Source organism: Natrix helvetica (genome assembly GCF_964273705.1).
Source record: "Natrix helvetica genome assembly, chromosome: 4".
Taxonomy (NCBI): Eukaryota; Metazoa; Chordata; class Lepidosauria; order Squamata; family Natricidae; genus Natrix; species Natrix helvetica.
In genome coordinates, this window is record NC_138550.1 from 25686358 (window position 1) to 25974715 (window position 288358).

Here is a 288358-nt window from a genome sequence, read left to right on the forward strand (position 1 = left end):
AGTACTTGAACAGCGCATGAATAAAACATCAGTATTAAATATCTGCTCTGAGAGAGACAAAGAAGCCCCATACAGGACCAAAATATAATAAAATGCCCGGTTTTGCTTCTGTTATACAATTGTAAGACATTTGACCTTTAGGTTATTTTAACACAAACCAGTGGGTTAGTTTAATGCAGGGGTGTCCAAACTTGGGAACTTTAAGACTTGTGGACTTCAACTCCCAGAATTCCCCAGCCAGCTGGCTGGGGAATTCTGGGAGTTGAAGTCCACAAATCTTAAAAGTTCCCAAGTTTGGACACCCCTGGTTTAATGAAATTAAATTATGTTAGATTTTATGAATCACTTCTGTAGACCTTCTTTTATCTTGACTTTGAACAACCTCCCAGAGTCTGCTTGGGTTGTGGTGAGTGATCTTCCTCTCTGTACTTAACAAGATCAGTTGTTCTACTACTTTGAAACAAGTTGTGAACTGGACAAACTGATCAACAAAGCTGTGCTTTAAAGGCCAATGGAAACATTCATATTCAATATAAAGGCCGAGTAACGTTCCTCCAAGTTTGAACTCCTGTCTGAAAAAGGATCCCAGAAAATTGAACAATAACGTTCCTCCGGGTGTTATTCTTTTATTTTTCTCCATTAAGCAAACCAAGCATCAGTAGGTAAACTGTACCAGGGAATCACCGGCAGAATCTGACATCCAACTGGGGGGGAAATAAGTTTCAGAGGAAAAGCAAGCTATTCACCTCCCTCCCGCTCTTGACTCCGCGTTGTGGGAGCGAGCTGGTGTTGGAGCGTGGATGGCCGTCAATTTACCGCCGGAAAGATGAGGGACGGCGGGGCGCCTCAGGACTTTATCTCTCTCCCCACTACCATCCCCCCTCCCCCCCCAGGAGCCGTCCGAGGAGGGCAAGGATCGTGGCTTCCCTATCTCCTCCCTCTCCTCCGTTTCTCTCCCTTCTGCTGATTTGGAGCAACTTGGTTAACCTCCCCACTCCTTTTTTCCATGGGGGAGGAGGAACCGCCCCCTCCCGACGCGGTCCCAGGTAATTATTAATAGCTCCGCGGGCAGGGCAAAGCAAGGAATAAACTGGGGTTGACGTGGGGGGGGGGGCAGCGGGAGGGAAGGCAGCCGGCAGGCACTGTCTCTTCTCACCCGCATCTGTTCCTGGACGTCTCCCCGCCAGCGGAATGATTCCCGCCGTGACGTCGGGGCTGCCGTTCCTCGTCCTGGGAATGTTCCTTTGCCGCCCGCTCGCTGGAAAGCCAGGCCATGGCGAGGCCACTTGGTCTCGCTTCGCCCGCCTGCCTTTCCCGGACGACGCGCTCTTTCTCTACGACACGTTCCCTCGGGGCTTCCTTTGGGGGGCCGGGAGCGCGGCGTATCAGGTGGAAGGCGCCTGGAACCGGGACGGCAAAGGGCCTTCGGTGCTGGACGCCTTCACGCACCGCTCAGCCGCGGCGTCTTTTGGAAACTCGGCCGAGCTGCCCTCCTGGGACTCGGCCAGCGGCAGCTACGACCACGTCGAGCGCGACCTGGACGGCCTGAGCGCCTTGGCGGTCTCCCACTACCGCTTCTCCCTCTCCTGGGCGCGCCTCCTACCGAACGGCACGGCGCCCGCCAACCTCGCCGGCTTGCGCTACTACGCGCGCCTGCTCTCCGGCTTGCGGCAGCGTGGCATCGAACCTGTGGTCACCCTCTACCATTGGGACCTGCCCCGGACCCTGCAGGATCTCTATGGCGGCTGGGAGAACCCGATTGTCGTCGAATTTTTCTTGGACTACGCCCAGCTCTGTTTCCAGCACTTTGGCCGCCAAGTGCGCTTCTGGCTCACCATAGACAACCCTTACCTCGTGGCGTGGCACGGCTACGCCACGGGCAGGCTGGCCCCGGGGGTGCGAGGCGGGCGGAAGATGGGCTACAAAGTGGCGCACAACCTCCTGAAGGTAAGGATGGAGTACAGAAAGGATCCTCGGCTTCTGTGGGCCTAGATGCTGTTCTTTGCAAAGCACTGTTTCCTTGAGCTTCTTGCTCCAAGTAGCTGGCCAGACGCTGACTTTTATCCAGGATAATGAATTATCTCCTTGAGACATACCCGGATTCCTGTCCTAAAGGTGCTTTTTCCAAGAGGCAATTTCTGGTTTTTTGGTGAAGATGTTTCGTTTCTCATCCAAGAAGCTTCTTCAGTTTCTTGGATGAGGAGGGAAACATCTTCAATGAAAAACCAGAAAGTCCAATTGCCTCTTGAAAAAGCACCTTTGGGACAATCATGACCTGGATGAGTGAGAATCTCCATAGACATTTACCCGGATTCCCGTGTTTCCATCCAGTAGGCCTTTGTTACTCAGGCTGGCTGAGAGTTCTGAGGAGTTGAAGTCTAATAGTTATGGAGGCCACCAAGTTGGCTTGAGATTGATCTTTATCTTAGAGCAGGCCTGTTCCAGTTAATATTCCATCCCTGTGCCATTGTAAGTTAAAGGTAAAGGTTCCCCTTGCACATATGTGCTAGTCGTTCCTGACTCTAGGGGGGGTGATGCTCTTCTCCGTTTCAAAGCCAAAGAGCCAGCGCTTGTCCGAAGACGTCTCCATAGTCATGTTGCCAGCATGACTAAACACCAAAGACACAGAACACTGCTACCTTCCCACCAAAGTGGTCCCTATTTTTCTACTTGCATTTTTAATGTGCTTTCGAACTACTAGGTTGGCACAAGCTGGGACAAGTAACGGGAGCTCACTCTCTTACACGGCGCTAGGGACTTGAAATGCTGAACTGCCGACCTTTCTGATCGACAAGCTCAGCGTCTTAGCCACTGAGCCACCACATTTGTACTCGGAAGCAATTTCCAGTGCGCTTTGGTAGGGTTTTACTCCCAGCTAATATAGAGTTAAACTGTTAGACCTTGGCAGCAAATAAACAGTCTTGAGGCAGATTAAACATTAAATTATTACAGTTTAATGTTACTAGATTATGGCAACATTTCAAGAGTTGCCCCAGCTGTAGATTTAAACACAAATGCTAAGATTTGCAGCAAATTAACATTTGAGTAAATTGCCATTTGACAGAAAATTTCAAATGGGAATGAACAGATAAATAACATAATAGGAATAGACACAGATACGGAAAACCTTGCTTCACATGGATTTGTCTGGCTAGTATGAATAGAAATGAGACACTTTCCTGACATTTAACCCACTTGGTAATGAAAACAAATCACAAGACATCCTGCAGTAATTTAATAGGATTTTATTGCTACTCTTCACTCACTTATCAACATGAAGGTATGTAACAGTTACAAAAAGTGTTACTGGTCGCATTCTCTACACTAGTGTTTTCTCAATCTTGGCAGGTTTAAAATGCAAGGACTTCAACTCCCAACTTCTTAAACCTTCAGAGGTTGAGAAACAGTTCTCTATACCTTTGTGTTCCCATGAACTTCTTTGACATTCCTGGATCTCTGAAACAAAGATCAGAAAGCTGAATTTTAAAAAAGTATCAGGCAAGAAGAGAAGTTTTCAACACTAAAGTTGGACGTAACTCATTAGGGAAAAATGCTTGAGTTTAGTGACAGCCTAGTTGGCTTGCTTGAGAGATATGTTTCATTGATAAAAAAAAATAGAGGGCAAATAGATTCCACTGTGTGAATAAAATTTACCCCATTAGCAATAATATTCTCAATCTCCGACCATTCAGTAATTATCTGATTTTTCTTTGATGTTTTTTATCTCAGTGCAACATCTTAATTTAACATTTTAATATTATTAATCACTTCTGTTTTTCACCTACCAATCTATGTGTATATATAAAGATACAGTAGACATAGTTTTTTTTTCAAATCTATATTTTTCTAAGAAAGAACATGATGGAAAAACAATCATTTTTTTGTCATTAGAAAGGTTTGAGGGATTGCTTTACATAAAACATGGCTTGAACATACCCACTTTTTTGTAATGGCAGTACTCAGAGGATAAATAGTTGTTGGAAACTGTTTTATAAATGCTACTTAACCTAATAACTCTATTGCCCTTTTGACATGGATTTTTTAAAAAGATCTTTTGAAGACCTTTAAATATTTTAAAGATGTCTGAAATTACAATGATCTATCAAATGTAAAAAGTTAACAGAACTTTTAATAAGATACATTCTACTTGTGGCTAAAAGTATATTACAATATAAGGATATTAGATAAAGACATTAAAGTAGCAAAGATTAGCACTGCGTGGACTATGAAAACTAAACAAAGTGCCAGAACAAATAGATTACATGTGAAATGGCTGATTAAACTATTTCAACAAAAGAAGTCATAATAGTGATAACATATTACAGCTACTGAAACTAGTGCAATAAACTATTCCTACCGGTATTGAATTTAAAAAAATCAAAATATAGAGGATTCACTATTTTTTTCAAGTCCAATAGAAATGTGAAATGCATAGACTATTAAATGGAACTGATTTGGTCTGTTATCTAGTCCCTGAATTTAATAGGTTTAAATGGTGATTGTGTGATTCCGGGACACTAATAAATACATGTCAGTTGCCAAGCACTCAAATTTTGGTCATGTGACCATGGGAATACTGTAGTAGTTATAAATGTGAAGACCCATCATAAGTCACTTTTTCAGTGCCATTGTAACTTCAAATAGTCGCTAAACTAATGGTTGCAAGTTGAGGACTATTGTACACAACTATATAATCCTTCTATATGCTTCATTACTTGGAAGTAAATCCTTCCTGGGAAAAATTAATCTGTATCGTTTGCCACTGACTTGATGGCAGTCAAATCTTTTCCAGCCAGGAGGACATATCACTCCACAAGGTGTATAACAGGTGTATCAAACTCAATTTCATTGAGGGCCACATCAGGATTGTGTTTGACCTCGGTGTGTCTATGGGGTGGCGGTGGTCAGGCTGGGCGTGGCCAGTTCGACATTACTCATGGAGACATAAGTGGTGGAAGCCTGGATGGGGTTGGGGGTATCCTCCTCCAGCCCTCTGCCGGTGAAAATGGAACTCACTGTTTTCAGGGAGGCCCTGTGGGCCTAAGCATCTGCTGGTCAGCCTTGAGTTTGACAAACCTGGTGCATAATGTGGCAGTCTTAATTTATTTCATGATTTGAAGGATTTGATAAGATTAAGGTTTTTATGCATGTACAGTTTTATAGTTCTTTACAAGTCACCAACAGTAAAAATCAAGAGTACTTCTCAGCCAAACATCATATTGGCATCAATTGTTAAAATAATTGTGCAATTGTGACCGTGGGATATTAATGACACTTACAGTGTAGAATCTCTATTAACTCCAGCATCTCAAGTAGATCTGAGTAATTTGTATTAGTGTCTATCAAAACCAGCACAATATCACAATTTTCAGCAGACGTTTCTATTAAGAAGAATATAAAATCAGAAACGGTTGTGAAGGCTATTTCATCATTTAAAACTGTAAACAATGATTTCTTCAAAATGTTGCACGTGGCAGTTAAAAGTGAAGCAAAATATTTTTTTTAAAAAAAGAATGTGGAATTAATATATTTAACATTATTAAAAGTCACTGCAGTAATTAATGTAATAAATTAATTAAGTAATTGAAAATACCTAAAATGGTTTGGAGAGTTTAAAAATGAAGATGTAACAAAGATGGTTGCATGCAATGTTCACAATAATATTAAAAATGATCAGGCACGAAGATAATAACAACTTATTTAGATGCACTTTCTAAAAAAAAAGAATTGTGTCAATAAATCTAACACCTTCATTTTTGTTATCACTTCATCAATTTTATTTGCAAGGCCTTGGCATTCTATATAATTTGGGGCCATATAATTCTTGTGAACTATCCTATATGTATACTGGGGGTTACAATTTGTTTATTGCATTAGAGATTAGATTAATTACTCATCTTCTGTTTCCTGAAGCTTTTCAGCCATAAGGCTTGATTAATGTGCCTTAATCAGTGAAATGAAATTGAGTTAAACAACTGCTGCATCTTGTCTTGTGCACTGAACAGTGACAAGTTCTTCACATAAATATATTATAACAATATTTGTCAAATATGTGAGAAAGTTTTGAGATTAGAAGCTTTAATTAACAAAGATCAATGTCAAGAAAAGATGAACCCCTGGAAAAAATGATTTGTGGCACAATCTTGTGCAAAGTTGTTCAGGTTTAAAGAATGAACATAAGGAAGAGTTCCAAGTATAGATTTTGCACAAAAGTTTTTCCAACCAACATAACATCTTTAGTTAAAAAAATGGATAGCAGATGAAAAACCTTTGCTTAAAATTCTGATAAAAATGCCTATCAATAAGGATTGGTTACACTAAACTCACGAATGTAGGTACAAAGGAAGATTAATGTTATGCAAATTCCTGGGCAGTTGCGCAAGCAAAAAATAAAAATAGCAAAAATGAAGCAGGCATCAATAAAATGTGCTCAGTTCAAGAAGAGAAATAAAAAGATGCAGTTTTCATGCTGGGAACAATTCCTAACATACTAGCTATGTTTTGCATGCTTGATTTATGACTATAATGGAGCCGGGAACTTCCGTCATAGGTCATGGTGGTTGTAAGTCAAGGCCCCCACATGACTGGACCCAATATTATGATGTTTTTGTGGCAGTTGTTAATGAATGCCATGCCTCAGTCATTAAACAAATCCATGTATTCCTATGGGTGTATTTTACCGGAAACCAACAAAAAAAGTCAGACATTGAGGTAACGTGACTGGAACACTGCAATCAACCATAAAGGTGGGTCAATTGCCAAGTGCTCGAAATGCAATTAGGTGACTACAAGTTGTTTGTATAGCTGTTGAAACTCTGGAACCGGTTGTACATAACTTTTGGCAGGTCTGTCCTAATTCGGAATGCTAAGGGACCAGTCATTAAGTGAAGACTACTTGTATATTTAATTGGGTTCTCATGCCAGTAGAACAGAATTCAGTGCAACAAATTCCACTTTCCTTTTGCTTATTGCTTAAATCTGGAAGGATTATGGGCATTCAGGTAGAGTGCTTCAGGAAGAGAAAGGGAAGTTCAACAATAAAGTCTCTTTGAGTAGACTTCACCTTCCAAATAGTATACTAGCCCTCCCAAATAGCAGGGCTATTTTAACATTGCCTTCATCCAGGGTTCATTTTTGACTTCCCAGTCTAGCCTTGATCGTTCTGGCATCATTTTTCTGTTTATGTCCCTTCCCTTTTAGGTTCAATGGGAATGTATCTTTGATCCCCACTGTCATTAAGGCAAGAGTTGTTAAGAATAAGGGAATTGTCTTTTTTGATTTCTGAAATATGACGTTCGTGCCACAACAGTTCCTCCTCATGCTTCTTATTTGTTGTCTGTCACATCCTGTCAGATATAAATAACCAAGAGCTTTTGTTGAATTCAAAGCACAGAAGAGTTTGTTACCTATACACAAGAATCTAGTCAACTAAGCGTCAAAGCTAAATTTGCTCTAGATAAAGGTTAACAGAATTCACAGAAGGCTGGGCTGGGTCTCTTGTGGTAACATAACAACTCCAAACTGATGACATGTTTAACCCACCTTTCAGCTCAACCTGGTCTTCTCCTATACATCCTGAATGTCACTTCGACATTTTCAGCTTTTCAACTTGCCACTCTGGTAAACAACCCCCCCCCCCCAGTTTTTTTGCATCTTCGTAATATTTTCTACTTTGTTTTCAGTAAATTATGCCATTTTTTCTTAACCTTCTATATTAGCTGTTATAAATTTCTCACATGATAAAAAAAATGCTGATACTTTTTATTCAATAATTTATATTTATAGATGACTGGAAACTATTTTCTCTTTGCTGAAAAAAGAGAATAATGAACTTGTGATTTATGGGTTTGAGGATTGAAAAAAGTGGCTTATGAAAAGAGTAAAATTATGATGTAACTCTTAGAGAAGGTAAAATTCAAATGCATTTACATGTGCTGTCAAAAAAATTAGAACTGCTTCTTTATAATTCCTGCCTTCCTGCCAGCAAGCCAGCCACCCTCCCTGCCTCTTTTTCCTTTCTATTTCTTACTTACTTTCTTTCTTTTCTAATATTTCTATTGTTTTTAAATTTAAAATGTATCTTTTAAATATCTTACATAAAAATTGTACCAAAATAATAACAAAAAAGGAAATTTACTGATACTGATCCCAGGGCATAGTAGGAATATTGAAATGGCTATTTACGGACACCTACAGTATATGGCCCCTTGGAATAGGAGAAGAACATTTATCCAAGGCCCTATTTAAATATGGGAGCCAGTTTTGTTAAAAGGCTAAGAAGTTTTACTCTTATTTGACTGCTGATTTTTCAGTTGTATTAAAATTTCGTGATGATGAATCCAAAATGCAGAGAAAATTTCACAAAGATGCAAGTATAATGCAATCTATATATACGACCTATAAATAACTCCCTGAAAATCAGACCTCCCTGGATAATAAGTGTTAGATACTTGTTCTAACTACACTGGTTTCCACCAAGGTCTTCTGTTCCGGCGGGAACAGAGGTTTAATCCTACTGGTCGAAGGGTCTGACAGCTCCCTATAAAAGGGCTGCTGTCAGATTCAACCTTTCGCTGGATTGTTCTCACTTGTTGTACTTAATAAACAGCTGTTGTTACCGTTGAGCCTGTGTGTGCCTATCCATTACCCAATCTAACAATAAACCCAATCGGGCTTTTGACTACATGCGCTAAAATAAGCCTTCCCCTGAAAATAAGACCTCCCCGAAAATATTGCAACACAGCAGCAGCCATGAGATGACCATGCTTGCCACCTCCTGCACCTCAAAAATAATAAGACCTCCGTGAAAATAAGGCCAAGGGGATCAAAAGAAAATAAGACCCTGTCTTATTTTCAGGGAAACACAGTGATAGTACTGTGGTTTGTCAAACTTTTAGTGTGCTCTGTTTAGTTCGTAATTGGTGGGATGAGGTATAAATTGTCAGTATTATTTAATTCTAAACTTACTTTATCAGGTTATCACAACAGACATCAGTTATCCTTTTGTGTTTTCTCATGCACAAATTCTTCCTCTGCAGTTGAGAAACAGACATGCCACATGATCCAATTTGTGAGAACATCAATTTACATTTAATTTTTCAAAACTTCATAGAAAGTAAAGATAGCTAGTTAGATTTCATTCTAGAAGTTTTTACTTTTTCACCTCATCCTTTGGTCTTGATTAGATGTCTCTGGCTGCTACTTCCCTTGCCAAATGTAATAAGTTTCAATAAATCAGTTTAGGGTTAGGGATACATGTACATGACAGCATAACAGACCCAATCTGGATTAATGGGGGGAGGGAGCTGGAAAAGAGATAAAAATATTTCTTCCTTTGACCTCAATGTAGTTCAACTTTCTACATTGACCTTCAGTAAAAAAAAAAAGCTGTCTATTTCTTGGTATTTATCAGCTACCTGTGAAAGCTCTAGGTGGTTTGCAAAACACTGTAACAAAAATAATAAAATCGCGTTCCACTAAAGTATAAATAAATAAATCCAACCTGCTTAAATAGAAGTAAGCACTAGATGCTAATCTCTGAAAAAATGTATGAAAAGCCAAGTTTTAACTGCTTTGTCGAATATGACAAGGGTAGTCGTCATCCAGACCTTGGTGGAGAAGGAGTTCTAAAGGGCTGAAAGAGTGATAGAGAAGCAACCCTTCCAGGCCACAAACCACATTTACCTTGTGAGTTGAAGGAATTTGCCGCAGCATCCAAGTTCTTGAGCCTGTAAGATTTTAAATGTTAATACAATAATTTGAACTGTATATTATTTTTGTCTTTTCACTTTGACTAATGTCTGAGAAACCTGGAAATGTATCTAGGACATTAATTTTGGTCGGCCTTTTTACTAGAGGTTTTTGTGTATATTAGGGCTTCAGCATCTTTATTGCAAGAATCTGGATGGTAGGGAAACTACTGGCAGAAGAGGCATGCTGAGGATACTGTCAGTCTGATTATTCTAACTGGTGGAGTCCAGGAGAAGAGCCACCTCTCTTGTTGTTTCTGCCCTTTGGAACATGTTGTCCTCCGATGTAAGGGTGACCCCAACCCTCCTATCTTTTTGTAAGGGCCTAAAGACCTGGCTTTGCTAGTTGACTTGGCCATCAACGTGGGAACAGCACAATGGAAATGGTTGATCGAGTAACAACAGATCCCACCTCCTCCACTCTGCCACCACCCTACCCATGTGTAATTACAGTTTAATTATTGGTTTTAACATATTTATATTTTAAATGTATATCGATAGATTTCTATGATTGTAAGCCACCCAGAGTTACTTTGTGTAAGATGCACAGCCAATAATTTTATAGATAGACAGAAAGACAGGGATGGATGGATGGATGGATGGATAGTCATTTCTTTCAGTAGTTGATCAGATGTTTGTAGTTCAGTTATGGTAATCTTCAATTTACCCTCTTTGAGTAAATAACATGAAAATGTTAGAAGAAAAAGAGTATGAGCATGAATATAAATAAGAATATGAATTGGAGTAAGAGCTATTTGGCATAGTAATTGATTCTGATATTGAGATTGGAACACTTTAAATGCAGGGGCCATTGTTTAGTTATGATGTGTTTGTTTTTGTCATTTACAGCTTTTGTCTGCATAGCTGGTTTTTTTGTTTAATCTTGTGTGTAGACAGTTTGCTGCCAAGTGATTTGTTATTTTTAATTTTGTTGATGGCCATTACATCATTTCAAATAGGTGCTGTGGGGTGAGGACATGCTTTGACCCTGTTACAATTCAGTCGAGATGGATGAAATATTTCAGGTCAACATTCAAAGTCATGGTGAACTTTTCTTTTCGTGTTAGCAGAATAGGGCTGGTATTTCCTCCCAATTCACACCCAGCTTTTAAAGCCACAGAAGCCATTCATTTTGCTGTGGTTACTTAAGCATTGCCATAGCCTCAATTGTTGATTAGTGACTAACATAATTGGTTCACTATTGCATTTCTTTCTTTTCTTCAGGCCCATGCCAAAGTGTGGCATCTTTATAATGACAATTTTCGTCCTACTCAAAAAGGTCAAGTATCAATTGCTTTGAGTTCTCACTGGATAAAACCTCAAAACATGACCAAAAAGAATATAAAGAGTTGTCAGAAATCTCTTGACTTTGTGCTGGGCTGGTTTGCTAAGCCTATATTTACTGATGGAGACTACCCTCAGAGCATGAAACGTTACCTTTCCTTGACATTACCAGAATTCACTGATGCAGAAAAGAACTTAATCAGAGGAACGGCTGATTTCTTTGCTCTTTCTTTTGGAGCCACATTAAGTTTTAGTCGTGTGGATCCAGACATGCTGTTCCAGCAGCAGCAAACACTGAACCTGAGGCAGCTACTTTACTGGATAAGCAGGGAATATAATCCATCACAGATATTCATTGTGGAAAACGGTTGGTATGTTTCTGGAACTACAACGACAGATGACGCCAATTATAAGTATTACCTTAAAAATTTCATACTGGACACATTAAAAGGTAAGTTGTCTTTAGCATTCTGGTCAGGATATATTAATTTATAATGATTAAGTGAAGCATTTTTATCATGTCTATTAAATAAGTTCTACCATGTTTCCCTGAAAATAAGACCTCCCCAGATAATAAGCCCAATTGGGGTTTTGAGCACATGCGCTAAAATAAGCCCTCCTAGAAAATATTGCAACACAGCAGTAGCCATGAGGTGACCACGCTCGCCAACTCCTGCACCTCAAAAATAATAAGACCTCCCCAAAAATAAGGCCAAGCACTTATTTAGGGGGGGGGGGTCAAAAGAAAATAAGACCCTGTCTTATTTTCAGGGAAACACGGTATTTGAACATTAATGAACAGGTATTTCCATACAGAGGGTTTAAGCAGTATGCAATTGTTTTCCTTTTTTCTTTCTTAATATGTCATTTTCTTAGTAAAGAAAACACAGTATGAAAGGAGATACTGGAAAAATAGGGGAAGATTACAACTGAAAGGCCATATAAGCTGAATTTCTTGGAAAGTTCCATACATGAGGGGAAGTGTTTGTGAGAAATCTTGATTGAATGAGATTACCATCTTGTTCCAAAAAGAAAAGATTTACCATTTATCATTGCAAAAACATTTTCTGAACAAGAACTGATATTATCTAAAAGGTTGAATCATGGCAACTGGACCAAATTTTGTTAATCTCAGATGCTTCGTTGCATATCCAACCAATTTCATCAGTTGAAAAAAATAAATAGGCAGAAAGAGAACTCTTGCCACACCAACTTCTGGAGTTTCTTTCAAAATTGTATTGCAATATGTCAATGAAGACTCAGTAAGACTCAATATGCAGCTGTAAATCAGTTATATATATATATATATATATATGTATATATATATCTATTTATGCTTCTTTGAAAATGAACTCAAGTGTTGATAAATGCACCAGGAGGAACAATTAATTTTTATTTTCAAATAACAGTTAAACTATATCATTTCCATATGGAAAATTACGTTTACTATACACTGGTGTCAGGTTGTATTAATTTTTGTAGCTCTTGCTAAATTGTGGTAAGTTTATAATTCTAAATTCAATTAACACGTGTTTACTATTACAGTTTATATCTTGCAAACTAACACAAACTTACAATAAAACAGACAAGACATACATATGCACGCTACTTTGTGTGTATTTTAGATATTATAGTAGGGGGATTGCAAGAAAAGAGCCTATATTTAAAAAGGTTGGGAAACCGTGCCTGCATATATTTGCATGTCTGTTTTTGCTATCTTGTATAATTTCCATACTAATGACTTACAGCATTTTCTTAGTATCACCCAGCCATTGTTGAAGTGATGTTATTGTAATAATGCCTACCCGTATTTTGGATTCAGTATTTCTTTTATTGATTTCTGCCAGCCCATCAAATTTGCTTCTGTTCTCTTTCTTTCTTTTTTATTCTAGCCTTTTTAACCCTCCAGCTCTTTTTGAACTGCAACTCTAAAATTCTCTGGAAGGCTCTATTAAGCCAAAGTTTTTTTCTGCAAAACAGATGTAACTGTTCAGAAGTGTTTAAGGAACAGAGAAATTAGTTCTGTATTTATTGTTTATTCTTCAGCTATCAGATATGATGGAGTTGCTGTGATGGGGTATACAGTTTGGTCCCTAATGGATGGCTTTGAATGGTTCAGAGGCTACGTTCGACGGGGCTTATTTTACGTTGACTTTCAAAGCCAGGATAAAAAAATGATAATGAAATCTTCAGGTTTGTTTTACCAAAAGCTGATTCAAGACAATGGTTTCCTCCCAACACCAGAAACCCAACCTTTTAAAGGGACATTCCCCTGCAATTTTGTTTGGGGGGTCACAGAAAGCTTTCTTCAGGTAAGACAATTGAGAAACCAAATGAGATTTTTTTTAGTCTTTCTTTAGTGCTAATAGAGGATGATTTTGTCTGATTCAATACAAGTATTTTATAATCGTACCAATTTGATGGAATTCTCTGATAAAGCTCTTCATAAATAACACATCTCTCTCTGTTTCATATGGGAACTATATGTACATATCTAGAGATCAACTACAAAATTTATTATCTTTCAACTTTTGTTATTTCCCTACTGTATAGGGACATTTTATTTCTCCTAAGGAACCTACATGTTTGTATTTATAAACCGCCCAATTCACATTAAGTGTGAAGAGTGGTATAGAAATTTGATAAATGATAAATAAATAAACCAATGGACAGTATAACATTTCCTTATAATAGATCTGTTGGCAGAAATACGGAATACACTCAGAGATGACTGTATGTTTGCAAAAAAAGAGATACCATTTTCAGTTGCCTTTCTGATAATATTAGTTTGTTGTTTGCTTTTTCTATTTGTGACAGATTTAATTCCTTTCTCCCTCTTTGTTTCTAGATAGATGCAAAACGATCTCAGTTTACTAACCCTAATATTTATTTATGGGGACTTCACCAAACTAAGAATCTCCTCAAAATTGATGGAAGTGGTGTCCTGAAACTCAAGCCTCACTGTGTTGATTTTCCTCATGTCAGACTCCAGATTTCTTTACTTCAAAAAATGCACATCACACACTTTCATTTTTCACTAGCGTGGTCTTTGATCCTTCCTCTTGGCAACGAGACAAATGTAAACCAAACACTTCTATTTTATTATCAGTGTATTTTCAATGAACTGATAAAAGTTAATATTACTCCCGTAGTTGCTTTGTGGCAATCTAAAGCTACGAATCAAGGGCTTCCTTTTTCACTGGCCAACAATGGAGGATGGGAGAGTCAACATACCGTGGAAGCTTTTGTTGAGTATGCTCAGTTCTGTTTTAAAAACTTTGGACATCAGGTCAAATTTTGGATCACCATGAATCAACCCAATGTAGAGAACCTGACATACAAAGCTGCACATAATCTCTTGAAAGCTCATGCCAAAGCATGGCACTTGTATGATAAAAAATTCAGAAAGATTCAGAACGGTAAAATATCAATTTCCTTATATGCTGACTGGGTTGAGCCTGCCAGTCCCTTTTCAAAAAAGAGCAAGGAAGCAGCGAGGCGAGCTTTGGAATTTGACATTGGCTGGCTGGCAGAGCCAATTTTTGGGTCTGGTAATTATCCAGAAGTGATGCGACAGTTGCTTCACCAAAAAAATGATCTAGGTTTTCACAGTTCTCCGTTACCTTATTTCTCAGCAGAGGAAAGAAATCTAATACATGGCTCCTTTGATTTTTTTGGACTGAGTCACTATACCACAACTCTTGTTGGTTCCGAAAAGGACATTCCCAAAAAGTATGACCCCCTTCTTGATATCCAAACGGTAAAAGATTTAACTTGGCTAGAATCACCCAGCCAAACTCCAGTGGTGCCCTGGGGACTACGGAAGCTTCTCAATTGGGTTAAACATAAATACGGCAATATCCCCATTTATATCTTAGCCAGTGGAATCGATGATAACCAGGATCAGCCTTATGACAAGTTAAGGATACATTACCTGGAGAATTATATTAACGAAGCCTTAAAAGGTAAGGATCTTGTGAAAAAACATTAATGCTTTAATAATCATGCGTTTTGCTGCATTGGAACAATGTGTGGGAAAGGCAGAGGAAAATATACTAGCACGGTGGTTTCAGATTTTAAAGTAAATAAAAACTAAGAGTGTATAATGGCTTGAAGAAGGCAAGGCAAGGAATTCCAGGGCACACGGGTGCAAATAGCATCTGTCTGCATTGCAAGTCTTTAAACCAAACACGTTTTCTAGGATCACATTCTTTGAATAACATTTGGATCTTCAGAACCGAGGAGTAGCAAGGTTACTGAAAATTTGGTTTCACAAATGCAAAGCAGGGTGAAAATGTTCGTGTCTGAGAAAAAAAAATAACTTTTTTTTTTAGTATGAAACCATTGACTCTAAAGTATATATTTTATCCATGCAGTTAGGAGTCTTGTTTTGGTTGCCTTTTTTGTGCACAATCGCTTGTGCACATTTTATCTGTCTGTCATCCTATCAGCTTTTCTTCTTCCAAAGTTATACCACAGTGACACTTAAAAAATTGTAATGTGATTACATTTTGATATTTATATTTTAATGTAAAAGTAGGCATAGGAAACTTCACATTTGAAAAGTGTAATGAATTTAAACAAAGATTACCGTATTTTTGGAGTATAAGAGGCACCTTCCCCCCCACAAAAAAGAGTGTGGAAATGTTGGTGCATCTTATACACCGAATACAGCCATTTTTTGCCTCTTGAAGCCCCACCCCCGCATCCCATTTTTGTGAAAAACCGGCAAAAAACAGGCGTTTTTGCCTCTGGGTCAGAGGGAATGACCCATTTTTCGCAAAAACAGAGACTTTTTTTGCCTTCCCCCAGCCCCTAAAAGCACTCTGCAGGCTTCAGCAGGGCTGGGGAAGGTAAAAATGCCCCTGTTTCTGCAAAAAACGACCCATTTTCTGCTCGTTTTTCGCACAAAATGGGAGCATTTTTGCCTCCCCCCCAGCCCTGCTGAAACCTGCAGAGTGCTCCTGGGGGCTGGGGAGGACAAAAACTTTTTTTCTTACTTACCTCTTCGAAATCTTGGTGTGTTTTATATACTGCTGCATCTTATAGTCCGAAAAATACGGTATATTGTTTCTATCACTTCTTCTGTATTGGTCATGACATTTGTTGGGTTGCAAACTCAGTAGTCAAGAAATGTATACTAATGTACAAATAAGATTGTTGCTAAAATAAATACACCACTAATTTTTTGTTCTTTTGTGTGTGTGTGTTTTGTTTTTGTTTTTTAGCCTACACCTTGGATGATGTTAATCTCCGTGGCTATTTTGTCTATTCTTTCAGTGACAGAGGGAATTCCAGATCATATGGACTCTATCGTTACAGGATGAACAAGTATGAGGCAAAACCTTCACTGATGTACTATAGGCAGATAATTGAGAATAACATCTCTCCTGGCTCAGAAAGCCAAAACCAGCTCTGCCCCAAAGAGCTTCTTCGTTGCCTAGAATGTGAATCCTTACAAAGAAGAAAATTTTTATTGGTGTTTATATCATTCATCCTCTTTGCTTTCATTGTTATTATATTTCTGATGGCTTACTACTCCAAGAAGATTGAGAGAAGATCCAAATACCCATATCCAGTTCTTTGCCGCCTTTCACCTGTGTTACTTGGAAAAATCTGGAAATAATTATGCAGTAGGCTATGATTACGGTTGCAGTGTGTAGGCCATCTAATGCTGTGGTTTTCTAAACCCATAGGTGAATCATGTCCATGGAGTTTGTATGGGATTGGTGTTGGAATTTTTACTGTTAGTTCCTTAATATTGATTCCATCTCTCTTCCATCTCTCAATAGTTGCTTTGATTCATCAAGGGAGGAGCAGAACATTTCCCTCCCTTGCATAATTAGAAAGATATTCATTTGAGCAGATTATCTCTTGGTGAGGATGGGATTTGAAATGAATAACTTGTAGAAATGCTGAGAGGAGGATTGCTTGTTCAATATGCTGTCAGTGATGCCTTCTTTCAGTACACTCCCTTCTTCTCCCCTCTTTTCTATTTCCTGTTTTATACTCCAAAACTTGATTCACCTTCTTTGTGCATGAACATGCCTAGTTTTTTAATGAGCTAATTTTAATTCCTGTTCTTGGAACTAGGATTTTATTTCCATAATTTTGTAGCTCTCCTCGTTTCCTGATTATGTACCTATTTAGTCACTATGAGAGCCTCTTTTTTTTGCTGGAGGTTTAAAATTAGACTGATGAAGCTATTAATTTAGACATGTCGTATTTTAATAATAAACCTCTGGCTGTTGAATTCTCAGGATAAAATTAACACCTAAAGTCTTAGACTGTAAGAGCTCAGGGATAGTGCCTCTGATATTTAGGCAGAAGGCAGCATATTCAGTCCATGTATATAGTGTTTGGTCTAAATTATCAGTAGGTACAAATAATACTGTACTAGATGGATAAATGTTAAGTCAATAACTCTCTTCTTGCTGATTCTTAAAATGAAAACTCAACCTAAAAAAATCTAGCATATAAATAAGAATTCTCAACGCAAGAAAACCATCATCTTAAAACTGCATTTTCATCCTCTATGAAAATGTGAAGGTGCTGAACTAAATTTTTCTATAAAAAGAAAATTATAAAGTCAAATACAAATGTCTGAAGCATCGGGTTCCTGTAATGTTTTCAGTTAATTTATTTTTGTAAAAGGGACAGCCAGGGTAATTCTGCAGCTTGTCTTCTTTTTATTTGTTGATGTTGCTTACGCTAGTGAAATAATCTGTTTTATTGGATCTTACGTAGGAAATCTGTATATAGGGCTGGAGTAAATAAGACAACTGTTAAGCTGTGAAAGCAATATTAGTTAGACAGTAACTGCAAGATTGAATACTTTCAGGTAAAATAATGGAAGTCCTGCTCTGATCATTCCCTTGAATTGAGCCTTGAAAGGAAGGAAGTGGAACTAACAACCAACAGTTTTAAATCACTTCTAGCTTTTATGTTTTTAAAGTTTATTTTTTCCTATTAGCATTTGGTGCAATCTTTACTCTCATTTGCACTCATTCTGTGGAGATAGACAGTAGACAGACAGACAGATATAGGTAAATGCTTGATAGATAAAGATGATAGACAGCATGTGCTCATCCAAACTTTCTCCAATTGACACCTGCTAATTTACTGTTGACTCCCAAAATTCTCAACTTGGTTGGTGAAATTGCTGTACTCTAATTACAGACTGCAATAATAAAAATTTTTACAATAATTTAAATCCCAGAGGACATTAGCCAAATAAACATGCATATGATTGTTTAAGGTAAAGGTTTCCCTCGCACATAGGTGCTAGTCGTTCCCGACTCTAGGGGTGGTGCTCATCTCTGTTTCAAAGTTGAAGAGCCAGCGCTTTCTGACGACGTCTCTGTGGTCATGTGGCCAGCATGACTAAACGCTGAAGGCACACAGAATGTCGTTATCTTCCCACCAAAGATGGTTCCTATTTTTCTACTTGTATTTTTTACATGTTTTCAAATTGCTAGTTTGGCAGAAGCTCGGACCAGTAATGGGAGCTCACTCCGTTACGTGGCGCTAGGGATTCGAACCGCCGAACTGCCGACCTTTCTGATCAATGAGCTCAGCGCCTTAGCCACTGAGCCACTGTATCCCTGATATATGATTGTTAAAAGTGCCCATAACGTTTTTGTAAAAATGCATTTTAGGTTTTTTCTGCCCCCCCCTCCTCTCCACCCTCCTGCCCAATTTTTGCTGCTGTTGACTTCTTTCTCCCTTCTGTTCAATATGTTCAGTGGTTTGCCATTGCCTCTTTTCTAGGGTGGAGAAAATGACTGGCTGAGGGTGAATGAGCTGATTTTGTGCCTAAGGCAGGACTAGAATTCACAGTTTCTCAGTTTCTAACCTGATGCCTTAACAACTATATTAAAAAAATAGGTTTTTCCAGTTTTGAACATTATCAATACCAGATACTTCAAATAATCCTGTTAAATGCATTTTATCTTTATATGTAACAAAAATTCTACGTGATGAAGGATTTAACAGAAGCAGTGATAAGACAGACCATTTTTGTCTCTTGCATGGCATAATACATTTCCCATATTACATTGCATTTGGGGAATTTAAAATGTGGCTATTATATCTGCGAGCAGATTGCATAAAGTATGTTTTCTTAATACTATATATTTTGCTATTTATAAAGAAGGTAAATAATACTTGGGCCACATCATCCAGTATTTAATCTATATTGTGTAACAGGGATAACTATGGAGAAACTATTTTACTTACATAACATGCAGTATTTCTGTTCTTTTCATTCTTGACCAAAACAGCATGCAATAACTCACAATACAAATACAAAACAATAATGAAATAGAAACATTACACATATAATGTAAAACTTCATTATAACTTCCAAAAGTAATAATTGTACCCAATAATTTTAAAAAAGCACAAATTCAGTGCTAAAATAGAATAAAACAGAATCTTAAAATAACACCTTTCAGTATTCGGTGTGCAATACAGAAGAGTTTGGGTATAACAATATGTTTGTTGCAAGGGTGGGTTGCTTCTGGCGTTACTTCCAGTTCGCAACCCGCACACCAGAAGCGCACTGCACGTGCATGCACTTTTCAATTAAATTGTTCTCTGCGCATGCGCAGAACAATTTACAGTGAATTGCGCATGTGCAGTCTCTAAAATCCAAAATGGCGGTGGTCAAGCAGCAGCGCTGGTTCGGGGGCATGGCAAGCCTGGGTTGCCGGTTCTCCAATCCAGGCCTGAATTCCACTACCGGTTTGGCTGAGCTGGGCCGAACCGGCAGCAACCCACCTCTGATTTGTTGTCTCTTAAATCAGGGAGTTGTGATCCAGTCTATTGAAGAGCTGCACCCAATAACAGCAAGTGGAGAACTGCATTCTATAATAAAATATATTATGATTACGCTGTAAATGATAATTAGTGTGCATGTATATTTCTCCAGCATTGGAGGGAGGGGGGATGGGACGGCCCATTGGTTTTGTTTTGCTAGATGAAAATTCTTGTTACAATGCTAAAATTATCACTAGATGGGATTTAATCTATGTAAACAGTGTTCCTCAGTCTTTGCTATTAAAAAAAAAGTTTGAAAGCTTCTATTTTAAATTACACTTTGGTGGGTGGGAAAAATGATTATTTAATGGAAAAACAAGGACAACTGAGATGTGAAGCTTATTGCCCTGCGTTCATAAACCTATTTTTTCCCAATTGTAAATTGCACACTATTTCCCCCCTATTGTTTATTTAGCAACTGAATTTTGCATGTCACTTGTACAAATAGAGTCTATTATAAAATATGTATAAAAAGTGTAAAGTCATATTCTGAATAGTTTTGCAATCACCATCCATTGTTGCTGACTCTGCTTGGAAAATTCTATTTCATTCATGTGCTTTTTAATATTTCTAATAATGTCAAGCGTCGAGGAAATTAAGAAATTCAGACAGTTCAAGTGAGTATAAAGATTTATTGCAAGTTTAAGCTCTCTACAAGAATCTGAACTACTGTCAAGGGACATTTGCAAGAATTAAGTATAGAAAGAATTCAAGGTGGACTGGACTTAGATCTCGACTGATGATGAGTTTGACCCCCCCCTTGGGCTTAGCCTGGTCATCTCCTACAAATAACCTGAACATTATTTCCACCTTCCTGAAACCTATAAATGTGATATGATGTGAAGTCATATTAGAAAATTCCAATTATGTTTGTCTTACTGTATTTTATTGAATGAATGGTAGCAGAAAATATATTTGCAGAGTGAATCAAGTATTTGTCTTATTTATTATCTAATAAATTGAATTACAGTACTTTATTGCAGTAGTTCCATACTTTTTAGAAACAATTTGTTTATTTACTATTTTTGATTCAGCTAATTTTTATTTTTTTCATTTGTTTAATTTAAAATATTTAGGAATTGATTGTCTTATATGAAGAATTTCAAAGGCTAGGTGAAGTGTGTCCTGATCTGAAATTTTAATGCTTGAAAGTCCTAATCAGTTTGATCCTGCATCCTTATCAATTTAATTCAGACACTTGGCAGGAGGCTTATATTTATGATGGTTGCAGTGTCCTGGAGTCATGTGATCACTAAGCCATGGTGGCATAATAATGCAGTACTGAACGCTGTTTCTGTTGACTGCCAACTGCCAACAGTTCGGCAGTTCGATCCTCACCAGCTCAAGGTTGACTTCATCCTTCCGAGGTCAGTAATATGAGGACTATTGGGGGCAATATGCTGACTCTGTAAACCACTTAGAGAGGGCTATAAAGCACTATGAAGCGATAAAGTGTTATTGCTATTGCTATTTTGCGATCTTCTGACAAGCAAAGACAATGTGGAAGCCAGATTCACTTAAGAACTGTGTTACTAACATAACTGTGGTGGCTCACTTAACAACTATGGCACAAAAGGTCGTAAAATGGGGCAAGGTTCACTTAACACTGGTCTCAATTAGCAACAAACATTTTGGTCTCAATTGTGATCATAAGTTAAGGACTACCTGTACATTCAGAAGATACTTGGTTATTCATTATCCCAAAGGTGCTTTTTTCGAGAGGCAACTGGACTTTCTGGTTTTTCTTTGAAGATGTTTCACTTCACATCCAAGAAGCTTCTTCAGCAATGGCTGCTTCTTCTTCAAAGAAAAGTCCAGTTGCCTCTTGAAAAAAGCACCTTTGGGGCAACCATGACCTGAATGACTCAGAATCTCCATAGACATTTGCTGAAACATTAGTTCGTAAGTTAGGATGTTCTGTCATCATAAACTTCCTATGATTGCCTTGCGTTGTTTCCCAGAAAAAAGCTGCATAATGTTGCTGTGGTATCCACAAGGAAGGAGTCAAAAAAGTCAAAATGGCTGCAAGTGTGTGATCAAAGCCCTGTGTGTTTGGCGTGTACAGTATTGCAATGCATGTGCTGTTTATGGCATGTACAGTTTATGGCTGCATCCTAGACTTCAGAAGTTTATCATTTGCTTGATCAGTTGCTATGAATAGAGCAGAACAATTTACAAGTGGGCCTCTTATTGTTGGAAAATTGTGATGCAAATGGAAAATACAAATACCTTTCCTTTTGAGAATACAGTATAAGCTAATGATTAAAAAGGATGGAGGGAAAGGTGAGGGATTCTTGTTTTTTTCCCCCCAGAAGCTTCTGCAGAGTTTCAAATGTTCACATTCTTTTTTTTTTAAACATGCCTATCCATTATCTGCATGTTTTGTTTGGTTAGACTTGTATGGAAATTCTCTCTTTGGTTCTCAGTGACTGGTGTAGCTGAACCTCGAGTTACGTATATTCTCTGCTGTTGGGAAAGGGTTTGGCATAATTTGAGTAACAGTTTCTGCTAGATCAGGGGGAAAGTAAAAGAAAGAAAAAATGCAGAAACTTCTCGTGTTACACAAAGCACATAGAATAATGCTATTATTTGTACAATGTAGGCAGCTACAGTTAAGAAAGTTCAATTATTGAATTATTAACACAAGTCATAGTGGTAAGTTTGGTTTGATCTCTTTCTTTTTTAAAAAAAAAAAACCACCAATTTGTTGAACATTTGATTCTGGGCTGTTTTATGCATTTCCTCACCTGTTTTGCCATAAGGGGATTCTTACTAGGGAAGCTTGATAAGCTTATGGCATGTTGAACTACAAAAGATTCCATGTTGATTTGATTTTGATGTTATACCAAATTCAGGGTCTTTGGTTTTCATGTTTGATTTTTTCTCTCTCCCTACATCTGTTTTTCTTTTGCTCACTTGGTAGAGCTTACAGTGCATCTCACCCTTGTGGAGGTTTTCCTCCCATTGTTATTTTACCGTATCTTAAGGAGCAAAAGAATTTTGCAGTAAATCTTGGAATATATTTGGCACCTCCATTGGAAAACATAATGTGGAAAGCAAAATCTAGATCAAATCTATAGAGGATATGGCTCCAGGCTGCTGTGTGTAGCCCGGAGGCATTTTCTAAACATTTGGTAAATTCACCAATGTTTAATGTTGCTGCTGCAATTAAGAATCTGTTACCACTGTCCTGAAAAACCTGCTGTGCATCTTCAATGCCTTCAGGCTTCACTGACGCCAACAGCTGCAACTGTCAAACAGCTGACTGGTGCTCCAGTTACTCCTTTGTGACCCACAATAATTTTTAATTTATCAATGTGACTTCTACAAATTGGCCGGACGTGATCTAGATAGTTTTTAAACCTTCCTGTGGATAGACTAGGAGGCGGCACTTACTTTTTAAAATGTCTGCAGAGTTTTTCATTTTCATTTAACTTTAAAAACATGGCTTTTGCATTAGTGCTGGATTCAGTGGAAAGAATCCGATGCACATTAGTGGTGCTTTCTGCAATGATGGTATAAACAGGCAATCCTTCTGGATTAAACAAGTCAATCCAGGTAGTAGATGGCGAAGAAACAATCATTCATACCAATATTTTGGTACTTCCGTTAGGCGTGCAGGGAGCACATGCAGTTCACAGAGCTGGTACCATATGGACCTTCTGGATACTCTTCAGGGATAGCCCCATATAAAGTGCATTGCAGTAGTCCAATATGAAGGCGACTAGAACATGAATGACTGAGCAGGGCCTTTTGACTGAGAAACTGGCACAACTAGTACACCAGAAGTAGTTGTGGAAGGGCCCTCCTAATCACAGCTATTACCTTCTCATTAAGCAGGAGTCATGAAGCTACAAGGACCCCTATTGTGGACTGGATCTGTTTGGGACAATGCAAACCTCTAGTACCAAAGATGGTATTGTGTTTGAACCAATAGGTTTCCACATCCAAAGCCACTCAGTCTTGCTAGGGTTCAGCTGAAGCCTGTTTTCCCCCATCCAAATATTCACATTCTGCAGACACCCGAGGGGCGGAGGGGAGTTCATCATTTAATGTGGAGACATATCATTGGGTAGATTAGTATAGCGATGCTATCTTACCCCATGGTGAGGACAAAGCAGAGAACCGTGTGGAATCTCAAATAGAAAGGGCTGAAGACAGGATTTCTTTTTGGTTTTTAATTTCTTGAGCTTGAACAAATCTTTTCAAAGTAATTTGGTAAGTATTTTGTTTTGCTGTGGTATCTACATACATTTTAAAAAAAGTCGACATGCTCATTTGTCTTCTGGTAGATCGGCAGCTCAGATCGCTTGTGTGTTTAAATAATGGCTGCAGAAAGAACCTAAACATTTAGATCAGGGGTGTCAAAGTCAAGGCCCAGGGGCCGGATCTGGCCTGTGTGGTGCTTAGATGTGGCCCGCAGGGCTGCCATGGAAATAGGGAAGGACCAGCCTGCAGTGCCTGTCAGAGAAAATGGAGCTCGGGCTCCGTTTTCACTGACAAAGGGTTGCAGGAGGTCATTGCAGCCAAAAACAGAGCTCAGGAGTCTGTATTTGCTGGCAGAGCACTCAGGCCACCATAGGTGCTTCCCAACCCGAGTGATGTCATGCTGGCCCTGCCCAGCCTGGCCACGCCCACCCCAGCCCTCCAAGGTCAAACACAACCCTGATGCGGCCCTCAGTGAAATAGACTTTGACACCCCTGATTTAGATGATGCCCCTAGGAAGGTTTTGGAGAATAACATGGACAATGAAATTAAATGTAAAAAGGAGAATAAAATTCACAAAATCTCTGAAAATGTGCCTGTTATGCAACTGACATCGTGAGCATGGATTCACTTAATCCAGTTTGCTAAGACATGTATATATGAAGACTCGAGCAAATGCTTACTTCCTTATGCATGTATGTAACACAGAGAGCCACAAAGAATCTATCAAGAGTTATGGCTCTACTATGAGGTCAGGATAAGACTTCATAATATATAAAATAAATTAAGGGAAAAGTAATTTTGAGCATGTGATAACAAAGCACGTTCAGGTTTCTAATCACTGACTTGAGTGTAATGTACAGGCATAAAACACTATATAAAAACTGCAGAGGAATCTCTGTAACCTGTTATGCTTTATCAACTTATCGGTTTTTTGTGTAATTGTTTTTGTTTGACCAATGTGCAGCTGATAGAGAAATGATCCGTGTATTTGCAGACACAGCATGTAGCTCCCAGAGTCTTTAGCAAACATATGAGAAGCATTTCTCTAGCAGCACACTGGAACCAGCTTTATCTGCTGAGTTTCTCTTTTCCACTCTGGCACTAAAGATATGACATCTGTCAAGAAAAAAGAAATTATAGACAATCCTGTTTTATAGTCCTGTGTTCTGTTGAATAAAACATTGCATATCTAGTTTGACTTAAATGATGGCTTAAAATGATAATTGGATATCACCTGCCAATGGAACCCCTTCCAAACCCATAAAATCAGATTTGTAGAGGATGTTGGTAGCTATGCAGGAGGAAAGAAAGGAGTCATATTGATACTCTCAAATCAACAAAAGGACTAAATAAATAAATAAATAAATTCAAACAAGCAACAAAGCCAGGTTGAACTGGGATTTAAACAATTTGAAAATGATTATACATGTTAGGAATACCACAGGTTTTTTGTTTTGTGCTACCTTTACTTTCAAAAAGCCCTGATCCCCACATATTATTTCTAACATCATGCTTTTAGGGCCATGATGGCGAACCTACGGCATGCGTGACCAAAGTGGCACATGGAGCCATGTTGCCTGGCATGTGCAGCGTTGCCCATTCCTCTTCTGGGTTCCAGGCTGGGTTTCCAGCATGCATGCGTATGTGACGATCAGCTAATCTTTGTGCATGCGGCAGTGCCGGAAACTGGAAGAGCTGGTCCTCCATTTTCCAGCGTGAGCATGGACGCCAGCCAGCTGATCAGCACGCGTACATGCACAGCAGTAACCGGAAGACTTGCTGGCCGGTGCGCATGCCTGTGCTGGAAACCGAAGTTCATTTTCCTGCCCATGCATGTCCCCTGGCCAGCTCCTCTTCCTTGTTGCTGCCCATACAAGTGTGAGTACATGTGCAAAGCATATACCGAGTGCTCCCTTTTTGGCACTCAATGCTGAAAAAGTTCACTATCACTGTTTTAAAGCATGCTCCTCTTCGGAAAACAATCAATCATTCCTGAATATATATTAACCAGTGGAGTTTCACATGGCTGCCAAAAATGCTACCAGTTTTCTTTTCTTTTTTGTTATGTTCTGAGAAATGCAGTGATGTCCTGATCAAGGATTCTGCCCATTCTTGGAAATGCAGCCCTTGGATAAAAAAAGGGACTTGCTTCCAAGTCTGGCATTCAGGATCAAGAGGGAAGGCCTCAACTAAGGCAATAGGAAAATTCTACATATTGTGGCTGTCTCGTTCCAAAGACCTTTATTAACTTTTTTTCAACTGAAGTTGTTTCAAAGATAGCCCTTAGCAAAAATCAAAATTGGATTATGTGGTTGGAACATAATGTAGCATATAGTTTTTGTTACAGAATGGGCTGTTAGTGTTTTGTTGTATAGGTTGGAATACTAAATGAAATATTCCAGAATTATTAGCATTACCTAGAATTATATAGCTGCTGAAATGTATATAATATTGCTGGGAGAAATGTTTGCCAATAGCTTTATAAAGTTTTTATTAAACTAGCTACCCAATTCATATCCCCCAGTTAATCTAATTCAGGCAGTTATATTCTTAAGGTAAAGCCACAAATTTTGGTTAAGTTTCTGGTTAAATAAATAGAAAGCAATAGCACAAAGTAGATATGACAATCAACATTCTAACCAACTATAGTTATTCTGAGTTTGGCCAACCCTATAAAGCTGTAAAATCTGGTTATTTCAACATCTCTTTAAGTGCCATCACATTTCAGCCTGTAACACTTGAGATGTTAGGAAAATAACTACTCTTCAGAGTTTATAGAATCAGTCCTAGCCATTTTCCAAATACCTTTGAGAAAGAAATTGGCAAGATTCTTTTGCTTTTTGCTATTGTTTTGAAGGAGAAGACAAAAGGTAGGAATTCTCATTTATATAACAAGAGTAAAAAATTTATATGAGTTGTAAATTAAGGAGGTGTTGCACTTTTCTTGGATAAGAAGTAAACATTGTAAGTTCTGAGTTTAGTATTTTAAGCCAGGAAATTTCAGCCTCAATTTTTTATTTACTCATTCCAAATCAGCTTATCATAGCCTATCCAAAACTGAAATTGAATATAATAGAACTGAATGAAGCAGCTTCTTGGATGAGAAGTGAAACATTTTCCAAGGAAAAGGAAAAATAGTCCAATTGCTTTACGGAAAAAAAGCAGCTTTAGGATAACCATGACCTGGATGATTGAGAATCTTCATAGACATTCAACTCTCCAAAAGTTATCTGAATAAATGATCAATCTCCTCTGAACTTGGTTGAAAGTTTGCCTGTACCAGAGATTTTAGTACTGGATCTCAAATATTGTCCTATGGATTTGTAGGGGATTATTCTAAAGTGAAAAGTTTGAAAGTCTTCTAAACCGACAGCTATAGGTATTGATTTCAGTACATTTCATCAAAATAATAAATTGTAAATTTTTGTTCCATTAATAAAGGAGCTACAATCTTCACTGGAAACTATTGTTTTGGCTGACTTTGCAGGCCACTGTAAATGATTGCCAGATTGTAATTACTTGAGTTAATATTCCTGTTGCCTCACTGCTATTGTCTTGTGACTATGTACCCTTTAATAGTCCTATAAATATTATAAACCAGATTTCTCCAGCTTGTTGTCCTCTGGTCATGATGAATTTAAACTAGACATTTCTCTCCAACAGAAAATCCAACACATCTGAAAGTACCAAGTTAAATTAAGGGAAGTATCATCTATTCTTTTACATGCATCTGTTTTAGAAATAGTGTGAACACTGAAACAGGCAGAGTTCTTAACGTGAGGCACGTAAGAAATTAGAAATTACTATCTTATAAAGATAGTAAATGCAGTTAATTTAAGCAAGGGTATATTGTGGTCTAACAGTGAAAACAAATTACAAACAGGTGAATTTTTTTCCAGAACACTTTAGTTTCTATACCGAACTTCTTTTTGTATAGCAGTATCTATCTATAAATAGATAGATGTAAATATATACACATATTATACATAACAAAAGATATACAATATTTATATTGAATAATAATAATAATTACATATTAACATTTTGAAATAAGCTTCCCAGAAGCTTTTTTATATCAAAACTATACAGGATATAAGTTTACTTTTATAGTCAGAAAGAAGTAGCAATGGAAAAGGTTCTTCAGCGAAGGCAATTATAAATGTGGGCCACTTTGTTACGTAACAAATCCAAATAATGGCAGAATTTTCCAAGCAGCTCTTCTTTAACTGCCATGCAAACAAAGATGTAAATCCAGTGGTTGTCAGGTATGCATGGCATTATGTACTTGTGCAGGTTCTCCATTTTTCAGATTTTTGTTTCTGGTCCCTCAGCAATCAGAGGCTGAAATGAATTTCGGATATTGGCCACTTCAGCTAAACACAGATGTCCAAAGCCTTTATTGTACCAGTCTAATGAATGACCTCTGAAGGAAAACAAAGAGCATTATGTCAAATTATTAGTTCCTCAGTCTCACCTGAACATAAAAAGAAATTCTTTGCAGATTTCTGACAATAGATACACTCATAGATCCTGTGCAGAACTCCCAAAATTTCCAGACATTGGAAATGGGCCTAAGATTCACCATCAAAGTTCGTTTTGTGCCTGTAGATTTGCAGTAAGACATAGGTCTTTTCTGTATAAGTGGCCATGTATCGATTACCCAAACCAGTGGAGGTGTGCATATATTGGAGAAGAGGGGAACACTTGTAACTTCTAACTTGCTTGAGGTTACACATTTTTCAAATACACTTTTTCAATTATAAATCTGACATAGCAATTGCTTAAATCTAAGGACTGGGCTCTTCAATCATAACTCCGTTTAAAACTGAATTCAGAAAATAATTTGGGAGGAACACCCAACTATTAGACTCAATCATGAAATGACATAACTCTGGAACGCTTGTATGACCTAAGGCTAGTCAGAAACATACAACAGTTCTTATAATGTGCATAGTATTACTGTAGAGTAAATTCTATTGCATTTAATGAATGTATTCTTGAGTAAATAACCATGAGATCAATGTGCATATTTTTATTTCCAGCTAAAGAATGAAAGTGCTTTTAGTAATTGTACTGTCCTACATATCTATCTATCTATCATCTATCTATCTATCTATCATCTATCTATCTATCTATCTATCTATCTATCTATCTATCTATCTATCTATCTATCTATCATCTATCTATCTATCTATCTATCTATCATCTATCTATCATCTATCTATCATCTATCTATCTATCTATCATCTATCTATCTATCTATCTATCTATCTATCTATCTATCTATCTATCTATCTATCTATCTATCTATCATCTATCATCTATCTATCATCTATTGCCAAACAATGCTCAGGAATGCAAGTTGTGCAAAAAGATTGCTGACAAAAGATGTTGGCATTGATCTTTGTAAAACTTACTTGAGGTCAATCCTGCAGATGTGTGTCAGTCGAGATTTTCCAGAGCCACAAGGTTCTATCAAATATTGGGAATCCAGGACCACTGCTCGCACATCCCCCATCAAAGGCGTTTCATCGTGTTCTACAGAGATAGCCACTAGCACGCACATCCCCTTAGGTAAATCTGTTCTCCAGGCCCTATTCAGATGGGTTTTCAAGAAGAAAATGATAATTGGAGGGGCAGCATCGCAATAAAAATAATAGCAAGTATGTTTTCCAGCCTTTCCCAAACTAGGGCTGTTGAAATGTGCCCACTGCTGTCTAGCCCTGCCCACCCCTCCCCTCCCAGGAGTCCCCATGCGACCCATTTTGGATGCAGATAAGTGCAGAGCATGCATGGAGGCTTGGGGAGGGCAAAACATGGGCCTACCAGAAGTTTGGGAAGGCTGGAAATGGGCCTGTTTCTCGCCTTCAGAGGGACTCCGGGCCTCGAGAAAAGCCTCCGGAGGCCAAGGAGGGCAAAAATGCCCCCCCCATGGTGCAGAAGGCCAGCTAGGCCACACCCACCATGGCCACGCCCACCCAGCAACCAGGCAGAGAACCCCTTGCTAAAATTTTTGAAGCCAATCCCTGGACTCATTCCTCAAGATTTCTAATCAATCAAGCTCAAAGCTGATGGGGTCCTCTGCCTCTTAAGGGTCTCCTCAGGTCTGGAAAGTGGAGGGCACAAAGTTATGGAAAGTTGCTGAATTCTTTCAAGTGTCCTTAAATATACTGTGACCATATATCAGGGGTGTCCAAACTTGGGAACTTTAAGACCTGTGGACTTCAACTCCCAGAATTCCCGAGCCAGCATGGCTGGCTGGGGAATTCTGGGAGTTGAAGTCCACAAGTCTTAAAGTTCCCAAGTTTGGACACCCCTGCCATATATTATAAAGGACAGTCTTTTATTTTATTTCAATAAGCTGTCCTTTGGATTTGTCTATTTTTCAAAAACTCACGTTTGTCCTTTATTTTGGCTTTTATTGTACAAATGGTACCCATTCATGTGAAAAGTATGGTAACTGAACTGCCTTTTTAAAATTGATTTACATATACAGTTTGATATTAGATATTTTTATGGGGATATGTATTTTTGTAAAGTTTTTCTTGGTTTTGCTCTTCAAATGTTCCTTTGCAAAGCAAAGTTATAAACATAATTTAAACTTGCTACCTTATGAATTGCTTTCAGATTTCCCCCTTTTTCATGTATGTCCTTGATTTTTTCCCCAAGAAAATATAGTTACCATATTTTAATATGAAATAAATTCAATTAATATTTAGTATGAAAAAAAATATGTATTGCATTGCATAATGTCCTTTTCAGGTGGTTTCTTCTATTTGTCTCACACTTCTATCACCACACTATGAATTATAATAGATACTCTTCTTATTTCTTTAGTAATCTGTTATGTGAATATTTTTTGTACACAGCCATTTGCTTTCTATCAAAATAAATTATTTTCCAGGAAAGCAACAGCTATTCCCATGGGAGCAGAGCAAATCCAAAAACTGGAGACAGCTACGTTGGTATTATTTATGACAATATGGATTAAACCATATGTCTTGTCAGACGCCTGGTTTGAGTAGCTAATAGTTAGGATTTTATGAGAACCCTCCACAATAGATTACACAATGTCTTGATTTTAAAATAAATTGGAAGAAAAAGTAATCAATGAAGACCCAATAGAGATGACCATACATAACAGAGGAAGCTCATATATAGACATCTGCTGATATCAGCCTTCCCTAACTGGATGCATTCCCAAGATTGCTATTTTTTATACTGAGAATTGTTGGAGTTTAGGTCCATCTGGAGGATAACAGTTTCAGAAAGGCTATGTTGGAGTGTAAGTTAGCTATTATATTATAACTAGTTGCTTCTTTCTCTAAATTACCTGAGAACTAAAAAATCTCTAGTTGGATGGGGAGCCATACTATTCAAAACATGCTGATAGATTTCGGTCTGCTTATCCAAGGTTTCTATTATTTTCCACTGTAAGAAATCCGCATCCCAAATGTGCCTTTCTCTTAGCACACGGTTCAAGACAACTGATGGAGGAGCTTCGACTTCTACAGATGCCTTCCATAGTCTTAATGGATTTCCATCTCCAACCTCAATGAAATGGAAAAGAAGAGATTGCATGTTAAGAATGCAGCTGAGATACAGGTTAGATGACACTAAAACACTATTGTGACCCCGAGATCCACTAATTTCTCTCTCCATCTAAAGCTATGTTGGGTTAGGAGCAGACATTTTTCTAGTACCAATTAAGTTCGGAATCCCTGAATTAAGGAGCTAATTGAAATGTGAGAATTTAATTCCAGGGAGCAAATCAATTCCATGACACCTTATGTCAGGCCAAGATATGAAATGGATCTGCAACTGAAAATACAAGATAAGCAGAACAAGCCTGGGCATTTAATCAAAGTTATGATGGGCCTAGGAAGGATGCTTTACGGCCTGTAAAGCACTTCTGGCTGTCACAAAACATATTAGCGGGTCACTTGACTGCATTTTGGCTGCCGGCAACCAGCTCACATTTGCAACCAATGGCAGTGTCCTGCAGTCACATGACTGATTTTTGACTTTTTTTGCCACTTGCCAACAACAACAAAAACTCTTTGGAAGAATGAATTCAGTCTTATGACTGTGATTCACTTAATGACTGCTACATAAACAGACACATGGTACCTTAACTTACAACTGCAATGACTTATGACTGAACTTCTAGTCCCAATTGTGCTTGTAATTGAGACTATCTGTAGTGAATATAGAGACATTCCAAATAGATCAACTAAGTCAGGATCACTTTGCTTATTGTACCTCAACTCTACATTTTCCAATCCACAATGGCAACTTCAAGGGGCATTTCCAAATAAGGTTTAATATTGTGCCGTTTTCCAGCCTTGTTTATGTAATTGTACCTAGGAGCTGAAAGATATCATACCTCACTAACAAGGTACATGTGTCTTCCATTAAAAAAACATGAAAAAGCTGCATGAAAATTCCTATATCTGAAAGACCTAAAATCTTATTTGGGGGGGGGGGGGTGTTAATAAAATGTGGGTTTTTTAAATGGCGTATTTTAAAAAGCCCATTTCAGTGTACAGTATGTTGGCATGTTGGATAATGTTTTTCAGTAAAGATGGAAACTTGTTTATCAAAGTTACTGCGCAGAAGTAAACAGATTACTTTGGTTTCAGAATTACTTTTTTGTAGCAGAGGTCTGTATTTTCCATGCTGGAACAAGTGACCCATCCTTTGAATTTGTCCTTAGCATCTTTACAAAGATTCTGTATTAGATTTTCTATGTAGGTCTGGTAATTCCCATTTTCTTCATCCATTTGCTTGCCCAGATCCTCCAAAGTTGGAGAACGTACTTCAGCCTCAATGTAAGAGTTCCGAGACTGGCAAAACATCTCATGTGGAATCTACTCCAAAGAAAAAGAGGACGGAGGAAAAAATAATGTTAATATTGAATTACTTACTTTGACTTCTATGTTGCACCATTTCCAAAACCTCTCAGCATCTTACAAGTAATAATATGAAAAAAAAATCAAATACATCCACAAGGTAACTCCAATATGTAACAATCCTTCAGACATGGGCCATGGAGATTTACTAAATTCACATTACTAAAAATGCTTAAACAGATGCTTAAACAGAAGGACCATGTAAATCGTATCAAATCTGGAAACCTTAGGTTTTCTCAGCAAGTTTTCAGGAATTATCTGTATATATTTAATTTACATTTTAAAACTTTCCATTCTTCCTATCCAGATTACATGAACTCCAGCCAATTATATTTTTCACAGTTTTCCCCTTCATCCTGAACTCACTTTTTTCATAAGTTTGTTTTGTGATTTTATTCAGTCTCTTTATATGTTCAAACTACCTCGATACCTTTGTCCCATAACGACAATGGGTATTGGAGGAGGGTGTGCAAGAGTCATAGCGTGATGCAGGAAGAGTGCACAAGGGTGCACAAAGATACAAGGGAGATGTGATAAGACACATTGCAAATTATGAAGAGTGCACAAGGTTGTAGAGATGCACAGTCTGGCTCAAGGAAAGTGCAGTGTGGGTCAGGAGGGTGCATGGGGATCGAGGGAAGTGGCCAACATGGAGAAGGTGCACAGTTGGGGAAGACTTACTTCAATAACCACCTCTGCATGCTTCCCCACTGACTTTTTGGGGAAGCCAGTAGGGAAGGTTGCAAAGGGAGATCAAGTGATCTGGAAGCCTTTGGCAACTGGTCATAAGTGTGAACTGGTTGCCAAACAACCAGACTGAAATCATGTGGATGTGACTCTGAGAACTGGACATAACCACCATTTGTTCAGCACTGTCATACTTGGGACAGTCCCTGACTGAATGGCTGTAGGTCAAGAACTACTTATGTGCTTTTGCCTACATTCATTTAGCATGCATTACTTATTTTGCTTTATCAGACCAGTCTTAAGTAAGCACCCCACATCAATCACCTTGACTTTATATTTCTCCTGACATATCCAACTCTTACTTCCATATAACAATGGTTCTTATTCTTTGGCATTTTTTGTTCTTTCAATGAATAATACTTGATTATAATTGACTGCACACTGCCATTTTCTTTCTATTAACAATGTACGTATTGAAAGATCCATCTATTCTTCCACGATTAGTTAACATTTTACTAAGTACACAAATTCATCTACTTGCTCTAATTTTCAAGTATTCACTTGATTTCCCTGTTAAATCTTGCTCTGTAATACATTAATTTTGCATCATATAATCTATTTCACATTTGCAGCAATACATAATCTTTGTCCACAGACTGGGCATCCATGTCTAATTCCCTGCTCAGTGTTGATCAATTTACAAAATAAATAAATAATCATATACTTTCATGCTTGCTGTGTCTTTAACAATTTACCCATAATTACTGCATTCAACAACCAAACTTCAACTCCACATTTTCACAAAACCTTCCTTAATTCAAGCCAATTCACTTTATTGTACGTTTGTCTAAATCAAGTCATGTGCAATACACTTTCTTTACCTATAGAAATTGAGTATACAAATATATAGTGGGAATACCTGGCTTGATACAAATACTTGTCAAAAATGAACTTGGAATAGTAATTGATCACAAGCTGAATATCAAAAGGTGCTATAATGCATCTGAAATCCATGTATGCAGATCTGGCACAAAAATATTCAAAGCAATACACCAAAATATTATTCTACCATGTAAGTGCTTCATGACATTTTTCCTTAGGAATAATGCTACCTAAGACCTTCACTTACCTCAAAAAGTCTATCACATTCAGTGATCATGTGTGCCAGTCCCTGAGTAGCTGCCAGATTTTCATTGAGATCTTTCTGATCTGGCTTCCCCGTTGTGTACTTCCTTTGCATTACTCTGCAAGCAAATTCAATGTTTTAAATAAGATAAAAGCAAAGGCTGCTCTTGAGTTGACAGTAAAAGCTGAAATGCATATACCTTTTTTAAATTATCAAGCTACAAACAGTTCAAGACAATATTCTTCTTTTATCACATTATACAAGAGAAGAAACACCCGGTTTATTGTTGGGAAAAAGATATGCCTTAACTATTCTCAAAGTACAAAGTAATAAAAAAGCACTTAAAATAGACTCCTTTGTGTATTACACAAGGAAGGTCAGCATTATGGCACCCATGGGGAAAACAAAGGGAATTAAGGCGTAGTATGAAGTGTGAATCTGACCTCCATGTTCATTCTACTGGGAAAAAAATGTTTGGGACCATTTAATGGGACAAATCAAAGAACGATTTTGCTTTATCTGTGAATGATTGCTATTACTATATTAATTAAGCAACAATAATAAAAAAGCACAAGCTGTTTTGAAAAAGACTGGGTTTTTTCCAGAAGATGAGTACATTTAGCCTTGAACAGGTAAAGAGAGAGAGAGAGAGGGAGGGAGGGAGAGGGAGAGAGAAAGGGAGGCAGAGAGATGAAATGCAATAAGTAATCCAACAGTATCTTAATAAGCCTATCATTATTACTATTATTGTGGCAGATAAAGTGCTCTATATTTGTCAGAATTGTCGCTAGGGATTTGCTCCATAGCAACTCAGGATAAGGTCGTGTATTGAAACCACACTCCCTTATTCCTAATTCACAATATATATGCTTATATTCTTGAGTGGTAATAACAGTCAATTTGCCAAGGGGATACTCTAGTGAATATAAACACCGCTTCAAACATGATTGAATATTGGACAATAATGGAATTACTTTTAAGCCCAGAATGGAAGAATTAGAGATAACAATCCCCACCGTGGCGAGCTTTCTTTCTTGATGATGTTGAGATGAAAAAGAGAAGGGGCCAGACACACTGCTATATTCATGGAAGTCATTTGATTCTCTTCCACAGAGGTGACATCATTCAAGAAGCACAGCAGTGTCTGCAAAACCTCACGATTTTCATCTGACATCAGCATTATGGCAGCCTGAACTGCCCGAAGCTGTTGTTCTTTTGGAACATCTGTAAAAAAAAGGTGCCATTTAATGGAACTTCATTCTCAGTACAAACAGGATCACTAGAGCATCATATGGAATTTAATCTCCCAGTTCAAGATTATTTCTGAAAGGAGAACTACATTCTCAAATACAGATAGGGAAACTTTTCTTGTTCACACAGAAAAGAAAACTCTGCATGTTACTTATTATTTGGTTTCTTGCTTCAGACATTATTTTACATCATTATTTGAGCAAGACCCAGTAGCCTGGTTAATCTATAATGCTAAACCATTGTTTCTGATTTACAAGCAAAATCAAAACTAAGACAAAATTAAACCATGTTACGGAATAGTGCAATGTTTGAAGCGTTCCATATAGCTTAGAAAATATATGCCTGGTTACTTTTAACGCAGAAGCGTTGTGCATGTGTGAACCGGTAGTAAAAATAATAGAAATCCACCACTGGTGTGTGTGTGTGTGTTTGTGTGAGTGTGTGTGTGTAGGTATGTATATATGTTTTCGTAGATTTTCTTGGGTGTAGGTATGCTGGTCTTGTTGTATTCGGGTCTTTTCCCGTGTAAGATTGAGATTGTCTTGGCAATGTTTTGGCGAGATCTCACTCGCCATCTTTTGCCTGAAGATCGTTGCCAAGACAATCTCAATCTTACACGGGAAAAGACCCGAATACAACAAGACCAGCATATGTATATATGTGTATATATTTGCTCTGGGAAAATGTCCATTATGTGTTATTCCAGAATCATATTGAATTTAATCCTATGTTAAGGCTCTTATATATAGAAACTGTTTATTGCTTTGTATGTAGATACTCTACATGCAATAGTGCAATTAAACCACATTATCCAGAGAACAGAAACATGCATTTCATTAGAAACCTGGGAAGCTCTAAGAACTGCAAAAGATGATACCCATCTTTAAAAGATTGAAAGGCTTAAATATTTCATAACTATTCCCGAGCATGATGAAACAAATTCAATACATACACTGATAGATGTGGAGAAATGTTTCTCCCAGCTTGCTTGTGAGAAGAGGTTCAGGCAGATCTCTGAAAAACTGCTTCACCATATCTGCTACATCGTATGCAGACTGGTCTTCATAGCTGACATTTTCAGGAGAGCTTTCATTCATCTGACGCAGTGCTTGTATTCGTGATTTCACGCCGGACTTACGGAAAAGCCCCACCTACAATATACATCAGAATAGGTTATAGCATCATTATGCTAAGTCAAAATACGTATTTAATTCAAGCTTTTTTAAAAAAAATCTTATCTTTTGATAAGATATTTTTTGACGTGATGGCTCAGTGGCTAAGACACTGAGTGTCAAGCCGGCCCCCCTCAGCAACCAAGAAAGAAACCACTTAATTCCATTTTGCAGAATTAAGTGTACTTTTACCGGTTATGAAAAGATGTCAGCTAAGCAAAGCAAGATCTGAGGCAAAAGCGCACGAAATCATACATATCAATATGTGAACAAACCCCCTCCCCCGGGTAACCCTCATCCCAGTGTCCAATCTGCAAATCCCTTAGGTGTCATGTGAGTTCCATCTTCAAGGAGCATCATCAGGTTGGTATGGAGGACAGTTGGCCTTGACCGACACCAAGCACTAATCTCCAGCATGCGCAGTAGACGGTGAGACCAAAACTCCCTTTTTACAATCTGTCCTGTACTTAAATTTCCCCCCTCAAATACCAGCCCCCCCCTCCCCATTTCAATGGCAGCCGAAAGCAAATAGCGAGACAGAGGCTGACACTGAGCTTGTCTATCAGAAAGGTTGGCAGTTCGGTGGTTCGAATCCCTAGCACCACGTAACAGAGTGATTCCCGTTATTTGTCCCAGCTTCTGCCAACCTAGCAGTTCGAAAGCATGTAAAAATGCAAGTAGAAAAATGGGGACCATTTTGATGGGAAGGTAATAGTGTTCCATGGGCCTTCTGTCTTTAATCATGCCAGCCACATGACCACAGAGACATCTTTGGACAGTGCTGGCTCTGCGGCTTTGAAATGGAGATGAACACCGCCCCCTAGAGTCGGGAACGACTAGCACATATGTGTGAGGGGAACCTTTCTTTTACCTTTTGATAGTTAAATGTGGTTTTTCAGTGATACACCTAGCAATAGGCTTGGCATGGCCAAGAAGTTTCAATTCAGAAGATAATTACTTGAACAAGGCTGGTCCAGCATTCAGCCACAATTCCTTTCACAAAGGATGTCTTGCTAGCCAGCAGAAGGCAGCAAGAAGGCCTCACAGTAAGTCCATCTTGTTCTTTTAAGTAGGAAATATCTTCTTGGGTCTCTTGGATGTTGACATCTGTATTTCACTATTCTCTTTCCATTTCTATTCAATGTTCTTTAAACTGCCCATTGGCATCCTTTAATATAAAAATTTGTGGTTGGAACCTTTTCAGTTCAAATATTTTTTCAGAAAACTTGTTTTGTTGTGTACGAGTCTCTATTCAGTGTCCTTATAGATGTCATAATACTGCTTCATGTCTCTTCTGTCATGGTTCTTTTTTAGGTTCCTTTCAGAGATCTTTATTTTTTTCTGGTTTTGACTTCTCGTCTCCTGTTGGCAATTTCCACTATCCAATTCGTTTGTCTGTTTCTTCAGCTTTGATAGTCTGTTATCACATTCATCCTCAACAATTCCTCTGACCTCATTTCACAGTTTTTCTCGTTCTGTATCAATGACATTCACAACTGTCTCATGATCCCTCTGAAAATGGGTATTGTGTTGAAGATCATTGAAACTTTTTCTCCCACTTTAAATTGGCCTGGAATTAACACGATCAGTTAATTAATGTTGCACGATCAGGTCACATTCATGTTTTTGCTATCATGTCTTTGCTATCATAACCACCTCTTTGAACCATAATATAACCAATGGACATTGTATCCAAGTACTATAGTATTATAACCCCATGGGGTTAGGCAGAAAGTTCCAGACCCAAAGGTACCCAGTGAGCTTCGTGGTTGTGGAGGTATAATAACTATACCAACCATCTCTTTAAGGTTACATGACTCTGCCTTGTCTGATTTCTCTGTGACAACTTGTTCACTTTACACTACAGAGAAAATGAGCATGAAGCCCTAGTTTGCCAGTTTTTTTAAAGCTTAAGTCAGAATGGATAACATGCAAACTCTGATATTCTCTGATAGAAGCCCCCTTGAGTATTATTGGAAACCAGAAATCTGCTTTCATTCTTTTATACTTGAAAACAGAAAAAGAAATGGAAGAAAATGCTACCATTAAGCCCTAAAACTGGCTTAACAGTACCAAAACCTATACAGTCCCAATCTTGCAGGTAGACATAATTACAGCCTTGCTCACTTTCTTTTGGCCTTGCTCACTGTAGTCTGTTACCCCATTAAATGCTACATGTGGTTCCCAGCAGAGGTGGGTTTCTGCCTGTTCGCCCCAGATCGGGTGAACTGGTAGTGGCCGTAGAGGGAGGTGGGAGGCTCCGCCCACTCATCCGCCGCTTCTGCACATGAACAGAGGTGTTGTGCGCACAAGCAAACCGGTAGTAAAATGAAACCCACCACTGGTTCCCAGCCATCAAAAGGCTGCCTATTTGTTTAAATTATACTATTTGCCCCAACTCCTTGAAAGAGGATTCAAGGTGTTGTTTGAGTGTGCATTATTTTATCTCCTCCTCTGTGTCCTTTAATAACAGAGTATCAGCTGCAAAAAATATAATTGTAGGATATGGGAACAGGCCTATCTGGACATAAAAAGTTTCTCCTCTCTAATGATGGCTTCCTGGTCTTTTCTGGTGAAGGGATTAGGATTATGGAATATATATTTAATACATGTTTTCTTCTACAACAAATGTTTCTTCAAATGTGTGGGCTCACAGCTTTACACCACTTTTGTTCTTTTGTAACACTTATCTTAAAGGAATTTTCCCCAAAGCTAATTGCTTTACACAAATCACAATTTTATTCTAAAGTGAAGCAGAGTTATAACACATGAGATGTATTAAGGTTGTTTCTCTTAATTTCATAGTGGAAGAGATGGCACAGTGAGGGGGGGGGGAAGTATGAAAAAAGCAGGCACATTTCCTTTTCTAAATTATAATACTTAGTCTTTCTTTGCTTCCTCTGTTTGCTATCTCATTAAATATATCACACATCTGCAGTGTGTGAGTTTGCAGAAGTACAAACTGCCTTTAGGGGAGAAAAAAACCCAAAAACATTCCTACAGCCTAATGATGACTGAGCATCTTCTGTGGATACAGAATCTTGACTGAGTAATGAGGGGAAGAAACAGAGGAAATTGGCTGTTGGAATGAAATTACAACAATTCTAATATATTGTTAGAATTTCTATGAAGTCTCAATTCACTGATTAGTTTGTGATTTCAGGCAGGAATATAGATGGGTGTGGGGAGTAAACAAATCCAAGATTTTAGGCTGATAATCTAAAGTCAGGTTTGTCAAAATCGGCCTTGCCTGGATAATTTTTTCTTCTGTTATACCGTGTTTTCCCCAAAATAAGACAGGTCTTATTTTCTTTTCACCTTATTTTGGGGGATGTCTTATTATTTTTGAGGTACAGAGAGGTGGAGCATGGTCACCTCATGACTGATGCTGTGTTGCAATATTTTCGGGGAGGGATTATTTTTGGGGGAGAGATTATTTTAGCGCATGTGCTCAAAAGCCCAATTAGGTTTATTATCCAGGGAGGGCTTATTTTCAGGGAAACAGGGCATTGGCTAATAATAAAATTATCAACATTATTTTTATTTATTTTTATTTCACCTTCTAAAAGAAATACGATTATTATATTGGTTGCAGAGTCTGATATATTTAGACTGGATTTGGCATTTTCATCTACCTAAAGAATCCTTCCCAATGACCTGTGTTAGGCAGTTGTTGTTTGATAGTGTTAAAGGTATTGTTGCAGGATGGAAGCTGTTCCAAGAAAAGCTGCCTTTTGCAATTGACAGAAGGTGATTTTGTCAATGCCGATGATGTTAAAGAGATGTTCCAGATGTTTTGGGATTGCACCCAAGGCATCTATTACTATTGGTATTATCCTTGCCTTCTTTTGCCACAGTTGTTTAACTTCTATTTACAGATCTTTGTATTTTGTGATTTGCTCCAGTTCTTTCTCTTCCACTTGCTTCACTTCTCTTCCATGTCCACAATCCAGATTTTTAAAAAATCTTTCTTATTGACAATTGTTAAGTTTGGGGTGTTATGTGGCAGGTACTTGTCTGTTTGAATTTTAAAGTCCCAGAGCACTTTAGCTTCTTCTTTTTCTATATTACTTTTTTCTATTTTGTGATCCCGTCAGTTCTTGCTTATAGGCAAACAGTATTTCTTGCAATTTCAATTTACTATTGTTGTACTTTGTCATATCATTGTTTGCATTATTGGCAATCTTCTTGGAGCATTATAATAGCTAGGTGGTCCATTGTTTTTTCAGGTTCTTTGCAGAGGCAACATTTGCTGTCTGTTGTTATCTTCTCAATTCTGGCTTTGTATGCATTTGTTGTTGTGTCTTGTGCAGTCAGAATTAGCAATCTTTGTCTCTTTCTTCCATGTTCCTGCTTTTAAACATTGCCAAGTCTTGTTGTTATCTGCTTTATTATTATTATTGTTTAGATTTGTTAAAGCCATCAGATTCCAAAAAGACTCTAAATGGCTTCCAAAATATCCAATATGTAATTAAAATGTCATAGCAAAACATAACTGACTCAGCAAAACAACAATAAAATTTTAAAAAAGAAGATGCAAAAGCAGATGTCACAAGAACAGGTGCTAATATGACTGGCTAAGATATAGTTTCCAAAGGCTGATAACAATTGTGAACTATTGTATTCCTTCATGATACGGAAGCATGATGGTTTATTAAACATGAAAAGAGAAACAAGAACACTGAATATTTTGCAGCTGTTATGTATGGAAAGGCCATATTTTAGATGAGTAAACGGCAATAGAGAACAGAACCAATCATAGTGCTAATGGTAGCAAGGAGGTGATTGAGTGTACCAAGACTCTCAAAATTGGTAGTGTGTATAATGTGTGTATGAGAAAGAAGAAAAGATGAAAGAATTGTTGAAAGGCAGATGTAGGCTTAATAGATACTACATATAGGACTAAAACCTCAACTAAAACTCAGGAAGATACGGTACCTCAAGCCCCCCTCTCAAAAAGGGAATCAATGACACAATTGTTCAAAATAAGTTATTGGGCAGGCACAGAATTTATATGAGGGTGTCACAAGGTTTATGGAGAATAATTACTATATTGCACCAGGGTGAGGAACCAGTAGGTGGCATAAGATCAACCACAATTGTATTTCTCTTCTTTAGTGCATCACTGAAGCCACTTTTAGCAAATATATGCCTAAGCTACTAAAAAGCTAACAGCTGACAAAAATTAGAAATAATGCCCTGGATTCAAGGGCATTATTTCATATATATGTCCGAAGACGTCTCCATGGTCATGTGGCCGGAATGACTAAACGCCAAAGGAGCACGTAATGCTGTTACCTTCCCATCAAAGGTGGTTCCTATTTTTCTACTTGCATTTTTACATGCTTTCGAACTGCTAGGTTGGCAGAAGCTGGGATAAATAACGTGAGCTCACTCTGTTATGTGGCGCTAGGGATTCAAACTGTCGAACTCCGACCTTTCTGATCGACAAGCTCAGCATCTTAGCCACTGAGCCACTGTGTTCCTCATATATATCAGTGGAGGGTTTCCAAATTTTTTACTACCGGTTTGCTTGTGCCCACCTCTGAGATCTGTATCTGTATCTGTATCTCTCTCTCTCTCTCTCTCTCTCTCTCTCTCATCTATTTATCTATCTATCATCTATCCATCTATTAATAATCTATCCATCTATCCATCTATCCATCTATCCATCTATCCATCTATCCATCTATCTATCATCATCTATCTATCTATCTATCTTGCACAACAGGGAATTTAACTGATTCATTATACTTGGGACTATTATAGAACTGCTAATAATATGGCATGAGAGCGATGATGCTGCAGTTTGGCATTGACAGGAAGCAGTGTTCTTCTGGACTACCACCAGTACTGAAATATAAATCGGCTCTTTCCTTATCATTAGAGGGGGGACTCTGTTCATGGTCTAGGATGCTGGATAAAAAACTCAGAATTTTTGTAAAAGTAATTTTATTTTAAATACATGCATGTCCATAGGTAATACAGCAGCGTGAAAAAAATCTATTTCTAACATGTGAACAAGCGCACTATTTATAATAAATTTAGAAATATGAAAGATGGAGATTTGGGAAATAATAATAATTTTGATTTTGAGTCTAAAATGCATAAAAATGATGGTCGAGAATACAGTATAAGAAGACTTGAATAAAATAGCTTCTGGATGTTACATTTAAAAGAGGATCTAGCAATGCAGGTTTTCATGACAAAAAATAAATTGAAGGGTCAATTATTATTAAATCACTGCAGAACCACATCCAATTCAAGGAGTTAAAAAAACCCTCTACTGATAAAACTGTCACAGTAGCCTTTGGTCACAAAACCCAGCTTGGCAGACATTATATTTAGGATTAAATTTGGTGTGAAACACTGACTATGAGAGAAAAAAGCCTACCATGCATAGGACCAGAATTTTTATTCAACATTTTAAAAGATCTTTTTAAAAAAGGCTCAGAATATAATATGGCAGTTGATGCTTTTAAAATATGTCTCTCATACTATCGTATTTTTCGGAGTATAAGGCGCACCTTCCCCCCCAAAAAAGAGGGCGAAAATCTGGATGCGTCTTATACACTGAATACAGCATTTTGGGCCTCCTGAAACCCCACCCCTTAACAGACATAGACGTGCAGAGGGTTTGGGAGGCCTGCAAAGTGCTCCTGGGGGCTGAGGAGGGGAAAGGGGGGGCATTTTTTGCTCATATTTTCCCCCCAGGAACACTCTACAAGCATTCTAAAGGCTATGCAATGCCGTTTTTGGGCCAAAAAATGGACCCATTTTTGTGAAAAATGGCCTGTTTTTTCCTTGTTTTTGCCCCCCCCCCCCGAGCTCCCGGGAGCACTTTGCAGGCCTCTCAAACTTTCTGCATGGCCTGTTTTTCACAAATAATGAGGCGTGCAGAGGGTCTGGGAGGTCTTCAGAGTGTAAACACTTTATAAAAAATTATCTCTTCAAAATCTTGGTGTGTTTTATACTCCGGTGCATCTTATACTCCAAAAAATACGGTAATATACAGCCTTTAATAATCAGAAGCAATGAGTCAAATTTTAGGAAAATATAACCATTTTTCTTGGTGTATTACATTTTTAATTAATACCATTCCTTTTTAAAAATCGTCTTTGAGAACTACAATCCAGAAATGCCACCAAAATCAAGCAGTTATTCAATTTAATTGGTTTTATTTAATAAGACAATTCTCTAGTTGCAATGATTACATTAAGTGTTTTGGACAGGTCACAGCTACAATATTCGGTGATACCTTATTCGTGTTAACTCTTTTTCTATTTAAGGTTATACAAGTCTCCAATTATGAGCAATTGAGATGGACTTCACTCCTTTTCAGGATTTTCAAAAAACATAGAGAATGTCTGCTCTTTCCTGGACATACTGAAACCCACAGGGAATTTCAACGCACAGATGTAATAAAATAAATACGGGTTGACTGACACAGCAGTCTGTTTCTACATGCTGCATATGTGGAAATAGATATAGAGTACTAATTTGCCATTACAGCTTAGAGCAGAGAACTTGTAACTGTATCAAAGAAAGGCATAGAAGAATTAATTAGAAAAAAAAATCTACTGTAGCATTTGTTTCTGATCTTGAGCTCCATTAATTATAAGTGAAGAAAAAGCATGGGCCCCACTCTACATATTCAAGACAACTGTTACATTTTCCTTTGGAAAAGAAGTTAGATAACCACAATTAGCAGATGTAAAAGGAAAAGAAGAGAAGGATTAGAAAGGTGAAATGAGAGCAAAAAAAAAAAAAAAAATCTGACTGGCTACTCTTCAGCCATCTGAACTTAATTAAATCCCGTCAAAACGTTTAGTATTTTTGAGTTTTTAAAGTCAATGCTCCAGGTGTTCTAGCTCTCTAAAGGTTTAAAACTCATTTCTTATCTAAACATATTTTCTGTATAATAGACCGAAACAAAATAATCAGACAGAAATGGTTGGATATGTTAGCTATGGATTCCTTCCCGTATGACGGAAACAGGGAGGGATGAGAAAGTAATAGAAGTGGAGGTTGGGAACTGTTATTTTGCTGGGGAGTCGGGGAGATAGTGATTTTCTCCCCAAGACTGATCCTGAGTCTGCTTGCATGTCCTACTGAACTGCTCTTTTTAGTCTATAAAATCCTTTCCCCCCCTCCCTCTAGATATAAAGAAGCTCCATTTTGAGTATGGTAGCAACAGAATCAGTAAATAATACATTTAATCATCTTAAAATGGTCATTCTGATAGTGATCACATTCCTGACTTTGTACAGTATCATTTCATTATAATATTTATCTATAGCACTGTGGGTTGGCAAAATAGGATGCTTTCCATCACATATATTATATTTTGTGTATATTTTGTACTGCAGGTATGCTAAATATCCCCAACAGAAATAAGATCAAAATAATAAAAGTCGAAGTTATTTTAAAAACCTACATCACCTGGAAGATTAGTTGCAGATAAAGCTGTCAAATGACTTTTGTGTACTTACATATGCATTTATCAAAATGAAGAACCTACCTGATCTAGGCAATTATTACGCAAATATCGCAAGGCCTGTTGTATACTCTGTGGAAGGGGTTGCCCTGTTCTTTGCACATGGACTATTAAAGGAACACCAAATATATTCTTATCCTTGTAATCTGGAACCTTCATCCACTTCATGAACTTCGGTACAGACCTTAAAAACAATGAATATTTATGCAAATTATTTATATGATTATTGTCTGAATCCTGATATCTCAAGACAAATTTGAGCCAGTTGATCTTGAGGAAACTCAGCCACCTGTCTTCTGGATTCATGTCCCTCCTGGTTAGCTTCCTGGGAAATGGCATGTGTCTGGGTCCAAAGGGTGATTAATGCCTCTTTGAGGGAAGGGTTAGTACTGCCTCCCTTGAAAGAGGCAGTTGGGTGCTATCTTCTCAAGAGCCATCCTTGGACCCAACTGTGTTAGACAACTTTTGTCCAGTCTCAACCCTCTCTTTTGGGGGGAGTTGATGGGAGGGTAGTTGGCTCACTACTTCAAAGAGGCAAAGATGAAGTGGACTATCTGGACCTTTTGAGTCTGGGGTATGGAATGGGTGCAATTGGTACACAAAATGTACCTGTGGAAACGCTCCCTACTCATGACTATCACCTGCTCTTTGAGCACAAGCTATGAAACCAAAAGAAAGCCCCACTCCCAAATTCTCTCTGGAGAAATGCACCCCAAAGCAGATTTAAAAATGGAAAACCCCAACATGTTGAATTTATTCTTTATCAATTCTCTTGTAGACTTGCTTATAAATTTGGGCTCATTTTCTTGCATGACCCATTTGCAACCCCTAGACAATTTTATCCTGCAGTTTTAGAATGATTTTTTTGACAGGTAGCCATTCTTGGAAGATTCTTAGTTGCCATTCCAAGAGTATGGATTAATAGAGACTCAAAACTTTAGAAAAAAATATAATCTCTTCTTGGCTAATAAGTCTCAATGACTTTTTTTTTTGCACACACACATATCCTTCTCAATTATGCTGAATGGGGCATGACTTGCCTCTGGAGTCCATATGATTAGAACTTTTGTGTGACGAGGCCGTCCAAAGTTCATGATATTTATATATTGCAAGGCTTGCACAAAATAAATTATGATTGATTAATGTAGTACTCAGCCACACCTGGCCCTAATTATTCCTTTAATTGATCTGACTGAAAGTACATGGGTGATTACTCTTTCACACTGGCATGCTGCCTACTGGATGTTTATGAAATAAATGAAACAAGCGCTAAACTTTGGGACTGTCTGTTCACTTGCATTCCTTCTCTAGATCAGTAGGACGTACATGAAGCTCTAATAACATTCAGTGGGAGAAATGTGCTAAAATTCAGACAACACAAAAGGCAGTAAATATCCCAAAAGTGCTTTTTCAAAAGGCAACTGGACCTTGTTTTTCCTTGAGGATGATTCGCTTCTCACCCAAGAAGCTTCTCTGGTTCAGAACGGAAGAAGCTTCTTGGATTAGAAGCGAAGTGTCTTCAAGGAAAAACAAGATCCGGTTGCCTTTTGAAAAAGCATCTTTGGGACAACCATGACTTGGCTGAGTGGGAATCTCCATAGATAAGGGAGTAAATACTTTTTCACAGAATTGTAGTTAGGGCAGAGAGATAAGGATGAAGAGTCCCTGAACCATTGGAGTGCCAATTGAATTTTTTTTTAAAATTCTCTTCAGTTTGAAACTACAGCTACATTAATGGAAGGCGCAGTGGACTTGGAAGAAATGGTTAAATTCCCTCTTTTGATCACTTTGTAACAGACTTTTTCCCTAAAAGAAGCATGTGAAAGGTATCAACCTATTTATCATCTAATTTAGCTTTTATTAAGCATTATAATGCTTTACATGTATGAAATATCAGATAGCTCTGACTCATAAATTTAATTCTTCTCTATGCCTTTTATGCTGGTTGGATATTATAGGATGTTTAGAACACATTGAAGCACATGGATATTTTGGGAACATTGATATATGTGATGCTTGTATTTGTTATAAACTGCTAGTTATGAATCTTTGGATATTTATTATTCTGTCTTATTTTATGCAATTCCAGGAAAGTAGTATTTTATCCCTAAAATATATGCATGTTTTACATTTTACATATTTCATTTTCTTCATTAATAATTGCTTGTAGCAATGAAACATGTTCACCATTTAGTTCAATTCACTTCTTCAGCACACGTACGTCAACTTAAAATTCAGTAAGCAATGTCAGAAGATTAAACTTGAAAGGATGTATAATTAATTATCTGAAAGTGTCTCACTATGTCCATAATCTCAAATTGCATGATTTATCATGAGTTAGCTATCATTTGTAAAAATGTAGTAAATCCTGGATGAAGCTTAAAAGTATGGGTTTTGAATCAAGTTTCAGAGTTATTTTGTGCTCTGGTTCACTTATTCTAATAACAAAGGTGGACAAACACTCATGCCCTCATGAGAAATATAATCTAAACTTTATGAGAAAAAGGACAGTTGGGAGCTATCAAAACCCAATGTAGTTGCCATAGGAGTTGTGGAGATGGTTAACAGGCTAAGTATACCTACAGACAACAAGAGAAGTGTGTGGAAGGGCTCAAATGGAGATGATGAGCTATCAATATCTATTCCTGCCATGCCAGAAAAAGAATTTAAGAGAGCAATTTCTCACTTGTCTCCAAGCTTTGCCTATACATGAATTTTAAACTGGTGATATGCAGAGAAATTCACCTTTATTTTAGTGAAACAAGAATATACTTGTATAATTGAAATATATGATAAGAGATACCACATTTTGCATCTACAATATCTCAAATTTAGTACTAGCATCTCCAGTTTAAAAAGAAGCAGGTGACGACAAAGATCTTGTTTCGGGATGTTACTGGTCAAAATTACCATCTACATACAAAAAATCATTTGCTCTAATGCAATTCCTACTATTAGCCCGAGAATGTATCCACTTAAATGATGTAATTTTAACTTTATTTTTAAAATCTTTTATTTTTTTAACATTTAATTTTAAAACTAGAAATTGGTCATAAAATAAAATACCAACCACCAGGTAGTCCTTGACTTACAACCATTCATTTAGCGACTCTTCAAAGTTACAACAGCAGTGAAAAAAGTGACTTAGGATTGTTTTTCACAATTACAACCCTTGCAGCATCCTCATGGTCATATGATCAAAATTCAGGCACTTGGCAACCGGCATGTATTTTCAATGGTTCAGTTGTCCTGGGTTCATATGAACCCCTTTTCCAAGCTTCTGACACGCAGAATCAATGGGGAAGCCAGATTCACTTAACAACCATGTTACTACCTTAGCAACTGTAGTGGTTCACTTAACAACTGTGACAAGAAAGACCATAAAATGGGACAAAATTCATTTAAGAACTGTCTTGCTTAGCAATGGAAATTTGTAATTGTATGTTGGGGACTGCCCATAATACATCAATAATGCTTCCCATATAGTCCTATATTTCCATTATAAATAAAAATGGTGGGAGACAAAGCCAGATACCCAGAAATAAAGGAAAAGGCTAAAGGAACATCATGTAGGATGATGCAGACTAAAGCAGGGGTCTCCAACCTTGCAACTTTAAGACCTGTGACCACAAGTTTTAAAGTTGCCAAGTTTGGAGACCCCTGGACTATAGCATCCTGGAAAGTTAGTAGTAGTAGCAGCATATTTTAAGTTATCTTTACAGAAATAAATGCAGCCACACCAATCATGGTTGTCAGGATTTGTCTTTACCATTCTAGATGCCCCTATCATTCCAGACAATTCTCTGCCTCTAGTTTAATAGATTTAAACCACTCATTTCTGCAAAAAAATCTACAAAATGGCACACCATCAGTTCTAGTCATATATGCCATATTGAACACAGCAATGAATTCAGTGTTTTCCATTTCCTTCCTCTAGATTTAAATGGATGAATGCTTCTCTTTATGGACCTTACTCTGAATAGCTCTATATCGTACAGCAATCGCCTAGCATAATCTTGTGATATTCATTTTCAATGGAGTTATGGAGATACAAGTCACTAATTAAAATCCCATAATATTAGTTCAGGTAGTGTTGATTAAACATTACATACGTTTATTGATGGGTTTTTTTGTTGATAAGAGCTTTACACAAAGGAATCCAGCTAGATTTTTAGAATTACTTTTCATGCTGTGAGGTACATATCTTTTATTGCTTTTGCCTGCATTTTGGCTGTAAAATGAGGGCAATAATCCTTAGCATTTCACATGGCCTACTTAAATGCCAGTTAATGCGGTGAAGTTATTTAGCGGAAATATGCTACAGTAGAGCAAATACTGAATTTTGTACGTCAAATCTGAAGATGTGTTACAAAGGGAGTCTTTGCTGTATAATCCCCATTGCCAAATTGTATAGCGTGGTGTATGTCCAATTAATTTTCTGGGACCAAATGCCTTTGCCTCTTGAAGACATGAGATAAGGAGATTGGTGTGAGACATGAGATTTCATTTAGGGCATGAGCTGGATTTGCTTGCTTTGAACTAATTCTCTCACTTCCCAGAGCAGAAACAGAGTCCATATTAAACTCGAACTGAATTAGGACACCGAATCAGGTCAAAGATCTTCATGTGCGATTGGAAGTCTATGAGTGCTGTAGAAAGACAGGCACTGTAGCTGAAAATAATGCTGCTTTTACCTTTTGTTTCTCTATAGAGCAGGGATGTCCAAACTTGGCAACTTTAAGACTTGTGGACTTTAACTCCCAGAATTCCCAAGCCAGCTCTGCACTTTTTTCAGCTCTGCTGGCTGGGGAATTCTGGGAGTTGAAGTCCACAAGTCTTAAAGTTGCCAAGTTTGGACACCCCTGCTATAGAGCAACTACAATGAGGAAGGAAAGATGGAAATGGAACTGATTGACTGATAGGTCCGCCTTACACTTGCTAATTATTCTTGCAGTGCACTGAATGAAATGCATAATTAAAATGTTATGATGTCAGAAATATGCAGCAGATTTTTTTTAAATTAAACCATATAAGAATTGACACTAAAATAATTCAGCAGACTTTCCCCTGATAGCATCAGTTTAAAATTCACATATAGGCAATGCTTGGAGACAAAAATTGTTAAGTACTTCAGTACTTAACAAAAATCATTCCCCCTTTTTATAGGAGAAAGAATCAATTCATGGAAACTTTTTTATTTATATAAGTGATTATTTTATTGAAGACTAATAGAGGGAAAAAATCTTTAGATGCTGGCCATTTCGAGTTCTGAATGCTGTAACAGTTTGCTGTAAAGTAAAGAGCTTGTTTCTTAGAGGGGTTAAGATGCTGGTCTTGAAATCAGGGGAATTGTGAGTTCTAGTTCTTAGGCATGAATAGTAGCTGGGTGACTTTGGGCCGATCATTCAGTACAATCCAGCTCACAGGGTTGTTATGGGAAAAACAGAAAGCAGGAGTATTAAGTAGGTTTGCCGCCTTCAAACAAAACAAACAAAACAAAGTATCTGGATTGACGATCACAACTGGGATTGGCATTTTGGTCACTAAGTGATGCTGTTATTAAGCAGGTGATCATGTGACCAGACCCAATTTTACAACAATTTTTATTGCAATCATTAAGTGACTTATCATAGTTATTAAGTGATTCACATGCACTAAGTGAATCTCTTGGTCATTAGCAAATCCAGCTTCCCAAACTGAGTTTGGATGTCAGAAGCTGGCTGGAAAGACTCATGTGATCAAAAATTACTGCAATTGTTGTAAATGTGAACCAGTTGCCAAATTGCAATCACATAACCATGGTGGTTGTAACTTCAAGAATGATTGTAAGTCATTTTTTTCAAGGCTGTCATAACTGTCATTACATGAACAATTGTAATTCAAGGACACCTGAATATATGTTTATCCTAAAGATAAATCGATTTGATATGATAAAAATCTAATAATCAATCAACTCATAGCATCATTGTCTGGCATTGGAGATAAACCAAGTACAATCCAATGGAAACAAAGGAGGTGACAGAGCAGCCAATAATGAGTTAAATTATTATCTGCTAGTATTAATACATTTTTGGTCCTGATGTATCAGTTGTGTGATGCAGGAAAAAACTAGCTGATTTAAGGAGGTGTTGACAGCTGTGATGTGAGCAATCAGGCATGCTTGAAAGTTACTTTTTCTTTTGGAATCTAGAACACTCCTAGATAATTAATGTGTGTGTGTGTGTATATATATATATGTTGTTTTTGTGCTGATAAATAAATAAAGGAGAGGGAGTAGTGAGCTCCCTCCCATATTTGGGCATACCAGGAGTTGTAACACAAACACATACCTATTTCCCTGGCTTAACTGATAAAAGGAGGAGAGCCTGTGGTGTAGTGGCTAACAAATCTGCCTAATATGTAACACATCCCAGGTTCAAATCCCAGTAAGGGTATGGCTAGCTGATGAGAGCTAAATAGCTTGAAATGGATCCATACTAGTCTCCCTTTATTTATTTATCAGCACAAATACAACACAAATATATATCAGTACAAATACAACACAAATATAAAAAGGCAACATTAAAAATAAAAATATAGTTTTCTGCCTGCATGGTCTTCTGTGATAAGCCGAAGGACAGAAAGAGGGAGTAGTGACCTTCCTCCCATATTTAGGCATACCAGGGGTTGTAACACATGTATATGTATATGTATATGTATATGTATATGTATATGTATATGTATATGTATGTATATGTGTGTGTGTGTGTGTGTGTGTGTTGTATATACACACACATATATATATGTGCAAAACATGCTTTCCAATATGACCCTCAATTCAAAAGAATTAAGTTGCAACATAACCATTCTTTAACATTTTCTTCCTGAACTTTGACACAATCATTACAGACCTCCTTTGGCTAAGCTGATTTTCCATGCCAAAAGTTATACAAATGAATTTTTTTTTAAAAAATGAGTATTTTCAGGCTTTATAACTAAAGAACATTTAAACTATAAAACATACTTACCATGTCCAACCATGCTTGTTTGACATGGAGTATTTTTCCATAATTGCTGTAAGACGGAGCAAGGAAAATTTTTGTAGCAGATTTAGCTGAGCAGCTGATTGATTGCTGAGCTGGAGTGATCCTAGGGCATGGCTAAGTTGGTGAGAGATCTGGAAACTGTGCCAACGTAATCGCCTTTATATACATTAAAAAAAATGGAATAAAATGTCTGATTGTCATGATAGATTTGTTTTTTATGAAATATGTGAAGGATTAGAAGACGTTTCCTACAGTCAGAAGAATATAATTCCAGCATGAGTCTAAAAATTGCTTTCCACTTGCAAGATTCTGTTTAAGAAATCTATTTGTTTTAGATGTGTTATAGCAATGATAAAAGTTTAAAACTGCTATCTCTAGTAAATTCCATTTGCTCCACTAGATGCCATTCTGTTTCTGGGACATTTATAGATGAATAAACTGATATGAAACCTTCAATAACTTAAATGTTCTTAGGCATCAAGTTTTTATGCAGGTACAAAGGATCAAATGAATACAAAAATATTATTCTGATAAAGCATAATCTAAGATGAAGTGAAATTTTTCACATTGTTAAAAGACAATTTTATATTGCTTAGACAAAAAAAGAGGATCTCCAATTCCTTATTCCATTCAGCCTGCATATCATTATCAATAACACATATTTATAAATAAAAATGGGGATTCTTATCTCCCAGAGTTTAGTGATTACCTCTCATAAATTAAGTATATCCCAAGCTAAAAATCCACTTATCCAGATTGAATTATCAATAAATGTTGTAGTTATTAATATTACCAGTGGGTGGCAACAGCCAAATTGTATTCATCTTTTAACATAAAAAAATGATAAAACCATTATCGTCCAATAATTGTTCTAAAATAAAATCCCTCCGTCTTAACAAGATCTTCCATATAATTTTTTTAAAAAATCAATTTTAGCATCTAGATTACCACAAAATATTAATTTGCCGTGGGGAAAAAAATTAAAACACAATTTTTCAGTAATAACATGTTTATACTATTTCAGAAATACTGTTGTGTAAATGATAGAAAATATTGCTAATTCATTAAATTTTGAGTTCCAAACAAATCATCCAATTGTGGTTATGTAAAGTCCAATACCTGTTAAAAAGTTATGCATATGCATGTCTGATTCAAGATATCAAAGCCTCTATTTTTAAATGCACCTTTTTCTAGGTAATCTTGGGAATTGAAAACCCCCATAGAAAATATCTGGATAAGTATATAAGAATTCTATGAAAAATGTAAGTATCCTAGAAATTATATTAGTTTTTAAAGATTATTTACCACCACCATCACCTCCTGGTAAGACTATCAATATCCAAAGAATTATAATGATTTAAGAAGGTGGAATAATAATAGTAATTAATATATTCAGTGCATATATGGAAGTCTAAAATAAATGAGCTAAAGAATATCCCACAATTTATCCAAACATGTAAATCAAGCGCATCAGAGTATGAAATTCGAAAATAGACAATAAAATGCTATCAGCAAATAAAACCAAATTTATTCTGGGGAATAGTGCAAAATACCATGGATATTGTGATCTAGTACATTGGTTCTCAAATATTTTAATCCTAGGACCACTTTATATTCTTAAAACTGATTTAAAACCTAGAGATATTTGGTTTATGTGAGTTATATCTATCAATATTTATTGCATTAGAATTAAAAATAGAAATTATAATATATTTATTTGACTTTGCAGGCCTGCTGAAAGGAGGACCACTGATCCAGTATAGTAGCAGAAACTAAAGGATCTAAATCAGTTGTTCCCAAGGTGGGCCCCACACACCACGGAGAGGGGGGCAATTTGATTTTTAATGGGGGCAATTTGAACTTTGTTTAAACCAAGTTAATGGCCTTTTGAGTAGAGTAGAGGTCACTTTTTGAGTAAAATAAGAATTATATGTCATGGGGAGGAGGGAGTATCAGGATTTTAGAGATGCTTAGTGGGGGCATGGCCCAAAAAAAGGTTGTGAATCACTGATCTTAACAAATATCAAAGGGGAAATTAATATTTGTCCAGTATTTTTACAGATAGTAGAGTCAGCTTGGTGTAGCGATTAAAGCATCAAGCTAGAAACTGGAAAACCATGAGTTCTAGTCCTGCCTTAGGCAAAAGTCAGCTGGGTCACCTTGGTAATCACTTTCTATCAACCTTAGAAAGGAGGCAATGAGAAACCATTTCTGAAAACTGCAGGTACCTGTCCAGGCAGTTTCTGAGAATTGGACATGGAGAAATGGAAGAAGAAAAAATGACCATCTAGAATCTGGACTTATTTGGTATTTCATATTTGGCTATGTAATTTACTAATACTATCTATGCCTTTTATCAAAGGCCTTTTCCATATCAAAACAATATAATTTCAGCATTGCCTTTTCTGTCTTTGCTCAGGTCAATCAAATCCTCCCAATCACTTTTGCTTTGGGCATTATCCGCTGTTTGCTCCACCACAGCTCATCGTATAGTTAAACCTTACTCTCCATCTTTGAAGTAAACAAGATTCTCCATCCTTTATCTAATCCTCTAAAAACAATGTTTCAAGTAGCTGGAAAATTTCAAGCAACTGTTCTTCTGAGACTCCATTTTTATAGGATGCTGCAATTGTTGTTATTTTTGACCATTTAAGTTGGCAAGAGAATTGAGTGGAAGATTTTATGGGCTTACTCTGATTTAACATTTAAACTGTTAATTATATATTGCATCATGGATTGCAATTTATTGCTGTGATTTCGATATAGGAGCAACTACACAACTGAAAAAAATTAATTTCCTACATCAGTGATGGCGAACCTATGGCACACGTGCCACAGGTGGCACGCAGAGCCCTCTCTGTGGGCAAGTGCACCACCGCCAACTGCTCTTCTGGTTTCCGGTACACCAGTTGGTCTTCGGATGCGCCAGTGTCGGAAACTCAAAGACCAGCTGAGCGGCCAGCTGATCTTCGGGTTTCCAACACTCTGCGCCCCCCTCCCCCAGTTCTGGTTTGGGCACTTGGGTGCTAAAAAGGTTCACCATCACTGTCCTACATAATTGAAGTACTTTAATTTCCCGGTTTCCCATTCTTAGAGGGAAGTGTGATCTGGTACAAACCTGTTTGGTCTGGTAAGGGATGCTCCAACACCAGAGTCTCTTCTTTCTCTGATACCAGGAGTTTCTGATTCATTGAGAGATGCCCCGTCTCGTTCAATATCACTTGGTGTTGTGTGGCCATCAGACATTGAGTTTTGTTCAAACTCTAAAGAAATTTTACTTGGTGACTGACATGACAATGGCTCAAGTTCACCAATGGATAAGGCATTCTTTTTTTGTTCTGGTAATACATTTTTTGACCAGTCATCAATATATTCCTGAAGTCCATTGACATGTTGCAAGATATCATCCAAATGAGGAAAAAGATTTTCCCTTTCCAGATCCAGAAGATCTCCTGTGCTGGCACATAAATGAGAACTTGGAACATTGTCATAAATGCTAACTCTACTTTCCTTTGAACAGGAAACAAGTGGTTTGTGTTCTTTAGATGGCTTGTTGGTTAATGAAACGCTGTCTCTCTTCCAGTTCAGGGTATGGTCTGTAGGCGAGAGACTTTCAATAGAAAGTGCTTTAGGAAATGTTCCTGGTTTGTGGTCTTTGGGAATATGAAATATTAGGTTTTCTTGGGAGTGAAATTCATTTTTGCAGTTTTGATCTATCACTTGTCTCAGTGTTGCTCCTGCAAGAACATCTACGTCTTCTAGATACATGCCACCCCGTTTATTTGCTTCATGGTGTTTGCGTTCTTTTAAGGAAGGAGTGCTTATGGCGCTGTTGCTAATCTCCAGTTGGCTGTTTTCACTGCTGTAATTGGCAGAAAATGGAGACCCTTGTCTGACTGGATCTTTGAGTGCAACTGTTTTATTTTGGAAATCTCCATTTTCTACTTGCATACATTGCATTTCCTTTAAGGTTCTGGGCTCATGCTGCAGAACAGGTGTACCAATGACTGAGAGACTAGTCAATCCAGACCCTTTTAATTTTCCGTATTGTCCTTTGGGTTTTAATGTCTCCATACACTTCAGAAAGGTTTTTGCTCTGGTTCGGGATGTTTTCTCATTCCTGAAGTTGGGAGAGACTTCTGAAATCTGGGAAGAAGGACCTCCAATTGAAGAGGGGTCCTGTACATAAGTGTTTTTGACACAGTATTGTCCTGAACAATTAGTTTCCCTGAGGCGGCTTGTGATTCCAGACTGACTTCTATGGTCACTTCCTTCACTGCTCTCACTATGAATAGATGACACCTCAGGCTCACTCAAATCAGTAAGCACACTTTCATTGCTGGTTGTGATTTTCATTTTAATGTCCCTTTGAAAGTCATGTTTGCCTGACTGATTAATCAAGGCATCAGAGTCTTCCACTCGAGACCATCGCTGGCTTGCTCTTTGGAAAGTCCATTTATTACTGATGGCACAAAGATCTTCTTCATCTGAGTCTTCACCCTGAAAAACAATACATAAAATTTGAATGTCTGTCCATCCATCCACAGATAACAATCCTAGCAGATCATTTTTCATCTTTCATTTCATCCTTTTTGATTTGCAGACTAATGGCTAATAATGACATGCAAATTTTCATATGCATTTGTATACCCTTTTATCTACACTCGCCCAACTCATGTCATACATACATACATACATTATATACATAATCTTGCTCTTCCTCCCATTCTTTAACCCCCCTCTCCATCAGTAATCTGCAGATCAAGGATGTTTTGTTGCCGTTAGAAATGGCAACTAATGTTCTGTTTGCTGTGGTGAAGCCATCAGCAAATATTGAGGAGTGTCAGCTGACTGAACACAGAGGGAGATGGAGAAAAGTTTGTAACTACCAGTTCCCAATGGTAACCAGGACATTGGATGGTCAAAATACTTTCTCATCCTATACCAACAAAATCTATTTGTCCTGTCATTTACGGAGAGACAGATAAGAAATAAATATCAAAAAAGGACATTTCAAAGGCACTGCCTGTTGTAGAAATAGAGGGTGCAGATTCAGCCATGGATCACAATAAAATTTCATCAAATCCTAAGGAATCTGTAAGTTTTACTTATTCAAACTCAAAAATGTATCAGTTTCTAGAGAAAGATCTAAGGATTTTTTTGATTAGCGACTAGTTTGATTGGAATTATAAGTTTCTGGAAAATGACAATGAAAGCCCAGATAGTACCCTAGAATTTTGGTTTCCTAAGACCTCATACTATGTAGTACTCAAAACTGTCTGAGCTCTGTTCCTAACTTTCTATTTTTGCTGAAATTTTGTCTCTTGACATTCAGGCTCTAGCTTAGTTCTCCTGACTTTGTGCCCAGCCTTATTTTCTATTTCCACTTTTTACACAATGGACTCTGATTCTTCTGTGAATTATTGGCTTTCTGTATTACTAATTTGATAGGGGTCTGACTTTTTCAGCTGTCAACTTACCTCCCTAAATACAAGAGTATAGGGGCTTACAAAGGTGCTTTTTCCAAGAGGCAACTGGGCTTTCTTGTTTTTTTTTCTTTGAAAATGTTTTGCTTCTCATTTAAGAAGCTTCTTCAGTTCAGAACTGAAGACAAGAATATAGGATCTTGAAGTGCCAAAGCTTGGATGGCAAAGTATTGTACTAGCTAAGTAGAGTTTGACATTTTTAGAAGCACTACATTATGAAAGGATGTGTTACAGTGGTATATTTTCAATATTTCTGGTACAATGACAAAATAGATAGGATTTGGCTCATATTGAACTGCTAAATAGTATGTTAAAATAGTAGCATGGATCCTGGCTGCATAAGGGAAGGGGTAAAGGCAAATGCAGTAAAATAATGATTTACTGAATGACAGAATATTAAAAAGTCTTAATGTGCTTTGAACATCTGTCTCCTTCCCCAGAGGCATCTGAAAATAGAGTACGATTACATTATTCACAAGAAGAAAAGTTACTGAAGGTCTTTCTGTTATGATGTTCAGAAAAATTAGAGATCTTATGAAGTAGAGAAATAAAATTATTATCTGAATAATTTTATATACACAGGAAGTAAAAATATAACATTACTTAAAATAAAATTGTAAGTGCTTAGATTTTCTGAAAAAATCCTTTTGTATTGAAAAAAAATGATTTCATTTCTTAATTATTTTTAGTTCTCGGTTTGAGTGGTCCGTATTTGCCTTCATATGTTGTCAAAGCTGAAATATTATGGATATTTTTCTATGAGCAATTATTTCTGAACAGAATGGGACTTCAGATTAATGGTCTGTTGGATTGAAAAGCATATCATGACATCATCCTAATTATGCCTGATCCCTGTTTAGCAAGATCACCCAAGTAATTACGCCCAAAGCAGAAAATTGCTTCTTTGTCCTAAGGAATTTTCACTCTAAATGTTGATGAGACAACAAAGGAAAAGTGAAAAACACTGAGGCGTGTTTTCTGAGATGTGAGTCATTGGGAGATTGTAAATTCACAGACAAATGTATAATAACAAAAAGATTTGCTCTTGGTTATTTGAACCCTTGTCATCATATGATCAGACTATTGTAATTAGCTTTTACATGGGGCCTTCAAATGTAATGTCAAATGGCCTTCAAAAACCATTCAGCCAGTTCACTATGCACTGGATGAAGGATTACCTAGATCTACCCATGTAACATCATTATTACTGCAATTGCATACTGTCAGTCTGCTTGTCAGTGAGATTCAAGCCACTAAGTACTCATTTTTGAAGCCCAATATGGCCTAATTAATATTATGGCTTAATTTCAAAATTAAGACCATCAGAATTCTCTGCACTTGTAGGAATTAGTTTTAATTTTCAAGCCAATTTATGGTATTCTGTCAAATCTGCTTCAATTGCTTCTTTTCCTCTTAGGGCAGTGATGGCAAACATTTTTCTGCTCGGGTGCCAAAAAGTCACTCGCGTGCGATAGCGCACACATTCGTGCCCACACCCATAATGCAATACCCTGCCCCCATGCATACATATAGAACCCTCCCCCCTGCGCTTACCCCTGTGCATGTGCACAGGCATCATTGAAGCCTCCAGACTTCCGGTAGGCCCGTTGGGAAAGCCTCCTGAAGCCTGGGAAGGACAAAAAATGGTCCAATGTGGTTACCGAAAGTTTGGAAACAAACTTCCGGTAGGCCTGTTGGGGCCATTTTTCGCCATCCACAGGCTCCAGAGGCTTTCCTGAAGCCTGGGAAGGGCGAAAACAGCCTCCCCCCCACTCTCTAGAAAGCTGAGAATCAGCTGGCTGGCATGCACATATGTGCTGGAGCTGACATAGGGCAATGTCTCACGTGCCCTCAGATATGGCTTCACGTGCCATAGGTTCACCATCATGGGCCTAGGGTCTAGATTTTTCTGTCTTCTCCAAATAGAATCTGCCCTTCTGATGAGTTTTACTAGAGAAGCCTTCCTGAGGTTCCAAGATTTGAGAGAATGCTATCTATGGGCATTTGGCACTTGAGCCCTTCCAGGATACAGATCACACTTTTTTGAGCGCAGCCCTCAGCCTGACAAATGGCATGAATGCCTACTTGAAAAGGAATGAAATGAAACAGCATTGGCATCCTATCCCTTCTTATTTTGCTTCAAGCACTGCTGGCAATGACTTCTCCAGCACCAATGAAAAGAATTTGTCAAGCATTTTGAGAGAGAATCCAATCTGTACAATGTTTCTTGGAGCAATGATCTGTACTATGCAAGCTCCTGATTAAAAAGTGCCCCAGGGAGAGGAGTGCCTTGTGAATAAAATGTTATTGGCTCCTTTACAAAAGTTTCATATCAAACAACATTTTCTACATTCCTTCTTAAAACCCCTTAAGCCTTAGATAACGCCTGTGTTATACAATGAGCTGTAAACATGGCAAACTTTGTTTTAATAAGTCAGCACAAATGAAAGAAAATAAAGAAAAGAAAAGTCTGTTGCTTTTTATCTGGCAAGGAATCATAGTGAAGGGTCATACTCAGACTATCTAGTTAACCAAACAGGCTTTCCTTGTATTTTGAAAAGACCCTTGGGAATTGTTTTCTCTTACAATACAGTCTCTTTCATTTGCTACTATGCAGATACGTTCAAATCCCCACATTCTTCGTGAGCAGTTAAAAAAGAGTTGGAGAAAACCATTTTCCAAGGGAGGGAGGGGGGCACTGTCACCATCTGTGTGTTGACTTTCCATGCAAGATTTCTCTAGGAAAAGGAAGGGATAAACAGAACAGAAACTAATTTTCTAGGAAACATTAGGAAAAGCATATTGATAAGTCATGAACCTTGCTTCATTGTAGTCAATCTTCAAAAACACAGTGATGATTGACGATAATGACATTTCTTCTACATGTTGCATCTGGAAACATTCTTTCTTCTTCATTTTCAATAGAGGCTGTTGTTGGACTTTATAAATGATACAAAAATTACAGGGAAATAACTATTGTATTTGAGGTTCAACAATTCGATACAACATCATCTGGGGCTTTGATTTCGGGAGATTTTAAGTATTTCCACCTACATAAAAATATATGAATGCGCATGTACTTGCCTTTTTTCTTTGGAAGTTCAGATCAAGTTTCATTGAGGCACATTTATTCAGTGTGTTCAATCGTCTAAAAATAAAACAAGAATCATACTGAACTTATTGATTGACTCTTTATAATATCAAATTTAGTTTCTTATTTGATTTGAATGCAAGATGAACGGTTAATTCCTATGAATGAGATGGGAATAGGAAATTAGCCCAGATAATCTAGCAATTAGTCTGATGGTTTGAAAAAAATGGGTATTATCATAACTAGAAATTGACTTTTATTTAAGCAAAATCTAAGCACACATGCATCCTCTCTATCAAGCCGTCCACCTAAAGACCTCCATTATAAATAAAATTATTTATTTGCCTAAATGTATATTCCATTTCACCCGCGATTTTAGGCATCTTATATATTGTTTAAACAAAAAAGAAAAAGAAAAAAAGACCACCACCATCTAAACCCATTTTTGGGAGGTTTGCAGAGTGCAAACAATTTTTTTAAAATTTGCCTCTTCGAAATATTGGTGCGTCTTTTACTCCGAAAAATACTGTATATACAGGGGAAGCAAGGTAGTACAATAGTACTCATATCAGAAAAGTGTACCATTTAAAATATTTTAAAAGACATGTAGGAGGCAAAGTACATTTGTATGTGCATGAAATATAGGCCACATAAAGCAAAAGCATACATTAAACCACTGAGAAATAGAGCCATGCCTGTTATTACCATTCTAATGTTGGTATCTGTTCCTGAAGGCAGATTCAAAATTCATTGCTGAATAAACTTTTCTCTTTACTTGTTAGGTAAACAAGTAAAGTCTGTTTGATTGGCCTGGAATTATTACTCCATAATGCCTGCTTTCTATAAACTCTATCTTGGTGTCATTTTTTTAACCAACAGTTGATATGCTCAAGATTAAATATTTAAGCAACAACAAAATCCTTAAAAAAATTGGCAATATTTTAATTAAGGCAATGCCAATTTAAGCTGATTGGTTTTAAGCAAAAATGATGTCCTATCTTCTGGGGTCTTTCCAAAACTTTGAAACAGATTGCCAAAGATATGAAAAAGTTTAAGTCTTTAGTTCTCCGATTAAATCCAGTACACTTGGTTTCCATACACCCACTTGAAGTGGCAGAAGACATGATTCTCTATCTGTGATATCTGTCAGATCCTAAGCAAGACCACTTCAAGAAACACTACTCAATAATATTTTGGTCCATCTCAGGACAAGCTACTTTTATCTTGTTACACCTTGAGTGTGAGAAGCTACCGTAAATAAAATTAAAATGCTAGAACATCAATAATCCTCTACAGAAAAGGTATTGTGAAATTGTTTCCTTGCAGTTTGCCCACGTAAGCAACAATTTATATATATGTCTGGTGAACTCATTCATAACTAACAGTCTCTGAAAATCTAGCAGGTTTTTTTAAGGACATTTTTTAAGGTTGCATTTTCCAATTCTGATCCATTCAGGAAGCTCAAGTTAACTTGAGGCCCAGCTTTGGAACCAGCTGAAGTGCTGCAAACTGAGGATGAATAAAACTCATGATTTCCAGCAGAGAAGGGAGGCTGGTAACAATCAATATCTGCCTAAAATCTGCAGACTCCTCTGCACTGTGTAAAACATTACAACTTTTACAAAGAATACTAAAAGAATAATGTGAAACAGAAAGCACATTACCTACAAAGAGTTTCTACAAGGTCTTTGTCAAGAAAATCATGATCTTTCTTCACAGCAGCAATATCAATAGGGAACTGGTAATCTACAAGAGAAGAACTACTTATTTCCACAGCAACAAACACTTGACTTTGAGATATATTGGATACATTCTCAAACAAAATATACAAAATAAATAAAAATCATTCATTAAAATGATGCTAATATATCCTTTTCTGAATGCAATACAAAATAAGAAAGTTCATTTTTCAACCTTATTTTATAAATCATTAGTATTCAGTAAATAGTAATGCTCTGATCACTAATACAAAAAAAAACAGTTATTGTTCCTTCCCGCCTAATTTTTCTACTCTCCATCCTTTTGGCTAATAAATATAGAAAGTAAAGGTTCAACATATTTGAAGGACAAGGAGTCAGGGTAGGCTACATTATTCCAGTAGAAATCTCTTTTACTCTTCTGCATTCACCATATCACTTTTTAAGCATTGTCTTTAATGAAAAGCACATGTAAATTGCATAGTGACATCATACAAACTACTTGCCAATAAAATAATGTGTGCATATAACACTAAGCATTCCATTTGGCCTCTGGTGGTCACTCTCAAAAAATTGTGGGTGGAGCCCAGGCACCACCTAAAATTTTTGACAGTGCCACCAAACTGTTACACTCATTTTAGATTTTCCTATTTTCAAGTTTAGAATACACTGCAAAAAATATTGTACCTTAGCTTACATACATCTACACAATACTGAGCCCAAGAATATCTCAACATGCAGATTCAATTCTTTAATTCAATGTGATTTTATAGAATAGAATAGAATAGAATTCTTTATTGGCCAAGTGTGACTGGACACACGAGGAATTTATCTTTGGTGTATATGCTCTCAGTGTACATAAAAAGACAAGATACATTTGTCAAGAATCTATTCTATGTAATTTTCTAGTTAACCCAAGATTAGTGTTCCTGTTGATGAAATCTACCAGATTTAGTTCTAGCGTTTTGGAATGTGTTTCCCCTTTAACATTATAGCATCAAAACAAACACAATAGTCTTTGCTGTAACTAAGGTTATAGATTAAACAAGGATTTCTAAAACATACCTTCATAAAGTTGAGCATACTGGGGGAATCCAGCAGCCCGTAACCAAGCACAGGACTCTTTTGCTTCACGCTCTAAGGAATAAAGAAAAAATACACACCAAACAATGTATTAATACACAATTTTATAACTTTGGGCTTTTAGCCAATTGTTCAGAAAACTATTCTAACAAAGTAAGCAACTTCTGTGGAACATATTCAATTTTTTTTTGTACTTAGGATCTGCACATTTGAATATTTTCATTTCAAATTCATACCTCATTTATATCAGACCAGATGTGCACAATTTCAGCAACCCAAAGGAGCAGTGAAAAAGCTACATGAAATCATACAACTTCTCTGGAGTACACCCAGATCAGTGTGACAGTATTTTGATTGTAATCAGCCTTTCCATAGACGGTATCACACCTATATTATTTAATACTATGTGATTAAAAATAGCAATGTCTAAGCTTATGCTTCCAGTTCTTGCAGGTGGCTGATTTTGAAATTATAGAATCTCAAAGGGATGAGAAACAACAATGGGAGACTATCCTAAACGATTCTTGTGAGGATTTTGAGCAGAAGCAAAGGAAATGGGGAGAAAAATTAAAAAGTTAGGTGAGAATTTTCAAGACCTTGCATAGCTGACAAAGAAAGAAGGTAGCCATCTGGATGAGAGAGTTAGAAACGAGGGAGAAATCTAGGGAGGAATATGTGGTTTGTCATCCTGGTCAACCAAAAGACATATCTTGTTCTAAAAGAACCCAGTCAAATGACGACATATAAACGGTGCTCAAACAGAAACAGATTGTGTATTAAGAGGCCAATTTTTAAACACACATGCTATAAACTGGAGGAGGTGCAAATAGACCTATTACCAAAGGTTTGCTAGGGTATTTAGTAATCTTGGGGGTGAGGATTGGAAGATCAAATACAAAGCATGCTGCTAGTTATACATTAGGAAAAGTCTATATATTACTGGAAATATGCACATAGTATTGCTAAAGAGCATATTCTAAAGAATTTTATTTTAGCAAAATATGCATGCCCTACAAACATTATGGGAAATAAAAACTGTGCATGGTAATTATTGTATTGTCTTTTAAAAGAGGCAAAAAACTAATAACTAAGGACAAGACAAATGGGAAATTGGTAAAATTAAAATGGAAAGATACATTCATCTCTATTAGTTATCAGTCATAAATTCAATTAGCTGTGGGAAGTAACATGCCATTCATTATTCATTTGCCAAAAGCATGTCACCTGTCAATATCTGTGATCAGGTATTGTCACCTGCCATCAAATATGTCACTATTTGTCAAAAAGTTAAATAGTGCTTTATGTATGTTATGTGAATATTTAGGAAATGAATTGTTAATGCTTTAAAAACCTCCCAGCAAGTATATTCATAGAAGACTTCCTTTTATGATCCTTGTTTGACATGAAAATATACTTCAGATATGGAAATTTGTTTTATTTCCTCTGCGTTTGATGAGACAAGTTAAGGTATATGCATGTTCTTCAAATTACTCATGCATGCCTCACAAGTAGACTTAGTTATATAAATCTTTCCCACATGAGCAACTGTGTGATCGTAAGATTTCTAGAGCAGGGGAAAATGTGTATAAATTTCTCTGCATTAATGTTTTATTGCAAATATATACTGTCCTGCCTAATTCCAAACTGAGCAATAAAAGAGTGATAGTATGGCATACACACGAATGTGAGGTTATATCCATGTGCACAAATAAAAATCAATAATTGTGACTACATCCCATTTCTGCACTGCTGAAGAATAGACAGTATGATAAAGAATGCCCACAGTGCCATCAATATAATGCCATCAATCTAATGTTTAAATAGCTTTTCTAACAAAGAAAGAAGAAAGGATAGTTTTATCACAGTTCTGTGCACTGAATCTTAAAGGCTATAAAGTCAATACCATCTTTTTAGATGCAATGTTACTCTTTCAAAAGTGGTCAAAAGCTTTTCAGCACACTAAATGTGACTGAAAAGGAAGGTTCTGCCCATTGAGCAGTTCTAAAGTTGTGTGAAGAAACCTTTGTTTTTTTTCTAAGACGGATTCAACATGGAAGAATACAATAGTTTAGATTCCATAGATTACTCCGGGTCAGTTCATTAGACTTTCTCCTGGAATATTTCAGAAATGCTATAAGATGATAATCAGTAGTAATGGAGGATAGTTAACTAGTTAGAGACTGTATAAATTATCTGAGTGAATGTAAATGTCAAAGTCTGTAATGCTCTAGCTCAGTGATGGCGAACCTTTTTGGCTCGTATTCCATAAGGGTGGGGGAGCCGGGGTGGTCGTGCGTGGGCGTGCTGCACCCATAATGCAACATGCAACACCCCCCATGCGCACGAGAGGCGCTCCCCCCATTTTTTGCATGCTTTTTTCGCCCTCCCCAGGCTCCAGAGACTTTATAGGAGCCTGGGGAGGGCGAAAACAGCCCCCCCGCCCCCCAGAGGCCCTCCAGAGGCTTCAGGGACCTTCAGGAAGAGAGCAACAAACGACCCTACGAGCAAACCAGAAGTCACTTCCGGTTTGCTCATAGGGCCGATTTAAGCCCTCTGGAGGCTTCAGGGAAGCCTCCTGAAGGTCCCTGAAGTCTCCGGAGGGCTTAAACCGACTCTACCGGCAAACCGGAAGTGACTTCCAGTTTGCTCGTAGGGTCGTTTTTAGTCCTCCGGAGGCTTCAGGGAAGCCTCCTGAAGGTCCCTGAAGCCTCCAGAGGGCTTAAACTAACTCTACGAGCAAGGGCCTTTTTTGTGTTCTGGAGGCTTCAGGGAAGCTCCTGAAGCCTCCGGAGGGCGGGTGGGGGCTCTTTTCGCGCTCCCCAGGCTCCTATAAAGAATCTGGAGTCTGGGGAGGGTGAAAAATGGCTTTAAAAAAGGCTGAACTCAGCTGTCCAGTGCGCGTATGTGCGCTAGCCAGCTGACAGGGCAACGCCTCGCGTGTCTGACAAATGGGTACACGGCTCTAGCTGATCCAGTTGTCTCAGCTACAAATTTTCACAGTTTCAGTCACAAATTGACTTCTGTGGATCTTACTTCATACTTAAGTGGTCAGTAGAGAAGGCGTGCATAAGTGCACTAGGATGCCTATTGTCCCTGTTATTGCATTTTTTTCTTCTCGTTTTTGTTTGACAAATTCTAATAAATAAATAAACAAAATAAAATGTTACACAAGATTAGTATGCTCTATTATATTGAAGTATTGAACCATGTTAGTTGTTCACGTTAGTAAGATTTTTTTTAACACAAAATGTAAAATACATTTCACATAATGTATTAAAGCAATTCATATCTTTCATATAATGATAGCTAAGTATTGAATATAATGTGAGAATCAGGTGGTATGAAACTTCCAAAGCCATATTTCTATATGTTTTAAGAAGCAAATAAGAGTACAACAAGAGTATAACAAAAAAGGAAACCTTTCTTCATGAGGCTGACATCAAAGATATCATCAAATATTGATATAGAATTCTGGTAAGTACTTGTTTGTAAGATTGTTCCTTCTTTAGTTATGTTTTCTGAAATTCAAAAAAAACCCCGTAGTTATTTATGGGTAATCCTAGAGCTCCCTGAGGAATTTAGCAGCCATATTTAAAGCTATGATGGTCAGGACCACTTAGGGCACTCAGCCAGGCCACATTTACTACCATTGCAGTGTCCCATGGTCACATGACCAGGTTTTATGACGGTTTTGCTGAAAGACAGTATTTACTTCTGGGTTTTGGCAAAACCAGCCTATAGCAAACCATAGGTTCATTTAACAACCAGAATATTTGCTTAACAACTGCTTCAAATCAGGTTGTAAAATCAGGTGTCATGTGGATGATCAGATTTACAGCTGTCACCAACTTACAAGTGCGATGGGCAGGCTCCATTATGGTTGTAACCCAAGGACTACCTGAATTTAGATTTTAATACCTCCCAACTTGTCTCTGGGTGACTCACAACAACAACAACAAAAACCAGTAGATACACAAGACACGGGAGGGGCCGGAGCACTGCCAACGGGGGGAGATGGGGCGACATCAAGAAAGCTTAGATCACACAAATAAGTAAGAAAATCCACATGATACAAATTGATTGAAATTATCTTTAATTTATCACACTGACTATATGTTATCATGTAATATTTGAATGCTATGCAAATGTACACCATGAGTCTGGAGGGGGCGTATACCTACCGCAGTTTGCGGCTGCCACAATTTGTAACCTTCCCCATACCTTTTCCTTTTGTAAAACACCAAAAAACCAATAAAACTTTGTTTAAAAAAAACCAATTGATTGATTAATTGATTACATGCCATTAAGTTGTTGGTTCATAGCAATCACATAGTTATAATAAATAGGAAATATAATAAAGGAAATAATAGAATGGCAATCTAGACAATAACATCAATATATAGGCAACAAATATCAGATACCTCTGATTAAGTATAGAGGGATTTTATCCACCCTACCCCAAGGGACAAAGCCAGGTATAAGGCCTTCTGGAACATGATTAGAGTGGGAGATGTCTGTAGCTCAGGGCTTATTCCAGAGGACAGTCATATGCACATATATCAGGTGGGGAGAACTATAGCATAATAATTCCCCTATATTCCCTTTAGAAAGAATGGACTGTAGCATTTCAGGTAACAGTGAATCAAAAAATGGCCTCTCAACCAGGGGTGAAATTAAGCAGGTTCTGACAGGTTCTGGAGAACTGGTAGTGGACATTTTGAGTAGTTGGGAGAACTGGCAAATACCACCTCTGGCTGGCCCCAGAGTGGGGCGGGAATGGAGATTTTGCAGTATCCTTCCCCTGGAGTGGGGAGGTAATGGAGATTTTGCAGTATCCTTCCTCTGCCACACCCACCAAGCCATGCCCTCAGAACCGGTAGTAAAAAAATTTGAATTTCACCACTGCTCTCATCTGAAATGAACTTCAGTTCAATTATTCCTTTTAAAAATTTCCTTAAGCTTAAATAATTTTAATTGAGTATTTGAAATATACTGTTGTACAATACTTTTATTAAGACAAACCCAAATGACACAAAATAACATGTATGATTTTGATCTATATTTGTAATGCCTCTGCACGAGAATAGTATTATTATATCTTAAAGAGGTTGGCTAAGAAGATTCTTGAATGATTTTACAGTTTGAGCTATGTCTTAATTCTTAAAACCTGACAGCCACTAGCACTGCGCGAGAAGGCCTGAAGAGGCTCATCCTGGTACCTTTCCTTCTTCTTTGGATGAAACTCTAAAATTTCCAACCAAGTTTTGTCTGGGAACTACAGTCTTAATACATTTGTGAAGGGACCAATCTGGAAAAAATAGAAGATATACAAGGATGGTCCAATTTTTATGAATTTATTTTTCAATAAAGAGAAGACCTTAGAACATAATGGGAAATTAGTCTGGTCGGCAGCTAGATCTGAAAAGGAGGCAGAGATTGTTATAATACATCCCAAGCTGCGCTCCCTAGCAATCACATGGGAAATAGTCATCCTCTGTAGTAATACTACAGATTCCTATTTCCCATGTGATTTCTAGGGAGTTCAGTCCTATGAAGTTTACTTTGTAGATAAGCTTTTTATTGCTGAAATACCGTTCAATTTCCAGGAACTGCTTTCTGAACAAACCAAATTGTAGACAAGTATTGCAAATCCGAAAACATCCACATTTCCGCATTGAAGTGTATGCTTGTGTGTGCAAATATGTGTGAGAGATCTGTATATCTTATAACATATATGTCAGAATCTCCTAATTAATTTCTAGAAAATCATGGAAAACAGAAGTAAATATGGATAGTTTAATATGGATAGTTTATTGAAATAAAGTCTTAATAAGATTAAACTGTAATTTGCTTAGTTTGCAAAGTAATGTTAAGAAAAATCAAGTATGAATAAATGTAACCATTTTTGGCTGAGAAGGATTTTAGAAATAAAAATAAATTATTACCAAAATAATAGTATTCATACACTTAGAAATACCTCTATAAGATGGACAAAATATGATAAATACTTTTAACAGAAGTAGGAAATGTTTTAGATTAAAGAAGACAGTTATGTACTGAAAGGAGAGCTTGGGCATCCCAAATGTGATATACTATTGAAAAGGATTTCAACTAGACAAGTAATTGCATTAATACATGATGATACAGAGAAAGATTGCGTAACATGAACTACAAATAACGTTAACATAAAATATGTATTACTGTCTCATCATGGTACATAAGCGTATACAACTCATGTAAAATCTCTTTATAGACATAATAGTTACATATATGGAGAAAATGGTTGAGCAATTTAAGGTTAACTTAAATTTCATTTTCTTCTGCAACTAATGTTTTGATCTGCTTTAAAGTCAGAAGAACAAAAATCTGTTCAGACAGCAAAATTCCTGATGTTTAAATGAACCAAAATGTCCACTAGGCACCAATTGTACTTGGATGCAATAAGGTTATAATAAAACCACATATGCTTCTTTGCCTCCTCAGAAATTTAATTTTGAAATATTATGTACAAAATCTATGAAAGTCACACAATTATTTGCCTTAATAGCATTCTTTAATAGGCTACATGTAACAAACTCACATAAACATAAACACACACAAAATTCTACTCATAACGAAGTACAGATTTGCAACCTGCCCGTAAACTAGAATTAAATGCATAGTATCATGAAGTACCATATAATGTTGAGAATGAACAAATGGGTATCAAACTGGTTCAGCTATAAAAAATTGAGTTTAGCGTAAATCAGATTCCCAAAGTCTTGATTTGTATTTCACCTACCGGAATATGATGTCCTGGCTGCCAGCTAGTAGTTTGCATTAAGTCTGATGAATCATGCAAGTTATGCTGTATATCCTTGGTTTAAACAAGCACTTAATAACTTTTCTGTTCAAAATTTATTCCCGGTAGGAAGGAAGAAAAATGAAAAATCCCAAACATGTGGGCTTTTTAAACAGCTCCAGTGGGAAAGGAGCAAGATGACCCCAGTAACTTTGTCCAGATGCTATGAAATGGAAAAGATATTGGAACAAGCTGATTAACTAAGAAATTCTGTCTGCAGCCCTCTGTGTATCTAAGGATTAATGAGCAACCTGGAGGAGATGACAACCTGAGGTACAGCCTCAGACCAATAACCTTCAAATGGCTGTTAATTCCGGGAAAGTAATATGTGGCAAGGTTATTAAAGTAGTTGTAATGGAACTTGAGGAAAAAGCCATGGAAAACTGTACAGACTATAGACAGGACATCTTCATCTATGAGACGCCCACATTTCCTTTCTAGAAAAATGCTCTCCAGTTGGATTTCTGAAATGATTACTCAAGCACGATGTTTAAATTTCTTATAAACAGTAGCTAAATTGGGGATTTGGGATGAAGACCAAGTACAGTAAATTATTCTTTTTGAATGTGTTATTATAGCACTCAGCTTCATAAAATAAATTAAAGTGAATTAAAATTGCCGAGATGACACTGCCTGTTCAAGCCCACATGATACCTTCCAAATATGTTAAGACTGCAACTCTGAAATTCCTAACACGAATTTAGGTCCCCAAAGCCTTTATTAAGTACCAAATTAGGAACAGTCTCTCAAAAATTCTAGCCATGCTTACTAGGGATTTTAAATTTAGGTATCTTAACACCATACGATTAGAGAAAATGCTATTCAGTTTGATTAGAGAAAAAGCTAATCAGTATAGGAACAGTATTATATTGAATAATTTTTATTTTTACAAATAAATAAACAAACAAATATATAAACAAATGGTGTTGGTGAGGGAGGGATGATCACCCTTGTGGAATGGAATGGATGTTCTTATGTGGAGAACCATGAGGTTTAGTTTTTCCATCACTATAGTTATATATTTACATACAAGTACAGGTAGTCCTCAACGTATGATCACAATTGAACTCAAAATTTATGTCACCCTCCCCAGGCTCCAGAGGCTTTCTAGGAGCCTGGGAAGGGGAAAAACAGCTCCCCCACCACCCAGAGATCTCAGGAACTTCCCTCAGGAGGGCGAAAAACAGACCTATGGGGCACCCGGAATTTCAGGAATGGTGACTTCCGGTTTGTCCATAGGGCTGATTTTTGACCTTGAGTCTTCAGGAGGCTTCCCTGAAGGCTCGGAGGGTGAAAAATGGACCTATGGACAAACCGGAAGTCACCTCCGGCTTACTCGTAGGGTCAGTTTTTGCCCTCCAGAGCCTTCAGCGAAGCCTCCTGAAGGCTCAGGAGGATGAAAAACGGTCCTACGAGCAAACCGGAAGTCACCATTCTCAAACTTTTGGTTTGCCCGTAGGGCCGGTTTTTCATGCCTCAAAAACAGCCTCAAAAGAAGGCCAAAATCAGCTGGCCAGTGCATGCATGCACGCTCAAGCTTACAGGGCAACGCCTCGCGTGCCCTAACAAATGGCTCCATTTGCCACCTATGGCACGCATGCCATAGGTTCGCCATCATGGGAATAGGGAATCCAGTTCTGGTCACTATGATACAAAAAAGATTCTGGAACTCTAGAAAAAAATACAGTAGAACTTCCTTGTACAAAAGTTGAGATTTCGTTTCCTTCTCTTACGTGTAAGTTTTTATTCCTAAATTATATCAATTAAATATTATAGAAACGTTCAATTGATGAAGGGTAGGATTTTAAGACATATTCAACCAAAAAACACCACTTATGGATTTCATTAACTATGCATGTGTTAGAAAAGAAGGAGAAGCAAAATAGGTCAGATTAAATAGCACATATTAAGAATGATAGTTGTTTGCTATCTGGGAACCTGAAAAGGAGAAGGGTTGTGCAGACCCCAAAAGTTGAAACATAATGGGGGAAAAAAAATAACACAGCGGATGATTATCAAGACTGTAACTGCCTATCTTGAGGACAGACAATACAAAAGAAGAACCTTTTAAAGACTAAGAAGGTGCCATTTCATCACACTTGCTCAATAATGTCCATAAAGACTTGCCTAAATGTGAAGGGATAGTTTTTGTATAGTTTTCTCACTAGGGGAACAAGTTGTTAATCTCTTTTTGTCCAAGCAATTTCAAATTATAGTGCTTGTTGGGCACGAGAAACAGCTTGATAGAACCATAGTCTCTATAATGACATATTTGTCCTGTCAGTTGCGGCATGCAATTTTTTTTCTTAATGGCATCCATAAAAGCAAACTCCAGATGCTTCTCACAGGAAGTACATAATTCCACACCGAAGGCATAAAATGAAATGAATGTGCATGTTGTACTACTGTTTTTGCAGTTCAGCAAAACATTGAAAATGAAATGCTGTTACCTTTAATTCCAGGTGTGTGTTCAGACACATACATACAAATGGACCTGCACACACAGTTATGCTATCTATAAAACTATAAAACCTCACATATTTTTATTGGGTTGATAATCCTCTTCATCTCACACCTATTTTTTTATACTAAGGAACACTTTCCTCCTCTTAAAGTGTGTGTGTGTGTGTGTGTGTGTCTGTGTGTTTGTGTGTGTGTGTGTTTTTGTAGATTTTCATGGATGTAAGTAGCTGGTCTTGTTGTATTCAGGTCTTTTCCCGTGTAAGATTATTACAGCTTACACAGGAAAAGACCTGAATACAACAAAACCAGCATACCTACACCCGTGAAAATCTACACACACACACACACACACACACACACACACACACACACATTGTGTCACAACCCCTGGTATGCCCAAATATGGGAGGGAGCATACTGCTTCCCTTTTCTGTCTATCGGCTCATCCTAGGAGCCATCCAGGCAGAAAGCCATTTTTTTTGTTGCCTTGTTACATTTGTGTTGCATTTGTGCTGATAGATAAATAAAGGGAGACTAGTATAGATCTATTTCAAGCTATTTAGCCCAGGTTCAATTCCCAATAAGAGTATGGCTAGCTGATGAGAGCTAAATAGCTTGAAATATATATAAATCCACCTTTTGAAGTGCAAGTACCAGATTGAAGGCCACATCAGAAAGAATACATGTGCAAAAGCAATATATTAAATCAAGCAACAACCAAACCAGAGTTATATTTTCAAGTGTCAGCATAGCATAACAAAATAAAAGAGTAAACTTTTTATGTTCTCAGGATTATCCAGATTTTAAGATCTCCTTACTATATTATCACTAATCATATGTGGCTGGCTCTCACAAAAGGGATGTAACATTTGATTTGATTTGTTGAAAGCAAAGGACCATAGAAAGAACAGGAAAAATATATAATACAGAATGACCTTGTTACCCATTTAATAATTTGCCTTGAACAAATTTAATTATTAATCAAAAATAGCTTGTATATTGGGTCTATCCATTTATTAGTTTTGGCCATACTCAAATCCACACTGAAGTCCCTGAGCATCACTCAAAAAGCAAAGTGCAGTGTTTTGCTAGAGGAAGTTTGTATATTCCTTAAAGGGAAGGCATATAACATATGAAGAGATGCTCCCTTAAGAATCATAGTTTCAAGCTTCAAAGGTAATAATCAACTATACGTCCCTCGCCTAGAAACAAACTGTCAGTCCAAAAACTACAATAGAGGCATCATTGGTCTCAATCAAAATTTATAGCAACACTCTGCATTAATTGAAGTTTCTAGTTGGGTTTTAAGGGCAGTTGTTGCCATAGCAACTGAAATACACTAAAAATACAGTTTACAGACAAAGCAGAAATAATTCTTATTTTTTAAAAATCAGAAGAATTTGATTTTTTTTAAAATAGCCTTCCATCTCAAACTATCTGAAACTCTATCCCTGAATCTTAAATCAAAGTACTTCTACTTTATCTAGATTCTATCTGTCTGAATGCTGTATGATGATATCAAAGGCCAGTTGAACCAAGTCCTTATCTCTACTCCTGCCTCCAAGCACATAAAATCTGTTGAGATGGTTTAGCACAGTGGTTCCCAAAGTGGAGTCCATGCCCCACAGGGGGGAAATTTCATTTTGAATGGGGGCAATTTGAATCTTTAAACCAGGTTAATAGTCTTTTAGGCTTCTTCCACGTGAGTAGACTTCACATTTTCAGTGAAGTAAGAATTATATGTGGGGGGGGGGGGGGACATCAGGATTGTAAAGATGCTTAGGTGGGGCATGGCCGAAAAAAAGTTTGGGAACCACTGGTTTAGCAGGAAGGGGAAAAAAGAAGACCTATTTTTAATGGAACTTTGCTCAGACACAGTGGTGGGTTTCAAAAATTTTTAGACCCTCTTCTGTAGGTGTGGCCTGCTTTGTGGGAGTGGCTTGCTGGCCATGTGACCAGGTGGGAGTGGCTTGCCGACCATGTGACTGAGTGGGAGTGGCTTGGCAGTCATGTGACTGGGTGGGCATGGCCAACTTGTAAAATGTGGTGAAACTCACTTAACAATGCTCTTGCTTAGCAACCAAAATGTTGGCTCAGAAACTCTGGCATTGAAGTGTGCAAGTCTTAAAGCTGTCACGTTACAAGACCTTGCACCCCTAACCCTTTAGAAAAAAAACCCAGGGGTGTTCAAACTTGACAGCTTTAAGACTTTAAGGTTTAGATAGGACTCTTAGAGGCGGGCAGAGCGATTGGTGAGCCAGCCAATCAGTGAGCGGCGGGCGGGGAAAGCGTGGTGCGGATGGGCGGGGGGAGGGAGCTGGGACCGGTTCTAAAAGGCACGATAGATTTGTGGAACCTCTTCTATAGAATAGGTTAGAATTGGCAGGAACCCAGCCCCTGCTCAGACATCATTATGTCTTAGCACTTCTTCACCACGATCCAATTAACACAGATTCTAAACACTGATCAACACCATCTGTCTTGCCTAAAACCTGATGGAAAGAATATATTGTGCAGGTATGTACATATACTTTAGAACAAGAGGTGGGTTTCACATAATTTTACCACTGGTTTGCCATGCACTGAAACTGTGAGCACTCATGCCTTTTGTGCACAGCCTTCCGTGCATGGGTTTTGCTCAAGTGCGTGGCTTGCATGCATGTACACGGCTTAGAAAATGAGGCTAAATAGGATGGCATAGAGCGGGGTGGGTGGGCTGGTCCACCCTCAGGTTGTCACTACTGGTTCAACCAAACCGGTCCGAACCGGCTGAATGCCACCACTGTTTAGAACTTACTGTCAATCTATGGCTGATTTTTCTCAGTGGTTTTTTGTAGCTGTTAAAAAAACATATCTTTCCGTTTCCAGGCCTGGAATATAATTCAGATAATTAAAAATGGTATCTGTTCCTTCTTCCTTATTTAGCAGTGCCGTTCCAGAAAAATGAGAAGACACAGGAAGAATTGCAAACAGTCATGGCAAGTGTTGAAAACTTGCTTTCAAGATAAACTGCTGAAAAACATGTAAGTCACTGCAATTAGGTAATTTTTAAATACAATATTAGAAAGATTCTCATATATGGAAAATTATTTTGAAAGTCCCTGAAACATGTGAAATGGACTTTACATATTCCATGCTTGGGATTTCTTTTTAAAAGAGAAGTGAAACAGAATTTGAGGCTCATATATTAACTAAGGTGATATTTACGTTAAAATACCCTGAATTTTAATATGCTTAGGTAAATTATGAAGTCCTTCTTGGCTGTACAGGCCTTAGAGAGTGTAGCAAAATAGTTTGCTTTGATCTTATGAATACAGTGTTTCTCTTTGTAGTTCAAGCAAATAATTTTGCTACACTACAGTAATCAGTTTGGGATCATCTTAATTGCTAACAGCATTGTTCGCAAAACTAGTTGAAGGTGGAACTGAAAAGAACAAAGGCTACTGGACGTCAGGATTAAAAGCAAGTTAGAGGATTTTCAATCCAAAATATGGCATGTTTCTCACTTAAAACAAAAAGGGGCTAATCTATAATCTATTTATAGAAAGATTAGACACTAGGGAAGAGAAAGAAAGAAAGAAAGAAAGAAAGAAAGAAAGAAAGAAAGAAAGAAAGAAAGTGTTAGATTCGAAAAAGCGGAAATTTAGATGTTGTCCAAAATCTAGCAGTGATTCACACTGCCGAATAGTCTACATCTCTTCCTTCAGTGCATCCTTAAACGGAAAAGGGATAGAAAGGAGGTTCCTATGTGTATTGGGACTCACAGGTTTCACAGAATGACATTCATCATACCGTAGCAAGCTGAGAAAATAACAGAAAAATCAAAACAGCAACAAAGTATACTTATGGTAGAATATATGGACACCCACTGACCAAAAAAGCAATTTTTGATGGCAGAAAAGATACAACAGTTGATAATTAAAGACAGAGAGCTACAGTTAAGCTTACCCATGAATGTATTTGGGTTCAACCATTATATTTATTTTTAAAAAACCCTAGATACACATTCAAGAAATTCAGATTAAGCTGCTGTTTGACCAGAAGCTGCAAGGTTTGACTAGGGCCACTAGATGCCATCTAGATTGGATCACCCTACATCCTGAGATTCTCCTGGATTCATGGCTTCTGCTTGATCGTAGGTTTGAGGCTGTGGATAGGTACTGTGTTTCCCTCAAAATAAGACCAGGTCTTATATTAATTTTTCCTCCAAAAGACGCATTATGGCTTATTTTTCAGTTAGGTCTTATTTTGGGGGAAATACAGTACTAAATGCCTCTGTCTGCTGACAATCTTAACTGGGGCTTATTTTGGGGGGTGGGGCTTATATTACAAGCACCCTGAAAAAATCACGCTAGGGCTTATTTTCCAGCTGGGTCTTATTTTCAGGAAAACAGGATAGTGGTTTCACAGCTTTGGCTGCTTTATGCCAGTTTCAACCCTTCTAGCAACAGCCACGTACGTGCTTGACCCTTGGGGTTACTTCGGTGCATTCTAATATAGCTAGGAGGATTAAACATTCATTATATTTAAAAGTATTTTTGAAAGAATAACCAGGGTTGGGATGGGGGAAGAAGGGGTTCTTATCTTTGCAATTGTTCCATTATTTCATTATTCCCTTACAAACATATGCAAAGTGTCTTAGAATTCTCCTTCAGATTTACGTAGTTGCTATGAAACCAAGCATTAATTTAAAAATTAAAATTAAAAAAACTAATCTCTCTGCCTCTGAATACACAGGCATCTTATTCAATTAGCAAGTATACATATATACACATATCACACAGTGCCTGTTGATTTATCGCTGCAAAATGCTTCAAATTGATTCCGGTAACATCAAAGTCAGGCAGGGTGGAAATAGCCAGTGCACAGCAAACATCAGCCTCAGCAGATGACAAATAAGCAAACAAAGAGACCACGAGAAGGGAACAAAGGACCTCAAAGCAACTATGATCACAAGGGCAGATTGACAGTACAACAGAGGAAAAGTCATTACAATGGTTCTTCCAATGAAGTATAACCAGTGTGCCTTAATGATTGCCAAGATCTTGCTATTATACCAATATATGGTTTTTGCTAAATATACCATGCAGATCCTACTAGCAATAAATCCCTAGCCTCCCCAATAGAGTTATTAGTGTGGTGGTCATTATTATGATACAACTTATCCATCACATTCTGTCATAAGGAACATAAAAATTTGGGGAAGTTCTAAATGATGGACTCCCAGAGCTACTACTAGAGCCATTATATCTTTTCCTCTTGAATAAATTCCCTGGGGATGAAAGGGCATAGAATAAGAGCGAGAAGAACACAAGAAGATCACAATTTAAAGAAAATATCACCAGAGACCTCTTTGCTGGTAGTAAATGTCTTCCTCAGCAGATATTCCCTTACACTATTGCAGTTGTAGATGTCCAGTGAAGATTCCTACATAAACTGCCTTGAGCTAATGGAGGAGATGTAGGATACAAATACATAAATACTCTGAAAACGAGAGACTTCATTTACATGGTACGGACGCATATTACATAAACACTCCATCAATTTAGTAATCCCCTTTTCCCACTACTCTTGGCAGCAAGATCTTCCCTAATTGTAAGGAAACCTACTAAGTAAAAATGATGGTTAACAAAAATAGGTCCTCTGAATCAACAATTACCTCAGCTGAAAAGCTAGTATTTTATAGTTAGGAAGCCACTGGGCAGAACTATAACTGTCAAGAATAATACATACATCTGCCAACCTACTCTGCCTCTACTATTGATAACTGAATAGTACCGAAGGCATGATGTTGCCTCTTTCCTAATTTACATCCTCCCCCATTGGTAAGAACAGACTCCCATCCCCCTGAATTAATGACATCAATCAGCAGGGAGTTTTGTAAAATGCATAAACCAGTCATTTTCCAAACTCTACCAGAAGATAAATGATTCCAGATGTTGGACTAAAGCCATTTTCCCACACATGCTACGTTTTGTTATCCATATTGGGTTATAATGTCGTGTTTGTGTGTGTGTGTGTGTGTGTGTGTGTGAGAGAGAGAGAGAGAGAGGGAGAGAGAGAGAGAGAGAGAGAGAGAGAGAGAGAGAGAGAGAGAGGCAAACAGTGTTTTAAAAGTATAATGGTAAAAGTTCAATTGCTGTACAAAGAGTGGTAGAACTGATTGATGCCAAGCAACTCAGTTTCTAGGATTCTGTAGAGAGTAGCAACAACCAAACAGCTCATCTCCTGCTTCCTATTAATATCTGTACAAATGAGAAAACGGATCACTTCCAAAGTTATTGAATAAATTAGAACTCAGTTCATGTCATTTCCATCTCACACCTTCTATTAAAATAAAAACACCCATCAATTTCAAACTTCATTGAAGATATGGATCCTTTCCCTCACTGTCCCCAAACTTCCAAGTCAAAAGGTAGTGACTCTTCCTAAAGTTGGATGCAGGTGATAAGAATTATTCTAGGACTGAAGTAAAAAAACACATTTAACTTTTCTTATATGTACCAAAGTTTTAATTTTCAATGAATATACAGAAAATAAAAAAGAACAATCAAATGCATTTTGGAATCAGTAATTTCTTTCCATTATTCTGATATAAATAAAGGAGTCAGGGGAATAATTCCTGCTTTTAACTTATTCTGGCTAGGTAGAATACATTTTCTCTTAGCAATACAAACATATAGTTCCTTCCATTTGTTTACATCCATGGCAGTTGTCAGTAAACCATTTACATATATAGTGGACTAATCTTTAATGGTAGTTTGACAACTTCTAAAACCTACAGTGGAAGGGAAAATAGCACTTAAATAAAACAGCAAAACTACGGGGAAAAATGAGCAGTTTGAAAGCTCGTTTGCGATTTTTTCAAATAAGCAACTGCATGAAAAGCTTGGTTGCATATCTCACATTCAACTAAAACTGTTAAAACTCCCTAATCGGAAGAGCAAATGGAGATAGTTAGCATAGTAATAACCACGTACATATTGGAAGAAGCAGACTTACTTTGTGTAAAAATATTCTTAAGGCTCGGCTAGAAATATTATTTCTTCTACTGCTTACTGAGAAGTGTTCACAATCTGACAGATGGTTTCGCTTTGCCACTGAGCATTTTCTCTTGCTTATCTCTGCCAGCTATTATTTCCACAAGGCTGTTTGCAGGACTGTGTGCTTTACATCTTTTCTGAACTAATCAATGCCTCTCTTCACTTTGGCTGGTTTCTAGTCCCGCCTCCTGTTCTTCTATAAATGAAAGCTCACAGCTGGATCGTCTGTAAACCATTTTTCTTACCCATGAGCTCCGCTGGGTAAATCGTGCAATCAGGCCATGAGGCAACCTGCTGGAAAAACAATCACTCATCTTAATGAGATACATGTAAAAGCCAACCAATCATGAATACTGATATCTAATGACTGGTGTGTCCCTGGCTATGACCTTCAAGCCTGTCAGGAACAACCAACCGGAGCAACGCAGTGATGGGTCCAAGTTGACGACTTTGTTATATTCTATCTATAATACAAGAACCTCCCCAAACTGCTTGCCTTCTCTTGAGAACAAACAGATAAATGGAATGTGTGTGTCGGTCCTAGGTTTCTTGTGGCTACGCAACAATTCAAGGCTCAACTCCAGCCTTGCCCCGGCTGGTAGTTTGCCAACGAAGCCTGAAGCGCCTATCAAGATTATCCAAGACTTACTTAACCTTATACAAGGTTAAGACTTACTTAACCTTATACATGGCAAACCAAATAATGTATTTTTATATTAAGTTGATTTAAAATAAAATGTACATGTGCAGATATAATCAAAGCAACCCCTTGTTTCCATGTTCCACTCCTATAGAAGTCATGAATCTGTTTCTGGAACCATTGCTGTATTAGATAAGGAGGAACAAACTGAAGTTTGATTCAGTCAATATAGAAATTGGATTACTTTATGAGCGCAGAATAGGCATAGAACTATGTTGGCGAACCTATGGCACATGTGCCACAGGTTGCACGCAGAACCTTCTCTGCGGGCATGCCAGCCGTCGCCCCAGCCCAGCTCCACTGCACATGCATGCATGCCTCCCACCGGCCAGTTGGGTTTCAGCTCTCCACTGTGCAAGTGCAGGGGGAAGCACTCGCATTGCACTTTGGGACCTCCTGCAGGGCCTCCGTGCACCACTTTGGCTTCCCAAGACCCCCCTCCCTGCACCCCATTTTGGGCCTGGAAATCCTCCTGCACCAACCTGGCAGTGAAAAATGGGTGGAGTGGGGGTGGTGCGCATGCACGGGGGCAGGGGGGTCATGGTGCATGCACAGGGTTTGGGGCACAGGGGGGGCGCATGAGCATTGCATTGGCATGCGATGACAAAAAGGTTAGCCATCACTGGTATAGAACTTGTCCAGCACAAGATGTATTCCTATTGGATGAATTTAGTATCAATCTTATATTTGAATGCTCAAATGGCAATAGTTGATAGAAATGATTTTTAATCAAAACTTCACTTTTTATATGTTAGTGGATCTCATCTGGAAAGAAATCAGACATCACAGACATCCATGGATTAATTAGTCATAATTAAATTAGTTGCTCTATGTACGGCAGACCTGATTTTGAAAAATTATATTGGCTGAAATGTGTTTATCAATATTATAATTAAACCTAGCTGAACAGTTAAGTATTTTAACATATCAGCCTTTTTGGATTCAATTCAATGTACTGACTTTAATCATGAACGTTTAAAACTATCATGGACCAGAATATCTCAAGAGACACTTCTTCCACATGATTCTGCACAAAAAAGTTGCTGTCTGCTTTGATTTTTCACTCTGAATTTTCCCAGTATCAGAAATATAGAGAATAGGTACTTGAGATGCAGTAGTCATAATGAAAACATTGGAAATTGCTCTTAAATATGCCTACTTATCTCCATTGCTTTTTAAAAAGATAGACATCAAAGACTGTGTTGCTCCAGTCAGCTTTTATGGAAGGAATAGCAACATGTGTTTCTCAATTTTTTCTGAACTACAATTCCCAGGATTCCTTACTATTGGCAGTCATGACTGAAGACTGTGAGCGTGGGTTCAGCAAGAGGTACATGTAAAGCATTTGAAGGGGGCACCTTAGAGGCAAATTACCATAGTGAAGCATATCCTCAGAAACCATCAAGTAGAGATATTTGCACAGTTGTTTCTAAGGCTGCCTCACATTGTCTGAGCCTGGATGTGCATATACGGACCAGGGATGGGTTCCGGTAGAGACTACTTCCGGTTCGCTCAGGGATGTTGCCCTGTGCATGCGCAGAAACAAAAAACAAGATGGTAGAGCCGGTTCGGGGGCATGGCAGGCCTGAGTCACTGCCGGTTCCAGCGACCCAGGCTGCCAAGCTACTACCGGATCGGCCGAACCGGTCCAAACAATTAGGAACCCATCACTGGTACAGACCCCTCTTCCATCAGAACTGCCAGTGAAACAAGGTATCTGTGTGTGCACCTTCAGCAGAGGTGGTATTCAGCCAATTCTCTCCGGTTTGGGCGAACAGGTAGCGGCAGCTGCGGGAAGCTCTGCCCACCTGCCACGATGTAATGGGTGAGCACGGCACATGCGCAGGTGGTGTGCATGCGCAGACACGGCCCGTGCGAGCGAGTGCTTATATTTGCAAACCGGTAGGGAAGGTAAGTGAATCCCACCGCTGACCTACAGGTTCTTCTCAGTCTACGACTATTCATTTATAGTGATTGTTCAAAGTTAGAATAGCAATGACAAAAAACTGACTTATGACCATTTTCACACTTACGATTGTTGTAGCATTCCCTATGATCACATGAACAACATTTGGCTACTTGGCAACTGGCATGTACATTATGATAGTTGCACTGTCCCAGGGTCTAATGATCACCATTTGTGACATTCTCAACTTCCAACAACCAAAGTCAACGGAAGCTTAACAATCATACAATTCATTTGACAACTGCAGTAATTTGCTTAGCAACCATCTTGCTTAGCAATGGAAATGTTGAGCTCAATTGTGGTGGTAAGTTGAGGGTTGTCTGTATAAGTTTAGAGACCCTTTAAAGCAGACATAGGAGTCTTCCAGAGAATGCAGTGCTTTAACAGTTTTTTTTTCGGGGAAGGGGGGCATTATTCCTCTCAATGCAAAAACCCTTTTTAAGTGCTGTTTTCAAATCCTTTGTACAGCCCTATTTCCTACTGTTATTTTTTTGACCAACCAATTTAAAACTTTGGATGCTGTAAAACTATTTAGTATTTTTAGGTTGCTCTCTGGCATTGTTTTTTTTTTTAAAGTTTGTAAACCAATGTGAGATTTGGCAGGCTACGAAATAGAATACTGAAGAGTGAAGTACATATTCTTTGTAACTTTTAATTCAATTCAAAACCCATGCCTGGAATATTTAGGTTTTGGGATTTGAGTAATATGGCTGAGAAAACAAAGGCGGCCTCCTTACAAAAAGAATGTATAAAAACATATTATAGTAATCAAACAATTACTGTATTTTAATTTGTGTGCAAATTAGGCCATTCTAAAAATGCAAAACAAATTAGTCTGTACCCTATTAGGGGTGAGTTTGATTATTCTCTCCGCCTCTAACCATTTTCTGGATGCTTTATAAACCTTGTAAGAATGTGTATATAGTATGGGGGTACAGAAATATAACATGGAAAACAGCCCAAAGCATAATTGGAGCAAGCAGATAGGAGCTATTTGGAAATGATCTTGAACCTATGAAGCAATAAAACAAGGACTAAAAGAAGTCCAAAAGAGATTAGCATTTATCTGTATTGACAGATGCAACTGTTTTTAGAGCTATGTGTGCATGTATGATAAAAGTGATGAACCAAACCTCAATCAGGCAAGATCAAACAAAGCTTCCAGACAATCTTAGATATTTCACTAAGTATCCCTAGATCACTAATATCTCAATTGGTTTTAGCATTATTGCCTTTTAGTGCGATTGACTTCTTCAAATTGTCCACATTTCTCATCAAAAACAGATTTGTAACTCTTGTAAGCAAAGCCTTATATCTTATGCCTAAGGATATTTACCCATGTAGTAGGGCTGCATTAATATTATCCTTCTCATCTTTCCTATTACTTTCTTCTATTGGTATCTTATGATTATATCACTTTGTTGTTTATATGTACACCAAGAGCTTATGCACTGGAGACAAATTCCTTGTGTGTCGAATCATACTTGGCCAATAAAGAATTAGAACAAGGCAAATGGGAGCTACACCATTCTGCTTGCCATGAAAATTTAAATATACTTATGCATGTTTTAATTATATATTTTATTTTGTTTCTTTTAGTTGTTTTGTTTATGTTATTTGTTAAAGTAATAAGCAATTATTTTGGTTTTTGTTTTCCAGGGGTAAAAGTCATTTTTCAATTAATATTCTCTGAAATAAATATGTTGGCCACCTAGTCTTGCTGGAGAAGAAAAGATGAATGAAGGCAAATATACGTGTCCCAGGATAAGGTTGTAGGATCCAATTGAGTCAGTCACTCGGACTAGAGGTTTATTCTTCCAAGCTTTTGGAGTCATGCTGGAGCTCCTGCTCAGGGAACTTCTCTCTCTCTCTCTTCGGAATGGGTACCCATTCAAGAGAGAGAGAAATTCCCTGAGGAGGGGCTCCAGCATGCGTCTGAAAACTCAGAAGACTAAATCTCTGGTCCCGGTGGCTGATCCAGATTGGATCCTGCAAGAAAGATTATGTCAAATAATGAAATGTTTTGTGAATCTTGTATAACTTTACTGAAATTTTAAGAAGAAAAATAAAAATAATCAAGGACTAATATTTAGAGTAAAAAGAGAAGAAAAAAATAAGGAAAGAACAAAGAACAAAGCCAAAAGTTGAAAGGAACGGAGGGAGAGAGGGAGAGACAGACAGACAGACACACACACACACACAGAGAGAGAGAGAGAGAGAGAGAGAGAGAGAGAGAGAGAGAGAGAGAGAACCTCATGATCTTTTTTCTATAGTCTATTTTTAATCAACCAAATCATATTCTAATTCCTTTTTTTGGGTCTCTGATACATATATATACATGGATAGACAGACACACACAAAATCAGCTTGGTGTAATGGTTAAGATGCTATCCTAGAAACCAGGAGACTGTGAAGTCTAGTCCTGCTTAAGCTGTCTGGGCAACTTTGAGCCATTCACTCTCTCTCAGTCCAGCACATTTCACAGGGTTGCTGTGGGGAAAATAGGAGGAGGAAACAGTATTAAATATGTTAGCTGCCTTGAGTTACTTATGAAGCCGCCCAGAAGCACTTTCAATGGTGAGAGGGGTTGCATATACATTTAATAAATAAAATAAAGTAATACATGTGGGATAAGAAAAAAGTTAGGTTTCCAGTTAGCATTAAACTTGTCTCTATTTACTTAGCACTACACACATTCCTGGTTAAAGCGGCTAACCTGACCATTTCAACAAGTTATATCATCTTCATCATCCATTCCTCTATTATGGGTAAAGTTGAATCTTTCTACCTTGGTGCATATAATAATCTTGCTGACATTGTCATATACAAAAACAAAGTTCCATAAGTTTTCCTCCACCCCCCCCCCCCAGTGGTTTATCTATCAGCTCCCCCCCAAAAAGTCTCTGGTTTCAAGAATATATTAATCTTTAAAATATTTTGCATTATTATACGTAACGGAGCACAAAATCCTCTGCGCCTGTAAATGGTGTTTTACAGGCTAATGCAATTATGCATATGGTCGATGATTACACCATTTCTGGGCTTATCTAAGTTACAGAATCATGTAGCCACTCTGCATTTTAAACCATTTAAATCATGACTGTAGGAAAAGTGCAATTTTGTTCATCACTTAGGGAAAATATTTGTAGAAAAGGAAAATATAATTTCAGTGTAAAAATGTTAACAAACCAAGCACTTGTAACTGTACCCAATTTATATAAAGAAACAGACAGAAGTGAGCAAGATCACTACCACTTTCAAATCCAAGGTGACCTATATGATGATGATGAGTTTGTTGTCCCCATGACCTCATGTCCTTTTGTGTTTAGAATTACTTATTCTGCCCTGATAATATTGCAGACCATTATATTTTTATCCTGCAGACATCCTATACAAACATACTCCAAACAGTCCTAGCAGCTACACCACCAGGAACAACTTAACAGATGCTGTTTGATTCAACCATTAGAAAATGAGAACAATTTTAAATCTTCCAGATATAGACAGAAAAACATTTTTCCAGATGCCCTCTTAATTTGAAAATGTATTTTTTTTTAAATTGGCCTAAATAAGATTATTATCGGTTCTTTTTCTCTGCAGAGCAAGACTAAGATTAAAAATGCATAATTTTATTTAATCAGCAGAACTGAAAAGCAATGGAAGAGTTTTAAGAAAAACAGAATGGTTAAAGTCAAGATTAATTATGGGCAAAACCATGTTTGAATACGGGCAGCCTGAAAAGTGACAGCAGGTCAAAGATCTGTGCAGTTCTACATCTTGCCCACTAGAGGCCATCTAGCGTTCAACCATGATTTTCAGAAGTATTACGTAACAAGTTCAGTTGAAAAACTAAAGCATTATTTTATTATTTCACAGTTTTTTTTATTTCCTAATTTCCTATAATAAATTGCCACTGCTTTAATGTGCTACAGGGCAACAAATTATTTAAAAACACACTAATTTCTATGGAACGTCATTCATATACGGTCATCCTGATATCAATTACAAAATTATGTGACTCCATAAATTTCTAAGTTGCTAACTGGGATTTTTTAAAATACAATCACATAACATCAATATAGTTTTGTCAACTATACTGGATCCAAATCCAGTTGGCAACAACCAGACCTGTGGGTATTAACCTTTATAACTTAAACAATGTGGGTCCAGAACAGCGGCGGGATTCACTTACCTTCCCTACTGGTTCACAAATATGAGCATGCGTGCATGCTCACGCTCTAGCTTTGCTCGCACACACATCTATGCATGCACTGCCTTCTGTGCATGCGCAGTGCTCACGCATTACATTGGGGTGGCTGGGTGGAGCCTCCTGCAGCCGCCGCTGTCAGTTCCCCAAACTGGAGAGAACCGGCTGAATACCACCTCTCGTCCAGAAGCATCTCCTACCCAGAAGCATTCTTATTTGTGTTGTTCTTGGAATTATTCCTCAAGGAAGTTTCCCTGGCATCCATACAATTGCTTATATATTGGTGCGGGTAGAAACACTTCTGCTTTTCGAGGAATTTTAGATCTCAAATGAATGTGTTTTTTTATTTTTAAAGTTCTATTTCCTATGCAGATGGTGGTTTAATTTGATTATGTTATTCTTCTTCCTATGTCACCAGATCATTTCTTGTTAGGTGAGATTGATTTTTTTTTTTAAAATGAAGCTTGAAATTCATCAGAATTTTCTACCCTTCTGTTCAAGTATAAAACACAATAGCAGAGTTGGAAGGGACCTTGGAGGTCTTCTAGTCCAACCCCCTGCCTAGGCAGGAAACCCTATACCGTTTCAGATAAATAGCTATCCAACATCTTCTTAAAGACTTCCAGTGTTGGGGCATTCACAACTTCTGGAGGCAAGCTGTTCCACTGATTAATTGCTCTAACTGTCAGGAAGTTTCTCCTCAGTTCTAAGTTGCTTCTCTCCTTGATTAGTTTCCAGGCATTGCTTCTTGTTCTACCCTCAGGTGCCTTGGAGAATAGTTAGACTCCCTCTTCTTTGTGGCAACCCCTGAGATATTGGAACACTGCTATCATGTCTCCCCTAGTCCTTCTTTCTCTTAAGCTAAACATACCCCTAAACATGCTAGGTATTATATGGGCAATTGATCTGCTTTTCATTGTCTGCCAAATACAGTAACAAAACCTTTAATTCCATATAGTTCTCATGGTATTTCTGATTATTTTGGGTGACCTTCTCATTAATTTCAATAATTTAGCCTCAAACCACAAACTTCCCGATTTAGCCCTTGAATCCATAATATACTGGTAAAGCATTTTCTTTATAGAAAGATGAAGTGTAATCTCATTGGTTATAAAAAGAAAATGACTACTTGTGAAGAAGAAATATGGACATGCAAGAACTCCAAAAAGAATTGTCTACTTAAAAATCTTGGCAAATAAATTACTTACATAAGTTGAGTTGTATTAATTAATTAATTTATTTATTTATTTATTAGATTTCTAGACCGCCCCCTCTCCCCGAAGGGACTCCGGGCGGTGTACAGGTAAATTTAAAAAAACCATACAAACAATAGTATACATAGCTAAAATTAGATTAAATAGCCCCTGTACGAATTTATAAAAATTAAAAACTTAAGACCATAAAACCAATCATAAAAATTTAAAAATAAAACTGAGGTGGGAAAGCTGGAATTAGGCCAGGCCGGCTAGCTGAAACAGGGGGGTTTTGAGTTTCTGACGGAAGGAGCGGAGACTCAAAATTGACATGAAGAGAACACCAATTATCATTTGGGCTAGGTCTTTGACAGACAGTGATGTAATTATCCACAGGTGTTTTATTTACTATACTGAAACCTTATTCTATATTAAATAGGTTTACACTGCCAACAAATGCCCATAACAAATAAAGCTGGAAGTAAGAACTTAAAATGTTTGGAAGTTAGGCATAAGTAGGATAGTTGCAGGGGTGGGATTCAGCCAGTTTAGACCGGTTTGGGCAAACCAGATGCTAATTTTGCATGTGGTTCACTGAACCGGTGGTTGGAAGGATTAGCTGGCCCCACCCATCCCTGCCCTCCCCGGAGTCTCCACGCGCCCCGTTCATCATGCCAGGTAAGTGGAGGGCTCGTCCGGAGGTTCTGGGAGGGCAGAAAATGGGCCTTCTGGAAATTCCAGAAGTGGACTTATTTCTGGGCTCCAGAAGGCCTTTTTCACCCTCTGGGAGGCTCGAGGAAAGCCTCTGGAGCCTGGGGAGGGTGAAAAATGGGTCTCCTGGAAGTTCTGGAACTCCAGAAATGGCCCTACTTCCGGCTTCCAGAGAGCCTCCGGAGCCTGGGGGAGGCCGTTTTCACCCTCCCGGAGACTCAATGAAAGCCTTTGGAGCCTGGGGAGGGCAAAACCACCCCCTCCCACTGCTGTGGTGCAGGAGGTAGAGTAGGCCATGCCCATGTGGCCATGCTCACCCAGCAACTAGGCAGAGAACTGGTTGCTAAAATTTTTCAATCTCACCCCTGGATAGTTGTTATCTATATATTGCAGCATCAATATACTGCAGAGAGGGGCTGAATGCTGGTTCTATTTTCCCCCCTCCTTGGAGGAGAAGGTACAGCATTCCCTCAATATTGTATCTTGCCCTCTCAAACAAAATGCCTGTATGGCAGGGGAGGAGGAGAAGCCGCCAAGTAGCAAGAGCAGGCAAATAAGGTGAACGTACTCATTCAAAAAGCCAATTGAGAACATTTTCCCCAAGCCTCCCTCCTCAAAACCTGGAAGTGGCACTCCTTCATCTCTAGGAGAGTGATATCAAGTTCAAATATGATCTTTGCCAAGTTGGAGCCCTCCAGCCTTATTTAGACTACAATTTTAAGAAATTTGAACAACTGTAATCCCAACACACCTAGGATTTACCTTTCATCTGTGCCAGTTTTGCATGTGATGATTCATAAAACTATCCTGTCTATCTCCAGCGTGTTACAAAAAACCCTGCACATTTGAATTATTAAAAGAGAAACTCATTTTCTCAGTAAGCATTCCAGCATGTTTTTGTCCCCAGATATTCATCTTAGAAGCAAGGATGGAATATAAATGTGCAAACATTTAAAACAAACATTTTCATGATTGCAGGAAAAAATGTCGCAAACAAAACATATCTGAAATTAGATGTTTATGCTTAAGTAAACTTGCAATATTCATAATTTTCTAAATGTGCCTTATGTTGCTAAAAAGTCTTAGTGTATGAGACTTTGGGGAGTTTTGATCATCCCAGATAGGAGTACATCAATGCTGTGAAGACAGTTATCTCACTTCCTATTGTGCCAAGAAAATAGAATAACGCAAAGCAAAGGTTTGATACTTGAAAGACATCACAAAAGTTTGGCAACATATAAAGGATCAGATGATGGAAGTATGCACAGATGAGGCCCTGGGGATCAGAGGAGATAGGACCCAGGTGTGGATGGAATGGGCATGAGAGTGAGGAATATGAATTCTGATAAAACATTTTCTCTTGTCTTCATTTCTTTGCCTTGACAATTAAGAGCTTTGCTCCTTTCCTGTCTCTCTCACTGAAGAGGGAGGGGGGTCGGGGGGAAGCTGCCTTAGAAAAAACTGTTTTTTTTTATTCTGCTCTGCAATAGGAAGGGGGGGGGCTGCACATTAACAGCGAGACAGAAGTTAGCACCTTAAAACCAATAGCCAGGATGCTAGGAACAAGAATAGGTCGCTTATAAGAAAAAACCCCCAAACCCACATAGAGGTGGCACACTTTGCAAGATGCCCGTGACCTGGGGTGAAAAACAGGTGACGTGACATTTAGCCATTTAACATAACAAGCGTAAGGGTTTAGGGGGGCTGAAATCCAAATAACCAATCAAAATTATCTGTTACATTATTAGGGGAAGGGCAAAGGGTTGAACGCGACCATCCCTTGACTATAAAAACTACTGTAAGATTCTAGTCTTGGCCCTTGGTTACTTTTCAAACCGGGGTCCTTATATCTTGGTACCAAAATAAAAGTATGATTCTATATTACACCTTGTGTCCGGTGACTTATCGGCTTCGACACCAAGCAAGAGCCTAGTTTTGGGGATGACACATACTTGTCACTAATGCTATGTAAGGCAAAATTAAAAATGCATTCAGGGTTCTTGAAAAATGCCCTCTTTTTGAAAGAATACAACGAATGTAAGTAGTAAAGACAGTAGTAGTCGTAGTGACGTGCGGTGAGGTTTATGGCTGGTGAGGCTGGTGACATCATCAGCGCGAACTACAGTCCCTTTCATGTTGACTCAGGAATGCGGGGAATGGGACCACGTGTGCAGGAGAGGGGCTGAGGCTAGAGGAGCCTCCTGCACACATGGTCCCATTCCCGGACCACGTGTGCAGAAGGCTCCTCAGCGCCTTTTCCCTTTTTTTTTATTTTCATGATGAGAGCGGTGAGGCTCTGCCTCCCCTGCCTCCCCTGACCGCACGTCCCTGGTAGTCGTAGTAAAGACAGTTTCACATTTACTGGAAACAATCTAAACATTTCTAATTAAAAATAACGAATGTATTATTCTATGCAATAGTTGCATTTTAAATATTGGAATCCTTTCTAGGGCGACTGGTCTAAAGCTACAAATCCTTACATGGGAGTCAGTCAGTGGGAATGACTGCTTCTAGGTTACTCTGGGTGCTGTTGGTTAGAAAGAATGTTACCTCATTGTTCAAAATCCCCCCCCCCCCACAATTTTAGAACATATCTAACTGTATTGAGTTAGGAGGACTGAGAACGAGCACAGGTGTTCAGAAACTATGCAATCCAATTAAAGCATCTTTAAAGGAAAGCGTATTTTTCAGCCAGCAAAGAAGTTACACTTAACAGGCTTATAGTAATTAAGCAGCTTGGAAAGTTGTTTTGCCCTTAGAAATTTGCTGCCAGAAATCTAACCAGAGGGAAGCACCATGGTCCTTGAGTGTCATGCAGCTGCTACGTTTTTTTCCATTTGAGAGGAAAAACTTGCCTCCAGTGTTTTGGAGGCAAGTGAGTATACAAAAGTGTTCATTAGTATTGGATATACATTTTGGGTTATTAGAAACAGATGGTTAATTTTCACATGCTGTATGAGTCTTAAATTAAAATAATTGAAGACTATGGAAAATATAAAATGAGGAAAGGCCTATTGACACTCTATAGGCCTGATCATCATCTATACACGTTCAATCTTGATTAGATAGCCAGAATCCTACCAATTAGCAGATAGAGAAAGAGTTGGGGTGGGGGACCTAATTCATCTTCTGAATCCTGATTGTAATAGATCATTACAGGCTTTGAGAATATCATACTGGGCTATAAATGCGCAACCACCAGCTGCTGAAACCAAAGCTGGAGAAAAAAGCTCACAATGAAATAGACTCTGGGCTCTGTAATTTCCTTATTCAACTCAAGTGTAGAGACATCAGCAGGCCCCATTGCTTTTAGAAAAATAACAAAAATGGTGTCATGCTGTAAACTCCATCCCTTTCATTCAAGCATGTGATGTTACAACATACGATGGCACTTTCATTGCAACTGTGCTTTTAGCAGTACTCTTCCACTTGATCTCTTACGGATGCTTCCGCTCAGGCACAATTGTTCACTTATTTACATGAGGTCATGGTGTTTAAGCAATAAATTTGTATTAATGAAACTGTAGGAAGAGCTACAAAAAGAGATTATAATTTCTTTCAATGTATCTTGGTATTTCTACACTGTTTCATTATTTTACTTGGTTAACGGCGACCAAATATTTGGAGGGATAGGAACAGAGGTGGTATTGAGCCAATTCTCTCCAGTTCGTGTGAACCAGTAGCGGTGGCTGCGGGAGGCTCTGCCCACCTTCCCCAACATAATGCGCGACCTTCTGTGCATGCACGCGCATGTTCACATTTGCAAACCAGTAGGTAAGGTAAGTGAATCCCACTGTTGGATAAGAGGAACATTACGGTAATCAGAAATTATTATAGGATAGGAGTGGATAGTGGACAAGGAACAAACAATGGCTAAGCCAGATGAATTTGAACGTTCTTCACAGTATGATTAGCCCCAGGTATCATTTCACTGATGCTTATAATTAAGTTTAATAAACTAATAGTAACTGATGAGAGTGTAAGTTATTTGAAATATGAAATCTATCAAGTAACCATTCTTTTAGCCCTATTGTCTAACATATATTGATGGAGGAGATGACTAGGCTGAGCTCAAGGAAGGGGTCAAACATATCATCAATCACGAGTCTCTGTGTGCTCACAAGAGATCTAAGTCCAACCCTCCTTGAATTCCTTCTTAACTCCCACTAATTTCCCTTAACCATTAGTAGTTCAGATTCTTGTAGAAAGCTTAAGCTTGCAATACATCTTTATATACATTTGAACTGCTTGAATCTCCTGACTTCCCTGGCTTGACATTTGAGATGCAAAATAAACTATGGAGCTTAACACTGAAGAAGAACGCCATGAAGATATATTTTCTCCAATAAATTTATTTCTCTAAAATTAAGCAATCTACATATCATAACCTTCTTTTTGAGACTTACGCCATCTCTAATTGCAATTGCCAAAATTGATGCTGGGGCTTTCCCATAATAACAACAACTAGGAAGAAAATTGAAATGCAAAGGTTATTTGAGGCTACAATCTCCCCCCGCCCCCAAACTGTGTGGGAATTGCCTAATAACAACAACTAGAAGGGTTGCAATTGCCATCCTAAATTGACAGAGCTCCACGATGTTGTGGCTTATGACCTTGTCACTAAGTGACACAGTTCCCAGTTCCAATTACTATGGATGAAAAAGGATTAACTGTATACCCCACACTTTTATGTACATACCGATACATGTATTGAACCAGAAAATGCTGCTGAGACTAATTTAGGTCAAGTTTAAAGACTATGGCACATTGTACTTGAACCTGAATATCTGTTCATTTTTTCTGCCATATTTATTTATTTTTAACTACTGTTATTGAGAGGCAGCCTTGTCTAGTGGTTAAGGCATCAGGCTAGGAACTGGAAGTCCATGGGTTCTAGTTTCACTTTAGGTACAAAGCCAGCCGGGTGATTGGGAAAGGAAAATCACTTTCTCTCAGCCCTGGGAAGGAAACAATGGCAAACTCTTAAGGTTCATCTTCCTTTCTGAATCAGGTGATTTTATAGTCTCTGAAGTGAGGAAGTGGCCAGTCAGGCAGATGATGTAGAGGACACAAGAAAAGGCCATGTAGAACAGGAGAAAGAGCTGCTACCAAGGCAACAATCCATTCTCCTCCCCCCTTAAAAAAAAACCTAATTTGAGAAAATGTTTGAGACAAGTACCCTCCCTAGTACACACAAAGATAAAGTGAAGCACACTCAGACATGCAAGGCTCTGTTACTATAGCTATTTCAATAAAAGTAGTATTTGACCTATATGATATTGGTTTCTTTATCTGGTCTACCTCACAGGACTGACAGGCATATCACTGTAGAAATAAAATGGAGATAAAACGGAAAAAAGGTGAATCAAAATAAATAATCAACAACAATCTAACTTAAATCTTGATATGGACCAAAGCTTTGGTGCTAATTATCTATACATGTTTGATTTGTTTGTTCATTTGGCTGAATTAATGCGGCCACCCATCTGACATGAAGTGAATCTGAGTAGCATACAATAAAACAACAAATTAAAACATTTTACAGATCTGTTAAGACAATAACAATAGATACACCGAGACTGTGAGAGGGAAGATATGACATATACTACAACCAGCACATAGGCTCCAGATTACCAAGGCATCTCCAAGCTTGTTGAAAAAAGCACATTTTGAGGGCTTTCCAGAGGACCATTAAAAGTGGGGTTGTTGTTTCAAATGACAGGTGCCATGGCAGAAAAGCCACGATGGAGGTCCAGATGGGCCCTAGAAGATCTTGTGATCTTAGGTGAGAAATTATCTTTCCATCAGTGGTGGGTTTCAAAATTTTTTAGAACCTCTTCTGTAGGTGTGGCCTGCTTTGTGGGAGTGGCTTGCCGGCCTTGTGACCGGGTGGGAGTGGCTTTCTGGCCATGTGACTGGGTGGGAGTGGCTTGCCAGCCATGTGACTGGATAGGCGTGGCCAACTTGTAAAATGTGGTGAAACTCACTTAACAATGCTCTTGCTTAGCAACCAAAATGTTGGCTCAGAAACTCTGGCATTTGAAGCATGCAAGTCTTAAAGCTGTCAAGTTACAAGACCCTTGCACCCCTAACCCTTTAGGGAAAAAAAACCCTAGGGGTGTTCAAACTTGACAGCTTTAAGACTTGTGGACTTCAACTCCCAGAATTCCTCCTCTCGCTCTTCATCTTGATGATGTGCAGACGGGCAGGGGGAGGGAGCTGGAACCGGTTCTAAACGGCACTGTAGATTTGTGGAACCTCTTCTATAGAAGAGGTTAGAACTGGCAGGAACCCACTCCTGTTTTCCATATAAGAGTGTTTTGAAGCCATCTCTTTGCCAGTAAAAGCAGCTGACAAAAGATGGTGCTATTGCAGTACTAAAAACTACCAATGCCTTTTGAAGGCTGGTGACAAAACAAACAAAGCCATTGACAAAGGCAGCATGGAGGAACTCATGGGTAGGTTTGAAAGAAAAAATAGAAATCCAGGCATGATTTAAGCTCTATTCCCCCCCCCCCCGCCCCATATGTATGTGTCTGTGTGTGTCTGTGTGTGATGTGTGACACACATAAAAAAGAGCTGGGGCTTGAATCTTAACATTAACCACCTCCACTCCCCCTCAAATAAACTTAAAACGATCTTTCAAATCTCATAGATACTACTTTTTAAAAAAAAAACGTAGATTTTGAGATTTTTTTTTATTGTTGCATCTAAATACACTAAAAAAACCACTATAAAAATGGGCAAAACAGTTTTAGATGCAGACATGGGAAAGAGAGGCTTCTAGGACCAAAGACAATAGGTAGAATATTTCATCTACAGAACTGAATTTTTATTGTTTAAACCTTTCTGGGAAAAAAACCTGATGTGTGAAAAGCAACAACCACTGGGAACGATTAAACTTGCTAATGTTTTCAGCCATGTGTTCTGGGAAGGGAGTGACATTCTACAATAATTGAATCATGCAGCATATGCCCTTAGGTGATTATGTTCAAAACAGAAGCTCTCCAAATGTCATTTGGTAAATGAAAATAGAGCTGGAAATCAGTAATAAACCAATATCCTCAAGCTACAGATTTTTTAAAAAGCCAATTTGATTAGAAATAAGCAGTGTGCTTTCTGCTTATGAGAGAGGGCAGTATTGCGGTACAAATGATTGATTCAAAAATCCAACCAAGAAAGCAAAATTTAGATTTTACCAGAAAATTATGCAATGATTTCTAACTGCATGGGGTTTTGCTGCATTATATCATCTAGAATTTATTCATGAAAACAACAGATTCCATGATTAACTGTCAATATGTCCTAATTACAGATATTAGTATACATGCCTAGATCACTTTATCTCAGTTTGGTGACCCTCAAAATTCTTGGAAATTCTGGCTTAAGGTTAAGAAGTAGAACATGATCATAGCATCACTACATGTGATCTCTAAATAAGGCTACTGAAAAACAAACTGCTTCCACTCCCATCATTACTAGCAGCCATTGGTGAGTTGATTCTAATGAAGTCTAATTGCTAGCCATTACATAATTATGGAAGAAAATACTCTAGTCTAATAACATGTGAACAAGCATTTCCTTTCACTTGTCCTAATATACAACCAGGCAGTTTCATTGGTGTACCTAGTATTAAGAGAGGGATGAGAAGGGTAGATAGCAATAGCACTTAGACTTATATACCACTTTACAGTGCTTTTACAGCCCTCTCTAAGCGGTTTAAAAAGTCAGCGCATTGCACCCAACAATCTGAGTCCTTTTTACCCACCTCGTTGAGGATAGAAGGCTGAGTCAACCTTGAGCCTGGTGAGATTTGAACTGCTAAATTGCAGTCAGTCAGCAGAAGAAGCCTGCACTACTTCACTCTAACTCACCACAGCCCCACTGTGGCTCAAATAAGGTAATCCAAAGCAGCTTCTGGAAATGTATTCATTTATTACCTTGGCTTGTATGTTACTTGTTACATCTTACAAGTAATAACACAGAAAGCTAAACACAACAAAACTCAGATATCATTGGGCCACCATTAGAGATGGTATGAGTTGCATAAGTTCCCAAATTTGTGCTTCCGTGGTCCTTTGACAATATAATAGGGAGGGTAGCTTGTGATAGCCTTCCATTTCCTCTTCGCTCTCAGGAATCCATCCCACTGGACAATCACTGCAACAAACTGAAATACTATGCCATAATTTATACCACAGAGAAAATTAAAACCAAACAAAACATATAGCGGCTAAGTATTGTTTAAACCCATCAAGAAGTATGTCATCATTCAGACATCAAGATTTGGTTTGTGTATGGGCATGTGTATGTGTATGGCACAGAGGTGAGTTGCTCCCGGTTCGGCCTGGATTGGGTGAACCGGTAGTAGCGGCAGCGGGAGGCTTCTGCGCATGCGCAGAAGTGTTACAAGCACATGCAAGTGCACGTGCACAGGTAAACCAGTAGTAAAAAAAATTAGAAACCCACCACTGGTATGGCATCTTAAGCAGCTTCTTCTTCATGAGGGACACAGCTGTAATCCACAAGGGGTAGGAAAAAGATTTTGTTTAAGGTGCTCCTGACAGATGCATGCACACCTGTGCATGTTCCAAGTTACATTTTGCTTTCAGACCTGGATCGCTATACAATCCTACAGTGCAGGAGATTTTAACTGTTCCTCCCACATTCACTAAAATTCTTAGTTTGATCTGCTTGGAAACTTTGATGGACTATTTCTGGTGGACCATGGCAAACCAATATGGCTACACTCCTTGCCTCATGCATTATAGCCTTCATCTGGATCAGGATGATAATCCTGCTTTTTTCAGGAGAAAGAGAATCATTAGTTTTAGTCTATACATACAGATCTAACATAATATGTAGCTTAGCCCAATAAACTCGCAATCTCTTGGGGCTGCTTTTGACTTTCTAAGAAATTTATGGAGAAAATTGCCCAATGCTACACTTAGTCCTTATTTAAATCCCACATTAAAGAGATCAGATATATCTGATTTGATAGAGAGAATGTAGAAATGGGCTTTACATATTATAATGTTCAAGGATAAAATCTACTTATCTGTATGGTGGCTAGAAGTCATTACCAACCAGATGACAGCATCAATCAAAATTACAGAATTGATTTGCAAGTTTGCTCTGATCTGAAGGACAGTTTGAAATAGATGTGAGGGAAGAACAACTTCAGTTCTAAGTACAGTAGCATGTCAGTAGTGAAAAGTGATACAGATTAAGCATAAAGAGATTATTGCTTTTATTATTATTATTAAGCATAAAATTGTCTCCATTTGCTTGAAAAGTATTGAACCCTATAACTATTTTATTGTTTAAAATTTGCCCTTTCTGCTAAACTGACTACGTGCATGCTGTGTCCACAGCATTCTTGCAATAGATTTTAATGAGTTCTACTGTAGCCTCAAGCTATGGTTCAGATTGAGTTAGGTAAGGCACTAATATGCTAGTGTGTTTTTCCCGTTATTATTTTTTCATAATTGGTTTGGATGCAAAGTTACCCTAATCTCTCCAGCTGCTTAGAAAATCAGAAAGAAAAGTATTACAACTGAAGAAGATAGTGAAAGTTATGATTTGCATTTCATTTGTCTTTTAACATGAATAATGAACTATTCGACATTTGATGGCCTTCTCTCTGCCTATGGAAGTGTAAAAAGCTAGTCCCCTCTGTTTTATTTAAGATAAAATCACTAGGAAATGCCAAGCCCACAAATAGAAACATCAGTTAAGACTGTAGGTACATATATAAAGGCAGTGGTGAGATTGATCACGCCCTTTGCTTTTGAGAAAAAGTACCTCCCGCATTACTGCTCTGCCGTGTGACTCAGCTGAGAAGATATAGGAGAGTTAAGCGCAGGGGCGGGTGGGCAGGCCCACTTCATCGTCAGAGTGAACTGGTTCGCTCCCAGCTGATGGTCAGAGCTACTGGTTTGCCCGAACCGGTAGGATCCTACCCCTGTATAAAGGGCTCTAATTTGTCAGAATTGGTTAAATGACTGATGAGATCATTTGATAAAGCATTATTCAATCTGTCTCTTTTGAAACTAGATTAGAATCTGTGACCAATTCTTCTACAGGATATCTCATTAGAGCTAGTATTCCTATTCATAACCAAATCTCTGATCCATTTAAGTCAGGGGTGTCCAAACTTGGGAACTTTAAGACTTGTGGACTTCAACTCCCAGAATTCCCCAGCCAGCATGGCTGGCTGGGGAATTCTGGGAGTTGAAGTCCACAAGTCTTAAAGTTCCCAAGTTTGGACACCCCTGATTTAAGTTGTCTCGCTTCCTGTTTTCATATGGCTCACCTGCAAATATTTGCAAAAATATGGATAATCGAGGTTTGGGAGCACAGGAAGTATAGAGACATGGCAGATGATTTTAAACCAGCAGATATATTCTAAGAAGGAGTCTTTAATTAATATGAATTATAACACCAACAATTTTCTTATATTTTGCTATGAGATCAATGATTTCAAATAGGACTACTTTAAAAATTGTCAGGGAGATTTCAGCAGAACCTGATGGCTTGTAACAATGTGGTTTGTCTCACTGTGGAGTTTATACAATACAACACAACACAACACAACACAACACAACACAACACAATACAATAGTAGAGTTGGAAGGGACCTTGGAGGCCTTCTAGTCCAACCCCCTGCCTAGGCAGGAAACCCTATACCGTTTCAGACAAATGGCTATCCAACATCTTCTTAAAGACTTCCAGTGTTGGGGCATTCACAACTTCTGGAGGCAAGCTGTTCCACTGATTAATTGTTCTAACTGTCAGGAAATTTCTCCTCAGTTCTAAGTTGCTTCTCTCCTTGATTAGTTTCCACCCATTGCTTCTTGTTCTACCCTCAGGTGCTTTGGAGAATAGTTTGACTCCCTCTTCTTTGTGGCAACCCCTGAGATATTGGAACACTGCTATCATGTCTCCCCTAGTCCTTCTTTCTCTTAAGCTAAATTTTGCCTTCATCTTCCTGTTCCATCTTTTACCACTTTCATCTCATATAGTCATTTCAGTCCATGTCTTAAGACCATTCAAGAACTTTTTGAATAATCTTTCTCACCTGAAAATATTAGAGAGCTGTGGTGGTGCAGTGTTAGAATGCAGTATTGCAGGCAAAGTCTGCCCATAACCTGGACTTCAATTCTGAGGATGCTCAGGGATGACTCAGCCTTTCTTTCATCCTTCCAAGATTGATAAAATGGGGAGCCAGATTGTTGGGGGCAATATGCTGATATCTGTAACCCGTTCAGAGCGTGCTTTAAGACACTATGGGATGGTATATAATTCTATTGTTATTGCTATTCCTATTAGTGAACCCTCCCACCTTTCTGTCACCTGCAACTTGATCAATTTCCTCATTGATGCCATTGATTAAATGTTGAAAAACACAAGATGGCGCTTTACAGCATTCTTCCTGAGATTTATCATCAAGGTGAAATACAGCTATTACACAATTTGGGCACATTCTTTGGGCACAATCATTCAACTGATTGTCAGCCCGTCATCATTTAGCCCATACTCTATTCTTATTAAGGAAAATATCATCACAGATGAAGCTTGCCTTTCCAAGTTCCTTGATCTGTTTGAAAACTTTGCCCAGTCAAGTTGACAAGTCTATAGATTCCTGAATTCTCCTTCCCTTATTGAATATACACAAGGTACTCCCATGTGACACCTTTCCTGCGCGAGCTGCACTGGCTCCCTGTGGTCTACCGGGTGCGTTTCAAGGTCTTGATAACGATCTTTAAAGCGCTCCATGGCTCAGGACCTAGCTACTTGCGGGATCGTATCCTGCCCCATACATCCCTGCGACCAATTCGCTCGCACAGAGAGGGACTCCTCCAGGTGCTGTCCACCAGACAATGTCGGGGGGCGGCGTCTAGGAGCAGAGCCTTCTCTGTAGCGGGCCCAGCCCTGTGGAATGACCTTCCCCTGGATATTAGGACCACCTCTGACCTCCGCGCCTTCCGGATAAAGCTCAAGACCCACCTATTCCAAGTAGCTGGCCTGGCTCAACCATAGTTCGTTCACACTGCTCCTGACGGGTTTTTTAATTTTGTGGTTTTTGGAATTTTATTAGGGGATTTTAAATTGTGTTTTTAATTGTCTTTATTCATCTGCCTACCTCCTCCATGTACACGTATTCGTTTCTTTTGTGTGTGTATTGTCCATATTGTATTTTATGTGTTTTTTATTGTACGCCGCCCCGAGTCCTTCGGGAGAGGGTGCGGCTAAGAAATAAATATTATTATTATTATTATTATTATTATTATTATTATTATTATTATTATTATTATTATTATTATTATTATTATTATTATTATTATGAAAATGACATTTTCTTCCAATCATTTAGTACTTTACAAGTCCTTCAGGAATTCTTAAAGTTTACCTAGAATAGTTCTGAAAGCATCTCTGCTATTACTTTCACTACTGATTGATATAATCCTGGAGTCCTGAATTTGTTTAAATTAGCTAAATTACTCTATCCCTTTCTATCTTAAGCTACTGTTTGATCACCTAGTATCAAGTCTTTGAGAGAAGGTGGATCCAAAGTGAGTGTTTAGAACCCTCTCAGGATCACTGTTTCCTGAAGCAGTTCCAAAAAGGTTCCACACCCATTTGCACTCTTCAGGTGACCCCGAGGGCACAGATAAACCTCCAAGTGGCCTCAATGATTTTCAGAATGAGTGATAAGGACCAGATGACTGCAAGGAATATAAATCCTTCCATCCTCCAACATTCAGTCAGAACTGAAAAAGCTTCTTGGATGAAAAGTGAAATGTCTTCATGAAACAGAGTCCAGTTGCTTTTCGAAAAAAGCCCATTTGGAATGCAACGAAGTGTTTCTTTATGCATCCCAATGAATGCATAAAGAGTGTCGGAAAAGAACAACCCACTGGGTTCTTTTCCCACCAATACTACAGTAATATTAAAGAATTCATTATTCTATTTGGGTACTAGAATTTTAAAAAGAGAATTTGCTTTGTTATGTTTAGAGAAGAAGTATAATCTCACCCAAAATTACTGCAGGCTATTGTTTTCATTTTACAACCACTCCAACTTTAGATGTCAGTGTCAAGAATAGTTTTGCTCTCACCCCAGGCCATAACACTAAAGACCTGAACGTGAAATTTTTAGCAATCTGAATTTTAAAAAAAACAAAAAACAAAGACTTTCAGGAAATAACTTTGCCATTACTCGCCTGTGAGCTGAGTTCATAATACCCAATTCAGCTAAAACTACCAACCTGCATGGCAGGCAAGATGACTGAAAGCAGAAATATCTAAAACGGTTACAAACAAAGTGCCTTAAAAAGTCACAGGAAATTTCTTTAAAGAAATCTTATGAATACGTCTTTCTTTCTTAAACAGATGCAACACTGTATATTCCATGAACTGAATGTACAAGAGCAAAGGGGGCTTAGTTATTTCTCCATCTGATTGAAGCTCTGGAATTTGCTACTATTGAAGCCGGCGAGGGAGATCCAAGATTGTTTCAAGGAAAATCTGTGTCTCAGTAGCAGATCTTTTTTAATGGAAAAAAGTTCTATGTTTATTTCCTGGTATATCAATACAGAGCTTTAAAAGACTTTTTCCTCTGTAGACTAGATAAGCACTGCTAGCAGTACAAAAAAGTGTTAGGTTTTATGTTGCCCAATAGGGGATGGATAGAAAAGCAAAGAAGTAAAATATTCAGATTATTCAGTCATAATCCATATTATATCTAACATTCCAGGGCAAAAAAAAAATTGCTCCTTAGCTCTAAAAATCTAACATTGCTGTAATATTCTGTATCGTGAACAGTTCTACAGAACTTATCACTTTGAACCTATTTTTATGCTCTTTGGTCTTGCTACATATATCCAATATCTTCAAATATGTTTTTCATCAATCAATAGATAACTATATTTTCTTAATATAGTTGAATTAGTTAAGAGAAAGGAGTAAGTAGCCAATCTTTGGTTTAAACTACCACTATGTTATAGGTGTCATTCTATTTTTTGGTTCAAACTTCTGAACTTAATAATTTCTATAACTAGCCAAAAAACCTAGAACACCCATTTCATTTGAGTCATGCACATTCCTTCCACGTTATAATCAGGCTTATTCCTAGAGTCCTTTTCGTTAGTAGGAGGAAGCTACAATAGAGTATTATAAAATCTCTGTGAAAACATTTACCGTGTTCTTGACTCACTTGCAGGTTAATCCAAAATGTCTAAATCTGATCAAGTTATCTTATGCATACATTTTTACATAATAGAATTTATTTCACAAGAGAGATGGTGTCATATCCTAAGTGCTAAATGAAAAGGAGGGATGCACGTCTTCGGGGGTCACACTGAAGGACCTGCTGTGATAGATTTGCCCCTGGAACAAAGAATCTTGGAACTATTTTGCACTAATTCTATAAAGTCTGAAAAAGTTAAAAAAAAAAGAATGCTAATTCTGGTTCATAATAAGTAGAATTGTTCAGCAGCGTGGGTGCAGAGTGTCAATGGAACTATTCATGGCTCAGAGGCAAAGTACAGAATGACACAGTCAAGTCTATTTCTATAAACTCCAAGAAGCATAATAATTTTCTGACTCATCTAAAATGAATTCTTGAAAGCCTCCACCTTATTTACTTTCAAGAACAGATGAGTAATCATCACTGAGACCCCATAGTTCTTCCACAAGCAATGTCAATAAATACTCCACATCACGCATATTTACGTCTTGTTCAGGATGTGAAAACCACCAACAAGAATGAAGGCAGGAGAACCACATGGAGAAATGGCAGCACTCCAGTCAGGGGAAATTTTAAAAATAAAAGTGGCATTTCATACTACATAAATATTTTCCAACTTCTACAAAAAGGAAGGTTGATTCCAGATACAAAAGGTTAATGGAACTTTTTAATAAGGGCTAATGTACTCTCACTGATTTCAGTAGGTTCACTTGAAGTAAGGAAAGCTTTATCCAACCTGTTACTTGTTTAAATAATGTTAGTATAAATATTTCAGTATAAATATATAATGTATAAAAATATATATTTTCATTTAAGATTTTATTTTGTTAAACATCAAGATGTGTTATCTGTGATAAAAATTAAATTAATCACTTAAATAAAGTTACATTTAACAAATTCACACTACTAAAATTTAGTGTTGGGCAAGCATCTGCGATTGCCCTCAGATCTACTAATAGAATATTATAAATATATAATAAAACAAAACAACCAGGCTTGTAACTGTAATTTTATATATAACCTTGTTGTAGCTTTTTAAACAAAAGTTATCCTTTCCCTGGTCACATGTGTGGTCTTTGGAATATATACCATATTTTTTGGAGTATAAGACGCATCTTTTCCCCCCATAAAAGAGCATGGAAATGTTGGTGCGTCTTATACACTGAATACAGCCATTTTTGGCCTTTTGAAGCTCTGCCCCCACATCCTGTTTTTGCCTTCCCTCAGCCCCCAGCAGCACTCTGCAGGCTTCAGCAGGGCTGGGGTAAGGCAAAAACGGCACATTGTTTGCAAAAATACAGGTGTTTTTGCCTTACTGCAGCCCTGCTGAAGCCTGCAGAGCGCTGCTGGGGGATGAGGGAAGGCAAAAACTTTTTTTTCTTACTTACCTCTTCGAAATCCTGGTGCGTCTTATACACCAGTGCCTCTTATAGTCCGAAAAATACGGTATGTATGGTTAAAGGAATTTCAGGTAAATGCTATGTGAATGTTCCACACACTCAAAGGTGCCTTTAAATCGAAAATGCTATAGTGGCAATACTGCAATAATGGAAATCATCCTGTATTTTAACAACCGTATAGGTAGTTTTTGGTTTTGCTGACTGAAAATTCTAGAAGGTGTGGTTCCATCATAACTTATGAAAGTCATGCTGAAGAAGACTATCACATCTTTGCATACACGAGTTGCTATAACCATAGCCAAGGAGGAATATTTTTGCTGTCGTCTGGATGGGATGATATTTTGACATTTTCTTATACCCACAGATCAGATAATAAGAATCTAGTTGCCCATGTTGAAATGCAGCAAGATATTTGGGAAAAAAACGTATTGTTTCCAATTAGCTAGCCATAGGATTCCTTCAACAGCTCCAGTTCAGTACACTGTTGATATCTTTTTAGAATTAGTCAGAAAATTATTGTTGGTTACATTTAGTTGTGCCCTAAATGTGTAAGACAGAAAAACCTATTTTTCTTCCTCTTTTCTTTTAAATCAGGATAGGGATTGTTGAGTTTTGATGTTTTTTCTCTGTTTTATTTTAAAAAAATGTATTATGAATGATCAGTTTCTAACTTCTTCTGGACTTCTTTTATCACATTTTTTTGCTTTTTTAGGTCGTAATGATGGTTATTAAGTAAATAAGAAATAAGATTCTAGGAAATCAAGAAAGAAGTCTATTTCTGCAACAGAGACAAATTCCTTATGTGACTAATCATACTTGGCCAAATATTCTATTCTATTCTATTCTATTCTATTCTATTCTATTCTATTCTATTCTATTCTTTGTAATTACTCATAGCATGGTTCTATCCGACTTAGAAAAAGACAAGAAGTATGCACCAGCCTCATATATACTTATACCCATATGTACATTTTACAATTAATAAATATACCACAATGACATAGTACAGTTCTCTTGCAATAAATTCTCTACCATGTTTTCCCGAAAATAAGACAGGGTCGGTGAGCATTGTAACCTCATGGCTGCTGCTGTGTTGCAATATTTTCGGGGAGGGCTTATTTTTGGGGAAGGGCTTATTTTAGCACATGTGTTCAAAAGCCTAATTGGGCTTATTACCCGGGGAGGGCTTATTTTCAGGGAACAGGGTATTTCTTCTCACCCAAGTTAACCCTAATGACACAATATCATCATCACATTATTCTTTATGTTCTCTGCTTCACAAAACCTATCATTGTTATACAAAGAGGAAATCTGAAGTTTAAATATTAAGATCCTAAAGAACTTAACATGGACAAGAAGGCATGAATTTGACACAGGAATGCTATTTTTTGTTTACAGTGATTTCAACAATGGCAGACACACATATCATGCTAAACAATAAGGCAATTTGATTTTGGTCCAAATAGTGTTATCAACTTATCAATGGGATAACATTCTGTGTAAATAAATTCATGTTTTTAGTAATGACATCAGAGGTGTCTGAGGTTCTGACCAGTTCTGGAGAACTGGTAGCGGAAATTTTGTGTAGTTCAGAGAATCAGTAAATAAGCACCTCTGGCTGGCTCTGTCCCCATCTATTCTCTCCCTCCCGAGTCCCAGCTGATCAGGAGGGAATGGGGATCTTGCAGAACTTTCCCCTGGAGTGGGTAGGGAATGGGGATTTTGCAGTAACCTTCCCCTGCCATGTCTACCAAGTCACGTCCACCAAGCCATGCCCATCAAGCCACACCATGCCCACCAAGCAACACCCACACAATCGGTAGTAAAAATGTTTTGAATCCTACCACTGAATGACATGTAAAACATTTAATGAAATAGAATGTTTGTGAAGCTAGTTTCCTAGTATGCACCTACCTGAAAATCTCAGAGTCACATTAATAGGAGAGACAGGTTTTGTGGAAACACAAGAGATGTCCTTCTGTGCTTGTTCAGGAAGTCAAAAGTTATCAGTTTTGGAGAGCCAAATAAAGACCTGATTTAAACCTCTCATATTCAGAACTGATACCCACAATGTGACCTTGAATGTTTTGTTGTCAGTGTCACTTTTCATTTTTGTGTGTTTTAAATTGTTACTATATAAGTGATGGTTAACGTTTTCAGCACTGAGTGCCGAAACTGGAGTGCGCATACATGTGCATGTGCGCCTGCATGCACCAGCGCACCAGAACCTGAAAGAGAGCAGCTGGCCAGTGAGCATGCACATGGAGCTGCTCTTCCATGTTCTGGCACACTGGTCTTTGCACAAAGACCAGCTGTCCGGCAAGCATACGCACGATGGAACCCAGAAGAGCAGCTGGCAATGCTGTGCGTGCCCAGAGAGAGGTCATGTGTGCCACTTCTGGCATGCATGCCATGAGCTCGCCTCACGTAAGATTTGTATAGTGGCAAGCTACAATAAATAACATGAATGAATAAATAAATCAGAAGTTTGTATAGCCTGTAATGTGTTTCTCTTTGATCTATTAAATGCAAAACCAAAATTAACCTAGCTGCTGTCCATCTTTTTTATACCTTTGCAATGTCAGGAAGTCTTGCAAAACTACTGGCTTAATTTGGGAGATGTATAACTGCACAATGTGAGAACCCTTGAATTGAAAAACATGCACCAGTGCTTTGTTGAGCTAATGCCACAACAAACTTTTCGTGTCCTTTTTATAGTAAGAACTTCATGACAAAATATGCACGTTTTCAAATCTTGTATGAAACACAACTGAACTGAGGCTGCAAATGCTGTCCTCCAAATGTGGATTGCTTTCTAGTGACATTCTGGAAGAGCTTCAAAGCTGAACTTTCTCCATAATCTTTGACATTTGAGATTAGCACATAGTTATATAAGGCTTGTAACTTTCTTGGTAAGCTATGAAAAGGGTTTTGAGTTTTGTAAATGGACAGTTGCTTTCTTGCAATTTAAAAGTCTTTTTTTTTAATGAAAACTCCTGTGGTCTTTATAAGTCCCTTTCTGGGAGAGGGGCGGTCTAAAAATCTAAGAAATAAATAAATAAAAATAAAGCCAGTGCTATAAAAGCATACTAATTTTAATATAGAAAATTGAAAGAGCCCATATTATTTATGTAATGTATATGCCATCCATCTTGCAGTTCGAAGCAAGAATAATGGCTTTTAGTGTTTCCGTGTTGACATTATTTATTACTGAAACTTAGTGGTGGGATTCAAAAAAATTTATTACTGGTTCTGTGGGCGTGGCTTGGTGGGCATGGCTTGGTGGGCGTGGCAGGGGAAGGATACTGTAAAATCTACATTCCTCTCCACTCCAAGAGAAAGTTATTGCAAAATCCCCATTCTCTCCCGATCAGCTGGGATTCGGGAGACAGAGAATAGATGGGGATGGAGCCAGTCAGAGGTGGTATTTACCAGTTCTCCAAACTAGTCAAAATTTCCGCTATCGGTTCTCCAGAACTGGTCAGAACCTGCTGAATACCACCTCTGCTGAAACTGTTAATTCAGAGCACTCTTAATGCTAACCCGAGCCCTAAGAGGAATTTTAGGAAGTTCACAGAGAGAACCTTTACAGCCAAAGTGCTATGCCACTTTCAGATTTCTTTCTAAGGATTCAAAACATTCCTGAACACTGTGGAATGGGATTTGATGGATGGGCAGAAGACAAGAGAATTGCACAGAATCAGGGCTGTAACTTAAAATAAAGTTCATACAAGGAAAGTTCCTTGCTTCTCCAATGGACTCTTAATATTACATCCTTTATTCAACTATGCCATTTTTTAAAAATCTTGGACTGAACCTCTTGGAGATATGTGGCTATGTATATTATTTCAGAGAAATCTCATAACTAGCACCTTTGTCTTTTTTTCCCTTCAATTTCTCACTTACATATACACATACTCCATTACTTAAAAGAGTTTCTATATCCCCACCATCAGAAATTAACAAATGGCAATTCATATGAGCTGAAATAATTTCAGCTTTAAAATTCATTTAAATAAAGAGCATCACAACAAGAGGTTGTTTTTTTAACTGATTGGGAGAGTTCTTGGAAAAGTATTTGAGAAAGGGCACAATTTTGTTGTAGAAATGGTTATTATCTTTTGAAATTTAATAAACAAAGCCTTTGCAGCCAACTCATGACAAGTTCATATGCTGACATGCATACATTATCCAATATGCATATCATTTCAGAGTTATATATAACTAGCTTCTTTGTTCCTTTTTCTTCTTCAATTTTTCAGTTATATATGCACAGATTCAATTTATAACAGCTTCTATGAATCCTGACATCAGAAATTTTAAAAAGGCAATTGATATGGGCAGTTAGAGTTTCATCCTTCAAACTGGTTTAAATAATGGCCTGAAGATGGACCTGTGGACAGTAGTATCAGCCTTGGATATGTGACTTTGTAGTCAGATGGCTCTTCTGGTATACTGGTGGCTAGCTACTTGATTCACTTGCTAAATCTTCAGTCTTGAAACTTTAGAATGAAACATTCTATAATTATTAATTAGAAAGGTTTAAGACTACATAAAGTGATGTAATTTTTGTATGTTTTTAAGAGAAAGTTTAGCAAAGACCAACATACAGAATTGTTGAATATCCTCTGTTGATTTCTGGAGCCCTGTGAGCTTTCTCTTCATTTTACTTTCTGATTCTGCCATTGATCTGTTCTGAGTGATCTTATTAAGGAAGAAGCACAACACAGCAGCTTCAAATTCACTTTTCCGTTCCTACTTAGGTAGATTTCCACAAAAAGCATACTTTCTAGGAACCTAAAAAAATATGAAGCCTCTATTTGGAAATAACTCCTTGGTACATACATTTTAATAAAATGTTTCTTAATGTCCACTCTTCTATTTCTAATTCTTACAATTGTAAAACAAAAACTTTCAGCACCACCACATGTGGTTGGGTTGGCTTGACTTGGACTTCCTGATAGAAGATGGACAAGCAGAATTTCTGATAGATGAAATTAGGCAAAAATAGTTGAATTACTTTCAAGAATATAACATTAAAAATGTCTTCTACACGAACATACATACATAGCACTTCCACACATACAACCAAAACTATGGATCCAGTAAGAAGATGACACATTTATCATAATAAAAAGGGAACAACTAAAGAAAACACTAGAGAAAACACATGCAACAATTAACAACATCTTCAAAGGAATTACATTCACAAGGAAAGAAGAAAACAGCACACTCCATTTCCTGGATATTTTTGTCAACAGATGAAGCAACAGCAAATTAGAAAGACAAGTATGAAGAAAAGCAATTCACACTAAGCAAGTACTTCATTATCAAGGTAACAACCCAACCTCTCACAAGAAGTTGGGTTAAAACATAATTTAAATCACAAGCACACTATAGCAACCCAGAACACCTGAAAAAGGAAGTACTCCAATATCTTCCAGCAAAATCGATAATTACACAACTTTATCAAAAAGCTCCTGCTCATTCAATCTACTACAGTACAACCAACACAAGCTATGAAAACTAACACTATCGTGTAACCAACAGATCATTAGAACCACATAGCATCACTGTTGCACATAAACTTACTAAATCTCCCCCAAACCTCTTAATTATCCCAAAATAATGAGTAGTCCAAGAAGAAAAATCAGGAATCATCAATAACATACAATGTACGGTAATGACTGTATGAGCCACTGTTAGGACAAATAGTCAGAAGATTAGTACAGCACATCCCTGAACAGCAAGTAGCAATCAGAAGACATGATGAAAACTTCTTAATATCATTGCACCCAGGGACAGATTCAACAATAGTTTCAATAGGGAAACTGTGACAATCTTAGACCAAGCTAATTGATAGTGGATTCTTGGAAGCTTGGCATTCAGATAAACTAGTCATCAGTAGACACATAGAAATAAACCACATTTACATGCCATTCAAAAGAGACAATAAAAAGGCAAGAAAGAAATAAAAAGACCAGAATACGTCCTTTCCAGCAGCCAACACTCATCTCAGCATGGACTAACATCAGACAAACATTCAAGCAGAAAACAATACTCTAATCAAGGATCACAATGATTTTTTGTAAAATGATAGGACTTATATCCTTATTTTAAAAGTTTACATATTCTTGACGAATTAAGCCTTTTTAAAAAGTTTTAATGGGAAAAATACAATTGGAGGCATAGAATAATACTAAAAATACCTATCATCATATGGCTGCATTACATTACAGATATGATCTTGAAGGTTTTGAAGTCTTTCTTCTTTTTTTCCTGGAAACGTCACTTGTAAACGCAGACTAAATTAGCACAGCTTGGAATATTCACATAAACCCAAAAGGAAAAATTGTTTTCAGTCACAATTATGCATGACATAATATCCTTCCTGAAAGCAGAGCCACAGCAAGGAGCAGCATCCTCCAAAAATCTCCAGTTCCTGACACTGTACTGAAAACAACGGTTTGCTCCATTGCCAAGGGAATAATCTCCTTCATCAGCAGCTTATTGCTGCACTATGCATGGTTCCTTACTAAATGTAATAGGATTTTCCTTCACCTCAACTGAACAGTAATAACAATTTAGATCTGCATTCCAAAGGTCACCGCTCTTGCTTCAACTCCCTATTAAATTCAATGAGATTTACAACTGAGTAAACATACATCATGCACCCAACTAGGAAAATAAGAAATCACACAGAACTTTGTTACTCTTGCTGCTTTTCATGATTTAATATGTGCTACTGGTATTTAGTTGATTTATTCTAGACAGTATTACAGGTGCCTTGGCTTCCCGTTTCTTACATATAAGTGGGAATATGGGGTACTTGATATCCTCTCTTTAGACATTTCATTTAACTTCTGAAACATTTGTTCAGTTTGGGTGTGTGTGTGTGTACATCATCAGCTTTTTGCGCCAAGGTTCCAAAGTTCACTTTGATTATATGCAGTTTGGCAAATGGCCCATTCCGTTAGCATCACAATTATATAGATTGGAAGAAGAAATTTGACTTGCCTAATGAGAGTGCGGCCTTAAGATTTCCACAAAATATTATGTGCTTTAGAACATCCCTTGCGAGTCCCCTGAAGACATGGGTAAGAAGACTATTCTTCTTACCTTTTCTAAATGATTGAAATAAGTACACAGAGCAATAGTAATCAATAAATGGATTTTTTAAAAAAGATCTCAGCAGTTCTTTCACATCTGTAGGGGAGATAATCTGTCATGTATGGTTCTGCCCCTCCACATATTTACTGCACAAGGGTCACTAAGAGCAATTAAAAGCAGACAATTGATGGGGGGGGGGGGAGACTGTGCAGATTTAGGCAGAAGGATAATGCTGCAGAAATACAATCCACTTATTCATACATAGCACATGCCCGTGTATATGTTAGGTTGAAATTGAAATGTTTCATTCTGACTGCTTCCAAGAACCAAAATAACTAAGCTAGATAAATAGCACAATATGACCAGATGAGTTTAAAAAAAGAAGAATAACCCAAACATTTGTTTCAGTTAAAAACTCAAGGCAAGTGACTCACCCTGTTGAATTTTAGTCAGAAGATGTTGGCGTGCTAGGATCCTACTTTTCCTGTATGGAGAGCGTCTTGCAGTTTGATCAAATAGCAAGTACATCTCTTGGCCTTCTGTTGACATAGCATTCACACAGAGGCAGCCTGAGTCTGACGTACTGGCCATCTGCCTAAACATCTGTGCCCCGTTTAAAACACAAAAACCAAAAACCAAATGCTGCTGCAGTTTTCCTGGGTGAGAATTCCTCAATCTAACTGAAGTACCGAGAGGAAAGAAGAAGGAAGCCCAAGGAACTGAAAAGAGCAAGCAATTTAAAAGAGAGAAAAAGAGGAGTGCCAAAAAGCTACAATTCAGGATTCCAACTCCCTCACATGATCGGAAAGGGCCAATCAGTCAAAGTCAAGAATGTGAAAGTACACAGCGTGCCTTGCAGAGGAAAGTGAAGGCTGTGCAGGCACTTGTAGCCACATATCACACTGAAAAGCAAACACAAACGGCATGCTTTGGCACTGGGGAGTTCTAATAGGAGAATTTGAATGAAGGAGAAGAGGTATTCATTTTGGCACAAGCTTAAGAGAACTTTGTCCAGAAGTTTACATGTAGCATTCTTTTGTCAGATGGCAGTAAAAATTCCCCTTATTCAGGAGTTCCTTTAAAGCTTCTTTATACATACTGTATCTTCAGAAATAGTCATTAACATACAAGCACCCCAAACATTTACACAAAGCTTTTCCCAGTTTGCATTTTACAGTAGTTATGACTGTTGCAACTTGCTGAATTCTCACTAAGTTGTTTTTAATAGATACACCACATATTTAGGACTGGGAGACAAGCCTGCTAGTTGACACATTGGTTGGTTTGAAGTGACACTGGTAGGATTTGGATTTACTCAGAACCAAAGCTGAGCGAAGGTTATGTTTACTGTTTACTTCCTTTTATGTCCTTGAATTTAAGTATATCACCAGATCTTCTCTGTTATTCTGTTCTTGTTCTCTGGACAATGACATGGTTGCATGTGGTGAGTTGTCTCATCAGAAGTATGGCAGAATGAATTATCCTAATAATACATATTAGCCCAGCAGTGATTCCTGGTGGGCACATTTAGACATTGGAGAATATTTCATGAGTGAGTCTCCTTAAAGACTACTCTTGCCACAGAGGACATAGCCAGTGACAAAACAACAGTTAAATAGAAGGAATTGTTTTATGCCACCTTCTGCTCTTTAACCTTTTCTTTGATATATAAGATATACTGTACTTAGACTACAGTAAGCCATCATTAATCCTGACAAGCAGTACAAAACGTTGCTGGGCATACTACCGAAGCGGTAGTAATTTGGCGGCCTGGATCACGGGAACCAGCAGGGATCCAGGCCTGGCACACCCCCGTACCGGTTCTCCTATGGTGGTGCCATCTTGATTTTCAATTCTGCACATGTGCAGAATAATTTTCATTGCAGAAATGTATGTTTCCCCCTTTTTAATGCTTTGCGCATGCACAGACCTTTTTAGGTGCAAAAGCGCACATGCGCGGAGCAAAAAAGTTTGTGCGCTGGACTGGCAATAATGCCGGCAGCAACCCACCCCTGATAACAGATATTTACATACATCAGTGAATTAACCTTCCCTTTTACTGCCATTTTAGAGAACAGTGATGGTTATAGTGATATAGTGATAGACGTCAGTAGCCTACCTCTTGCATGACAGATTACATTTATGTATGTGGTGAGGGGATAGTTACAATCAGAAGGCCCAGAAAAAGAAAAGCTTCTCTCCCTCCACCCCTCCTATCCCCCAGATCCTCCAGACCTTCACATTCCTAGAGGCATACGCTGTTCACCCATTATGCAAGATTGCAATGACACAGAAAGATGTCTAAAGGTACAGTTCCATACAAATCTGCTTGAAGATAAATTCAACCTCTGTTCTATATAGCTGACGCCCACATAAAGTGCAGTGTAAATAAGTCATCAGATAAATCTAAATGTAAAACTCAGTTAAATCTGATGGCTTTTTCCTTGCATTCATTCTTCTAATATCCTGCTCTTTCCTAATTTATATTAAATGGGGTGAAGTAATTATGCAGAGAAATAACAGAACTAATAGTCTGTTCTTAGTTAACAATACCCCTAAAGGGAATGACATTAAATTATAAAGCAATTAATACTGAAGAGGTCAAGAACACTAACAATAAACTGGAAGACATAAATCAGGTGGTTTATTGTGATCCATATTTTTTTATTCTTATATCTTTTTACTATACAATTATATATTTGACTATGGGTACAAATAAATGCTATATGAGAGCAACGTAGTTTATGGAAATCCTAATTTAACACATTAAATTAAAAGCATTTGTAACTGAAGCTTCATTAACAATCACTTTACCTTTATTTCTCATGAGAATAATTTTTCTATGCCAAAGTCAATAAAGTTTAACCTTTTATAAAATGAAAAACAAAGCAAAAAAAAGTTGGTTTAGCCAGGAGGACCATCCACATTTCCTGGTTTTATCATAAATTAGTGGGCAAATGGGTGGCCAGTTCATTCCTTCTGCCCTACGTATTTACAAAGCCAAAACGCTGGCCCAAACTCTTTACGGCATTCCCATCTGGATACGAGACTTCAAGGATTGCATTGAAAGAACCCAGGCTGCTTTCCTTAGAAAACTTCTGGGTCTTCCCCCTTGTGTTGGTTTTGCCCCGATATACCTGGAACTAGGCATTCGATCGGTGGAATGTATGGCCTGGATAAACACCTTTAAATGGTGGTTTCGGGTGCTCTTTCTGGCAATTCCTGGCAGCTACCTCTCCCTGGTGTTCACGGACTCCCATATTTCTCGATGGGAGAAAGAGCTGCTGAAGAAACTTCATCTGCTAGGTTTCACGGAGGATGCCTTGGGAAACTACGACCTCAAGGATGCCCAATTTAGGATAGTCCAACGGCTCGTGGACATTGATTTACAATATCTACGAGCCATAGCCAATAAAACTTGCTCCCCCCTGACTCTCAACCAAGTTAATAACTATGGATTGAGGATGGCTTCCTATTTTTATACCCTAACCATTCCCAAGTATAGAAGAGCTTTTTCCCTAGCTCGCTTCAATGTCTTGCCCTCAGCACTTCTGGATGGTCGTTACAAGAGGCTCCCGATTAATAAGCGGCTGTGCCCTTGTGACAGAGCCGAGGTTGAGACAGCGGAGCATGTCCTTCTATTTTGCCCTATGTATAGCGCAGACAGATCTAGGTTACTGTCTCTTCCTGAAATCATCCCTTCTGGTCCTGATGGCCGTGATTGGTTTGTGCATTGCCTTGGGGATGTCTCCTCGTACATCACCTCTCAGGTTTCCAGGTTTTTCTTGAGAGCTGTGACCATTAGAGGAGAGAGCTGTAACCTCCCTTAGTTGGGCTTTTGGTGACTGGCTGCTGTGTCTCTTTGTACTGTTCGTGTTTTGGTCTGTGACTGTAAATAAAGTATTATTATTATTTTATAGTGGGTAAATGCACTGCAAATCAAGTCTGGAAGTTGAGTCATGCCAACTAGACTTCTTTTCCAGTTGGTTTTTTTCCTGCTCCTCCAAATAGCTTCTTCACTCTGAAGAACGAAGACCTACTTGGAAAAGCAGCTATTCTAACCAATTACACTTAGGGGCGGTGCTCATCTCCGTTTCAAAGCTGAAGAGCCAGTGCTGTTCGAAGACGTTTCCGTGGTCATGTGACTGGCATGACTAAACGCTGAAGGTGCATGGAACGCTGTTACCTTCCCACTACCGAAGTTGGTTCCTATTTTTTGACTTGCATTTTTACATGCTTTCGAACTGCTAGGTTGGCAGAAGCTGGGACAAGTAACGGGAGCTCACTCTGTTACGCGACACTAGGGATTTGAACTGCTGAATGCCAACCTTTTTGATCAACAAGCTCAACGTCTTAGCCACTGAGCCACTGCATCTAGATCTAGGTTAATATAATTTTAGCATATTTACTTTATTTTATTTGTATCCTGATTTTATTATTTTTACAAATAATTCAAGGCAGCAATCATATTCAACTCATTTTCTTCTTCCTATTTTCCCCCCTACAAGAACTCTGCAAGGTGAGTTGGGCTGGGACAGAATGATTAGACGAAAATCACCCAGCTTGCTTTCATGGCTAAGGTGGGACATAAAATCACAGTATCCTCCTTCTTAGATTAGTATCTTAACCACTAGATCAGTGTTTCTCAACCTTGTCAACTTGAAGATGTCTGGACTTCAACTCTGGGGAATTCTGGGATTTGAAGTCCAGACATCTTCAAGTTGACAAGGTTGAGAAACACTGCAGTAGATACTAGTTCCAGTAAAAAGTAAATACTGTAGCTATTATTGTTGGTACTCAGCTCTACATGGATAACAGGTATTGTACTACCATAGTATGCATTGTCTGGCTTACAGTAAAACAGTAGCAGGATGACTTATAGAAAAAAGCAACTTAAATCTGAATGCATTTTTAAAAAAACTTACCTTTCTTTCTTTCTTTCTTTCTTTCTTTCTTTCTTTCTTTCTTTTTTTCTTTCTTTGCTATTTTTAGACTCTGTTTTTATAATGAATAAGAAGCATTGCAATGGACTTCAAAACAATGGTGACATGGAAATAAATGGCAGAATAAAGTTCTTAAAATACAACAGAACTTTGAAAGCCAGGGAGCTGCAGATGAAATGCAGCTGCTCTATGTAAACTGTCTTGACAAAGAGGTTATAAAAATAATGCATCTATTCAAGGAAATTTTTACTCATAAATTCTGAAATCGCCAATCCCAGATCCTTAGTATAATTTAGTACAGCAGCCTTCAAATGAAATGCCCGGATTTCTTTCTTCTTTAAACATCCTTACATTATGTGAGTAGGCAACATATTTCTATTTATATTGAAAACATGATGATCTGATCAAAATTTAATAAATAATGACACAGGTAGTCCTCAACTTTCAACAGTTCATTTAGTGACCAAAGTTAGAACGGCACTGAAAAATGTGACTTCTGACCGTTTTTCATGCTTATGACCTTTGCAGTATCCCCATGATCATGTGACCAAAATTCAGATGCTTGGCCACTGGTTCATATTTATGACCATTGCTGTGTCCCAGGGTCATATGATCACTTTTTGCAACCTTCTGACAAGTACAGTCAATGGGAAACCCAGATTCGTTTAACAACCAGGTTACTAATTTATCAACTGCAGTGATTCATTTAACAACTGCGGCAAAAAAGATTGTAAAATGGAGCAAAACTCACTTAACAAACGTCTCACTTAACAACAGAAATCTTGGGTTCAATTGTGGTCATAAATTGAGGATTGCCTGTATAATAAAATGTAGTGCAGTTGTCTCTTTAGAATTTATTCTAACATTTGAGTTTGGCCATGGGGCTCCAGAAGAACAGCAATGGCTTCCTATCACACAGCCAAAGATTCAATAACACATCAGAACAAAGACTCCTGTAATACACAAACCTCTATATTGCTATATGTAATTTTCAAAGTATTGAGAAGAAAGTTATCTTAAAATGAGGGCAAGATTAGTTTACAAGATAATACCGTAACCATTTTTATTCAGAATTATGTTCTACTTTTCTGGAAGATTGTTACTATTAGAAAAGTAAGCTCAATATGGAAATGGATTTTGATTTCAATATGTAGGATTATTTTCAGAATTTATATAGGACATTTACCCAAAATAAACATGGTATGATAAAAATGTATATAACTCTACCTTATATGCAAAATATTTTTTATCCTTCTCTGCAAACCACAAAACCTGCAGTGAAGTTGAATAGTTGAAGATTCAAAATAACCAAAGAAAGTCATTCTTCAAACAAAGTTTCAAGAAAATCTGACATCTGTTTGCACAAGATACAATAATCTACCCATTTGGGCATCTTCCAAAGAAATTACAGTAGATGTAATTTCTCTTCATTACAAGGCTACCAATGGCTACTGTCATGATCATGTTATGCAGATGTACAATGTATATAAGAGGCAGAGTCCCCCCCGTCCCCCCCAGAGTCCCAGATATTCCATAACACCAGTGGTCTGTTCCTATACAGCTTTCGTCCTTACATTAAAAATGTGTAATAAAAATAGATCAAAGTACTACACTGTATGATTCAATAAGCATGCTGTATCATTTATGTAACGCGAATTGATATGGAAATTATGTGAACATATGATAGGCATACACAGGAACTATTTTTTAAAGTTTATATAAAAAACATGCTGACATATCGACTTAGGTCAATGCTGTTAGAGCACTTAAGACACTGCTCTCTTAATTATTTTTTCTGCCAAAAGAAAGCAGTACTTTGACAGCTTTCTGTACAGAAAATATCTCTCTCCAGATATATTGGCCATGTTGGCTCAGAATTATGGGATCTGGAAGGACACTCTGTATCTTTAAAGGCATCTGCTAAGTAGACAGAAACATGAATTGCGTTTGAAGGAGAGCTTGGAATCTAAATGTACATTTAAAATCCATCATGTAAAATTTAAGAACCCTTCTGAATGTTTTGACTATTATGAGATGACCAATTGTGAGAATACTGTATATTTCCCCAACTTTATAACATTTATTCTATCAGCTACTATAATATTCTAGAGCTCTTGAGTAATTGGTTTTATGTACCTGTATAACACAAAGATTTAAGTATTAACCAACTACAGATCCTGTATTTAATTTGCTTTCTATTTACATACATCCCCCAAGTGCATTTTCCAAATTCAATGGGATTTTTTTTTTTTAAAAAAGCAATAAGAAAATACATGACTATTTAAATGAAGAAATCCAAATCCACACAGGTCACCTAACAGGATGCCTTCCAATTTTAGTCCCAAAGGCCCAATAAAATGGGCCTTTCATAAATAGTGGCCCAGACAGTAAATTTTTAAAGCATGGTGACTGCTGAAGTGTAAAGTGATAAACAGTGAAGTTAAAAAAAAAACTACCTTTAGATAAACAACATGGGGCATTGACAGATTCGAAAAGCAATTTTAGAGTTGTGATATGTAATTCCCAGCACAATCTGTGTGTAAAAAAACCAAACTGAATTCTATTTAGAGATCGTTAGGAAAAATGCTGATGCTAATCACAAATCTATGAGGTGACCATTCTGAAAATACTGTGCTGCATTTTAGATTCATGTTCCTAATGTTGTGGAGCATGAAAGCTGCATAAACTGTGAAAATAATTATAATATGTAGTGATGGCCACAAAATTGGACATTTTTTTAAAAAAGCTGACCAATTCACAGACTACAGCCAATAGACCACTTGCTTAAAAAAAAACAAGCCTGCCCCACATAATGTCATTGAGATGAGGTGCTGTGAATATATTTATTTCACTGAGGTAACCAGAGGTGGTATTCAGCTGGTTCGGACCAAATTGGGCGAACTGGTAGCAGAAATTTTGCGTAGTTTGGAGAACCGGCTAATACCACCTCTGGTTAGCCCCGCCCTCCCACCCCCGTTGTTCACTGTCCTATATTTGCGCAGCAGAGCAGATTGCTGTGTCTCAGTTAAGCTAAAAAACAGCTCAGCTCATCAGCGCTGACACCAAGGGTAGTTGTTGAGAGCTGCATTTGTGCGCAAAGCGCTCTCTCATAGAACTGGTAGCAGAGGTGGTATTCAGCCAGTTCTAACAGGTTATGGAGAACAGGTACCGGAAATTTTGAGTAGTTCAGAGAACCGGCAAAACAGGCTGGCCCCGCCCCTGCTGCCTCCCAGCCTCCCAGCTGATCTCCTTTTGTTGCCCTTGCGCAGGAGAAGGGAGCTGGAAAGCAGGTTAGCAGGGTGGAGAGGGAATGGGGATTTTGCAGTAACCTTCCTCCAGGAGTGGGGCGGGAATGGGGATTTTCAGTATCCTTCCCCTGCCATGCCCACAAAGCCACGCCCACAGAACCGGTAGTAAAAATGTTTGAATCCCATCACTGACTGGTAGGAAAATATTTCGAATCCCACCACTGGAGATAACTATATGACATGGTTACAGCAAAGAAAAACACACACACAGAGCAAAGCCTTGCAACTTTTCTTGGAAGTAAACATAGAATTACGATCCTAATACAGATAATACAACAATCTGCATCCATAACTATATCAAAACAAATATCAAAACTTTGGTATCGGATTTTGTGCACATAGCCCCTGTCACCATGAAATGTGTTCTTTATTGACTGTTAATACAAATATGCATAAGTGAAAGGAGGAATGCAAACAGTAAGGTTAAAAGGTTGGGGAACACATAATATACCAATAGGGACATTTACACTTTAGAGTTTTATTTTGAGGACAAACAATAATATCTTATCATTTTTAAACATGTTTGAGTTACTGCTCTGTCAATCTACTGATAATAAGTCCATATAATAAATATCAAGTAGGAGAGATCAGTTTGAAAGTAAAATCACACAATATTTTGAAACCTTTTAGATTAAAAAGTACATTTTTTCCAATTAAAGTATTTCTTTTTCTATTACAGAAACCATAGGTCAAATAAGAAGCTATGAATTTTCAGAACTGATCCAACATGAATGGCAATGCAATGGAGCTATAAAATGTGAAGGTAGTAAGCTGAGGGCAAATGAAAATGAACTAAAGAAAATAATAGTCTATTTAGTAGTCTGGCTAGCTTTAGTGCAGTTATACAATTACAGTATATAATAAGTATTCATATGAAACAGACAATATTGCGCACAGTCAACAGAGATTGATACAAGTAAAATTTTCTTTTCTAGTGAAAATTAAGATTATATGGATGGACATATAATGCTAACCACTAACATAATTAAAAATAGGATGAGAGAGTGTCATCAACCCAAGAGCCAGGTTAGGCACTGCACATATTACACAGGGAACAGCTAATCTTCTCCCCAAATCATTTCCTAGAGTTAAAGATCTGGCCACTGAATGTTTATTTATTTTCATATTTTTGAACTATCCCTTTTCCTCAGAGACCGACTCTGGGCGGTGTAGAATAAAATGTTAAAATATAGAAATAGCACGTAAAAATCAAAATTTTAGAATTTAGAAGGAGGCAAGGGCAATTCAACCCTGTTAAAAATTAGTTAAAAAGGCAAAGAGATGGCTATCAAGGCACTAACTAGCCCAGGGGTGGGTTGCTGCTGGTTTTACTACCAATTCGCAAACCCCATGCATGCCAGACGCAGAACAATTTACGGTGAACTGCGCATGCGCAGTCACCAAAAACCAAAATGGCGATGGCCCAGCGGCGGTGAGGGAACCGATTCAGAGGCATGGCAGGCCTGGGTCGCTGCCAGTTCTGTGACCCAGGCCTGAACTCCACTACAAGTTCGGCTGAACGGGGAGCAACACACCTCTGATCTGACCCCATGGTTACATGTTCCTCTGGGCTCATCACATGAACCCATGGAGCCATGTTTTAATTTCTTTCAAAAGGCCCCCAGGAGAGAGCTGACAGTTCAAACCACCCCCTAATTGCGCCAAATCTCTCCAAATGCTCTCAAGTCCCAAAGCAGAGTGATAACAAACCTCCACACAAACCTCAAGCAGCCTCAACTGAAATTAGTCCAGCCCAGCGTTGTCTGTACCAAGACTGCATGGCAATAAATCAAAATGTATTTGACAAACCAAGGGGTTCAGGGAGCAAAAGAGCCAGGTAATTAATCCAGAACACCAAGAGGAATGCAAGGACTCTTGGCAAGTTCAAACGTTGGCACATAACACTTCAGGAAAACAGCATTTGTTCCCAACAAATGACCCTCCCCATAGTGTCTCAAGTCTCATTCCCTAGGTGTGCCTGGTGAAAACGGGCAGGGAACTCTCCTCCTGCGTAGCCTGCTCAGTCTGTGCTGATTACGCCGTCTCTGCACTGTCCGACCCCTTGGATCAGGTGGGGGTGGTCCTTGCTCCTTGTCTGAGCTCTGTCTCTCATGTTTATCCTGCCCCTGTTCCTCCCTGCCTGCAGCCTTACTAATTCCAAAAAGCCTTGCCTGGATGGACTTTGCCCTTCCCCAGTTTCCTCCATGGACAACAGAGCTGTCCTCTCAATCGATGTCAGTTCTTGTTCCAGCTCATCTTCCCCTGCAGATTCAGACTCCGATGGTGGTGGTGGTGGGGGCATGCCATCTTAGACCCTGCAAATTGAAATGGTTTAACCGACAGGGTCTGTAAAATACATTCCCTGCCTGACTAGGTGGGATGGGACAATGTAATGGGATGAAGACTGTTCTAGAGATAGTCAGGTGCCATGCTAGATACAGCTTTATAGGCAGAGGTGGGTTGCCAATTTTTTTGCTACAGATTTGAGTGTGCTCACACGTGCGCCCAATGCTTTTGCACTGGTGGGAGGAGCCTCCTGCTGCCGCTACTACCGTTTTGGCCAGTATGGGCCAAACCGGGAGCAACCCACCTCTATTCATAGATCACAACCAATACCTTGAATTGAACCTGAAAGCAAATTGGCATTCAATGCATTGCATTGCATTGAATGCCAATTTGCATCTTCTTTGGGCATCCAGAATTGCTTGTGTAGCTGCATTCTGCACCAATTGAAGCTTCTGGATACTTTTCAAAGCTAGTCCCATGTAGAGTGATATCTTCTTCCATTGTAAAATCACACTGTATTTCTCTATGCATAATGAATTGCATTAAATTGTGTCCTTTGGCACAGAACGGCCCACTATAACAGACAGGAGCAGTCACATTCTCCATCTTTGGAGAGTTACAGTGCATTCATTCTCTGAGACTAAATGAAGAATGGGGTTTTTTTTTTTCAGTTAAGAAAGATACAAAAAAAGTATCTTTGGATAAAAGGCAGAATCCAAGATAGATTGGGAGTTTAAAGATTAGAAATGGGAATCAAGAGGAGCATTATACTTGCTGTACATTTTTTGAGTACTCAGCAGAGATATTTTATGAGAGAGTCAAACTTTTCTACTTCCATTCTCATTAAGGTTTTCTGAGCAGGAACTGGAAATCTAGCCCATTTAGTTCAAGTACTATATCACAAACTTAAATTTTATCCAGGCCCAACAGATAACTATCCATTTTCTGCTTGAATATATTAATATCGCTGTATTCCATCCAATTGCTGTGGTCAAAATCTTCTAAGCTTCTAAATCTTCTAAAAGTTTCTAATATATCTTCAAAATAGGGAGGACTCTTAATATAAAAGAAGAGGAAGGTTTTAGAAGAAAGAAAACGAGGTGAAAAGGTCCTTTTTGCTGTCAAAATTTTGTCAAGCCTATATTTCTGCTTGGGTTCGCAAATGCATTTCGTCTCCGAAGTTTTCCTAAGCCATTTAGGGCTGGCCCTTGTTGACTAAAAAAATACAACTACTGTATATAGTCTAATTTAGCAATGCAATCCATATGTATTCTGTCTCATACTGTGAATTTATACATTACACATCAGGGGTGGGATTGAAACAATTTAGCAACAGGTTCTCTGTCGGGTTGCTGGGTGGGTGTGGTCATGTGGGTGTAGCCTATTCAGCCTCCTGCACAAAGGTAGGGGGGTGTTTTCACCCTCCCCAGGCTCCAGAGGCTTTCCTCGAGCATGCAGGAGGGTGAAAATGGCCTCCCGCGGGCTCCAGAGGCCCTCCAGAAGCTGGAAACAGGCCCATTTCTGGACTTCAGCAACTTCTGGGAGGTTCGTTTTTCGCCCTCCCAGAGCCTGGGTACAGGACCGGCCCTTACCTGGCATTAGGAATGGGCCATGTGGAGACTCTTGGGAGGAAAGGCATGGGATGGGCGCGGCTAGCTAGTCCTTCCAACTACCGGTTCGGCGAACCAGATTCAAAATTAGCATCTGATTCTACCAAACCGGTCCGAACTGGCTGAATCCCACCCCTGATTACACTGAGTAAGAGAACTACAACTGCCTACTGCCTTAGTCTTCTGTATCTCAGCTTCTTTATAAAATATGTAATACCCCATGAAAAAAAAAAGGCAAGTAAGTGCTGTGTTATAAAAGTAGCCATATGGAAATGTAAGCAGAAGAACAAAGAATAAAAATAAATTGCTAAATGTTAGTATTGGAAACATATAAATATATGCAGGAGAATGAAATGAGAGCATTTTTGTGCGGTTTTTTCCTGTAAGAACAGAAAATAAAAACATAAGATGATTGAGCACATGAATTTGGCCATGAGAAAGGCATCTTCTTGTCACTGCTTGTTAATGCCATTCTCAGAAACTCTCTTAACACCTTCTATTTATTTTATTCCAACAGCCATGCACAGACAAAGGAAGTTATTTTGAGGGCATGTTGTCTCTTTGTCACTTGGATAATGTTTTCTACATGGAGGTTATTTTAGACGCCAAAGGGAGAAAGGAGAGAAAACAGCTGCTGAAGAAAACTCGTTTCATTCCATCCAATTTTCTCTGCTGCTGTTTTGTTCTGATCAAAGAATGTTGGTTGTACAAAGTAAAACTAATTACCAGGCATTTGGGGCATTTCCTTCTTTTGCCTGAATGAGCACCTCTATCATTTCAAGACATGCTTGCTTAAATTTACATTCTCTAATCTTGCCTTTGGATGTAGGCTATGCCAAATGTCCACCTTGAGAAAGGATGGTCAGCTAGATGGTAAAGTTATTTGTTAATACAGGTGGTGGTAAATTCAGAGCCCTGCTAGAGTCCATTTGATTAATACACTAGACTAACTTCGGAGTTACCCCTTGTTTTTTGTTGGAAAGAGTGGCTATTTGCATCTTGTTACCAATCTGCAATTGGTTTTCTTATAGGGAAAGATAAAAATCTGCTTTAAAATGGCTCTCAAAATGAGGCTAAATAAAAGTGAGGTATAATCAATTACCTTGAGATGCTAATAGAAATTCAGTTTTTGGAAAAGTTCTGGATAGAATATATAGGACAAGAAAAATTTTTATCATTTGCAGTCTTCAGTTTTTATGTTTTATAGTCCCAGACAATGAGAATTATTCCAGCATGAATCCCTGCAGACCTGCCTGCCAGTCAGGGAAGCCATTCAAGCCTATATCTGATTAGAGAAATAGTGCCTGTTTTGGAATAGAGTATGAGTGCCTTAGAGGGCTCAGTGGCTAAGATGCTGTCGATCAGAAAAGCAGGCAGTTAAGTGGTTTGAATCCCTAGTGCCGCGTAAGAGAGTGAGCTCCTGTTACTTGTCCCAGCTTCTGCCAATCTAGCAGTTCGAAAGCACGTAAAAAATGCAAGTAGAAAAATAGGAACCACTTTGGTGGGAAAGTAACAGTGTTCTGTCCGCCTTCGGTGTTTAGTCATGCCGGCCACATGCCCACAGAGACATCTTCGGATAGTGCTTGCTCTTCGGCTTTGAAACGGAGATGAGCACCACCCTCTAGAGTTGGGAACGACTAGCAAATACCTTTAGCTTTACCTTATGAGTGCCTTAAATTGGAATACAATACATAAATGACTCTTGAACAAGTGGCAAAGCACAACTCCTTTGTATTTCAGGAATACAAGTAAAGTTACTTTTTCATTATAGTCATAATCATGAAAATTCACTAAATGAGGCATTTGTTAAATGAGGACTACCTGTACAGTTACGACTTGTGACAGTTCACTTAGTGACCGTTTGAAAGTACAACACTGAAAAAAGTGACTTATGACCATTTTCCCCACTTATGACTGTTGCAGCATCCTTATGTTCATGTGATTTATATTCAGATGCTTTGACAATTGAGTCACATTTATGACGGTTGCAGGGTCCTGGGGTCACCTTTGCAACTTCTGACAAGTTAATGGGGAAATCAAATATACTTAACAACCATGTTACTAACAACGGCAGTGATTCACTTAACAAATGTGGCCAAAAAGTCATAAAATGGGACAAAACTCATTTAACAAATTTCTCACTTAGCAACCTAAATTTTGGGTTCAATTGTGGTCGTAATTTGAGGACTATATTCTTTCACAGTGGCTACTCACTTTTGAATACACATTCACACTCATTCAGTGCTCTTCTATTCTTCATACAATATCCTCTTGTCTTAACACACCTACTTTTTAGGTTGTTCATCTCTAGTGCATTCAACTTTTATGTTTCAGCTGATATACCTGACTCTCATTTTCATATAATAAAGCAGGCAGAAGGACATTCTTCTACACAGCTATTTTCACTTATTTCAACAAACATTTATTCTTCATAACTAATCATATTTACCACCTGCTGTCTATGAGTACTTATCTTCTTCAAATTTATCCACCTACCATGTTTCCCCGAAAATACGACATGTCCTGCTAATAAGCCCAGGCCTGGTTTTTGCCTGGTTTTTGAGGTGGGTGTAAATATACGCCCTGCCCCGAAAATAAGCCCAAGTGAAAGGGTGCCATGGCAAGTACAGGAGGAAGCCCTTCCCTTCCCTAGTCACCTCAGCGCTTCTCGGCTCCTTAATCGGATCAGTTGAGCTGATCCGACTTCCATTCAAAAAACAGCTGATTTACGGGTGCTGCTCAGGCCGTGGCCTCCGGCAAGTGCGGCTGCCTTTGCCATCGATTACGGCCACAAAAGCAGCAGGAGGCCAAGTGATGCACCCCATGCGCCTCGCCCCGGCCTTCTGAAGGGTACTGTAGCAGCAGCTATCCACAATTTTTTTAATCATTATTTCGTCCCGACCCACGTGGCCCAGTGAGCCACGTGGATTGGGACAAAATAAGGGTAAAAAAATTGTGGATAGCTGCTGCTACAGTACCCTTCAGAAGGCCGGCTTGAGTCTCCTGCTGCAAAAGTGGCTCCGCCCGAGACTGCTTTTGGGAGAGGAGGCAAAGGGGAAGCAATCAGCTTCATCTCGCCCTTGCCCTCAACCCCCCCTTCGGCTGAGCTCAAGCAGAGAAGTGGGCCGCAGGGTTTCAGGAGCAAAGTTGAGGCTGACAGGAGTCAGGGCAGGGGGGAAAGTCCAGTGCGGCCCCAGCGCTTTTCTTTCCTTGGAAACGGAATCTTGGGAATGGGAAACGGCATTCCCAGGAAGGGTGGGTATGTCGGTATGTGTATAAAAAACACAAAGCGAGGGAGCCAACAGCCGCGGATTAAGGAGCTTTGTGAAACGTTACGTCTACACTCAAAGTTTGGCAAGGAAGGGAGAAGAGATACTTCCCTCTCTTGGCAGTGTTTTGCTTGAAAATATATGAGAATCGGCCAAAGAGAAGGAAGAATGAGACCTGCGAGGAGATACTGCTGCCTGCAGAGGCACAGACAGAGCGAATTTCATTGAAGACTCCGGCCAGCCCACAAGACTATCTGAAGGGGGAGGGGGAGGAGATTTCCTGCACGTTGGCAGCAGCATCTTCTCACAAGGCTTCTTCTGACATCCCCAGTTGTATGGATTTCCATGCCTTCCTTTACGGGATGTTGCTTCGCCCCTGGGACATCGGGAGAAGCCCTGTGAGGAGACGCCACTGCCAATGTGCAGGAAATCTCCTCCCCCTCCCCCTTCAGATAGTCTTGTGGGCTGGCCGGAGTCTTCAATGAAATTCGAGTTGAACTCGCGAGATTTTTTTTTACAGGGTGCTTCCCTGGACAAAACAGCGAGAAACACGACGGAACTGCAAGTCTTGGGTAGGACGCGTATGTCGCAGCCCAACTCCTCCCACCCCGCCCCAATGCTAACAGAATCCAGGCTGCTTCCCTTCCCCACCATCTCTTTAGTGAGAGGGGTGGCAGGTGGGGTGGAGGAGAAGTGAGAGGTGTGGAGCGAGACCTGCCTTCTCTTGTTGTCTCTTCTCCCACCCTCGCCGGGCATGGCAGGCTTCCTCTGCAGCTTCCAAGCCGGGGCAGAGAGGAGGCAAAACGCTCACCCCTGGGGATGAATCACACGCTTCACTGGAGAAACAGCCCCACGCCAGCCCCGCCTTCCTAACTCTCTCACTCCCCAGATTGTCCCCCTCGCAAAGAAAGCCCAGCCCGACGCAGGGCGGTAACAGGACACATCAGAGCAGTGCCGGCCACTCGCTCGGCTGGCGCAAATAAGACCCCCACCCCACCCACCCCTGATAATAAACCCAAGGTCATATTTCGTGGGTCAAAATAAAATAAGCCCCTGTCTTATTTTCGGGGAAACACGGTATTAGTAAATATTCTACTACGGTACCCATATTCATTTACTTGCTTTACCTTTTTTGCTATTTATGTACATTTTCAATTGCTCATTCAATTTTCTTTGTCGTGTCAGCAACCAATCCATACTTCTCTTGTCACATTTAGCAACCAATCATCAATGCCATATTTGTGTAAAACTTTCCATAATTCAATCTATCCATTTTATCAGGTTTTCTCTATATCAATACAATATAAACATTTTTCAATGATCTGCTGAACCTTGCGATGAGTAATAAATCCAATGAATTAATGTGTATGTAATGTTCATTTCAATACCACTCTGAAGTATCACCACCATTCCTCTGCAAATCTCTAAAATACTTTTCCCACCATTCCCTCATTTCCATTTCATTCTAAATCATTCTAATGTCTTTATTTTTAATTCCTTTCACTATCTCTGTGACTCCTTGTTTAGCTCAAGAATAACTGCATGGAAATAATTACTATTAGAATCAATGAAGCTTTCAAGTGAAAAGGTTTAGGTATATAATGCAATATACTGATGGATTGATTATGTGCCATCAGTCAGCTTTGACTCTGAACAACCTTTCCAGGATAAGTGCAGCAGGCATGAACCACCAATTCACTATGCAGTGCTTAAGTGCCTCAATGGAAAATTGGGGCAAGGCAACTTAAAACATTGAAAGAGGAAATGGAAGAATCTGTATCCCCTTTTATCTAAAGCTATATTTAATAGAAGGTCTATACTATCTCTCTCTATCCATCCATCCATCCATCCATCCATCCATCCATCCATCCATCTACCTATCTTAGGTTTGGTTTAAAATAGAAGCAGACCTCCCCCCCCAACCAATCTCCTATTTTAATACCCCTAAACTTTCCAAAATCACACATTGAAATTTGCTGTCAAAACATTTTCCCTTCTTCTTCTTTGTTAGCCCCAAACAACATACTGTATGAGGTCAACACATTATTGATCATTGGGAAGTATAACAGATGCATCCTTATTGGAATTCAGTATTTGATCTTATGTGATTCAACCTGCCCTCTACCAGGAACTAAACTTTGGGCATTTGTACATTATACAATGCACCCATCTCTATAAGCTTAGCAAAAAGCTTGTAGCAGGAGCAATATGAATATGGATTATCTGTAAGTGATATATACTTTCCTCATTTTGAATTTCCAACCTAGATAGATAGAGCTATTACCTAATATCATGCTCTCAACATTAAAAATTCAATAATTCCCATCTACCCAAGGGGGAACTTTTTCAGTAAATATCCCAATGCTTTTACCATCAGGATGCAGTGTACAACTGTGTGGCTCACATCTGGTAGGCAACCCAGGCTCTTTTATTCACCCTAATTCTCCTGGGATATGTGTTTATAAGAGTGGGCCTGCTCCATCAGAGCTGATGCCTCATTAGGTGCTCCATGGTCTTTCCTAGGAATCTCATGAGAAAAGAAAGTCATTGGCCTTCAGGATAGAACATTATCTGGCAAAACAAATGTAGATATTCACTTACTCCTGTTCTATCAGTAAAGGCTGATATGGTGAATCAGTGAAAGATGATAGGGACTCTACAGCCTCCATCTCTTTTAGTGCCTGGATTGCTTGACTCCCCAAAATAAGCATGTCATTTATAGCAGATTTTATTGCAAATCTGTACAGGAATCAAGTTGTTACGAAGTTGGATGTCAAATCACTCACTCATTTTAACCATCAGAAAATTATTCTAAAGTACCTTACTATACTTTAGCTATCAGTTGATGGCACAGAGATTTTTAAAATGAAGGGAAATGGAAAAGTAAATTTAAAAAAATATATTGAAGAAAAAGCAAAAGCAATACACTGTGGTTGAAATAGCCCTAAACATGAGATTGAACTGAGTCACGCTGTAAAATGAGCAATCTCCAAATTTGACAAACAAAGAACAAACTGATATCAGAATCCATTCTAGTTCTACCACTGCACTGAATAGGTCAAAAGTATTAGTATCTAAATAGCCGATTCCACTGCAGGAAAATGAGAGCCTTAAATGAACTATCAGTTCCGAATAGCAAGGAGCAGAAAAGAAACTGAGAGACCTTTAACCCTTTCTTGTCATCTAGCATCTGCCACCTGACAGTCCTAATTAAGCTTCTGTTAGGCTGAATTCACCTACATTATGTTTAATCTCACTTTCCAGTACTTTTTCAAAAAAGCAAAAACCACATGAAAAACTCTACTTTTTCCTCTTTTGGTGACATCAGGTCATCAGTAACATCAGCTCATATTTTCTCTTCAGTCCTCAGATGTCTAATGATGACATATGACCCTTTCTTCCAATCTATATCTTCCAAGTAGTACAAATAGTAATACACTCAAAATGTTATGTTTTCTGCAGGCAGAACACATGCGGATGAAAATGTCGCATTGATGATAATTTACTGTACTGCACTTCAGACGAAGGAAATTGTGCTTGTTGTCCTTCAGTATCATAATTTTACCATAAATTGAAAATACAAAATGCCTCCACTTGTTCCATTTAGATTGCTTGCCAAGTACATTTTTGTACATTAACTGCACATTCATTTTCTCCTCTTCTTGGCATTTTCCCACCAGTAGAGTTTGCTTTTTTCAGATCAATTGAGTGTTGATCTATTGATGTGTCAGGAATTGACTGACTGGCTTGTCACCTGAACCTTATATCATGTGCTAAGAGACAGTGATTGGCTAAAGTCACCCAGCTGGCTTACACGCCTAAGGCAGGACCAGAACTCACAGTCTCCTGATGCTTGGTGCCTTAACATTTAGACCAAACTGGCTCTTAATTAGCCACACATATATATTTTATTGATCAAGGTTTGGGCTTTAGCGATAAAGGTTTGGGCTTTAGCGATAAAGGTTTGGCCTCAGTCATTATTCTTCCTTCTGTTCTGTGAGGAGGTCAGATATATTTACATATTTTAACTAACCTGAATGTAATACTGTATATTATCTCTAGGCTGATGCATGCTACAATAAGTGTTAAGTATTCTAGCAGGGGCACACAGCATTTTTAGCTTAAGGGCATCAGCTTGGGAGGCATGCCAGGGATTGCACTCCTCCTTGAATCAAGTACAGCCAAGACAGAACTGGGCAGGGCCAGGACTAAAATTTAATTTAATTAATGCAATCTAATAATTTCCCCTTCATCACATTACAAATGATAACTTAGTGGCAACATTTGGAAAGGCTCAAAGAGTCATTACTCTGCTAAATCATAAGTTTTCCCTTTTTTAGGAAAGAGGACAAAAAGATAATTTGCTAAGGCTAAATTGATGCTTGCATACATTTGCTGATTTCTCCTTCCAGCCCGGTCTTTTGCATCACTTCCTAAGCCATTCCAGATACCCTATTAATGCTTTTTAGTAGGGAGTAAAAGGGGATTAGAATACCGTTAGTCTCATGAGTATTCTGTCCATTTTATTTTGCATCCAAAACAAAACCATGAAATATCGAACATGTAATTGATTTAACCCTGTTGTTCAAAAAGTCTTTCATTTCTGTTATACTAAATCTGCTTTTAGGTAGTATACACAAACAATTCATTATTTAATTTTAATCTATCACAGGTATAAACAGTGGCTTCACTGCTCTCCCCACATAGGGGAGAGCACAGTTTGGCTTTCATTTAGTATGAATTACTAATGATGTTTTGTTGTGTCCTGAATTTTTGGGGTCCCCGCATCCCAGATGTTTGCAGCCTTAAATAAATAAATTAATATAGTGAGACATCAGTGGCCCAGGTTATGAACAACTGCATAGGCATTAGAATAGTATTGTTTGTATGTCTTACCTGCCCTGTTCATTTTCCAGTTCTCCTACCACCACCGTTCCTCCTTTCAGTCCTTTAAGCTCTTCTTTGCTATCCCCTAAACACTTCTGCATTACTCAGTAACTTTCTTGAAATATGATTATAGAAAGTGGAGCTTTTTCTTTTGTTGAATTGTTTAAAAAGTTATTATTATGTCATATCTGTGAATATCTGTGGCATGTTATTAATCACTGACCTTTTGGTGATCAGGACAATTCTGATAGGATTGAACCTCCCACATACATTCTCTAGCTGTTTGCATGAAAGCATTTAATCATAAGTAATCTTTTTCTTCCCAGAAGCACCCAAGATTATATAATGAGACTCTTTCAGAAGATCTCTCTTGGACAAAGGGCGTCTATTTTCCCCACTGATGTGACAAGGAATTCACACACTAAATTCCAATTGAAGTTAACCAGAGTTAGTAGCTTTCCAAGTCCCCAGTGTATCAAGCAGAAAACAGAACAAAATATTCGTGGTTGGCTTCCTGAAAACATATGGATATAATTGAGTATGGTATGTAGGAGGGTATGTACACACAGTTCACAATGATGAATAACATGTTTTAAGTACACAGCTCCCACGTTCCCTGTTGAAACTGGTGTCTGCTATGAAATAGTTTTTCATTTTTTATGTGACCAGCTAAATGGCTGAAAAGAATGGTTTTACCTGTTCTGTTTGCATTTATTAAAAAGTCAAAGAACATATAAAATATGAACAGAAAGAAAACAAATCAATGTCAATAAGATGCGGGCAGTTAATCAAGGAGGTATTAAAAGTATATATTTGTTTTGATAATATTTACCTTTTAATATGGATTTTTGTATTTTATATGGTTGTTTTATATATTTGGTTTTTTTTTTACTGGATTGTTGTATGCTGCCCAGAATAGCTTTTTGTGTGATGAGTAAATTTTATTAGTAAATAACTGACATTAAAGACAAATATGAATGGATTGCACATTTATTTGTAATTTGTAATTTACATTTATTCTGTACTCCTATTAAGTCTTTTTAAAAATTATGGGTCATTCATGCCTACTGATATGGCTAGAAATGCAAATGAAAATCTACTGGGACTGGTAACTCCTTCCAAAGGAGTCTTAGTGCATTATGTGGCTCTCCATTATACTTTGCACATCATAAAATTCATTGTCACTGATTTAAGCGAAAAGCATGTAAACAACAATTTTAGTGTAGAAAGTAAGACATCAAACTAAAAACTGGCTCAAAGATCGTGAGTTCTAGTCCCACATTAGGCACAAAATGTGCACATGCGCACTCATCCACAATGTGCAGAATATCTGAAACATGAGTGGCATTAAATATTTCTTGTGGGAAGGATTATTTTGATATTCTTCCCTCACATTGTGATTCTGGTATCATCTCAATGCATGTAATACCATAATAGATAATAGATAATTTTCATATAAAAGTTAATGTTTTTTTTTAGATCTTTTAAAGTTAAATAAAAGAGTATTTTGTTAACTTACCATGAAATGTATGCATGTCCTAAGGATATTTTCACAGGAATTATTTCAATATATACTAAATATCTATTTGTGTATATGTAGAGTATATGTTTCTGACAATTAGGTTAAGGGCTCAAATTACATTTAACAATAATTGATTCATGTTTAAATATAACAGGACTGGAGTGACGAACTATGAAATTAAAATTCAGTGCTACAATGAAAGTATAATGTGTGAAACCAAGGAAAAGTATGTCTTCTTTACAGAATAAATTTAGCTTGAAAGTAGTATGCATTCCACTCAGGGAGAAGGAGAAGCAATTTTGAAAGGAAATTGGACAGGACTTTCTAAAAAAGAGAAGTATAGCTACATATAGTTCTAATAAAGAAAAAAAAACAACTAAAAGAAGATATCAAAAGAAACCAGTTCATCTCAAGAAAAAGTGTTGTGAAGATACATACCATGTTTTTCTGTGTATAAGATGATACTTTTTCTTTAAAACTTTACCTAAAAATGGAGAGGCGTCTTATACACGGGGGTCCAAGAGGAGAACCGCAGTTGCGAAATTGCCGATACCTTATCTCTGCAAACTAGCCACACTAGCTAAACTTCCAATTGCTTAAAATACTGATTTCTGAATTTTGGGTAAGAAAAGTGGGTGTGGGGGTGTTCCTATACGTGGGGGTGTCTGATAGATGGAAAAATGCAGTGTATACATCCATCTTGTGCACACGCACACACACACACACACTACACACACACACACACACACACACACACACACATACAGAAGTGGTGAAGTACCAAATGGCTGGACAGCAAAATAGGATAAAAGGAGAATCCAGAAAACTTGATCAATCAGTCTGAAGATGATTTGGGAAATAATCTAAAGCAGACCATACAGAGGTTCATTTGTAAACCTAAGTAGCACAAGTATTAAAATTGGAAAAATACGAAGATTAACACAGATTTGAACGTATCAGGCTTGGCTCCAGGATACCTTGGGGACTGTCTTCTCCAGAAGAATCTGTCCAGCATGTACACGCTTGCAATGAAGGAATGCTGAAGGTCCAGTCCCTATGAGAAGTCAAGAGAAAATGGATCTAAAGGCAGAGTCCTTGTATGCTGGGGACATTCGTTTTCTCTAAGGCAGTTCTATTTTATTTGAATGGTCATTTGGAGGTGGAGTTTGTTGGGTTGCTGTAATAACCAGGCATCCATGTTTATCTTTAAGGTTTTTTTTTTTTAAGGAAGTGTTCATTATGCTTTTATTCTATTGTAAACTGCCAAGAGTTGTTTGAGCTGGAGTAGAACAAAAATACTTACAGTATAAACAAAAATTTTGGTAATTACCATTGGTCAGTGTAAATCTCCTCGGACCAAGTCTTATCAGACGAATCTTATGTGTTTTAATCCAATAGAAACTTGAAAATAAATGATATAAAAAGGGTCAGGATTGTGCTGGTCTGTCTCTCTGACCAATCCCCCTTCCGCCACCCCTGTTTGTGCTGAAACTGAACAAAATGGAGCCAAAGCCAGCAAAAGAAAGCTCAATTTTGAAAATGACCCAAGTGTGTGTGTGTGTCTGTGTGTGTGTATGTATGTATGTAGTAGCTTTGACCGATGTGAGCTACTCTATTCTAGGCCCCTTCCTTCTTTGTTCCCATTCATCCCATCATGATCCAAAGTAGGGAATATTTTTAAAATGTTGACAAGACTCTTTTTGTTGCCTTGAGTGGAAAATTTCCTTTAATAGGAAGATATTTAATATATATTTGATTTCATCAATGCATCTTTATATATTTACATTAGGATATTTTGCCTGCTCCTAGTTTATGCAAACTTGCAAAACAAGAAACGGAGATTATTTTGTCACATGTGTCTGCAACTATCTAAAGAACAAATACCACAGGCTGAAAGGAAAGATAAACTTTGATTTGGAAGCAGAAAATTGAATTAAAAAAAAAAGCAAATAAAATTGGATCAGGCAAGAGGAATAACTAGTGTAGTTAAGACAGAAAAGGACAAGAATTTTATAGAACAAGAAGCTCAAAGATAAATGTGTTGATCTGGGAGGTTTCAAAAACAAATTGAAGTTGGTTCAGCAGCTCTTCCTAGTCAGTGATATACACGAGTGGGGTTCCCACCAAACAATCCAAAGTTATAGAAGGTTTAGAACAGGGCATTTACAGAAGTGCATAACCCACATGTGGGGTGACATAAGGACAGGAATTCAAATTGTCAACTGAAGCAAATAATTTAAAAATAAGAGACAAACATATCAAAAGTCCAACTTCAAGTTTCATCGATAGTGTTGTTAGTTGCAAAGTTGTGTCCAACCCATTGCGACCCCATGGACAACTTTCCTCCAGGCCTTCCTGTCCTCTACAGTCCATTTATGGATATATAGAGAGTTATCCAACTTCATTCTTAACTGTCCTGGACACGCAGAAATAACTCAACAAATAATTCCAGAATGTGACCATCCTTATGTAGGGACTGTACCTCCTCAATACTCAAATTCTGGGACAGGTGATTTAATTCAGGTGTTATCTGAATTTCCCCCAAAACGAGATGGGTAGCCAGAGTCATACAGAGCCCAGCCTAGATTATTGGAGAAAAACTATGGTAACAACAACAACAACAAAAAATGGGAGTCTGGTTGCACCCTTTTTGTGAGCTGCAATTTTATGCCTTTTAATGAACATTTCTAATTGGGGAGGGAGGGGAGAAGTGCTGCCAAACTCTGAATATTCAGAGGAGGTAATAAAACACCACCAGAGGAAAGTAGCAGATTCCTCTCTCTCTCACACACATATATATATAACATACATTTTAGTGTCCGCAGGTAGTAAATATACCCTTTGAATCGAGGAAAATGTTGTAATAATAAGCCGACTAACCAAAGATTTACCTTACTATTCCTGCCCAAAAATCCAGGGTGTCCTAAAACCCGCTGCTAGATTTCTACTCCTCCATGCCAAGCAGCGCAGAGTCATCTCCGCTTTGTAAACCACGCAGCCCTCTACAACGCCTCGGCCGAGACTGACAAATTCGACCTGACTCCCCCTCCCTCCCAACCCGCACCTAGGTGAAGAGGCTGCGATGTGCCGACTCAGTGTAAACCGCTTACAGAGGGCTGTGTAAAAAGCGGTATCTAAGTCGAAGTGCTATTCAACTGGCCCGAGTTGGCTCGCTCCCCGGATTTCTGAACGTTTTCAAGAGGGCAAGCAAGATTTCCTCAAGGAAATCGCCGCGGCAGGTAAGGCAAAAGCCAAACCCCGCGGGGGTCCTTGCCCCGCAACTCTCCCGCCGCCCAACACAGCGGAGGCTGGAAGGGAACAGGTAACGCGACCTCGCGGCGCACGGCGGCTCCGCAGGCACCTGGGCTGCTGCCCCGTCGCGCAGGTAAGGACAGCGGACTGACCCCGACTGACCTGCCAGCCGCCTCTCGCCCAGGCTTTTCCAAAGTAAATCCCAAGCTTTGGACGTGGAGTCCCGGAGCTGCTCGCTGAAAGTCCTCCGGAGCTGAGCGTTAGCAGCTCGCCGCCTCCAGCTCATCCTAGCAGCCTCCGCCTCGCATGTCCGACGCGCCGGTTCCGCTGCCGAGTCCCGGAGACGCTAAGCCGCTCAAGCAGATCCCCGACGCCTCACTCCAGCCAACGGCGGCCGCCCAGAAGATTTCGCGGCAAGCTTCCTTCGCGGCTGGTTGGCGGCTGGCCCGAGCTCTGGAGTCCCGCCAGGGCGCCGGGTAGATGTGCGGCGGGGCTGGGCTCCTCAGTACCTCTCCGCTTCTCCTCTCTCGGCTGCGCTCTCCGGTCGCCTCCTTCCAGCGCGTCTTGAGGAAACTGCCCCCCAAGGGGTCGCCGCCATAGTGGCCGGCGTCCTTTCCTTTAAGCAAGGGCCTCGCGCCAGTCCCTGTCCGAAATTCTCTCCTCCTACGGGGCACAAAGCTGCGCTGGAGCGTGGGACCCAATTTTAGAATTTTTAATCTTCCTTCTTGGTTAGAAATGTCCCCAAACTCCCAAAGGTGCTTTTTCAAAAGGCAACTGGACTTTATTGTTGTTTTTTCCTTGAAGACTTTTAACTTCTCATCCAAGAAGCTTCTTTGGTTCCCCAAACTCAAGATTCACAATACAAACCACCCAGAGATTAGAGAGGGCAGGCCTGGGTCTATATTTAGTGAGGGGTCAACAGCCCTTTCTGGCCATACTGCAGGGGCCTAATTATAAATGTTCTGGAAGCAACAATCAACCTAAAATAACAAGAAACTCAGGAAATGTCATGTGAAAGCAGAAAGATTCCGTGAAATTAATTTCTGGTGGATTTGGTCCATTCTTTTCTTAAAAGTCAAGTTAATTCTTAAAATTTAATCTTAGGATACCAATCAAGAAATCATACTATGGCCCTTACCTTATTGCCATGTTAAAGTATTGTAGGAAGTTAGCACCCACCCCTCTCCTAGAAGAATGAAATATTCTAGGACCTAGGAAATATTGAAAAGGCAGAATATTATGTTTCCCTGGATAAGAAATGGAGAAACATGTTTTTGGGTCCGGAAACAGACTCACTCTTAATAGCCTCCACTTTTCACAATGGGCCATTAGGGGATTTGAGCTAGTCTACTCAATATAACAAGGATAGGATTAGCCTTCCACAGAAAATCACCACATGGCATCTGGGAAGAAGCAATGCTCAACCAAACTTGAACTCAAAACACAGCCTAGAGCGTTGCCCCTGCATGGCCCCATGGGAGTCTGACAACCAATCAGAATACATTTCTTACACAGGAACAGGAAACAGAAAACAGAGAGGTGGGGCCGAACAGAGAGTATAAAGCCAGGAACTTTCAGCATCACCTTCTTTTTCTTCTTCACCCAACATCTTGAAGCATGTGGTCACCCTTTCCTCCAGGACCTCAAGCCAAGTGGTCCTGTCCACCATTAAAATCATCTTTCCAAGCAGCCTCCATGTTTTCAGTGTCTTTTTCCCCACTTGGAACTGAATCCAGATGGACATTTCTTCCAACAGTGTTATCCACCATCCTTGAATAAATAGATAACCATGCCAGCATAGAATTAGTTGCCCCCATTGGTGATCCATTCCCTGCATCTGTTGCTTCTCTTTTGGCTTGCTATCAGATGGTGATTCTTTTGTTTGTTTCCAGCCATTATTATTTGTTACAAATAACTCAAGGCAGCAAACATATCCCACATATCTTCCTCCTCCTATTTTCTCCCAAACAATAACCTAGGAGAATGACAGGCTCAAATCACCCAGCTGGTTTTCATGGCTAAAACGGGACTAGAACTCATGGTTTCCTGCTTTCTAGCCTGGTGTCTTAAATCACTAAATCAAACTGGCTCTAAACCAAATATCCTGATTTGGGGTGTAAAAGGCATGTTAAGGAAAACGATTGGTTAAATCCTCAGAATTTGCCTTCCTCCCTGATGTTTTTAACATGCAGGAAAACATCTACTGATCAGGACAGTGATACAGGAATGAGATGTTAAACTTGTATAGGGGGAATATCCTGGTTTATTAAGCACGGAATGGGGTGGGGGGAAGAGTCTCCTTGCCAACTTCCAAGCATGTGTTCAGAAGCCTTGTTTTGAGCCCAATTTAGTGCTCTGCCCAAGCCTTGATAGTGGAGGATTGAATTCTAAAACGGTGGTAAAATCATGCAATTCTCAAAACCTTTTTAGCCAGCTTTTCTAGAGTGCCAGAAAGTGGAAAACTCATAATGCCCTTTGGCTTGACTTTGCTTGATGGAAGCTGGCAGGAAATTGCCATGTCTTCACTTAACAACTCACGATTTTCACGTAACAACAGGAACTTCTGGGATTGCAATTCCTAAACAATGCAGTCATGTGATCTTGTGCTTTCTGATTAGGTTCTTTAGCAGCAATTTCTCTTAAGAAATTAGAAATTCCAGTCCCAATTACTGTTATTAAATTAGGACTACTTGCACCTATGTATATGATGGGACTCATGATAAACAAATTCTTGTTATATTTTTGTGCCCTTAATTTATTTGCAAATACATAAATTGTTTTTTCACAGCTGTAGTTTCCTTAAAATTTTCAGTGATGGTGATGGTGTAAAAGGAGAAACTTTGTAATTGGTCAACATCTTTAATCAATTAATGTAGCAGACTAAATGTTACTGATCTGTTTGTAATCTATATAATCCAGAAGCATGACCATCGTGATTTGTTCTACATGAGGCTACCCCTGAAACTGCTAACTGAATGGTAGGAAAAAATGTCATGTTTTATTATGGAATTTGCTAGGCCTTTCTCCAGGCATAGATCGGAAAACTACTTTTTAACCACTACATTAGAAACATTAGGACCACACAAGTTTTAGAGACCACAATTTACTATATATGTCTTCCTGGAAAACTAAGATTCTTAAGGAGACATTTAAGTTCTTAAAAAATTAGTCTGTGTGCTGAAGATCAACATCTCTGTAAGATATGAGAAAGTATGCTTTTTATTCCACTTTTTATTCATGAAACTATCCTTACAACAATATTGGAAGGTAGCTTAAGCCATTAGATAGTGACCAATTCAAGATTAAGAAATAATAGTTGTGGCAACATAAAGGTAAAAGTAGAGGTTCCCCTTGCACATATGTGCTAGTCTTTGCCGACTCTAGGGGGCGGTGCTCATCTCTGTTTCAAAGCCGAAGAGCCAGCGCTGTCCGAAGACGTCTCCATGGTCATGTGGACTGCATGACTATTGTAAATGCCAAAGGTGCACAGAACACTATTACCTTCCCATCAAAGTGGTTCCTATTTCTCTACTTGCATTTTTACATGCTTTCGAACTGATAGGTTGGCAGAAGCTGGGACAAGTAATGGGAGCTCACTCCATTATGCGGCACTAGGGATTCGAACTGCCGAACTGCCGACCTTTCTGATCGACAAGCTCAGCATCTTAGCCACTGAGCCACTGCGTCATAAATACTATCAAAGTTATTATGGATCATTAGCTATAATACTGGCCATGAACAATAAAGTCAGGAACACATAGCAAGTCAGTCTCTACACTGGGATCTCTTTAGTGTCTAAGGGCACAAAACTATAATTTTGCAAAAGGAACAGCATCCCTGATATATGACAAACAGTACAATACAATATCACTTTATGAACCTGAAACACACAGTTTATAAAAGGGCAAGTAGGAGGTGATAGATGCTCATATATTTTGGTGACAACATGATTGCTACTGCTGGATGTTTGCTGTAAAAGTTACTACTTTATAGTCCAATTTTCTGTCTGCAAACATGGGCAAAATGTTCATCTTTCCTGAACATTTGATACACATTTATTTGTCAGTTTACAAAAAAAAAAAGACTCATGCTTTCTTGCCAACCAGTCCTTGCAGGAAACAGACTGAAAGCAAGGCATTTTAGTAGGGCTGCTAAAATGACCTCTTCACCCCATTCCAGTCCCCAAAGAACAATCTAGTGCTGGGTTCAAGAAAGAGCACCTCCTGCCTGGTGAAACAGTAGATCAAACGTTGTTGCTGATATTTCGTCCTTTGATGCAGATGGTCCTTCACTTGCAACCATTTGTTTAGTGACTCTTCAAAATTATAATTGCACTTTAAAAAAAATACTTACAACTTGTGATCTTTGCAGCATCCCCACAATCATGTGTTTTAAATATGGGCACTTGACAATAGTTGCAGGGTCCAAGGATCATGTGATCCCCATTTTGACCTTCCCAGTCAACTTCCAAGAAGCAATGTCAGCGGAGGAAGCTTAGAGACTGCATGATTCACTTAACCACCGTGGTAGAAAAGGTCACAAACTTGGATGTGACTCACTTAACAACTGCCTTGTTTAGCAAGGGTAATTCTTGTTCCAATTGTGGTTGTAAGTGGAAGACTACCTGTATTTCAGCAGGGCAGCCTAAGACTTCTACGCAGTCCAGCTTCCAAGAAAGGATAGATAGGGCAATTCAAATATCTCAAAATTCCAGATAAGCTACATCTCTGAAAAAAAAACTGCATAGGAATTGAAACTTTGTTGTCCTTATAGGATACCCCGGCTTTCAATGACCTGAAACTTTTCTCCTTTCTGAAATTCATGCTGACAAATCAATTTCCTATACCTACCTGTCTGCCTTTTGATGGAGTCTTCTAATTAATCCCATTCTGACATTAAACAGAATTTTTGAAACTCACGTTATTGGAAGCACACAGAAACTCACTTGCCTTCCAAACCTACTATAAAAAGAGATGCTAGGTTCAGCAATATCTCAAAATCTTGATCCATTTATCAGAATGACAAAAGCACTGTTGCCTGGCAAGCTCCATTGTTGCCTGGAGCACACAGGTGATATTACAATACACCCAGCGACTTATATTGGACGTTCTAATCTAGGACAACAAGCGGGAGAATGTGGCAGGTGAATCTGAAGTGCAACAGATGACACCATACTGGCAAATATCCATGTGTATACCTACTGTGAAAATTTTAAGCCTAGTGCTTTATTCTAATTTGGCGCAATCTAAATATGTTGGAGGGGAACACACCCTATAAATTTATCCATGCAATTTGGATTCTATGTTTATACATAAATGCATGCATACATACGTATGTACATTCGTATGTATGTATGTATAGAAATACACGAGAAATCAAGGTCTTCCTAAAAAGAAAACCAAGTCAAATTACTCAAAATGCACCATGGAAGGATCAAAACGTGCTTTTTCTCTCTCTCTCAAAGTCTTTTCCGCGAACACTTTTAGTAGACTCCAACATATGTATTCCATTAGCTTTAAAAGCATTTCATTGTTTATAGTCAGCAGGAACTATCAATGCATCTCTTATATTTTCAAGTCGGCAAAAAGAAATGTAATCTCGGTGTTTTAAGGTTTAGCTGAGAACTCTGTATTGTACTTCAGTTGCATGCTTAATGGCCTATTCCAATTAAGACTTGAGCACATTAGTTGCCTTACTACAAATGACAGAAAGAGATTTCTGGAAAGATCGAAGGAAAGCTATTTCTTGAACAGATATACCAAGTCTACAAATAAAATGTGAGTGATACATTTTAAAAATCCAGGGAAGGAAGTTCCTCCTGGCAGTAGTTTGCTTGCTTATCAAATTTATTGACCGCCCATCTTACCATTGAAAAAACTCTTGTTTGCAGGTTGACAACATGTTTCCATGTTTCTTCAACTGAGACTCTTTTTTCCTTTTATCACTGAATGTACTGTTCTTTCTTGGTTCTGGAATGGGGCTAATCAATTAATAATTTATTAGAAATAAAACAGAAGTGGCAAACAGGAGAAATTCTATTCCATTTTTTCCAACAGCCTGCCCTTCAGATGTGTTGCAGTGACTTCCTTCCAGAATTTCCAACAGCAAAACAGTCCTCTCAACTTTCCAAAATATATGTTTCTAAGATCACCCCAATTTTGATCAGTCGCTTGTACAATCATGAGGAAATTGCCTGTACCTTAGGAATAACAAGCCATGCAATTTAGTTTCAAAATAATACCCCCATCCACCAATAAGGACTGCTCTCCGTTAAAACAGCAGTGAGAGTCAGAACACTGTATCGCTATTCTGACAAGACAGCGTATTGGTACCACAAGACTGTGGGTCGCGCTAAGGATCCTAAACGAAAGAAAGTTCTATCTTCCTTTTGACAATATACTGTAGCTTCATGCAAATGTCTGACATATAAATCCAGCAGAAGCTCTTAAAGTTCTGTTGTCATACAGTTTAAACAACTGTAGAGATTCATAAACATTTATTTATTAAATGTATTATAAGTAGTCCTCGACTTACAACTATTCACTAGGTCTGAAGTTACAACCCCAGTGAAACAGTGACTTATGAGCATCCCCATGGTCATCTGATCAAAATTTGGGCACTTGGCAACTGGGATGAATTGACGATGGTTGCAGAATCCTGGGGTCATCTAATTGCCATTTGCAACTTTCCCAGCTGGCTTCCAACAAGCAAAGTCAATGGGGGAAGCCCGATTGGCTTAACAACCACACAATTCATAAATCACAACCACAGAGATTTGCTTAACAACTGTGGCAAAAGAAGTTTGTAAAACGAGTCACAACTCTCTTAACTGCAGTCTTGTTTAGCAATGGGAAATTCTGGGCTCAATTGTGGTTGTATGTCGAGGACCACCTGTATTGTTTATGTAGTATATTTCAGATCCTAAATGCGTATTGCTACATTTGTAGTATATTACTGTTCACTTCTTGCAGTAGACTTCTTGAACCTAATCCAAGTGCTCTGCAATTCCATAAAACTTTGTGGAGTTATAGTAAAGGCAAAAACCAGCAACAGGAATAGCAAAAAAAAAAAAAAGCCAGACCTTCTATGCCTGTAAATTAACTGGAGTTTAAAAAATGAGGGTGTTGATGATAAGCAATGGCAGTGGTGAAAGGAATGTATCTCCCAGTCCGTTTTGGACAGCTGACACTAACTCCATTGTCAGATAAGTCTTACTGACTGTGGGAAAAACAGAGAAGCAAAACTCACACTAGCGTTCAAGTAGCCCATAATGGAAAAACAGATCTGGAAATCTTAACAGTAGCTGTTCCCTCTCTCTCCTTCCTCTCCTCCCACATTTCCGAAGCAGCAATGAAAATAGCATGGTATTTAGCTTCAGTTCCTGATCCAAACATGTATCTTCTCAAGTGTTTTTATTTTATTTTAATGGGAGTATTATTTTTCAGGGAAAGTGTGAGAGAGGTACAGTATCTACGAGTAGATGCTTATTTTTCTGCCAGAAAGACAGGAGCTGTTTTTCAGCATCATCAGATTCATTTTATACAAACCAAATAATTTCAATTGGGTTTTGAGTTCTTGGAACACCCATCCGGTACAAATATGGGTAGTAGAATAGACAGATTGTACCTCTTGCAAATCAGGGTGAATTTTACTGTTAGTTCTAAGGAGAGCAAGGAAAATAAACCTTCAGGTAGATGTAAAAGAAAACATTATTCTCCCTGCAATTTTAAGATCAAAATGTGTGAAATATATAAATAAAACCCAAAGCCTTTCAAGTAAATGCCTTAGGGTTGAGCATATTTCCTTTGCTGCTGAAGGAATACCTTAGAGAGGAAGTCAATCTACAGAAAATGTTTGAATGCAGTACTAGAAACTAAAACAGTAATACATTTTACTGAATGGCCTTTTGTGTTTTATTTTTAATAACATTCCTGAGACACATTTTATGTATTCTAAGATGTATGCATGCTGGATCTTTTCACTATTTGCCTCTCCTTGGGAACAGAACAGACTATGTCAGTGCTTCTAATCTCAGCAAATTTAAGATGTGTGGATTTCAACTCCCAGAATATATATCTCTGTACTAGGAGCCTTATCAAATGTAAGCAGGAATGGCTCCTTTATATACTAGACATCACACAAGGGGCAATTATACATTTGGAATATGGTTTCTAAGAAAAGAGTTATGCAATCACTAATTATGAAATGAGCACAACAGTTATTAGTAATGACCTTCAATTCAACATAAAACAGAAATATTTTGATGAGCAATTGGGAAACAAATGGAAAGGAAGGGAGGAAGTATTACTAAAAAGCCTTTCTATAATTTTTTTTCTTAGTTGTGTTTTTAATTCTGTGGCTGTGTCTTTAACATTCTAAAAATCTGTTAGTTTAAATTAAAAAGGAAAAAATAAACACACTATACTAATCTCCAATATATAACTGGACAATTTATTATTTCAATAAAAAAGCAGAAACCAACAAGGATGTTATTGTGGGGATAAGATTAAATAGACCATTATGTGCCATATGCTGAGTTCTCAGAGAATATGTTGGACTTAAACTAAGGTGACCAGATTTTAACATTGGTAAAGCGGGACACCATTGATGGGGCGGGGGGGCGGGGGGGCTCTTGATTAAAAATTTGGTCTACATCCTTGCACCCCTAACCCTTTAGGGAAAAAAAACCAGGGGTCTTCAAACCTGACAGCTTTAAGACTTGTGGACTTCAACTCCCAGAATTCCTCCTCCAGTCATGTTGGCTCAGGAACTCTGGCATTGAAGAGTGCAAGTCTTAAAGCTATCAAGTTACAAGACCCTTGCACCCCTAACCCTTTAGGGAAAAAACCCCCAGGGGTTTTCAAACCTGACAGCTTTAAGACTTGTGAACTTCAACTCCCAGAATTCCTCCTCCAGTCATGTTGCGGCGACATCATCTGTGTGGATCTGCTCCATCTTTGGTTTTTTTCACTGGGGGCAGGGCTGCCACTGAAGATGCAGACGAGCCCCCACCACCACCAGAATAACTGCCTCCTCCTCCTCCTCCTCCTCCTCCTCCTCCTCCTCCTCCTCCTCCTCCTCCTCCTCCTCCTCCTCCTCCTCCTCCTCCTCCTCCAACAGCACCACCACATTTGCTGCCCGGTGCTGCGGCTGAGGTGAAGCTTCCAAAGCTCCCGCTGGCGCCTCTGCCCGTGTCAGCGGTGGCGGCGCCTCCCCTCTGCTCGGAACACCTGAGCTGGGCCCTGCGTTACCCCTGCCTCCTCCTCCTCCTCCTCCTCCTCCTCCTCCTCCTCCTCCTCCTCCTCCTCCTCCTCCATGCTTTTGAGAAGCCATGAGGCGTTTTTTCCTGCTCCCACCCCCTCCGCCACCTTCCTAATGGCTCCCACGGCCTCATGGCTCCTCAAAAGCACAGAGGAGGAAGAGGGGGCAGGGGAAATGTGGGGCCCAGCTCAGGTGCTCCAAGCGGAGGGGGAGGCGTCGCTGCCACGGGCAGGGGCGCCAGCAGGAGCTTTGGCGGCTTCACCTCAGCCGCAGCGCCGGGCAGCAAATGTGGTGGTGCTGTTGGAGGAGGAGGAGGGAGTGGCAGCAGCAGTTATTCTAGTGGCGGCGGGGGCTTTGAGGGTTCACTTCAGCTGCAGCGCCAGGCGCAAGCGGCTAGGACTGGCTGCCCACAAAGGACCTCCCCAGGCTTGCTTTGCTGAACATTTGCCACGGCCGGCGCAAACTACCGTCAGTCGCCTCGAGCTCATCAAAACAAGTCCGGGGAGGTCCTTTGCGGGTGGCCAGTTCTAGCTGCCTGCAAAGGACCTCCCCAGCTTCCGGAACCTGTGACAGTAGACATCACTGCGTGGCAGTTGCAAACTGCTGCACGGTGTTTTCTTGCCACGTGCGCGGCCATGCACCTTACCAAAAATCGGGACTTTTTAAAAACGCCACGGGACGCAGGACAAATTATTAAAAATTGGGACTGTCCCGCCAAAAGTGTGTTCTGGTCACCTTAATGTAAATGCAATGAGCAAATATTAGGAAATTGAAGGATTCTTTTTCAAGCAAATATGGATATTCTGTTGCACATAATACATTGAGTCACTAGGATGTTCAAATCTAGTCAGTCATATATTGTGCTACAACGTTTTTAGAATACAAGCTATATCATTAGAAGCAATGTATCACCTATTAGCACTCATGCTTGAAAACGGAAGTCTGATACAATCTATTATATCCATATATTTGTCAAACTTTGAGAAGCACTATGACTAACGCACTTAATTAATTAGGGTTAGGTAACTTAATTTTTTTGACGGGACCAGGGAAACCCAGCTTGAAGTGTAGTTTTAGCCATGGAAAGTCAATGAATACTCACTTTCTTGCAGCCCAACCTACCTTACAAGGTGCTATGAGAACAAAATTATGAGATGTCTGCTTGTAAACTGCCTTGAGCTCTTGGAGGAAATGCAGAATATAGACATAATTTATGCAATTGTTAAGAAGCATAGGTCAAATAATTACTTAGTACACATGCACACTTTTAACTAATTGATTTGACGTTCCAGTATTGCATTAATGGAATTCTGTTTTGAAATAAAATCAATTTCAAGTGTGAAGCCACTTTTCCATTAATTCTAAGTATACTATAAAAGATTTCCCTGAGGAATGGAAATGGCTGTATAGTATGTGCAGCTGCAGCTTTTCTTAAAAAACATTCAAAGGATTCTGATAAATATATTGGAAGATCTTTTGGACTGTCCAATAAATGGCATACTAAGCATGCTGGCTTATTTTTAAAAGCTTAATGAAATATAAACAAAGCAGGATCCTCTACAAAGAGAGGCACATTTCCCTTTAGACAAAATGAGAAGAAGATACTGAACAAACTTAGCAAACTTTTGTTCTAACTACATGGGAGTGGTTTTATATAGAAAACACAGAAGGAATTCTAGTCTCAATCCTCAGACTTCTCACTCTGGTGAGACTTGACTTTAGCTCTGTAAATAGTTTGCAAATTGAAACTAGCTGCTGCTCAAGAAAATATATTTATCCCATGAGGATCCTTCATCTTAACCCTATATTTTATTTTCACGATGACTTTCACTGTTAACAGTGAATGCTTTCACTATTATTAAATCCATTAATAGTAATACCTAACTAAACACATTTAATCAATTTGTTTTAATTAACAGATTAAACTGCATGAATTAGCAGAGGACTACAACAATAGCCATATAATAGTTTTAAAAACCTTTCTTTGTGCAAATACTCTAGTGCATATAGCAATAGCATAGCTGTTAGATCGGGTAATGCAAAGGCACACAAGGCTAAAGGCAACAACAGCTCTTTATTAAATCAGTAGCAACTATGTACAATCCAGCGAAGGTTGAGTCTGACAGCAGCCCTTTTATAGGGAGCTGTCAGACCCTTCGACCAATGAGATTAAACCTCTGTTCCTGCCAGAACAGAGGACCTTGGTGGAAACCATTATAGCTGAAGCTAGTATCTAACAAGAGTAATAGTATTTAGACTTATATATCGCTTCACGGTGCTATACAGCCCGCTCTAAGCGGTTTACAGAGTCAGCATATTGCCCCCAACAATCTGGGTCCTCATTTTACCCACCTCGGAAGGATGGAAGGCTGAGTCAACCTTACTCTGATGAGAATTGAACTGCCTAATTCCAGGCAGCTGGCAATCAGCAGAAGTAGTCTGCAGTACTGCATTTTAATCACTGCGCCACCACGGCTCTACAATATAGATTGCAATAGCCATTTTCTGAGAATTCAATTTCAATTTTCAATTTATTAGCGCTTATAGACCGCCCCCTCTCCCGAAAGGGACTCGGGGCAGTGTACAGTCCATGTCAAAGAACAAAATTACAACAATTAAAATTACTAAATGGACAATATATATATACAAATATAAAATAGATGGATAAGAGGAGGATAAAAGATGTGCAGGACTGTATTGCTAATAAATAATTAAAATAAACAGACATTAAAATCCCAATACCCAATAAAATTAAGTCTACAGAATAATCCCCTTAAAAACCAGTAAAAATATAAATGCCAGGAGATAGGCGTTGAAATTATGCCAGGCCAGCCAGTCGGAACAGGTGAGTCTTTAGTTTCTGCCGGAAGGAGCGGAAGTCGGTGGTGGTTCTAATGTCGGGGGGGAGGTCATTCCAGAGGGTTGGGCCCATCACAGAGAAGGCCCTACTCCTTGGCGTCGCCCGCTGGCATTGCCTAGCGGACGGCACCAGGAGAAGTCCCTCCCTGTGAGAGCGAATTGGCCGCTGGGATGTATGTGGGAGGACGCGATCCCGCAGGTAACTGGGCCCTATGCCATGGAGCGCTTTAAAGATGGTGGTCAAAACCTTGAAACGCACCCAAAAGACCACAGGCAGCCAGTGCAGCTCGCGCAGGAGCGGTGTTACATGGGAGTACCTGGTACTCCCCATGACTGCCCATGCGGCTGCGTTCTGGACTAGCTGCAGTCTTCGGGCGTGTCCCAAGGGAAGCCCCATGTAGAGAGCTGAAGAAGTAATCCCTTCCCTATATTGTAATTATAAAAGTACAATACCTTTTCTAAGATTTCCTAATCTTTTAAATTAAGCAACTTTTAAAATAAAGTATTACCTGATTAATTGTGTCATGTATTAGATGAATTGGATGAATTGGTATTAGATAAAAGTTCTCAGCAGTTTTGAACTGGAGGACTATATGTAGTCCTGGATTTATACTGAAGATGAAACTCAAATATTTGGCCACCTAATGAGAAGGAAGGACTCACTGGAGAAGAGCCTAATGCTGGGAAAGATTAAAGGCAAAAGAAGAAGGGGACCATGGAGAATGAGGTGGCTGTATGGAGTCACCAAAGCAGTAAGCTTGAGTTTACTGCTTTGGTGACTACCAGAGGATGGTAGAGAACAGGAAGGCCTGGAGGAATATTGTCCATGGGGTCGTGATGGGTCGGATATACAATAAATGGTAGGTAGGGTTAACCCTTAGTTTTCTACAAAGCTATTTCTATTTAATGTGGCATTGAAATAACATATTAGTACTAAACTATGATTAAGCCAGCTCTGATTGGTGTAAATACCTGAAACTGGTTCAGACAGCAAACTAAGCTCAATTTGGGCAAAAAATACAAATTTAAAGCCATGACTTGAAATTAGTTCCTTAAGTCTGATTTTTTAAACTAGTTTGTTATGTCTATTGTTACGTTTAAACTAGCTTGTTGACATTACAAAGTAGTGTAAAAATCCACTCTTAGTGTACATTAAGAGTCTTGTACTATTTTTCAATCCAATCAAGTGCCTCACCAGTTCACAGAGATGCAAGGCAACATATTCTATCCCCAAAGCCAATTTGTTTCCATGTTACGTCAGACCTTCTAATTTAATCTTGCTCCGCAAAGCCTGTCCTAATCATATGAATTACTTCAGCCACTCACTTAAGCACTAAAGTCCTCTGGTAATTAGCCCAAGCCTGGGTGAAACCTGATCCAAATAAATCATTCCGTTGTGATCTGATGGATTAGAAGTTCTATCTTTCTGAAATGTGATCAACAGGAATCAGCATCTGTACTAACTAAACTGCAAATGCTTTTTACCCTTCAATTTGTTGCTGTTTTAGCATTGGTAATCTATTTCTGAAGCAACTGACATGTTTTTAGATTGAGAGGATTTACATTTCTACCACACTGTACTATGAATCAAATCCTCTTCAATATCTCTTCCACAATAAAAGTTATGCTGAATAATGAACAAAACTTGGAATGGTTTCACGTTGCCTGATAAATTAGCTTTCAGATCCTTAACTCAATAGATCGGAAAAAGCCAAAAAGGGGATCAATCCTTAAGTTAAATTGCACTTGTCTGTATTTCCTGAATTCCACATTGCTTTTCTCTGATGGCCATATTGTTTCTATATGCAGCTCGTTCCATGCACAAGGCAGAGAATGGGATCTGAACTCAAAATGCCAAATGACAATTTCTCTCACACTGCACAACAAAAGGGAACTAGTGATAAGAAAAATATATTGAAGCAAAATACAGAAATCTCTCCTAATTCACCAAAACTCCGCAAACTATGTTTAATTAAACACATAAACCCAAACATATGCTTACAACAACTTCTAAACAATCACAATCATGTAGGGGAAAACCACCCTAAGAAATCTTAAGAAAACCCCATTCCCCAAACAGTGCATAAACACCAACCACTCTTCATGAAAGTAAAGCAAAATATTGACAGGGTCTAAAAAAAATTACAGAAATGCAGAACACAAAAAGGCTCACCATAAACACAGTAACTTGCAGTCCTACACACAAAATGATGAAAAAACTCACTGTGCATAAAGGGAAAAAAAGGCATTCCTACAAATTCAGTGGCAATAATATTTTACTGCCACTAGAAATATTATATATCAAACGAATACTGTCAGAGATACCGGTAGAAGGAAATGAGTTCTAGAATTTGCTAGATAAACGTTTGCTTACCTGAAATAATCATTCTAGCATGTCTTTTAAAAAAAATGTAAATCTTGATTTAACATTATGAGAAAATGCAGTCATTAAAATGATAGTTATAATTTGCTTTTAGTGAATTTGAAGCCATTTCCTGACATATGCAGCATGCCATACCTTGAAAAACAATAATTTTTAAACACATATGATTTGATTTGTCAAATTCTTAACATGGCTTTTGCAGATTAGTGGCAATAATCAGGTAACATTTAAATCTTTGTTAGTTGTACCACCACTATTTGACTAGGTAACCAAGTGGGTGCTTTCTGTTCCCTATATTACTTTGACATGTATTGTTTGCTATTTAATTTTATTCAGGAAAAACAGAAGTTTTCATATTTTTCAGGTCCTTAGTGCCTCTCACATTTATTTTCTGATATATGTTTCTTGTCACTTTTAGATGCTATCAATCTATGGTCTTTGAACAACAGCCCATGAATTACAAGTAGCTTTTTAGAAACTAAAATTTCATTTTCTTGTTGTTGCTACGGCTGGATTTTGTTTTAAGGTTATTTATTCCTGAAACTTTATATCATGATATACTGGATAGGTTTTTTCCCCCAAAACTCACAAGGATATTGGCAAATTATTCTTTACTGTCAAATATTTACTATCCCTACTTTTTTGACATGATTAATTGATGAAACTGGAAGAAGAAATATCTGTGAATCCTTGGAAGAAGAGACATTTACTTTTTCTAAAAATTGGCTACCAAAGTTTGTGATTTGACTTAATAAACTATAATTGGCTGGGTTCACCCAGTGTGCCAAAATCAAGCCAATCACATGATTAGTGTATATATTTCAAAAATAAATAATTACAGTACCTAGATGAACTGAACCAAGTCTTTTTGTAAGGAATGAGAAACATGAAAGCAGTAACCCAAAATGTGTTTTACTTCATTAATCTCTGGCAAAACATAGTCAAATTTCCCATTATCAAAATAACTTAAGTATAAGAGTTGCTTTGATAAACTCCATCAGTTATTTCAAAACCAATGCTCCAAATTACCTCTCATATCCCTTGTACGCTAATTTTCAGAGGGTTTTCCAGGTTGTTGAAATAAGCTGTCAATTTTCTTAAAAACTGCTCAACAAAGGATATCCTCACTGCACTTCTTACCTGCTTTTCTCCTGTCCAACACCTGAGGCAGGGTCTGTTTAAAAAAAGAAGTAGCAGAGTTCTAAGTTAATAAACCATTTAGTTTTGCTTAAAGTAAACTAAATTTACCTAAACTAATGCCTAAAAAAAAAGAAGACAGACTGTAAATGAAAACATTTCAAGGTAAAAGTCCAGTGGTTGTATCAAATGACATACTGGGCATAAAACAGCACCTTCCTCTACATCACTGACAAGTTCATATCAAGAGATCATGGCATCATGAAGCATCTCTTCAAAATGAAAGACCAAAGAATTTGAATATCCTGCTCTTTCAAACTACTGATCTCAAGATGGCAGCAAGCAGCCCCACATAAAGTGTATTGCAGCGTTGCCAATATGAGGCTACTCCATAGCATAGTTCACTGTGCCAGATTGTCTCTAAGAAAACTTATAGCTCTCATTCCAGATGAGAGCAGATTTTGAGTCTGAACAGCCTTTAATGCCATTAATGGCTTAGAAAGAGAGTGCTTGCAGGATTGCCTTTCCCTATTTTTTCTGCCTGCTCCACCAAGGTAGTAGAGAGAGTGTATGCTCCAGACCCCTTCTATTACACAGCATCATCTTGTTGGACCCTGGAGTCATGCTTTCTCAGTGGCAGCACCTGCCCTGTGTAATAGCTTCCCCATGGAGGTTCAGATGAATTCAATCCTGTTAGCATTTCATAAGGCACTGAAGGCTTGGCTGTTCCCCAAGGCATTTAGGTCAGGGGGAGATTCGCTTTGCTACTATTGAAGGTTAATAATTAACAATTCATCCTTGGGTACAGGGGGGGGGTATGTTGTGGGGTGTTTGTTTTTTGTTGGTTTCTCATTTTGCTGCCCAAGGTCACTAGTAAGAGTTGGCCAGCCATACAGATACTATAAATGAAATAATAATTGAGAATGTTTGGATTTTAATGCAAAAGATATAAAGAGAAGCACCTTAGATAGGTTCACAAATCCTAGAGGTTAAAAATGATTTATTTTTCAAAAAGGTGATCAGAATGCTTGTTTTATACATAGAATATATATATTCTATGTATAAAACATAGAATATATAGAATATATATATATATTCTATAACATAGAATATATATATATATATATATATATATATATATATATATATATATATATATATATATATATATATATATATATATATATATATATATATATATATATATATAATTATTATTATTATTACAGTATACAATATCATAACAAACATGCATGGAGTGCTACCATTTCATCTAGTCTTTAACTATTTAATCTAACCACAATAAATATACATGTCTAAAATAAAGACCTTTTTTAAAAACTAAGATTGACTATGGTAACTTAACATATCACATAATTCTCTTGGCAATTATGTATTATAGTTTGCCTTTGCTGTCAACTTCTCAATGTCTCTAGGTAAAGTTCAAGATTCCCTCACACATATGTGCTAGTCGTTCCCAATCCTAGGGGGCAGTGCTCATCTCTGTTTCAAAGCTGAAGAGCCAGGACTGTCCAAAGACATCTCCGTGGTCATGTGGCCGGCATGACTGAATGCCGAAGGCGCACCGAACGCTGTTATCATTCCACCAAAGTGGTCCCTATTTTTCTACTTGAATTTTTTACGTGCTTTTGAACTGTAAGGTTGGCAGAAGCTGGGACAAGTAATGGGAGTTCACCCATTACACGACACTAGGGAGGTCTCTAGTCTAGAATAATAATATTTTTAATGTATTAAAGTTTTAAAGTGATTAATAATTCCCTCTAAAGAACTAACCAGTTCAGCCTGGCTGAGGTCAGCTAGGTTCTGCTATCCAGCTGGGTATATTTATACAGGTCTTAGTCAGGTGAGAAGGGAAAATGATGACAGGACACCTACAGTTTTAAGCAGTACACACATACACCTATGCAGCTATATTTGTTTTCTAGTTCAGAGCCTCAAAGTCTATTTAAAGATAAGGCATAAGATTTCATGCTACTCTTAATTTTCCTATATCCAATTATAAGTAATTGTAATTGCAGATAAATAGGCAGCAGAAGGCCATGCGTTAAAATACCGAGCCCATTTGCCACCCCCTGATTTATTGAAATAACAGAAGAGCAACAACAATAGCTGCCTTCCACTTCGAATTCATTTGTTTTGGATGGTCAATTTTGCCAAAATCTTGAGAGCCAGTAGGAAGACAATATTTAAGTTGGGGGGAATTAGTATGGGATTAAAAGAGCTAAATGTCATTTGCAGGTGTGTGATGGGATGATAAAGTGATTTGACGGTTAGGTAAGAGGTGAATTCTGATTTCTCTATTGATATTATTCTTGAGACAAAGGCTTCCAACATTGTAAGTACAAAATAGAAGGGACACAACAAGTTTTGAAATGTATTTTTAAAAAACAGTGCAGGTTGATGTAATGCTATGCCATTGCCTTAATGGTGATAGACAGAAGATGATGAAAGCTGCAACTGATTACAAGTACTGGATCACAGGTAAAAATAAGAATATTAGCAAAGTTCAAATATCATACTGGTTAAAATACTGCCTTAATGTAATATACAAATGCAGTCAATATGTATTTATATCATCAAGGGTGTGCCTCTTCAACTAATGATCTCTTGATCTTTAATACAGAAATAATTTGCCTATCCCAGGTCCTTAGAAAGAAATTAACAGGTGGACAGAAATGCCCAATCCAGTCTAAACTCCTAACTGTGTGACCAACCATAACAATAAATAATATTTTCTATTTAGATGAATTAGATTAAAACAGCAATGAGTGACTTAAAGTCCTGGAGATACAAAATTTAAGTTCCTTATTGCATTCTTCTCATGTTATTGCATTCAAAATATTCAACCTGCATAAGAAGGGTAGCCTTGCAAAAAGGCTATCCATGGAGATTCTGAAAGCTTCTAGTCTATTTTTATTTCCACAATATCAATTACTTAAACCATGTAATCTCATAAAACGAATCAGAGTTGTCATATGCCTATCTAGAATGGAAACACAGATGAATACCTAGAAGGCAGAAGTGGTATTCAGCCAGTTCTGACAGGTTCTGAAGAACCAGTAGCGAAAATTTTGAGTAGTTCGAAGAACTGGCAAAGAAGCTGGCCCCGCCCCCACTGCCTCCCAGCTGATATTTTTGTTGCCCTCAATAGGAGAATGGAGCTACAAAGCAGGTTAGTGGGATGGGAAAGGAATGGGGGTTTTGCAGTAATCTTCCCCCAGGAGTGGAGAGGGAATGGAGATTTTGCAGTATCCTTCCCCTTCCACACCCACAAAGCCATGCCCACAGATCCGGTAGTAAAAAAAATTGATTCCCACCACTGCTAGAAGGGCTCTTGAATGCTTCTCAGCAAGGTTGTTTGGCTGCACTTAAAAAAAAAAACATTAGAAAGAAAGGAACGTTATCTGCATTGCAGAGTGCTATAAAATTATTCAGTCACTCAGCTGCTTCCTGAGGGAGCAAAAGGTACTGAGCTAGTTCATTTTAACAAAGATGTGTATCTGAAAAATGACAGAGGCAATTTAAAAATCATTTCTAAGAAAACACTGTATTTTCTCCTCGGCTTTAAAAAATGAAGTCTATCTTATGCAAATTAAACAAACCATCCATTTTTTTTCCTAGATAGATTTAGCGCAGCAAGACTTGGCAAGATGAGAGATTTAAAGCACTTTTTAAAAATGGATATACTGCAGAAGGCATGCAGAATATTTGTGGGTTTAACAACTGGCTTTTGGATAAGCTCCTTTCATCCTCAGCTTATACAAATTAACATTATAAGATCAATACTAGCCATATTTGTTTGGTGCCTGGTCTGACAGATAAATAGGTATACAGAACTCACAAGATATGGGTATGTTAAACAACTTTGGCTGGTTTTGAGAAAGCTAAAGTGAGTGGTATTTGATTCTTATTTGGATGGAAGACCACTAGGACATCTCAGTTTATACCAGGAGATCTAAGAATATCCTGGAAAAAAGGCAGTGACAATTTATATGCTGTTATCAAGAGAAGCTATGTAGTGCAATTGCTAACATATTGGACTAAGACAGGGGTGTCCAAACTTGGGAACTTTAAGACTTGTGGACTTCAACTCCCAGAATTCCCCAGCAGCCTGGCTGGGGAATTCTGGGAGTTGAAGTCCACAAGTCTTAAAGTTCCCAAGTTTGGACACCCCTGGACTAAGATATGGGAGAGCCACATGATCAATCTTTTTCAACCATATCTACATTTTTGTGGAATACATCTAGCTGCTTAGAGTCACCTCTAAACAATATGGGTGGCATATTAATTTAATAGAAATCAATCAATCAATCAATCATTGAATAAAATAACCGTATCATGGAAGTATTTATATGATTAAATATAAAGAATGTGTTCATTTAATCCCAACAAGTGTTACAGTGTCATTATTACCACGGCACTACACATTCTGGACACCATCAATGGGAATAGGATCTACAGAGCTACAAGCAGAATATTTATTTCAAATATTCCACTCAGGGGTGGGATTCAAAAATTTTAGCAAACGGGTCTCTGCTTGGTTGCTGGGTGGGCATGGCCCTGGTGGATGTGGCCTACTTGGCCTCCTGCACCAAGGCAAGTGGGGGGGGTTCACCTTCCCCAGCCTCTGGAGGCTTTTCTCGGGCTTCCGGGAGGGTGAAAATGGCCTCCCATGGGCTCTGGAGGCCCTCCGGAGGCCAGAAACGACCATGTTTCCAGACTTCCAGAAAGCCCATTTTTTGCCCTCCCAGAGCCTCTACACGGGCCCTGCACTTACCTGGCATCCAAAACAGGCCAGGTGGAGATTCCTAGGAGGGGTGGGGTGGGCGGGGGCCCAGCCAGTCCCTGCAACTACCCGTTCAGCGAACCAGATGTAAAATTAGCATCCGATTCGCCCAAACCGCTCCAAACCGGTTGAATCCCACCCAACTTCATTGCTGTATCATGTCACATAGACCATTTCACCTGAATGCTCTTTCACTTCTCCAACATTTCAATAGTATGCTATTTCAAGCCTTGAATATAGTTTTCTTTGGGTTCATTGTGCTATTGTGGCCAGCTCTTTAAGAGGACAACAGCTGAGTAAGAATGGTGAAAGGGGAGCTGTGCCTGCATCTGCCTGAAATGGCCAGTAAGCACCTCTCTGATTCCATCCACTCATGATCAGATGACTGTGCCTCTGATATAATGGGTAGCACAGTAACAACAGATTATACACAACCTGCAGCTATCTTTGAATATCATTAGCTTAAAGGGACAACATATATGTATCAGGACACAAGAATGAAAGGGTGTCATTATTACACACATTTTGCCACTCCTTCCACATTGTGGTTACCCATGCATATTTATGAGTGCATGCACTCCCCACCCAAACAAATTCTTCTTTTTATAGGAGGAGTATCTTAAATTCATGATCATATTCCTTTTGAGAAATATGCTACAAACAATTCAAACAGTACTACTATACTACTACTACTACTATTACTACTACTACTACTACTATGAATCATGTTTGAGTTCACCCATCACGTCAAACTGGAAACAAACATATCAATTATAAATTAGCATTATACATCCAATTGAAAAATGAAGAGGGATGATATCAAAATAACTGATTCATTAAGTGGTCCTTGTTTTAAAACATGTTTACTGTCAAGAAGGCATTATAAAATCACACTTAATGTCCGTATCAGAATTTTAACAACATATTGCTTTGAGCAAAATAATAAGACTCAAAGTCTGAGTCTGACTTTATGCTATAAGTAATCAGGATTATCAACTACAAATGCTTGGCAGGAAGTAAATCCCACTGAATTAAAAAGACTTTGATTTGACTCTCCACCCCAAAAATTCACTGTATAAATAATAGTTTGATAAAGCTACCCTTATGTGAACTGCTTTAGATGACCACGCAAGATACAAAAATGGCTGCCATGTTATTGTCATTTGGATTTGGTGACCCCCAAATGTTGTAGTCTTAATTGTATGACTTATGTTGAGAATAAACAACCAGAACAGAAATTTTACAATCTGTCTGCAATTTAGATAGGTAAGTTTTTCCCCCCCATGGGGTGTAGCATCAAAAAAGTCAAGATAATCAAAGTCTCACCCTTTCCATTGTGACACACAGAAAAAAAGGATTGGGGTTTAAATGTAAAGTTGAGCTACCAACCTGACCTTTTTGATTCTTTGACCCTGAACTTACATTATTTTTCTAACACTTGTTTTAATAAATTCATTCACAACATTTATCTCAATAATTGAATAATGTTATTGCCTATGCAACACATGTATAATCATTTTAATATAAACTCATTCAACATGCACCCTCTGTCAAATTAAAATTCAACATCACAGTTTTTGAAGAAACTCTTAAGCATATACGAAGTTTGGAGCAAAAAGCTAAAAGGCTGTATGTCCCCCCCCCTTATAGATAAAGTTAATCTGACCTTATTAGACTGTACAGCGGTATCAAGTGGGGGTAGCCACAAACTTCAGATTTTATCTGCTAGATATTAGATGTATTTATATACATCTAAAAACAAATGTGTCCTTTTCAAACCTTAATGACTGTTCCATAAAATGAAAAGTCAAAAACAAACTACATATTAGCTTAGCCTTAGGACAATATATTAATTCAGTCAATAGTTTCTTCAGTGTGAATTGTGAATCAGCAAAAGTTGACCATCGAAGAGTTAGTCCCTATATTCCCATGACATTATTTCTGATTTTCAATAGTTTCTACGAAATACCATCATTCTCTTGAGAACTCTTCACTTGTTGGTCTTGTGGATGCTCTTCTCCTTTCTGTGGTTAGACAAGGTTAATACCTTCCAATCTGAGCTGCTGTGGACTATACTCTTTTTCATTGGCTTTCTTCAATGAATGGAGGAGAATTTTTCAAGAAAGGGCTTGGTTTTCACTCCCCTCCTCGAACTGGCTGCCCCAATAAGTTTTAAATGAGGAAGGCCTCATAATAGAGATTTCCCTCTCTATTACTGTCTCAAATAGAGTTCATGAATGTCAGGGGAAGTTTCGCCCTGAATTAATGAGGCGTGGATCGTTGGCTCTCCTAGCAGCATATTTCCGAATAAGCAGAAAATAAAACCCGGAGCATATTCTAATTAAAAAAACTTTAATATAAAAGAAAATAAAATACAAATCTTACTAACTCAATTAACTACATTTTTGGCAGAGTTATGTGCCTGCATCTCTTGGCAGGCGAACAGAAGATCAGAAGGAAAGTAAAGAGTGTGTGACGTATTATGTGACATGCACATTAATTATTGTCAGATAAGAAACAGTTCAGTCTACTGTATAACTCAGAATATAAGCACAAGTTGGCAAACCAATTAACGCAGTGACAATGAAAGCCTCATATTTCATGCAAGTATTCAGTTGAGTTCATGAAGACCCCATCAAAGCACGTATTGAGGAAAAATGAATGCCTATATATGCAGAGAAATGAAAATGGAGCGGCAACTGGGAATTTAGCTAGAAGAGTCATCAAAAAGGCACATCTGAAATGGTGAGAACAGGTATGGACATTCTTACAAAATAGCTGGCATATTGATGGAATTGCCTATTCACAATGAAATGAAATGAAACATCCATGGTAAATTATTCACTTATTATATGAGGCTGCTACCTTCCACCTTTTCTAGGGTGATTTTTATTTCTAAAAATGCCAATAAAGCCAATATAAATATGCAGTCCTGTACGATGTAACTGAATAACAATGATCTTTGAAGAATACAGTGTTTTAGTAATAAACCAGTAGTATTCAATGCGAAATGATAGTAACATTTATGTCTCTGCCCCATTTGGAACTAAGATTGAGGAAATCTAGGTTCAGAACCACTCTCAGCCATAGAAATTCACAAGGGGAGACTTTGCGGTAGCTACTATCTCTCAGCCCAGCGTAGTTTCCAGGTTGTTCTTGTGAGAAAAGAAAATGCCACTTTCAATTCTTAGAGGAAAGATGAAATACAAATTTGTCAAATAAATAAAAACTAATTACATTTAGTTTTTGAGAATGCTGCAATCTGCACAGCATTGGATAAGACAGTAGAAAGTTTAATTAATTTGTAGAGTTAATAAAGTTGGAGAAATATAGTAAACCAAAATAGCAAATACAAAAAAAAAAAATCCTAATTGAATTTGGATATTTAAAATCAATGCCAATAGTTCAAAACGGAGCTATGTGCATTTAATTGCAAAGATTGACAAAGGTCAACATGAAGATTTGAGCTGACCAAGAAGCAATTATCACCAAACTAGGCTTTTTGGCAAAAATACGGTATATTTATAGTAATAGAAAACAGGAGATCATCTCTGGAAAATGTTGATTATCCTGGTACATATGCCATTATAGTCTTTAGAGCCCTTTGTTTTAATAACAAATAAATAAAGTCTGAGGAAATGAAAAAAAAGAGGATCATCTAAGAAAAACCATGTTACTATATGTGTAAATAAAAATAAAATGCTAAGGGTCAGGATTGTACTTATAGTTCCCATGGCAAATCGTCCAACATCAACAATGTGGTTTGGCTGAACTTTATCAGGAATGGCTCGCTACACATATTCCCATGACATGACTCACAAACGCTTCACTTCCTGACCATACTTCCTTTGGCTCTCTAACCTAGGTCAGAGTTTAGCTTAGTTAGTAGTGATGTCATGCATCTTTGGCTGATGGGACAGACTGTAGTGCCTAACCTCTAAGGCAGCAACAACATTTAATGATAAAATGTGATTGCTTTGTTATTTTTTTGGCAGCATTTATAAAACACCCAAATTCACAGACCGTAGGCAGTTTAAAAGTAGCAATCAGTTAAAAACAAAAATAAACAGAAGGAAAACCACACTGGTACTTAGAGAGGTTTTATCCTTTTGAAAGACTATTTTTAAGTAACTTCCAGAGTGTTGGAAAAATAAGGTTTATATGCATCTCCGAGGAAACCATATTCCACAGTAACAGTCTGATTTTTCTTCTGATCAATACCACTTTTATTTCATGGTAGAGTAGGTGGAAATTCAATAAGATTTCACTTGATGGCTGGACCAGATAAGCAGAGTCAATTTTGGTGAAGTGCTCCTTTATGTAACCTGGCACCACGTTGATTTTGGTTTTAACCAGCACTTTAAATTGGGATGAGAATCTTACTACCAGAAGCCTACTACTAATATAAAACAAGGATGACTTTACTAAAAGAAGTTTCTGGGCTAGGAATTTGTCTGTTCATTCTTCACCAGTTACACCTGCAGGTTCTCTTCAGATACCCTCACCATCACCAATCTTGTACTCATCACATGATGGTTTATTTTTTGCCAAACCCTGTCCAGGAAGGCTATAATTGGTACAGCAGTAGAAGGTGGTGAAGGCCTCCCCAGCCATGGCCTACATCTGCTGTCAAACAGGAGCTTCAATTTGAAAAATTTCTCCAGACAGTAACCGACTCCTTCATTGGAATGTGAATCCATCTAAAGCAACTACCAAGACCAATGTTTCAGGCACTCAAAATCTTCATGGGTGAATGACATCTTTACCTTGGTTGAGTTGAACTTGTTTCTCTAATGCAGTCCCTTACGATCTCTACTGTAAATTTCTGCAACAAATTTCTACATCATGGACCCAGACCAGGGTGGGAATTGTATACTTAAGAGTTCTGAACAAGAGGATTCTAAACCAATGTATGACTTCTCGCAATTTTATATAACATGGGGACGAAAACAAAATTCTGTGGTACACTGCTTCACACTGAGGCAATGGTGGGCTTGACCACTTTTCCCCAATGACTACCAGATAGGACCATCACTTCGGTAGAAGTGAAATTATTCCATACCAACACTCCTAAATCTCAATTCTTCAGGCATGCAAAAGGTTGATGATATGGTAAATACCAAAAGTACCAATAAAGGAGAATATTTGTAGCTCAGAGTTGAAATGAGGGGTCCTTGGTGCTCTTTGAGCTTGGTTGTTTTCTTGCAGACCTTTCATTACTCAAACTAGGTAATAAATGCTAGTAAAGAGTGCTGTTTGCTGTCAGTTTATATTTTAGTGACTTGCTTCTCTGTGTCGTTGGGGATAGTCTTAAGAGATTATTTGGGCTGTTTGCTTAAGGCTCTTTGGCAGTTTCTTGATTGGGATATTTGCTAAATATCAAAAGTCCTTACCTCTGGCTCTTGAAAAAGCCATCCATCAGTGCAACCATTGCTGTTTTTGTCCCAGGTCTAGGGCAAGAATCCTAATGAGAGATATCGAGACATCTGTTTTCTCCAAGCATCTGTAGCTGATGTTTTGTTAGGAAAGAAGGAAGCAGATCGTCTCTTAAGAAGAATAAGGTTTAGGAAGATATTGGGTGTTATACGAGGTATGAAATGAAAGGAATAGGTAATTAGGGAAGAGATGCTGGTAGGAGGGAGACTAGCAATGGTGGAAAAGTGGTGCAATGGACTGGACATCTATGGAATTTGGTGGAATCAAACTCCAGATAGCAGTGGTGGCGGAAAATGAGCAGAGTTGGTGATGGCTCTTCCAAAGGCAAAGGAGACAAGGGAGCAACTGGGAGACAATAAAGCAACATGACAGCTATCATTGTTCATCAGTAGGCTGTATGAAAGCAGATGGTCTGAGTAGAACAGTCAACTGATGACTGCAGAATTCTGGCAATATTCTGACGTCCTGTGACAACGCGAGACTTACATCAGAGCCTTTTACGGTGGTTGTAAATCTCACCACAGTGCAGAAATGCAAGAGCTCAGGAAAAACAAGATTTAAAAAAGCTGAAATATTCCAGCATCATCAAATGCTCGGAATGTCTTCATTCAAAGAAAGTGCAAATAGAACAATAGAATGCTGTAACCAGGATAAGACTGTTATTCGACATAGGGATTTTACTGTGTGGTCTTCCAGAATATGTCATGGTGACTCTCAGCCTTATATGCTTCCCATTCCTGTTTTCTTCTTTTTCGCATATCAAGATTGCAAATGTAAAGCTTCCATTTTCAAATTGGAACAAGCCAGTGCCTTCAAATATTGTACATATTTGGTTGGGTTTATATAAAGCATTACATCGTAAACTACAAAAGCAGGATTCATAGAAGATGCCGAGCCAAAAACAAATAAATCCTAATATGCCTTAACATAATGTATAAATATCATACTTGATTTCACTACATTAATAGTCACTGCAACCTTTTTGTTTATAGGTAATACACTCTGACCATTGGTTATGTATCTTACATAAATTCCTGGTTGGGGATATCCAGTTTACATTGTGAGATGTGACCTAATATTTCAGGGGTGGGGAACTGTGGCTCTTTTGCGACTTGTGGACTTCAACTCCCAGAATTCCAGAACCAACATAGCTGCCTCAGGAATTCTGGGAGTTGAAGTCCACAAGTCGCAAAAGAGCCACAGTTCCCCACCCCTGTAATATTTCATACCCTGAACTGATCTGCTAGATACTCCTTAATATGAAAGGACAATTCCAAGATGAGTAGAACCATTGTGTCATATACAACTTATACAATAGCAGAGTTGGAAAGGACCTTGGAGGTCTTCTAGTCCAACCCCCTGCCTAGGCAGGAAACCCTATACCGTTTCAGACAAACCACCCCAACGAGGCTGTTGAAGTGATGTCCCGTTGTCTGGAAGCCATGCGGGTCTGGATGGGTGACAACAGGCTCAAGCTCAACCCCTCCAAGACAGAGTGGCTGTGGCTTCCGGCACCCCGGTACAACCAGCACATTCCATCACTGGCCATCGGGGATGAACAATTAGCCCCGGTGGAAAGGGCACGCAATTTGGGCGTCCTCCTTGATGCCCGGCTGGCTATGGAAGATCATGTGGCAGCCGTGGCGAGGGGGATGTTACACCAGGTTCGCCTGGTGCGCCAATTGCGACCCCTTTTGGACCGGAAGGCCCTGCACACAGTCACTCACGCGCTGGTGACGTCTCGCCTGGACTACTGTAATGCTCTCTACATGGGGCTCCCCTTGAGGTGCACCCGGAGACTGCAGTTGGTCCAGAATGCAGCCGCGCGGGTAATTATGGGGAGATCGAGGTTCTCCCATATAACACCGCTCCTGCGCGAGCTGCACTGGCTTCCTGTGGCCTACCGGGTGCGCTTCAAGGTGTTAGTTACCATCTTCAAAGCGCTCCATGGCATAGGGCCTAGTTACCTGCGGGATCGTGTCCTGCCCCATACATCCCTGCGACCCATTCGCTCACACAGAGAGGGTCTCCTCCGGGTGCCGTCCTCTAGAGATTGTCAGAGGGCGGTGCCCAGGAGTAGGTCCTTCTCTGTGGCGGGCCCTACCCTTTGGAACGACCTCCCCCCAGACATTAGAACAACAACCGATCTCCGCTCCTTCCGCAGTAAACTGAAGACCCACCTGTTTCGGCTAGCGGCCGGGCATAATTCGACAACTTTTCCACCCCTAGGTCATTTTTAATTGTCAATTTTAGTTTTTAAACTATTAATGTTATTGGGGTTTTAACCTTTTTCAGTATTGTAATTATTTATTTATTTTTTACCTCCTCTGTATGACATTGTGCTGACTGTTGCTTGTGTACGTCGCCCCGAGTCCCTGTGGGGAGAGGGGGCGACTAATAAGTTTAAATAAATAAATAAATAAATAAATAAATAAATAAATGGCTATCCAACATCTTCTTAAAGACTTCCAGTGTTGGGGCATTCACAACTTCTGGAGGCAAGCTGTTCCACTGATTAGTTGTTCTAACTGTCAGGAAGTTTCTCCTCAGTTCTCAGTTCTCTCCTTGATTAGTTTCCATCCATTGCTTCTTGTTCTACCCTCAGGTGCCTTGGAGAATAGTTTGACTTCCTCTTCTTTGTGGCAACCCCTAAGATGTTGGAACACTGCTATCATGTCTCCCCTAGTTCTTCTTTTCATTAAACTAGACATACCCAGTTCCTGCAACCGTTCTTCATATGTTTTAGTCTCCTGTCCCCTAATCATCTTTGTTGCTCTTCTCTGCACTCTTTCTAGAGTCTCCACATCTTTTCTACATCGTGGTGACCAAAACGGACTGCAGTATTCCAAGTGTGGCCTTACCAAGGCATTATAAAGAGGTATTAACACTTCAGGTCATCTTGATTCTATCCCTCTATACTACTAGTATAGTAGCTAGTAGGTTGATCTTTCAAAAAACAACACCAATAAGAAAGGTAAATTGCTGGCAGATATTGATTGACTTGTAATGTTCTGATTTGGCTTTGTTCATTCCGACATTCTTAAACATGCACTTTGGGAGCTAAGTATAACCCCCAATTATGATTATTCCCAATTTATAGTTTTAAAACTCAGCATATTTGCCACACAAGGAAGATGTCATAAATTGCATATTTACAAAGATGCCTAAACACATGATATTCTTCTAACATTATTCAAGGAAGGATTTGTTGAAGATAACTGAGGGTAGGAAAGTAGGAAAGACTGATGAACCTTTGTCATCCAAACTTCTTTAAAATGATCTCTCACTGCTGCTATAGTCATTCTGGGCAGGCATGTGCTTGACAAAGATACATTTCTGGTTAAACCTGTAGTTTGGTTAAACATGCCTGTATAATCTATGATCTGCACTGTAACTGTTGGGAAAGAATTGATTGCACAAGTTGCATCCATCCCTTCTCTGAATTTTTCAGCTTCTGATTATAGCACCTGCAATTTCTCATCCCATGACTTGGAAAGAAACAAACATTCTTTCTGACAGCAAGGCTTCTGTGATTCCATGTTAGGCAAGCCCACTATGGGTTGCCATCCAAATCGAAGGTAAAACTTCTGTAGTGTACAGGAATTCCAGATTACCAATAGCCTAGGAAGGAAGTGTAGGCTTCCAGATGTAATTGAATCATAGCAAACCACCCACCATTTTGAAGATATTGGGAACTGAAAATCAGCAAGACTTTTGAGAGCCATAAAGAATCAGTCCTGGATTACATGATGAACAAAACATTATTGACCAACATTTAGAGCTGAATTACTACCATGTCCTTTCCAGTATTACGTACATATAAACACTGGTAGGGTAGCACAACAATCTTCCATGTACCAAAGGTTAAGAATTCTGTTCTTTAGAGGTAGTAATTATTCCATATCAAAATAGCAATAGCACTTAAACTTATATTACTGCTTCACAGTGCTTTTCAGCCCTTTCTAACAATCTGGATCCTCATTTTAGTGACCTCGGAAGGATAGAAAGTCAATCATAAGCTGGTGAGACTCGCTAAGAAAGTATTTATAATCAATGATTAGAACCAGACTGCGGATAATCTGTAAAAGCACACTATATCTCTTGGCATTCCAGAATTATGTATGCCTAATTAAAATGATGAAGAGGAAGAGAGGGGAAGAAAAAAAAATCACATACTTTTTAAAATGGGGGATTTTTTGGGCAAGCCAATATCAATTTTATTTACTTGACCCAATTTAATTATATTCTTACTTCTTTATCAATATTCAAATTATGTAAAATTTTATTCCTTCCAGATAAAGGTTTTCATACATACGAAAGGTGAGGGCATAATGCACAATTCAATAATGATCTGATTTTAAAAAGCTGTATTTTGTGAATTGAAGCAATAAAAATTACCTTGATAGTTCTAAGGATGCATCACATAATACTTGAAGAAGCTTAATAGAAAAATTCAATTAAGCTGCAAATAACTTTTTATTGAGAGATAATGTCTTCTTTGTTAGCACTGCATATACTGTACTTCTCTTTTCTTCTCCTTGCTTCTAATATGTGCACACACGCAAAATCCCCCAACATCTGTAGATTTTGGAAAGAACTACACTCATTGGGAACTTACATAGATAGATAATGATTTCTTGTTTCCCTAGACATTACACATCTGCTGATGGGGTCATGAGAAACAAAATTTAATTTTACACATTGCTTCTGTTCAAACCTTAGAAATATCTATGTCCAAGACAATAGATTTAGCATTTTTATGAAATGACTGAAACCACATGGGGAAAAAACCAGATAGTAATTGATAGAAGACATATCCCCACAGTAAATATATAATGAAGAGGGAATGTACTGAATTCTCAACAGATGGGTAATCAGTATAACCAAGTCCCAGAAGCACCCATTGTGATTTATTGCTAACGCACACAGAATGCTTGCCTTCTTGAGAGGATATCAGGGAAATGGGATATAAAAAGAAACATTATTTTTGATGAATCATCTAAATAGGCAGTACAATGTCTTGCTTCAGAGAGAGAAGTATTAAACAAAGGAAATTTCAAGGAATTATAAACCTGGATGTTAACTTCAATGGTAACTGGCTTTACAGGTCTGTATCACCCTGCAAGATCTTTACCAAAGCATTTCTGAGAGAAATAAGAAAGCATGATCTTTTCAACACTGCATTAAACTCAGTTAAAGAAGCCAGTAACCTCCCCTCAATGCTGCATTCTCTCAGAATCAATATGTTTGGGGCCACATGCAAGTAGTAATAGCTTGAAACAAGCCAAAAACAGGACCTGTGAAGGCCTCAGGAGGCCAAAAATGGATGTGTTTTTGGGTGGCAGAGTGGTTCTGGAGGCCGAGAAGGCAAAAAATGTCTGAATTTTTAATGGACTATTAAATTGGCCACGCTCACCCAGTCACATGACCACCTAGCCACACCCACCCAGTCATATGACCACCTAGCCACACCCACCCAGCCCCTCCGCCCCAACAGCCTGAGGGACCATGAATTGGCCTCCTGGTTTAAAAAGTTTAGGAGCCTTGGTCTAGCTGTTTGTAGCCTTATTATAACTGAGATATGCATGTTTTTCCTTTTGGGATAAGAAGTATTATCCTGAATGGAGAATGAAATAACCAACAATAGCTGAAGAAATAAAAAACACGGGATGGGAAAAATAAAAGAGAAGAGTTTGTTAACAGCAACATTTATAAAATGGTTGACATTCTCTATTCAAGACCAGTTTTAACAAAAACTATGTGTTAGAATCATACTACTTAGTTATACCTCTGTACCGCTTTTCTAACCAAATTTCCATTCTATCCTCTGATGTAGTTCAGATTATTCTGGATAGACTATGCATCTCTGTCTCAGGCTTTCCGGATCTAATGATCTTCTGTTGAGCTCACTATTTCAGTGATCTCAGCTAGTATGAGCACTGAATGATTGGGAAAGACTTTCTAACTTTCTATCCACTTGGAATATAATCAAAGTTATGGACAAGAAATTGACAGAAATTGAGAGCGTGTAATAAACAAATAGGTTCTCATATCAGACTAAAACAAAACTTGGTTAGGGTCACACAGTATAAAATAACTATATTTTCAAATCCCAAGAGCTTGACTCATTAAGAGACTAAACTATAGTAAGACTTAACAAGATGCTACAATATGTAAACCCAGTCACTGCTTGTGTGTGTGTGTGACCATACATTTCTATTTGCAAGTAAACAAACTTGTGATGTGTTGGGTCATCCTTTGAATGCATGACCAGAATAAACTTAAATTGGGGGGAATCAGAAATAATGATCACATAACTAACTCTGGGATGCTGCAACATTCACAACTTTGCGAATAAAACTCACTTGATCACCCGGGAAATTTCAGTTCCACTGTAATAGTGGGAAACACAATAATTGCTGTGGTATAATGCATCATTTGGCCTAACTTCAGGGTGCAAACAGACAAATAGATATAATGGAATGTGTGTATATCTTGGGGAGAAAGATGATGCTTAAGAAACAGTCAGACAATACAGGCATGAAGCCCTATTGACTTAATGGACAGAGAAAGAAACTTGTGAAGAACCTACCCTAATGAATTAAACAGTTAGAAGTGGTGTTGCAAAGTTTGCATTTTCAAACTTGTATGATTGGTATAGTGTAGCAATAAAGTAGAATTAGTTCATGTCATGTTTTTGTCTGGTTTACCTGGGAGCTTGACCCACAATGAGAATTTTAGTAGTTTATAGAAAATACTTTAAATGAACTATCATATAATCATTGCTACTGTTAACAAATGCTTTTGATAACTATTTTGTAATATTTTCAAATCTTTGTCCATTCTGATATCACTTTTTCATAGTTTGGTGCAATGACCTGGACTTAAGTACCTTTCATTGAAAATATTTAGAATTGTATTCATAAATTCATTTAATAAGTGTTTGATATCTTTGCTTTCGCAAATTGACCTTTATTGCCATTTCTAGTCACTCTGTTGTGTAAATTACATGACTAAATGTAATCACTAATTGAAGACAGCACAACTGGCCAAAATCACAGCATTTCCTTGTGGGATCTTGTTACAGTTTTAAAATCAATCCTGGACCTTTTTTTACCCTTACAATTCTCTATGCTGAATTACTGAGCCAGATACTTCCTATGTAATATATATGAAAGAGAGAGAAAATTAGATTTTTCTATTTGTAACTATGAAGTTCTGCTTGTAAATGGTAGGCTTTCTCACTTGCTCATAGGTGGCTTCAGTTACTGTAATATTCTTTCAAGGTCTTTAAGTTGGAAATATGGTTTGACTCCTTTGCAGATCTCCCTTTACAACAGCCACTTAAATTTGTTTTGCATAGGCCAGATAGGCATATTGCATAGCTGATTTGTCTATAAAACAAAGACAGGGCTATTTTTGTTCTTTGCAAATACTTGCAATTACTCCCAGCAGTCTAAGAAGGGTTGGGATAAAATTGTCAAGAGTTGAACAAATAATGCAAATCATGGAAGCATATCAGAGTTACAAAGATATGCTGAGTTGAGAAGGAGATATGCCAATGCAAACATTTCAGTGTGGTCAACAGACTAAATGATGATTTAAAAAGCAAAAATCCATATACAAACAAGTACAATAATGTATGCAGTTATAGTTCTATAAGTAAAGGAGCTTGGAGAATAGGACTAATGCAGGACATTAAGTCACATAGCATATATAGCATTAAGTTCAGGGCTTAGTTCCACTCCCACATTCATAATCACAGTATCTCAGTACTAAAATGTTTTATTCAGGTTAGTATTAATCCTGGATGGATTAGCCAAAATGAAGTAGCAAGGCTAAAGAATTTTGGATCATAGTAGTACAGCCAATCAGTTTCAACTATAGCAAATTCCATTTCTGTTTCTGCGACTAAAGCCCAATCAATACTTTCACATGGTTTTTCTCCATTAAACATATTAAAAATTGCAATCTAGGATGTGAACTAGACCACTGGGTGGACTGGAAAGAAAAAAAAAATATAATTCATTTTCTTTAACAGGTTTCCTAAGAAAAATCATCCCGTTTTTTTCATGCCAAAAAGAAATCAGCTGGGGAAAGATTATTTTTAGCAAGCAACAAAACAGAATAACAACAAAACCTTCTCATCCCAGGACAATTAAAAAGTTCCTGGCCCCAGGTGATCCTTTACAGCAACCTGGAATTTCTTGTTTTTATTTAATACCTTGCCAAGAAAAAATAATACCCACAGTTCAGGATCACATGTATTTCATAACTACACTATGCAGGCTATATAACCTAATTTAGAAGAGAATTGCAATGTATACCTAACTTTGTTTTCTACTTGGGTGGACAGCATTACATGAGTTATGGGATGTCCTATCCCAATGGAAACAATACCCACTGAGCTCCCTCTGTAGACATCTCATCAAATTTTTATTTGTACGTCTGCTTTAAGCAGTGAAGCCAAAAAAAGAAGGTGTGGTGAGTATGGCATAAGGGCACTGAGCCTTCTTCTGAAGTCTGTTTGTAATGTGTATTATACTGTAGACAACTGCTGAAACAACAAAAACACCTTACTATTTGCTTGGGTGTAAGAAGAGTTTCCCACCAGTAATGAAAGACCTACAATGCATTATGCAAGACACGGAATTATACAATAAGCTAGCTGTTGGTGGCCAATCAATTAAATACTCACCCTGGGTAGCTATCTTATTCTTTTATAAAATTTCAAATAATAAATTTACTTCAGATTTGGCTGTAGCTCCCGTAGCTTTCCAAAAATGTGAGCTCTGGGGTGCGTTTTTGAGCAGCTCAGGATAAAGAGGGCTCTTGCAGAAGCTAAAAGCAAGTTAATCAAATTAGCATTGTTTGACAAAGTGTCTCCCCCAACCACTGACATGTGCACCATTCTCTGGCCATCTGTTTATGCCTTTTATTAAAAGGAATTCCAGGAGAAGAGGGGCCTCTTGAATTTCAAAATTCAGTTCTTCCAGACTTTTAATCGACACAGAAGCATTCACACTGCTTTATGGATTGGGTCTAAAAGAGTGCAATAAAATAAAACAAATATGCAGAAACATGAAGATTTGCACTTGAGGATTTTTCCTTCCCAAATTCATGAAATATTCATACTTCTGTTTAAATAATAACTGTTCTGATCTAAGGTCACTTTGTTCACTGATAAACATGAGCTATCACTTTGGCTATGTTGACACACACACACACACACACACTTAGAGGTTCCATCTGGGCTGATCCCTCCTCAACTATGGAGGATAGCTGCTAGTATGAGAAGAAAGGAAGAAAGGCCATAATACACTCATATACCTGTCCTTTGACCCATTCTTCAACGCTTTAAATTTACTAAGTATTTTCATAAGTAAAATAAATACTTTCCTCTCCTCTATCCCTAAAGTTTTTGGCTTCATTTTAGTTCTATTTTTAAGTTCTGGTTTTTTTCTAAGTTTTCCCTGCTTCTGTACTTCTCAGCTATCTCCCTCCATCAGTTTTCACAGGCTTATCAATGCTTTTGTAAAAAAAAAGTTTATATTGCTAACATTAGACTCCATTTTGGTGATTCCAGTGGAAGAAAAATGCAGATCTTTTTAATTGAGCTATTTATTCCTCGACTCTTTTTGTCAGTCAACTTCCTACTTCTGAAGTTTTCTTCATAGTTATTAATCCTGATTATAATTACATAATTATAATAGGACCAATTTATCTATTTGCATGCTTTTGAACTGCTAGGTGGGCAGGAGCTGAGGCAAGTAATGGGAGCTCACCTCATCGTGCGTCAGTTGGGTCTTGAACCCGGGCTGTCAGCTTTCCAGCTGACAAGCTTAGTGTCTTTAACTGCTAAGCCTCCCCCCCCCCCCTTTTGATATATGTAAGAAGTCAATTAATTGAGTTTGGCAGACGCTAGAGATTCTATTCCTGAGCCTGATGAAGAGTAAAGGCCAATATGTTGTCTCCATGTTTTGGAGGCTATAGATCAGCAGTCACCAACTGGTGGTCCGTGGACCTCTGATGGTCCATGAGAAAATTTTGGTGGTCCAGAAAAAAAACATTTGCATTTTTTACATTGCACTAAATGAGGGGTCCTCAAACAACGGCCCCTGGTCCGGATGCGTCTACTGAATGTTTGTGTTACTGCAGAGTCTCCCCCTTCTGGGTCGGCAGAAATTCTGACTTGGGGTCTGCTTCAGCCTCCCGGTGCAGAGCTTTGGGTGAAGGCTGGAGGGAAGTGTTGCTTGTGGCGAAGAGCCAGAGACCTTGTTCCAGTGGGGACTGCATTGTGGTCTGGAACTGGCTGACCATCTCAGCCTACTAAGCCTCCGGGCGCTGGCACCTGGCCTTGCACTCCTGCAGGTCTTCCCTCTGCTTGGAAAGGCTATGCTCGTAGTCCTCAGTTAGGTGCTTCTGCTGAGCCTTCTTCTCGGTCAGATCCAATTTGAACTGAGCCAGCTGTTTTGCCAACTCTTGACTCGTGACTGCTTAGCTCCAGCAACTGCTTCCTGTTGGGGCCCTAAGGAGCCCAGGCGGGCAGGCAAGGAGTGGTGAGTAGAGGTTGGCAAGGCGCTCCTCGACTTGAGTGACATCGAGTTGGCCATGCCCATCCAGTCACATGACCATCTTACTACATCCACCCAGACAATCATTAAGCAGATATTAGTGGTCCGCGGGATTTAAAATTATGAATTTTGTGGTCCAAGGTCCGAAAGGTTGGTGACCCCTACTATAGATTCAACTTATCTGAAGGACACTAGCATGAAGAAAACTGTTTTCGTTTACCCTGTTATCATTGATTGCTTCTGAATCATTATGTTCAGAAAAATCAGGATACTGGATTTTTAAACCTGAGCATTGTATTTTAAGAAGGCATAATGGCCACCTATATTTCCTCTGGTTGTTTGGCATATGAGTCAGATCATCTTTGATTCTTGTCTATGTCACTAGACATAGCTGATGCACATCTTGGGGTCTTGGACTTGTGGCTCCTGCTCAAGGAGAGGGTAGCAGTCATGGTTAAGAGTGCTTTGCACAGATCTACTTTGGATGTCAACTATGCCATTTCTGGACCAGGAGGCCTTGCTCACAGTTACTCATACCCTGGTTACTTCCCAATGACACTACTGTATTATGCTGTACATGGTGTTGTCTTTAAAGACCAACCAAAAGTACACCCGGGCAAAATGTAGCAGTATACACTGTTCTGGGCACTCCACAGTTTGACCATATTACACTGTTGCTACACAAGCTGCATGAGATGCAATTCAAGATGCTTATTATTCCCTTTACAGCTCTAAATGGCACAGGACAAGATTATTTGTGGGACCTCTTCTTGAGGTATCTATCCACCCCATACGACGAATGAATGAACGAATGAAATACTTTATTTTCTTTTTGAATTACATATTTTATACAGTGGTTATATTCTCCTTTAAGGTTAATTTTTGTAAAATATTTAATTTTCTAATATTTAAATGTTTAACATTTAAATATTATATAGCATAAACATATCTAATATAGAAGATATGCTTACCTACATTATGATGATATGATGATTACAGATGTAAAAAAAACACAGAATAATTTTATAATAGCTAGAAATGTAATGAACCATAGACCTTAACAATCTCTTCTACCTAAATCAGTTTTACATTTTTAATCTCAAGATATATTGAATTTAGGCTGAACCAGGCCATGTAGTTTATAGATCAGTGGTTCCCAGCCTTTGGTCTTTGGGCCCCTGTGTGTGTGTGTATGTGCGTTTGTGTCTGTGAACGATTGAAATGTTATGATTTAAATCCTGAATTAAATCTAGGCCACAAAAAGTATTTAAAGGGGCTCCCTGGTGAAGAAAAGATTGAGAATCACTGTTAGAGACCGATTCATTTCAGTGCAGCATGATTTTACAAGATAATAAAGGCATAGTTTTACTTACGAAGAAGTAATACGTCTCTGTGTCAATGTCATATGTAAATGTTTTGCACTGCTATTTCATGTTTATTTTGCAAAGGAAAGGCAGAGGCCTAAACAGAAGCTTGTTTTGAAAGTAAACACTTCCCAGAGGTAATTACATATTGTATGTAAATAAGTGAACTGCAATTTTAACTTGTGCTGCTATGAGGACAAGAGACATTTGCATTTCTCCTTACGCCTCTTCCTCTCCCTTGTCGCTATGTTCAGAAGGTAAAGGTTAGAACTATTAAATGAAATCAAGCATTTGATTCAATGTCAAATACACATTTGAAATAACATTTGGATATATCTCTCTATATCTTTTTGTGTATAATCAGAAAACCAAAATCTGCTGTGAGATTTCATTTTTTGCTTCCTAGAAAACAACATGACAAGATAGGGATCAATTGTCTCAAAACAGCTGCAGGGAACTTGCTATATTCTTCCCTGTCAGAAAGAATACTCTGTTCCAGCTGCCAAAAATAATTTTAACTGTAGAAATTGAAATAACCTCTACTTTTTAAAATTAATCTGAACTTCTTTGGTAGACAATGTTTTTCTAAAATTGGGATAAAATTATAATTAACATATTTAGCGTTAGTTACACTTTTAACATATCTTTAAATAATTTTTGCATGATATATTTGTAGTTGTCAAGATGAGCTATGATATTATAATGGATATTCTGTACTGAGTCAATGTTTGAATGTAAAATGTTAGGAACAAAATACAAGAAAGAACTGTTTATAAGCTTCTTGAAAGAATCCAGATAGTATTTGGAAAGAGAATATTAATTATTTTTTATTAAATTATTTTTATATTGCTTTTCACTATAAAAAAATCAAAGCTCCTTAAAAATTTTTAAATATAAATCAGGATAAAAACAAGTAGTCCTGAACTTACAAGCGCAATTGAGCCCAGCATTTTTGTTGCTAAGTGCCATATTTAAGTGAATTTTGCCCCATTTTATGACCTTTCTTGACACAGTTGTTAAGTTAAGAATCACTGCAGTTATTAAATTGGTAACACGGTTGTTAAGTGAATCTGGTTTTCACATTGACTTTGCTTGCCAGATTATAAAATCTCATGTTCCCAGGACACTGCAATCCTTATAAATGTGAGTTTCCAAGTGTCTGAATTTTGATCACGGGATGCTCCAACGGTTGTGTGAAAAACAATCATAAGTCACTTTTTTCTGTTGTAACTTCAAACAGTCCCTACATAAACTGTTGTACGTTGAGGACTACCTGTATTTGGCAAATTGAAAATTTTAGGAGGAATCAATAACTGAGAAAGGCTAACATAAAAAAGCAGTATTTTACAAGATGCCTGAAATCCAGTTTTCCATAGGCACAGAATGAAAAAAGCATCATATCACCACCAAGTCACAATTCACAAACTCCAGCAGAGAAAGCAGGGCCTTTCCTGGAGATTATAAAGCCTGGAATGCTGATGGAACTGGGCACACTCTTTAATTTAGTCCCAAATTAAGGATTTACCTATACTAATAACTTGAATCTAGATTGGCCACCATTTTATTTTTTAATGTTGATGTAATGATGTTGCGGCTTCCATCCCTGAGTCCTCCCAGGGTTGCTAGCACAATATTCATTAAATTGTGTGCCAGCAAACTCTTTTGTAATCCCTTCTTCTGTAATATTTATTCTGTTATTGCTCATAATCCAAGCACCAGGATAAGTATTCCAAAACATGGGGGAGAAAAGGAAAGCAGAGTCATGGTCACAAGATTTTCCACTCAGCAAACATTTCCTAATGATAGAACTGCTGGTCTCACTTCTGGCTGATAAATGAGGATTTCCTCTATAAGTTCCATTTGTTTAATGCTTTTTTCCCCCTTCCCTTTCCCTCCATTCCAAAATATGGGCTTCTCTGTTCTTTTTTCCTTGTGCTAGAAAATTGATAAAAAGTAGTGTTGGGTTACTACTGGCCATATATTTATACAATGATTATAATGAAATAATCTGTTCTACCAGCAATGTATACAATAGAAAGAAACATTTAAGGGTAGACTACAAATCAAACAGCTAAGTTCATCCCAACACTTTCATGCTTACACTTAACCTTTGCACTCTTTGTTACTCTCGCTTCTAGACACCATGCACAATTATGCACTGCAAAATATGTTTCTGTCACTTCTGAAATCTAACAAGGCTCTTATTAGTTTATTAACATATTCAGGTAGCTAGACAAATTTTTCAGTCTTAGAAGTAGGAATATTGTTACTTCAGTTTACCTTGCAAATGTGTCTTGTATAGCAATTTTATTCCTCCCCAAAGGCTTGTACTGTCTTTCAAGCCCCTAAACAGTTATTTTCCATACAGTCCAACAAAACGAAGTGTACAAATAATTATCTATGGTTATTTCATATGTTTACAGCGGGAGAGAGAATATTTTGCAGCTCAATTCTGGAAAAGATTTCAAGGTCAGTGGAGCAATAGGGTTCAAAGAAAGCTCATTTAGAAGAGAAATAGTTATTCAAAGAAAAACATAGTGTTCAAAGCAAGCTATTCAAAGAAAACGGTTGAAAGAAAGCTTTTTTGGTTTAGTTAGAGAGCTGGAATTTTTCCAGGCAGGGTTTTTCTGTGGACAAGTTGCAAAACATGGAAGTTCCCAGAACTGTTTCTGAACCAAGCCCTTGGAAACCTTGATATATAGGGCTAGCAAGTTGTACAAATCCAAAGTAATTTATTAAATGAACTATTATTCCTCTTTTAATAGAAATCATTTTGAAGCCTTTATCATTTTTGCTGCATGGACCTTATTCTGCACAAAACCTGTGTTCGTACTGTGGAGCATGCTGAAGGAAGTATGAACGCTGGCCATAAATTTAAACATGAATTGCAGGAATGCGGCGAGGAAGGGTGAGCATTTGTCGAATAATTGGTTTTAGAGGCTACCCACATCATCTTTTGTAATTAAAAAGCATTGTGGTATCAGCTATAAAATACAGAAGCAGAAGACAGAATAGCTATAACATCCTCTCTTCTTATTAGTGTTGTCATTGTTTTTGGACCAAATGACTCTGCTAACTACAATTGCTGAAGCATAAGCCAGTCAGTCATGACATTTTTACTTTGCCCATAGTTAAAGGGATCAATGTTATTTTGAAGCAGGAAGAATTCTATGCTTGCCAGGTAATTTAAGCCCTAACTCTTTCCTTTGTTCTATGACGTGAATGAGACTGAAGGAATGGGTTAAAATTTTTGCTTTAAGAAACTGTCTGGATTAGAGATTTGAAAAAGATAGCAGAGACTGTGAAAAGCTATGAAAACAATACACAGATTTCCCAATCATTAAAACAGTGCTCCCTCAAACATATCACATCTGCAAAAATCTGAATGACCACTTAAGGGGAAAGAGAGTTTTTCTGCATCTTTTTTTCCTTCTATTTAGTACTTATCAGGAATATTGCTGTTCCTATATGATAAGGCAGAAGGCATCACCTTTTTTTTTGAGACAGACAGGCCTTGATTGAATACTCAAGTGGAGCTGAGAATTGGCAAAAAGAAGTGTCCATAGACATGTTGGTCCCTTCTGGGAGCACTGTCATTCCTTTAACACCATTCTGAAATCAAAATTGGCAACTGCAAGTGCAAACATGCAATCCTTGGTGGTAAATTGGAAAGGGAACTGCTGCCGTTTTCTCTCTTTAAGATCAACAAGTAACAACAAGTTCTTCCTTAAGATAAATTAAGAGGCTCAATTTGCTTATATAAAGACTTTGTTTTCAGGAAGTATTCCCTCCCCTTGAATAGGGTTATTATGGTGATAACTTACACAGCATCTCTCACAAATTGGCAATAGTGTTAATTGGAGCCAATGAGGTGTAGTGGGCAGAGTATTAGGCTAAGAAGATGCGAATGCAATTTTCTGTTAACTGTGAAATGACTATAGTACTTGACTAGTATTACCACCAGCAACTTGCCTCTCTATTTCAGTCTTTATCTATAGAGCTGCTGATAAATACCAGTACTTTCTTACATTTTTGACAATGTTAGGAAGTCTGCACCTTACTCTTGCACACCTGCTTCAAACAACAGCACATTTGAGCAGGAGGGCAACTGTTAAGATGCAGTAATGATTAGACATAAAACAGATATCAGAAAAGCAATGAAATCACAATTGCTGTTAGCTTGAATGGTTTAGTTTTTATATGAATGCAAAACTCCAAACACTGCCTTCATATAAAGCACGGGTGTCAAACTCGTGGCATCATGTTGCTGTCACGTGATGAACCACGACATTTCCCCCCCTTTGCAGAGCTGGGGTGGGTGGGGTCTGTACGTGATGCATCTAGCCTGCAGGCTGCCAGTTTGACACCCCTGAATTATAAAGCATTGACAAACATACTAAACCATTTTATTTAACCAGTGTCTGAAAATTAGATTACTTTAACTATGGTCTGGTATGTCGGCTAATTATGGAATAATTTTTTATGATTAATCAACCACTATTACGCTAAAAAAATTACATGGTGTATGGGTCAACCACAATATGGACACCACTTCTTATAGCATCTTTGTTGCTCTTTTTGTGTTTTTCACTCTACAAGGCTGAAAAATGAATATTTCTCATTTCTTAAAACAAATAGTAGTAAAACAGCATGCCAGCAAATGCAAAGTTGCTGCACTATGTGGCCATGATATGCAGGGAGGTAGTTAGCCACTACAGGCATGGCTAACTTGATTTTCTATGGGATTATTGTCAGTTTAATATTGTGACATCCAAACATCATCTAAATCTGACAGCTATTGCTCAATAGTTCTACTTATATAAAATATTGCAAAGTTTGAATTTTAATGCATTTAGTTCTTTTCCTTCTGTTTCTACAGCCTGCAGCAAAGTGCCATTTCTTTAACACAGATTTTGACAGGCAACAATGAATTTCATTATCAGGTTGTCTTCAAAGACACTAGTGTTGACAGATGTTACAAAGATGTCAACCAAACAATTAAAAAAAAGCCCAGACTTGACAGAGAATGAGTTATTTAGGGTTTCCCATCTTTACCTTTTCCACTGTTAATGCACTTCATTTTGAATTTAATCAAGTCCATGTCCCTATGGACTTCAATTGACCTGCCATCACCAAAACTGAAATAATTAAAATGTCTGAACTTATCCTACCCAAAGATATAACTCAGAGCTAACAAGAGGAATAAAAATAACTGATATTATAAAGAAAGGTGCAACTATATCTAGGGTAATCAACATTTTATTAGTATCTTCCATTCTAACACAATCCAATGCAAATGTACTTGGAAGAAATCATGCTGAATTTAGTTATATTCACCTTCAATGTCTTTGTTACTGTGGGCATCCCAAATTTGCTTGCACTTTGTTTGACTAATTTTGCTTTGTAGTACCTGAGAAAAATGTGGATCCTTTAAAAAATTGTTATAGTATTCGCTAAATTTTTCAAAGTTTCTGCCTCTTGTAGATTTCCAATATGAAATATAGGCTACTTTGATTCCCCTGCACACATGAACACTAAAACAGTGATGTGCGGTGAGGTTTATGGCTGGTGAGGCACTGACCCAGTGGTGAGTTTCAATTTTTTTGACTTGTGGACTTCAACTCCCAGAATTCCACAGCCAGGCATGCTCAGTCCCGATTTAAAGCGACAGCATATTTTTCTCCTTTGCAAAAGAAGTTTCCTTCTTTATTTTTCTTTTTTTTCTCCCTTCCCCTCCTCCCTCCCTCTCTCCCTCCCTCCCCCCTCTCTCAAACACACACATATACACACACAGAAGTTGGATTGGACTACACACACTTTCCCCCAGCCCCGGAAGGATCCAGCCCAGATTCACTGATTACAGGTTTGAAAAGGCAACGTGGCTCTGCCTGCAATCAAACTACACTTGGGGAGGGAGAGCGCAAGCGAACCAGGGTCCTTCCCTCCAGCCTTTGCCCAAAGCCCCGCACCAGGAGGATGAAGTTTGAATTCCTCCCCCTCCCTCCGACCCACACATACCTTTTCCAGCTGTTTCAGAGAGGATTTCAACTCTGCTCTTGCCTCGGGTCCTCTGAAGAAGTCCCGCCCAAACGAGCACCCTCTACTATGAGGCAGGAGAACTGTGTGCCTCGCCTACATCAGGGATTTTTAGGCTTTTAACCCTTGCTTAACTCTGCTCGAGTGATCATTAAACGCCTAAAGTCAGACTAGATGAGGCATGCAGTTCTCCTACCTCATAGTAGAGGGCGCTTTTTTGGAGGTTTTTTAAACAGTTAAGTAGAGTCATCCACGGTGAGGCAGCAACTAGCTCAGCCTGACCTCAGCTCTCGCCTTTTTCCTTTTACATTTTTTTTCTTTTCATGATGACAGTGGTGAGGCTGTGCCCCCCCCCACTGCCTCCCCTGACTGCACGTCACTGACACTAAATACTCATGTACTCCCTTCTACGCTTGCCTTCACTTTTCTTTAGGAGAAAATATGATGATTATGTTTGAATTCCAAGTATTTGAGAAGACCAACTTCATCATTATACAAAACCTTCTAGAAGAAACAGCCTTCTCTAAAAATGAATCAATGCAGACAATTTCTCTTTAGAAACAGCCCTGCAGCTCTACTACAACCACATTATCTCTCATTTATTGATCTGTCCCTGCTGAATTAATACAGGACGGCTAGAGATTTGATTTTTTGTTTTTTTTGGATTTGATAAGACTGAAAAATATTTACAAACTCAAGATTCTGCCCATAATATAATAGATTGAAAATTGAAGAATGCCTGTTACTTTGTTGATAAAGTTGAATGTACGAGTAAATCTTCAGGTTTCTAAATAGGCTGATCGAGAATCTACTGAAGATATACTGTAATAAGCTCCTCAGTTGCAAAAATTGTATATATGTATCAAATACAAGATTAAAATTAGCTCGTTTTATTATCACTATGTATGAAAAAAAACCTTCAATTATCTTTAGTATGAATTATTTAGACTACTTTATACAAAACAATCGCCCTGATTCAATTCGGCTACAGAAGAAACAAAAGTAATGTAGGAAGTTAGCACCCACCCCATCTCCTAGAAAAATGAAATATTCTAGGAAATATTAAAAAGGCAGAATATTATATTTTCCTGGTTGAGAAAAGGAGAAACCTGTTTTTAAAGACAAAGCAGCTTCCCACCCTCCTTTTCAGGTCCAGAGTGATGGGATTAAGACATGGCCCTCAGGACATGATAGGATTAGCTGTCTACCCATCTCACCACATGGCACCTGAGAAGATTACCTCATCCAGCAAGGCTCAAACCTGGGACTCAGGACAGCCTAGAGTAGCCCCTGCATGGTCCCATGGGAGTCTGACCACCAATCAGAATACAAGCTCAAATTCAAAAGTCTAGAGAGGGCATAAAACCAGGGCACTTTTAGCATCTCTTCCCTTTTTCCCCCCAGAACACATGTGGTCCTGTCCACCATCAATAAACTTCTTTCCAAGCAACTTCCATGAATCCAGTGTCTTTTCCCCCACTTGGAACTGAACCCAGATGGGCATTTCTTCTAACAGTAGAGAAGGATGTTCCTGTTGGCATGAAGATAGCTCTTCGGGAAACAAATCCAATATAATTTGGCGTTTTGCAAATGATTTAAAAAAAACATTTAAAAGTTTTTTAAATTAAAATGTTTAAACAAAACTTTGCAGCTTTCCCACCTCCCTTGCCTTGGATTTCATTGTGTGTAGATATAATGAATGAATTTATATTTTCATAATAATAATAATTGGTTGTCATTTTTGGCTTTGGGCTGGATCTGTGGTTTGAGTAAACAACTGCAAGACACTCTTAGGTCTTCCACTGCCTGAAATGTATCCATTTCAATGTATACATGAAATGTATTCATGTATCAAGCAAGAAAATGAAGCCCAAGTAATCTTGGGAGGATATCGCTGTTATGTCTGTTGCAGATTGTTGAAGTTGCCAAAATATAGAAAGCTCCTGCCACAAACTTAAAATTAAAGTAAAACAATGGGTAAAAGTCTTGAATGTTGCTTTGCCAGTTTAGTTATGTAATGTCTTTTTGAGCATTAATATGTTCCAAATGTAATGCATCTATCACACATTTTTCACACTTTACATGTAAATATGCAGTTTTGGAACAAAAATACTGCACAAATGGAACAGTGAAAAAAAATGTTTAAAACTCCCTAAATCGTTTACGCCATATCTTCCATTTCCCCTAAACACATTGTTTACATCTACAGCACAAATAATTCTTTTTTCCAACGGCAACCAGCAAAAACGTGCATATCCTGATGAAACGTACAAACCACGATAGTTTATTGCACATCACTGGGTGGAAATTGATATTTTGAGCTGTGTTGATTTTTTTTAAAATTATGCTGTGACTCTTATTTGGCATATTGTTTTGTTCTAATCTACCTATCTATGGAAGTAGGTAATATATAGCATTTTACATGAACCAATACATTAGGAATCCACTAACCCCTTCCAGTCTCTCTCTCCTTCTGTGTATATGTGTATGTGTGTCCTTCGCATTTTCTGCTAATGCAACAATAAAATCAATAATAGCGCGTGCCAAATACCGCTTCCAACCCTTCTCGCGTTCGCTCCGAGGGCACCGCCCTATAAACCAAGAACAGCGAGTCGCCTGACTACGCATGCGCACACCTCCTAGTTCTTTTTCGCCGAGTGCCGCGTCTCCTTTTCCGTCCCCTCCCTCCGCAAGAACGGATTCAAGCGTGCTCGTACGCATGCGCCAACATCAATTGACACGAGGGAGCACGCGGCGCCCCGTTTGTGGCTTATTGAGGCTGCAGTGCCATCTGGCGACCGGCTTCTCCGTTACGAATTCCAGCGCATGCGTACTTCCTGCGGATGGGGGGACGCGCGCCTCCTGTGGAACCCTACGTAAGCTCACGTCACGTTTACGTAAGACTCCTTGGTAGGAAAACGGAAGGTAACACAACTGGATTTTGGGCTGCGATCCCATATTTTGCCTTTTCCAACTCAACATTCACAGTCAAGATATTTATATTTTTCTGAATAATACTTAGTATGAATTAGTATAAAATACTAACACTTCTCTTAAAGTTAATCAGTAATCATAAAGATATAAAGATATGATTATTGTGGGAGTGCAGTGAACAAGGATAGAAGAAAAAAATGAAAATGTGGAATGTTAGTTTGATAAGAACAGTTCAGGATGGAAGGATAATTTCCTACCATGCAATACTGCAAAATAGAAGACAAATGGTTCAACTGTTGCCCTGCAGGTGGTACTCAGTGGTATTGTGCCTTGAAATATAAAGGTCCTAATATGTCTTATAGTCATTAATAGAGCTACTCTCTGTGTTTATTGTAACCTTTAGATTTATGGTAATAATCTATTCCAGAGACATCCATAGAATTATGTGAAGTGACTGTTATTTAAAATCCAATTTCTCTTTCTGCCCTGAATCTGAAGATACTTTGATTATTCGTGAATGGATGTAGGGTAAAAATCCTGGAAATCAGAACTTTAATAGTGCTAATGGTAATAGTAAACAGGGGAAAGTGTTTATGTGAAATTAAAACGTATGATAAAATGGTATCTGATTTTTGTGATTTTTATTGTGAAGTCATTTGGACAGATGAAATGTCTTTACTTAGAAAACTGCATTTTTCTTTGTGCTTTTAATGTTGCCTAACAGCTGGTACTGTATTTTGTGTTGTTTATGTTAGGTATAATAAACAATACAAAATACCATGCTAGCTGTTAGGTAACATTAGAAGCATAAAGAAAAATGCAGTTTCCTAAATAAAAACATTTCATCCCTCTACTGTTAGGGATAATGGAGTGGTGAAGATGCTCACTTACTCAGAAGGTAAGGTTGAGAGTTCATTCCTAGGCAGCAGCAGATGTTTCTGTCCTTGGGCTAAAAAAATATATCTGCGAACTCCACATATCAGGATGGGCAATTGGCCAGTAAATGCTCAGCTCCATCCATTTACCCCAATTCTACCCTGAAATCTACCCCTAAAGGGTTATAGAAAGAGGAGTTTTTTAATGTTATATGAAGTATGAATAAATACCTTTAGATGTCTTTTGAAATTTTCTCAAAATAAATTTTATTATGATTAACTTTTAATCACATTAGACCAGAACTTTCCAGTGTGATTAAGAGTCTGAGAAGGAATTGACTTCTAGGGAATTTGAAACTTACTGAAATCATGAATTTCCTATCCAGTAGGTGGCACCCCTGAAATCTGTTCCCCTGAAATCTATTCCCCACATGTAAATGGTGAAAAGGATATTAAATCCTGATAATGAAAGAATGCCAGTACACCCCATTTAAATCTAGCTGGATTAAACTGATTCTCCTAAACTGGTTGCTGTTCATAGGTATATTGCCTGTCTGTCAACCTACCTACCTACCTATCCCTCATGCAGGCTGGAGAGGCTCTGCTAAAAGGCTGAAAGTGGGCCAGAGGCCCAGGTCTGATGTATAATAATGAAATATCAATGTAATTTACAGAACTGAGTGAATAACTTCAATGTAGAACTAAAAGCTATCATAAAGTATTTCTACAGAATCAGTCATTCCAAATTCCAAAAGTGGGTATACAGTATGTAAAAGAACTGTTATGTCATAAGAAATATAGCTAATTGGAAAGCTGCTATTGTAACATATATAGCTATTCGCAACTCCTTCAGAAAGTGTACTTTCTTTCGAATTACATTATGAAGATGGCTACTTAACAACTGTTCACCACAAACTTCTCTTACATGCTTTTGCATGCTTGAAAAATAATAGGAAAAATTCCTTGAACTCTAATGCAGAAACTGGTCTTTAGTTACTGGAAAAACTATTATTAGTTACTGGAAAAACTATTATTATTAACTATTATTAGATATCCTTTCTCACTGGTTTTGGAGTGCAAATATGAAAGCTCAGGCAATTGCTATTAATGTTGAACCCTGCTTATTTATTCATCTTGAATCATGGGACATCCTGTTTCCCCTAAATTCATTTATGATTGGTATATCACTGATAACTGAGCAAACATGTTCTTGTAAACAAGCAGTTTATTCTTCAAAGCAGTTATGCAGCTTTTAGCTATCTTTCCTCCCATCAGAGGAAAAAGAGATAGCAAATATCTTCTTTGATATTTGAAACTAAAAAATATCTTCAGTATTTCGGTTGGTTACTGCAGCACACCAGTCACCTTATCAGGGGAATCGGTGGGCGTATAAATTTAGTAAATAAATAAATAAAATTATTGATGAGGGAACATTAAATTATATTCTAAATACCATTATATATTTCTTTACATAATACAGCAACTTAAAGTTAATTGACATTGACACTTCTTGTATGGATTTTAGTTTACTTATGAGGAAGAGAATTTAGTGCAGCAGCAAAAGTAATAAGGATCTGTATGTATATAAAAGAAAAAATCATAATTTACTCTGAACAAGAAGACTGAACCTGAGTTAAGTAAAAAAAAAAAGTAAGATTGCCTCGCTTCATGCTAAATGAGGGGAAAGATAAACAGTACAAATAGCACCTTGATTTATACGTAGGAAAAATAGTGTCAAAGGTTCTTCATTTAAGAGAAGCTTTTAACTTTGATAACTAACTAGGGAACAGTTTAGTCATCTGGTACATTGTATAACAGTCAAAGTATTTTATATAGTTGATAATTATTTTTAAATATGTTGGGAGAAAAAGCATTGAAGCCCTGTTTCCTATTTGTTTGAGCTTATGGTGTCAAACAAGGTTAAGCAAGCTTTTATACTAATTGACACATCTGAAAATCTGGGCAGATGTTGAGGGAATTCTCACAAATTAACAGGAAGTAATTCAGTGTTCAGTTGTCTGATTTTAACTAGAAAGTCAGTATATGTATAATATGAATTTTCATTCCTGGATTTTGTTAGGTTAAGTTCACTGTCACTAATACATAATTGAATTTAAATTGAACAATACTTTATACTCCAGTACCTAAAGTTACCTCTGCCCTTCAGGTCATATTTCCTTTGTTCCCATACATACACAGTATATGTAATTTTAATCCCGGGGATATTTTTCCCTTTGTAAGATACAGGCTGTATTCACATTACATGTTTAATATGCTCAGTCCTGTTTTCTAGTTTTAAATGTTTTCTACTTTTAAATTAAAAGTAACCATAATGTTATGCTGCTGACATTTGAACAAAGTTGGGGTGGATTAAAATATTCCTACCTGTAATCAAGTAATGCAAAAGTTTGGCTAGGGTTTTATTGGCCCTTTGAAGTAGGTTTTTTTTTAGTTAGAAAATAAAAATAGTTAAAAGACAGTAACCATCCTAGACTATAGGAATCACAAGAAGTTTGTTAAACCTATCTTTTTACTATTTTATGATTAGAAAGGTAAAGTACGGTAGTATCAAGGTATTTTTTCACTTTAATATTCAGAAGGTTTTTTTTCATTTTAATACTCAGAATTTTTTAAAAGTAACAGGATATGGATTTTAACACAAAACCTCATTTAAATGTAATATGATTCTTTAGTATAGTTTAATTTGATTTCATATTCTCATTGCGAGAAAACAACCTTTCTTATTTTTAAATAACAAAATGTGATCGATTTTGTTCTTCTAAAAATGGTAGATTATTCAACATACGAAAACAGCTTTGGATTGCAAGCATGAACATGTTTGGATAAGAGTCATGATAACCCATGGATAATGTGTGGTTATTCAGATCTTAAGTGGAAAATGTGCTTTGGAAGTTGTAGTACTTTTCCTATCTACCTTTTGCTAGCACCTTAAAGAAACAACACAAGCCCAGGAAAATATAAAGTTAACTTGAAGTACACAAAGAAATCACTGATCATTAATGCTTCCTTAAGTGAAAAACTAAACATTTTCCTGGGACTGCATGGCTATTTTGTGAGATGGATGGATGGATGGACAGAAATACATAATGTTTTTCTCATATTCAGTATGATTCCAGATGCCATGAACTTGCCCACTAGGTTTCATATTTAGTGTGGATATCATAAACTATTTGACTTGTGAGACACACACACACACACACACCACACACACACTGTATGTATAAACTTCCTTATTATGGTTAAATTACATAGCTATGTACCCCATACTGATAATAACACTGAAATAGTTCTAGTTCTTTGTTTTTTGAAATCATTTTGACAGGTAACAAAAACTTGACTATTGGAGGACAATTTATCTCTGATTGTTGCTCGTCTTGGTACAATTTGACAGGGCTTGTATGCTCCAGTTCCATCAGTTAAACAATGCCACCTTATGGGACCAAGTGCCACTTTCTCTGTTCCAGTGCCTGCCCAGTGGAAAAAAATCTGTCCTCTCCCAAATTTGCTTGGCCCATCCCTGTTGGCGTTTAAAAAGGCCCTGGAGAAATGATACTTTCTACCTCTGCAAGGAGCTGTCAAATGATACAAGTCATGGATCTATACCTTGGCAAGGTTTGGTTTATAGTGTTATGTTTCATTATTTCATTATCATTATTTTTTTGCTTTTTCAGAGGTTTCACCTTTTAACCCTTATTAGCCAGTCATTTGGGAAATGAGTGATCATCTACTATTATTAAATGATACCGCACCAAGGGTTGACATCTGAGGGTTTTTTTTTTTTAATATGCCATGTGTGACCTCTAACAATGACCTACAGTTCTCCCCAGATGTTTCTTCATCTTAAAGGAATCTCTAAACAGGATTAGGTTTTTGTAATTATGTTAACTGGAACACTGAAGACGCTGCTTGGCATCTGAATCATTTATCTTCATTTGATGTCATTCTGAAAAATCTGGGGTCTTAGTTTACAACAGTTAGACAAACTGGTTCCACAGAGCTATGCTGTGGATGACAGATAATATTGAAACATTTAACAGGAAACATTTTTGAATTTTAAGCAGGCATTCCTTGGGACCATCTCACCTTCCTTTGAGGAAGAGTCATTGTTTATATATTTCTTATAACTAGCTATCAGTGGCAATTCCAAGTTGAAAGTGTGCGGGGTCAGAGGTGAACAAGCAGTATTATAGATGGCTGGAGGCAGTGGGAAATGAATGATTTGCTTCTCTTCTGGATCAGTTGTTTGAAGTAGATAGCTCTTACTACTGAATAGCAATCCATCTCTGCCTATAATAGAATCTAACTCTTGCTATCTAGGACTATCTGGTAGTCCTAGAAGGAAAAGAACGATACATCTGTTTTACTGATATAAAGGTAGTTCTCAACTTACAATCATTCATTTAATGATCATTCGAAGTTACAACATCATCGAAAAAAGTGACTTCTGACCATTATCACACTTACAACTGTTGCAACATCTCCACAGTCATATGATTAAAATTTGGATGCATGGCAACTGTTTCACAGGTATGACAATTGCAGTATCCCAAGATCATGTGATCACCTTTTGTGACCTTCTGACAGGCAAAGTCAATAGGGAAGTCAGATTCACTTAACAACCTTATTACTAACAACTGCAGTGATTCACTTAACAACTGTGGCAAGAAAGGTTGTAAAATGGAGCAAAACTCACTTAACAAAGTGAGTGAGCAACAGAAATTTTGAGCTCAATTGTGGTTATAAGTCAAAAACTACCTATATTCTAATGTGTACAATGTGCAAGTATGCTTTCAACATTCTTTATGTTTGGCCCATCTTTTATAATGCAGATGGTCTTCACAATTGAGCAAGAGGGTTGGTGGACTATGCACAATATTATATATATATATAATTTTATCTTAATATTTCTAGCAGAAATAAAATTTAACACTGCACTCGCATCTTATTGCTTTATCAACAATTGTATAGATTAAAAAATCTGAAACATGCACAGTAACTAAAATGACATGCCATTATGGCTCATTTCATCTTACCTGAAGATGCTTTTCTTTCAGTTTCTTCTTACTGGAATCTTCGTTACAAAAGATTGGGAAGTTATCTATACTAATGATGCAGCCATGATTAACCTGCTTTCTTTGAGAAATGTGCATTTTATGCTGAGTTTCTAAAACTACCCCACTCGTTGGTAATTCTGTGAAAACATCTTCATATGCCTTGTCCTCATGATCTTCTGATGAAGAAATTTCTGGCCTTGTCATCTGATCAATTTGAAATTCAGAGTTAATCCTAGCTCTTAAGTCTGAAGAAACGGTAGCCCCTTTTAATATAGTAATTTCACACTTTCTATCGTTTTGCTCATCCGATCTTGGATTAGGATGAATATGAGAAATACTGGGTACTGAGTTGTCTGTGTTCTTATAATCTGCAAAAAATAATAATCCACCGTCTTGTCGTTTTGCTTCAGGCTCTTCATCATACAAATGGTCAGTGACTGGAGTAAATGCCAAGGCCATCTCACCATGTGTGAAATGAAATATACGTGAAGGACTTGAACACATTTTCAAAAAATGGCCTGAATTTACACAGTTTTGTCCTTTATCTTATCAGAAGATTCAAGGAGTTCATCAGTTTCTGCAAGCAAAAAAGAAAAAAAAAAGACTGTTTTTCTATCTGATTTAAATTGTTGAGCTTCCATTCTTATAAGACTAATCCATTTTACTTCTTTGAATGTCATGGGAATAATAAATTATTATGTAGTAGAATCTCCTTTTATATATTTGGAATTATGAGAAGTATCCAACACTTGTTATTCCTGAAATTAAAAATAGTGTAAAAAAACTTTACTATGTTTATACTTCTAGTGAAAATTTTTATTTTAGTTAATAAGTTGGAATGTCAAGCTAGATCCTGGAATCTATTTTTTACCAAAAAGATTAAATTACCTACCCTGTCCCTGAAAATAAGACCTCCCCGGATAATAAGCCCAACCAGACTTTTGAGCGCATGTGCTAAAATAAGCCCTTCCCTGAAAATAAGCCCTCCCCGAAAATATTGCAACACAGTAGCAGCCATGAGTTGACCACGCTTGCCCCCTCCTGCATCTCAAAAATAATAATACCTCCCCTAAAATAAGGCCAAGAGCTTATTTCGGGGGGGGGGGAAATAAGACCCTGTCTTATTTTCGGGGAAACATGGTAGATGCTTTAAACCTTTCCTGAGAACAGAATACAATTTGTAATACACATTTGGCTTCCTCAAGCACTTCTGAAAAAGCTCTACGGCTGTTTTTCAGAGTGACTAGGTTCATAATATTTGAACTGTGTTTAGTTTTTAACATCGCTGTGGTGGTTTATTTAAAATCAAATCACATTTTCATGCAATGTGTAAATTGTGTGGGCGCCTGTAGAAGTAGGAAGCATGTTACCCTCCGGGTATTTTGAATTTCATTTTCTGGAATCACCATAGTGACATATGGGAACTGTAAAATAGACTGACTTCCCAATGCTCAGGCAATGCCTCATGAAGTATTTAAGTGCAGTAAAATTATTGAATGATATCTCATATTGATTGAGTTTTAATTTAAAAATTCCTGAGCCAGTTAAATTGTCAAAGCCTACTAAGCTTGCATGCTTTTCTCTTCCCTTCCTTAATTTATATGCATGACTGTAGGACCATGATTTGTTAAATAGAAATAGTACTTAGACTTATATACCGCTTCCCAGTGCTTTACAGCCCTCTCTAAGTGGTTTACAGAGTCACCCTATTGTCCCCAACAATCTGGGTCCTCATTTTACCGACCTCAGAAGGATGGAAGGCTGAGTCAACCTTAAGCCTGGTGAGATTTGAACTGCCAAATTGCAGGCAGCTGGCAGTCAGCAGAAGTAGCCTGCAGTACTGCACTCTAACCACTACGCCACCAAAGCTCACAAAAAATCCTTCTCTCCCTGTGATATTACAACTAGGAAACTCCCTTTCCTGGTTCTCATATCATGATATCAAAATTAAACTATAGTAGTTTAGTTTGAACATATGGGCAGGCAGTTTATGGGGTACCTCTTTGCATTTGTCATGGAAGGGAAGGAGGAATGGCTGAGTTCATTTCTTCTTATTTCATCGTTATGATTTGTTGCTTTGGGAACATAATGCTTATATCCAGCTCTCAAGTTGGAAACATTATTATTATTATTATTATTATTATTATTATTATTATTATTATTATTATTATTATTATTATTTACTATATGCTATAGAAAACATACATATTGGTAATGTGTGTTCAAAGCCCTTTATACAATTGTCTGATTATCCTATGGAAAAGTACAGGAAGTCTGATGTTTTATTAGCTAAAACTTTGTCCTGAGTTTTGAAATGTGAATGCTTCTAAAGCAATTGAAATAGCTTAAAGGATCCCAGAAAAGTTTGCAGTGCACCTCAATAAAGATAAAAAAATGCACTGGTTTATACTAACTATGTAAAAATAGTTCAAAATAAAAATAAAACAATTATCTTACTATGTTAGTGAATTATTTAATTGTTAGTTAGATACTGCATAGAAAGTAGAATATTACAAATGTAGATATAAAAGACACAGTTATAGGTTATATCTGCACAATTTACAAAATAGACCCAGACAGCTGCAGGACCGCCTAATCATGTGTACCTATTACATTAGTGTCCAATCCTAGCTTGTTACATTTTCCAAATTTCAATTATAGACTATAAAATGCTGGATGATACCTGAAGGCACTAGAACATGTCATCATAAGAGTATATTTCAAAAAACTAGTAATGTTTATTTTTCCACTTTTTCCAAAGACCGGCCAATTAGTTTTATCCCCCCCCCCTATTTTTGTAAATGATGTTGTAAATATACAGTATTTACTGTATTTTAAAAATGTTTTAATGATAGAACATTATTTTAATTTGAAGTCATTGTTAAATTTATTTATCATGTTTGAACTGAAAAACCTTAAAAACAATATACAGAAGAATCAGTATACTGCTTTTAATAAAAAGGTCATGACATTTTCTAGTTACATGTTATTGTAAACCAATAAAATATATAGAAAAAATAAGAATATAGAAATGTATTTATTGTGCATAGTTTTACCTGCTCTGTTCTGCAATTTTTCCATGAATATAATAGCAGTCACTCGGCCAGTAGAATATCTTCGTAATGCTGGGGCAGAACAGAATGGGAGATGAGTAGATCTTTAACAAAGGTTCATGCTTGTTCCACAGGAACTCTGTCAACAGAAGAGTGTGTGAGAATCCCTCAGGCTAGAACAGCCTTCTGCAAGTACTGGCCAAATTATTATTAGAAAAAAGGCAGAAAGAAAGGAACAAATATGCTTCAGAGGAAGAATGGCTTCTAAAATATAACACTTCATACCACACGACGCTCTTATATCCTCTCTGTTTAATTCTGAAGTCAAATATAACTATAGTTTCTGTCAGAATTTGAGCAAATTAAATTAAACAACATTTTCAGTAGAATTAAAAGGCATTTTGAGTAGACTGAATGAAAAGTCATGTTCAAACTTTCTTTACAATTTAGCAAGTTTTATAAATCGTATCAGAAGACATAAAATAGGAGTTACGTAGCATCTGTATCAATATGTTCTTGGTATTTCTTTCTAGGTAATGGAAAAACTCCCTTAGAAAATTGCTTATGCACATTCTGCTGCATGGGCTTACAATTAGGAAGGGACATTGAAGTGTACATTGCAAAAAATAGAATATATAGCTCTTTAGACAGAGTGGTATCTCAAAACATTTAAATACAAACTGAGGTACACTAGGATATGTTAGGCCAGGCATTAGCTCTCAGTTAAATCTAACTGAGTTTGTTACGGGTAAAATTGAAAGGAATGTTTGTGTGTAAGCTCTTGGAGAAGAAGTAGGAAATACATCCAATAAATAAATAACCTGTAATTCTGTATCACATATATTTAATTCAAAAGACTTGCTAGTGAAAGTTCGGTATACACTTTATCATTTATAGGATTTATTCATTGATTTTAGAAGGAATGGAATGGTTTGGGGGGGTTTTAACCAGAAAAATTGTCTTATGTGGTTTTCCATTTTGCTTCTGACATTGCAATTTGTTACTATATTTCTTCCCTACTACTTACAGAGTTTCTTAAAAAATCCTTTTATGCCATAAAAGCTCAGGAAACACCTAACACTTAAAATTCTGATTTGCTTTTTAAATAAAATATGTTCTCTCTTTATTCATGTCAGAAGCACCTTCAAATTATACACATGGAACATTAAGCCCAGAACAAGTAAAATATGGATAAAATTGTTGAATCATTATAATGCCATTCAAGAGGTACAGAAAAATGATTTATTATTCCCTATGAAGATTTTTCTCAATTTTCATTAAATTGATGCTCAACTGATTCTTGTCAGAGTCTGCTTTCCTGGGTACCAGCCAAGACCTACAGTAATCTTGTTCATTGTCCCTTGCCCTTTCCAAATCTGCAGAGACAAGAATATATAAAAGAACAGTTGTCTTATCTTCTCAGAAAGCTGTTCACAAATTTACAGCGCAGCCAGTGACCCAGCCTTCCGTTTACCCAATGAAACTGGTGCAGGAACTAGATTATTTTTCATTGATAATTTATTCTTGTTATGCTACTATGAAGGTATTTCCAATAAATGTGCACATTTGAACGTTCTGCTGCAATAATTAATGGTTCTAAATGATTATGTGAGATATTATGTGGGGTAAAAGAACCATGGTAGTGCAGTAGTTAGAATGCAGTGCTGCAGGTTACTTCTGCTGTCTGCTGATTGCCAGCAGTTCATCAGTTTGATTATCACCAGCTCAAGATTGACTCAGACTTCCATCCTTCCGATGTCAATAAAATGAGGACCCAGATTGTTGGGGGCAATATGCTGATACTGTAAACCACTTAAAGAAGGCTGTGAAGCGGTACATAAGTCTTGAGTGCTATTGCTATTGCTGGCATGGTTCCTTTTCTATCATACCCAGGGTGATCTATGAGCTACTTTGACACCGAAGGCAAGGAATATAATGCAAGGCTGTAAGTAAATTCTATGCAGAGTAATACTTTTGCATCCTCTAGGCTTCTATTTATTTCCTAGCTTTGGATACTCTTAAAATCTTGCCAAGTAAAATACTAGGCTGTTCAGGTTTGTTTTTCTTTCTTAGGTTTCTTTGTATTTTTCTCAAAGTTTTCCCTTTGTCTAGATTGCAGGTTGGTTCATTTTGAACATAATTTGATTGGTCCCTGTACATCGTTATGTTACAAGAAATGAGTCCTTTTTATAAGATACTTCAGCATTTCAGTCCTTATTAAAGAAACTTCTGGATGGTGCAGACCTGCTCAGAATCAAATGGACTTGCATTAAATATATTTTGTAATATCAGTGAAGGAACATGGCTGTAGGTCTGACACTGACCTTGTTGGATTTCTGCAAGGCCTTAAAAACCTGGCTTTTCCCTGGGTATTAATCCAGAACTGTGGAACTTGTTTGTTTTGGCAAATCTTAAACCACATAATGTGTACTATCTGAGCACGTGTGAAACACATATCTTTGTACATAGGAATGGAGCAATGTCCTTGCTCCTAAATTTGGTACTTCCTTGTTTCCTTCGTTTATCCCAAGGCTGAAAAATTAACAAAGCTACTTCATCTTACTTCTGATAGTTCATATCAGTTTCTATTGGATTGCATGCACTTTTCTGCACTTAGCTGTTTATAAATAACACTGCATTCAGCATTCAGCCCAGCAGCATTTACAATACTTGTTCTGATTGGCAATTACAGGGAATGAGCGAGTTAAAACGTGCTGATGCAGACTACATCAAAGCATGATTTTACTAATTTTTGTTTTGAAATCTAGTGAAAATTACCTTGAGTATAACAACCACACAGCAGTAGATTGGCAAGACAATAAAATTTAAAATGCAAATTCAGGTTCCTAATCAGGATCAAACCTTTTTCTCTTGTAAACATTTGGTTTTTGCCTATGCCATTAAAACTAATAGTTCTGAAATGACTACGGTTTATAAATGTTCACAAAAACAATTGCACTGTATGGACTTGTAATTCAACAAAATCTGTCTTCTCTCTGGACTTAGTTTTAGGATGCTATCAACACTTGGTGTTTTTTTTTAAAAAAACAAATTCTTCAAAAGAACAGAAAATCAGGCGGATGATAGAGTATGGACCTGGAAAAAATGGTCAAAGCATTATCATTTAACTTTAACTTTAACTTTAATTGGATTTGTTAACCGCTCCCTCTCCCCTAGGGGACTCGGGGCGGTGTACAGACAGAATAAAAACATTATAAAAAACATTATATACAGCAAATTACAAAACCCCATAAAAACAAATTAAACATAAGTCTGTACAATAATGCCTAGATTAATTAATGATTAAAACCAAATTAAAATACCCCAATTTAAAATAACCAGTCAGGAAGATCAAGGGATTAGATCATGATTGCGATTGGGTCAGGCCAGCTAATTGGAACAGGTGGGTCTTGAGATCCTTACGGAAGGAGCGGAGGTCAGTAATGATTCTAATGTCAGGGGGGAGGTCGTTCCAGAGGGTCGGGCCCATCACAGAGAAGGCCCTACTCCTGGGCATTGCCCGCTGGCATTGTTTGGCGGATGGCACCCGGAGGAGTCCCTCCCTGTGAGAGTGAATTGGTCGCAGGGATGTATGGGGTAGGATGCGATCCCGCAAATAACTAGGTCCTGAGCCATGGAGCGCTTTAAAGGTGAGAATCAACACCTTGAAACGCACCCGAAAGGCCACAAGTAGCCAGTGCAGCTCGCGCAGGAGAGGTGTTACATGGGAGTACCTGGTACTCCCCATAATTGCCCGCGCGGCCGCATTCTGATTTAGATCTACAATAATCTGAAAGGGCTAGAAAAAAAGGGTAGGGAATCAATTTGTTGAACGACAATGGAACTATAGAGAAATATAAATTAAATCATAATAACAATACCCTTAGAACATCACACCATGGAAGCAAATTCAGATAAAACTAGTGGAAAAGATGACTAATTTTATAACTTCTGTCAGAGCTGGTTCCTAGCATGGCTGTTTTCATTTTGGTAATAAAGAGAAGTAGAGTTAAGGATATTCAGTGTGTTTAATGGAACTTAACGTTTAATGGAACTTAAAATATGAAATGCAAGCCCTACTCATTTGGTTGGGATAAATAGGATTCCCATCCAAAAGAGAAGACTATCTATCGCATTGCATAGCTGAGGATTGGAGTGGGGAGAAAAAGCCATAAAAAGATGAACTTTGATTTCACTATGTATATACAATGATTTTGATACACATCTGTTATTGCATTCTTTCATAATGATTTGGGGTTTTTTCTATAGTAAATTACTTACCAGAAATTGCGTGCTTTGGAATTATTCAACTTTAGCCTAACCTTACAGGAAGGAAACCTGACACACTAACAAAGATACTGCAGGGTAATCCATGGTGTGGGCAACAAAAAAGTAAAATAAGATCAAATAAAACATCAATAAAAGAAATATTAATCTCTTTAATTCACAAAAAAATGTAAGTTCTTGCCCCAAATTTCATGAGATTTGTTGGTTATTGCAATTTTTTTAAAAAAAGGTAAAAAAAATTAAAAAGCTATTTCCAAAAAGCATGAATCACAGTGCTGCTGAGTTCTATTTTATTAACTCCTGCCTTATGTAAGGGTCCATAGAAGTGTTCCTAGGCAAATGGCAGTTTATATTTTTTTAAAATACAAATCTAGGAACAGCTGTTTTAAAAGTTAAGTAAATTCTGTTTGAGGGAGACGCGTGCGCATATGTGGGGGGCAGTTGAATGAGCATATGCGGAGGCGGGGGTCATGTGTGCATGACTGGGGGGTGGCGCCCTCCTGCACTCTGTTTTTGGTCCCAGGCGGCTTCAGGGAAGCCTGCTAAGCCCAAAATGGGTCACAGGGCATCACATGCATGCACAGGGGAGTGTGGGGGTGGTCGCACACATGCGCAGGGGGCAGGGGAGCACGGGGGTCATGTACGACTGCAAAAATATTTTTTTAAATTTAAATTGGATTTTTTTATTTTTATAAAATTTATTTTAATAAAGTGCTTTTGGAGGAAAAATCTATCTTTTAAAAGTTTTCTATTTAAGATACATTAATAATTTAGTTTATTCAGCATGAAATGGAGCTTAGTTATGTAGCATGAGACTGTATATTCTGCAATATTGGGACTGTCGGTGTGTTAACAGTAGGTGAGAGGAGGAGCCGCTTCAGGATAGAGATGACAGTTGCTCTTTAAAAATTATGATTTAAATCGAGTCGATTTAAATCAAGCCCTTTTACTAGCGATTTAAGTCATGATTTAAATTGACTTGATTTAAATCAAATCCACCCTGAAAGGTATGTAATGCTACAATCATAGTGGAAGGTGCTGTAACTAAGGATGCAGTGAGGAAGGGTGAACATTTACAGACACATCGCAGGAAAGTATGCATTGGTTGGCGAGACAGCTAAGCTCCTGGAAATGATCTCATCCTTAAGCGCTGCAGAGATAAGAACCTAATAGCATTTTTGGGAAGAGAAATATGTGAAGTAACACTAAAGACAAATATTTGTGATGAGTCAGAAAATAGTATCGACCCCCAAATTCTCATAAATGTCATTTCTGCAGCCATGTTGTGAGTCTGATAAAAACAAGTTACACCTGCATGTATGCCATTAAACACCATTATTAATGACTGTACAGGTAGTCCTCAACTTATGACCACAATTGAGCCCAAAATTTATGTTTCTAAGTGAGAAATTTGTTAAGTGAGTTTTGCCCCATTTTCTTGCCACATTTGTTAAGTGAATCATTGAAGTTGTTAAATTAGTAATACAGCTGTAAAGTGAATCTGGTTTCCCCATTGACTTTGCTTGTCAGAAGGTTGCAAAAGGGACATGACCCAGGGACATTGAAACTGTCATAAATGTCAATCAACCATCTGAATTTTGATCATATGTCCATGGCGATGCTGCAACGGTCATAAGTGTGAAAAATGGTCATAATTCATTTTTTCAGTGCTGTTGGAACTTTGAACAGTCACTAAGTTGTAAGTTGAGGACTACCTATACAAAGATTCCAAAAGCATTTGCTGTAAGTCATCTAAACATGCCCACCTAATATCCCTATGTTACCAGGATTCCTAATTCTATCAATGATTAAAAGCATATTGGTCATATTTATATGTCTTCTGCAGCACAATAGGCTCAGTGGGCAAAGATCTTTAAAAGTGCCTTCTACATGGATTTGCTGAAGGAATGCATTAAAAAACGTTCACAGTTTCATGCAGTTGCCTGAAGAAAGTTAGAGCTGTTCACTGCTTGATTCATTCAGTCCTCCTACTATCTACTATTGCTAGCAATCTACTATTGCTTGCTTGCATCCAAATGGTGTCCATTCTTAAGACTGAGTTGTTAAATGTCTTAGGCTTGTAAATTGGAAGTTGTTCTTGTTCTAGTTATTCTCCTTGGTGCTTCTGTATGCAGGGTTGGTTATCAATGCTTACTCTCCCTCTTACACTTTTAACATGAAATCAAAACTATTGTTCATATTACCCCTATTCAAAGTAGAGAATAGACATCTCCAATATCTGAAAAAGTACTTTTAAAATACTATTGTATGAACCACAAAGTACAGTAAATGCCCACATTAAAAATAGTTAATGTAAAACAAATTACACACAGAGGTCTCTAGTAGCAAAGATCAGTCCTACATCTGTATTTTTTTCTTTGCATGTCAATCCAGCTTTGTACAGATAGTCATTCCTGCTAAATAGTCCACAATTGCTACAATATGTAAGATCAAACTTAATTGGGTATAAAATTACACAATAATTAAAGTGTCTGTAAATGTGGAACAGTCAAATTAAACCTAACCAAATAATGTTTCAGACACAAAATGTTAACATAATATTGGCGCCATATGGTTGTCATTTTGTCTTTCACATAACTGTCATTTTTCATCCTTATCTACTGCCCATGTTGACTTGGCAGATCATACTTGCACCACAGCCAAAAATTTCTAACAGCTGGCATAGTACTCCTATACTGATGCAAGGGAGGTTAAGTACCTGGTAAGACTCAACATTTAGTATGGTCCCCTAATCAAATTAGGAAATAAATAATAAGAGCAGCTGTTGAGTTTGTACTCTGTAAATTAATTTCTGTACCACGTTCTACTAACTTTTAAATTTTTCCTACCCTTATTTTGCATTCTTATAAAAGTATTAATGCAATCATATTTATTTTTATACAAAGATGCACCCTAGCACATTTAACAGGACTATTTTTGTTCCCAGGTACCTCTAAATAGCAATAACAATAACACTGAGACTTATATACTGCTTCACAATGCTTTATAGCCCTCTCTAAGCGGTTTAGAGAGTCAACATATTGCCCCCAATAATCTGGGTCCTCATTTTACCGACCTCAGAAGGATGGAAGGCTGAGTCAACCTTGAGCTGTTTAGATTCAAATTCTGGAATGAGCAGTGAGTTAGCCTGCAGTACTGCATTCTAACCACTACACCACCACAGCTCTTATCAATTTTTCAAATTTGACAACTTTAAGATGTGTGGCCTTCAACTCCCCTGCTATTTGGAGAATTCTGGGAGTTGAAGGCCACATATTTTTGAAGCTGCCAAGTTTGAAAAACACTGTTTTAAGTGGATTAAATGAAATTCTATACATCCCCAGGCTATTATATGGAATATTTGTTGCTGACTGAAGTAGCAATGTATATTCTATGTTAAACCGGTTAAAAAAAATCTGGAATCCCTTTCTTTAGCCATCTCTTCTGTACAGCTGTATAGGGTAGACCTAAACATGCTTATAGGTCAGGGGTGTCCAAACTTGGGAACTTTAAGACTTGTGGACTTCAACTGCCAGAATTCCCCAGCCAGCATGGCTGGCTGGGGAATTCTGGCAGTTGAAGTCTACAAGTCTTAAAGTTCCCAAGTTTGGACACCCCTGTTATAGGTAGTCCTAGATTTATTACTGTATTTGAGTTCAGAATTATGGTTGTAAATTGTTGTGAGAGTTAAGTGGATCACCACAGGAGTAGATCTGATTTTACCTAATGGGCAAGATTTTTTTTGTGGCAGGAAATGCAGTGGTTCTTAAGCGAATCCATTGTACCTGATGGGCAGTTTTTGGCAGAAACTGGAAGCGAATTTTGGAAACAGGCAAAAAAAACTTCACAAATCATGATCCCATGACTGTGGGACACTTCAAATGGTCATAAAGGAGAGCTGGTTGTCAGGTGCCCAAAATGCAAACATGTGACTCTGTGTGGGTGCTGCCATTGAAATTCTGAAATTGGGTTGTAAGTAGCTTTTTGGGGATCTGTCATAACTCTGAATGTTCATTAAGTGACCAGTTGAAAGTCAAGGACTACTTGCATTTGACAGAAACACTCATGTCTAAAAAGTCAGTTAAAATGATTACATTAGATATTTCACAATTAAAGTATCTTAGACTAAGATAGAACTGTAATCTTGAGCACATTTGGTGGGTGATACACTAAATTGCCCAAAATATTCGCTCACCCATCCAAATAATCAGAATCAGGTGTTCCAATCACTTCCATGGCCATAGGTGTATAAAATCAAGTACCTAGGCATGCAGACTGTTTTTACAAACATTTGTGAAAGAATGAGTCTCTCTCAGGAGCTCAGTGAATTCCAGCGTGGAACTGTGATAGGATGCCACCTGTGCAACAAATCCAGTCGTGAAATTTCCTCGCTCCTAAATATTCCACAGTCAACTGTCAGCTGTATTATAATAACGTGGAAGTGTTTGGGAACGACAGCAACTCAGCCACAAAGTGGTAGGCCACGTAAACTCGTCCAACATCAGTGTGTGACCTCACAAATGCGCTTCTGGAAGAATGGTCAAAAATTCTCATACTCCTAAACCTTGTGGACGCCCTTCCCAGAAGTGTTGAAGCTGTTATAGCTGCGAAGGGTGGACCAATGTCATATTGAATCCTATGGATTAAGAATGGGATGTCACTTACAGTAAGTTCATATATGAGTAAAGGCAGGTGAGCGAATATTTTTGGCAATATAGTGTAGTTTGTATATAAAAACAAGTAGATCAGTGGTGAAATTCAATTTTTTTTACTACTGGTTCTGTGGGTGTGGCTTGGTGGGCATGGTGTGGCTTGGTGGGCGTAGCTTGGTGGGCATGGTAGGGGAAGGATACGGCAAAATCTCCATTCCCACCCCACTTCAGGGGAAGGATACTGCAAAATCTCCATTCCCATCCCACTCTGGGGCCAGAGGTGGCATTTGCCGGTTCTCTGAACTACTCAAAATCTCTGCTACCGGTTCTTCAGAACCTGCTGGATTTCACCCCTGAAGTAGATCTAGGATGCTAGAAAGAAATCTTTCCCAAAATGCCCCCTCCCCACCTATCTTTGCTCCATAAACACAAAAAACCTATCAAAATTTCATAACAGGGATCTATTTTGATGTATTTTGTGGGGACTGATAGTATTTGAGGAATTTCTTTCTCTGTATCTTTTTCCTTTTTTATTTTCCATTCATTTATCGATCTTTTGGGAAGATGGTATTTAAAAAAGTATAAATATGCCAGGACCACAATACAGATTCCATTTTATTTCTGTCTCAAAGCAACAGGAAACTAAAATTCAATAGCAAAATTAAAGGCTCCAGATGCTGTGTGGGGAAAAGTGTGTTGGGGGGGGGGGGGGGGAGTCTGGAGCTACATAATCTTTCTTAATGTCATCCATAACTTCCCTCTTGCTGAGGCCAAACAGATAATTCTGAGGTTCCTGCAAGCAGTACATGAATTTGTAGCAATAGATTTCCTTGATTGCCCTCAGGCTTCCTACATAACAAATAGATATAAATGATGGCAAGGTAAAAAGGCTGGGAACCTGTTTGCATGCATCAACACTGGATGCCCTTCAGAAGGAAAGCAAGTCACTTTTATGCAGCACATTTTCTACTCTTTGAAAGTATTACTTTATACGCACAACAGGTAATTTGTATTTATGAATGTAATGGAAAAATAGATTTCTCATCGATATGGAACATTTTTCTAAAAGAGATTAATTTATATCAGTTATATAATAAGTAATTTAGAATAATATATGTAACCTGAAACATTTGTTCTGGTGGTTCTGCCTCATGAATAAAAATTGGAAAATGAAAAATAGAGTGGCGGCTATTTATATTCAGTAAATAACTTGCATTTTGTTTTGGTTGACACCTGCTGTCCTTACATTCATCTTGGGGCACTTTTTGAAGACATAGAAAGGATACCTATTGGGAACGCTGTAAAACATCGTGCATTTATTTAGCATTTCCAAATACTTGATTCTTAATGTATGTTTTTACAGTGGAGTCATTAATGTTTTATCAGCACTGAATTTATGGGGTAATTTGTAGCATGGGGGTACATTTGACAGCTTGGACAAAAACTTTCAGATAGCCTAGACCAGTGGTGGGCAACCTTTTTTTTCAACTGAGCCAAATCTCGCCAAAACCACGATTGAAATTTATTTTGAGAGCCACATTTTTAAAACCGAAAATACATAGGATGGTACACTGTTTTTAGTTTCAATAAACTCTGGCATTTGAAGCACGCATGTCTTAAAGCTGTCAAGTTACAAGATCCTTGCATCCCTAACCCTTTAGGAAAAAACCCCAAGGGGTCTTCAAACCTGACAGCTTTAAGACTTGTGGAGTTCAACTCCCAGAATTCCTCCTCCAGTCATGTTGGCTCAGGAACTCTGGCATTGAAGCATGCAAGTCTTAAAGCTGTCAAGTTGCAAGACCCTTGCACCCCTAACCCTTTAGAAAAAAGAAAAAACCCAGGGTCTTCAAACCTGACAGCTTGAAGACTTGTGGACTTCAACTCCCAGAATTCCTCCTCCAGTCATGTTGCGGCGACGTCATCTGCATGGATCCATCTTTGGCTTTTTTCACAGGGGGCAGGGCTGCTGCTGAAGATGTCGACGAGCCCCTGCCGCCACCAGAACAACAGCTGCCTCCTCCTCCTCCTCCAACAGCACCACTACATTTGGAGTGAAGCCGCCAAAGCTCCCGCTGGCGCCCCCCTCCACTCGGAGCACCACGTTACCCCTGCTGCCTTCTCCACCGCCGCCATGCTTTTGAGAAGCCATGAGGCCTTTTTTCCCTGCTCCTGCCCCCCCGCCGCCTTCCTACTGGCTCCCGCGGCCTCATGGCTCCTCAAAAGCACAGCAGAGGAGGAGGGGGCAGGGTAACGCGGGGCCCAACTCAGGTGCTCCTAACGGTGGGGGAGGCGCCGCTGCCATAGGTGGGGGCGCCGGCGGGAGCTTTGGCGGCTTCACCTCTGCCGCAGCGTCGGATGCTGTTAGAGGAGGAGGCGGCAGCAGATATTCCGGTAGCGGCAGGGGCTTTACTTTAGCTGCAGCGCCGGGTGCAAGCAGCTAGGATTGGCCGCTCAAAAGGCAACCGACAAAAGCCACTTTCCCAGAGGGGGGGGCTGTTGGAAGAGGGAAGTTGCTGCCGTTCCCCGCTTGCCGCTTTCGGGGTCATTTTGAGGCTGAAAGGGAGCAACTAACACGTGTCTTTGCCACAAAGTGTCATTGAAATGCAATATCTTCTGTGTCTTCTCCCCCCCCCAATACCGAGGGCGATTTAAACAGATTAAGGCCGAAGGAGATAAAGCGAAAGTACAGTTTGTTAGCGAGTCACTCCCCCCCTTGTCTTCTCCTTAAAACCTGTAGCGGCAGGGATTTTACTTTAGCTGCAGCGCTGGGCGCAAGCAGCTAGGATTGGCCACCCACAAAGGACCTCCTCCACGGGCTTGCTTTCCTGGCGTCAGTTGCCCCGCGCTCACCAAAACAAGTCCGGGGAGGTCCTTTGCGGGCGGCCAGTTCTAGCCATCTGCAAAGGACCTCCCCAGCCTCTGGCGCCTGTGACAGCAGAAAGCACTGCGCGGCAGTTGGAACCTGCTGCGTGGTGTTTTCTTGCCACCTGCGCGGGCGCGCAGCCATGCACCTTAGAGGGAACAGTGGGAGGGAGGGGAGCGGGCGCCCGGCACACAGAAGAGCCGCATTAAAATGTGTAAAGAGCCGCATGTGGCTCGCGAGCCGCGGCTTGCCGACCACTGGCCTAGACTAAAGCCATTTAGAATTTGAGTTTAGAATTATAATTTGGTTTTATATTTCATTAGAATTTATACCCAATTATTGGTTAAATTTAAAAAAAATCCAACAAATAAAGTAAGTTGTCCACATACAAATAATGGGAATTATTTAATAACTCTTCAGATTTCAGACATCAAAGAGAAAGAGAAGACAGTGTTAAAATATGAACACGTTCCTCCTCTGTACAGTGCCGTAATGAGATACTTCTGAAACATGGAGGGTAACAGCAAACCCATCGGATCTAAATAAAATGGTGTGTCTATAGCAGTGGTTCCCAATCTTTTTTTGTCCCCCACCCTGTGACATATAATTCTTACTTTACTCAAAAAGTGAACTCTACTCACATGGAGGAAGCTTAAAAGGTTATTAACTTGGTTTAAATAAGGTTCAAATTGCCCCCATTAAAAATCAAATTGCTCCCCTGTGGGGCGTGGGCCTCATGTTGGGAACCACTGGTCTATGGTAAGAAGTGTCTTTCAGTGGTTCATGAAAACGAATGTACTATAGTGCTCAAGATATCATAATGGGACAGGAGAGACCTAAGTTCAAATTCATACACAATCCAAAAATTCAGTGAATGACTCCAGACTAGTCAGTATCAGTCAATATATGTCACAGTCACAGGATGGTAGCTCTGGGATAAAATTAGGGGAGTTTCTTATATATACTATTTTGAGATTTCCTAGCAAATATAACATACAAATACAAGAATGCATATATTTATTCAACTCTCTCCCCCTGCCAAGATCAACACTATGGCCAGACAGAAACAGCCTGTGGACTGGATGTGGACCGCAGACCCTTAAATACCCACGTCTTCCTTTTACCTAATTTACTTCCAACATTCTTTTGGATTAAAAAGAATCAAAAGTATAATGTTTGATTATATTGGGTTTTTTTCCCCAATCAACCAAACACAAAATATGAATTCAAATGCCCACTCAACTTCTGAATCTGACCTATTTGCAATTGAAGATGCTCAATGTAACTGAATAGAGGCTATAGAATTATCTAGACAAAAACTAGAAAGATGAGTCTTTCAGTAATGACCAGCCTTACAATGCAATGCAATGCAATGCAATGCAATGCAATACAATACAATACAATACAATACAATACAATACAATAGCAGAGTTGGAAGGGACCTTGGAGGTCTTCTAGTCCAACCCCCTGCCTAGGCAGGAAACCCTATACCATTTCAGGCAAATGGCTATCCAACATCTTCTTAAAGACTTCCAGTGTTGGGGCATTCACAACTTCTGGAGGCAAGCTATTCCACTGATTAATTGTTCTAACTATCAGGAAGTTTCTCCTCAGTTCTAAGTTGCTTCTCTCCTTGATTAGTTTCCACCCATTGCTTCTTGTTCTACCCTCAGGTGCCTTGGAAAATAGTTTGACTCCCTCTTCTTCATGGCAACCCCTGAGTTGCCTTGTCCTGGAAGAAGGCAAACTTAATATCAGTAGATCTCTGCTAATACCTTGACTTTGCAGACCAAAAACATTGTGAGTTTTTGGTTAAATTCTTCCCTAGAAAAGTCTGAAAAGCTTTAAAGGTCTTCCAACCAGCAGCAAGGACCAAGATTAATGATGCCTTTATCTTGATAGTGTGTGTGTGTGTGGAGGGGGGCGTAGGAATATGTTGTATGATCTAATCCTTCTCCCTCCTTTGCTTGTATAAGTATATTTCATCCTATTTATCATATAGCCATGTTTTTATATGCAATGTTTAGCCTACAAATATTTCAAAATGCAACTCCATTAAAGGCATATCAGTAGAAAAGGGAAACAAAAAAATAAGAGTTTCTACTACTTGAATTCATCTTCTAAGTTTATATATAATAAACAAACTAATGACAACATATGCACCACTATACAAACTACCTTAAAACAAAGTTTCATTTTTAAAACAAACACTGTAGAAATTGATTGCTTCGATTTCACTCTCTCCCAACATTACTTAGCAGTAATTTTGCAATCATCGTCTATTAGTATACTATTAGTTAACTGCAAATACTATAATCAATATAGTATTTATCCTATCCACTTATTTTTAGGGATATTAAAGATCATGAATATTGGCAACTGACTTTGGGATCTATTTTTACCTTGAAAAGTAGGTTAATTTTTAATATAAAACTAAAAGACCTTGATTATGGTTCATTCAGTCAGCCTACAATTTTGTCTTATTGAACTTTGTAACATCATTGCATTCTGACCATTCCTATTGCAAGTCTGTTTGGTTTTCGTGATAACACTAATCTTTATTTCCATCAATTCTTGCAATGTATTCACAGTCTGGAGATCTGCTGTGATTAAAGAGAGATTAAGATTAAGTTGAAAGAGTGACAAACTGCACTCTGCTTCACTGCTTTTGCTCTTTGACCTAGAAAAGTTTAACTAGACCTGATCGATCCACTGGAATGGGGTAGTTGAAAATGGCAATGAAATATGGTGTCATTACAAAGTGAAATTCTACTGATGGGATTAAGAAAAATGGTATTTAATATAATACAGTGGAATCTTCACACTTGGAAAAAGGTATTTGCAAAACTAGAAAAGTTTCAGTACACAAGTAGAAGTCCATGTACTTTGATAACATCTTACTGTTTAGAATATTTATAGATTGTCCTTACCAAAACCAGAATCATGTCTTGACCATCAAACATTTATCATCGGAACACAGGTAGCAAAGCCAATGTGCTGTTGGTAAGCTTTAGAAAAGGAACTGGTAGGAAATATAATTTCAGGATGAAGTTGTATATTAATCTTCATTTTTTTCTCTGTATTTACAATAAAGTGCACTAAAGAGAAATGCAGTTAACTGAAGAAGTATTTGCTTCATGAGCCGCAGTGGCGCAGAGGTAAGAATGCAGTACTTCAGGCTACTTCTGCTGACTGCCGTCTGCCTGTAATTTGGCAGATTGAATCTCGTCAGGCTCAAGGTTGACTCAGCTTTCCATTCTTCTGATGTGGGTGAAATAAGGACCCAGATTGTTGGGGCAATATGCTGACTCTAAACCGCTTAGAGAGGGCTGTAAAAGCAATGTGAAGAGATATATAAGTCTAAGTGCTATTGTTACTATATGATTCACTTCTCCCAGATTGAGAAAGACTGAAATTGAAAGGGTACTGTTAGATATTAGCATAAACCGCTGTAAGTCTCCACTCAGGTCCGCCACTAGGGCGGGAACAAGGGGTTATTCTGATTGGTCGGGAGGCGTACCAGATCCCTATAAAAGGGGAGCTACTCGACCCCATAGCAAGCTGGATCACTACTACTACTAATAAAGAGCTGTTGTTGTCACTATCATCTGGAGTCTGTCTCTCGTTGCCCGAATCTAACATTGGCGACGAAGGTGGGATCGAGAGGCAGATAGGACGAAGAAGCTACCTCCAGAATCTACGAATCCGATCCAGCCCCGGAATTCGGCGGAACTTCTGGCAGCCATCTCAGTGCGGCAAATTCGAACGCAGACAAGATGTCGATGCACGCTCCACCAACTCCATACGACCCAATCGCCGAGCATTGGGAATCCTACATGCTGAGATTCGAATGCTTCCTCGAGGCAAACGATCTCACAGGAGTACCGGACTCTCGGAAAAAGAATATGTTCCTGAGCTACTGCGGTCGAGAAGTCTTTGAAACGGCCAGGGATCTCTCCGAGCCAACCCCCATCCAGGCGGTAACATGGACGGCGCTACAGCAGACGCTGCAAAGGCATTACGCGCCAAAACATTCCTGCTACGTTCGCCGCCAGGAATTCAACACGAGGAACCAGAAGGCGGGAGAATCCATAAACCAGTACGTTGCAGCACTTCGAAAAGCAGCAACGCATTGCGAGTTCAGGGACCTGGAGGAGCAAATCCTGGCACGCCTCATCTGCGGGTTAAAAGACATTGCATTACAAAAACGATTGTTGTCCAAATCCAACCTAAACCTGCAAATTACGCTGGACGATGCAATAGCTTCTGAATCGGCGGATAGGTCATCCGAAACAATACAACGCGGGTACAGCGCAGTCCAGACCGGAGCCGGGCAATCCAGAGTGCACTACGAGGCTGCTGATCAAGAGACCGAGGACAGCAAATACGAAGACAGCCAACGCATGCGGAGCAGTCACACGAAACCGGTGGGGAAATCCAAATTCCGGCTGCCACCCTGCGCAAGCTGCGGAGGGAACCACCCCCGGTCTACCTGCCATTTCAGAAACGTTGTTTGCTCGCATTGCGACAAACTTGGGCACATCGCACAAGTGTGCCGGAGCGAAGTCCCTGCCACCCAATGGCAGCCTCCTATGTACCGCCGACAGAAGCCCAACCCAGGGGCTTGGCGAAAATACAAAGGGCGCCCAGAGAGAGAACCAAGGGAGTCAGCCGAGAGAGAGTATCCCCAAAGAGCTGAAAGGGCGTATTCACAGAGAGCCGAGAGAGAGTATCCCCAGAGAGAACCCATGAGAACCTATCTCACAACGATATGTCAGGTCCGCACAAAGCAGCCTAAAAAGCTGAAACTCACTGTCCTCCTGGAGGACTCCCCTTGCGAGCTTGAAGTCGACACGGAATCGTCCCTGATGATCATCTCGTGGTCAGCCATGAAAAGAGCAATTCCGAGCCTCAAGAAGCACCAACTGCGAACACCAGACATCCTGCTACGAGACTACCAGGGGAACAGGGTCCCCATCGTGGGTCAAGGCATGTTTCGGGTCCAGTTCAAGGACATCATAGCCCAGCTGCCAGTGACCGTCGCCAGCGCACCATTACAGAGCCTCCTGGGACTGGATTGGTTTGAAGCCCTGGGGCTAGAAGTCACCGGAATCAACGCCATGGAGAACAGCAGCGCTGAGCAGATTTTTAAGGAGTTCGAGGATGTGTTCAGCCCCGGCCTTGGTAAGTATGTGGGAAAGCCAATATCATTCAATCTAGATCCAAAGGTGGCGCCAATCCGATTCAAACCTAGAAGAGTGCCTTTTGCACTCCGTCCCAAGATTGACAAAGAAATCGATAAGCTCATAGAGCAAGGGATCCTTGAACCGGTGGATCACGCGTGCTGGGAAACCCCCATCGTGACCCCAGTTAAACAAGATGGGTCAGTCCGCGTCTGCGCGGACTATAAATGCACAATTAATGTCGCCCTACAACAGAGCGCGTATCCTGTGCCCGTAGTCCAACACCTATTGCACTCGTTGGGGCCAGGAAAAATATTTGCAAAGTTAGACATGGCACAAGCGTATCAGCAGCTGCCTGTGGATAGCGCCACAGCGGAGGCCCAAACTATAGTGACGCATAGGGGTGCTTTTAAATGCAACCGGTTACAATTCGGCGTAAGCATCGCTCCAGGTCTGTTCCAAAGCGTCATGGAACGGCTTCTGCAGGGAATACCAGGAGTCGTTCCATATTTTGACGACATCTTGGTGTCAGCTGCAGACGAGGAGCAACTGTTAAAACGTGTTAGAACTGTTTTGGCCAGAATCAGAGAAAAGGGTCTCTGCCTAAAAAAGGAAAAATGCCAAATTAACGTGCCAAGCGTAGAATTCCTGGGGTATAGAATCGATGGAATGGGTATACACCCAACATCGAAGAAAATTAAGGCGATCCAGGATGCCCCCACACCACGAAATCAGACCGAGTTGCAGGCATTCCTCGGACTTCTTAACTTCTACAGCGTTTTTCTAAGACAGAAAGCTACCGTCGCTGAGCCTCTACACCGACTCCTAGCCAAGAACGCGAAATGGACCTGGGGACGTTCCAAGGCGGCTGCCTTCGCCGCAGTCAAGCGTCTACTTATGACCGACTCGCTACTCATCCAATACAGCCAAACTCTATTGACCTGCGATGCATCACCTTTCGGCGTCGGCGCAGTACTCAGCCACAGGATGCCAAACGGAAACGAAGCACCCATAGCGTTCTACTCAAGGACTTTATCATCTGCTGAACGAAACTACAGCCAAATGGACAGGGAAGTGTTAGCCGCTGTGGCTGGAGTCAAACGTTTCCACGAGTATCTCTACGGCTGTGACTTCGAACTCATCACAGACCACAAACCATTGCTGGGCCTTTTGGCGGGAAACCGCCCCACACCGGTCTCACTCTCCCCGCGCATGACCAGGTGGACTGTTTTCCTGGCTGCGTATTCTTACAAGTTGATACATCGACCGGGTTCCACATTAGGACATGCAGACGCACTCAGCCGTTGCCCACTACCAGAACTGTTAACAGACCCCACTCCCGAAATACCGGTCCTTTTGATTGACTGTTTGGACTCAGGACCAGTTTCTTCTGTGGACGTTGCTAGGTTTTCTGCTAAGGACAATGTAATCAGACAGGTACAAACTTGGGTATGGAGGGGGTGGCCCAAGGGGAATGTGGGACCCGAATTCAAACTGTTTTGGTCTAAGCGCGACGAACTGTCGGTTTTACAAGGATGTTTATTGTGGGGGGATCGAGTTGTTGTACCATACGCACTGCGGAGAAATGTATTAGAGGCTTTACATGTTGGGCATCCAGGGATCGTAAGGATGAAAGCATTAGCTAGGAGTTACGTTTGGTGGCCTAACATGGACAAGGAGATAGAGGAATGGGTAGCCACTTGCGATCCGTGCCAAGAGTCCAGACCAGCCCCCCCTGAAGCACCCGCCACGGAATGGGACAAACCAAAAGCACCCTGGTCGCGAATACACATTGATTTCGCAGGGCCAGTCCAAGGGCAAACGTTTCTAATAGTTGTGGATGCATATTCCAAATGGTTGGAAGTAGTCCTAATGACTTCAATCACGGCAGAGGCAGTCATGAAGGTACTACGGCGACTTTTCACCACTCATGGCCTGCCCGACCTCCTGGTCTCTGACAACGGGCCTCAATTCACGGCCATGCAATTCGAAACATACTTAGCAGGTCAGGGAATTCGGCATGCCCTTGTCGCGCCATTCCATCGAACGGACAGGCGGAGAGAATGGTGCGATCTGCAAAAGAGGCCCTCGCTAGGATGGGTCCAGGTGATTGGCAAACACGAATCGACCATTACTTACTAATCCAACATATTACCCCGAGTGCCACAACGGGAAGGAGCCCCGCTGAACTCCTCATGGGCCGCCGTTTACGGTCTCACCTGGACCGGCTTCACCCAAACTACTCTGCCACTTCGCCCCCAGACTCCACAAGCAAAATTCGGAACTTTAGCATAGGGGATTCAGTATACGCCCACAACTATGCAGGGGGGACGCTGTGGATTCCAGCGAAGGTAATTGGTATCACGGGTCCTCGATCATACTTATTGGAACTAGAGGACGGTAGGAACTGGAAGAGGCACATTGACCAACTCCGTGGTCACGTAACGCACTCCAACCTCCGATCAGCAAACGAAGACTTCATTCCATGGGAAAGTCAGCCAACGCAACAACCCGATCATCCGAACACAGAGGACTACAGTGCCATGGAGCCTGGGGTGGAACCGGAGACCAGCGACAGAGCGGAGCAACCTCCAAGCGAGGAAAACCTACCACCCCCTACCAGCGAAACGGAGCAGGAAGAACACGCCGATCTCGCACCCGCTCCAACTCAACCCGAACTTCGTTGGTCCACCCGAGTCAGGCAGAAACCGGCGTACTTACAGGACTTTGTCACTAACCGGAACGCTCCATCTAAGAGGGGAGAGGTGTTAGATATTAGCATAAACCGCTGTAAGTCTCCACTCAGGTCCGCCACTAGGGCGGGAACAAGGGGTTATTCTGATTGGTCGGGAGGCGTACCAGATCCCTATAAAAGGGGAGCTACTCGACCCCATAGCAAGCTGGATCACTACTACTACTACTAATAAAGAGCTGTTGTTGTCACTATCGTCTGGAGTCTGTCTCTCGTTGCCCGAATCTAACAGGTACCAAATTGCTGCAACTATATTGGTGGAAGTGGAACAAGAGCTTTTCCTTACTTGCTCATGGCACAAACATGAGCTGTGTCCTCATGAAATTACCTTTATCTCATTGTCAAACCAGCCTTACGTTAATCTTAAGGTTTTATAGCAGTGTTTGCCATTTAAGTAAACAAGCCACTGTGGTATAGTCTGACATGTTTCATTAGTTAGGTGATCTCTGTAGAATAACATCAGCCCAGTTTCTACTGGCCATTTTAAGACACACCATGACACTTCTTTGACCATTCCACTTTGGTCAGCAAAAAAACCTGAAACTTTCAAACTCTCCTCCTCTACCCGTCACTTCTCTGAGGCGTTCCCGAACTCAGACTGTAATTTCTGCCTCAGGCCCAGTCCCTGTTGAGAATTATTAGTGGATGTTTCCCTGCTGGCTGCTGAAGATAGTTGCTGCCCTTAAAGTGCATGATAGCAGCTATTTGTGGCATTGTGCCTAACGGTTGAACAGAGGTCACCACTGGGGAAAACAAATTTTATTCTGGAACAGTTCTTCCTAGCTCAAGGAGTAATGGATAGTACTTTTATTCAGCTATGAAAAAGATGCTGCAAGTAAGGCAGCTTTGTGTTAAAATGTTCTTTTTCTTGATTAGACATCCACATTGATATTGTGGCTATATCCAATCTAAAGCACAGGCGAAACCCAATTCATCCAGAAATGGTTGGCAGTTTTTTTCTAGTAAGCTCTAAAAGATGTTATTCAAGAACAGTGTTGATCCCTTTTATTAACAATAGCCTAACAATAGATTAAAAGATGCTACATATATCTGCATACTCTGAGATCAAAGAAATCCTTTTCAAGCTCTTATATTAAAGGCTAACCATGCGTTTCTCTTGTAGAGATAATTCATAGACATGCAAACTCAGGGGCCAATGGTAAGTTCTTAAAAGTCTTTAGCAGTGGCAGGTGCACACTCTCCACCCATTGAATAGAATAGAGTAGAGTAGCGTAGAGTAGAATAGAATAGAATAGAATTCTTTATTGGTCAAGTGTGATTGGACACACAAGGAATTTGTCTTGGTCCATATGCTCTCAGTGTACATAAAAAAAGATACATTTATCAAGAATCATAAGGTACAACACTTAAAGAGTCATAGGGTACAAATAAGCATTCAAATCATATTAGGAAACAATTCAAGCATAAGAATATAAGAGACTTCTATAACTGCTCCAAAGCTATTTTTCATTCTCTTTCTTCAGAATGAAATTATTCCCATAAGGGTTGCAACCTCAGTGTTTATTAAAATGGTAGGTGTAAGGCTGTTGTTACGAGGCAAGACATAACTGTGGCTAGGTTTACAAACTGGCAAACCTGACTTGTTAAAACATTGCTAAACCACAACCACTATTGGGTAAACCAATTATCAGTGTTTGCACAATACAGTTAATTATAAACCAAGACTTGCAGATGTGGTCAGGTTTACATATCATCGTAAAGCAAAACTAAATCAAGCACATTATGGTTTGGAATATGGACAATGGAACTTGGTGGAAGCCTGACATTTGGTAAAAAACCCAGGATAGTTTCTACTAGGATAGTAGGAATCTCAAGAAAGTAGCTGATATGTATTTACAACTCTTCTCCCTGCTAGTTTTTTAAAAATTCTGTAATGTGCAAAGTGGAGTAGAAACACAACTTTTGAAAGAAATATACAGCTTTGTTTGTATCAAAGGAATATCCCTAAAATTTGTCCATAAAATACCATCAATGTACACACAGAAACTAAAGCAGCCCAATCTTTCGTGTTGCAGTAAAATGTATCTTCCTTCACACTGCTGCTTATTTTTACATATTCTGACAGGATCCTGGCACAAGGTAGACAAAAATGATTAGTTGTGTCTCAGGAGATCAAAGTGTAAATTCTATCAAAGAAAACAACCTATAAAAGTAGGCATCCACCTACTTGGGTTGATAAATATTACTTATTTCAAAACTAATGTTTCTGTCATTTTAAATTACAGCTTTTGGAGGCTTTATTCTACATCATTTAACATTCATGAATTACTTTCTTGCTTCATTTTCTTCTATAAACCTGTTCCCTTAGCATAAAAGTAAAGAATGTCAACGATTAAGAAATGTTTCATGTTTCTCATTTACAGCAGATTTGTAATCAGTTCTGTATGTCATCATCCCACAAGGACTATAAAGATGATAAAGAAGGGTAAATGATCAAGTCCAAACACAGTTAGCTGGTTTTGCAACAGCCAAATAAAAGAGGTTTTATCTATGCTAGATGCTTTTGGTCAGAAAGAGGAAAAAAATATTGTGACATATGTGTGACACTTGATACACAAAATACAGTTACATCCATTTTCTTGATGTGCAGGTTTTGGAGATGGGACTCCAGCAGCATTGATATTTTTTTTTGCACCCTTTGTCTTATTGACTGCTAAGAGTTTTAGGAGGAGCAATTTAAAGCAAGGAGGACCTCTTTGCTCCCCTCTTTGTTTCTGCTTTGAGTTTCTCTGACTGGAGGACTATATGGACTGTGGTGCGTTGGCTGAGACGAGTTGTCTCATTCCATTCTATACCATTTGTTTTATTTCCAGAACAGTCCTTCTTTCCTACTTTCCTTCTTTCTTCTTTCCTTTCTCCCTCCCTCCCTCCCTCAAAAATGCAGAATATAAAACTAATAATAATAACTCAGAAACCATAGAATTAGGAAAAATCAAGATTTGAAATACAGCTGATTTTTTTAAAAAAAACATCTGAAATGCTTTCCCTGGTGGTAAGCAATTATATTTTTGCTCATTTACAGTATAAAAGAAATGCGAAGGATATATAAGAAAAGTTGAAGGAGTACATGATAAAAAGTACAGTATATTACTTTAAAAGTGCAATATGCAGATTTTGAATTGGAATCAGAAAAGGTTGGCTCATAGATAAAAAGTCTCCTCCAAGATCTGAAATGGATGCAGAAGGCATGCATCTTTACCAGATTAGGTTATAAAGGCCTTTTACTGCAACAAGCATTCACTTCTAAGCCCAAACCTCCATCATACATATCTCACCCACCCAGAGGTGGGTTGCTGCCGATTTGGCCCGGTTCAGCCAAACTGGTAGTGGAATTCAGGCCTGGGTGGCAGAACCAGCAGTGACCCAGGCCCTCTACACCCCTGAACCCATTCCCTCACTGCTGCTTGGCCGCTGCCATTTTGGATTTTGGTGACTGTGCAGAACAATTTACATTGAAGAGCGCACTTGCACTTTGCGCATGGGTTGCGAACCGGCAGTAACACTGGCAGCAACCCACCTCTGCACCCACCCCTCTGTTGTGCAGCAAAATGTGCAGAAGTGGAACTTATTTTGGACTACCAATGCAGAATATTTGATTTATGAGAAGGGCTAGCCAGGCACATACAATCATAAGAAGCATTAGATACTGTACATGCTTCTCACTTCAATAATTTAATTTACATATCCATGTAGCTGGCAAAACTAGGGAAGCTGGCAATATGGATTTAGGTTAGGTATCTTTACTGCTAATAAATAATGTGGGGTTAATGCAGAATTTTGAAAACTGCAAGAGTTTCAGCCTCAGTGAGTTAATTACTGTACAATGAAGTATCCGAGGAGTTGGAGTCTCTCTCCCTAGTTGAACTGAGTTGCTTATTCTAAGATAAGCATTTTAACTTTCTCACAATTTCTCATACCAAATTGCCTGTCAATACTAGCTTTGAGGGATGTGTGTGTGGTGTAGTTTGGGTAAGGGGTGGACATATGTAAAACTAATGAGAGACAGAACTCTGCCTGAAGCTGATGGAGAATTTGGGGATGGGACAAGATTCTAGAAAAGAAGTAGAGTTGAAAGCAGGCTTTTCAGTACATATCCCACACTTAACACACTGAAGTTGATTTACTGAGGATAATAACGATGATGATGATGATAATTAGCAGGGAACAAGTAGGGGAATTTTACTGTCCCAGACATACACAGAATCTACTGTAAAACAAGAACAATAAGAAATATGTATTTCTTACAGGAATGTGTCACTGCAGTCAGCAATATTTGAGCTAGGTCTTATATAGTCATTGCCTATTTATTAATACACAGTATATTTTATACATCTTTAAAAGCATGTACACCTTTAATAATATTGCTTATTGAAAATTACACATAGAGATGCTTGATGGATATAAATGTACTAAACCCTCTGCTTGTGCCCTTCTCAAGTTTTTAATTAGTGGTTATTTTCCTTAAGCCTCTGGCAGTTTTTGCCTAAATTTTGTGCAGCATGCATGATAAATGTATAATCAACTTAAAGTGCTGCAGAACTAATTTCCTGTTGAGTTAGGACAATTACAGCACAATGCTTGGATATATTATGTAGTTTTTAAGCAAAATGTAATCATATTAATAAAAACAATCTATTTGGCATGAAAGCAACTGGATTGTGTATATTTAATGAAGATCAGATAATGTTACTGATATTATATTAAGGTACTTGGAATCAGGCACTGAAGCAGAGCAAGGAGAACTATGCCATCTTGTGGCTAGATAATTTCCATCAATAATTGCAAAGAATTGGGAAGAAAAACACCAAACAATATAATCTCATAAGTACAGTCTCATAGCATTGGCAGCACTTATTCCCGACAATTTGCATAGGATTTACATCATGTGGAGTCCTTGGTGCTCTCTAAGATGGGTTGTTTTCCTGTAGATGTTTCATTATCTGACAAGGTAATATCATCAGTGCTAGTGAATGAAGGGTTTGCTCCCTATTTACATTGTTTGTGGCTCAGTGTTGGTAGTGCGGTGATTTTCTTCTGGGAAGTTCATTGAAGAGGGTATTGTTTTCTGCTTGTTTGTTTGCCTGGTGTTAATCTCTGCTTATTGGGTGTTGTATTTTGAAGTGGATGTGTTCTGAATGGTCTGTAAATATGGTTTATTTTTATGTGTCCATTAATGGCTGATGTCAACTTTTAAAGCAGCAATGGCTAACCTTTTTTGGCTCGCGTGCCATAAGTGGGGGGAGTGCAGGGGGGTCGTGTGTGGGCGTTCCGCACCCATAATGCAATGCACGACCTCACCATGAGCATGCGCGAACTACAGGCACTCCCCCCCATTTTTTGCATGCTCTTTTCGTCCTCCCCAGGCTCCAGAGGCTTTATAGGAGCCTGGGGAAGGTAAAAACAGCCTCCCCCCCCCGAAGCCCTCTGGAGGTTTCAGCGACCTTCAGGAGGCTTCTCTGAAGCTCTGGAGCACTCAAAACAACGCTCCGTGACTTCCAGTTTGCTCGGAGCGTCGGTTTGAGCGCTCCGGAGGCTTCTGGGAAGCCTCCAGAAGGTTGCGGAAGCCTCTGGAGCGCTCAAAATGACCCTCCGAGCAAACTGGAAGTCACTTCCGGTTTGGTCGGGGTGTCATTTTGAGTGCTACAGAGGCTTAAGGGAAACTCATGAAGCCTCTAGGGGGCCTCCGGGGGGGAGGCTCTTTTCACCCTCCCCAGGCTCCTATAAAGCCTCTGGAGCCTGGGGAGGGTGAAAAATGGCTTCAAAAAATGGCGAATTCAGCTGGCCAGCGCACACATATGCTCTGCCCAGCTGACAGGGCAGTGCAGTGCCTTGCGTGCCCTGACAAATGGCTCTGCGTGCCACCTATGGCACCCGTGCCATAGGTTCACCATCCTGGCTCTAAAGTGTTGCCATGACTATCATCAGGCTGGCATGGGGGGGGGGGATTCCATGTATGCCTTCGGCTGGAGTCGGATCTCATGTCTACAACCTAGTTGGAGAATATGAATTATGACGCAGGACAGAAGGGAGGGGAATACAGGGGTAAAGTTCAAATGCAATTAAGCGGAAGCAGTTTTGGCTCCACCGGAGTCCATGTCAGAATGTCGATCCTAATAAATGATTGGATTTCCTTTGAGATATGGCTGGAAGCTCGGAAATTAATTAGGCCGTCTTCTGGGAACTTCACAGAGAGCCAAAACTGCAGAATGCCAACCTTCTACCAATTCCCTAGCACTTTGGTATTTAGCTTCATCTAGTTTGCCCAATTTCCCAGTTGAATCTATAGTTGACTCTGGCTATGTGTGGTGAGAGTAAATCACTTTCATCATGTCTTCTGACTGCTACTTGGTGTTCTTGGAGGTGTTCTGCTAGTTTTCTGCCTTTTTGCCCTACATAGTAGAGGTTACACTCCTCACTTTAAGTTGCATATGACTCCTTCTTAGGCTACTGTGTCTTTTGGTTTACTTAGGATGTTCTGAAGGTGCATTGGTTGGTTTGTGTGCTATGTGATGCTGTGTGGTTGAAATAGGCTGTTGGTTGCTTCTGGCATGTTTCTGACGAAAAGCAGTGCTATTCTTTTCATAGCTGTATTGGTTGTGCTGTAGTAGGATGAGAGAATCAAGCATTTTTTTGACAACGTTGTGTTGCTATCCATTTTGTTAGACAGTGTTGTATAAGCAGTCGGTTTTTATTCTTTTTTCTTTTGGTATCCTGGGTTGCTGAAGTGCTCATCTGAACGTTGTTTTTAAACAACACCTTTTGTGGGAGATTTGGTATTGGAACACTTGGTTATTGCAATTTGTTTTTCAATAGGCTTGCATTTCTAATTTGCCGTATAGTCCTCAGTTGATGAGAATATTTATTATTTATTTATTTTTTTATTTTGTCAAGAATAAATTAGATAACAGATATAAGTATAGGCATGATTCTGAATACATGAAATGAATAGGAATACAGGGGAATATTAGGACAGGGACAATAGGCACTCTGGTGCACTTATGCATGCCCCTTAAAGACCTGTTAGGAATGGAGTGAGGTCGACAGTAGATACTCTAAGGTTAAAATTTTGGTGGTTTGGAGAAGAAACCACAGTGTCAGGTAGTGAATTCCATATTCAGGAAGGGTAGTGTGTTATTTTATTCTTTCTTGTCCCATTCAGACAAATCAGCCATCAATAGACACATAGTAACAAATCTTAGTTACACACTATTCAAAAGACACACTAAAAAAGCTAAAAGGGAAATATCCAAGACCAGAATGCAACATCTCCAGCATGCAACATTCATGCAATAAGCAAGGATTAACACTAGGCAAACAATCAAGCAGAAAACAATAATGAAAGCCATAATGAAAGAAGTATCAAGGAAAAAAACCATAGCCCACAACAACACTGGCGGGGTAGTATTTTTTAGTGTGTGCGCATGTGTGTATGTTACATACATTGTAACATGTAACTATTGATTCATAAAGCCTGTTGGAATTTCTCTTTTAATTATAACAATGGGTAAATTGGATAATTTTGCCTATTCATTTCTCCAGGCTGTGACAGGTGTCCCAGAGAATTAGTATTTTCTACATTTTGTTCTATTTGGCAAAATAGTTCAATAGAGAATTATGATATTTTTATTATATGAGTTTATTTACAAATATAAGTTAAGTAGATATTTTTCCATTAGGTAAAATAAACCATTAGTTCACTATTCATGTTTCTTATTCAAGTCTACATTTATTTAATTGCCCATTAGTAGTTGTTTGCTATTTCTTTTTCCTTTTAATTTCAGTATGCCTTTACAATGAATTTTGGCAACCATTCTGCAATTGTAAATGAATTCAATTCAGTGCAGTTCTCTATTTTTTTCTAACATTAATGCATACCCTTTTTTATTGTTCAAATTTTTTATTAGTTTTAAAAATTTTACAAGGAAAAGGGGTTATGGGGTTATAAAACATTTTGACAGCTACATCGTGCGGGGGGGAGAAGCCCCCCCAGGTCTTGCAACTTTTACAAACGAAGATAGAAAAATATCAACATTTACATAAGTATTAGCAGTTTTGAGCTTAACACAAAATCATCAGTATGTTTCAATCCTTTGTTTTGTATCACTTCCGTAAAGGTACATTGTAACAACAATTGCAATAGTGTTTCAAATCACTTTTGTGATCTGAGTCTTCTAGTTGTTGCGTCCTCCCTCACGTCCACCGGCTGAACCTCAGCCCCTCCCTCCTTTGTTTCTTGTGTAACATCCCCCATTTCGCCTAAGAGAGCACTGTGTTTTTTAGTGAAAGCCTCTGCTTCCACTACTGTGTTGATTCTAATTCTGCTGCCCTCCCAAAAAATCAACATGCCTTCTGGAAACAGCCACCTGAACCAAACCCCATTATTGTATACTTTTTTTGCTAAGAAGGAATATTTCCTTCTGTTATCTCTTACTTCTTTGGGATCTGTTTAAGAATGGTTATTTCTTTATCTTTATATTTTAATGGTCCTCCCCTTTGAGCTCCTACAACCCCATCTCTTGTAGTTTTTCTAAGAAATTTAACATGAACTTCCCTTGGAACATTGTGTGTTCTTGCATAGGCTGAATTAACCCTATAGATCAGATCAATGTTCCACCAAAGCTGTTGTTTATCTCTATTAATATATTCTGCTAGTATTGTGGTCATAATCTCCTTAAGATCTTCATTCTCAACTTCTGGCAAGTTTTGGAACCTAAGAAAAAAAGACATCCTTTCAAATTCCATTTTTAACATCTGATTTCCAAATTCTACATTCCCCCTTTGGATTGTCTTCATCTCGTCTCTCATCCCAACCACCCCCTCCTCCAGCACACCTATCCTCTGTTCATTCTGTGTGGTTTGCTGGTTCGTCTCTCTGAGCTGTTCATTTAAGTCCTGCAATTGTTTTTTAATTTCGTCCTGTCCCTTTAAGATGATTTGAAGCATCTGATGAGTAGACAAGTCCTTTGCACTCTCTTCAGAGGCTTTAGGTTGTAGAAAAGATCCCAGTTGTGACTGGTGAGCGGGGCTGGATGTAGAAGATGTTGGGGCCGATGAGGCCTTACCAGGCGGTAATTTCTTTGGACCCATCATGAGGCTCAGAGATAGTTATTGTTCTGTACAAAGAGATGGCGTCTGTGGGAGAGCACAGCCGGTAGGGATCACCAAACAAACAAGTCCAAAGGAGAATAAGTCTTCTAGTACAGAACTAGAGCAAATAGGTGGGTCAGAATATTCCAAATCCAGGGGAATAATGTACTCGAAGAGGCTCCTGGAGATCTCTGGGGTGGAAATTAGTTGAAAGCCATAAAGTTTTCCAGGGGAGGAGTCTCATTCATGAAGACAAAGAAAAAGGAGGAAATTGGCCATATTGGCTCAGCCAGTACAGGTGGTCAGGAAACAACAAAGTCAAAGTTCCCATAGATAGTTTAGAGAAGAATCAGTTCAGCCATTCTTTCTCTCGCTATTGTAGTCAAGAAAAAATCCCCCCCATTATTTAAGGGAAGTGAAAGTAGATTTCAAACTTTCTCTCTCCCCCATAAAAGGGAGAGATTTTTCAAGTGCCGCTTTTCCAAAGGGGGTGGAATTCCCCCCCCCAATCTAAACTCCTCCAGAAGTTGAAACAAAGTCCCAAAAAGAAAACTGCAGAACAGTCAAAAGAGTAAGGATAGTAAAAGACCTGGGGAGATCCCTCACCTCACCGCTCTTCAGCTGTTTCGTTCCAATTGTTTCCTTCCAGGCTGCATTTGGCGAAGCGTGCGGCGGCATTCCGCGTGCTCCCTATGCTCCCTGGCTCCTGGGGTAAAGGTGGAGACCCCCCCGCGGCTGCTGCCATTCCAGGGTGTCCCAGCAAGCCGCCCCTATGGCAGGGCGCCAATCCAAGGCACCCTGTGCTCCCCCTAGACTTCAGGGGAGCCCACCAGAGCAGCGAAAAGGCAGACGCACGCGTCCGTCACCTTCGGCTGCTGGAAGTCGTCTCTCAATGCATACCCTTGTGTGTAAAGCCATCAACAAATTTAAAGTTCAGAATGTATGTTATAATTCCTTCTCTTCTATTCCTTTTATGCAACTCCTCCAACTGCAATATAAATAATGAACTATTCTTACTACTGGAACATCTAACAAATCTGAAAGGAACAATTGACATAGAATTATTTTTCTCTTAACACAAATCTGTAGGCATGAATTCATGTTTTCAATACATTTGAACTATTCACAGCCCACTTCAATGTATACTATGATTATTAATGTGGCCATTATGATCCCACTTTTGAGTTTGAAATTGGTCCTAGGATCTTCGAACCACAGTTACCTATATCTAGCTCCAGTCTTATTTAGGTACCAAGTAAGAATATGAGAAGGGAAGCGCTGGTTCAGTGGCTAAGACGCTGAGCTTGTTGATCAAAAAGGTCAGTGCCACGTAACGGAGTCAGCTCCCGTTACTTGTCCCAGCTTCTGCCAACCTAGCAGTTCGAAAGCATGTAAAATGCAAGTAGAAAAATAGGGAGCGCCCTGGTGGAAGGTAACAATGCTCTGCGCACCTTCAGCGTTTAGTCATGCCGGCCACATGACCAGAGATGTCTTCAGACAGTGCTGGCTCTTTGGCTTTGAAATGCAGATGAGCACTACCCCCTAGAGTTGAGAATGACTAGCACGTGTGTGTAAGGAGAACCTTTACCTTAAGCATATGAGATGCTTTCAAATGTTTTCAGTAATCAGCAGGATATTTCTTATGATTTGTATTAAGGAAGATACTGAAAAGGCTGAGCTTTATAGTAATTGAGAATTCACAATGGAGTTGAGCTTTATAATATATAATAATAATTTATTTAGTTAATGAAATATATCAAGAATTGCTTCTTCATAATCAAGCCCAAGTTCTTCTGAGTCTTCTCAACTTTTTCCCAGTAGGTAGATAAGAAACATCTGGGATTATGTTCCTAGAAATTGAAATCCTGAAAGCTTTGACAGATAACCACTGCCATTTATTTATTCTGATGTGGTGAAAAGAAATGAAAACATTTACAAATGAAGAAAATATACTTAAGGCAGGCGTAAGCAGAGCACAGGACCCCTTTGGAGATTTTGTTACAATTCCACTGCACTACCAACCTTTTTTTCAACAACACTGTAACTTTGAAAAGTTAGTTGCTATGAATAGACACAAGAATTATCTGTAATTTTATTAAGTAATGTAATCTAAACCAAATCTACTGTAAATTCTACTGATATTTTTGATATTGATATTAATTCTGCTTTCCATTGTCTAGGCAAACATACCGTACTTTTCATAGGACAACCTTTCTAGCTAACCAATTCATGCCCCATGGAAGAGTTATTTACTCTACAGTTTAACCCTTTGTCTTCATTTCATTAGCAAATAAGAATAGATGTTTGGTTCATGGCTGTTAAAGAGCAGCTGCTGCCTTCCTTGGCCAGAAGTTGAAAACCTGACATATTAAAATATAGATGTGTCTCATGGAGTCAATGTCTCTCTCTTTTATTGTCTCCCTCATTGAGATGACATCAGTTTGACAGCAGTGTAACCATATGTCAATTATAAGAGCATATTTTTTTCTTTTGTAATTAGGAACCTTGAAGCTATGCAACCATCAGGACATGAGGGAAAAGGCACTCTGAACTGAACTGACAGCTGACTGAGACCAAACTAGCAAGAAAGACCAATATTACTTATACATTTTTCACAAAAAATATATTTTACATGAAATGCATTAAGACACAAGACAGAAGTGCTGAGAAGTGAGAATTAAACATGTTATGAACATATAGTTGGCTCCAGTGACATAAATATAGTCTAGACAAGGGTAGCAGTCCCCCGATACCACAATTTTGGCTTGTGGTCTGCTGCAGGGCCTATGTGCACTCACAAAATTACTTGGCAGTTGCTTATTGCAATGTAGTGAACAGAAGTAGATTGAAAGTGGGAACAGACTGCAGGAAAGAGCAGTACCTAACCTTGGGGTATACTGATTAGGGCAACTGTTAGACGGCAGCAGAGATACATAAAATTATATCCTTCCATCTAATGGTTATCCAATTTTTTTCAACCCAGATCTTGTAGCTCCATACGGGTATCACTTACCAGTACTAGGGAAGTGCCCTGTGCTGCCACTGCTGCCTTCTCTTCAGAAGATCAGACTGTGTGAACAAAAGGTCTACTTTGAACATAGCCAATTAACTCTCCAATAAAGATGAGAGTCCTCTCTCAGAGGTCTTTTCTTGACTGCCAGAGAGCATTACTTATGCCTCTTACTGATTCATGAGGCATTAATTTTGCATTCTGCCTTTCTCTATAGTTCAAGAGAACATTGTTATATTTGGAGTTAACATGGCATTTTAAAATGCAAACTGTATACTTTAATCTTTTCACCATATTCCCCAGGTCTTAGTCTGCTTAGCCAAATAGCTACAGTATGTGTTAAAATTTTCTGTATAGACATTCTGATTGTCTTTTTTCTCTTTCCTCTAAAAATATCTTTGGCTTCTATCCTCTGTTTCAGTAGGTAAAATGCACTATTTGGCACTGTAGAGAAAGAGCTTATTACAGCAGCTATGTTGGACCAAGAAAATCCAGACAATAATTGGAAAACAGCTACTATTTCATTTTCTACACTTGTTTTGCCATTATATGGATTTTTGCATCTTATATCTAATACTCCTATTCTAAAAGAAGTTTCAGTTGACTAATATCATTATTTTTAAATATATAGTATTTACATCTTAATAGTACCCCAAATATTTTTAGAGTTACTGAATAATTATAGTGTTATTTAAGATGCAATAGCTATATCCCTTTTCTATCTGCTCTGCAAATAAAGGTAATCAACTGTGCTATGCAACTTGATAATAATATCCCTTACTCTTCATTTTAACCATTTTCATGTGCTTTTTAGACTTGCAATAATTAAATCAGCCAAAAAATTATGACCTTAATAATGAGAGCTGACCCTGCTAATTAAGCAAATATTAAACATTTTCATTGAGACAATAAGATTTAATTTTAAATAAATAGGGATGGGAAACTTTTGGATCTTTGTATACGAAGAATAAAGGTAAAGGTTTCCCCTATCTAGTCGCATCTGACTCTAGGGGATAGTGCGCATCTCCATTTCTTAGCCCAGGAATCCAGCGTTGTTCAAAAATATTGACTTATACCCTGAAGTACACAAAACGCTGTTACTTTCCCACCAAAATGGTACCTATTTATCTACTTGCATTTGCATGCTTTTGAACTGCAAAGTGGGCTTACTGAATAAATATACCTAAAAATAGTTGCTAATAATACATCTCCTAAGAATATGCTTTGTTAGGCTAAGTGGTTTTTTCTCCCTGAGAAGAAAATATCAAATAACAACTAGTTTCATTTTAAAAAGTCACATAACAACCTTTATCAATGGTTCAGGGCAATTCACAAAAGCAAAATAAAAATAATGAAACTGATTTAAAGTCTGCAGTCCTAATGATGAAGTTCTAATGTAAATATATTATATTGACAGTATAATATATTATAAGTATATTAGTATTAATAATAAATGAAGAGATTTCAGCATTGTTGTTAGATATTTGCTCTAACTACAGTGGTTTCCACCAAGGTCCTCTGTTCCGGCGGGAACAGAGGTTTAATCCTATTGGTCGAAGGATCTGACCAGTGGTGGGTTCCTGCGGGATCGCACCAGATCGCGCGCTCCCTTTCGGCGCTAAACCCGGAAGTACGGTCTTGCCCCGCCCCTGGCGACGCGACGACGCTTGCCTGCGCTCCATCAGCTTGGCTGGGAACGGAGACGTTTCTCTGCTCAGCAATGTCTTCAGTGGAGTGGTGGCAGCCTGGCAGGCCGAGCCTGCGTCCCTTTCAGGCGCTCCGCTCCGCTGAGGAAACGTCTCCGTTCCCAGCCGAGCTGGTGGAGCGCAGGCAAGCGTCGTCCCGTCGCCAGGGGCGGGGCAAGACCGTACTTCCGGGTTTAGCGCCGAAAGGGAGCGCGCGATCCGGTGCGATCCCGCAGGAACCCACCACTGGATCTGACCCTATAAAAGGGCTGCTGTCAGACTCAACCTTCGCTGGATTGTTCTCACTGGTGCTTATTAAAGAGCTGTTGTTACCCCCTGTGTGTGCCTATCCATTACCCAATCTAACAATTGTCTTAGGGGACATAGGTGATGAAGAAGATGCACTAAAGTAAAAGAAAGGGAGGCATCCCAATTCTCGGTAGAAAATATATATTTGACTTGATGCACTTTCAAAAATGTATTTGGAACATGTTCCTCCACCTGGCCATAGATGCTAAGAATTTCAATGCAGTCTAAGTTGCTTCATCCTTTCTTTGCCAGTTCAACTGATTTCCATGCTAGCTGTGAAAGTGAGGAAGCAGCATTCACATACAGGGTGTGTTTTCAGGGCATACATATATCCACGTTGACTTACCCATGGTTTATTCAGACTAATTTGCTGGATTCCCATAATACACCAAACAAAGCAACAGCAATACAAGCAGTTGCACGCAAGTTGGATTCTCATTAGTGGTACATAATATACAATCGGGTAGTTCACACACACTTATCATGATCTACAAATTATATTCAGCAGCGTCAATAGGACACGCAAAATCCAAATCAAACAAAAGAACACTATATCCTAGAACGGCTGGATTTGCAAAATTTGCAGTATAAAAAGGTAAAATCCGGCGTTCGGTTTCTGGAATTTCTTAAATTGATGGAGAAATTCCTTACATCGCAGGAATGTCTCCACCAACCCACTTTTTTCTGTGCCCTGCACAGGCAATGCGGTTATTCGCCAACCTACGATTCCAACAGCGGCAGTTTGCGTTTTTTTCCTTTTCTCCCATCCCAGCCACCGTACTAAAACAACAACAACAGCCGAGGCTAACATGAGGCCGGAAAGCAATGAGCGCCGGCGAACCGAGGCGAAAGCTCAGTTAGAACGCATGCGCCGTTACGCCATTCCGGTGCTGGGATCCCCGCACTGGGCGGGAGTTCTGCAGATCTTGGGGTGGCAGCGCGCGGTTTTTCAATCCCATTGTTTTTTAATCCGTTAGGTTTTGGTCGGCGGATCGCAGCCATGAGCCTCTGGGTGGACAAATACCGCCCGACCTCGCTCTGCAAAGTAGATTATCACCGAGAGCAGGCGGCGCAGCTTCGCAATCTGGTGAGAGGCGGAGGTGTTTGGGCTATTTTCCTACTTGGGGGGGAAGGAAGAGGAGAAATAAGGTCTCGTTGCATTTTATGCATCCCCGGGTGCATTTCTTTTTGCTCCTTCTTCCTCTTCAAACTTGCTTTAGCGACCATTGTACTTTTTTGCTGCCTATTTCTTAGCCGTTGAAAGACCATTTAGTCTCGGAGGGCCACTTTTCAGTGGAAAACGGCGTTTTCGAAGCCACGAAGCGGTATTTAACAAGGTCTATCTCTAATCGGAACATGCATGAACATCATGTTTGTTACGTGTATAGACAGAAACCTCCATGGTCATCCTGTAGGGCTGGCTGGGGAATTCTGGGAGTTGAAGTCCACAAGTCTTAAAGTTCCCAAGTTTGGACACCCCTGCTGTAGGGGAAAAAAAGTCAAAGGGAATTCAACCCTTTTGGGCCGCCTGGATCTTTCAGTGGCTTTGCCTAGTCAGCCACGGTTGTCCATCTGGGCAGGCTGTCAGAATTGGCACATGGCGACCCTGGACTGCAATGGAGTCCATTCCTACTGGGATGGCCATTTACCTTCTATTGGATTAGCCTGCTTTGGGGAAATCCAGATAAGGAATCCCTTTGGAGCTCCAATTTAGAATTTATGCTCTTTTAACATTGACACAGAGCCTCTGAGAAAGGTATTTCAAGGTTGACTCAGCCTTCCATTCTTGCCAGGTGGGTAAAATGAGGACCCAGATTGTTGGGGGCAATTTGCTGACTCTCTAAACCACTTAGAACAGGGCTTGCCAACCTTTCAGATCTCAGGGACCACTACGTTCATAATTTTAAATCCCACGGACCACTAATATGAATTTTTTTTAAAAAAATAAATAGTATTTAGTACAATATAAAAAAATGCAAATAATTTTTCTGAGGACCATCAAAATTTTCTCGCAGACCACCAATTGGTGACTGCTGGCTTAGAGAGGGCTGTAAAGCACTGTGAAGCGGTATATAAGTCTAAGTGCTATTGCTAATCTGGGTATGTGGGCTAAAGTGCCATCATTATGCAGGTGATACACAGCTCCATTTCTCCTTTTCATCTAACACAAATGAGATGGTAACAGTTCTGAAACAGTACTTGGGCAGTCTTGGACCGGATGATGATCAGTAAATCCAGCCTCAATCCAGACATCATGGATGTATTGTTTGTAGACAGTTCATCTGAGGGGGGTCTGTGTGTCTTGTAAAGGAGCAAGTTCATAATTGGAGAATGCGGCTAGTTCCATTGCTGTTGCTGGTAAAAGGCACTCTGCACCTACAAGGCTACCTGGATCTAGTAATTTTACCTGATCAGAAACAATCTTTCAATAGTTATGCTTTGGAAATTTCCTGGATGGATTATTGCAGTATATTGTACACAGAGCTGTCTTTGGAATAAAAAATCTAGGACCTTAACAGAAAAACAGGGTTTGAAGGGATCTTGGAGATCTTCTAGTCCAAGCCTCTGCCCAAATAGGATGCCATATATCATTCTGGACAAATGGCTGTCCAAGCTCTTAAAAACATCCAGAAATTGGTGCTCCATTGATGAAGCATCAACAACGTCTGGGAGAAAATCATTCCATTGATTAATTTCACTTCCAGGAAATTTCTCCTTCATTCTAGGTGGGAGGTCTCTTTATAATAATTATAATAATTTGAATTTATTAGCCGCTCCCTTTCCAGGCAGGACTCGGGGCGGCGTACAATGGAACATATAGAACATAACACATGTGTACAAACACATAAACATACATATATACAAAGACATACATGCACGGAGGAGGTAACAAATTACAACATTTAGACAATTAAAATCACCATTAACATACCCCAATAGTAAAAACCCAATGTACAATTAAAATTTAAAATTTAAAAAAGACAGTCAGGAGGAGTAAGAAAAATTACGGTTGAGCCAGGCCAGATAATTGAAAGAGGTGGGTCTTCAGCTGTACATGGAAGGAGCGGAGATCGGAAGTAATCCTGATGTCACGGGGGAGGTCATTCCACAGGGCTGGGCCCATCACAGAGAAGGCTCTGCTCCTGGGTGTCGCCCCCCGACACTGTTTGGCGGACGGTACCCGGAGAAGTCCCTCTCTGTGTGAGCGAATTGGTCGTAGGGATGTGTGGGGCAGGATGCGATCCTGCATGTAACTAGGTCCTGTGCCATGAAGCGCTTTAAAGATCATAATCAAAACCTTGAAACGCACTCGGTAGACCACAGGAAGCCAGTGCAGCTCGCGCAGGAGAGGTGTTACAGGGGAGTATCTAGTCCTCCCATAATCACCTGCGCGGCCGCGTTCTGGACCAACTGTAGTCTCCGAGTGCATCTCAAGGGAAGCCCCATGTAGAGAGCATTGCAGTAGTCCAGGCGAGACGTCACTAGCGCATGGGTGACTGTGCGTAGGGCATCCCGGTCCAATAAAGGGCGCAATTGGCGCATCAGGCGAACCTGATGGAACGCCCCCCTTGCCACGGCTGTTACATGGTCATCCATGGACAGCCGGGCATCTAGGAGGACGCCCAAATTGCGCACCTGTTCCATGGGGGCTAGTTGCACGCCCCCAATGGCCAGAGATGGAAGCACCTGGTTGAACCGGGAGGCCGGAAGCCACAGCCACTCCGTCTTGGAAGGGTTGAGTTTTAGTCGGTTGCCATCCATCCAGACCCGTACGGCCTCCAAACACCGGGACATCATTTCAACGGCCTCATTGGGGTGGTTCGGGGTGGAAATCAAATCAAATCAAATCAAATTTTATTTGATTAGCCGCAACCCTCTCCCGAAGGACTCGGGGCGGCGTACAATCAAAAGGATAAAATACACATAGGACACACATACATACGAAAAAACAAGGGCAATTACATTTGTGCATGGAGGAGAGTAGACTTGTAAGTGAAAGACAATAAACACAGCTAAAAACACAGTTAAAACACAGTTTAAAATCCCCTAAATAAAATTGCTAAATTAAAAAAAAACCCTCAGGAGCGTAACGAAGTTATGGTTGGGCCAGGCCAGATATTTGAAAAAGGTGGGTCTTGAGCTTAACACGGAAGGAGCGGAGGTCTGTAGTGGTCCTAATATCCGGGGGGAGGTCATTCCACAGGGCTGGGCCCGCCACAGAGAAGGCTCTGCTCCTAGGCGCCGCCTCATGGCATTGTCTAGTGGACGGCACCTGGAGAAGTCCCTCTCTGTGCGAGCGAATAGGTCGTAGGGATGTATGGGGCAGAATACGGTCCCGCAGGTAACTAGGTCCTGAGCCATGGAGCGCTTTAAAGATCGTAATCAAAACCTTGAAACGCACTCGATAGACCACAGGAAGCCAGTGCAGCTCGCGCAGGTGTGGTGTCACATGGGAGTACCTGGTGCTCCCCATAATCACCCGCGCGGCCGCATTCTGGACCAACTGTAGTCTCCGAGTGCATTTCAAGGGAAGCCCCATGTAGAGAGCGTTACAGTAGTCCAGGCGAGACGTCACCAGCGCATGGGTGACTGTGCGTAGAGCGTCCCGGTCCAATAGGGGGCGCAATTGGCGCACCAGGCGAACCTGATGGAACGCCCCCCTGGCCACGGCTGTCACATGTTCATCCATGGACAGCTTGGCATCCAGGAGGACGCCCAAATTGCGCGCCCGCTCCACGGGGGCGAGTTGAATGCCCCCAATGGCCAGAGATGGAATTATCTGGTTGAACCGGGGAGCCGGAACCCACAGCCACTCCGTCTTGGAAGGGTTGAGCCTGAGTCGGTTGTCATCCATCCAGACCCGTACGGCTTCCACACACCGGGACATCACTTCGACGGCCTCGTTGGGGTGGTTCGGGGTGGAAATGTACAGCTGAGTATCATCAGCGTACAGGTGGTATCCCACCCCAAAACCACGGATGATCTCACCCAGCGGCTTCATGTATGTGTTGAACAGGAGTGGCAAGAGGACCGACCCCTGTGGCACCCCACAGATGAGGGGGCTTAGGGTCGACCTCTGCTCTCCTGCCAACACACGTTGCGTCCTGCCGGAGAGGTAGGAGCCGAACCACCGCAAGACGGTGCCCCGGATCCCCAACCCCTCCAGTCGGTGCAACAGGATACCATGGTCGATGGTATCAAAAGCCGCCGAGAGGTCTAATAGGACCAGGATAGAGGAGCAGCCCCTATCTCTGGCCCTCCAGAGATCATCTACCAACGCGACCAAGGCCGTCTCAGTGCTGAAAATGATAAGTTTCCATCCATTACTTCTTGTGTTGCCCTCTGGTGCTTTGGAGAATACGTTGTCCTCCTCTCCTTTGTGGCAGTCTCTCAAATATTGGAGATATGCTTCAATACTATAATGTCACTTCTAGTCCTTTTCTTCGTTATATTAGCCCAGTGATAGCGCACTCTTTCGGCATTGAGTGCCCAAACTGGAATGTGCGCATGTACGCTGGAAACTCGAACACCAGATGGCTGGTGTGCATGTGCTGGTCATGCTGGTTTCTGGTGATCTGGCATGCACGAAGACCAGCTGGCTGGCATGCATGCGCGCACCGGAAACCAGAAGAGCAGCTGGTGACAGCACGCGTGCCCACAGAGAGGGCTCTGTGTGCCACTTCTGGCACGCGTGCCATAGGTTCACCATAGTGGGACTAGACATACCCAGTTCCTGCAACTGTTCATCATATGTTTTAGCCTCTAGCCCCCTCATCTAAATTGTTTATGAAGTTTTTGAAGAGTACTGGGCCGAAGACAACGCTGCAGACCATGTAGACATAGTTCTATTAAGAGTTCCAAGTTGAGGTAAAAATAATTCCATAAAAACAAGTTCAGATCCAATATGCAAATATCCAAACATACTAAAGCTGTCTATATTCAAACACCGTCCCTCCCCCCGAAATTCACAATTAGCAGTAGAATTCATTGTACATCAGCTCAACGCAGCTGTTGTAAGAGCTCCACACCCTTGAGTAATAATAAGACTATATTATTTTTGTTGATTCCAAGTCTATATCAAAGCTTGACATGTTCAGTATTGTACTCCAACAGTGGCCAGGATCTTGATAATTGAGATGGGGTTTTTAAGGAGTTTTACAAGATAAATGGGTACCAAAATCATTTGCATGCATATCTTAAATACTTATCTTAAAATCCCCAAGCTTGCCAAAATTTCAGTGCCTTTTTTTTTTAAATTCACCCAATTTGGAGCCTCAAAGAGATGTTGAGGGTCCTAGGGCTGTTCTTAATCGTACTGATGAATGGACCAGCATTTATATTCTTAAGTATCCCAGCTATGTTAATCTAGTGATTATTCATAACATTACAGTTCCACTGCAGAGAGCATGGCTTGTGGATATATTTAGATCCAAGTCATTACCCATTAGAAATAAAATGCTAGATCAATGCAGTATTAATGTTTAATCCCCAAATGCTTATTTCCCATTGGAATGTAAAAACTGAACTCTTATTTTGAACTATGGCCAATATGGTTAAATGATGAACTAGTTGAAGATGGGGATTTGCTTTACTTTATAGTTCAGATTTTGAAAGTTCTGTAACATAAATCTCACAGTTTGGATTTTGAAAGTGCTCTTTATGTTTTAATCTCAGCAAGACATAAATTTTTTTCTTAAAAGGTTTCTTTATGAAGGTTTATACCATACTTAAGTTCTCCTTTAAATTAGAAAGTATAAATTTCTTGGATTGGAAGATATACATTTTTGGCAGGCTTAAGTTACAGCATCTCTCTTTGTAGCAATTATTCACTACAGTTTGCCATTTCTTCCTCTCAGACTTGATCCTTTTGATGTAGATGGTATTTCAAATCTTATTTATGGAGATGTAATACATCCCAGGATAACTGTTTTATGCCTGACTTGATGCCTCTATACAATGTTGTGTCGTGCCAAAGATGATGAAATACAAACACATTGTATACTTCCAGAATAAAATTTGAAAGTGCTTTGTTGCAAAGCTAGGGAAGAATTGAAACTGCTTATGAATGAAAATAGTCCATTTTAAACAAAACTCGTTCTTGTCCTTTATGATCTAAGACAGATCAGAATGTAAGATCTGGTGAATCTAGTTTTAATTGAGTTTGATACAGCAGCCTGAAAATAAAAAGGCACAGTCCAAATTAAATAACTTCAAAGTGTATCTTGTAGGGAGCTTATATTTGAATTTCCTATTTTAAACCTAGTCTTCAGCTTACATTAAATCAAGGCTTAGTTAGCCATGAATTGTTGAATAAATGGCAAATAGTTGGGCTATAAAACATGCTAAAATAGAAACCTTGATAATTACAATTCGTAGTGGCTGGGTTCACAGAATTTACTAATCCAAAAAAACAAAACACCACCCCATGTTTAACTCGGTTATGAAGCCCAACATAATTTTGCCTTGTGTATAAATTACCATGGGAATGTAAGAGCTTGCATTATGCTAAAGCAGGCTATTGGTGCATTTAGATTATCATCAACTAAATTATCTAGAATTTAGCTTGAGAGTGTTAGATATGATTCTGTCAAATTTGGTTTAAAAACATAAATTCTGCTATTGAACTCTAGTTTCTCAGTTTTGCTACATTCCAAATAATTTTGTGAGGTTCAGCTATTCTTTATATTGCTTCTTGAAAACGGACTTCATACTGTAACTTAACATTACTTCAGATATCTGTTTTGATTTGTGTTCCATAAAAGTTCAAGAATATACTCATCCTGATATGCCAGGAATCTCTTGGGAATCGCATTTTATATTGACAACTCTCAATAATGGTTTATCCTCTTGAACTCTATGCAGATAGTCCTTGACTTATAACCATTTGTTTACAACAGCAATGAAAAAATGACTTATGACCAATTCTCCCACTTATAATTGTTACAGCATCCTTACAGTTACATGATCAAACTTTGACAACTGGCATGTATTTCCAATGGTTGCAACATCTCAAGGTCCTAAGGTTGTCATTTGCAACCATCCTAGGAGCTTCTGACAATGGGAGAAGCCAGGTTCACTTAAGAACTGTAGTGATTTACTTAACAACCATGGCAAAAAAAATCATAAAATGGAGCATGATTCACATAATATCTACCTTGTTTAGAAATGGAAATTTGGGCTCAAATTTTGGCTACCTATATAAGTGCATGTTCGTCTTAACAGCATTATGTGCCCCAGGCAAAGCAGTGTACTGGGGCCCCTATGACACCTGCTCACAGGAATAAAAATGTAAATGGTCGATAAAACTAAACATATTTGTATGTTAGTATTAATTTAAAAATGCAGTAAAATAATAAATGTTGCTGTATTTATATGATGCAAGGTGCATTGAAAGGTTAACATACACCAGTGATGGCTAACCTTTTCCAGACCGAGTGCCTAAAGTGCATGCATGAACCCCCATAATGCAATGTACACACGCCCCTGTGCATGCACCCCATGAAAGTGCAACATCCCCGCTGTCCCCCACCCCCGTATGTGCGTCAGAGACCCAAAAATCAGCTGGATGATGGGAGGTATGCTCGCATGCGTGGCGGAGCTGAACTGGAGTGACTGCCTGCGTACTATCAGAGAGGACGCTGTGCGCCATTTCTGGCATGCGTGCCATAGGTTCACCATCACAGACCTACACAGATTAGTATGGGGCCCCTATGCCATCAGGCCCATGCATTAAAACAGCCCTGTTAAGTGTGTCCTTGACTTATGAATAAAACATCAGTAATCTTCAAGATACAATTTAAGAAATGGAAATTATGTCTAGTAGGTGACCACATTTTCTTTATAATGAAATCTAAACATTAATATCTTCGTGTATGCTCTGTTGGACAGGTTCAGTGTGGTGATTTTCCTCATCTCTTAGTTTATGGACCCTCGGGAGCTGGAAAGAAGACAAGAATAATGTGTTTACTCAGAGAGCTGTATGGTTCGGGAGTAGAAAAACTGAGGATTGAACATCAAACTATAACAGTAAGAACTATCTTGAAAATAAAACTTTTAAGTGTTTAAGAAAATTATATATAGAAATTGAGCTTTTTAAATAATCATAAGGCTTATCAGGTCCATTGTCAGAGGACTTTTAGCTTATCAGTAAGAAGTTGACAAGATTTTGTGGAATATGTCTTAAATCTGTATTCACTTGATTACTGCTTTTCATGACCCGTTTCTTCTGTATTTTATTTTATTTATTTATTCACATATTTAAAATGCAATAATAGAGACAGTTCAAATTAAACTCAGAAAAAGAAAGAAAAAGTGCAAAGAAAGAAAAATAAGAAAAAGAAAAGAAGTTGAATAAAGAAAAAGAAGTACATAAAGAAGTTACTTCCAGTCTTCATCGCATAAAAATAAATTTTATTTATCACCCCCTATAAAGTTACAATCAATATTTCTTCTTCCCCTGATTCATTCTCTATTTAAAACTATAAATCACCAACTGTCAGCAAAAAGTCCTTAAAGGTCTCTTATCTCTATTATGACTTGTGGTAGTCAAGATAATTGTGGTATTCATAAAAAACTATTTAATTTTATATAGTGAATTCCAAAATCTTATAATAATAGTATCAATTTTACAAATTTTTCTAAAACTTAAATTCATTTAGAACTTTCTTAGTTCAAAATCTTGTTTAGCTTTTTCCATTTATTTAAGTTCTTTAACTTATAGTTAAAGTTTTATTTTGTTCAGGAATATACATACTTTTCTGATTTGTCATTCCGAAGACCTCTAATAGCATTAAGATATTTAAATAAGCAATTTCAAAAAGTAATTAGAAGTGAGATTAAGAATTTAGCATCCTTTAATGGCACTGGCTGAGATTGCAAGCTTGATGATTAATGTGTCTCTAAGTACTCAGACCTGATGAAGTCTGCTATTTTGCAGTCTCCTCACAAAGAATAGTCATCTCTGCATATGTGTGGGATATTCTGTCCTCTCCTTTTGGGAGGTTCCAAAGAACCAGTCTACTTCCTGGTTCTTTGCCACGGTTATGGTCTCCTGTCATGTGTCCACTCTTCACTGAGACATGTTTAGCTTACCATGCTTTCACTGGAAGTTCTTTGTGACTGGTTACTTAAAAAAAAGGAATGATCCCAGGTTTCTTTGAACAAAGAGAAAATATGATCACTCCTAAATAAGCGACCTATGCATCCTCTAGACCAGTGGTGGGTATTTGGGAGTCCATCATAATGATTAGAGCTTTAATTAGCGTACATGGCTCTCTAAATATACCCACCGCTCATATTTGGAATAGAAATAAAACATTTACGGAGATTCTGAAGCTGACAGGATAGGGATAGGAACAGTTTTCTGTGCCCCTCCCTGTCCCCCGTCCCCAGGATATTTTTCAGACAGTGTGTGACTTTAATTCCCATAATTGTCATGCTGATTGTAATTTTAGCAGCTGAAATCCAACACCCCTGGATTTTGGTAAGGGCAAGGCTGACCTAAAGCTATCTCTGTAAGAAACTAATATAGATGGCAAGAGAGTAGCTTTGGCATTATCACTCTAAAGATATTTTTGTTCAGCCATAAAACTATTTATTTTGCTGTTAGATTTAAATCTCTGCTTTTCTCTTTATGATGCTCTGATTGTTTTAGCTTTTGCATATAATATTTGCTTCTTCTTTTTGGTTTTGCATTGAGACTTTCCCCCCCAAATACATTTCTGATGTTAGATTAGGTTTTATGGCAGCTTTTTGGTTTTGAATTTACTTAACAGACATCAGGTAATAAATAGTAACTCAAGTGTTATGCAATACAAAGCAAATACGCAGTTTCTAAATGCGCAGTCAGTTCCAAATGTGCAGTTTCTGGTTTACATTGGCAGTTAGAGCACATTTCATAGAAGTGTTCAACCATGGAGTTGAATAGGATTTTGGAATCCGCAAAGCTATTTTCCTACTCAGTACAAAATTCAACTGCAACATACTTGAGAATTGGCCATCTAACCTTCGCATCAGTTTTTCAAAAGAGTCCACCACATTTTGTTCACTTGCGAAACAGCTGTTTCCAGTAGGAAGATTTTTCCCTTGTTGATTTGAAATCTCTTTCTCCATAATTTGATAGATTGTTGCTAGTTCTATTTCTAGAGCAGAGAACAAGGTATTTGAGTGTTAAAATCATGCTTCCCCCTTTATAATTTCTTCTCTGGTCAAATATATCCGATTAGAGCAGTTTATGTGTCTTCAACACCTTGCCCAGCCTTCCCTAGGTGTTCAAGTGATCCTCAGCGTAATGACCATGCCTTCAGTGACCATTCTAGGTTATGATGGCACTGAACCAATGGTGGTTATGACCAGTTGTCGGACTTTTGGCCTTTCTAGCATCCCACAGTCATGTGATTGTGATCAGGGCTTATGACCAGTTGCAGTGTCCTGCGATCATGTGATCTCCATTTGCCACCTTCCCTTTCTTTGAAAATGGGTGGGAAAGCTGGCAAGAAAGTTTGCAAGTCATTGGGGTAAGTCTCTACCATCTGTTCATCCTCCTTTAGCCCCTCTGTGCTTACGCTGTGTAGACCACTCACACCCTCCCTGAGTTTTGCCTTGTCTCCCGTGCATGCTTGCACACCTTTCCTAGGCCTCACCATACTTTTCCTGCAGCCTCCCCAGGTCTTGCTGTACCTCTCTTTCACCTCCTCATTCACCTCTTCATGCTTCTCCATCTAGCAGCAGCCACTTACCTGCTTGGTGGCCTGCTTGTGATCTGCCTGCAAGTTGCAACTTCCTGCTGGCTTCTCCATTGACTTTGTGAGGAAGCCGGCAGGCAGTGCCCTTGTGTAATTAGATTTGGTTAACTGCAGGAATTGCTGTTGTTAAGTGATGTGGTTGCTTCATGGCACGTCACTTAGCGATGGAAATTCATGTCCTTTTTGCCATAATAAGTTGATGGCTTAATGTACCTCACTTCGTCAAAGCTGTTTTTAAAATGCAGCGCCCTAAAGAACGTTCTATTTCAATTAGTTTCTGACAAATGCGGGAAAATAGTGGGATTGTTATTGTCTTCCATTATAATGTAGACTGTATTTGTCCTGCCAAAATGTGGACTCTGTCACCGTAGGCTTTTGCTTCTACAGAAAATTTAGTTGGAGAATGTTGATTTGTGATATTATCTTTCTTCAGCTGTATGATACTGGAAATAATTTGACCCAGCATAGTCTAGTTTATACTTTGTGCTGTTTCACTCTGAATCAGCAGTTATGATCAAGAGGTCAGCTAGCTTTATTATTGTGCTTTTCCTTACAGTTTCCTATGGTTTCTCACAGTGATAATTTGATAAAAAGATTTTTTTAAAAAATGATGCCTCAACAGTCAGAATGAGTTTTTTTTGCTTAGTTAGTAGCTTGGGGAGTAAAACAACCATCAGTAAATACATTATTAAGGAGATTCCTTCTGTCGCTTCATATTTGGAATGCTTTTCATTTTAATTAGGATTATCAAAAGTGTCAGTATTTAATAATTGGTTTGAAACCCAGTATTTCAGTGTCTAGACCCGGGATGGCGAACCTACGGCACGCATGCCACAGGTGACACGCGGAGCCATTTGTCAGGCACGCAAGGTGCTGCCCTGTCAGCTGGCCAGTGCGCATGCGCGCGCTGGCCAGCTGAATTTGCTATTTTTTGAAGCCATGTTTCACCCTCCCCATGTTCCAGAGGCTTTATAGGAGCCTGGGGAGGGCGAAAAGAGTCTTCCCTGCCCCGCCCCTCCCCCCACCCTCTGGAGGCTCTCCAGAGGCTTCATGAGCTTCCCTGAAGCCTCTGGAGCACTCAAAACGATGATCCGACCAAACCGGAAGTTACTTCCCGTTTGCTCGGAGTGTCGTTTATAAGTGCTCTGGAGGCTTCAGGGAAGCCTCCTGAAGGTCGCTGAAGCCTCCGGAGGGCTTCCTGTGGGGGGGGGGATGCTCTTTTCACCCTCCCCAGGCTCTTATAAAGCCTCCGGAAGCCTCCGGAAGACTCAAAAGGACCCTACGAGCAAACCGGAAGTGACTTCCGGATTGCTCATAGGGTGGTTTTTAGTCCTCTGGAGGCTTCAGGGAAGCCTCCTGAAGGTCCCAGAAGCCTCAGGAGGGCTTAAACCGGCCCTATGAGCAAACCGGAAGTCCGTTCCCAAACTTTCTGTTTGCCCATAGGGCCGTTATTTTGCGCTCCGGAGGCTTCAGGGAAGCTTCTGAAACCTCCGAAGGGCCTCGGGGGGGGGGCTCTTTTCGCCCTCCCCAGGCTCCTATAAAGCCTCTGGAGCCTGGGGAGGGCGAAAAGTGCATACAAAAAATGGGGGGGGGAGCGCCTGTAGTTCGTGCATGCGCACAGGGGGTGTCGTGCATTGCATTACGGGTGCGGCACGGCCACGCATAACCCCCCTGCGCTCCACCCACTTATGGCACGCGAGCCAAAAAGGTTTGCCATCGCTGGTCTAGACCATTGCACGAAGTGAAAAAAGGTCTTCATTGTAATTCCTTGTTTAGCTTTTGCCTTCTAACTGCATTTTTTCAATAGCAAGTAATATACTACTATGGCAGCCTCCCCCGTCATGTGCATTTTGATGGCTTTGGTCATTGACCTCCAAGGGTGCCACTGGGGAGAAAACTGTACATTGAAGCATCGAGTGTCTGTGTATCCTATGTAATGTTTGATGGAAATCAGCTTTTAAAGCGTCTCTTCATTTGAAATGCAGGTTATTCTTTGGTTTGATCTGTCCTTGCTATTCCTCTAAGTCCCTTTTCTCACCCAACTCTAGAAAAACTTGGCAGACAGCTTTTTCATCACTGAAATTCAGAGGCAGTTCCTCTGAATGGAGATATTTATAATTATATCTCTGAAGAGAGATATAATTAATGCAAACAATAAAAAACAGAAAGGATGATCATTTTTCAAACTAAAATGGCACGAAAGGCAGAATTATTTTAAAGCACACCATGCTTCATATGTAGGAATTAAAAAAAAGAACTGTACTGTTTTTGTTCAATAATGTGAGCTACATCTCATTAGTATTGATCTCCTAAAGTTCATCTTGCTTAGTATCATTTCTTTTCAGGCACCCTCTAAAAAGAAAATTGAAATCAGCACTATTGCAAGCAACTATCATCTTGAAGTTAATGCAAGGTATGCTTGTAATCAGCTCTTAATATCTAGTTTCTGGTGCAGGAAAATGCAGTGTTTAAAGAAAATGCAATTTTAGTTGTGGCTTTTATAAATGGTGCAGTTGATTAATATTATTGTATTAAATGATACTTCATTTTATAAAGTTAACAATTCTAATATAGTAGGTCAGCGATGGCAAACCTTTTTTGGCTTGCATGCCATAAGGGGGGGAATGCAGGGGTGTCGTGCTCAGACGTGCCACACCCATAATGCAATGTGCGACCCCCCCAGTCCGCATGAGTGCAAGAGAGGCACTCCCCCCCCCATTTTCCATGCTTTTTTCGCCCTCCCCAGGCTTCAAAGGTGTTATAGGAGCCTGGGGAGGGCAAAAGGAGCCCCCCCCCCCGAGGCCCTCCGGAGGCTTCAGGGACCTTCAGGAGGCTTCCCTGAAGCCTTCGAAGGTCAAAAACCAACCTGCTCGTAGGTTCGGTTTAAGCCCTCCGGAAGCTTCAGGGACCTTCAGGAGGCTTCAGAAAGACTCAAAAGGACCTTACGAGCAAACCGGAAGTGACTTCCGGATTGCTCATAGGGTGGTTTTTAGTCCTCTGGAGGCTTCAGGGAAGCCTCCTGAAGGTCCCAGAAGCCTCAGGAGGGCTTAAACCGGCCCTATGAGCAAACCAGAAGTCCGTTCCCGAACTTTCTGTTTGCCCATAGGGCCGTTTTTTTGCGCTTCGGAGGCTTCAGGGAAGCTTCTGAAACCTCCGAAGGGCCTCGGGGGGGGGCTCTTTTCGCCCTCCCCAGGCTCCTATAAAGCCTCGGGAGCCTGGGGAGGGCGAAAAATGGCTTTTAAAAAGGCTGAACTCAGCTGGCCAGTGCGCGCATGTGCGCTGGCCAGCTGACAGGGCAGTGCCTCGCGTGCCCTGACAAATGGCTCCATGTGCCACCTGTGGCACGCGTGCCATAGGTTCGCCAACCCGGTAGTAAATTTTATATATTAAAATCCCAAGTAATGTTGAAGTAACAGAGGGAAAAATATTTGGGAGAATGGAAAACTGAAAGATAATGCGATACATTGTATAAAATATATTATTTTAACTTAATTTGCACATAACATTATGTTGTATAAAGTGAAAAATTTAAGCCACCCAGAGTCACCTTATAGGACAAATGGGTGGCATAAAATGTTAGTAAATAAATAAAAATAATAAATAAAATAAATAAAATTTATTTAGACAAAAAGTATTGAATTTACTTACAATAAATTTACTTTTATTGCAAATGGAGCTACAGCCTATTGAAATTTAAAGAATATAACAAATGTAGGAAAAGCATGCAGCAAAAACTAGCTACAGTCACCACTAGTGAAGCAAAAAAAATTATTTTTCAGTACATCTGACATTTTTGAAAGTACGTAAGTAATTTTCAAGAGAAGAAATGAGAAAAATGGGAAAACAAGATATAATGAATATTAAAGTGTCCAATCTGATACCATAGTTTATTTGAAACTTTAGAAGTCTGTATAGCTGTAAGTTTCTGGAATATTCCATCTGTTAGTGACAGCTGTGTCATTTGTCTGTACATTTACAATCCATGCTTATGTTAAGAACTTTATAAAGGAAAGAGTTCTGGGTGCATTTTCTTGGGATTAAGCACCACTGAGAGAGTCAGTTTAGTGTTCTCTTCTAGGCACCAGGCTAAAAACAAACGACCATGAGTCTTGTCTTGCTCCTGGTCACGACCAAATCGGGTGCCGACTGAAGTATTGGAACAGATTACAGTACCAATTTGGTACCTATCTTACCAGTAGAGCTGGACTGCTGCATTCTGAACTTCTGAATGTTCTTCAAGGGCAGGCCCATGTAGAAGGTATTGCAAACAGTCCAATCAGGAAGTTAAGGCAAGAATAGCCTTTCTAGCCATAGGTGGCACTCATTGAGCAGTAGCCATCAATTTAAAAGCCTAATATGTTGATCCACTGCATCTGATAAAGGTGGACAATCTCAGGATGTAAGAATCAGGGGTGGATTGCTACCAGTTTGCACTGATTCGGGCGAACCGGTAATGGTATTTTGGCCTTGGTCGCCCGAACGGGCAGTGACCCAGGCTGGCCATGCCCCTGAACCGGTTCCCTGGTTTCCGATGCCATTGCTGTTATACAATACAATACAATAGCAGAGTTGGAAGGGACCTTGGAGGACTTCTAGTCCAACCCCCTGCCTAGGCAGGAAACCCTATACCATTTCAGACAAATGGCTATCCAACATCTTCTTAAAGACTTCCAGTGTTGGGGCATTCACAACTTCTGGGCACCAGGCTAAAAACAAATGACCATGAGTCTTGTCCTGCCTTAGGCACAAAGTCAGCTGGGTGACTTTGGCCAAATCACTGCCAAATCAGTCCTAGGAAGAAGGCAATGGCAACCCACTTGCAACATCTTGTCAAGAAAACTGCAAGGATTTGCTCAGACAGTTGTTAGAAGTCAATACTGACTCAAAGACACCCCCTTTCTTGCAAAACATCATTGAACTCTCTACAACTTTATTTTGCATAGATATGAATATGAGGAAAAAGGTATGTTGCTGAACTCTCAGCATTCTATTAGTCATACTTTCTGGGAATTATAGAAGTTGCAGGAAAAACCTTTTTTTAAAAAAAGATGTTTTTATATTAATTTTCAGCGATGCAGGGAACAGTGACCGAGTTGTAATACAGGAATTGCTGAAGACAGTTGCACAGGCACAGCAACTTGAGACAAACACTCAGCGTGATTTTAAAGGTCTGTACATAAATTGTGCAAGTTACTTTTATAAACCTATTCAGTGTTGTATGTTTTCCTAAGCAGAACTGTTTGGAGAAATTGATTACGTGTAATAGTTATGTAGTAATGTGTAATGTAAGTTATCACGTTCATTAAACATTATTCACACATCCAATCACACTTCAGCCATTAAAAAGAATAATTCTCCATATATAAAAATAAATTAAAAGACTAGTAAGCGATTACAGCTCCTTCGCTTCGTAGCTTATAAACCAAATAAAACCTTCCAAAGATGGCAAAATAAGGATTACGAACAACATCTAGTATAAAGATTTCAAAAATGACATTGTTGAGGAAATAGGTAGAAGATTTGCAGAATGCATCTTAAAGCATCAATTGGTAGTCAAAAGACATGATGAAAGATGTCTGGATAAGGAAAATGGTGAACTACACATTACCAAAACAGTGGAAACCTTGCTATCCTAACAAGCAGTAAAGCAGTAAGCTTGGTCCAATGGAATCCTTCTGAAGCCGAGGATGAAAGATCACCTACTTGAGTTTTTGACAGTTCCTCTTGAGCACAGAGATGAAGGAAACCATAAAAATTTCAACCATAATAGAACCTCTAAGGGTTGATCACTTCATTTTCTATTCATCATTGAAATTACAATTATTTTACAATTAAAAGGTCTTCCAAACTGCAAGTTTGAAAACCTACCTCATAAGGTAAGGTAAAGGTTCCCCTTGCACATGTGTGCAAGTGGTTCCCGACTCTAGAGGGCACTAGGAATTCGAACCGCCGAAATGCCCACCTTTCTGATCGACAAGTTCAGCATCTTACCCACTGAGCGTCCCTCTTGATAAGGTAAACTTTGTCCCAAATAGAAGAAAAGTTAGCAAGCAGTATAAAAACCTGAAAAAATATAAAACAAATGAAAAAAGCTGAATAAGAATTTTAAAAAGTTTAAAATGGATTAAGGAACCAGACAAATTTGGAATCTTAGGACTTTTGAAAAATTGAGTAAATTCTGACAGCAATAATCTCTACATCAGTAAATGGATGTTTTGAAAATGATTCTAAAGAAGAAGTGGAAGATGTGACAGACAAAAAATGTGGAAGAATTTATGGATAGGGTGAGGAAAGGATACAAATCCTAACTCATGGAACAATATTGGAAAATAAAAAGGGGATTAAAACACAGTATCACTTGTTTGTTTTCACCTCTGAGTGGAAACAAAAATGACAAATCAAGAGATGAAAAAAGTCCTGGGAAAACCAGTCTTTTTAGTGTTTCTAAAACTTTTGGGGAAAAATTGAGAAGGAAGAAAGTCTGCATGGAAATTTAATTCTATGACAGCAACTTGTTAAGATTAAAATTGTTGGAAGCAAAAGAAAGGAATATAAGGTTGGCTAAAATGATCAGGGCTAAAATATGGAGTATTTTATAAAATCCTAGAAAACTTTTATAGATGTTTTGCCAAGATTTCAGCAGAAATAGTTTTAGATTTATGAATAGATGGAGGGGGCTATGAGAATACATGGACCATTAAGATTGTAAAACTCTTTAATAAAAAAGTATTTTTGTAAAGAATGAAACATTAGTAATTTCAAAGCACACAAATACAGGTGAAACTTGAAAAATTAGAATATCGTGCAAAAGTTCATTTATTTCAGTAATGCAACTTAAAAGGTGAAACTAATATATGAGATAAGACTCATTACATGCGAAGCAAGATCGTTCAAGCCATGATTTGTCATAATTGTGATGATTATGGCTTATAGCGCATAAAACCCCCCAAATCCACAATCTCAGAAAATTAGAATATTACATGCAATCAATAAAACAAGGATTGGACATAGAACAATATCGGACCTCTGAAAAGTATAAGCATGCATAAATACTAGGTTTGGGCCCCTTTTGCAGCAATTCCTGCCTCAATGCGGCGTGGCATGGAAGCTATCAGCCTGTGGCACTGCTGAGGTGTTATGGAAGACCAGGATGCTTCTATAGCGGCCTTCAGCTCTTCTGCATTGTTCGGTCTCATGTCTCTCATCTTTCTCTCGGCAGTGCCCCATAGATTCTCTATGGGGTTCAGCTCAGGCGAGCTTGCTGGCCAATCAAGCACAGTAATCCCACGGTCATTGAACCAGGTTTTGGTGCTTTTGGCAGTGTGGGCAGGTGCTAGGTTCTGCTGGTAAATGAAGTCAGCATCCCCACAAAGCTAGTCTGCGGAAGGAAGCATGAAGTACTCCAAAATTTCCTGGTAGACGGCTTTGTTGACCCTGGACTTAATGAAGCACAGTGGACCAACACCAGCAGATGACATGGCTCCCCAAATCAACACAGACTGTGGAAACTTCACACTGGACCTCAAGCATCTTGGAGTGTCTGCCTCTCCATTCTTCCTTCATACCCTGGGTCCTTGATTTCCAAATGAGATGCAAAAGTTCTCTCATCAGAAAAGAGGACTTTGGACCACTGAGCAACAGACCAGGTCTGTTTTTCTTTAGCCCAGGTAAGACACTTCTGACGTTGTTTGTTGTTCAGGAGCGGCTTGACGAGGAATACGAAATTTGAAGCCCTTGTCCAGGATCCGTCTGTATGTGGTGGCTCTTGATGCACTGACTCCAGCCTCAGTCCACTCCTTGTGAAAGTCCCCAATACTTTTGAATGGCCTTTTCCTGACAATCCTCTCCAGGCTGCGGTCATCCCTGCTGCTTGTGCACCTTTTTCTTCCACACTTTTCCCTTCCACATAACTTTCTATTAATGTGCTTTGATACAGCACTTTGGGAACATCCAACTTCTTTTGCAATTACCTTTTGAGGCTTTCCCTCCTTATGGAGGGTGTCAATGATGGTTTTCTGCACAACTGTTAGGTCAGCAGTCTTTCCCATGATTGTGATTCCTACTGAACCAGACTGAGAGACCATTTAACGGCTCAGGAACCCTTAGCAGGTGTTATGGCTTAATTAGCTGATTAGAGTGGGACACTTTGAGCTTTTCACAATATTCTAATTTTCTGAGATTGTGGATTTGGGGTTTTCATGCGCTGTAAGCCATAATCACAATTACAAAGCCATCACAATTATGACAAATCACAGCTTGAACTATCTTGCTTTGCATGCAATGAGTCTATCTCATATATTAGTTTCACCTTTTAAGTTGCATTACTGAAATAAATGAACTTTTGCATGATATTCTAATTTTTCGAGTTTCACCTGTAGGTTCAATCACAATTTAAACTAGGAAGCTATTAAGATTTTAGAGCAAACTAAATTTAAGAATACAACAGAATTCCTAGAAGCTTGGCAATCTACTTAATTAACAGTCAACTGACATATAGAGATAAACCCATTTATGAACTATTCAGAAGCAACATCCTAAGCTAAAAAGAGTGGGGGCAAATAGACCAGAGTACATGCTTCCTTCCTTCCTAGCTGAAACCAGAATTTAATCACCACAGTAAAGACCACAGTAAAAGTAGCATGCTGATTAAAGAAAATACAATAATGCTTATCAACCCTGCCCAAATCTAAACAAGGCTGATTCAGCCACCTGCTTTTTTATATATAAATTTCACCTCCACCATGCAGTGATGACTTTTCCTCAAGAGTCTGTAGCTACTTAATTGTGCTGTGATTTTGTATCTTTAGCAATATATGTAATGCAGATTCTTTTAGAAGGGTGTGATTCTCATTGGGAAGATAAATATGATGGACTACCATGTGTTTAGAATATTTATAGACATTTTTGGGGTGAAAAACATATTCTCAATCTCATAAATGCATGCGGGAGAAAGATCATAGTTTTCTGAGTAGGAAGGCTTAATCCTGGCTTCTGAATTCAGATGTACTAAAAGTAAATTAAGATAATACACTCTGAGAATCTAACTAAAAGTTATTGCTGATTATTTTTAGTGGTGCTGTTGACGGAAGTGGACAAGCTTACAAAGGATGCCCAGCATGCATTGCGAAGAACAATGGAGAAATATATGGCCACCTGTAGATTAATTCTTTGTTGCAATTCTACATCAAAAGTCATTGCACCCATCAGGAGTAGATGCCTTGCAGTGCGAGTCCCTGCTCCAAGTATTGGAGATGTAAGTTCATGATGAAGATGAATTGCTTTCCAGATTTTTTTTCAGTGTTATTTGTCTTTCTCTGAACTATTTATGCTTATCCAATTAGCCTATATTTAACATTGTTGCTAAACGTGAATGTAATTTTTACAACTTAGATCCATGCTTACTTTGTTTTCTTCATAGACATGGAGAGGAATTTAATATTTTTGGAAGGGTTTGGAATGGAAAGATTCAGTCTGTGAAGAAGGAATATGGTCAGGTCCTAGAGGCAAAACAATAGTTGAAAGTGACAGGGAATGCTCTTCTTGTTTGTTACCACCATTTTTATAAGTATTCATGAGGACATAGTCTTCCAACTTGTTTCTAAAATAGAGGGAACTAAACTGTCAGATAGCATGTGCTGGTAAAATCTACAGCTCCCCAACTCCCCCCCTCCTCCTTTCTCTGATGTTAGATTTTGTGCCAGATTGAAATGTTCCCTGATTAAATTCTATCCGGCATTTGCCAGTTTTGAATCTGTTAGTCGGTGGTGTCTGTTGGTCTTTGGCTTATGATAAATAGGGCTGATTAATCCAGAAATCCACAGCATTGCCAACTGGAGTGCTTAAAATATTTCTATGTCTTTTGTACTGTAAAAAGTCCAGGGTATAATTATTCCCTATGAACCAGAAGCACTGAAAACAGATATAGCAGAAGAGATCACACTTAGAGCTTCTGATTTAAGATATGTGAGAGAAGGCAAAGAAGAAATACATAACTAGAACTATGTAGTAGGTGTAGTCCAGGCAATCGGTACTTCATTGCTAATTTCTCCAAACTGATATCTTTCTTAAACAGGGACTTTCCTCTTTGTTTACTCCTGCATCAACTGATGCAGTGATATGTAAGCTTTTATAAAGCAAATGTTTGCAAAACTAATGTTTGCCTTACCAAATATTTAGATCTGTACCATTTTATCAAATGTTTGCAAGAAGGAAGGCCTGACTCTTCCTCAAGAATTGGCTCGGAGGATTGCTGAAAAATCTGGGAGGAATCTCAGAAAGGCTCTTCTGATGTGTGAGGCATGCAGAGTACAGCAGTAAGTTGTTGGTTTAAAAAAAAATGGATATGGAGAGAAATAAACAGCACCGAGTTAATCTTAGCAAGTCTTTACTACTTGTCTCGCAGGCTTCCTTTCACGCCTGATCAAGACATTTCTGAGGCTGACTGGGAAGTATATCTGAGAGAGACAGCCAATGCTATTGTCAGTCAGCAGACACCCCAGAGGTAAGTGAGTGTAGCAAATAATATATGACATTGATAAATGTCAGGTTGCAAAATACAACACATATGTTTTCTGACACTAAAGTTTTACACTGATGATTTTAATATTATGATCTTTTAAAAGATGACTGTAACTAGATTTAAAACTTATGTGTGTGTGTATTTGTGCTACATAATAATAAAACAGTTTATAAATAGATGCATTCAAAATAAGATCTGCCCTGGCAGTCTCCAAGAACTAAATATGATTGAATGTAAGAAAAAAAAAAAGATTTTGCATCCCAAAGCTTCAGAAAAAGTGGGACAATTTCAGAGAAGGGCAAAAAGGATGACTGAAAGCTTGAAATTATGTCATATAGAGGGACTGAAGGAGCTGGGGATATTTTGCCCTGAGAAAATACAATTGAGGAATATAAAAGCACAGGTCAAACATCTGTCAAACAGAAGACTGAGATCGGTTCTCTCATTCACAGTGTAGGATGGACGATAATTTGCTTAAGATACAGAAAAACGGATTGATGTAGAAAATACAAGCCTAATGGTAAAAACAGACAATGAGAAGTTGTGGGCTCTCTTTTGTTGGACGAGCACAAGTAGGATTAGCTAGCCCTCTGTTGAGGATGCTGTAACTCCTATTCTTGCACTGAACAAAGTGGCCTGAAGCATTTTTCAATACCATGATTATATGAAAATATAATGGCACATTAGCCTAATCAGCCTACTAATTACACATTCCCTGTTTTTATAGTCAACATTTTTCAAATCTGGAGCACAAATGAACACATTTTATTTTATTTTATTTTTTTACTCTTCTTTGACTTGTTGATAAAACCTATTCAAATCCTGATGATGGATACCAGCCTAGACTATGCTCATACAGCTCTGTATCAAGTGTAATCACTTTGAACAATAGGTGCAAGCATTATTATTTTTGGGGGTATCTGTACATAGCATGTAATTTTCCAAAGAAAATGTAAAAAATAATAATAATCAAAAGTGGAACAGGCTTCACAGTAAGGCTGCCTGCAGGGTGTTGGTGGGTTCCCTTTTTTGAGGGGTATGCTTAAAAAAAATCATCCACCAAGGATGCTTTAGCTGAGATGGATAGCTTAAATTGCTGTCCCAATTATAAGATTGTGCTATTGTACTAGTGAAGCAATGAGCAATGTCAATATGGTGGCCTATGGCCTTTGCTCATTTTGAATATAGCTATTTTAAAAACAAATTGCTCACAGAGTCTCTTAATTTTCTAGTACTTCTTTCACGCAGTCTTTAGGAAACTCTTGGGAAAGAATGAACAATAAATAGTGGGCTCCATTGATAAAAAGCATAATCTTGTATTATATTTTGAGCAGTTAAAATACTCTAGATAACAATATCTAGTAATTTCTCTTAGCAACAGTAGTTGCTTTAATGCTACTAGTTCTGTATATTTTCTTACTCAGATTTATCAATACACATCTTGTTTCTGCTAGGTTACTTCATTAGATCTTTTGCTTTGGGCTGATTTGAGTGTTTCATTGCTTCTTCAGTTTGTTAGAAGTTGGAACCCTCTTTGCTTCTGGCAGGTCCAACAGATGGTTCCAGTGGCCAATCTCGGAACGGCTACTTGAATTAAGCTGTTGTAAAATAAGCTTGTTTGTTTGGAGCAATGAAGAACCTCCATCTAGAAATGACAAAAATGATAAGGGCAGAGTATTTTTTTCATAGGTGCTGATCTCACAGAAGAAAAGAAGTGTGGACTGCTTGCCATATGTTTATGGGGTGATACATTTATATATTGCATTTGCAGAAAAGACTGACAGCATTTTATAATTAATTTGGAGAGTTTGAATTCTCTTTGATGTAAAAGGGAGATGCTGTGAGTCACATCTTCTGCCTGCTTCCATTAAATCTTTATAATAGCCCCCATTATTTTTTAATGTTGATATTATGCTTTAGTAGAAAAACAAAACATGCAATTTGATTATAGATTTTCTTTTATGTGAACATTATTTTGAGCTTTTATACCCTCTTTCTCTGAAAATAAGACCTCTCTGGATATGAAACCTAATTGGGCTTTTGAGCGCATGCGCCAAAATAAGCCCTCCTTGAAAATATGGCAACACAGCAAGCAGCCATGAGGTGATCACATTTGCAGCCTCCTGCACCTCAAAAATAATAAGACCTCCCCGAAAATAAGGCCAAGTGTTTAATTCAGGGGTCAAAAGAAAATAAGACCCTCTCTTATTTTGGGGGAAACACAGTATATTTGGATTTAGGCAGTGTCGATTAAATGACTGCTTGGGATTTTGGGGTGTATTCTTAATGCTTAAAAACAGACTGTTTTCCTCTTCAGCAATTTAAGAACATTAATTTTAGATATAGCTATTTGCCTATTTAAAAAAGATTCAGTAACAAAAGGTAGATTCTCTTTGACTCAGTATTATGGTATATATCAACTTTTCTTCACCCTAGTTTTCTCTGAAGCTGTTTGGATTACAGCTTTCAGAATTCTAGCTAGCATATCCAGGTGGAGAAAAGCTGTAATAGGTAGTCTTTGATTTTCAATAATTCATTTAGCAACTGTTTGAAGTTAATGAGCATGCTGAAAAAAGGGACTTAGTGGCTGGTCCTCACACTTACAACTGTCATAATGTCCCCATAATCATGTGATCAAAATTTGGGTGCTCGGCAACTGGCATATTGCAGTGTCCTAGGATCATATGATTACCATTTGTGACCTTCCCAGGCGGCTTCCAATAATCTGACTCAGTGCAAGGAACCAGATTCACAATAACCATGGCAAAAAAGATAGTTAAATTGGATACAACTCATTCAGCAACTGCTTGGTGACAAGTATTCATCAAATTGTGGTTGTATGTCAATGATAACCTGTATTCAGTGATTTCAAAAAGATTTGCAGAATGCAGTCAGGAATCTGATAACACCTTTCCAACTAACACATTTTTTTAAAGGCATTAGCAGCTCATGATAGCTTATGCTACTAGCCTCCTGATTTTTTTTAAAAAATCATCATAGACATTGCTTTGCCTCCCTGTAATATAGGGATCCATTGTTTGGCATTGATTTAGGAAGCGTTTGTGTTGGAGAAATCATGAAAAGTGGTTATGTTGAGCTCCAAAAACAACAAGTCTCATTTTGTCACTCTCTTGCTGAATGTCTATGGAGATTCTCAGTCATCCAGGACATGGTTGTCCCAAAGGTGTTTTTTCAAGAGGCATCTGGACTTTCTTGTTTTTTTCTTTTCAGCTGTTTTGCTTCTCATCCAAGAAGCTTCTCAGAGCTGAAGAAGCTTCTTAGATGAGAAGCAAAAAGCCTTCAAAGAAAAACCAGAAAGGTTGCCTCTTGAAAAAGCACATTTGGTGACACCCTCCTGCTACTTTCGTACAGTGTACTAGAGTAGCGGTTCTTAAATTGTGATTCCAGAAGGCTTTGAAAAAAATTCTTAAAATCTCCAAGATTGTTGTTTTTGTTGTCAAAACAGACTGAAGCCATCTCGACTGGAGGCTGAATTTTTGAACCTGTGAAAGGGAACTACTTGAATTCTTTATTTTTTCCCTAAATGATTACATGGGCGCTATGATTTTCATAATTAAGAGTCAGTTGTGGTAATGCGGAATATTTTTTTAAACATTAAAATCACTGTATTTTTAATTCTAGGACAAACCTTTTTACCACTTAAACATTGTGTTCAATCTACACTGGTTACATTTTATTCTTTCCTCACCAATAGGAAAAATAAAATAAAATGATCCTTTCAGAAATGAAAGATCAAAAAGAAGCATTTGAGTTGTGAGCAAATAAATTTATTTCTGTTAAAGACAGAAAAATGTATTTTAATAGATTCAAGGATGCAGAACATAATTTGGGGGAAGTTTAACTTTTTAACTTTTTATATGTTTCTAAAAGAAGGTGAGGATTAATACTGTATGTGAAATCCCTGAGCAGAAATTCATTTCTTAATAATTGAATTATTATAGTTATTATCTTTTAAAATAGATTTTGAGATAGAGTGTGAAGGCTACACAATAAAGGTTATTAAATTGGTTGAATAAGTTAAAACTTTTTGGAGTTAAATTGCAGCTTGGTAATATTTTAATTTTATTCCAATAGACTGTTTGAAGTTCGTGGGCGACTTTATGAACTTTTAACTCATTGTATTCCTGCAGATATTATAATAAAGGTAACTAATTTGATTCCTATTTGGTTTACTAATTGAGGGTAACGTTAATTACATTGGGGAAGCAAGAAAAAACAAGTTTAGAATAAACATTTTTTTATATCTTCAAAGAACTATTGATATTCTTGTGTCAAATCAGATTTTGCTATTAAAGTTGAAAAAAATCTCATGGATAATTTTAAAGACTATTATTTATTTCTTAGCTCTCCAACTAAGAATCCATATGTTGGACTACAGATTCAACAGCCCACTCCAGGAATGTACAGATTGTGGATTATGACAATTGTAATTCAGCAGGAGAACGTTAAACTGGACAAGGCTGCTTTAAGTTATGGAAAATTCAGAACATGCAATACATATGCATTCACTGTGCTTTTTCTTTTTGAGCTAAGCAACATTGTTCAAATGGTAAAAAATAAGTAATAAATAGTAAATAAAATGAATGGATAAGGGGGAAGGAAATATGACCAAATCAAATTTATATTAATGCCATTCATAAAACCTTTCCATACCAATAAAGGAGAATATTTGTAGCTCAGGGTTGACATGATGGGTCCTTGGTGCTCTCTGAGCTTGCTTGTTTTCTTGCAGATGTTTGATCACCCAAACTAGGTAACTTCATCACTGATGTTTCGGTAATGAAACATCTGCAAGAATACAAGCAAACTCAGAGAGCACCAAGGACCCCTCCCTTTTCTATACTTTTCTATCATTTCAAACCATCCTTGCTACTAATAATTTCATAAACTAAATTATAAATTGCCTTCTTGCTTTCTGACAATTTTATTAATTAATTCTTAACTTTCTCCGCTTTCATCTCGGTGCATTCAAACTTCCTGCATATATTTGTTTTACAATTCAGTGTTCATTATTTCTATGTGGTCAAGTCATCTTAGGACTCTTCCACATGCCAACTTTTGTTATTTAATCCATTTCATTCATCACCCATTCATCCTTGATTTTTCTGTATTAGACACATACTATCATTTTCTACTCTTCTACCAACATATGCATGTTTAATAAACATTCTGCCAAAGTATACAAATTCATTTATTAGGTCTAATTTTCCCTGTTTATGTGTAACCTTGTAGTCATTCATGCTGTTTTCTTTGTGAAATACAACTCTCTTGATCTTCAGTATATTAGTTTTCAGATTCATACCACTCATTGCATCATATTGAATATTCTACATTCACTGTGAGTAATTTGGGTTCTTACCAATTGTATAGCATCAACTTCATACAGGAGTACACACATTCCTTTCTTCAACCAAAATGCTTGTTGAAGCACCACAAGCATTTCTTGCTTGTGTATCTAAAAATAAATAACCAAGAAGAGTATCGGACATTCTTCTTTCACTCCTAGTTCATTGGTGAACTACATTCAATTTATTGTCTTGCATGATTGTATGCTACTGGCATACAATTCATGTTCATTCAGCAAGCCACAAACAAAACATTCCAGTTCAGGTTTACTCACTTTATCATTAACAAATGTATAATATGTTTTCTCAGTTCATACATTTCTTAATAATCTGCTGAAAAGCAAACATCTATATTTCACTGGCCTGGCTTAAACCGGCATTTCCCAAACTTTGCTTTCCACTTACTATTTATACTCTCTTATAAATATCATAAATATAATATCTTTTCTTTTAATTATTTTGATACATTCCAAGTTGTAATGTTCCATGTACCATATTTAATAGAGCAGCCCATGAATGTTGACTTTCTTGGGTCATTATAATTTTGATCAACTTTTATAGACATCTTTTTAATATGATAATTACCAACTTATATCAATGTAGAAATGTTCTACATTTAGCATACTCTGCTAGTGGTGACTATATATGAAAGTAAGTTTTGGCACATTTTGCTCAATGTACCACAATTTAATCAAACACTTTTTTATTCCAAGCATTCCATTTGTTTCATACATTCAGAAGAATATAATTATCCATCTCTGAACTACTACTGTTTGTCATCTATTTTAGGGCCTTCTGTCTGAACTTCTGAACAACTGTGATGGGCAACTAAAAGGAGAAGTTGCACAAATGGCAGCTTTTTATGAGCACCGATTACAACTGGGCAACAAAGCTATTTATCACCTGGAAGCATTTGTAGCCAAATTCATGGCCCTATATAAAAAGTTTATGGAGGATGGACTTGAAGCTATGGTGTTCTAATGCATAGCTTTGAGAATACTCATCAATTGTGATTATGAAATGCAAATCACAAGAGTTTTACAGTATCTAGGCAATAAAATCAAAATTGTTGAATTTCAGTGATTTTGTCATGAGTAACTTTTCGAAGCAGTTCAATTATTCTGAGAAAAGTAACTTACTGTAATTTTTGGAGTATAAGATGCTCCGGACTATTAAGACACACCTATCTTTTTGTGGGTGGAAAACAAGGAAAAATATCTGCCTTTGCCTCCCAGCATCCATCTGGTATTCATCTGGCCCGTTCACCATGGCCCGTTCAGCATTGCCACGGCCTGTTTGCTGCCACAGCCTGTTCACCGCCACCCATTTGTTCCCACCATGGCCCGTTCAACACTGCCGTAGTCCATTTGCCATGGCCCATTTGCCGCTACTGCGGCCTGTCTGTTGCTGCCTGTGAACTGCTGCTATGGCCCGTTCGCCATAGCCATCCATTTGCCGAGGCCCATTTGCCACCGGTGTATCCCGTTTGGTACGGCCCATTTGCTGCCACTGATCGCCGCTGCCTGAAACTGGCTGAAAATGCGATGCATGAAGGCCAAAAACGAGGCATGCAGAGGCAGATAATGCAACATGCAGAGGCTGAAAACAGCTGAAGGGTAGGGGCTGACAGGTAGACGGGGCTTTGGCACACCACAATTTTCACCCACTTTTATGGGGGGACGTGTCTTATACTCTGAAAAGTATGGTAATTTTGGAAGATTATCCTGGCAGCAGAACAGTGGGAGCGTCTAGGATTTTTTTAAAAAAAGTAACCTATATGGCTTTTTTCATTGTTTCATTTACTGTCTTAATTTAGCCCCTTGGAGGAGACTGTATTTAACAAAAGTATCCATTTTTATGTTACTACTTTGATTTTGTTAAGGACCAAAAAGATACAGGAAATCTGGTAGGATTGTGAACCTGTGGACCAGATAAGTTCAGACATTCACAAAATGTATCCCCGCAGAACAGCAGTCACTCATGCCAGACTGCCAGTATAATCTCCAGAAAGAAGGAACATGCGTGCTGACCTTATCTCAGCTTTTTTCTATGCAGGAGATAGAAAAAATATTGAAATTTTAAAATGAAAAGGACAACTTAGGAGAAGCTGTGAATTGAAACTGGGAAAAGCACAAGATTAATTTTTCCCTCCATAGTTTCTGATTAAAGTTTGTCTGTTTTACTGTCTTGTGATTTTATTTTTCTGTTCAAATTGAGGAATTGTGTGCAAATTCAAATGTGTTCAAAACTTAGACTTGTTCATGCAATAGTAATACTTTTTGTATAGTCATAAGGTTATATAAGAATACAAAATATAAAAAATAATAGACCATATATAATAAAATAAAGTACAAGGCAGAACTAAAAGAAAATATATATCATATTCTGTATTATCCCTATTATTTACTCCAACCATATCCTCATAGGCAGTTCTCAGGTGTACTGTTTATTCGCTAAAAGGCCACATGTTAAATACATTGTTCTAATTAATGAAACTTATTAGCTGCTCATGTAATGTGTGGTCCAAAATATTGATAGTTTTCCTTACTATACACTTGGGATTTAAATAATATAAACTATGTCCTCCATCTTTGGAGTTCGACAAATACATTCATGATGAGAAATTTGGATTAAACTTTCCATATTTAATGATCATATTTATCTGTTCAAATCTCAAATACACCCATAAGATGCTTGGGCATTTTTGTACTAAAATATTTTTCAGTTTGGAGGGTGTGTTTCTAGTGTCTTGTTCATTTCAACATGCTGGCCTTCCTGAAGTTAACTACATACTTTCTGAACTTTTGTATGCAAAATTCAGTTGGACAAGAAACAGAAACCACAACTCTTGATACTGTTTGTGTGTTTTACTGTCTAAGAGATCTCTAATTGAGATTTAGTCTGTTCTGTCAGACACAATTTTGGAAGTCTCAGTTTCCATAGAATTGATTCTGTAGAATCTATTATATACCAATTCCAATAATTATATGCCTTAATTTTTGATAAAAGTACATAAATTCCTCAGCTCTAAATGCAGCCGTTTTATCCACAAGCAAAACACTCAGATGCTGTGATTGTGTTTGCTGTGGTAATGGTACATGTTTTAAGTCCCAAACCTCAGCTTCATTAAAGATAATAGAAACCAATAATATTTTTGTTATTTTTTTCTTGTTATAATGTTGTAATAATTTCCAGCATCTCTTTATGGTGACCTGGTTTGGCATTAGAGTTTCAGTGTCTGATTCTCCCTCTAGCCCCCTGTAGAAATCAGTCAGATTTCTACAAACATTTGTACAGGGTAGGGAGCCTTCTGTGAATTCTTAATTTCAGCTTGGAGGGCTGGTCAGATAGGGGTGTCTCAGGGAGGATGCATTCTTTTAGGTTCTGCTCCATGCTAGTGGTCTGTTTCCAAATTCTGCATGGACCACAACACTCCAAAGAACACAGCTGGTTCAAGCTAGATGTGTATGGGGCTCAAGAATTACTGTTAAGCATACCTTAGGGGGCAACAGGCTACCGTATTTTTTGGACTATAAGATGCACTTTTTTGTCTCCCAAAAGGGGGTGAAAATGTCTGCATCTTATAGACTAAATATTGCCGAAGCCCCGCATACCCACTGGCCATTTTTTGGCTTCTGCACGCCCCATTTTTGGGCCTATTTTTGGCCTTCAGTTCATTTTCACAGCTATTTTCAGTCCATTTTCTAGGCTTTTTTTGACCCATTTTTCAGCTTTTTGGGGAAAAACAGGCTTCAAAAAGCGTTGAAAATGGGCCAAAAAAGCCTCAAAATGGGCTGAAAAAGCCTCAAAAGTAGGCCGAAAAAAGCCTCCAAATCATGCTGAAAAAAGCCTCAAAAACAGGCCAAAAAACTCTCAAAATGAACCCAAAAAAGCATCAAAAAGGGCCAAAAAAAGAGCCTCAAAAACAGGTAAATAAAAGGCTGGAGAAGGGCAGAAAAAAGGGCCAACCCTCCCCCCTTTTTTCCTCTTCTAAATTTAGGTGCGTCTTATAGTCAGGTGGGTCTTATAATCTGAAAAATACGGTAAATGTTTTTCTCTTGCAAACAGGAAATATCTCCTAAAGTTAACATGTATAGCACTTGTCTTCCTTGACAACTCTGCAGTGAGAGGAACATGTACCACAGTGGCTTGAAGGCAGACTGCTGTAAACTTTTGTAGGAACCATCTATCTTTATAAAGCTATAAATAGATGCTTGCCTCTTCAGACAGAGACCTTGAGTCATAAAGTGCTTTAAATTGTTACATTGGGAATATTTCAACCTATTTTCTTTTGACCCTCATCTCATGTGACTGAGAAATTGTAAGTATCTTTCTGGATGCCCAAGTATCTCATAATATTTAGAGGGGCAGAAGTTTAAGACTATCCCATTGAGTCGTTTCTTATTTATTTATTCTTAAGTGAAGAAGTTGTTACATTACATTTTCTTCATTGTGAATGCTCAAGAAAAATGGGTCAGCTACAGGTCCTCCCTATTCATAAAATAGTTGCCATAGTAGCTGTGGTTAATTAGAAAAGACCAATTGACAAGAAGACTAAAATCTATAAGGTTGTTTCCTGTCACATTATCTAGCCTCCAGGGATAGGTGATCAGCCCTACCCTTTAATTGTCTTACCTCAAAATAGATATAAGTAATCATAGATATAAGGAATACAATTAGCTGTAGCTACTCATAATTTTTCATTTTTAAGAAGTTTCGAGGGGGCTAAATGATTCTGCAGGCTTTGCTTTTCAGCATGGCAGATTCCTTTTATATTTTGTTTAAAATCTTTTGGGGGTGGGAAGGCTAGATATGTGGTAAGCAACAAGAGAAATGTCCAGAAGACATGAGTGATGATGGGACAAATTGGGGACAGGGGGTGTCAGTATGAAAGCTGTGGTAACTGGATGTCATTATATTTTTCAGAGCTCATTGAGATCTGTTGCATATTATTTATTTCTATATGATTTGTGCATGGTTTATTAATAGGAATTAATATCACCAAAGCAGTTTACAAGTAACTTTGATTCTTGATTACAGTTTAAGGTTAAACAAGGTTCGCATTCTGATTTACATCAAGGAAAAAATTACTACCAAAGGCAAGAAAAATCACTTTGTATTGTGCAACCTGTTCTCCTTGAAACACATTTACTCCAAATAAAATGCCGCTGAAATCAATAGGGATCCCAAGTGTATAGGATTACAACTATAATTTCATGAGGCAATTCTGAAACATTCAGTTAATAGATGGTGGGTAGGGAGAAAATACAGTGGTAATGGGGAGGTGTTCTTGATGCTGCCTGAGCAAGGTTTTATTTTAATCCTTGTTAAATAGTTTCATTTCTCTTAGGATAAATAGAATAGACCCTGCAAACTATCACTTTATTAGTTCTGCCTAAGACATTAATTCACCAGAGTAGATACATGGAAAATGAATGTTTTGAACAATTTTTACTTTAGGGAGGTATAAGCTACCAATGAAAACAAGACAAGATAATTAAAGTTGCAACTGTCTCTCTTTTTAGAGGTAAATCATTTTAAGTGCAGTCTGGAAAAAAAGAACATGTATATTTAGCTTGCAGTATTCTGTAGTCTATTCAGAATCTATAATGTTTCTCAAACCTCTGAGAGATTTGTAGCAACTATTTTTCTCCTTAAAAGCTCCACAGTCACACAAAAAGTCAATAATACAGGTGAAACTCAAAAAATTAGAATGTGGTGCAAAATTTCATTTATTTCAGTAATGCAACTTAAAAGATGAAACTAATATAGGAGATAGACTCATTACATGCAAAGCAAGATAGTTCAAGCCGTGATTTGTCATAATTGTGATGATTATGGCTTACAGCTCATGAAAACTCCAAATCCACAATCTCAGAAAATTAGAATATTACATGCAATCAATAAAACAAGGATTGGACATAGAACAATATCGGACCTCTGAAAAGTATAAGGATGCATATGTACTTGGTTTGGGTCCCTTTTGCAGCAATTACTGCCTCAATGCGGTGTGGCATGGAAGCTATCAGCCTGTGGCACTGCTGAGGTGTTATGGAAGACCAGGATACTCCAATAGCGGCCTTCAGCTCTTCTGCATTGTTCGGTCTCATGTCTCTCATCTTTCTCTTGGCAATGCCCCATAGATTCTCTATGGGGTTCAGGTCAGGAGAGTTTGCTGGCCAATCAAGTGCAGTAATCCCACGGTCATTGAACCACATTTTGATGCTTTTGGCAGTGTGGGCTGGTGCCACGTCCTGCTAGAAAATGAAGTCAGCATCCCCATAAAGCTCGTCTGTGGAAGGAAGCATGAAGTGCTCCAAAATCTCCTGGTAGACGTCTGCGTTGACCCTGGACTTAATGAAGCACAGTGGACCAACGCCAGCAGATGATATGGCTCCCCAAATCAACACTGTGGAAACTTCACACGGGACTTCAAGCATCTTGCAGTGTATGCCTCTCCATTCTTCCTCCATACGCTGGGTCCTTGGTTTCCAAATAAGATGCAAAAGTTGCTCTCATCAGAAAAGAGGACTTTGGACCACTGAGCACAGACCAGGTCTGTTTTTCTTTTGCCCAGGTAGGATCCTTCAGCATCTCTAAAGTCTAGTATAATCCTTGGCCACAAAATAATATGCCTTCAATGCCTTGCTAGCGCAGCCTTGCTCGATTTATTAGTTGGAGGTGATTGAAATTGGATTTGGGTTCTCTTTTATGTTAGTTTTTTTAATCTGCTTTGTTGTAAATTAGAAAACATCCCATTATTCTTTTTTCCAAATAGGGTATTAAACACCACCCCTATTCACAGGTTCAGAGTAATAGGCATAATTTATTTTGTTGAAGAAAAAATTCTTAATGCTTTGTTTTGAAATGGTTTTTTTTTTAGCCGCATTACTAATTAGTAGTACACAAAATGATGACCACAATTTTCAATCAATAACTATAAAATAAACCCCGAGGTTGTAGTTATGAAATAATATGTCTCTGAGATGACAGTGGAGTATCTGACGGTTCCAGAGAGTCTAAATATTTTACCTTGGCTCTTTTAATGTTTTCAATGAGCCTGCGGAAATACGTGAACAGAAAGAGTCTATTGGATAATATGCCAAATAGGCAAAGGCTCTCCATTCTATATATTAAACATTTACTCAGTCACTCAGTTTAAGATTAGTCATGCATTACTAACAGTAATCAGGACACACATTTCTTCCCTGTCAGTTTAATTGAAATGATTCTGTCTCCAAATTATCCAGGTCACTTGGGGCCAATGTACTCTTTGGCATTCTGGCTTCATTCCAACGATGAAAGGATTGCTTGTGTTAATAATAATGCTGGATGTTGCTACTTAAGGGGGAAGGGGTGTGTAGCAGGGAGGGGGGAACTGGTACTCAAGTAGTGACAAGCTCATAAAATTGTGACTTCTCGGAGTGTAATATTCATCCTTTGTTCTATTGCATGGGGCATGAGCTCCTATTATTCCCCATAATGGCCGTGGTGGTTGAAGCTGATGAAAGTTGAAGTTCAATAACCTTTCTAGAGGACTGCAGCTTTCCTTCCTCCATGCTGATGTTTGGAATAACAGAGGGTTGAACATTTTATATATATATTTATATCGGTGGTGAAATTCATTTTTTTTACTACCAGTTCTGTGGGTGTGGCTTGGTGGACGTGGCAGGGGAAGGATACAGCAAAATCTCCATTCCCACCCCATTCTGGGGCCAGCCAGAGGTGGTATTTGCCGGTTCTCCGAACTACTCAAAATTTCCGCTACTGGTTCTCCAAAACCTGTCAGAACCTGCTGAACTTCACCCCTTATTTATATACATTTGTAAGAGACCTGATGGTTCAGTGGCTAAAATGCTGAGCTTGTCAATCAGAAAGGTCAGCAGTTCGGTGGTTCGAATCCCTAGCACTGCGTAACGGAGTGAGCTCCCATTATGTGTTCCAGATTCTGCCAACCTAGCGGTTCGAAAGCACGTAAAAAATGCAACTAGAAAAATAGGGACCACCTTTGGTGGGAAGGTAACAGCATTCTGTGTATCTTCGGCATTTAGTCATGACCAGGGAGATGTCTTCGGACAGCGCTGGCTCTTCGGTTTTGAAACAGATGAGCACTGCCCCCTAGAGTCAGGAACGACTAGCACATATATGTGAGGGAAACCTTTACCTTTATATACATTTGTAATCCCACTTTTTTCTACAAAAACTAGAACAAAATGTTATTTCCATTGTTGTAAAAATATCTCAATTATCTTCCCAAAAATGTTCATGAATGTAGTGTACCTTCTTTCCAATAATAATGCCAGTAAACAGACATTCCCAGTGCAGATTTTCATACAGGCATAGAGTTTTATATCTTTCTATATATAGATTCATGCCAGGATTTTAAAACCAAAATGCTACTACTTAAGTTACCTGCATGTAATCCATTCCTCCTTATTCTCAAAGTCCCTATAGATTTGAATCAGCCCTGATTCAAGCATAACTGGAACTGACAGCAGCTTAAGCAACATGGAAAATGCTTGCAAGAACAGGTGCCTATTCTAAATAATGTCATTGTTTCACATTGACATTACATTGTAGCTGTGCAATTTCAATAGCCTTTCCATGTGTATAATCCTTCAAGTCAGTTTGGTGGCTGCATGACCAAGTCAATGCAGTTTTCTTGGTAACTTCTTACAAAATTATTTGCCACTGTAGTCTTCTTACTGGAAGACATTGACTCTCCAAAGTTGCCCAGCTGGCTTTTGTGACTATAGCAAAACTTGCACTCAGACTTCCCCACTTCTAGTTGAGGTTCTTAACTCCTACCCCAGACAGGCTCTTTTAGTAGAACAGGAATATTAAATATTGAAATTATTGAAATACTATATTCCTGTTCTACTAAAAGAGCCCGTCTTTTCAAAATTACTCTCTTTTGATGTAAAGCTTTGAATGACTTTGCAGTAAGAAGCACTGGTTTTATGGTAAAGGGAATAGACTTACCTACCAAGATGTAAGTGTGGCATTGAAAATCTATTTTGTTTGACTGGCCCGGTCTGGCCTGTTTGTATAGTGCAGGGGTCAGCAACCTTAAGCACCCAAAGAGCCACAAAGGTCCTAACTGGAAGTCCCCATTCAATTCTGGAGCTGACCGGAAGTCTGGTTCCTCCACCATAGAGTCTGTCCTAACTAAAAACCCTATCAATTGTGGAGCCAACGGGCGACAGGGAGCTGCAGCAGAGAGATGAAAGAGCCACATGCGGCTCCAGAGCCATGGGTTGCTGACCCCCGGTATAGTGGGAACATCTTGGCAGCAGTAAAAAGTCAATTGAGATTGGCCATTAGGTTACGTTTTCAGTGGATCATTATAAGTAGACTATAAAAGATGTGAAACATTACAAGATTTATACAACCTTTAAGGGCAACCCCCTTGGCACCAAACTTCATGTTACTTTGGAGGAGCATGATATGATCTCTTTAGGTATTTTGTTAAAAAATAGCCCTAACGTGCTCCCTAATTCAGCTGGGATGACAGTGCAGTATGAGGAGGTGAGACTAAAACGCTGACCTGTTCATAGCAGAAGGGAAAAAATAACCAACATTGATATTGTGCAGAGCATTCCTGGTTTCGTAAATAGAGAAATGTACTCCATCCTATTTTGGTTTGATTCAAATAAGGGCATTGCTTTTGATAAAAGTAAAACAGGTTGGAGGAACATTCACAATTAATTTGCTCAGTTTGTAATCTGGTTTATGAACATTCTTTCTCCCAGAAATACAGAGAATCAAGCAAATCATAGTCATCTGATGATCTTTGAGAGAAAAGAATCAGATAACAGAAACCTGATTGCTGTCAGCATATAGGCATGGTGTTAATATCTATAATTAGGTGTTCTGACCCACCCTTTCGTCACCAAGACACTCCAAGACACACAAAGTCTCTTCAAGATGTTTATTGACATACAGGTTCCACCTTGGCAGCAATCCAGCCTGCCAGGGTCAAGATAGCACTCTGGGCAGCAATCCAGCTACAGTGACCCCCTTGGCAGCAATCCAGCTACCAAGCTCCAGATAATCACTTTAGCAGCACTCCTGCCTGCCAAGGTCCAGGGAACAGATTGGCAGCAATCCAGGTAAATCCTTTGGCAGCAATCCAGCCTGCCAAAGTACGACACAGATCTGAGCTTCTCCAACTCCAATGATCAGTTGATTCCTGCAAAGGGTGTGTCCACAAGCAGTTCCTTTATAGTCTGGAGAGGAGTCTAATTATCAGCAGCTGAAAGCAATTACCTCCTGTAATTGCTCAATTGCTCCTTACGCCAGGTAGCACGCCGGTAACGAGCATCTAATAGCTCACTGCTGATGTCTGACTCACTGTCCTGTGACTCCTCCCCACTGCTCCAAGGCATGACACCAGGAGCCCCCTTTCTTTGGCTTTCACCACTGCTCCATGCCTCAGCCGCCTCCTGGTGGCCTCCTGGTGGCCAACCAGCCTCTCTGCGCCTTGCTCAGAGTCGGAACCCTCTCCAGGGTCCTCCACATCCTCCTGATATATATATATATATATATATATATATATATATATATATATATATATATATATATATATATATATATATATATATATATATATATATATATATATATATATATATATATAAACTTATATGGTTATAACCATAGTAAGGTAATCCCATACTATTATCAAATCAAATCAAATCAAATTTTATTTGATTAGCCGCAACCCTCTCCCGAAGGACTCGGGGCGGCGTACAATCAAAAGGATAAAATACACATAGGACACACATACATACGAAAAAACAAGGACAATTACATTTGTGCATGGAGGAGAGTAGACTTGTAAGTGAAAGACAATAAACACAGCTAAAAACACAGTTAAAACACAGTTTAAAATCCCCTAAATAAAATTGCTAAATTAAAAACCCCTCAGGAGCGTAACGAAGTTATGATTGGGCCAGGCCAGATATTTGAAAAAGGTGGGTCTTGAGCTTAACACGGAAGGAGCGGAGGTCTGTAGTGGTCCTAATATCCGGGGGGAGGTCATTCCACAGGGCTGGGCCCGCCACAGAGAAGGCTCTGCTCCTAGGCGCCGCCCCATGGCATTGTCTAGTGGACGGCACCTGGAGAAGTCCCTCTCTTTGCGAGCGAATAGGTCGTAGGGATGTATAGGGCAGAATACGGTCCCGCAGGTAACTAGGTCCTGAGCCATGGAGCGCTTTAAAGATCGTAATCAAAACCAGATATTCCATTCTGGCTCTATGATTTACATTGCTTTTTAAAAAAATCCCTACTAGCATTTTTGGGATACGTTGCTCATAACCTTGCTTAGTTTTAGATTCTTTTGTCTTCTTTTGGCCAGAAACCCAGTAAGAATTATAGTTGTACATGGCAATAAATTATACTTTTTGCACCTATCTTCAAATGATTTGGTTCTTATTTAATTGGCTCTTTTCCTCACAACAGACTCCATAAATCTGTACTTTCTATTTTAAATAGTCTATGGAGATCCTCAGTCATCTAGGTCATGGTTGTCCCAAAGGTGCTTTTTTCAAGAGGCACCTGGACTTTCTGGTTTTTCTTTGAAGGCGTCTCTCTTCTCATCCAAGAAGCTTCTTCAGCTCTGACTGGATGGTGGGAATGAAAGGATCCATATTCCTTGCAGATAGCTATTCATTAGCATTCTTTTAGTGGGTCAATAGCGGGTTAATTTTCAAGTGTTATGGACAAACAGCAGCTCTATTTTACTTAATTCTCCTCATAAGACACTAATAGCTTTCCATCATCTTTGGCAGTACTATACGTTGAATCAACCAATTACAGTACCCCCCCTCCCTCCAAAATTAATGTATACATTAAATAAAATGGGAAATGGTACCCAATGCCATGACATCCCACAATGGAATAATCACAGGTTGACGGTTTCGTGACTACTAATTGGAATTAGTAGAAGCCCATTCAGGATAGGAGAAAGCCACAACAGCAGAAGGATGCCTCCAAGCTCCAATTCTCACAAGTGGTCCAGAAGAATGGTATCAAACATTTCTGAGCTATCCCACAGGACTACTAGCAGTCTCTGTGTAAGGCACCAAATTCAATATATATCTCCTGTCTTTCCTTCAGAGGTTCATGGCTGTTTATATCAGATTCCCTCTCCCATTTCCCCCCAAAACGGCAGGAGACAGTGAGTGATCTGAACCTCACTGGCTGAGGGTAAAATTGGGTTTTCCCAATTTGAGTTCAACACTTTAATCCATATACTTCTAAGTACGAGACTGGAAAGCTAACTGAAACTACTGATCAGTCTGTAAACAAATTGGAAGACTTCCTGTAATGCCAACCATTAATTGCTATTATTGAAAGCTAAAATTTGCAAGCAGAATGCATTTTATAGATTAACACCAGCTGAGCACTGTATGTAGAGAGAAAGTGTTCTGATTATTTTTTTACTTGAGAGGAAGCAAAGAAAATGGAAATTAAATGGAGAAAATAAAATGTTTTAAGTTTCTGATGAGGGCCCATTTAGGCCAGGCAGAGTGTAGTTATAACGTCTATTCACAGTTCAAAGATGACTTAATTCCAAATAATCTGTCTGAATTGGATTCTCTGCTACAGGATATGAATAGTGCACACACAGAAATAATCCATACTCTCTCCTCTATAATCTAAACATATTACACATAATGACAGATGACAAATTTGGGAAGTCCAACTACTACTGAATTAGCTTTTGTTGAGAATACTGGTAAATTCACTGTTGCCCAGCAGGCAATTTTTCAGAAGCTCATTAATGCAACATGCAGAGTTATTGGCACTCAAAGCTATTTTCTAGAATAATTTTGATTGGAGAATGAAAGGTGTTTTGGAATGAAATTATCTAGCTGTTGCCTCCAGGGAGAAATGAAGTCTAGTTAATCCAATGATTTTATTTATCTGCGTAGTTACTTGTATCATTCTTCAAGAATCTCATTCTGTTACACAACTCTTCATCTATAAAGTAATATATTAAAATATCCTGTTTTACTAACAATTTTGGACAAATATTATGAAGCAATAATCTCTGCTGCAGGTTTTTTTTTTAAAAAAAAACTCCTTTAAAAAAAACCAATTATTTGATGGGCATTTTACAAGTTATATATCTGGAGTATCTGTGGTGCCTAGAATGAGAATGAATAAGTGATGAGGCTCTCATCGAGAATTGATTTGACAGTCTTTTGATTCTGATTCTATTCATTTATGGTGCAGTCTACTTCTAGGATCAGCAGGTCAATAACTGAGTAATTATAATGCTTGAACCTGAAAGTGGAAGACTACCTTTTAGGGTGAAATAAAAAGGAAAGAAAAAGAATGAGATGACAGTATATCTACCTACTTCCCAAAATGGATTGCCCTGTTGCTGTAGCTTTCCTTCATTATCCATTCTTCGCTTTTGCACTGGCAAATTGTAAGCTACATTTTCCAAGGGGGAGATTTGTAGAGCTTCCAGTTAGCAATCTCTGTTGCAGGAGTTCCCAGATTGTATTTCATGTCCATTAAAGCTTCAGAAGCAAGCCACTGCAATTTGCCGGCTGCAGATGTTTATTTATATTCTAAGATTACCAACAGCTATCTTTGTCTTTAGCAAGGTTATTTCTCCTCATAGTGAGCCTATTTTTGGTTTGCCCTTTAAGAAAAGAAAAAAAGCCCATCGCAGTATAATTACCTATTTAATCAATTTATATACTAGATTACTAGAGTGCTTACTATATCAAAAGGATCTCTCAGAGCAGCATCTAGCTGAATTAATTTGCCTGACTCAGCAGTAGTATGGCTCTTCTGAAAGTCAATCTGTCCTTAACATTTTATCACATAAATACTGTAGTATCCACAGCAGCTTCCTTGTTTGTTTGACTAACATAGTGAGGAACTGGGAAGGCTGTATTTAAACTATCTTCCAGCAATATGTATGATCTAGTTCTTTAAGGAATTTTTTTTACCTCTTCCCCCCAATAAATTGCTTTTCTTACTACTGTCTCATCAGGGTCCTCCACTCCTCTGCTCACAGCAGAATACCTTATACCACCAGACTTTAAATTTTGGGCTTAGATAACTTAGAACTATGCTGCCTTCGGTCTGACCTGAACGTAGTATACAAAATTATCTGCTAGAATGTCCTACCTGTCAATGACTACTTCAGCTTCAACCGCAACAATACACGAGCACATCAATAGATGCAAACTTAAGGTAAACTGCTCCAAACTTGATTGCAGAAAATGATTTCAGCAACAGAGTGGTCAATGCCTGGAATGCTCTACCTGACTCTGTGGTTTCTTCCCCAAACCCCCAAAACTTTAACCTTAGACTGTCTACTGTTCACGTCACTGCATTCCTAAGAGGTCTGTAAGGGGCATGCATGTGCAAAAACATGCCTACCATTCCTGTCCTACTATCCCCACTTATTCGTATCCATTTCCTGTATTCATAATCATGTTTATACTTACATTTGTTATCTTATAAATGCTCAACAAAACAAACAAACAAATAAATAAAGGTATGTAAACTAGCATATTTGTTTTCCAAACAATCTGGAAACCTGAGTGGAGGAAGCTTATCTAAGCAGGAACTGGAACAGCCATTCTGAGGCTCCTAATGAAATTTGAAATTTTGCACGTGACTCCAATGTAATATATATGCAATAGGATTTCATATATGACTTCTTAGAATTTCTGGTGCTCTAGGGGTGCGCTCTATGGTTGTGGGCCCTATGGCAGCCGGCCCACAACCATAGCGCACACTCCTAGAGCGGCTGCTGCTGGAAGAATCGGAAGCTGAGTTCTGGAGTTTGGAAGCCGGAGAAGAAGTTATGCTCGGAGCCCGGTGGCGGCGGTGGCAGCAGCGGTGGTGCCCTGGCCCTGCAGGGAGAGCTGGCCAGGACATAGTGAGGCTGGGTAGCATGTGAGCTGGGGGCGAAACAGGCACTCGCACAACCACCCTCTCCAGCCGGGCAGAGCTCCATGCACTGACCTAGGGGGTATCCCAAATGTGCCAAGCCGCAGGAGCTGGGGGGTGGGGCGGGCAGAGCGTTACATGGCTTGGCGCCTTAGAGATACCCCCTAGGTCAGTGAATGTTGCTCTGCCCAGCTGAAGAGGGGGTTTGCTGGGCAGCTGCTGGTGAGGATGGTCACCTCATGGCTGCTTCACCCCTGAGGCTGTGCCCGGCTCTTCGGGAGCCCACTTGCAAGGGAGAAGCCCCCCGCAACCCCAAAATAATAAGCCCTTCCCTGATAATAAGACCCAAGCCATATTTTGTGGGGCAAATAAGACCCTGTCTTATTTTCGGGGAAACACGGTAGACACACAGCAATTATATAACTATATAAGTTAAAGTGAAATGTGTATTCATTGGATTTTTGGCTGCACAAGTACAATGTTATAGTAACAGGAACTGCTCAAATTGAGAATTAGATCAATTTAAATCCCTCAGATATATTGCTAGAAAGTAATGTGGATCATTACTTTTGTAAAATTATTGCAGGTCCAGTTTCTCTTGTACATATGAACCAGATGTAATTCCAACAAGAAAGTCCTATAAAATAATTGGGTTACAGAATCTGTAAAAGTAATCACTTTAGCTAATCAATTTGTTTAAAGTGTAACTATGGTCAGTGATATACTTTGTTCACTAATAAGCACTAATTTGGCTTAATTCTGTCCTGTACAAATTCACACATTTTTGCTCCCTCTCCACAGTAAAATTATAACATATTCTAGAAGACTGTCATGACCCTCTGCAAAGAAATATATGAAGACCTCTTTTTTAAAAAAGTCAATAGTACCTATAAGTCTGGAAAAAACCATTTCTAAAGCTCTGAAGTGCCACTAACACACATTCAGAAATACAGTCTTGAAATGGAGAGGATCTTGCACCAGAGAATCTTCCCAAGGGTGACAACCTTACCATATTATTTCAAGAATCCAGCATGAAATTCTCCAGAAAATCACAACAAGCCCCAGTACCACTATCAGAAAACAACTGAGAATATAAGCGTCTAAATCAGTGATGGCGAACCTATGGCACGCGTGCCACAAGTGGCACGTGGAGCCATTTGTCAGGGCACGCGAGGCGCTGCCCTGTCAGCTCACCAGCGCGCATGTGCGCGCTGGTCAGCTGAGTTCACCTTTTTAAAAGCTATTTTTTGCCTTCCCCAGGCTCCAGAGGCTTTATAGGAGCCTGGGGAGGGCGAAAAGAGCCTCCCCACCCGGAGGCTTCAGGGACCATCCGGAGGCTTCCCTGAAGCCTTCGGAACGCTTAAAACCACCTTCCGAGCAAACCGAGCAAAGTGACTTCCGGGTTGCTCGGAGGGTCGTTTTAAGCATTCCGAAGGCTTCAGGGACTGTCCGGTTTGCTCAGAGGGTGGTTTTAAGCGCTCTAAAGGCGTCAGGGAAGCCTCCGGATGGTCCCTGAAGCCTTCGGAACACTTAAAATGACCCTCCAAGCAACCCAGAAGTCACTTCCGGTTTGCTCGGAGGGTGGTTTTAAGCGTTCCGAAGGCTTCAGGGAAGCCTCCGGACGGTCCCTGAAGCCTCCGGAGGGCCTCGGGGGGGAGGCTCTTTTTGCCCTCCCCAGGCTCCTATAGAGCCTCTGGAGCCTGGGGAGGGCGAAAAAAGCATGTAAAAATGGGGGGGCACGTTGTGCGCACATGTGCACTGGGGGATCGCACGTTGCATTATGGGTGTGGCACGCCTGCACACGACCCCCCCATGCTCCCCCCACTTGTGGCACGTGAGCCAAAAAAGGTTCGCCATCGCTGGTTTAAATGATCTATGAAACATCTGTAGCAAGGGTGTTAAACTCAAGGCCTGTGGGCCAGACTTGCCCCGCAGGTGCTAAGTTTGGGCCCACAGGGCTGCCTTGGAAACAGCAAAGGATTGGCCCATTGTGTCTCTGCCAGAGAAAATGGAGCTCGGGAGGGTGGCCCTCTGGAGCTCTATTTTCACTGGCAGAGGGTTGTAGGAGGCCGTTGCAGCCAGAAATGGAGCTCGGGAGCGGTTTTCACTGGCAGAGTACTTGGGCCACCACAAATGCCCCCAATACAATTGACGTTGAACAGGCCATGCCCCCTGGCCATGCACCCAAAGGTCAAACACAACTCTGATGGGGCTCTCAATGAAATCATGTTTGACACCCCTGTTCTGAAGGAATGTTCTATGTCAACGTGAGTAAAAATGTAACTGGTGGGCCACATGTATCTTGCTGTGCTTTATAGAAACCAAATATTGCAATCCACTATAAGACCCTCAGCTATCAATAATGAAGGTGTTATGGAAGCAGGATACTTTGCTGTCTCAGGACCTAGCTGATTTGCTATCATGGAAGAAAGCATGAATTTTGCTTTGTAGCATAGAATGCTTCAAAAAATTATCAAACCACTTGTCTACCATCTGAAGTTGAATTACAAGTGGGTCATGCAGCAAGACAGGGATCACATGCTTACAAGAAAGTCTTGAGAAAAATGAAGAACAAAGTCAATGTTCTAAAATGCCTAGAGAGTACAAATCCACTACCAAAATGTGGCAGAATGTTACTGAACTGAAGCAGTTTCCATAGAATAGATCAACATTCCCACACTGCTATAGGGAATACTGATTACCAATTATAGAACTGTTTTATCAGTTATTCTAATCAGTAACCACATTTAAGGTGGTGAGTACTTTTCCACCTAAGTACATTGGCTGCTTTATCAAACAAAATAATAGAATAACAGAGTTGGAAGGGACCTTGGAGGTCTCTAGTCCAACCCCCTGTTCAAACAGAAAACCTTATACCATTTCAGATAAATGGTTGTCCAAAGTCTTCTTAAAAACATCCAATGTTGGTGCCGCCAATACTTCTGGAGACATTTCTTTCCACTGATTAATTGTTCTAACTGTCAGGAAATGTCTCCTTAGTTCTAGGTTGGTTCTCTCCTTGATTAGCTTCCACCCATTGCTTCTTGTCCTACCCTCAGGTGCTTTGGACAGTAATAAAATATTGGGGTCAACAATAAATTCAAGTCCCTTTATATGTCAGCTAGACCCACATGAAGCCTTGATAACATTAAGTGATAAAGATATATTGTGAGATATACATAATTATGGAAATCAAAAAGGAGGGTCCTGACATGCTAGGTTTTATTTTCCGGTTGGGTCTTATTTTGGGGGAAACAGGATATTGTCTTTCCTGCTTTAAAGGTAGTGGCTGTAATATTGACAGTGGCTGTCCGGGTGGTCTCTGTAACAAGACCTAAATGATATCATGGCCACAGAAAGCAGGAAGTGGTGAAATTGAAGTTAGCAGCCAGGTCCTGCCATTTTCCAATTTGCTTGCAGGGACAACATGATTTGAAACTGGGGTCACTTCCACATGGCACCAATTTCACTTTCCAATTTCTCTAAAATATTTCGAAGTTATCCATAAAATGTATTTACTTCTGCTGACCTTTTACTCTGAGAATAGGAAGGAAATCGATGGGTGGGTGGATGGCAGAGGTGACCAGTTCTGGAGAACCGGTAGTGGAAATTTTGAATAATTGGGAGAACCGGTAAATACCACCTCTGACTGGCCCTGCTCCTATCTATTCTCTGCCTGCCGAGCCCCAGCTGATTAGGAGAAAATGGGGATTTTGCAGTAACCTTCCCCTGGAGTGGGGAGAGAATGGAGATTTTACAGTATCCTTCCCCTGCCACGCCCACCATTCCACACCCGCCATGTCACACCCACCAATCCATGCCCACAGAACAGGTAGTAAAAAAAATTGAATCTCACCACTGGTGGATGGGTTTGGGGAGGGCATAAGAGCTCTCTAGTGAACTGAAAATCTGAAATCTGCTTTGAATGTTTAATAAACGTTTTAAGTATGAAAATGTCTGTTCCCTCTTCTTTAATCTGATTGCCCTTCAGAATTATTGCCCTGTAAGAGTTTCTAAAATATCATCTTTTGGTCAAATTTCAACCAATCTTCACCAGACCTTACACTCTCTTACAGGTGAAACAGGAATTTGTGCCTCCTCATTCTTAGGTCTTAAATTTACCTCCTTTTATTTTATGAGTAGGGCAATGTAATAGAATGCTCAAAGACTTTAAAAGTAAGCATAACTTTATTTCATATAGTTCAGATTTTAAAACACTGAATTACAGAGACAGCATTGTAAAACAGATAGAGTCACAGCTATTTCTTTCTGCAGCGTTCAAAATGTTTCAAAACTAGTAAGGATAGTTGGCAGATGCTCCCCCCCCCCCGCCCCAAGCACACAAGCGTCTGCACTGCAGATATAATTCAGGCTTGCAGCCGAGTATATTTACTGACCTCATTTTTCATTACAAAGAAAACTGCCAGACACCAAGTTGAAATGAAATTCTTTTCCAATGTTCTTCCACCTCTACATTATGGGCACAGAGAAAAATAGCTTTTTGCAAGACTTAGAACAAATGTTACAAAAGCAATTCTCTCTGCCAGAAATAGTGAATCCAGCTTTCATGTTTGCCAGACTTCTTGGAATTACTCTTGCTTTATTACTGTAACTTAAAAGGAATATTGGTAAAATGCTAGACTATCACATTTTTCTATCAGCCATTGAACAATTATCTTTTGGTAGCAATGAATATTTCAGTGGAGATTTCTCTAAAATACTGTAAAGGTGGTGATAGGAAACTCTCCTATCCAGCACTCTGCTCTTGCTGAATTCTGAGGTTCTTGTTTGCTGACTTTTTATTTCCTGACTACTGATATTAGATATTTTCTCCAAACACGATATTGCAAAAATTGAAGCAATGCCCATTAAACATTTTTGTTTTCCCAATCCTCAAAAATTAGGAAACGCAAATTGTTAGATACTAGCAACTGTTATAATGGTTTCCACCAAGGTCCTCTGTTCTGGCGGGAACAGAGGTTTAATCTCATTGGTCGAAGGGTCTGACAGCTCCTTATAAAAGGGCTGCTGTCAAACTAAATCTTTGCTGGATTATATGTACTTGTTCTGTTACAATAAAGAGCTGTTGTTGCCTAAGCCTGAGTGTGCCTTTCCATTACCCAATCTAACACTGGCGATGAGGATGGGATTGGAGGGCAACTAGGCGAACCAAAAAGAGCGTAGCAATCCAGCAAGTAAATCCAGCCCAGAGCTCAGCGCGGCTTTAAGCAGCCATTTTTGAGCAGCAAACTCAAAACGCCCTCAGAATACAAAATGGCCATGCATGCCCCACCGACTCCGTACGACCCAGTCACCGAGCACTGGGAATTGTATATGCTGAGGTTCGACTGCTTCCTCGAAGCAAACGACCTCATGGGCCTTTCTGAAGGCCGCAAGAAGAACATGTTCCTGGGTTATTGTGGACGGGAAGTGTTCGAAACAGCCAAAGACCTATCAGAGCCAACGCAGCTACAATCGGTTGCTTGTTCAGTGCTCCAACAGATGCTGAGGACACACTATGCTCCCAAGCTGTCTAAGCACGTCCGCTGGCACAAATTTAATATTCGCAATCAGAAGGAAGGTGAATCGATCAATGAGTATGTTGCGGCGCTAAGGAAGGCTGCAGCGTACTGCGAGTTCTGAGACCTAGACGAACTTATACTAGACCGCATCATATGCAGTGTGCGGGACATTAATTTACAGAGAAGGTTACTTGCCAAATCTAACCTCACTCTACAAATTGCCTTGGACGAAGCCAGGGCATCCGAATCGGCTGTTAAGTCTACAGAAACCCTGCAGCGCCAAAACACTCCACAAGACACGCGAAAGAGGGCACGTGTACATCGCGAGGCTGCAGAGGCCAAGAGCTCAGAAGACAAAGATGACAGCTGCTGCATACGCAGTAGCTGCACCAAGTCAGCGTGCAAATTCGAACCACGTTTCCCGCCTTGCACAAGCTGCAGAGGAGACCATGCCAGATCATCTTGCCATTTCCGCGATGCTATCTGCCAGTGCTGCGAGCGAAAGGGGCACATCACCAAGGTTTGCAGAAGTGAGCACCCTACGACGACCTAGAAGCCCAGAAGACGACTTAGCCACCAGCAGAGGCCCAACCAAAGGGCATGGCAGTAGCCACCACGGCGCTCAGAGGGCGACACCAGAGTCACCTACCACACCTCAAACGGCCAAGTCTGCACTAGGCAGCCAAAAAAGCTGAAGGTCACAGTCCTCATCAAGGGCTCTCCATGTGAGATGGAGATCGACACGGGGTCATCACTGACCATCATGCCATGGTCTGTGAAGAAGAGTGGGGAAAGACGAGGCTTGACACGAAAGGAACGTCCAACTCTATTTTATTCGCAATTAACCAACAGTAAGCAATACTGGAGAGAAGCGCGCGTTCTGTAGCCTGACAGCTATTTAAGGGAAAGCTGTCAGGCCGAGGAACCAATCAGCAGGACAGATCAGCCCGCCTCAGCCATGCCGCGCCTGATTGGCTAAGGCGCAGCATGGCTGTTGCTGGCTGACAACAGGGGGAATTCCCCGGTCGTAGGTCGGGGAGGAAAGGATACAATACTCCTTCCCCCCCAGCGAGTACGCATGCGTAGCAGTGGAGCATGCGTAGTCGCTAAGGTAGGCTGGGCGGCGACGGACACGCCCAGAACGCCTCAGAACTGGGCAGACCGTCGGAGAAGGAGGTGGTGTCCGTGGGAGCTCCTCCCGGAAGGGAGTGGAGCTCCGGGCGCCATCTTGAAGGCCTACCCCAGCCGGAGGCAGAGGCGGAGACTCAGGAACAGGTAGGCAGGGCCGGGGTGGCGCGGCCGGTGGCGGGTTTGAGTCAGGGAAATTTGAATTGTTGCGAGGGACAGGCTGGCCTGATTGAGGGAAGGCCAAAGTCGGTTGCAGTGGCGGAACTGGTAGCCCAACGGGGGCTGAAACGATGGAGGGCTGTGGAAGGCGGAAGGCGCCTGGAACAGTCTCTGGCGAAACTTCGTGCGGCCTGGGCGACTGCCACGGCGGGGGACTCGGGTGCGGCGCCAGCCCCAGGGCCTCGGGATGAATTGGCGAGGCCGACCCTGCGGGGTTGTTGTGTGGATCCAAAGGTTCGCGACGCCTTAATTGATCCACGTGGCGGCGCCAGTCTGCACCGTCGGCGGTCCGGACCCTGTAAGAGCAGGGGCCGGTTACAAGAGTGACGGTGGCAGGCACCCACTTAAAATCCCCGGAGAAAGCCCTTGCCCATACTGGATCACCCTCAAGGAAGGAACGAGGAGGGGGCCCCAGGTTGCTCGGCTGTGCCTCAGAATAGGTTGGGTGCAACCTATCTAAGGTGGTCCGCAGGCGCCGGCCCATCAGCAGCTCAGCTGGGGTTTTGCCGGTCAAGGGACACGGGGTGGAATGCTGAACCAGGAGGTAAGCAGCCACCCTCGTGGGCCAGTCGCCCTTGTCCATTCGGCCAAGGGCGTCTTTGGCCGAGCGGACAGCGCGTTCCGCCCGGCCATTGCTGGCCGGATGATAGGGAGCGACGAGGGCATGCCTGATGCCTTGGGTGGCCAGGAACCCCTGGAACACGGTGGACACAAACTGAGGGCCGTTGTCCGACACAACGACGTCTGGCAAGCCGTGGGTGGCAAACAGGCGCGTCAGTGCTCGGACAGTGGCCTCGGCTGTGGTGGAGGTCATGATGATGAGCTCCACCCAGCGCGAGTAAGCGTCCACCGCAACCAGGAAAACCTGACCTCGGAAAGGCCCGGCGAAGTCCAGGTGGAGACGTGACCACGGGCCGCGGGGAATCTCCCACTCCCGCGGCGGGGCCGCCGGAGGCGCTGGACGGGAGACCTGGCAGGTCGAGCACCTGGCAACCCAGGTAGCTATCTCGTCGTCCAGGCGGGGCCACCAGACATAGCTGCGCGCCAATGCCTTCATGCGCGCTATGCCAGGGTGGCCCTCATGGAGGCGAGACAGCACCTGGTCACGCAGAGTGGGTGGAATGATCACCCTGTCCCCCCACAGGAGGCACCCACTGTGAAGGGACAGCTCTAATTGCCTGGCCTTGTAGGGGCGGTGGCCGTCGGGCACCGGCCCCCCAGGCCACCCCCGCAGAACCCAGGTCATCACCTGGGAGAGGGTGGGGTCGGCCAGAGACGCTGCTGCCACATCGCCCGCGGAGAGCGGCAAGGCCAGGTCTGCAATGGCCAAAACAGACAGGCAAGGCACTGTCTGGGGGTTGGAGACGGGCAAGGGGCAGCGGCTGAGGGCATCAGCATGCCCTAGCTGCTTGCCAGGGCGGTAGACCAGGGCATACGAGTATGCCGCCAGGAACTCCACCCAACGTGTCATCCGGGGTGACAGAATGGGAGGGGTCGGACGGTCACCGGCCAGAAGCCCAAGGAGCGGCTTGTGGTCAGTGAAGAGCGTGAAATGCCGTCCGTAGAGGTATTCGTGGAACTTTTTAACCCCGGACACGGCAGCCAGAGCCTCCTTGTCGATCTGGCTGTAGTTCCTCTCCGCTGGAGAGAGTGTCCGGGAATAAAAAGCTATGGGGGCTTCTGAGCCGTTGTGAAGGACGTGGCTCAGGACAGCCCCCAAACCCACGGGGGAGGCGTCACACGCTAGAGTCAGGGGCATCCTGTCACTATATTGGACTAGGACTGCCTCTGACGTCAGCATGTCTTTGACAGCCGCGAACGCATGCGCTTCGCGGCTGCCCCAGCGCCAGGCTGCCGATCGGTCGAGCAACCGATGCAGCGGCTCGGCTAGTGACGCCTTGTGCGGCAGAAACGGCGCGTAGAAATTTAAAAGCCCCAAGAACGACTGCAGCTCCACCTTAGTGGTGGGGGTGGGGGCGTTCTTGATGGCAGCGACTTTTGCAGGGGTGGGGTGGATTCCGTGGGCATCAATGGAGAAACCGAGGAAGTCCACTTTAGGCACAGCAAATGAGCATTTGCTGCGCTTTAATTTGAGACCCGCGCCCCTAAAACGGTCGAGGACCTTCCCCAGTACTTCGAGGAGTCCTGAGCGGCTGGATGCAGCGATCAGGACGTCGTCGAAATAGGGTACAACGCCAGGGAGCCCATGGAGCAATCGCTCCATGAGGCTCTGGAAGATCCCCGGGGCCACGGAAACGCCGAATTGGAGGCGGCGGCAACGGAAAGCCCCTCGGTGGGTGACGATAGTCTGCGCGGCCGCCGCTTCGTCATCCACCGGGAGCTGCTGGTAGGCCTGCGCCATATCCAGTTTCGCGAAAATACAGCCCTGCCCCAGGGAGTGGAGCAGGTGCTGTACTACAGGGACTGGATAGGGGTTTGCCTGAAGGGCCAAATTGATGGTGGATTTAAAATCGGCGCAGAGGCGTATGGAGCCGTCGGCCTTCACTGGGACCACTATAGGGGTCTCCCAACGTGAGTAGTCAACAGGCTCCAGTACGCCCTGCGCCAGCAAGCGGTCAATCTCTTCATCAACTTTGGCCCTTAAGGCAAAAGGCACCCTGCGGGCCTTCAGCCTAATGGGAGCAACCTGGGGATCTAAGTTAAGAGAGATGGGGGTGCCCTTGTATAGTCCCAGCTGGCCGTCAAAGACGTCCGCGTATGCGGAGATGACAGCCGCTACGTCAGGGGGCGTGTCTGAGATGGAGTGCACCCCCTGCACGGAGAGACCAAGGGCGGGGAACCAATCTAGACCCAATAGAGCGGGGAGGGGCTTTTCCACCACCAGGATTGACAGGCACCCCGAAAACCCCCCGTATTCCACCCTGACTGTATGGCAGCCCAGGGTTGGGATAAGTGACCCCTGATAGTCCCTTAAGGCCACGGGGCTAGCAGACAGCTGGCGTTTAAGGACGCCGGGGCATAGTTTTTGAAAGTCTGCCCAGGCAATCAAGGAGCGGGACGAGCCGGAGTCCACCTCCATCACGCAAGGCGCGCCCTCAATGAGGACTGACGCCTTGATTCTGTCCGCACCTGCGGAGGCCTGGTAGATCGCCTCAGCAGGGGCAGCTGCTGGGCCTGGCTCCACTGTGTAACAGTTGGCCTTCGAGCGCGGCTGGCGGCGGGGCTGCTGCTGCGGTCCGGCTGTCATCTGCTGGCCTGTGGCTCCCTGGGATGGTGATGGTGGTAACACAGCACGGCAAACTTGGGCCAGGTGCCCTTTTTTCGAACACCGGCGGCAGATGGATGCCCGGAACGGGCAGGCTGACCGGTCGTGGCTGCCACCGCAGCCAAGGCAGGCTGTCACAGTCTGGCGCGGAGGTCGCGGATTGCGGCGTCTTTGCAGTTCTGCCAGGCGAGCCACGAGTTCCTCCTCTTCCTCAGCCGGGCTCGGGATGGGCACCAGCTGATCGATGAGGCAGGTCTGCGCTGTGGACGATTGGAACGGGTGGCGGTCCATCTCAGCAACAGACTGCTCCGACAACTCCGCCGCCCGTGCCTCAGCGACCGCCTCTGAAAGGGTGATTTCTGGCCGAGCCAGGAGACGCCTCCTCAGCCGGCGGTCCCTGATGCCGCTCACGAATTGTTCCACCAGGTTGTCCTCCAAGTCTGGGAACTCGCAGGGTATGGCTGTGGTCCGCAAGGACTGGAGGAACTGGCTGACGTCTTCGTGCGGCTTCTGGACGCACTGACGGAAAGCGTACCGCCTGGTGATTTTCGACGGGGTCGGGGCGTAATGTCCCTTCAGCTTGGCCATCAGCGTGTCCCAGTCGAGGTCGTGGACTGGCACAGGGGCTGCCAACGCCCGGGCGGCGTTAAACATCGGGGTTCCGCAGCTACTGAGGAAGAAGCTGCACTTCTCCTCCATTGGAATACCCCGTTTTCCGTTGGCTCGAAGGAAGCATTCGAATCGCTCCAAAAACCCCGTCCATCCTTCTCCGTCGGTGCCGAAGGGAGCGAACGGGGGAAGTGAAGACATAGCGGCTTGGAGTTGTGCGGCTCGGGGAACTAAACTCAAGCGGCTATGTAATAGAGGTCGGATTCCGTTAGGGTCGTCGCCTCAGCAGGATCCCACCTTCGTCGCCAGTGAAGAAGAGTGGGGAAAGACGAGGCTTGACACGAAAGGAACGTCCAACTCTATTTTATTCGCAATTAACCAACAGTAAGCAATACTGGAGAGAAGCGCGCGTTCTGTAGCCTGACAGCTATTTAAGGGAAAGCTGTCAGGCCGAGGAACCAATCAGCAGGACAGATCAGCCCGCCTCAGCCATGCCGCGCCTGATTGGCTAAGGCGCAGCATGGCTGTTGCTGGCTGACAACAGGGGGAATTCCCCGGTCGTAGGTCGGGGAGGAAAGGATACAATAGTCTATACTCAGGGAAACTCAGGGAATATGGCTTGCTCATATTGCTTCTATTTTCTAACATGGCAGCCCAGCTGCTCACCCCATCATAACAATAAGCCAAAAAGTGTTGTTTAAAGCACTCAAATGAAGAGAAACCTGAGTTTTGAAAAAGCCAAAAATAAAAAACCCTTCACCTATGATACATTTTTTATTCTTTAGCAGCATGAACATTTTTCTTTTAAACAACAATCGGAGAATAACCATTTCCTGTACTTATTTATTTAGTGGCACCATTCTTAGATAGAAACCATCATCAACTCCAGCCTATATTCAGACCCCAAATCATATGTGCTGAGCCTGGTTTTGGAACATCATGGTCATTTTAATTACTTACGTAAGCATTAGATGTTTTAAAAAGTGTGGCCTACAAAAGAAGCGCCAGATGCTTAGACACATAGTTTAATATTGCTTTTATTTTAAACACGTGGAGCAAATTCAAGCTTACAGTACTTCAAGAAGTACTTCAGTTAAAAGATGTTAAGCAGAAACTGTTTTTCTCTGATAACACCCACATTCTTTGGCCTACTACAAACTTCAGGCAAATTAGCTGATTATTGTTGTGCGTGCCTGTGAGTGTTTTGAGAAAGCTGTGAGTGTCTAATTCACCTTTATCAGTTTATTAAGAATTCCTACAGTGGATCTGAACTAGGAAAATAATTATCATGACATTTTTAACTGGCCTTTGTGTAGTTACAGTAATCCAAAAAAGAGATGACTAAGGCATGAGTGACCAATTACATCAAGGAAGAGAAGTAATTGGTTCATAAGGTAAATTAGTGCAAATCCCTCTTGGCCATGACTGCCATCTACTCAAGCAGAAGCCAAGACTCACCACCAAATTGTTTGCCAGTTTTGCCTGGGGAAGCCTTGTCTCGTCTAGAACTAACTGCTCCTGTCAAGCCACTTGGTTTTGTTCCTCTTCCAGACCCTTACAGTCTCCAGACACTGAGAAAAAACTTTGGTGGCATCACTTGGTTGACCAGAGGTTGAAAAATATTACTGAATATCATAAACATATTGATGATAACTCATACCATGCTAGCAGATGATTCACTCAGCAGTTTTATGTAGTTATTAAATAGGAGGGAAGAGAGAATAGAGCCCATGGGAAACACAAAAAGCAATGGCAGAAAGCTCAGCATCTATCCTCCACAAGTGCACACTGGAACTGAACTGGAGGAAGGACAGAATCTCCACAGCACTGTACTTTCCTACATCTATCCCCTAAAATTGATCCAGAAAGATACTGTGATAAATGCTATTAAATAACTACCAAAACAGAATGCCCACCACTATTCTGAACGTTCCAAAGATCACCCTCAAGTGTGATCAATGCTTTTTAATACTATATCTAAACCTGAACTTTGATTGAAAATAGTTCCAGATACACCTCTGAAGCTGTAGTTTGACTACTTTCTCCATATTATTCCTCCAAAAGATTGGAAACTGGATTAGCCAATATCATCAGAATCATAACCATCCAGGAAAGACACGAACCTCATATACACATGCTCAGGTTTAACAGGCTCAAATGTCTCTCAAACAGCAGAATCAGACTGTCCCTCAGTCACCTCCATAGGGATTACACAACTGGAATCCATCTAGGACCGTGATAGCGAACCTATGGCACACGTGCCAGAGGTGGCACACAGCGACCTCTCTGATGGCACATGAGCCATCGCCCCAGTTCAACTCTGCTGTGCATGTGGGTGCGCCTCCTCCGGGAAGTTGGTCTTCAGGTTTCTGCCGTGCATACATGAGGCAGTGGGGGTGGGCATGAGGGGGGCTTGCGGGTGCATGTGAGGGGGGCATGCATGGGGGGCATGCACGCATTGCATTTTGGAGATTTGGGAGCACATGTGTGCATTCGCGCTCACACACACATGCTTTGGGCACTCGGTCCGGAAAAGGTTAGCCATCACTGATCGAGGATAAAGGAACTGCATATACTACACTAGGGCATCTAAACTTTAGCTTCATTCTTTTTGTTGCCAAATATGCTGGATTTAATTTTATTTTTTTAAGACAGAGAATATGAATCATCTTGGAAAATAAAGATTGAGATGATGATCCCCAAGATGACAATGATTCCCATCTCACAGGTTTTGGGCATTTGATACAACCAGGCTGGATAAGACTGAAGGATGTGGAAGAAGAGGAAACAATAGATGGAATTAAGGATATCGCTAGAATGTCCTTGGAGAAGCTACAGACTATGTCCAGAGAGAGGCTGAGATAGTGGATATTTGTTCATGCATTCATCAGGAGACAAGCACCAATGACAGAACCTAAATAAATAACATGTTAAGTTATTCTATAAGCACCATAGCAAACTCTCATGTTCAGCAGTATGTAGCCAAAGGGGAAAGGTTTTCAGCCTATGTTTTATTCATCACATCTAAGCTGCAAAAGCAAAAACTCTCTTTGCAGGCGCCTGATTATAAATTAAGGCTTCCTTTCTTCTCGTTTTTAAATGTGAGAGTAATACTTGCCCCAATAGTCCTAAAAATAAAATGAATTTAATTTGCTCCAAATCCTCATTTTACTGTCAACACTGTCTCTAAACAGAAAATGCAAGAGGATTTTTTTTAACAACTACAAAAATACAGATGAGAAAAAGAACCTTTCACAAGCTGTGATTTCTCCTAGGTTTCAAAAGAGTTTAAATTAATTACTTGCTCTGTTAATGCTCTGACTAATCCTGCTAAAATGGATTATTTAGTGTTGGCAGATAATGTAATATTCATTTTGTATCATTCTGCTTAAAAAAAAAACACCAAACAGGAAGTGTCTCTAACTCTCTATTCCTCAGTAAGGGATATAGAAAAACATGTTCAACCATCCTCTGTGCACATCAACTAATCTCAGAGATACCAGTATGGTCACATTTCTAAAACTCTGATTTGTTGGAAAAACATTTTGGATTTCTTGCCATTTCCTTGGACAATTTAAGCAAAAAGCAAAGCTTACCAGCAACATTAATATCCGTTACTAGTTGAAAATATTTCAAGCTTCTGATTCATTTACTCCTTTCTTTTCCCCTGTTGCTTGTCAGTTGGGTGACTGGAAATCATAAGGAGAAGATGTTGAGCTTGTCTAGTTTTAAATAGTTGGATAGACAGCACAGCAATGTTGATTCAAACAAAAAAAGAATTTAGTTTTAGCTGTGTTGCTGCATTAATAAAATGGAGTCTGTGTTTGAGGTAAATCATGTGACTTTTGATGTGCTGTGCCTTGCTGTGGGCCCTCTCAAGGCCTGTGACAAGTTGCTTTAAAAATTGATGTTGAGTCAGAAATGCAAATTTTGCAGAGTTAAAGTACCAGTATTACTCTGGATGTCCCTGCCACTGTTATTATCAATTACAACTGTAAATAGAATTTGACTGGATTTACATATCATGGTACACTGCTCTTTATTTAGCTACAATATGGCTGCCAATTCAAATTTGGTGTGTATATATGTATTTGTGACTTAGGTTTATATAAAATACTGCACTATGTCTCCTTGAGCGTCAAATAACACCCACAAAACGGAAACCTTGAGTTGTCCAGAAACACTGGTATTCCTAAAAATATAATGACGTGGTCTGAAATGCAATTTGGAAGAATAGTATCTATCCTCTTTCCTAAATGATTAGCATTTGGCTGCTAGTAGCAACCGCAAAGAAGACACAATCTTCATGTCAGCTTTATGGCAACATATTACAGTGTTAATGAGAGGAATTTTGTCTTCTGTCTCAATTTTTTGCCCAATATGAGTACTATTTTTGCTCATTTATATATTTGTTTTTTAGGTATTCATTCAAATTACTAATAATATAGTAATAGCATTTTGCTCAGTGGTCTTTTTTTACTTGGACCAGATATATGATAAACATAGATATATACATGTGTATGATTATTAAATGCCATGTGATAAAAACCATATTTTAATATATGTGACTATCTCCCAAATGTTGTATAAGTGAACTTTACTTTGAACATTAAATGATGAATTTTAAAATATACATTAGAATATTAGGGTAATAAAATGAGATAAAGTTATGTTAATATTGTTGGCTGCATTCAGAGGCTAAATATAGTTAAACACAGTTTTTAAATTAGTCTTTTAAAAGGGAACATTATGATGAGCCAGTTTGTCATAGTAGTTAAGGCACCTAAACTCGAGAGACCCTGAGTTCTAATCCTGCCATAGGCACCTTGGCCAGTCACTTTCTCTTAGCACCAGGAAGGAGGCAATGGCAAGCCACTTCTGAAATCTTGCCCAGGAACTGGTCCAGGCAGTTGCAGGGCATCAACACAGACTTAAAGACTCTGAAGGGGAAAAAAAGATGACAATAATGTTAAGAACTTTTAAGATTGTTAAACAACAAAGTTTTTGATTTGTTCTTTTCTGTGACAAATAGAAATCAAGCAGCAGCCATTAAAAAAAAACCAAATACCTGGTCTATATAATTAGTTTTATTCTGCATGTTAAGTATTGGTTTTTTAAAAAAAGGAAAAAAAGGAAGTTATATAAATTGAAGTTATGTCAATTCCAGCCCATTTGGGGGGGGGGTTATTTGTATTGAATTGATAGCCGTAGCACCGGTCTTCTTCCCAGACCCTCCACTAAAACCCTCAAAATCAAAACCTTTACAGCTGCCAAAACAAGTGAGTCTCTCCCCTTGCTTTGATTAGGTCTTTTCCTTAGAATCAGATGCTCTTTGAGATTTTCAAAGATTTTTCAAGCAATCTTTCAGCTGTTCACAAGATGAGCTCCCCAAGCTTCACGACTCAATGCATAGAGTCAAAAAGTTTCCAGAAGCCTAGCTGAAAGACAATGGAAAAACTGTATTTGATACATCAGAAGGAAACATGACATGTTAGATGTGTAATGTTGATATTAATATCCAGTGTCATTAATCATGGCCTTCAGAATGCATGCAATTAGAATAGAATGATTGTTGCTTTTTGACATGCTACAAATAGAATTAATTCTGCAGGCTCTCTGGTCCTCCCCACTTTGCTTAAGTCACCTGCAGAGCTGTGTGCATATAAGCTTGTGCAAGACCTTAGGACTTCAAGTGGGGGGTGGGTGGGGAGAAGTATTTATTACTCTTCATAACTGAACTCTGTTCCAGTAACCTGTTGAGAAATGCCTTTGGATACCGCCTGGCTGAAAGATAGAGAAAATGCCCAGCTGGGAGCCATTTAAAAAGAAAACCTATATTGGAGTACAGAAAGGGGAATTGAATTTTGCAGAAACTGCAAACATCTTTTCAAATCTATGGAATTGCTTTACTTCAAAAGAAGTAATAATAGCTTGTAGATTTGAGAGCAGTCCCAGGGAAGGCAAGAGAGGAACAGCTTCGTAAAAACATGACGTGCTGTTCATTCTATTTCCTCTCACTTTCTTTCATTTTAAGGCAATGAACTTGTCGTCTAAAAGCCCAATTTTCTTAACAAGAGCGCAACCCATCTAGATAAATTTACAATCAGATGATTTTTTAAAATGGGCAGATTCATTTAAGAGGAAGGGGGAAAGAGAAAGCAATGTTTTTATAGATAAGGTAGAGGAAAAATTAGAACTGCCACACTGAGCGGAAAAAAATCAATTATAGGAACACATTGTTTTTCTTTATAAAGAAATAGAAAAGAAAACCCCAATTGTAATTATATAATTGTTAGCAATGCTGAGAAAGGAAAGGAAAGGTTATCAACCTCTGAATTTCATAGGAAATGTTCCCAAAAATATATATGAAAGGATTCATTTTCATGGAATTTTCAAAACAGAGCTGTATGCATTTTTTTGAATTATGTACAGTATTTCAGTTCCTACTGAAATACTACTTGGATATTAAACCATTTAATCTATTAATAATATATTAATTTTCAAATCAGCTAGGGACAGACAACCTATACAAACAAACAGTAATAAAATAATTGGGCCTGGGAAAACTTTAAAGTTTATAGCCCAAACCTAGGGACTTATACATGTACCATTTTCATTGATGTTACAATTATATTTTCCAATTACTATAACTCAGAAATAACACATTGCCACTATGCTGAACCAACAATATGATGGAAAACCCCAAGAATATTGTGATATTCTACCTTCCTCTTGCTCGAATAAGTCTTAATTCCCAAAACTATTATCCTATCCCCTAAGAATCTCTTTCTTAATGTTGGGGAGGTGTGTTGGAAATGTGCTCTGCTTTAAGTTATTTGTAAAAATAATAAAGGTGGGAAATAAATAAAATAAATAGGACAGGGAGGTCTGAATAACTTATCACTTTACAAGCATATTACCATTGATAATCCATTTTTCTTGTTGCTAGGTAAAATAATTAAATGGTAATAATTTAACTATATGAATACAAATACAAGAGTAATAAAAGAGTTGGAAGAGCTTAGAAGTCTTCTAATCCAACCCCCTTCTTGAGCAACAGATCTTATACCATTCCAGACAAATGACTGTCCAATCTCTTCTTAAAAACATCCAGTGAAGAGCACCCACAACTTCTTGAGAAAAGCCATTCCACTGGATAATTGTTCTCACTGTTAGGAAATTTCTCCTTAATTCTAGGTTGGATCTCTCTTTGTTAAGCTTCCATCTGTTACTTCTTGTCCTGCCCTCAGGTGTTTTGGAGAATAGGTTGACTTCCTCTTCTCTGTGACAGCACCTCAAATATTAGTGGACTGCTATTATGTTAACCCTTCATTAAGCAAGATAAATATACCTAGTTCCCGCAACTTTAATCATACATTTTAACCCCCATTCCTCTAATCATCTTTATTGATTTTCTCTGCACTCCTTCTAGAATCTCAAAATCCTTTTATATCATGGTGACTAGAACTGGATGCAGCATTCCAATTGAAGTCATTTATTTAGCGCATGGCAAATATAGTGGTTTAGATGTTAATGTCCAAGGTACCCATTCAGAGTGTGATACAGCCGACTGTCGAAAGGCTGAGAGCGCTTTCTTGATGGTAGTTGAGTGCTCTTTCACCTTTGCAACTTTAGAAAGCTCGTTTTGTTTACCCGTTGCCATGAATTTAGAGAGTCAGGAGTTTTACAAAGATGACTGACTGTCAACTGGATTGAAGTCCTATCAGTGTAGTATAAAGTGATGCTAACTCTTCATGTTATCATGATACTAGCCCTCTGTTGATGCAGTCTAGGACTGCATTGGCTATTTTGGCAGCTGCAGCACACTGCTGGCTCATATTATACTGGATCATTTAATATATTTTTGCACTTTTCTTATTTTTTTTTCCTTTCCTTCTTTTTGCAAATTTAAAAAAAACACATTATTTTATTAAGAAAATTCCACATTCTGAATCTATGCTTTCTTAGAAATACATTTAAAATATATCTCTAAAGCATGCTTTTTGGTCTATTTTAATAACAGCCAATGTCAAATGTATATTGTCCAGGTTCTTTTATTACAGTTAGGTATTCTAGGTCTGGTGATGTGGCAAGATATAGTGTTGCCAGAGCTAGTCTGAAGAAAGGTATTCGGAAGGCCAAGACCAAGGGTGAAATCAACTTACCTTCGCTACTGGTTCGCAAATGTGAGCACAAACTTTGCAGATTTGATGGCTTTTCTACTGCATCAACTATTATAAATAAATGTTGCAACTTGTTGTATATGGAAAATGTGGGGGAAGAATTGATGAGTATGATGGGCTCTTTCATAGTTACATAAGTAATTATCTATATCGGTGTTTCTCAATCATGGCAACTTTAAGATATGTGGACTTCAATTCCCAGAATTTGTTTGCCAGCATGGCC

The 288358-nt window shown here is 39.2% G+C and overlaps 3 protein-coding genes and 1 long non-coding RNA gene across 7 annotated transcripts; 3 read left to right on the forward strand and 1 right to left on the reverse strand.

The window, feature by feature from the left end:
- The first annotated feature begins 1109 nt into the window (after positions 1-1109).
- KL (klotho) lies at positions 1110-23495 on the forward strand. The gene is made up of 5 exons (XM_081953291.1): positions 1110-1947; positions 10974-11484; positions 13080-13345; positions 13882-14998; positions 16262-23495. The coding sequence occupies exons 1-5, from the start codon at positions 1192-1194 to the stop codon at positions 16657-16659; spliced, it is 3048 nt and encodes a 1015-aa protein (XP_081809417.1). The 5' UTR covers positions 1110-1191; the 3' UTR covers positions 16660-23495.
- A 2406-nt stretch (positions 23496-25901) lies between these two features.
- STARD13 (StAR related lipid transfer domain containing 13) lies at positions 25902-183551 on the reverse strand. 4 transcript variants are annotated; one of them, XM_081951437.1, is made up of 15 exons: positions 183360-183551; positions 152695-152728; positions 64073-64144; positions 62975-63056; positions 61304-61367; positions 55852-57233; positions 52716-52889; positions 45733-45892; positions 36992-37190; positions 35805-36012; positions 34792-34906; positions 32712-32933; positions 31397-31614; positions 29481-29657; positions 25902-28486 (listed from the first exon to the last, which is right to left on the reverse strand). In XM_081951437.1, the coding sequence occupies exons 1-15, from the start codon at positions 183534-183536 to the stop codon at positions 28369-28371; spliced, it is 3402 nt and encodes a 1133-aa protein (XP_081807563.1). In that variant the 5' UTR covers positions 183537-183551; the 3' UTR covers positions 25902-28368. The 4 variants fall into 4 exon arrangements, with proteins under 4 accessions (XP_081807563.1, XP_081807565.1, XP_081807564.1 ...); XM_081951439.1 differs by lacking the exons at positions 152695-152728; positions 183360-183551 and adding an exon at positions 137214-137352; XM_081951438.1 differs by lacking the exons at positions 152695-152728; positions 183360-183551 and adding an exon at positions 112409-112709.
- Positions 183552-183783: 232 nt separating this feature from the next.
- Positions 183784-192633, forward strand: LOC309391224. Its single transcript, XR_014175246.1, has 3 exons — positions 183784-183833; positions 188203-188350; positions 190203-192633. It is a non-coding gene; the product is annotated as an uncharacterized lncRNA (long non-coding RNA).
- A 34852-nt stretch (positions 192634-227485) lies between these two features.
- RFC3 (replication factor C subunit 3) lies at positions 227486-255402 on the forward strand. The gene is made up of 9 exons (XM_081950197.1): positions 227486-227781; positions 235584-235721; positions 240784-240851; positions 243509-243606; positions 247510-247691; positions 248615-248751; positions 248841-248939; positions 253053-253122; positions 255113-255402. Exons 1-9 carry the CDS (start codon positions 227695-227697, stop codon positions 255302-255304), a joined length of 1071 nt encoding a protein of 356 aa, XP_081806323.1. The 5' UTR covers positions 227486-227694; the 3' UTR covers positions 255305-255402.
- The last annotated feature ends 32956 nt before the right edge of the window (positions 255403-288358 follow it).

What these genes read in the sequence shown, in the direction of transcription:
- RFC3 (XM_081950197.1), top strand. Translation starts at nt 227,695, where the DNA reads ATGAGCCTCTGGGTGGACAAATACCGCCCGACCTCGCTCTGCAAAGTA. An exon ending in CGGCGCAGCTTCGCAATCTG is followed by an intron (nt 227,782 to 235,583) that starts GTGAGAGGCGGA and finishes TCTGTTGGACAG; the next exon opens with GTTCAGTGTGGTGATTTTCC. An exon ending in CACTCAGCGTGATTTTAAAG is followed by an intron (nt 243,607 to 247,509) that starts GTCTGTACATAA and finishes GATTATTTTTAG; the next exon opens with TGGTGCTGTTGACGGAAGTG.
- STARD13 (XM_081951437.1), bottom strand. Translation starts at nt 183,536, where the DNA reads ATGCGTAGTCAGGCGACTCGCTGTTCTTGGTTTATAGGGCGGTGCCCT. An exon ending in CTTGTAGAAACTCTTTGTAG is followed by an intron (nt 61,368 to 62,974) that starts GTAATGTGCTTT and finishes TTTTATTTTTAG; the next exon opens with ACGATTGAACACACTGAATA. An exon ending in ATCTGCAGGATTGACCTCAA is followed by an intron (nt 28,487 to 29,480) that starts GTAAGTTTTACA and finishes GTTTTCCTTCAG; the next exon opens with AGGTCATTCATTAGACTGGT.
- KL (XM_081953291.1), top strand. Translation starts at nt 1,192, where the DNA reads ATGATTCCCGCCGTGACGTCGGGGCTGCCGTTCCTCGTCCTGGGAATG. An exon ending in TCACAGAAAGCTTTCTTCAG is followed by an intron (nt 13,346 to 13,881) that starts GTAAGACAATTG and finishes CTTTGTTTCTAG; the next exon opens with ATAGATGCAAAACGATCTCA. An exon ending in TATTAACGAAGCCTTAAAAG is followed by an intron (nt 14,999 to 16,261) that starts GTAAGGATCTTG and finishes TTTGTTTTTTAG; the next exon opens with CCTACACCTTGGATGATGTT.